This window comes from Balaenoptera borealis (genome assembly GCF_965194805.1).
Source record: "Balaenoptera borealis genome assembly, chromosome: 13".
NCBI classification, from domain to species: Eukaryota; Metazoa; Chordata; class Mammalia; order Artiodactyla; family Balaenopteridae; genus Balaenoptera; species Balaenoptera borealis.
Window position 1 is genome coordinate 75,640,897 of NC_138870.1, and position 288,358 is coordinate 75,929,254.

The 288,358-nt window shown below is 40.1% G+C and overlaps 4 protein-coding genes and 1 long non-coding RNA gene across 19 annotated transcripts; 1 reads left to right on the forward strand and 4 right to left on the reverse strand.

Annotated features, from left to right (window-relative positions):
• Window positions 1-33,196: 33,196 nt before the first annotated feature.
• On the reverse strand, window positions 33,197-37,650 carry DUSP6 (dual specificity phosphatase 6). Of its 2 annotated transcripts, XM_082351828.1 has the most exons (3): window positions 36,803-37,649; window positions 35,749-36,186; window positions 33,197-34,706 (listed from the first exon to the last, which is right to left on the reverse strand). In XM_082351828.1, the coding sequence occupies exons 1-3, from the start codon at window positions 37,200-37,202 to the stop codon at window positions 34,399-34,401; spliced, it is 1,146 nt and encodes a 381-aa protein (XP_082207954.1). In that variant the 5' UTR covers window positions 37,203-37,649; the 3' UTR covers window positions 33,197-34,398. The 2 variants fall into 2 exon arrangements, with proteins under 2 accessions (XP_082207954.1, XP_082207955.1); XM_082351829.1 differs by lacking the exon at window positions 35,749-36,186 and having other exon boundaries at window positions 36,803-37,650.
• A 187-nt stretch (window positions 37,651-37,837) lies between these two features.
• LOC309609847 (uncharacterized protein) lies at window positions 37,838-92,639 on the forward strand. Of its 11 annotated transcripts, none has more exons than XM_082351858.1 (5): window positions 38,586-39,113; window positions 43,253-43,338; window positions 68,956-69,023; window positions 72,197-72,362; window positions 74,475-84,539. In XM_082351858.1, exons 1-4 carry the CDS (start codon window positions 38,983-38,985, stop codon window positions 72,350-72,352), a joined length of 441 nt encoding a protein of 146 aa, XP_082207984.1. In that variant the 5' UTR covers window positions 38,586-38,982; the 3' UTR covers window positions 72,353-72,362; window positions 74,475-84,539. The 11 variants fall into 11 exon arrangements, 5 of the variants coding, with proteins under 5 accessions (XP_082207984.1, XP_082207985.1, XP_082207987.1 ...); XR_014233612.1 differs by lacking the exons at window positions 68,956-69,023; window positions 72,197-72,362; window positions 74,475-84,539 and adding exons at window positions 48,804-53,932; window positions 54,034-54,180; window positions 55,879-57,096 and having other exon boundaries at window positions 38,615-39,113; XR_014233610.1 differs by lacking the exons at window positions 68,956-69,023; window positions 72,197-72,362; window positions 74,475-84,539 and adding exons at window positions 54,034-54,180; window positions 55,549-55,643 and having other exon boundaries at window positions 37,838-39,113.
• On the reverse strand, window positions 55,544-92,711 carry LOC309609855. The gene is made up of 3 exons (XR_014233625.1): window positions 92,632-92,711; window positions 55,877-61,477; window positions 55,544-55,649 (listed from the first exon to the last, which is right to left on the reverse strand). It is a non-coding gene; the product is annotated as an uncharacterized lncRNA (long non-coding RNA).
• A 1,646-nt stretch (window positions 92,712-94,357) lies between these two features.
• POC1B (POC1 centriolar protein B) lies at window positions 94,358-242,105 on the reverse strand. Of its 4 annotated transcripts, XM_082351814.1 has the most exons (13): window positions 241,920-242,105; window positions 241,168-241,252; window positions 220,439-220,610; window positions 215,973-216,152; window positions 193,768-193,875; window positions 193,522-193,637; window positions 192,295-192,428; window positions 190,114-190,182; window positions 189,224-189,376; window positions 175,116-175,196; window positions 155,197-155,280; window positions 140,312-140,530; window positions 135,295-136,851 (listed from the first exon to the last, which is right to left on the reverse strand). In XM_082351814.1, the coding sequence occupies exons 1-13, from the start codon at window positions 241,932-241,934 to the stop codon at window positions 136,747-136,749; spliced, it is 1,521 nt and encodes a 506-aa protein (XP_082207940.1). In that variant the 5' UTR covers window positions 241,935-242,105; the 3' UTR covers window positions 135,295-136,746. The 4 variants fall into 4 exon arrangements, with proteins under 4 accessions (XP_082207939.1, XP_082207940.1, XP_082207937.1 ...); XM_082351811.1 differs by lacking the exon at window positions 155,197-155,280; XM_082351813.1 differs by lacking the exons at window positions 135,295-136,851; window positions 140,312-140,530; window positions 155,197-155,280 and adding an exon at window positions 94,358-96,079.
• On the reverse strand, window positions 235,747-241,073 carry GALNT4 (polypeptide N-acetylgalactosaminyltransferase 4). Its single transcript, XM_082351804.1, has one exon. It carries the CDS (start codon window positions 240,597-240,599, stop codon window positions 238,851-238,853), a length of 1,749 nt encoding a protein of 582 aa, XP_082207930.1. The 5' UTR covers window positions 240,600-241,073; the 3' UTR covers window positions 235,747-238,850.
• Window positions 242,106-288,358: the final 46,253 nt, after the last annotated feature.

Genomic DNA, 288,358 nt, shown 5'->3' on the forward strand with positions numbered 1-288,358 from the left:
CTAGCTATCTATTTTACATTTGGTAGTATATATAAGTCCATGCCACTCTCTCACTTCATCCCAGCTTACCCTTCCCCCTCCCCGTGTCCTCAAGTCCATTCTCTACTTCTGCGTCTTTATTTCTGTCCTGCCCCTAGGTTCTTCAGAATCTTTTTTTTTTTTTTTTAGATTCCATATATATATGTGTTAGCATACGGTATTTATTTTTCTCTTTCTGACTTACTTCACTCTGTTTGACAGTAAAAATATGGAACGCTTCACAAATTTGCGAGTCATCCTTGCGCAGGGGCCAGGCTAATCTTCTCTGTATCGTTCCAGTTTTAGTATATGTGCTGCCGAAGCGAGCACTTAACTTCCATTTTAATTAGCAAAATATTAAGAATATTGCTGAAGCAAGGGACTGCAGAAAAATAAGAACAGAACCAATAGGTCTTAGCTCAGTCTCCAAGACTCCCCAAAATCCTCAAAATGGTGTCACAGCTGCCTGTGATACAGTTCGTGCAAGGTAAACACTGGTATTTTTTGCAGAGCAAATTCAAGGTGTAGTAAAGTTATAAGCAGCTTCTGAGATGCAAAATAGGATAACGTGCCAAGACAACAGCCTTGCCAGACATATCATTGCATAGAGAGAAGATTTTCCAGATCACTTTAATACTTCCTTTAGGATACCAAGAATTTAGATTATAGAGTTCTACCATGGTGTGGAAAGGAGGCCTATCCTTTCACAGCTAAGCTGTCACCATGGCAGACAGAGGATGTGTATTAAAGGAAGTGGAAGAAAGTCTGTCCTTTTATGGGCATAAGATGGTGAAAAAGAGAGAGAAGAAAAAAGACAAGTAAACACATGCCTTCAAATTTTTTCCATCTTGGCTTCTGCCATGAAAGGAGGTAATATGTCACACATGCAGTACCAATGAGATCCACTACCCCTAATTTAGAATCTGAAATGGGACCACTTAGTAGAGTATCCAATCTAAGGCACAGCCACTCCAAGAATCCTTAGCAGCGTGGTTAGGTAAAGAAGCCTTGATATTTCGCGTTCCCAAGCCACCTGCATTTCCCCATTGCTTGGATTCAAAGTGAAATCCAACAGGCCAACCGTGGAGCCCACCACAGAAAAGCATAAGGACTCCACAGCCGAAGAGGACCCCAAGAACAGAAGGCCAGATGGAGGAACTGCTAGAGACTTGGTGGTTGACACAAAGCAGCCAAAGTCCACACTGGTAGCATTTCCTGAGCCAAGAGAACAGCCCACAGCTTCATATGCTGCAGATCTCAGCTCTGAAAGCTGGGAGAGAATTCAGTAATCAATGGCCATGACCTTGGAGCTCAGAAGACATCACACCTTAAAGAATCTCAAATCTTCTCCTTTGCCCCAGGGCTACACAAGTTTGAGCAATACTCACCTTTCCACTCACACCAACTCAATGTTAGAAACGGGGCAGGAGGAAATAGAAGCTCTCCAAGACTCAATATTTTTCTTCATATGAGAGACTGAGTATAACCTAAAGGGGTTATTTAAATTGTCAGATTGAACTAATTTTAAAACATACTGGAAATTTAATTAAGTTTTCCCACAAACCAGCATGTGGGAGCTCAGGAAGGGGACAGGCAATAGACAAAATAAAGGAGCCATGTTTATCTGCACATCTGAATTGTCGTGTGAGTTAAGTCCTGAACCCTGCCACACAAGTCACACATTTCATCCGACCTCTCTCTCTGATTACCTGTGGGACCCATGTCCTAGGGTTGGAGAAAGAGCTGGTGCAAGAGACTTGGGTCCAAAATATGCAGAACTGACATAATTCTTTCTCAGGGTAGTCAATCATTGTATTCAGAATTAAATTAAGAAGTTCCTTCTGAATGGATAAGGCAGGAACTACTTTCTGAGACCTAGTTGTTTAATGGGTGTTGAAATTTTTTTCCAGGGATCAGAAAGTCAGAACGTGGCCAATGCAAGACACATCATCAAAGAGACAGTGTCTTCTAGAATATAATAGATTCAGACATTTTATGAGGAAAATATAATAGATTTCAGACATGTTTATGAGGAAAAAAAGATGGGAATCATCAAAACTCCCGTAACAAGTACCTCTTTTTATAAACTTGCACCTCAAATTAATTTAGTTTCTTAGTTTCAAAAAATCACAAATGAGTTCAAGTTGGAGACAAAAAATAGGCTCTTAAATATCAAACCTTGTTTTCCTTCTTGAGAAACTCAAATATAGTAATGAATAGGGATCAGTGATGTAGATGTAATTTTAGGAAATCTCCTGACTTTATAAAAGTCCAAATATTAAGATAAAATAAGATGAAAGTACCTATTTTTAAGCAAATATGAAAATAATATAAAACAAAGATTTCCTAAACTAAGAGATTCTTCCTCTGAAGAGGAGGAAGAAAAAATGTTAAAAAACAGATTCATTGAAAACATTTTAAAATATTTATTTCCATTTATACTGTTTCTAAATTTGTTTAAAATATATTTGTGCTAAAATAACTGAAAATTAGCTTGCTGACAAAAAATTCAGCTTAGAAAGAAAAGGAAACAGAGGCTTAACCATTGTTCCTTTACAATTTCTGCCTAGTTTAAAAAATAAAAATTAAAAAAAAGTCTGTCTTCATTGTTCTTCTGACATCTTTTCATAACCAGCTTTAATGTGATATTCTATTACATCTTCTTAAATGAAATAATATATCTATCTTTTATTCCACAAATCAATCAGGTATAACATGTAGTTTATACTTTAAATTTTTCCTTTGTAAAGATACCCAGAGATTTCCTAAGAACCCCATGGAGAGTGAGAAAGCATGATTTGTTGTTAAGAAAGCCACTTGAAAGAGCTTCCAGGTGAAGTTTTTAAAACACCCTCTCACCCAGCAAAACTTTCCATATTGTTAAATCTTATAACCTCTGGTAACCTGTAATATTTGGAGGTGAGGAGGTGACTGATCCCTCACACTTTCCCAAAAGAGCCCCCTGCTCCCACTTGCCTGTAATCACGTTTTAATATTGAACTTAATCTTCTTGCTCACAAATTACAAGCCTATAACAATTACCTCAAGAGTGGCACCAGGAAACAAGAGTGCATTATTACTGCGCAATCATCCCTTAATATTTCCAGTTTACTCCTTTCATTCCAGGCCTTTGCAAAAGGCCTCATTTATTCTTAAATTCCAGGAACACGGGAGCTAAGAAAAGCTTTGTTGTGTGGCAGAGAGCTCCAGATCTTGCATTCATGAGGAAGGGGAAATCAAATGGGGCCATCCGTTAACAGCTCAGTCCAGAATCCTTATGGAAACTCCTCCTCTTCAAATGACCGATGGGCCTGGGCCTCTCAGTCTGCAGGCTGTTTGCATTCAGTCAACACTTCAATTTTATAGGCCTGTGGAGCCAAAGATTACAAGACTTCTGAACTCCAGGCTGCCTCTGTCTGGCTACACCCTCTGTTTCTGGAGCCCAAATCTTTTTTAACAGCTCTACAAAAACAAGCAATTAGGGTAAGTTCTGTTAATCTTCTCCTTTGGACCTAGAGGTAATTACAAATTTTGAATCAACCAGTGAGGAAGCAGAATGACCACTACCAAAGCTTGGAGCTATTTAGGAAAGATCAAACTGTACATCAAAGACTGACTCCTGTCCCTTAAAAATGTCCTACTGTTGTTTCATAGGAAGTTCCATACAGTGCTAGGCTAGATTTTTAAGGAAAAGAAGAAATGTATAAATTAACATGAATGAATACTAGAAAAATGTTGGCTATATTCCCTGCACCATACAATATATCTTTGTATCTTATTTACTTTATACATGACAGTTTGTACCTCTAAATCCTCTTCCCCTATCTTCCCCCTCCCCCCTCCCTTCTCCCCACAAGTAACCACTACTTTGTTGTCTATATCTGTGTCTGTTTTTCTTTTGTTCCTTTTTTGTTATAGTCACTAATTTGTTTTATATTTTAGCTTCCACATATGAGTGATATCATACAGTATTTGTCTTTCTCTGTCTGACTTATTTCACTAAACATAATACCCTCCAAGTTTATCCATGTTGTTGTAAATGGCAAAATTTCATTCTTTTTTACGGCTGAGTAGTAAATTAACTATACCTCAATTAAAAAAAACAAAAACAAACAAACAAAAAACACTAAACCAACTAAATAAGTGATTATAAAGACTTCTTTAAAAAATGAAAAGAAAAAGTCAGGGAGATATTTTAAAAGGCTCAAAATATGTGAGAGCATCCATTGCTCTATCTTTCTGTTACCAGATGGGTAACTGCACATCTGGTTTCTCCATACCCAATAGCATGCACCTCTTCTTTTCTCCTAATTCACACTGTTAATGTACTTCAGTCTATTAACAGATTTGAAATTTAGTCTAGGCAATTTATGTTAAATTAAGAACAGGATGGTCTTTTTAGTTACTCAAAATAAAATGCTAAACACTGGGTACAGGAAAATTCATAGCATCTCTTCCAAAATCAGATTTTTAAACTGCTTTTTATCTCTAATCTAAATTATTATATATAATAATATACGGAAAGCCAGGGGTCCTTAGGGAGAGGCAAGGAATTCATTTCATTCTTGTCAACAAGTATTTTGCTATAAAATGTGTCAATGGTCAACTCTGAGTTGTCAATGGTCAACTCTCCACTAACCTGGCATCTTTTCAAACAAGTCTGTAGTTTTTCTATAAAGATTTTGCATGGATATGCCAACTATACACTTCTTGAAACATAAACATCATAAATGTTAGTAGGGCTGCGACTGCCACCAAGAGAACAGGGAGTTCCTAATTTACTAATGGGTTGAGTTTCAAAACCTCATTTTTTTAAGTACTTGGAGTGTAGAGTGAACTTTCCCATAAAAACATTGTTGTGATTATTCCATCCAAATGGGTCTGCCTAACAGCGCTTCACTCACGCTCCTCCATGCCCTGCCCCTCTGAATTGCCTCTGCAGCTCCCTCCTCCTGGAATGCCCTTTACCCCTCCCCTCCTTCACATCCAAAGGCAACTCATGCCCTTCACAACCAGCTCAAAGGCTACCCGACCAAGATTTTCAACAGAAGAAACCAATTACTGGATCCGCAGAACTGAAGTGCTCTTCATGGCCCCTCTGTAGTGGACATTGTGGTCATTTCCCCCCCACGTCCATTCTACCCCCTCCAATCTGTGGTAACAGCCATAGGGTTTCAGTGAGACTGAGCCCACCCCTATTTCCTGGAGTGGGGTCTGTGCCAATGAGGATAATCTCATCTCTCTTGACTGAATCTTTGATCCAGGTAATCTAATCCTAAACCAATAGGTATTTGACATTTTCCTGGCCACATGGACAGGTTCAAGAGATGTACAATCAGCACAAGTTTTAGGACTTTTCACCAATGACTGTGGGAGGAGACATTCTCTTCCTGGATTTGAAAGTTACGGATAATATGGCTCATGTTGCTGTGGGCATACCTGTTGTTCCCATCAAGGAAGCCAGAGTGAAGTTGACACCCAGAGGAGGGCAGGAGAAATAGAGCCAGGATCCCGATAGAACAAGCTCCCCAAGCCTGACCTACCTCTGAACTTTCCAGTTACATAACTGGAACTTTCCAGTTTCCAATCATTCCCTCAAGCCACTTTGAGCTGGGTTTTGTTACCTCCAATGAAAGCCTATTACTGATACAGCCCTTATCTCTTTCTACTTCATATAATATTTTTGCATACCAGTTTTATATTCCCTATTGTACCTATTAATTTTCTGAGACCAATACCACATCGAACCTATCTTTGTATCTGCCCAAGGTGTATATACACAGATACGTAACTACGGGTTGAATTGAGCCAACTAACTCAATTTTTCTCAAGTGAAAGCCAGTTATGTGAGATGTTAAAACATTTTATAGAGGGAAATAATTCTATCTTTAAATAGGATTGACAAGCACTGGATTTTAAAAAGAGGGAATAATTTCTTTACTACAGTACTTCTTAAAGTCCTCAGTATACTATACTAACATACATTGACAAAAAGTAGGATTTAATATATTTGTCAGACTTATTTAACTCCTTATTTCTTTCATGCTGAACATCTTGAGGAACTAATGAAACAAAGAACATACTGGGGAAAATGCTATTGTATGTCAAAATGTATCTAAACTATGTTAAGAACTCCAACTTGATGAACTTTGCTGAACAGGAAGGAAGAGGAAAAGGAAATTTTCTCCTTAATTCCTGAGGTCACTGTGCTCACTACATTCTGATCTTCCAGAGTGCTCACTTCCTTTGTCCCTACCTACAATAAAAATCCTTTTTCCCTTCAAATAGTTGAGCTGTCCAGAGGAAAGCAATCTGACTAAATTGTGAAAACTCAGTCAATCCTTCATATCTCCAATTCCTACAGATACTGTACTTTATTATATTTCGATTAACACCATCCCTTCAAAACTATCTCTAAAAAGCATAGAATATATGTCAGTATTACACGTGGAAGTGTAGGGCAAACGTTTTTTAACAGGTGTACACATTTAAATGAGATCATTCTATGGAAGACCTTTGACCTTCACTATAGGAAATAAGGGACACTTAGGTTGTCAGGATCATCTTCATCATTGTTAGTTTTAATAATGGTAGTTTTTAGTAACCTCTGGGGGTTACCAGAGGTGGGAGTTGGGGGTAGGTGAAATGGGTGAAGGTGGTCAAAAAGTACAAAGTTTTAGTTATAAGTTAAACAAGTCCTGGGGATGTAAGGTACAGCGTGGTGACTATAGTTAACAATACTTAGAGTATATTTGAAAGTTTCTAAGAGAGTAAAGCTTAATAGTTCTCATCATAAGAAAAAAAAAAAAACATGTAACTATGTGTGGTGGTGAATGTTAACTACACGTGTTCCCACATTTTGTATATATATCAAATCAATATGCTGTACACCTAAAACTAATGAAATATATGTCAATTATACCTCAATAAAAATAGTAATAGTAATTTTTATGCTGTTCTCATTCTGTAGGCATTGGCATTGTTTTCATAATTAGTGATATTTCCTTAAGGGTATTCTGTTCCAAACAGTCTTCTAAGGTTGTTCTATTTATATCTCGGTTAGTTTTCGTTGCCAAACAAACCACTCCAAAACTAAATGGCTTAAGCTTTTCGTGACCCAGGAGCCTTCTGACCCACCAGTTCCAGTACTGTCCCTGCAGTCCTTCCAATTCTTATGGACCTTGTCCCACAAGCCCAGCCCTCCAGTGTCCCGGGAGCTGCCTCAGTCCCAAGCCATGTGTGGTGTGCAGGGGCAATGCCCCTGCTTAGTGCTGGCCTTGACCCTGAAAGCCATGCGGCCACCAGAGACTGCTCTGTCTCAATCGGCATGAGAGCAACAGTGAGGAACTTGGAAAACGTGGGGAAACAAGCACTTCCTTGTTTGATCTCCACCCATAGTCAGCGGCATAATAGCAGAGGGTATTTCTTAGTGGATTTTTATGCATCAACATCTGTTGAAAGTAAAATGGAATGTTTTTCTCAAGACATTGATGTAATTAGATCTAATGCTGTAGAACATCCGCTAACCCAGGGAGTCAAAGAGTAGGAAGGGATTTTCCTTGTTCCTCTTAAAGAAAAATTATATCCCGAGAGGAAGAAGTAAAAAGATTCACCAGATTGCATCTTTACTTTTTAATTCTTTCACTCATGAGCACCATTAATCTAGTTTACAGACTTGACCTTTATTCATTTAGAAATATGTTGCAGGTGCAATTTGAAGGTATTCTTGGAAGGATTTTTTAGCCATTGCTCCCCTTTGCTGTGAGAGGGAGGTGATATCGCTTGCTTAGAGCAGCTCTGTAAACCCACGGTGACTGCGTACCATTCTCGACGTCCCTTGCATTGATTAAATTACTTTGCCAACAAGGACTTTTTGTCTTACAACAAGTTCCACCAGCTCTAAGTCAGGCAACGATATCAGTAACACCATTTTGTAGAACAAAATTTATTAAAACTGCCTTAGATTGCTAGGTACTTATTCAAGCTCTTTAAGCATGCAAAAATAGATTTTTAAAAAATCACTGTAGTCTATAAGATTTTGATCTGGGCAGTAAATGTGATATTTTAAACCAACCAACCAAAAAGTGAATAGTAACTGGATTATAGGACCAATGATTTATTTCTCCCATTTCTTCTGGTCTGGTTCAGCTTAACAGGGACTGAAAGGTCTAAGACGGCCTCACTCACATGTCTGAGGTCTCAGTCAGGACAGCAGAGATGGATGGCCGGTTTCTCCACGTGGTTTCTCCTTCTGCAGGAAGTTCGTTTAGGCTTCCTCAGAAGGTGGTCTTCAGATTCCCAGCAGCAAGAGAGCAAGCCCCCAAATGCAAGTCCTTTTCAAATATCTGCTGCGTCACGTTTGCCAATATCCCCTCCGGCAAAATAAATCACATTGTTAAATTCAGATTCAAGGGGTAGAGAAATAAACTTCCCTAATTGATGAGAGGAGTGGCAAAGTCACGTCGTCAAGGGGCCTTTGTGTAGTGATGAAAGGAACTGTCATGGACATCTTCTCAAACCATCTATTTCGTCCCCACTCTGGTCACAGTGAAAGCTGAGATGAGCAGTCCCCTACTGAGCCTTGCACAGACTGCTACCCAAACAATTGTGAGCAAATAAATGCATTTTGGGAACACTGGTTCTACTGCAAAAGCTAACTGAAACAACTCCTGAATCCACACGGTAGGTTAAAGTTCCAAAATTTTTTCTTTCCTTTTTAAAACTCATTTTATTTATTTATCTTTTAATGCAGAAGTATTTAAAAGTAAATTAGAGACATCATGTGACTCTTCCCCACAATTTTATTAGGCGAGATGGAGAACAAAAAGTTGTTCACACATGAAAGTCAAGTATAAATTAGGTGCTTGAAAATTGGGGCACGCGTTTCCTGCCTTCTACACCCTACTCACCAAGGAAGAGAAGGAAAGAGGGTTTGATGGAACAACCACTAAAACAAAACGCACATTTGATGTAGAAACATTGCAGGAGAAACCACCATGTAACTTCATCCTTAATATGACATACTAAGACCCAACCATAAGCAACACATATCCTTATGAAATCTCTCAGAATTCATAGCACAGATTGCAAGGCAAAGAAAAAGCAGGAAAATAAGAGAGGCTGGCAACTCTGCTCCAAGTTTGAATTTTAAAAGGAAACATGTCCACTTTCCTCACCCACCATTACTCAAACTGTATTTTCAAATGAGTCCTTCATCAGAATGTAGCAGAATAATTGCCGGTGTAGAATTTAGGACACCTGAATTTTGGTTTTGGCACTAACGGGCTGATTGATCCCAAATAAGTCAATTGACCTCTCTGGATCCATGCTTTCACAACTATTCACTGTCTAAATGTTGCTCTTCTAGAAATTAAATGAAATAATTGACCCAACCTCATACCTCATATTGGAATGCTGGGCAGTGTAGCATCATAGTCAAAAGCATGAACTTTGTTATCAAAAAGAACCAGTTTCAGGTCTAGCTCAGTAACTGACTAGCTCTAGAATCTTGGGCAGGTAACTTAAATTCTCTGTTTCGGCGTCTGTAAAATGAGAACCAATAATTGTATTAGAATCTGTTAATTATGAGATAATGCATATCGTATGTTCAGCATATGTCTGGCACATTAAGAAGTGCTCAGGAAATGTGTCTTCATGCTGTTGACAGGAACCTAAACCATGTCTGCTAATCTTGTCCGTACTCTCATAAAAATACTGGCCACATCACATGTTCCACGAAGGAATCTTACAGTTGCCCCCCATCGCGACCGCCTCAGCTCTGCCCCCATGTCCTAGGGCCAAAGCAGAAGTTGAACATTTGAAATCGACAGAACATTCTGGATCTACTGCTCTCCTTGCCCAAGCTGTTTTACTTCCCTTTTTTTAAACTCTTAATTTCAAGTCTGAGAAAGAGCAAGCGATTTGGGATCTGAGTTTAAAGGAGAGGAAAAAAGCAGACTGTACAGACTAACTCTGGCTTCTTCCCCGATTCGTGGAGGAACTCATAGCCCCGGTTCCCGGGGGAAAGAATGTCTTGCCGTCATCTGCTTGAAACTGGATACTCAGTTTAACCAGTAATTCTGGTCTCTCCATTTTTTCCCTTCATGTTCAAGGTATCAAAGGAACAAATGATGCCTAAAACATCAAAACGTTTTTAATTCTTCACCTTAAAACAACTCTATCCATTCACAAAATGAGAAGTAATTCAGAGTATATTTAGGCAGGTAGAATCTGCTATTCAGTCTTTAAGGGTCTCCATCTTACCTACTAAGGAAATAACAAAACAACAATAACAATGTTGGCGGGGGAGGGAGAAGGCGGAATTTCATCACCCTTCACCTTCATCTAAGCCACTAAACCCCCAGAAAGTATTCCTAGGGCGGCAGGGCCAGTGCTGGAGAACAAACCAATGCCCACCAAACGAATAAATAATTAAAAGTTATAAAAGAAGAGAATAAATGGGTAAATAAAATATATTCTGTCCTCCTGCTTTGACAATTCTACCTTCTTAATAACAAGGAAGGCCAGGTTTAAATTCAGGATTCTTGGAGCCCTCAGAGTTCCACACTGAAACAGAGACACAGGGAGAGATCCCTCCCCTGAGCCCTGCCCACTCCCACCCCCCCAGGGCCCGGTTGTATCCGGCACCGCAAGCAGCCTCAAGGCAGGTTGGGGATAACCCAGCCCCCAGATCCAAGCAGTTCAAACCCTGCCTGACAGCTGGCCCTTGGCAACCCCACGCGCCTATAAACGCACAATAGTCTGCAGTCAGGAGGATAAGCCCAGCCACACGGGCACTGAAATCGGGCCTGGGGAGTTCACAGAGCCTAGGCACTCAGACGTGGTCTTGAAACAGAGCGTGGACTTCAGACAGGTCTGTCCCCTTGTCCAGTATATCCAAGACAGGACCCCTTAGAGCTGGGGGCTCAGGACACGGGCACCTCTTGCCTGGGTCTAAGGGTAACACCGACTAGACCACAGCCTTCTCAGGATCTTTTCAGACCTTCACCCCAGGGAAATTCTGCCTCACACCTTCTCCCGCAGGCAGATGGCCTCTCTAGAGGTTTTCTGAGCTTCAACTTCTTTTAGGTGACACCTCGGCTCCCACAACCTTCTCCATAAATCACAAACAAATGTCAGGCAACCAGCTTCTTCCTAATGTCTCATTCCTGACATTATTCTCTAAGTCTGAAACCAAAGCCCAAGTTTCTCATTTTCTCCAAATTCAGAAAACTTGTCTTTTCTTGACATTTTATCCTGCCCCAGGGTAATTCTATTCATTCATCCTTCCCCCAAGGGAGAAGGGAGAAAAAATATGTACATGTGTGTAAAAGATAGACCTACAATGAAAAGATATAAATATATATAGCTCATGTACACACAATGACTATCTTAAACTCATTGCATCTCCCTCACTTCCTATAAAAAATCAGGAGACTAAGGCCTAGTTCCTTTTTTAAATTAATAATTACTCTTATCCAACTTTGCCTCTTTATTCCTGGGCCCTGATTATTTCCTAATTTTATTTGTATTCCCCTTTCTTTGAGGTTATCCTTACCAATAGCGCTAAGAGTGGAGTCTATTCAACCAAAAGTACCAAAGTTACCATGCTGGCACCCCTTTCTCTGAGCCCAGTGTCCCTCACTCTTCCACACAAAAGACTGTCAGAGAGCCTCCCTGGCAGCTGCCTTTGCCACCAGTCATTTTCTCTTCCTCATCCCCACCTGCTTTCTCTCTTTCACTCATGTTAAGTTGCCTCTCCTTTGTTCATTTTTCTCAAATGTCTTTGTGCTTTCTTGCATAACTCTCTCCATTCCAAAGAAGCATCATCTTCACAACCAGGATTGGTTAAGAGCCCTCCTCACGGGCAGTGCCAATTGTCACCAAGGCATGGGGAAGGTACTCGGGCAACCCTGTAATAGCTCCTACACCAAGACCAGGCTAGTTCTAGAAAGATTGGGGTGAAAACCAGGGCCAGATTCATGAGCATGCAGCCGAGCTTCCTGGGCCATGTTCTTGGTTTAATGTTCTGATGTCACCATCCTAAAATTCTTAATAATGTTGTCTTTAAACTTTTTAAATGAGGTCCAATAGGACAATGGGGTGAAGAAGTACACACACTAGGCCTGTCCATCATTCCCTGCCACCCCATTCACACACGGAGCGTTTGCGATGCCCCATGAGCACAGAATTCATGGGCCCCTGCCATGTTTGGGAGTTCAGAGAGACTGAAAGCAAGTACAAGGTAAGCGTGTTACATCTATGGCTGTATAAGCGAGGGTGCTACCACACCTAGGGGCCACGCTTCCACTCTGTCCAGAATTTACTCCAAATGCAGAAAGAAGGCCAAGGCGTTCTAAAAAACCCAAACAACCAAGGAACCCTGTCATATCTTTGGTTACTCCTAGTACTTCCCTGTGTTCGCCAACCATTTACCCTGAAAACGATGACATAGCAAAAGGGGGGAAAAAAGGCAACCAGTAGTTCCTTTGCCTTTTTAGTCCTTCTTTACCTATCAGTAAGCAAAAGGTAGAGTGTTGGTAGATGTTGCATATCAAGAAATAAAAACCATTGAGTTAGATTTGTGCAGCATTTCCTCTGTTCTGGCAGAAACAAAACACGTATGCACGTATCGACTACAAAACATGAAATGTATAATTTCAGTGATTCCACATACAAGTAAAATGCTCTTACGTTTGCATTTAAAACTGGCATTTATATTGGCATTGCACAATATAAAGATTAACAGTAAAATTAATGCTAATAATTTTAAATGCTAATGTCTCTTTACTTAGAATTACATTAAATGGCAAATTTAAACCCCTATGACAATTTGAGAGAGAGGCTGCAGAAGAAAGAAAAAAGCTGTATATTTAAGAACCTTTAACTGTATCTTTTTTCCTATTATTTGAACAGAGGTCCTCATGTTTTCTTTTTGGGCCAGGCCATGCAAGTTATGTAGTCATCCCTGATGAATAACAAAAAGAAAGTGACTGGGGCAGAAGCTGGGCTGGAAGAGGTCAGAGTTGGGCCATAGCCCAGCAGGATGCAGACATTTGTCAAAATGCCCTTTTTGACACCAGAATTCCATCCTCAAACACCTCCAGTGGTGTCCCATCTCATTTAGAGTTAAAACCAAAATCTTACTATGGCTCTATCCCATTGCTACTTCCCCTGCCCATCTCCCTGGCCTCATTTCCAACCACTCACCTCCCCTCTCAGCTCCCGTCAGCTACTCTATTTGCATTCTCCCACCCCAGGGCCTTTGCACATGCCATCACCCTCCCTAGAATGCTTCCTCCCCACCCAGATATCTGGAGCTCCCACTTCCTCAAATCTTCATGTATCTCATCAAATGTCACTGTACCAGAGAAACCGTGCCTTACCATCTCATATAAATGCACAATACTTCATTGACACTTCTTACCACCAGGCCTATCATATATGTATTTATTTCTTTATTTAAATGCTTGGTCTCCTCCACTGAAATGTAAGCACCACGAGGGTAGAGAATTTGTTTGTTTGTTTTTCACTGCTATGTACTCAAACTAAGACAGTGTAAATATTTGTTGAATGAATGAAGCTAATACACTTCCTAAAGTATGAAGTCATTTAGATTGAGATAAGAAAAGCTTCTTTAATGTGAGGCATAAAGCTGGATGGGTTTTCATATTACAAAATAATCTCTAACTTGGATCCACAAATGGTGCCTGATGTCCAAAGTCAGGAAGCATTCTGTTTAGGGAAAACGGCCCAACGAAGGCGCCAAGGAGCCTGGGGCTGGAAGAGGGGAAATGGACTCTGCCGTTAATGAGCTGTGCAATCATACGCTGTAACCAGAACTTACAAAGCCTCAAGTCTCATAGCTAGGAAACAAACATGATTTAAGAATTCCTGCCCTCTTTATCTCACAGGTTTTTGCATGTAATCAATGAGATAATAAACATCTTTTTGCAAAGTTGCAGTGTTAAAGAAATGCTAGGGAATCACACTTGCCCTGCTAATTAAGGAAACAGTGGGCTGAGAAGAGGGGTATGGGGGAGGGGATAACGGGCTGTTGAGCCATTTAGCTAAGCCCGGTATTTAGAGAGACTGGAATGAAAGAGGCAATGCAGAACAGCAGATGCCGGGCCGTGTTGATCTTTCACAGGACGACCTCCATACATCTCCCATCTGACAGGAATGTCACTGAGCCCAATTAGAATTAGCCTTTCACATAACACTCAAATTCCTGGACTTCCGAGAACAGCCATATAAGGGAGGAACAGACAGTACAGATAAGACGAGAGGAACGGAGAGGCAAAAGGTTACAGAAAAAAATGGAGATTTTACATTCCCGCACACAAAGGACAAGATGTTTCAACCAATCCTATCATTCTGGAAAAGATCTGACTAGGGAATATTTACCCAAGTTGTAAGCCTGTTCTCTTTCCCAGCATTTCTATATGGGGTGGGTTTTTTTTTTTTTTAATTAATTTGTTTTTACTTCCAGACCTTATTTTTATTTGCTTTGTTTTTATTTTTTCTTATCGCTATTTGTTTAACTTTTTATTGCCCTTTGCTGCACTCACGATGCAAGCTGATCTATTCCCAGCACGAAAGCTACTTTGTGCTCCCAGCTGAGTCTCCATCCACACAGAGCAGAACTCTTCATGTCAGGACGCTCGCCTCCGCTAGAATGTATTTTTAAAATTCATTTTCATGCTAACAATGCCCCTGCAAAGATGGTAAGGTGTAGAAAATCAAATTGTGCATGATTCTTAATTAGGAAACTGAAGTATTTTTTAAGGCGCCCTTAGATGCTGCAAATGAACCTTTTTGGTAATTTGGGGGCTCCAGATAACTTCAGCAGAACATTTTTTTAATACAAATAAAAATGCTCCAACTTGTACCAAAGAAGGGAGGTAGAAGTGACTGTCAAAAGTGGGCAGCCTGACAGCATTCCCTGACGGGGGAAGCCCTGCAGTCTATTTTTAAACCAACCTGTGTAATTTCGTAGAGAAGTCACCACATCTCCTGATAAAGCTTTTGGGGGCGGCTGGAGGATAAGTCTGCAGTGCTGGAAATGGCAGGGCCGCCCACATTGAGAAGGAAGAGCCTCTAGATTCTGCCTTTTCGCAGGACCAAAAAAAAAAAAAAAAACCCTAGAAGTGTGCATTTCCTCAGTAAAATGGAAGCAGCCTCTAAGAGAGAAAACACAGAAGCCCCAGATCTTCGAAAACTGGTATGAATATCACCTTATTAGTGTTAGTAATAGGCAAGGGATGTGAGTGAGGTAGAGTTTGACATGGGGAAAAATTGGTAGCAGATCATAAATAAACATGGTTGTTTAATGTAACTTCAATGAGAAAGATTAAATAAACAGTAAATACGATAGAGTTTGAACAGTAGTGCTTCCAATACTCCAGTAACTGGTCCTCAGAGAAATGGTGAGGATAGAGATTTGTCTTCACAAGGAGGACACAAAATGATTTAGCAGAGAGATTATAGAGTTCACCTCCCAACTTTCTTTTTTTTTTTTAATTAATTATTATTATTATTATTATTTTGGCTGCCTTGGGTCTTCGTTGCTGCGCGCAGGCTTTCTCTAGCTGCGGCGAGCTGGGGCTACTTTTCGTGGTGGTGCGCAGGCTTCTCATTGCAGTGGCTTCTCTTGTTGTGGAGCACGGGCTCTAGGCACACGGGCCCAGTAGTTGTGGTGCACGGGCTTAGTTGCTCCAGGCATGTGGGATCTTCCCGGACCAGGGCTCAAACCTGTGTCCCCTGCATTGGCAGGCGGATTCTTAACCACTGCACCACCAGGAAAGCCCACCTCCCAACTTTCTAGTTGACTGTAGTCTTAATTATTTAACCTCTCTGAGACTTAGTTTTCCTCATCTCTAAAATGGGACTGATCACATTGTACCAAGTAGGGTTGTTGTTAAGATTAAATAACAACACAGAGTAAGTGGCACTGAACAAGACCACAGTGAATGGCATACCCTAAGCCTCTGTCAGACCTTAAATTTGTTGAAAGAGCACTTAGTATGAAGAACCAGAAGGAGTTTCCTGCGGGGCACCATACTTATTCTTCTTGGAAATTCTAAATGGCCAGCTGCCTCCTCCACCTTCTGGTAAGACCAATGCCTGGTCCTGATTTAAGATCTAAGACCAGTTAGTACCCCCATCATCCCAACATCCACTCCCCCTCTACACACACACAAACACACACACACACACACACACACACACACACACCTCAGGCCACAGCCAAGAGCACACTGTGCCAGTACCCAGCCCTGATCAACTGACCCTGACACGGCCCTGAAGGGCAGTTGTTTGTCTGAATGGAACCTCTTATTAAAAATTAATTCCTGTCAAACCCAATTACATATGAACATAGCCTCATTGTGATGGCTACTGAAATTTCTGGAAACAAACATAGGCCTTACTGTCACCAAAAGCAAAGGGCATTTTAGGACAATTCTGAGTCTTGATCTATGAACATAGAGATACAGCCAGCGGATTCCCCAAGGCTCACAAAGGCATTTGTCCCCCAGGGACAGCCATTTGTCCCACCCTCCTCCCCCCTGCTCCTCCCTGCCCAACACCCACGCCCCCATTCCTTGAGGCATGTGTGTCAGATGAGAAGGCTGCTCCTTAATGCAGATACCCTATCACCACCACCACCACCACCTAATCCAGATTCTACACTTCTGATAGTGTGGGCTTGCCCTTTGAGAGCTTATGGTCCCTCCTCTGTAAATTCGGAATAATCGTGATAACACCACCTCCCAACTCACAGGGTTGTTGTGCGGGATTGAATGAGACAATAGCTGTAAAGCACCTGGAATATAGAGGGCTGGCCCTCAATAAATTACCCATCCCATCTCCACCCTACCCTGTGCATTCCTGTACTGGGATACTGTCTCCTGCAATGTTTCTTCTACATTTAGGGCACAAAACTGGGGGCTCTCGTTTTCTTAAGAGAAATGGGTTGAAGAGAACAGGTTAAAATACCCTAGACCAGATTTACACATCCCACATATCTCTAACAAAATTTGATTTTTCTCCTTTGCATTGTTTCTTCTACTTCCATCTCATGAGATCAAGGAGAAGCCAGAGTTGGAGGTAGAAAATTCATCACATCCTCCTCTTCTCCCCGCTTTTCATATCTTCAATATTTTTGCCATCAACAAGTTTAATCTGGCATTGCGTGATCCTCTAATTGTGGTGGAGAGAGCCCCAGCTTCTAAAATGGGTGCTACCCTACTGACTGAGACAGAATAAAAAGAGTAACAATGCCCAATGAGATAAGGGTGCATGTCTGAAAGAGGGCAAGCAGGCAATATGAATCAGATATAAAATGTGTGAGGTCATTGACCCAGTCATTCCACTTCCAGGAATTTATCCAAAGGAAATAATTAAGCCAGCATAAACCAATGATTTTCATTATAGTATTGCTGATCCTAGTGAGAAATTATAAACAAGCTAATGCTCCTCAATAACATGTCAATCATATAAATTATTCTACATTCATACCATTGAATACAATATAATAAAAAACATCTTTTTTTAAAGATGAAATAAAGCTATACTTAGGGAAAATGAAAGAAGTTCTTTATAAACTGTTGAAGTTGGAAAAGCTGGTTGTGGAAAAATATGTGACTATAATCCTGTTTATGTAAAAATACAAAAATCCCTTATGCATACTTTTAACACCCAAAGTATGTTTTGTCAAGCTTTTGACTGGTTTATAATTTTTCACTATGGTTATACTAAAAAACAAAGGCTAATATAGGAAGAGAAGTGAAAGGATTACTAGCCGAGATCCAAAGTGTAAGAAAAACACAGTTTGGCTTTTAACGCCACGTGAGAAGAAACAAAACAAAACAACCAAACCAGCCAAACAAAACAAGGAAAACTGTAAATCAGTCAATCACCATCAATCCCTAAGAGCCTGCCGGCTGGGGAGGGGAGGAGGGTTATTGCCCGTAAAGGCTGGAGAAACAAGAAAGGAAGTGGGAAGGATTGCCAAATGAGTAAGGTTCTGAGCAGCCATTAAAACAAAAGGAAAACTACATCCCACTGATGTGTAGATTTGAGGCATAGAGAGGACTTAAGCAAAGTAGGTGGATCTCCTAGGTCATCAGAAGGTCACAAAAAGACAGAGGAAGAAGCTCAGACAGCCTCAAGTCCCACCTTACAAGAGAAACTAGAGTTAGGCCACTTTTTTGACTTCACTTAAAGAGTGAGTACATATATATACACTACCAAATGTAAAATAGATAGCTAGTGGGAAGCAGCCGCGTAGCACAGGGAGATCAGCTTGGTGCTCTGTGACCACCTAGAGGGGTGGGATAGGGAGGGTGGGAGGGAGACGCAAGAGGGAGGAGATATGGGGATACATGTATATGTATAGCTGATTCACTTTGTTATAAAGCAGACACTAACACACCATTGTAAAGCAATTATACAATAAAGATGTTAAAAATAAAAAAGGAATACATGTAAGAAAACTAGGGAAGAATTTTTTTCTTCTCTTTTTCCCAGTTACATATTTCATAATAAATTTAAAATAAGGAGCAGTAAAAAAAAAAAAGAAAGAAAAAAATTTGTGTGAGTAAATCAACTTGCAGGGAAGAAATGGGGAGAAGTGTGGTTTTAGGAAAGAGATTTTTTTTTTTATGTTTTGAAACCTATTCCTTAATCTGAACTGATGATCAGCATTTTTTAGGATTTTATTATTTTATTTTAGGTACACCTGTGATTTATTTTGGTAAGAAGAACAAAGTTCTTGACAGGTGCTTAAATAAATGGATTTTCTCCTTTTCTTTCCTAAGGTCACTCTTGTCTTTAGAAGCCAGTTCTTATGTTTTGCTTGGTTGGTTTGGTTGTTTGGGGTTTTTTTCATCTCACGTGGGATTAAAAAAGCCAAAATTTTTTTCTTTCACTATCTTAGAACTTTGGGTCTCAACTAGTAATCCTTTGACTTCTCTTCCTGTATTAGCCTGTTTCTTAGTATAATTATAAGCCTCACTGTATCAGACATTCAGACTTTAAATTGGCCCTATCCTGAGGCTGAACAAATCATCTTGAAAAGTCAGACTCAGTATAAGAATCATGCTACTAAATTAACATCACTAAGGCCCACCATCAGAAAAGGAAATATTAAGAAAGAAGAGATTCTTTTAAAAAATAAATTTATTTATTTATTTTTGGCTGTGTTGGGTCTTCGTTGCTGTGCGCGGGCTTTCTCTGGTTGCAGTGAGCGGGGGCTTCTTTAGGCATGTGGGCTTCAGTAGTTGCAGCATGTGGGCTCAGTAGTTGTGGCTCGCGGGCTCTAGAGAGCAGGCTCAGGAGTTGTGGCGCACGGGCTTAATTGCTCTGTGGCCTGTGGGATCTTCCCAGACCAGGGCTCGAACCCATGTCCCCTGCATTGGGAGGCAGATTCTCAACCACTGCGCCACCAGGGAAGTCCCAGAAAGAAGAGATTTTTTTTAAAAAAAGAGAGAAAGAGGAAAAAAAAAAAAAAGATTTGGAAACTGTTTGACTCAGCTGGCTCAAGCATCCAGCCTTCCTGTTTGTCCTCAGAGTGGGGAAGAAAAAGCCTTTGGTTAGAATAACCAGCAGCAGCAAAACCTTGCGATTCTGAAATACAACCACGCAAAATGCAAAGTGTATTTAGCAAAAAGGAAGTAAACGGCTCAGAAAAATTTGTGGTAGTGCAAGGAATTCTACAGCTTTAATAAATTACAAAGTATTTAACAAATTTTATCATAAGCTTTCAAAAGTCTCTCATACAAGGGTCTTCCGTGGCGGTCCAGTGTTTAAGACTCTGTGCTTCCCCTGCAAGGGGCGTGGGTTCGTTCCCTGGTCGGGGAACTAGGACCCTGCATGCATCGAGGTGCAGCCAAAAAAAAAATTTTTTTTAACTGAAAACAAAAGCTTCACACATGTCTCAGTGGTCTCTAACGTAAACACGTCTCCTACATGGTAGCATCTATTTCTATAGATTTGAGTTACTACTCTGAAATGATGTAATCGTCCATCTGGGGCAGCTTCCAAATACCTTTCCCAAATGATACAGGAACAGAATTCAACCTCTCCCTCTCCTTTCTTCCATTCCTCAAAGACCACGCCATGCGGGGCTGCACGTTAGCGCCCATAAACCAGGAAATACTTAGTAAACAGAATTTGTACTCCATTTATTCTGAGTTTACTTTAAGAAGCTACTTATCTCTTTTAGAAGGACTTCGCTTGCCAATCACCTTTTGGAAAAGGCCTTAGAGAGGCACTCCCTGAGGACGTGCAGAATCCGAGGTCAACAGCTTGTGTGATAGAAATAAACAACTGAACTATCTCCATCTTAAGATCTTCCCTTTTCCTTCCAAAGACAATCATTCTTTTGAGAGCAACTGAAAAGCTCAGCCTCTGTGTTCCGGTGCTGAATCAAATCTAGGAGACAGAGTTTTGGATGAAGTAGAGAAGAATAGCTTTATTGCTTTGCCAGGCAAAGGGGGACACAGTGGGCTCCTGCCCTCAAAAACTATGTGTCCCAACTCAGGAGGATTTGATGAGGAGTTTTATAGCAACAGTTCAAGGGTGGGGTTGCTGATAAGATTAGGGCGTGTGCAGGGCCTGCACTCCTCTAATCTGGTCTCAAGTAATCTTCTTGATGAGCGGTCTCTGGTTCCTTTAATGTAGCCTCAGGTGGTCTTTCTCTGGTATGAAGAATGCTGACATCTTAAAGAGCTTAAAGAATTTGTTATGTGTATCCCTTGAAGTGGAACCAGGACCCTGCCCCAAGCCTGCACTATTATTTCCTGGCTTCCCCTCCCTTGTTTTTGCATCCCCTCCCTTCCCGTTTTAGCAACTGTTCGAATTTGCCCTTTGGAACTCAGGGAAGGTCATGGAGGCTGGAGTCAAGAAAGGGGAGACAGAAAGGCTTCTGTGCCCAGGAACCCCACAGGGTCTTGCTTGGTTCCACAACTGACCGTGTGCTCAGGTGTACACACATGGAGGAGTGTACACGAACACACATACTTGTATACACACATCGAAGTGTCTCCTCTGCTACATTCTTAGAAACATGACCATAACTTCTTCTTCAATGATGGGTTATGCTAAAACATCTAAAATACAATAATAATTTTGAGGTAGAAAGGCCCTGCAAGGTCATATTATTCAACACCTCATTTTGCAAAAATGATGAAGTTGAGACCCAGGTAAGTTAAATTCATTCCAAAGAATTTATATTCCCTAAGAATTTTGACACAAGAAGTTTCTCCATCTCTGACCTCTCACGGTGGAAAGATCAAAGGCTCTTAGGTCACGTCAGCTTCAAATCCCAGCTCCACCCTTTACTGCCTTGGTGATCTAGGTAAATCAATCTCTCTAAGCCTCCACTTGTCCATCTGCAAAATGGAGATGATAAGAGTTGAAGGGGTCCAGAATATACCACTGTGAAGAGTTTGTTCCCTAGACTCCCTTTATCTGCCTAAAAGCAGAGCCTTCCAAAAGAATTCAACTGTCATAAGCACCCTTCCCGGGAGTTTCACAACCAGGGAAGATTGACTTCTATCACTGGGGAGAAGTCAGCAGTAGGATAAGAAGTCACTCTAACAGACATGGTCACAAAACTACCGTATCTCCCATTTATTCTCCTAAGGGACCATTTATCTTTCCTAAAAGTCATTTGTTTTCCCATAAGTGCCCTTCTCCCCCTCCCCTTCCACTATTAAGATGGTATATAAGCCCTAAATTCTAACCACTTCCTTAGTCATATTTTTCTGTGAACTCCTGCAAACATACGTGAATAAAAGTTTGTCTTTTCTCTTGCCAAGCTGTCTTTTGTCAGTTTAATCCACAAGCCTCCAATTATAGAACCTTAGAGGTTAGAGGAAAAGTTTTTCCTCCCCAACAGAACTAACATGTATTTGTTACTTAAAATGAGCAAGACACCATCCTAACACTGTGTATTAATTAATTTGTTTCCCACTATGTCCCTATAGTATTTTCATTTTCCAGGTTAGAAAACTGAGGCATAGAGAGGTTAACCAAATTGCTTAAAGTCAGACAGCTAGTAAGTGATAGAGTTAAGATTTGAACCAAGGCTTCCAGCTCTAGAGCCCTTGTACTTAACCACCATGAGAGAGTAATCTCTGCCTCATGAAGAGAGTACCAAAGATTAGAGGAGATAGTCTGCATATAGGACACAACCTGGCACAAAGGAAGGGCTCAAAAAATATAGATTCTGTTTTTACTATCAGAAAATGATCCATCAATATGCTTCAGATGAAACTAGAGCTTTTCCTGTCTCTCATCAAGGGATTAGGGTAGAACAAGGAATCTAATCTGTAAGTAATATAACTAATTTGTGTTTGAATTAGCTATAGTTTATAGCTTGACTGATGTATGGAGGGTGTTGGAGTTCCTGAAAACAGACAAGGAAAAGAGGGCCAGAGGACAGAAATTTGTCAGGATTGCTCAGCACCATCCAATGGACTTCAACATTCCAGTGACTAAAAACGTGTGGGTTGGGTTGGGTTGGGTTTGGTTTGGTTTCGTTTCATTTTGTTTCATTTCATTTCATTTCGTTTGTCTTACCACAGAGCAGGAATATTTGTCTTGACCCTAATATGACCTGGATGAAGTATGCCACAAACTCCCTGGACTCTGATTCACTTGCTGGTCAGCAATCTTGCAATGAGGGATTCAGCTCTCCCAGTGCCCTCATCCTCATGCTGGAAGGGAGAGACCAGTGAGATGGGCAATATCCACATCACTGTGGAGGAGGACAAAGCAGATGTTAAAAACCCAGGCTTTGGAGTCGAGCAGATCTGGGAACAAAGACCAACAAATGACTTAATTTAAACTCTCTGAATACCTGTTTTCTCATCTGGAAGATGGGAATTTCATATCCCTATAAAACCTACCTCAAAGGATAGCTGGACCAGCCTCATGGTAATAGCTCAATGTGTACTCTCCAGTAAATTTATAAATTGGCTTTGTGATTCAGCAGCCTATTGCAGGACGTCTTCCATGAGCCTTCCCTTCCCCACACAGAAAAACACATTCTCCTATTCCTCTCAGTTGCCAGAGTACTGCTTCTGGATCTCTTTTATGGAAATAGGTGACATTAGTTTCTATGTGTCAGCCAAAGTGCTGAACACTTCACGTACATTTTCTCATTTAATCCTGATAACAACACCACGAGGTAAATACTCTTATTATCTCCATTTTTCACAGATGAAAAGAGGAAAAATTTAATGAGGTGCAGGAACTGGTCTAAGGTTATACATGTAGCTAGTAATGAAGCTAAGCTTTGAGCCTGCGGGAGTTTAAATCCAGAATCCATGTTCTTAACTTGATGCTATTTGTCACTCTGTACCCCACAATGATTTATGTTCATTATTAGTTTCATTTCAAGGCTAAAATGTCAAGATTTGTATCTAATTTATCTTTTTATAGCCTCCAGAACGTTCCTTGAACACAACAGTTTGTCTTTTATTAAATGAACAAATGAATGAATGAATAATTATATACCCTAATTCTACTCCCCAGAGCTTTACAATCATAATTTATTTGTACTAAGTGTTTTACATCAATTTCTCATTCAATCTTCACAACTCCATCAGCTAAGTGTTACTATTATTCCCATTGTTCAGATGAGGAAACCCCAAGGCTCAGAGAGACTAAGTAACTTGCTCAAGATCATATGGATAATAAGTGACAGATCAGGAAGACTGAACCCATTGATGGAGTTTGTAATCTTCATTCCACAGCTGAGAACCATATCCAAACTGAGATATTCTATGGTCCACTCAGCCAGCATCTTTTTTTTTAAACTTTTAAACTCTTGACTGATTTTGTCAAGGACTTAGGAGAGCCTTAAAAATATAAAACTTTGAATAAAAATCAGTGGCAATTCCAAAATGTCCTTATGAGAAGGATTTGGGAGTAGAAATTTCATTGGAACTGAGGTTGGGTGGGGAGCAAGAATTTTTTGAAATGATCATAAAGCTATATTTTCATAGGAGTCTCACTATTTTTAATCAGATTCTATTATTATTTGTGGATTGCCGATGGATATTATAGGGGCACATTAAAGGGATAATCACTCTTCTGTTTGAGGATATATTAAAAACTGTGTGTTTCATGAATCTGTATGTGGACCATTTATCATTTTCCAAAAGCAATGTAGACATCAGTAAAGTGAAATCTCAAATTTATAAATGATGCCAAGATTTTCTGGCAATTGAAATACCAACCTGACAAGAATAAACCCTGGGAAGATCTCACAGAGCTGTGTGAGTGGGCAGAGAACATTGACGCTCAGTAGAGGCAGTTGAACGTAATGCCCACAGGAAAAGAGAACCCACCTTGTTCTCCGGAGACCAAGGCCTCCAAGTGCAGACGTGATCCAGGAAAAGGATGATGGCATCATTGTAGTCCATTCTCTGCGGAAGGCGGTCCAAAGTATTGTGGCAGTCACAAAAGCAAGCATCATCAGGAAGGATGTTAAAAACAAAATAGAAAGCACAATCTCGTGAGTGCTCACACACACGCACACACATATACACACGGAGACACCAGAATTCATCCGCTCCAGAAATACTGGGTTGAATTCCAGTCATTAAACCTCAAAAATGTCAAAATGAAACTGGAATGTATCCAAAGAAGGTCACTTAAAATTAGTAATATTAGGGTTTGTAAAGAAATCAGAGAGACTTTAAAACACGTCAGCCTGAAAAGACAAAATATGAGAGTTGGTGGGTCAGAATCTACAAAATTTTTTTTCATTTTTTTTTAGATCAGAGGGTTCTGATAGAGTTATAGACTGAACACAGTCCCAGCACAGCAGACCTAGAAGTCCTGGTGAAATTAAAGTATTTCTAGGACAATTTATATTTTCAAATGCTATTCTATAGGACAGGTAATAAGCTAGAAAAAAAGCATAACTCTAAGAGAGTCTAAAGTAGGGAGCTCATAAAAGCTTATGGTGCAGTTAGAGCTAAATTATATGCCCCATCTTTTGATGTCCATGTTATGAAAGACATCTAGCAAGCTCCCATTCACACTGTTCTTTGAAGACCCTGAGAGTGGAGATTCTAGATTAAATTAACTACTGGCTTAATACATATGGCATATCTGGTAATTCCCAAAGTGGCCAATCAAAAGAATCACCTGTGGACCTTTTATTATAAAACAGATTCCCAGGCCTCACATCCAGTGATTCTAACTTGGTAGGTCTCGGCTTAGCAACCCTAAGAGAAAATCCTTTCCATGGGGAAATCCAGAGTGTGATAGGATTGGTTGAACTTGAATCATGTCTTATCCCTGAACCAATCACTGAGATGGGAAAATGATGTACTCTTCTTGCCCTGCCCTGGGTCATGTACCTGCCCCTAGAGTGGGGGTAGGGTTTTCGCCAGGAATGAAGTGGGTAACTAATATTCAGTCTCCCCTTTTTCCCAAGTAACAGAACCTCAATTATATGTTAGGGGAAGCACATGCCCAGCTAAAAGTCTGTATTCCCCAGTCTCTCTAGCTATGGTCATGTGGCTAATTCTGGGTATTGAGTACATAGAGTACAAGTCTGGTACATGTTTTCCTGGAAGCTTCTCTGAGGGAACAGACTCTGCAAGAGGGGCACTCTTTTCCCTTTTTTCCATCCTCCTTCCTACTGACTGGAATGTGAATGTGATGACCAGCATGGAGCCGCCTTCTTGTGACTGTGGGGATCAAAGCTAGAAGAAGCCTGAGTCTCAAATGGGCCTGTGAAGTGGCCCTACCAGGTCAGGATTTTACACCTCCTGACTTTTACAGACGAGAATAAATCCTCATGAGTTTTGATAATTTTTAGTTTTTGTTCTCTGTTATAGGCCTCTGAACCTAATTCTCCCTGATACATTACAGTAAGATTCTGTAACCAGATGTGTGATATTGTGATTTACAATAAGAAATATATATATTGGTCTCTGTCCCCAATTCCTGACAGAGGGCTCTTGAGACCCTTGTGATTTCCTGGGTGATAAGACTACCTTTTGTTCTAATAAGAGGACTCTGGGTGGGCTTTTGGATGAGGGCTGGTCACAGGAAAGAACAAGCCATGAATAAATGCTTGGAATTTTCAGCCCTGCCTCCCATTATCTTGAGAAGGGAAAAGGACTGAAAATGGAGTTAATGATTGATCACGCCTACACGATGAAGCCTCCATAAAAATTCCAAGAGTATGGAGTTTCGAGAGCTTCCCGTTTGGTGAACACATACTTACTGGAAGAGTGACACACCCCCAACTCCACAGAGGCAGAAGCTTCTGCATTGGAGACCCTAGACCTTGCCCTATGTATCTCTTCACCGGGCACACATCCGTATCCTTTGTCATATCCTTTAAGAAATAGGTAAACATAACTACGTGTTGAACTGAACGTGAGAAGAAGGTCATGGGACGCTCCGATTTGTGGCCATGTTGGACTGAAGTTGTAGGTAATCTGGGACCTTGTACTTGCTGTTAGCATCCCAAGTGGGGTATGAACAGTCTTGAGGGATTCAGCCCTGAAGCTGTGGAATCTGCCACTATCTTTAAATAGAGAGTGTTAGAATTGAGTTTAACTATAGGACACCCAGCTGGTGTCACAGAGAATTGCTTGGTGTGGGGAAAATCCTCTACACATTTGGTGATCAGAGTGTGAGAAGGGAAGTGTGTGAGTAGTAAAGGAGACACAAAAAACAGACACACAAGAGGAAAGAACAGGAGTTTTTCCAATTCAAGATGTAACTGGGAAGGGAGGCTAGGCAAATCAAAAGCCACTGTTTTTTCTACTCTGCAAATTCTCTTTAAATTTCACCCCCCATATCCCTGGGTATCCTGATTTTTGCTATCTGTTTTACATCTTGAAAAATACTTTTGCCATGCCTTACAAAGAATTTGTCTTTTACTACTTCCAAATCTAGGCATAAATTTATCACCTACAACTGTAGCATCCTTTTTACATGTCTGTGAAAAAAACACCACTCTTCAAAACTTGGTGCAAGATTTAGGACACCCCAAAACACTTCTAGACCAGCCCCACTTAAGTCCAGATAATCAAAAGTAGATATTCTTTCATCTCAGTCTCTCTGACTCTGTTTCCATGTTTGTTAAATAGATTCAGTGGTTTTCAAACATTTTTAGCCACAAGTGCCTTGATTCCCTAAGACTCCACGTAAGGTTATGCAGGTCGGCACTGCCAGTTTTGTCATTGTCTTTCTGATAGACACCTTTTAGAGTTATATAATATACAACCTGCCCCCAAATGTACCCTTCCCTGAGAAGGACCAGAGGGATAAAGTTTGAAAAGCACTGCACTGATATTTTCAATGTGTATAATCAATAAAGGATTAGTATTTATGATATCAAAGTATTCCTTATATCAATACAAAAACTAGAGGTAACTCAATGAAAATCTCAGCAAGAGGCTTGAACAGGAGCTTTGCAAAATAAAATATCCTTTGCCAATCAACACCGCACAAAGGCTCAACCTCATGAGGATTCAGAATACTGAAAATTAAAATCATAATAAATAACAATTTCACACCTTCCAGATAAGCAAAAACTAAAAAAGTCTGACAATATCAAGAGTTGACCAAAATGCGAAACTATAAAAACTCAAATACCATTGGTGGTGTTTAAATTGGTACAACCACTTTGAAAACAATTTGTCATTATGTAAGTTGGGGATCTACACAACCTATACCTATTCCATTCCCTTGTGTATCCCCAGGGAAACATGTGCACAGGGGTATCAGGGTACATGCACAAGAGTCTTCTTAGCAATACTGTTCATAATAGTTAAATCTGGAAAAAACCCAACCGTCTATGTAAGGTGGTCTACTACAATGGAATACCATGAAATACAATAGAATACTATTTTGCATGAAAATAATGAACTATCACCATACTCAATAACTTGGTTGAATCCATCACAAATATAACATTTTCTCTGCCCAAATGAAAACATTAATATTCTTTCGTAAAACTATTTCATATTTTATTTCATGGGTCAATCTTTGTGATTGTTTCAATGGTATTACTATGTTGGGAACATTAGAGACAGATGAAAGATGAGTTAAATTAAAAGAATAATTGCAGCATTGTTGACAGCTATAACGTTTTCAAGATAGGACCATGAGGCTGATTTGGGGGCTCGTTATTACTTCCCAGAGTCCCACATTCAAGCAGTTTCCATGTAAGATGTGGAAGGTTCTGTTTTCCAAAAATGGTTGCAGCCATATTGTCCATCGCATGTGCTCTCAGAATCTTGCCCCTCCTTCATCTCCTCACCTTGAACCGTGGTAGACCTTTGTGTGACTTCTGAGCCTACGTCCTGAAAGTCAACACAGTTACCTGACTCTCTCACTTGGGGTTTCACCCATGGAACATCATACAGTGAGGAAATTTAGGCCACATGAAGAAGAATCAAAGTCCCTGACACAAGCCGTTGGCTGAGCCCCCAGCTGACAGCCAGCACCAACTTGCCAGCCACGTGAGGGAGCCATCTGGAAATGGAGCTTCGAGCCTGCAGTCGAGCTACCCCAGCTAAGACAGCATTGAGCAGAGACCAGCCTTCCCTGCTGAGATCTGCCCAAATGCAGACTTAGGAACAAAATAAATGATTGTTGTTGTTTGAGCCGCTAAGTTTGGGGGTAGTTTGTTATATAGCAATAATAACCAGAACTTAAGATAAAGGGACATTCCTGCTACGATTGTCCTTGGAGTTATGTGCTCCCAAAGAACCTCTTTGGTACCTTCCCCTCTTTCTTCCTTCTCCTGCTAGCATTTGCAATAGGAATTAAACTAGACTTGATGAAAAATGCTTAATGTAATAAATACTTAGTTTGTCTCCAAACGCAGGAAAAGAAGAATTCTAGCTTAGAAGAAGCAACTTTTTTGTTTTCTTCTTTTTTTTAGCTTGGTGCTTTTGAGAATGTCATTATCAAATAATATATATTTCTTCTTGTTTCATTTGTGTGTCTGAGAGTTCATTTTTGGAGGTATGGTGGTCCAAAACTTCTCATCATTAAAAGGCTGCACACAGTCTCTAAAGGTATTTTTCTATGACAAAATAGGGAAGTAGGTGGGCCAAATTGCAGACATGTGGACTAATAATCCTTTCCCCTATAAAAAATAAAATATAGGGTCTAAAATGTTATTTTGACCGTTGCAGCAGGTAAGGACATACAAGGACTTGCCCAATAGTTCTTTGGGGCTTTCGCTTTGACTTGAGGCACCAGCAGAAAGATTAAGAGGTAACACTTTGAAACATGACTTTGCCTTCATCAGCCTTTGAGGGCCTGTTAAGTCTTTGGCTGCCTTTTATTTTAACCTTGTTTCACTGAATCTGTGTAACACAGATCAAGGCCTGGATAAATATTTGTGAATTGTTTGAACTTTGTTCTGTGCCCTTAAATACTCTTAGGAAATCAATTTTGGACTTTAAAGAAGTTTAAAGATTCCGTCACCAAAACCAGACTAATTCAGGACCCACTGTGGTAGAAACACAAGAGGAGTACGCGTATTTGAAAGAAGTCTGCAGAATCTTTTGGAAAATGACTGTTACAGTGAGAGGAACTGCATATAAATTTACACCCAAAGTAATCCTTCTGAAGCAGTTTAAAGTCTGAAGACTGATTTTTCAAGATGACTTTTCAAGAATATTTACTTATGGCCAGCTTTCACATGATTTGCCCTTGTTGTGTTCTGTTCCTTCACTATTTTCTAATATGCCCCTCTTATTCTGCAGCCTTCCATGGTTCTCTCTCCCTCCCTCTCCCTCCCTCTTTCTCTCCCTCCTTCTCCCTCTCTCCCTCTCTCTCTCTCTCCTCTCTCTCCCCCTCGCCAGGCCAGCTTTCCTCCAAGAGGATCACAGTGAGGAAGTGACTATCTCTGGGGCCAGTTCACTTGTGTAATCCCGAAAGGGGAGTATGGGCAAGGTTCAGGGCCAGCTGGCCAGCTGCTAGCTGCTCTAGAGATCCTTAGGAACATCAGTTTTGTAATTTACGTGCTCATGGGTCCAAGATAGAGTAACTTCTCCGTGGAGAGAGAGGATGGAAGCTTCTAGGCAGACCTGACATCTCTCTGATGACCTATCAGCTGGGGTCCTCTGACTCTCTCTTGATTTGGCTGTCGAATTCGGGTTTGATTTGGCAGGTCACTTAACCTCTGCTTCCTCCACTTCCTCGGCTGTAAAACAGGGTCACCACTACCTAGCCAGCATCACAGGACTTTATAAAGACGAGCAAATACTGATGACAAGCAGTTTACAAGAAGAGCTAAAGCCTCAAAGCTCAGTTCTACCAATTCCCACGAGGTGACTTCAGGCTCTATTGGCCTCTCTCTGCCTCGGTTTCCTCGCTGAAAAATAAGGATGGTAATAGGACCCATCTCGGAGCTGCTCTGAGGATTAAATGAGATAATATTGTAAATGAAGTACAGTATCTAATACCCTCAGTAAATGTTATTTGTTTCCCCTCATCTGCACCTTGTTTTACCATCTAGTTTGTGTACCAGAACACTGGAATGATAAAAGAATCCTAGAATGAGAAGTTAAAAACTCTCTCATTTTATAGACAAGAAAAAAAAGAGACTTGGTGAGGTTGGGGGACTTGCCCAGGGTTTCTGATTCATTAGTGAGAGTCAGAGTTCAGGTCTTCTAATTGTTGGTTCAAGCACGTCTCCATTTTCACTCCTTTAAAGGCTGTGCTGTTATTTCTATCCCCAGATAAGCCTTTCTCAGTCTGATTTTAAACCTAAGACCAGTTCCGATCATTAAGCAGTACACCTTCTAAGTCTCCTGCAGCCCCACGAAACCTGCAGATAACGTCCGGGAAAGGCCCCCCCAGCCCACTGCAGAAGGCCAGGAAAGGTACCGCTTGCTCAGAGACCTGAGCAAGCCACTAATGGAGACAGCAGGTGAGGAGGGAGGCCAGGGAGCGGCAGCTGTTGGCAAAGGTTGCCCTAGTAACCATGCAGGGCTCCATTCAGGAAGTGAGCCCAACTCCAAGATGCAAAATGATCGCCTTCAAGGGCTCCCGTGAGCACAAAGGAACCAAAGGAACTGAGGGATGGCCAGGAGGAAGGGAGGTGTGGGGTGAGATGGGGGCCCAGGCTGTCAGTTACAACCTTCCACCTTCCAGAGAAGAAAAATAAAGGAAGAGAAGAGCTGTTTGAATCTTCTGGCCTGTGTGAACCGTGAAAACACCCATTTAACAGGAGCCCCTTTGTGGCGATGGAGGGAAGCAGGCGCCCCTCTGTTCACCAGCCTTATGAAACAGTATGCCAGGAGAGGGGGGAGAAATCCCAAACCTTGCAACTTTATGGGGGCCCTAAACTCTTCTTGCTGCCTCTCTTTTATTCACACTGATGACAAAGACCATTTGCTACCAATTTATTGGAAACTTTTTTTTTTTTCACAGCTTGAGCTGCTTAAATGCAGGGAGCTCCCTCTCCCCCAAATCGCTGTCAGACACTTGCTGAATGGGCCAGGCTCAATTATGCTCCTGCCACAGGTTCAGCTCACACTGTGACCCTGCATGGCTTCCTGCTATTCATATGTGTTACTTCCCCTTTGTGGTAATGGCTTGTGGCACTTGGCCAGAAAACATTATTAATTTCAGAAGTGGACTGACAAACAACAAACCCACAGTGAAACGAGAGGAAGTGCTGGGGAGGCCAGCTGTCGGCTTGAGCAGAGCTGTAGGAACTCAGTGTATGCAGGTTCTAGAAGGAAAGGAGACGATAATCCACAAAGAGGAAATGCACTAAAATTATCCACCACCCATATTAAAGAAAAAAGAAAGAAAGAGAAAAGAAATCAGAGAAAAGTCGGGGCGGGGGGGAGGTGTGTGGAGAAGCACGCAGCTACTCGAGCTGCAGCTGGACAGGAAATTGCTAACGCTGCTTGCAAATCCCTACTTTGAAGAGGCAGTTTAGGGAATGCCAGGAGCGGAAACCGTTCAGAACTGGATTAACACGAGCCAAGTTGAACTGCAACCCACTTCTCCTTTCCGAGCTCTGGCTGACTTGGGGCACCCAAATGGGAGAGACTGACTTGGTATTTTTTTGCACTGTTTCTGCCTATTATACATGCTTAGGTGCTAAGAGTCACACTGGACAGCTTGATAGGATTGCCATAAAATCCTGGCTACTTGCCTCCTACCAAATAATTCAACTGGCACCTCACAGGTACCGTGTGGGTGAAAAGCCCATCTTTATCCCCACTGCAGACCAAGGGACCAAGCTCATTCAAAAAGGGCTGGAAATGTTATGTTCTAATTCTTTTGATTTCATACACCTGCCCTTTATTTTGATTTTGTGTATTTTGACACTCGGGACAAGGAGAGGTACGTCCCAAGGAAAATGACAGGATATTAAGCCTTTACCTTAAAGTAACTGTTCAAAATAACCTCAACATAAAGTTCAATAGGAGTTTCTGGCCCACATTCTAAATCAGTTAAGTACAAAGCACATTAGGAGTGGCAATGCTTCATTTCAAGTGCCAACGTGAAATCGTGGCCACATCTAGACTCAGGGAGAAAGCTTAGCTATGCCCTGCCCTGTACACGAGAAAGGAAAGGGGAGACACCATCCCAGATTCGTTATTCCAGCGCTAGGAGAATTTGCAGGTAGAATTGCCAGACAGTTACAGACCGGAAAAAGAATCATCTCTACTTTGTCCCTGGCATGTCTAAGTATTATCGAGCAGAAGACCCTGACAGGGAAGGAAAGAGAGGTGAACACTGCAACTGTCACCTTGTTATTCTGGTGCCCCCTCTTTATGACTATTCATGAATATCCAAATCTTATACTTCAGCAAGCTGTGCTCTATGACTTCATTCTTCTTCAAGAGCATTACAATTTTCCTAAGTAAGCCAGAACTTATCATTAAGTATGGTCCATTGGAATGATGTAATCACTCTCTTCCCTTCGTATTAAGTATTATCCATAGGAATGATATAGTCAATCCCTTATGTCACTTTTATTTGAAGCAAAAGATGCACCTGAAAACTTCTTGGAAATAGCTTAAAAGATGAGAACTTTGCCCCATTATTCCTACATGTACTTTACAAGCCAATATCAATCCCCAACTGAAAAGGTCCTAAAATGTGTCACTTCACATGTAAGTACAATTAAGGAGAGATTTTTTAAAAATACACATTCAATAGCCAAAATAGTTATTTATTAATAATTTAAGGTTTTACATTCTTATAATAAATTTCAGCTCAGAACTTTACACCATGAACATAATGGAGCCACTTGTCTCCCTCCTTCACAATCATATGCATGTCGCCTATTGAATGGGTACCCATGCTCACACACACGCTTCCAGTTTCGCACAAATTGTTTTTAAAAAGGAAAGAGACCAACCCAAAGTATTGCATTTGAGGTGACACTCCCTGAAAAATTTTGTACAGAGGTAATATACTGTTTAGCACAGCTGAAGTTTAAAAAAAAAAGTGAGCCCATGATTTTGGTGTCTTTCCAAGATATCCCCTTTGAGACAATACAAGCCAAAATATTTACAAAAGTAAGGCAGAGTCAAACTACATTAAGAGAAAAAACAAGGTCACAAGGAAGATATATGAAAGAGACTAAGACTGCACCATAACAAGGTCTCTGTGATCATAAGTGTCCATGAAAACGTCATTCAGAATTGGTAAAGTCGAGCATGCTGCAAATATATCCTTTGGATTAGAAAAGAGCAAAAGTTTCAATTATTTTGTTTTAAGAAGTGGCATACTGCTCTTTCTCCCTTTGGATGATTTCTTTTAAACCCATCAAAGGAAAAACAAACACATTTCAAACAAACACTGTCAAATGATTTAAGATCAAATATTTACAATAATCAAATGGAGTATCAGATTTGATTGATTATTTATTTATTTATTTTATTTTCTTTTTTTTTTTTGCAAACTGATACTACAAATACAGAGCTGAAACCTCTCTTTGGCTCCTCTATATGCAAAATTGAGTCAGTCTTCACTGAAGACAATATAGAGTCAGTTCCAGATGCAAAAGGAAACAGTCATACAAGGCCCTAGAGAACACATGCTCCTACCCTACCATTTGGTCCTACCCTATATACCTGGAAGTTCTCGAATCCCAGTCCCTGCAGGGGTAGGCTGTACACATGGGTGTGGAGCAAACCTACTGCCTGTATCTATACAGCAGGTCCTGTTCTTCCAACGAGAATGGAGCAAATCTCTCCCTTTGGAATAACCAATTCCACACGTGGTAACCTTGTCTAATACAGACAGCTGGTGTCATGTTGACACCTGGGCCACATACAAAGAAAGCAGCCCAGCTGACGCTGCTAACAGAAACTGATGAAGAACGGACACATCCCAGTGTGGGGACTTTCACGTGGATTGCAGGGAGTCCACCTGGTACACATTCTGGTTGGAGGGCGTGGTGAAATAGAGCTGCTGTGCTGGGACCCGGTTGTCACAGGGGCTGCTGAGTCCCAGCGTCCTCTCGAAGTCCAGCAGCTGGCCCATGAAGTTGAAGTTGGGGGAGATGTTGGATTTCTTCATCTTCACAATGTCATAAGCATCGTTCATTGACAGATTGAGCTTCTGCATGAGATAAGCCACAGTCACAGTGACTGAGCGGCTGATGCCAGCCAAGCAATGCACCAAGACACCACAGTTTTTGCCCCGGGCTTCATCTGTAAACACACAAAAAGAAAGGCAAAATGTCAGTAGACTGAAAACCACCCTTTGTGAACGACCAGTCTAAAAACTGAATAATAATGATAATAATAAAAAAGATAAAAAATAATTGTGTGCAGCAGTTGAGCCCTGCAGGCAGCAGAAAATGTATCACTGCGAAAAAACATGTACACTGGGCACAATTACATATTTCAGATATTTTCTGAAAAGGGAGCTTTTGTATTAAGTTCCTGCCAACAAAAAACTCCTTAATGTGTGCATTCTTTGCCCCAGCATGTGAATACCAGAAACCCTGCAATATGGTCGTGAATGCCTTTTATACAGACAAGCAGACTGCAAGGGTCTATTAAATTATTCTCCAACTGTTGTGCAGCTAACAATGGAGATATTCAGGCATTTTAAAAGAGAGAGGGAAGTCACAGGGGACAGCCTATTAGGAGGAACAGGATGTCGACATGGCCTGAAAATGAGTTCCTTTGTAATAGGAAATGCATTACAATGCCTGGAGATTCGCTTCTCCAGGCTTTCAGCCCACAGTCCTTCCTGCTGGGCTCAGGTTACCCTCACTGTCTCACTGTGAACCGGTATCACAGTAACATTCAGCTGGATTACAGCATCTAGCATTCACAGGGCTTTCCAACGCCTAACTTGGTGTTCTCAAACAACTCCCAGGTCTTTTAAAATTACAAAGTCGTGTTAGAATTCCTGTCTACCTTGAGTACTTTTATCTGGCCCTCCTCTAGTCCAAAGATTGTGGGAAAATTCTGTTGTCTACTTACGAATGGCCCCCCTTTCAAATGACTGAATTCAGAGTCAAGCAGCAGACAGCATTTCAAATACACCTGTGGTCTGCAGCCTTGTCAAAAGGCACTTTTTCTTAGCAAGAAGATAAACCAGAATTAAGAACGCCCTTAGAACATCAGAGATCGCCAGTCCCACAAATTAGCAAGCAGCAAGAAAGATGAACAGCTTGAACTCTAGGAAGGGTTAGGAATTTTGCATTTAAAAGGCTGAGCGAGGACTGTTAATTAGTCTCACCTATGAAAGAAATGGCCTCAGGGAAAAACTGGGACAGGTTTTGGCTCCAGTGATCCGAGATGGGGATCTGCTTGTATTTGAACTCTCCCGCGTTCTCAAAGAGATTCGGCAAATTGGGGGTGACGTTCAAGATGTACTTGATGCCGAACTCCTCCAACACGTCCAGGTTGGTGGAGTCCTTGGCACAACCCAAATAGAGGAAGGGCAAGATCTCCACGGGGAAAGAAGGCTGGCTGTTGGACAGCGGGCTGCCATCCGAGTCCGTTGCACTACTGGGGTCTCGGTCAAGGTCAGACTCAATGTCCGAGGAGGAGTCGGAGCTGATCCGCAGGCCCCCGAGCCCCAGCACTGGCAACGGTGGCGAGCTGCTGCTACACGAGCCGTCTAGATTGGTCTCGCAGTGCAGAGCGAACTCGGCTTGGAACTTACTGAAACCACCTGCCAGGACAAGAAAAGCAATCATGTAACCCGAGATGCCGTAGTAGTTTTCACAGCTTTGAGAGCCGCAGCCTCACGCAGAAACACACCACAGAACCCTTCCAGCCACCCTGCACACAGAGCCAAATACAAGAGAAAGACACTTAAGTGTGCACCCTTGGGAACAGAACGAACGGGCCCGCCTCCCCTGGGAACCTTTATTCTTTTGAATCCGGAAATGCACAAAATGGCAACTTTTCCGAATATCTTGAAGGGGTAGAAGGTGTCAATCTGCCCCCCAACGACCTCTGCCGTCCTGCAAAATCTGAACTCAAAATCGAACGACAGAAAGCAGGGTATGGTGGGGAATATCCCGGGTAGGAAGGAGAACTAGTTAGAAAGAACCGGCCCGTGCCTGCGGCCGGAAGCCGGTCGATTCCGCGCGGGCCCGGCTCGCGGGTGCGGGACTCTAGAGAGGTTCGCAGCCGGGAGCCGGCAGACGGCCCCTGGCGCAGCAGCGCGGCTCAGAAGCGCCAGCCGAGCGCTGCAGGGGCGCTTCCAGTCCGCGCGTCCCGCCTGCAGCTCGTAGCCCCGTGTCCCCCGCCCTGGCCCCGCGCGGAGCTCCCCCGGCTCGTACCTTCCAGGTAGAACGCCCGGCAGCCCTCGTCCTTGAGCTTCTTGAGCAGCAGCCCGAGCACCGACTCGCCGCCCGTATTCTCGTTCCAGTCGCTGCTACTCTCGTCGTAGAGCACCACGGTATCGGTGCCGCAGCGCCGGGTGAAGCGGTCCCGGTCCTCGCCGCGCGTGAAGAGCGCGCGTACCGGCAGGTTGCCTTTCTGCAGGCGCCGCAGCATGATCCCCGGGATGGCCACGTTGATGGCTGATTCGATGTGCGACGACTCGTACAGCTCCTGAGGCCGGCAGTCCATCAGCAGCAGCCGCTCGTTGCCCAGCTCCAGCTGTTCGTTGAGCCACGCCACGGTCTTGCTGATCGCCATTTCCGACGCGAAGGGCACGGGTCTGAGCGTATCTATCATGGGGGTCGAGCTGCCGGAGAGGGCGGGGGTACCTACCAGACGCCCCTCGGGGCAGGCATAGGCTGAGCGCGCCGCGCGAAGCCGCCGCTCTCAGAGCGGGGTTGAATTCCACCTGGCCCTTCCCAAACCCGGTTAGCGGTTGGGGCAGGCGAGACAGAAGTGAAGCCGGCGGTTCCCTCTGCACCCAGCTGCAACCGCTCGCTCTTAGTGTCAATGAATCTCCCTGAATGAAGCTGCCCGGAGAGTTTTGTTCCTCCCCGGTGAATGAAATCCAATTAATTCGGACTCCGTGCTACTTAGAGGGAAGAAGAAAAAAACCCCAGCGGCTCCTAATCCCTCCCTCCAAGACTGCACCTCAAATCCACCCGAGCGTCTTTCTCCTAGGACTATTCAAGCCTCGATTTGCTCACTCTCCCTTAGACTCAGGGCTCGCACACCCCCTGAGCGAGGCAGCTCCTCAATGGATACAAACAGCGAGCGTCTCAATGGATACATTCTCCAGGCCAGCCAATGAGCGCGCTGCGGAAGGGGCTGTTGCCGTGGGGACGGGCCGGCTGGAACAGGTTGTGTTGATGAATTGTTAATGAGTTTGTCATTCACAAAAACGGAAAGGAATTTCCGCTCCGGATAAGCCCCAGTGCAAACAAGCTGCAACAGCGGGCTCGGCGGGAGGAAGGAGAAAGAAGAGGAGGCGGTGGTGGAGGAGGAGCAGGGCACACAAACCAGGGCACTTCAGTTGTCTCATGTTTCCTTCTGTTGAGAGTTCACACTTCGCTTCGGAACTTTTGCGCACAAATGGTGCAATTAGCAGGCACAAAAGCCCTTGTTCGCGACGCCTGGGCGCGCAAGCTAGCTTTAGGGAAACTTGTGCTGACTTTTTCCCTTTTATTCCCTTTAAACTCATTTGGACTGGAGTTCACGTTAACCCCCCCCACCCCCCCTTAGGCAGTGTGTGGCATTTGTTTGCCAGCTTAAAAAGCCCAGCTCTGTTTACTCTGATGTTCTTTTAGCCGAGGCTGTGTTGGGGCTGGTGAACTGCCCGGGCTTTAGTGACCGATGAGGTGTTAAATGCTAATCCAACATCTTTTGAACAAACCAGGATTTTGTTGAAACATTTTTAAGCAAGCAAACAAACAAATGCTTGGTTGTCCAGAGAATAGAAAGCAAGCTTTTTCTTTAAAAAGAGCATTTTAATTAATTAATTAATTTTTTTAAACAGTGGAGACTGCAGGAACAAACTCGTTGGGCAGTCCGATGCTTTTATTCCTCTCCGGGGGCGTGGGGCGTTATGAACCATTGTTATGGGGATCCAAATCCCCCGCCCCCGCCCACTGCGCCCTGGGGGGGGGGTGGGGGGTGGGGGGTGGGGGGCGGGTAGCGCTCGTTAATCATTTCTGAGCAGCTAGCTCAGCTTCCGACACAGGAGCCCGCCGGGAAGGGCTGCCTGGGCGAGCTGCACCAAGGGCACGCGGAGCCAGGCCGTCTGTCCCCCCCATCCGCAAAGCCTGGGGAAGTCCTCCCGCAAGGCCTGCAGGCTGCGGGGGCTCTGGAGGGCTCGGCGATTGGTTACTGTAGACCGAGGCATGTCAAAAGGGAGCCTCTCTCCCGCCCCCCGACTTCCCGCACAGGGTCGCCCCCTTCCCTGCCCGGGCACCCCCTCCCCTGCGAGTCGCCGGGCACTCGCGGAGCACCGCCCGCTCCTCGCTAACACCCGCCGCCTCCGCCTCCTCGTTCAGCGGGCGCGGGGCGTCCGGCGACACCGAGGATCGGTGCAGGGCCGATGCGGGACTTCGGGCTCCGGAGAGGCCTGGGGTGGGTGTGGGGCGAGGAGAAGTGCCTGCTGGGAGCCCCTGCTCCCGAGGAGAGCTGGGAGTCCTGGGGAAAGTGTCTGCCGCGCTGCAGAGCCAGCAGGTAATTGTGGAGGTACGCGCCAGGCCAGCGAGCTGCGCTCGGCCGGGGTACCACGGGGCGGAGCTGGGCGGGCGGCGGGGTCCGGATAGAGGCGTGGCGGGCGGGGGCCGCGGCGGCGGCGGCGGGTAGACGCATTCCAGGCGCGCAGAACTCTGTTGTTATATAAAAGTACCGTGGCTGCAGCTCCCGAGCGGAAAGCCACCTGTGTGCGGCCGGCGCGGCGCGCAGGGGAGGTGGAGGATGGGGGCCTGCGGCCGGAAGGCGCGGGCCCTAATCCGGCTGCCCCTCCCTAACCTACGGCGGAAAAGAGGGCGCGCATTGTCCCGCCGCCGCCGCCGCCGCCGCCGCCGCCGCCGCCGCCGCCGCCGCCGCCGCCGCCGCCGCCGCCGCCGTGGAGGCGGAAGCGGAGGCAGCGGCTCGGCGGGGAGCGGCTTTTCCGAGCGCCCTCGCGGCGCTCTCCGACCACCGCTGATATCGCCGAGGGCACCTGAGGTCGCGGGGTCTCCCCAAGCCAGACGCCCCACACCCACGGGCCGGCCTGCTGACGCCCCCGCTCCAATTTGCATTTTTAGTCACCCGCCTCTTCTCTGGTTTGGGGAATGTAGGCTAAAAAAAGGCGGCTGCGAGGCCCAGGTTGCCAATTTTGGAGCTTTGCTACAGTCAGGCCGCCCCTGGAAGAGCGTGTTCGGTGAAGGTGGGAGCTGCAGCGCTCCTATCCCCGCGCCTTTTTTGGGCATCCCTTGGAACAGAGCTCCCATATTTCACTGGATATCATCCAGTTCCAGCTGGAGGAGGCCTGCGCTGGAGTTGACGCCTCCGATCCGCCTCCACCTGTTACAGATGTCCCTACCCTGAGACCTTTCTGTTACTGGGACCTGGAGGCGAGGAGGGGAGAAGCAGGATTCCTTGCAGCGGAACTGAGAAGTGCATAATCTTTCAGCCCAAGACCTCCAACAGAAAATGCAAGACGGGAAATTGTTTTCCACTTAGCTATTTTAGAAGTGCTGTTACCTGAGCCTGGGCATCAGTTTGGAAAGATGGTTGCAACACTTCTCAAACCTGAAACATTTAGCTTTACCCATGCTTCTGAACCCTCCTCAGTCCTTCTCAGGACACTGTATAAAATGGCATTCAGACCGCTCGGTCCTAAAACGTGCGGTATAAAGAAAGGGCCTCTGGAGTGGGGCGGCCCGGGTTTGAAGTGTGCCCTCACCCCTTCCTAAATGTGCGACCTTGATTACATCATCTAACTCTTTTAAGCCGTAGTCTTCCACGCTGGCATACGGAAAATGACAGAATCGCTGTGATGACTGAATGGGTAAAGTGAGATGCCCTAAGACGTTGTTGGTGTGTCATTAACTGTTGATATTATTTTTACCTTTCTGAATTCTGAACCTGCAGAATGGCCCCCGTCCTTTCAATCCCAAAGGCGCCCTTTGAGGCCTAACAGCCCGCCTGAAATTCCCTAGTCTAAGGAGAAATCCTCTGAAGAACTGCCCTAAGCAGTTTAATCCATGCCAATTCAGCTGTCAAGCAAAGCAGGTGCTGTTACAGACCACGATCAAAATCCTTTAACACAGTTAAATACCGAAAATACCCAGCTACCTTTCTAACTTCTCCCTACTGGTCCCCTCTTAAACACTCTGTACACTAAGCTGATATAATAGAAGTAATATGTAGTGGGTATTTACCACCTGGTGGGCATGGTCTTGATTTCTGTGTTTACGTGCATATTTCCGTCAGTCTTCAGAAAACCCATGCAAATTATCCTTATTTACAGAGATTAAGGAATTTGCCTGAGGTCACACAGGAGCAAATGGTGGGGTCAGGATTTGAAGCCTGACTCTTCACAGAGCCTCAAGGACTACCACATACCCATATTACAGGGTGTCGTGGAGACCGCGCCCACCACGCTTTGCTGTTGCTGCTGAAATTTGAAGGATTCAAGGTCTGCGCTTTGAATTTTGACCACCAGGCATTTCCGGGCTTCACATATTATGTTGCTCATTCCCCACAGATGTCAAGGATCAAAAGTTAGGCTCATTTCCTTCCTGCTCCTTTTACATCTGGCGGTTTTCTTTGACTGTATGCACCTTTTCATTAGTCAACCATTCAATAAATGCCCATACAGTTTTCTTTGTTAGAGTTTGTCTTAGATGCTAATCCTCGCAACTACCATTACTGATGTGCCTCAGTGTAGCACATGGGCCTGAGTTCAAATCTTAGCTCTGTCTCTAACTAGTATTTTGATAGGGGAAAGTCACTTAACCTCTCTGGGCCTCCATTCATTCACTCATTCACTCACTCATTTACTCTAGGTACCAGGAAAGCAGCAGTGAATAAAACAGACAAGAACCCTGCCCTCCTGGAGCTTACATTTTAGTAACAACAGGCAATGAACAAAATAAATAATTATACAGTATATTAGAAAGGAAACGTGCTATGGAGAAAAGTAAAGCAAGGAAAGGAATTCAGCAGTATGTAAAATGGAGAATAGTTACACCTGCCTCAAAGGACTGCGAGGATAGAGACAGCCAAGATGACACACAAAGGGGACAAAGTAGGTATTCAGTGGTTTTTTAACTCATTGCTTCATTTCTGCATAAAACTGACTCGCTATTGCTGGTGATCCTGCTTTGAATCTCATCATCCTGGCCCTGTTGCCGGCGCTCCCAGGAAAAACTTTCTCAGGAGAGCTCTAGTGACTATAAGAGCCACAGGCTTCCTTACTTCCAGAGGCCTCAGTTGCCTGCCTAGGGTATCAGTCACATGTAGAGAACTGTGTTTAAAGGTTGGAGAGTACAGCAGGTCACCTCTGATCCATTTCCATAAGTGCACAGAAACAATTTCATAGATCCTACTGTCTCTCTGTGTGATAGTGTGTGCATGCAATGAGCACTCGTGCTTGAATTCTTCCTGGTGTTTCCCCCTGGAAAGTTCCTTAAAAGAAAATCTTTCAGTTATAAATGTTTGCTTGGTTATTGGAGAAGTATTCCAACTTTGCAGGAATTTTCCTGCGTTTGAGAACGCTTGCGATTGATGAGACCTAAAAGGGTTAGTATGAGCTTTAATCTTGGAGTAATCTCTATGAATATAATGACATTTATTAACACATCATGTGAAAATAGTTAAACAGATTTTCACCTAATAGGGAGAGCGTGTTTTGGAAGATCTGACTTAAAAATGGAGTTTTTTTTTTTAATTTGTTTTTTTATTTTTGACTGTGTTGGGTCTTCCTTGCTGCACGCGGGCTTTCTCTAGTTGCAGCGAGTGGGGGCTACTCTTCGTTGCGGTGCATGGGCTTCTCACTGTGGTGGTTTCTCTTGTTGTGGAGCACGGTCTCTAGGTGCACAGGCTTCAGTGGTTGCGGTGCATGGGCTCAGTAGTTGTGGCTCGCCGGCTCTAGAGTGCAGGCTCAGTAGTTGTGGCGCATGTGCTTAGTTGCTCCATGGCATGTGGCATGTACCAGGGATCGAACCCGTGTCCCCTGCAATGATAGGCGGATTCTTAACCACTGCGCCACTAGGGAAGTCCCTAAAATAGACTCTGTGGCATATCCAGGATTCGGGATTTTTAGAGGTCCTGGGGAGGCCCTCAAAGTGACAGTCAGTGGAGTGAAGTCAGACAGAGAAAGACAAATATCATATGATATCACTTATATGTGGAATCTAAAAAAAAGCGTACAAATGAACTTACTTACAAAACAGAAGTAGAGTAACAGATGTAGAAAACAAACTTACGGTTACCAGGGGGTAAGTGCGGGAAGGATAAATTGGGATTGACACACACACACTTCTATATATAAAACAGCTAACTAATAAAGACCTACTGTATAGCACAGGGAACTCTACTCAATACTCTGTAATGACCTATTTGGGAAATGAATCTTAAAAAAGAGTGGATATATGTATACGTATAACTGATTCACTTTGCTGTACACCTGAACCTAACACAACATTGTAAATCAACTATACTACAAAAAAAAATTTTTTTTTTTAAAAAATGACAGTCGGTGGCTTTCAGGACAGCTAAACCTCAGAACAGAATTTAACTGCATTTGAGAAATATGTTTGAAATAGTCCGACTTTAAATAAAGGGCATATGGGGTTCACAAAACTCATACTCTGCTTTCCTGACAGGTGCCTTGAAAAGACAGCAACTTATGTCAGACCGGTAGGAACCGTGGAACCCAAGAGGCCCAAAGGACTGACAATAGGAAACCCAGGTAATGTACAATGATGGGCTGTGCATGGAAAAAACTAAAGGGAGCTTCAAATGTGAGCCCCAAATTAAAATACCAGGACTGCAGATCCTGGTTTGCCATCAAACTGCTTCCAGTGTTGCAGCTTCATGCAGCTTGCCCCAGGGTCAGCTGCGGGGAGCTTATTGAAGGCGGGTAACAATGTCCCCAAACAATGCAGCTGTGGAGGGAAAGGCAGGTAAGCTTAGACGGGGACTAACAGGCAGCTAGACAGCAGCAGTTCCAGAGTCACATCCACAGTCACATGGAGGGAGTGGTCGGAGCTTTCCTGTAAAAGAGATGGCACTTGCACACCTTGCCGGAATTCTACAACCTGAAGAAAAATATGAACGACTGTGAAATTCAGACCTTGACCCCAATCGAAGCTTTTTAAAAATTAGGTCTTCATCAGCTTTCTTGGGTTTCTGTTTCCCCTCACCTGATGGAATACCTATTAGTGTACGTTCAGGATCCCATAGAGACTCTATCAAGAATATTCTTTGGAAGTTAGTCTCTAGTAAGGAAATTCACTTACAGCTAGCAGCGTTGATTTCTTCTTTCAGATGCTTTTGTCCTTTTCCTTCCCATGGGAAAACATTCCTTCATTCTTCCCTCTTCTCTTTTATTTTCACAAAGTAGGAAAGTAAAAGCACATGTAAATGTATGCGTAAGAAATCATCAGGAGGTTGGCATCTCTGCATTTGCAGTATAGCCAAGTTCACTTACTGTTAGATTTTCTGGTTTGTTTTTTGTTTTTTGTTTTGGAAAAGGAACGACAGCACCTTGCTTCCCATTGTACTATTTCCAAAGCCCCAGTGAGGATCCTTGGTGGGAAATTAGGCTTACATGTCCTTCAGGGGAGGTGAGGGACTCTACATATTCACCTTTCAGGAACCTTCCCTGGTCGTGTCATGGGGCCTCATGTGCACAGCGTCCTGGGCATTGGCCATGCTGCATCTACAAGCAGTATACTTGCCCTGTGCCTCCTTGTGCGGGCCATGTTTCCTCGGGTGACATTGCTCCCCATCTTGTGTTCCTGTATTTACGCAGGTGTGAGCAGCACAAGTAGCTGTTGTGTAAGAGAACTCATTATTTTTCTAAGTAGGTACTATTTCCTGCCAGCCTATTTTTGCCTCAGTAGTCAGTAGAAATGACTGTGTGTCCACAATGCAAAGAATGCTTTCGCTCAGTTTATCAAACTTAAGAACTCACAGATTCCCCAGGAATATATTTGTGGAACCCCAGGAGCTTCCAAACCCCAGTCTAAGCAGTACTGCTTTAGGGCACTTGGTGGGTTAATTACAAAAGCTATATTTGGATCTACCATGAAAATAACAACACAAAGCTACAATTTATTCAACACCAAGCTTTGCACGTGTTCAGTCTAATTACGGTGATAATTCTGCATAGCAGGTATACTATTACCACAATTTTATAGTGGGGAGGGCTGGACTCAGGTAATTACACTGGAATCTAAATATCTCAGTCCCGTCAAAACCTCTTTAGTACCCCCTGCTCCCTACCTGATAAGATTGACTTCATGCAACCTATTATAAAATAGCAGCATCTACATTATTTGTTCAGTTTTATCTTGCTGGTCAAGACTGGGAGTTCTAGAGTCAGACCAACCTGGATTCTAAACCTTTCTAGAGTGTGACTCTGAAGGAAATCACATAATCACCATATACCTCAGTTTCCTTATCTGTAAAGTGAGGATAGTATATCACAGGACTATTGTGATAAATGAGTTACATTTGTAAAGGGGTAGGAACAATCCTGAAACAATACTAATTCATTGGCAGTTACCTGCTTTTATTATTAACACACACCCCCGCACACACACACACACACACACACACACACACACACACACACAGATCTTAATCAATGTTTACTGACCTTGCTGAAAAGGGATTATATAATGAAAAACACTACAGTGCCAGTTTTGTTCTTAGGAATAGAAAAAAAATCAGTGCAAGATTCTGAAAGAAAAATGCTAAAGAACAGAGTCAATTGCTTTACCACCCCTCTTAGTTGCTGATGTAAGCAGCCCATATCTCAGTGTGCTGAGAGATCTGGATAAATTGGGGACCTTGGGGACATTGGTTGTCTTGGAGGGACTTCCCAGCAGTCTAGGACTGACTTGCTGAAGCAGCAGGCACTTTCCCCCTCCATCTCTGCTGCCTCACAGCCCTTTCTTGCACTATGCAATAGCTTGCACGGTGTGCAGGAGGTGAATTGGAAGTCTACTGGCCCAAGCGATGTAACCATCCTCAGTGATCTGCGTTTGTTGTCGCTGATGGGAGCACCCATTGATATACTCAAGCTTTTAAGGCCTCCTGCAGCTAAGAAATCTCCTCTGGGAAGTTCCTTCCTTCCTCTGATGTCTTGCCTAGCAAGAGCTTTTCAGGTGGAGGGAGAAGGAGCTGAGTCAGAGCTGGGTATGAGAGCCAGTCTCCCATGATTGGCAAGAATCTTCCATTCTTGGGTGAAGAGTGCTCTGCTAAAGGCCACATGGTAGAAGCATACCTAGCCTTAAGTAAACGGGACACCTGCTCAGCACAGTTTCTATAGTAATTTTTTGCACATGCATGATTCCAAGGTTATTTTTATTAAATGTCTGACAAATGTCAGGTTTTTCTGGAGCCATCAGAAGTTTTAGATTCTTTACCAAAAGTCTAAACCCTTGCCAGGTCATGCCCCGCCCCCCTCCCCCAATCCCTCCCTCTCGCCTAACCACTTTCCCAGGGAAAAAGCCTTTATAATGGGGATTTCTCTGCCCTTTTGTTATGGTGTCTGTATGGTAATTTACTTTAAGTAATTCAGTATAGCTACTGTAGTACTCTAATGCTTTAAAGATGGAGAATTAGCTGTGACATTCTCTAATATGAACCAATACCTTAGACTCAGTGACCTGTGAGGTTTTTTTTTTTTAATTTGCATAAAAGATGTTAAAAAGTTATATCTGTTGCTGAAATTGGTGGCGCTTGCAATGTGTCTTGTTAGGGGAGGTGTGACAGGACCCGTGGATCTTGTATGACCAAGATATAAGAGGACAGCCAGACCACCTGCATAGGTAACCATACAGCCTCCAGCACTGGAGCCTGTGACCCTCCACTTCACCTAGGACCCTGCGCCCTGCCCTGTGAGACTACACCCCCTGCTGGGTTTTATTTTGGAATGCTGCTGCCTTTCCTTCAGCATGGGCCTCTCATGCAAGGTGCTGTTCCTCAAAATACTGAGGTGGAGAGAAGGACTCAGTTTGGATGACTGTACGTACTTGCTGAAACATTTGTGTGTGTGTGTGTGTCTAGTTAAATTTGGTATGAGATTTACTTTTATAGTGAGAGTGAGGTGGGGTGCAGTGAAGAGTGTGACCTAAATCTGGGGTCTCTAACCACTATGAAGCCTCTGATTTTTATCCAAAGAATCTGACATTTATCCAACATCCACCTTAGCTCAGAAGCAAAGCATTTGAAAAATATAGATGCTCAAATCCCAGCTCCAGTAAGTCTGATTTAAATGATATCTGGGTCTGAGGCATCGATATGTTTCAAAAGTTCCCCAGGGAATTCCAATACACAACCGGGGCTGAGAACCTCTGCCTTAGAAGGATTCACAACACTCATTCCACTTGCCTAGGGAGAGGTTTCCAGCCAGACCAGTGGGTCTCAAAATAAATGTTTAGAAACAGCTGGAGGTACTTGCCTGTGGTCCACACTCCAGACTCCCACTCAGGGACCCTGATTGAGGTCTAGAGAGGGACCCAGGCAATTGCCTTTTAGTCCAGCAGCCAATAGTGGCTCTTACAGATGGACCACACTTTGAGAAGCTCCTAATAGCCTGGACAGCCAGGTTCCTCACCCACCAGCTCTGGTCCACAAGTATAGAAATTTTCTTAAAGGTTACCTGGAAAGATGAATCAAATAGTACACTTTATCCGCAAATATCAGAACTTCGTAACAGAAAAATGCAACCTCAGACATAACTAATCTGCTTGTCCTTGTCAACTCAACTCTTGAACTGGCACGAGCTCTGATTTCTTTCCAGGAGGGCTGAAACGGTACCCAGATCTGCCTGTGGTTTTGCCTAAAAGAGGGTTTCTCTTGACAACAGCGTCAAGTCTTGCGTTGAACACTGTTGTGTGTCTAGATCTGAAGTGATTGCTGGAGCATATGGAAATCAGTAAGAGTCAGACCCTGCTGTCACAAAAAATAAGTCTGATTGGGAAGGTTAGACACATGCCCATGTTCCTAGAATGTAAGAAACTAAATATAGTAATTGCAATAGAAAAAATGTACAGCGGGAACAAGAGGACGAAATGGGTCCATTGACCCTGGGTGTTGGTAAGTGTCCCAGAGAAGACAATATTCGAGGCAGATCCCCGTGGATAAGCAGATTCCCCCCTCTCCATGGTCCCAGAAGGATAGAAGAAGAAAAGCACTCTGGGTAAAAGAGCCAGATGGCATGAGTGAAGGTTTGGAGGCATGGACGGACGTGCGTGAGAACTAGAGAGCAGTTGAGCAGTTATAAATGGCACAGAGTGGCAAAGAAAGAGGAAAGGTAGTTTAAAGCCAGATGGACCTGGGCTTTGGATGTCCTGCTAAGGAGTTTGGAATTTTTCTTTAGACAGTGAGAAGTCATCACAGATATTTATACAGGGGTGTGGCATGATTTCAGAATATGGTTCTGGTAACAAAGCGGGTGAGTAGACTGGAGGGGAGAGAGAAACTGGGGGCAGGAAAACCAGTTAGGAAGCAATTGCAGTTGTTCAAGAAAATGATGCTCTCCACCATAATAGTCCTATTCCTAAAATAATGTACTAATCATCTTGCTTCATTTTATTCCTCTTATTTCTGGGGCTAGAAAAATCACTTAGCCTTTCTGTGACTCAGAATCCCTCCCTATTAATAGAAGATGACAAAATTCTTATCTTACCTCACACAGGGAGATGCTGAGAGATGCTTGTAAGCCAGGAAAGAGGGGGAAATGTTATTCTAAATGCCATTGGTGTCATTTCTCTCCAGGAGACAAACTGCCTTTTGCCTCTAACTTTTTATTCTGAAAATTTCAGACCTGCAGATAAGTTGAAAGTTGAGTAAAAGCGTCAGGAATAGTTAAGTTTCTGCAGAAGCTCCAAGTGCTCACTACCCAGGAAGTGGCATTTCTAATACAATCACCCGCGGCCTTTAGGATGAAAATGCCATTGTAACATGTGTGGTTAAAAACACTGTTCCGTAAAGTGAAATTTTGTAAAAAAAAAAAAAAGCTTGTCTCCCCATTGTTTTTCTTTTCATTAGAAACAAAAGTGTAAGGGATGTTCCTCCTGTTACTCCTGTTGCTGAAATGGGGGTGGGGGGTGTCCCCTGTCTGTAGAGGAGCTAAACACGGTCATTTAAGTGAAGAGTTGGGCATAATGCTTTCAAGTGTTCTTGTTTTTGGGGTCCTAGACTCTGGCCTGCTAGCAAGGGACACCTGGCTGTGCCTTTTCCACCTGCTGCCAGGGCCTCTCTGACAACTAGATCGCCATTTCACCACCCAGAACCATAGCAGAATTCTCTCCTCTTTTTGGAAGGGTATCACCGGTATCTGTCACAGAATGCAGTACAGACTGAAAATGCTTTCCATTTTGTCAAAATGACTGTCTTCTACCTTTTAAAAAATCCATGCTCAATATATCTGCTGAGTTGGGGCAAGATCTTCTGAGGAATAAAAAGATAAATCACATGGGGACACTCGCCTCAAGAAGCTAACAGGTGGGACCGTGACCTAAGAGAGAATGTTGCCGAAGTAGCATTCAGTGTGCAGGTAGAACAGTATCAAAGTTCAAGATCCAAAAGGATGGTGGTGTTAGGTGATGGATGGAGTCCTGCCAACCCAGGTGGGACGATTTAGACTTACAATGAGGAACTCCACGGTTCTTTGTTTTATATATGAAAACTAAATGATTATAGAGTGATATAATAAGGGTACATGTCAGGAACACATAAGGAGAAGATAATATACAGTACTTTCTAAGGAGTTACATAAGGAACAAGTGATTAGTTCTCTCAAATGGAAATATTTGCTCTGGTACAGTAAATTATTCTGATTCATTTGTTCTCTCTTAACATGCATTTCTTGGAAAACTTACTGACGAAATTCATCACAAAGTAATTGGGAGATTACAAATTACAGAAGAATAACCCTTTTTAATCCTTACACAAATTAGTTCTTATTTTAAGGGCAGTTTAAATATCACAACATCCCAGTCTGCATTTGCATTTACTTGCCCATTACACGTTAGATTCTTTTACTTCAAAGAGCTCAAGGAAAACAGCTAAAAACATGGCTGTGCTGACAACAGAGAATCCGTTACAAAGGGAATTAATAAAGATTTATCCATTTACTAATAAAGTAATGTGACCATTTGATAATTCTAATTTCTGATTCGATCTTTAAAGGTGACTTATTCACTTCTTTTCAAAAAAATGTGCAAGACACAGACTGGGAGAAAATGTTTGCAAAAGACCCATCAGATAAAAATTGTTACCCAACATATGAAAAAAAAAAAACTCTTAAAACTCAACAGTAAGAAAACGAACAATCTGATTTTTAAAAGGGCCAAAGACCTTAATGGACACTTCACCAAAGATATACAGATGGCAAGTAATCAGGGAAATGTAAATTAAAACAATAATGAGATAACACTGCACACCTATCAGAATGGCCAAAATCTGAAACACAGACAACACCAGAGGCTGGCAAGGTTGTGGAGCAACAGGAGCTCTTATTCTTTGCTTGTGGGAATGCAAAACGGTACAGCCACTTTGGAAGACAGTTTGGCAACTTCTTACAAAACTAAACATACTCTTCATAGGATCCAGCAATCATACTCCTTGTTATTTACCCAAAGAAGTTGAAAGCATGTCCACAAAAAAAAACCTGCACGCAGATGTTTATAGCAGCTTTATTCATAACTGCCAAAACTTGGAAGCAACAAGATGTCCTTCAGAAGGTGAATGGGATAAATAAACTGTGGTACATCCAGACAGTGGAGTATTATTCAGCACTAAAAAGAAATGAGTTATCAAACCATGAAAAGACATGGAAGGAGCTGAAAAGCATATTGCTAAGTGAAAGAAGCAAATCTGAAAAAGCTACACACTGTATGATTCCAACTATATGACACTCTTGGAAAGACAAAACTATAGAGACAGGAAGAAGATCAGTGACTGCTGAGGGTTGGAGGGAGAGAGGGATGAATTGGTGGAGTACAGAGGATATTTAGGGCAGTGAAACTATCTGTACAATATTATAATGGTGGATACATGTCAGTATATATTTGTTAAAATTCATAGTATGTCCCACACCAAGAGTGAGCCCTTATGTGAATTGTGGACTTTGGGTGATAATGATGTCTCAGCATAGGTTCCTCACTTACGACAAATGTTCCACTCTGGTGGGGGATGTTGGTAATGGGAGAGGTTGTGCATGGGGGGGGGACAGGATGTATATGGGAAATCTCTGTACTTCCTGCTCAATTTTGCCCTAAACCAAAAATTGCTCTAAAAAATAATCTTTTTTTTAAAATTAATGAAAAAATAATGTGTATGCTGCTTCCAGTTGACTTGAAACTACAGAATACAGTTTTCTCATGAATTAGATGAAAGCCCCTTTTCAAATGTCTACATATATTGTACAATTTTTTCTTCTCTTAAAAAATAAACCATTATTGAGTTATATTTGGATAGATGATACTTGTGCATGGAAAAGGAAAGAAGTGGTAGAGAGTAAAAGTAAGTCTCTCCTAGGTACCTAGTTCCTTTCCCTAGAGGCAACTTTTGTTAACTGGTCTGGTACATCCTCCCAAAGAGAGAGTCTATGCATATACAAACATATACATTTACTATTACTGATGTTATTACCGATGTTACACAACTGTAGCAGACTAAACATACAGGAGTGCAATTTGGTTTTTCACTGAGCACATTTTGGAGATGGGCTTTGTAAATTGATACAGCTGCTATGGAGAAGAGTATGGAGGTTCCTTTAAAAACTAAAAATAGAACTACCACATGACCCAGCAATCCCACTACTGGGCATATACCCTGAGAAAACCATAATTCAAAAAGGCACATACACCCCAATGTTCATTACAGCTCTATTTACAATAGCCAGGTCATGGAAGCAACCTAAATGTCCACCGAAAGAGGAATGGTTAAAGAAGATGTGGTACAGATATACAATGGAATATTACTCAGCCATAAAAAGGAATGAAATTGGGTCCTTTTGCAGAAACATGGATGGACCTAGTGTCTGTCATACAGAGTAAAGTAAGTCAGAAAGAGAAAAACAAATATCTTATATTAACACATATATGTGGAACCTAGAAAAATGGTACAGATGAACCTATTTGCAGGGCAGGAATAGAGATGCAGACGTAGTGAATGGATGTGTGGACCCGGAGCTGGGGGGAAGGGGGAATGGGATGAATTGGGAGATTGGGATTGACATATATACACTACCATGTGTAAAACAGATAGCTAGTGGGAACCTGCAGTATAGCGCAGGGAGCTCAGCTGGGTGCTCTGTGGTGAAGTAGATGGGTGGGGTGCGGGGGAGGGGAGGGAGGTCCATGAGGGAGGGGATATATGTATACATATAGCTGATTCACTTCATTGTACAGCAGAAAGTAACACAACATTGTAAAGCAACTATACCCCAATTAAAAAAAAAAAGAAAACATAGGCGCTTCTACATTCTCTTTAATGGCTACGTAGTATTCTGTTGCATGAGCGTAGATAGCATGGTTTATTTATGCAATCTTCCTATCGATGGGCATGATGGTTCTTCATAATCTTTTCTGCTACTGCAAGCAATGACTGCAGTGAATATGCTTTTATACATTTATCCACTTTGTATATGAGTATGTTTGTGGGATAAATTCTTAAATGTGGAATTGCTTGGTCAGAGTATGCAAGTTTATAATTTTGCTTCATATCACCCAAACGCCCCTTTCAGAGATTGTACTAGTTTGCATTACTGCCACTCATGTATTTTTTTCATACCTTAGCTGACACAGCGTGCTCTCAAACCTTTTGCCAATCTGATAGATGAATCTTGATATCTCATGGTGACTTTAACTTCCATTTCTCTTATTAAGAGTCAGGTCAAGCATCTTTGCATATGTTTAAAGCCTGTTTGAATTTCCTTTCCTATGAACTATCTACTCATATTCTGTCCCATTTTTTTGATTGGTAAGTAAATAAAATCCTATTTTATTTGTATACCTTATTTTTCAACCATAATATTAAGTTGATGGTAGCCACTGAATTTAAATACCATAACTCAATCATTAGTTTCAAATAGAAAAAAAAAAAATGTGGAGGCACTTAATCCCTGAGCACACTTTGATATAAAACTCACTGGTGCTTGACTTTTCCTTTTCAACTCATTCTAAATGTCATCTTATAATGAAAACTGTTTCCAGTCCTCAGGCTTGCTCAGGGTCCAACAGCTCTGGTTTTTGTTTGTTTGGTTTTAATCCCAGAAGAGTGTCTTAAACTCAGCCTCAGACATTATTATCTATGCTAACCTTCTGAGGAATTTTAATTCATTAAAATAACAGCCTTAATATTCTCTTCCAGCATTCACAGTCTCTGCCTTTCGATAGTACCAAATATCTAAGCGCCTTTATCCTCACCACCCCCCTGCCTCTCAATAAGAAGATCCTATCTAGTCCATTAAATAGAGAAGTGAAAAAGTCCTTTTCTCTTTCTCAGTCTGGGTATGGTTTAAAGTGTCTTGTTTACAATCTCCAAATATCACATTGCTCTTGGTGGCTGATATTCTCTAGCTATTGATTAAAAGATACATATTTTACCCTAAACTGAATATCATGAATCAAAAGGATTTTGAGTATTACTTTGAACCGGCTTTATCACACATACATATCAGAAATTTGCTGAGAGTGAAATGGAAGGTGAAGACACAAAGAAGACAGAGGATAGCATCAAAGGTAATACGATGGAGATCAGGAAGTAGGTTTGTAAATACCAGGCTGTACGTGGGAGAAGCTGCTATCGGTTGTTCTGGTTCACCACCAACCAGGCTGGGCAGAAGCAACCAATCTGAGAAAAGAATTGCTAGTATCCAATCATACTGTGGTGAGAGGAAGCCCACTTACAGGAAAGTTAGATGAGATTTAGAGACCATATTCTCAACCCAGAAACACTTCACTGGAGCAGCACTAGTTAACCTTAACGCAAACTTTAGATCTCCGTTCATTCTTCTTATTAAGAAGAAAATAGACTGTTGGCAGGATGCTGGACTGAAGATATAACGTGTGATTTTTTTTTTTTTTTATCATTGTCTTAACCAAATTTCCTAGAGAATAAAACCTGCAGCAAAGATTACTTGCTAAGGCTATGTTGGATTCGGCAATCCCAGGGCTGCAAAAGTGAGAGAGAAAGAGAGATGAGGCAGGGGAGAAAGGAATGCAGACACCAGGCGGGCGTGTTAAGGAACTGGCCATAAAGTCACGAGGAAGTACGGGCCAGTTGCTCATCCTGCAAGTCACCTTGAAGCAATCCATCAGGTAGGGGTGGGGGTGGAGGAAGGAAGAAGGGTTTATCTTCTTGGCCTCTAGTCCCTTGATTCAAAGTTTAAGTCCCCTGCAACATCTGGGTTGTTTTTCAGCCACTTCAGGGAGCCATTAGGGAAGCCAGATTGCACATCTTAGCAAGCTTCCTGGAAGACATGGGAGGGCAGCAGTCACCCATAAGGTCCATGAGTCTTGTCTGGTCAGACCTGGGTCAGGAACCACTGAGGCTCCTGTTACGGCAGGTGAGATGTGGTCCCACCTGTACCACCCCCCACCCCAGGAGGCTCTCCATTCAGGACGAGGCAGAGGCTGGGGGTCGGGTGAATCTGGGGCATCCCGAGAGGCACAAAAATGAGCCCAGTATGGTCATGTTTATAAATTATGAAGAATCATTTGAAAGCTCTTAGGATCCAAGAATTAGTGCTTTTGTGAAGGTTAGTATGAATGACTTTCAGATAAACGAGTCATCACATCATGATGAGGGTGGAAATTCTATTATTAACAAGATTTATGATGGCTGAAATATTTTTTATGATTATTCAGATTGATTTCTGGACTGAGTTTACTCCTTCTTCATCAGATGACTTTTATTATTCAAGTGGATTCTGAAGGAGTGTTCATTAATAACAAATGCTCTTAACCACAATTCTTTAGTTCCAAGTGGTATATTTGTGTTAAGAAACATATCTCAACTTCTAGACACATATTTTACCAAAACTCCTATTGCACTAAAAATCACAAGCTCTTACCTCTCTGCACATTCATTCGTGTGCTCACAACAGGGTCCTGTGCTGTGGGTCTAGGGGAGGGAGGGCAGATGGTGGTGATGGAAGTGGGGGAAAAAAAATCAGTGGAAGAGAGTCTGTTGATGGAATGAGTTTCATAATCTAAAAATAAAATAACCACAATTACTTATCCTAGTATGCCATCCAGATAACATTTGGAAATTTACATAGAAGTAACAGGAGGGCCTACATGAAGCCTTCTGAAAAAAAAGTCAGCTTTTCAAAAATGTATGTTCTCTTGGATTTTCGGGACTCTAGAAACTTATGTTTAGTTATCCAAGTGAAAAGACCATAGTTGGTGTCATCTCCTTACAAACAGCAAGAAGCTCACTTTGGGGAAGCAACACATGGGCACTTGTCCCCAACATCGTAGTGTCTTTATGTCCTTTCCACGCACCCCACCATCAAAAGCTCCACCAAGAACAATTTGTGTTTTCCTGCTTCATGCAGATTTCTATGTGAATGTAGTCTCTCTCCTCCAGCTTCCCTCTAGGCATTTGCCAATCCCTTATGAGGTTAGGGAGCTTGCACTGTGGCACAGAAAGAATATTCATGTACTGACTTCATATCCTGCAGGAGAAAGAAGACAGCAGGAGAAATTCTGTTGCCACTAATTGAAAGGAGTTTATCACCTTATCTTTAGAAGGTTTAATGTCAAAACTTCAAAGAGAGGATAAACAGTCCAATCTGAGTCTAGCCTGAGTTTCCCACTTTCCCTGGAGTTTCTGTGTCTCAGAGGAATCTGAGCGGATGTGAAATTACCTGTTAGTACCTGAAAGCGGGCACAGCCCTTACCCTAAAATGAATGTACACTTACTTCCAAAGGACTCGTTTCCAGAGTGTGGTGGAAGGAACAACAGAGACAGCTACATGCCCACACGCTCGCCCATCTGCCGTTCCAACCGCACATCTCTCCCCTCTGTTTCCTGCAAGTGATTCATCTATTCTTTTTTTCCTTCTTTAAAAATAACTGTGTAGGTATTTAAGGAGGGGAAAGTCATTAAGAAAAGTGGAACCTGGAGTTCTTAGGATGAGGTAGAGCAGATTAAACAGTCTGGAATTTCACAAAGCAAACAGTGTGGGTGTGGGCTCTGGGCTCCTCTCTCCTGCTGGTGCCTCCTTTCATAACAGGCTCTCACCATCCATCATGAACAGGTCAACAAAAATGGCTGCATGTAAACTATGAGCACGTGAGTTGCTAAAGACCAGAAGAGGAGAGAACAGCGGAAGTCAGGAGAAGGATTCTGGATTTCCCAACTGAAGATGCTGTTCATCTTACCCACCGTCATACACGGCTTCTGTCTCTAACTTTACACCGATGAATGGCATCTGTGTGACTTTTTCTAATAAGCAGACCAAAAAGCTGCCACCACAGTCACACGTTAAAGGAGACCCTGACCAATCACCAGAGAAGGTGACTACGACCATGTCCCCGACGTCAAAGGGTTTTAGTGACAACATACCGCATATTGATGAACACGTCCAAAAGGAGGGGCTTTGTAGATAGTTATTAAATTGCATCACTTGGAGGCAGATGGGCCTTGGTGCAAATCCTGGCTCTGCGACCAGCTTCTGGGACATTAGGCAAGTTGCTAAATCTCTGGGACTCTCAGGTGCCTCACCTGTGTTTTGGGGGATAGGGACACCTCCCTCAAGGGGTTGGCGTGAGGACCGAGGAGGATGATATAGGTAAAGTACTTCCTGGGGTCCTCAGAAGAAGGTAGATACACAGATATCAGATGATTAGGGAAATGTCTTATCATTTCACATCATCTTCTGTCACACCTACACCTTGAAGGTAGCAAGGTCAAGAACTCAAAGGGACCAAATCTAGCCTATTCCAGTACAACCTCACCCATCAGGAGAGGAGGGGCAGGCATCATGGGGGACCCAGCAATAGAATTGCATGGGACATCCTCTTCTTGTTAACGCAAGACACGGGGAGGGGAGAAAGAGGGAGGTAGAGAGACAAGGAGAGCCTGATGACATCTTCTCCTCCCAACCCCCACGGTCACTACATCCCCTGTGGCAAGTGAAAGGCCTGAGAAGTGAGTGATCCCTTTGCTGAGTAAAATAAACATTTCCCAGATCAGACTGACTTCTTAAAGACTCTAGCATGATGCTTCCATTTTTCTCATCCATAAAATGGGTGTCATAATAGCACTTACATCTTGAGTTGTTGTGAAGATGAAATAAGATAATCTATGTGATGGACTGAGCGCAGGAGCCCAGGACAGTCAGCAGTACATAAATGTTAGCGACTGTTACCATTTTGTGTCCCTTGTCAATATATGGAGTTGTTAACAATTACTTTATTCATTAACTTGTTTATTGATTGATCAATTTTCATTTAATAAACACTTGCTCACTCCAGTTAGTGAACTGAATCGTTCAGTGACTCATTCATTTATTTATCATCAAATATGTATTCAGATCTTAGGTTATGCTGATGCTATGCTAGGCTCAGGAGATGCCAAAGCTCATTTGGCAAGAAGTTCGAAGGCTAGTTGGGGAGAGAGACGTGTAAAGAGAAACAGGATGAGACGAGGTGCAGTAAGTGTCAGGAGTCAGGAAGGGCTTCACAGAGGAGATGCTTTCTGAACTGGATCCTGAAGGATGAGCAGCCCGAGGAGTCTGGGCTTGGGAATTTCAGGTAACAAAAACAGCTTGCAGAAAGGGATGAAGTTGTGGAAAAAACAAACAAACAAACAAAAAACAAACAAACAGGGCTGGGAGCCACGAGGACTTTGGTGTGGGTGGTGCTTGGCCATCTGCCTGGCGTCTTTCCCTGAATCCAGGCTCAACCCTGGGCTGAGGCCACGGAGGCCCACCTGCAGCTCAGCCCTACCCCAGGGGTTGAGCCCAAACCTGCTCTTAGAGGAAATGTAAGTAGCTCACCTAATCAGTATCTAATCAGCTGGGCTCCGGCTTCTGTTCTGAGCTCCTGCTGCATTTCCAGCTGTGGCTGCTTGGTCCACGCATGGCTGTTGCCTGCCAGATTCCTCCTCTTTGCCCTCTCAGGTAGAACACAGACTGATGACCTCTTGCTGAAAATCTCTGATGACAACCATGTGGCTGAACGGCCCCATCACTGCCTAAACAGGAATTCCCACCTATAACCTGTTTCAACCACCTGGGAGAACCGCCCCTAGAATCCTCACGTAAACAAACCTGGATTGGCTCACCACTGATTGAATTCCTAAACGCCATTCTGACGATTGCTAATGAAAAATGCACTACCTTGATATCGAAGGTAGCGCCAAACATATGCTTTGGGGGATACAGGTTATGCAATATGCTTTCGTAAATTCCCCACAAGCATTTGGACTTAGAGAAGGTGTCCAATAAAAGCTCTCAGAATATATGAGCCTTGATGTTGTAGGCCCAGGCCTGTCTGTCCTGATTGGCCTTTGATGGAGTGTGTCATTTTCCTTAACATTGCTCAGATTAGGACACTAGTTATATGCTAGCAGCAGCAACTTTTAAAAAAACAAACTTGGGAATAAAGTCACGAGAAGAAACAAGGACCATTTGGAAACTTGAGAACCCATACGTTCTCTATGTGATTTTTTTTTCTTTCAGGAAGGATTTCAAAGTTTCAACCTGTTTTAATGCTACCCCATCTGGCTGCTTTATTAATGAGAAAAGCAGCATCTTCTAATGCTCTCATGTGAGGCAGTACTTTCCAGAAACTTACAGAAAGAATTTTTGGATTTGATGTACCATATTTTGTCTTTTTTTCCCCCTTGGGGGGAAAGAAAACCCACAAACAACTGGAACGCATTTTAGAGAGGGTATGTGCATAGAAATATTCAGTGAGTCATGCCTTGTGTTGTAGGTCTATTCCGGTGCGTGGGGTTTCCAGAACAATTACATAAGTGTTAGCATAGCCAGGAACTTTTGACATTTGTGGCAGCTTAATGGAGTTCTTTTCTTCATTGAAAATATCCTAATTGTTGTTTCCTTAAATTTGAAATGCATAAAACGAGTGAAGCAGTATAAATTTGATTTTGAGGCATTTCTATCAAGTGTGCTTTGTTGGCAAAGAAACTGAAGAAAATTTATTTGAAATGAAACACAGGTGATCAAACTGTAACAAATATAATAATCTAATCAATTTTCTAAGCGAAAATTGTGTGGGAGCATCAATTGTGAGATATTTTTGTTTCTTTTTCTTCTATCATCCGTCAAGATTTCCTTCACAGTCTGAGAGTCTGTAGCACATTGTTTACTTGGACAGCCTTAAAGAGGGGAGTTATTCAATAGCATGGTTTTGAAAATGCTGAGGTTCCAAAAGCCACTAGAACACACAAATATCTTGCTTTTATTTTTCAGAAGAGTACCCAGTAAATAATGTGATATTCCAAGTGCCACTAACATGCTCACCAAAAAAATTTTTTTAAAGATACTCACATTCCAAGATGCTCATCTTCCAAAAAGAGAAACTAGAGAAAGACCCAACTAGAGCCCTTGTCAATTCATCTTTTCCATCTCAAAAGTGAGCCCCCAAAATCCAGGGTTGAAGGGCTTTCCAGGGAGGGTGGAGCCCTTGGTTCCTGTAGATGTTTGTTCAGTGTCTTGCACAACTTTCCTAACTGGCTTATTTTCCTGCAGATAAGAGGTTGTAGTTATGGGTGTTCCTGTATCTATTGGTTCAAAAGATTCGTGCAAAGGACAGGCGGGCAGAGCGGGCGCTGACTCACAGAGGTTGCTGCTTGCTTGTGCCCTGTGGGCTCCTTTTGAGGGGAGAGGGCACAGTCCACGTCTGCACACCCAGCACTGCTGGATTCTTTCCACATGACCACAGCTGCTTGAACACCTTTCCTCTGTAGCAGAGCCGATAGCACAGGACACCTTGGGAATCCCTACAGAGAAGGAGGGGTGAGGTTGTGTGAACTGCATGGGCTGTGGTCACATAGGTGAGGATGTAAATGGGATCACAAATGGAGTAAATATCCCTGTGACACCCAGTCGTCATCAGAGTGTGCTTGGTGTCACTGGAGTATGACGTGCTGTCCAGGACTATTTCCAAGACTCTACCATACGTGTACCCCGGGGGGCTTAGGAGACAAGGCGAAAGGAGGAATTTGGTGTCCCTGCCAAGTTTCCTAAATAATGGAGATGACTTTTGGGGAGAAGGTGATGTGTTCATCCCAGGGCTAGGAGGGTGGAGGGGGAAGAAGGCAGCCTTCGCATGTAAGAAAATGCTGCCAGAACCAAGGCCATGTCAGAACATACCCTCAGACCAACAGGAAAGAGATGAGTGGAGCTGCCCTACGTGATTGCACTGGAAAACTCTTCATCTGACTCTTCATGTTCCTGGCTTTCTGCATCCGGTAGTCACCAAGTCCAACTAGCTCTATCTCTTGATTCTGGAATCCATCTTTCCTTCTTTCGCTCTCCAGTCACTGAGTTCAGTCTCTCACCATCTCTCACCTGGATTGCTACAATAGTCTCCTAACTGATGCCCCTGCTTTCAGTCTTGCCCCAGACAACCCATATCTCACCAAGGAGATCTTGTCTTTTTGTTGTTTAACAATGGGACTTTATTGGGAAGATTTCTGTCAGCTCTCTAGGGGGACCAGAAGATGCCTAAATTGATAGAAATTGGCAGGGAGTGGAGGGGATAGGTCTAGGAACCATTCAACAGTGTTGTCAGTGCCCTGTCCCAGAATGAATGATCTTCTGTCATTTCTGGGGATTTTTTTTCTATCTTTCTATCCTCTTTTCAAGACTTTGATTCTAAGAAGTTAACAGTGTTCCAGCTTGGGTTAGGTAGCTGTTTGTTGGTGAGTAGAGGGTTGAGGGCACCTAGATTTAATAGTCTCATCAGGTTTTCCAGTGGGGGAGATGTAATCCTTCAAAAGAAATTCAAATTGGAGTGAATAACGAGCGGTCAAAAGTCAGCTTGCGCCCATGATATGTTGATCATAGAAGGGGCATCTAAGGACAGTGAAAATATATATTATTCCACTGTACTCTGAAAATATATATTATTCCACTCTGACAGCTTGTTAACTTATCTCTCTTCCTCAATACACAGTGAAGTCCTTGAAGGAAGAACCATGTTGTATTCATCTTTGTATTCCTGCCCTCTCATAGACACTCATAGGTACATACAGTACATATTCATTGTATGAAAATAATCAATGTCCATGTAAATGAAAGCATTGTTTTGTCTAGTCTGTAAGATTCCACAATGACTTTATGGTCCCCCAGCCTTCAGTGATCCTTCTCCCTGACCTAAACTGCCCAGCACTGAACTCAGTAGTACTCAGTCCACTCACTCACCCTCCGGGTGCTCCCAGAGGGAAAGAAAGAGAACCGAGACTATATATCAGATACAAGATTCTTTCTGCTTCCATTCATCCATCTCTTCTAGCATCATTTTGGTCTTAGGAACTCATAACATGCATTTGTTCCTGGAATGTGTAGTAGTTCTTGATGAGCTGATAGCTAACTACCTTATTTGACGTAACACAGTGGACGAAATGTGCTTTGAAATCAGACAGATGTAGGTTCCAATATGAACTTACCAATGACCCTGGATACTTTTTGACCCTGGACCCTTTGTGACCCTGGATACTTTTTTTAACCTCTCTGGATCTTGGGTTACACATATGTTCACTGAAGATACTACAAGTGTAGATGATGCTTGTCATAATGCCTGTCACATGACAGGTGTCTGGTACACATCAGCTCCATTCTGGGTTGGTGACTTGCAGCGACAGAGGCATGGGGGAAGCTTGTAGTGCTAGAGGTGGTCATTTGAACCGAAAGGAAAAAGAGAGAAAAGCAGAATGAACATACTGATTTGCTCTAACATGAATCAAAGTCAATGATTAACTTTTTGCTGAACTATATAAAACATACCAAAGTTTAAAAAGATGTAACAAATAGGTTTAAGAGAGACCCAAGTCCTTATATTTTCTGAAACCACAACAGAATTAGATATTCCCCAAACGAAAACCTGCACAGGCATAACATTGGAAGAGATTTCTTCTCCAGTGTGTCTTGTTTTGCTCCACTGCAGGATGCACTGGGATGAAATCCTGGGTGCATTATAGGTTTTCTTGTTGTATCACCTAAGAGGTCACTTGCATGGAAACCCTAGAGCAGAATACCTCAAGGATTGGAGAGTCAAATGAGCAAGCTGCCTTGGGGTTACCAGGGGTGAGGATGGCTGGATCTGCCCAATAGCTTCCCCACTTCTTTGGCACCCTCAATTTATTGTTATTGTCTGTCTCATCAATAAAAGAATATTTTCAATTAATTACACATGTAATAATTGATTGACGTAATAAAAATTTTTTAGAGAAGTCAGTTCTAGCAAAAGGAATTTAAAAACACCTTTGTTTTCTCTTCACACCTGTATCTTTGTATCTTTGTTTTCTCTTCACACCTAAAAAAAAAAATCACAGATAGCAGATTCGATGGTACTGCCGTAGACATATATTGAGTTTCTCTCAAATTAAATAAAAAATGGGTTGACCTGAGGAGAACTGAAACCAACAGCTCAGAAGGAGGGCATGATACCCACTCCTCCTCTCTCCAGTCTCATTCCTTTTACCCATTTTTTCTCCTTCTCCAAAATTCTAAGCTGCTCACACATCCCAGACTGTTCCTGAGGGAAGGAGTATATGCTGTCCTGGTGTGGGGGGATGCCTGGCGTGCTAACACGTGGTTTGGAGGAGACGGAAGATATGAGCTAGAACTGGAGGATGGTGAGTTAAAAATAGTATAACCCACACCACGCCCCTCCCTTTAGAACTGCACATTCTTCCCCTGCCATAGGGCAGCCACGTGCCACAATAGCCTGAGGAGAGAGCCTTGATTTTTCTTCGGAGAACCACTTATCCCCCGTAGCAGAAATGGTTTTCCATCATGGTGCCTTCCCCTCTCCTGGCCAAAGGGAGGTCACATACATGACTGAAACTAGGTCTACCAGATGTTCTTGACCTGGAATTTCGGTGCAGAGAGAAGTGACACAAAAACTGAGACTGGTTCTAAGTCACTTACTCTGGTAGCAATGGCCAGAGGGAATTATGTTATTCTTTTAACCTGAATTCCTAGAGTTTCTCTTGTGATTTTATAAAGTGGATTCTCAGCTTCTCCTTCTGCTCTGTGAGCTCCTCTGTATCCTTCCAATAAATTCGTTTGTTTGCTTAAGATACCCAGACTCTGCCTCTGTTATTTCCATCACAGAATCCAGACTAAAATAGCTTCCCAGATGCCACAGACTTCAATATGCAATGCAAAAGGTCAAAATTTGGGAGGTGGGGAGAGTTGCTTGGGGTCAAACATTTACTAAGGCACCAAACTCAAGTTTTCTCAAGCCATTCGAATCCCAAACATTGGCTTTACATCATCCCTCGCAAGCCTGGGAAGGAAAAGGAGCCCTTGAACTAATTTTCCTGGAGTTAATTTGGTTGAAATCACCAGATTCTCTAGTTCTGTCAGTGCAATTCTAATAAGCCCCACAGATTCTAGGAAAAGGTCAGTGATGCTGGCTGGTCTAGGTGGGTAAGTTTAAATCAGTTTTGTACGAAGCAGAGCCAAAGTTGCACAGTAATTATATAACAGATTATGATGGAAAAGCAGCCACTTCAGTGAGGTCAATAGGCATTTGAAAAATCACTGCGTGGGAACCTTTTCAAACCACAACCCTCCATTAGGAGCCTACATTTCCCAGAAGATCCTCATTCCTTCATTTAGGCAGCAATTTTAAAGTCAGCAGGAACCACTGTTTCTGCACGACAGCAACTGAAAAAGAGACAGGCTGTATTTTACTTTCCTATAAGCAGTATCTCCTGGTCATAGCATTTGGTATCCCTAAGATGTCACATTCTTTTGAAGTTATTTTCAGCTTTGGTTTGAAAAGTATCCTAAATCAGCAATGACCAGCCTTCTCCCCATGGAGTTTAGGGAGCAAAAGGGAGCCAGGGAAAGGGGTGCAGAGAAGATGAATTTCCTGAAACCTTGACCAGAGCCCTCTTCAACCTGCTGAAACTTCTCCTCCTCCTCCTCCCCTTCCTCTCCTCCTCTTCCTTTTCCTTCCCCTCCTCTCCTTCCTCTCTTCTCCTCCCTCCTCTCCTTCCTCCTCTCCTTCCTCTTCTCCTTCTTCTTCTTCTCTTTCCTCTTCTCCTTCTTCTCTTTCTTCTCCTCCTTCTCCCTCTCCCCCTCCTTCTCCCTCTCCCCCTCCCTCCTCCTCCTCCCCTTGTTCATGTTTGCTACATATGCCACTCCAGCAACCTAATGAGAAAGAATCTCTGAGTATTCTTTCATTCAACAAGCATCTGTCAAGGATCTATTCCATATATATACAGAATATATTCTCTATATATCCTACCCCAGGCACTGGTAAACTAGGCAGACAAGGTGTTTGCCTTCAAGGAGCTTCTGTTCCAATGGAGGGAGACAGAAGCAAACATGATGATTTCAGATCTGCTTGGCTCATAGGTAGCCCTTGGGTCTAACCAATAGGAGAAGGGGATTCGAACGTCCTCACCTCCTAGCTAGAAATGGTTGTTTGCGTAAAGTAGCAATTAGTTCACCAAGCACTTCAGACAAGGAAAATCGAAACAGGAAATCATTGACCAGCTAGCTTAAGTGGACCAACCAGGCCTTCCCTTTCCTGGTAAGCACCACAGTCCTCATTCCTCCCCTTCCACCTATCTCATCACCTATAACTTTGTCATCTACCACAAAGTGCCCTGCTGCTGTGGGTTTGATTGGGATTAGCCATAATATTTTGATTAGGACACAGAACATTCCCCTGACGCACACACACTCCTAGAAAGTACATACCTCTATAATCTGCTACTATCATTTGTCAAAAATTATTATTTTTAAACCTTATTCTTCCTGGCTCAGAAATCATTCAGGAAAAGAACCACATTTCCAGTGGGGCATTTGCCTTCCTTGTAGACATGGTCACTGGAAACCATCCAGAGAGGACCCCACACACCTAATTATTGTTTTGCATCAAAAACACTAGAAGCAGGAATACTGATGTAATATTAATAACAGCACCTCTGAATTTATAAAGTAAGAGTCTCGATCTTCCATGACCTATTTACCTGATCCATCCCCATAAAAGTTGATCAATTTATAGGGGTTTGGGATTAACATATACACAGTACTACATATAAAATAGATAACCATCAACAAGGACCTACTGTATAGCAACTATATTCAATATTTTGTAATAACCTATAAGGGAAAAGATTTTGAAAAAAGAATATATTTATATATTTATATATATATATATCTGAATCACTTTACTGTATACCTGAAACTAGCACAATTCGTAAATCAACTCTACTTCAATTTAAAAGAAGAAAGAAAAAAAGTGGATCAATTTAGTGAAAAGGATGAAAACCACATACAAATAAACCATTTATTGTAATAATACGGGCTCTATGAATGAAAGTTAACATTTCTCCAACACCTGTAATAGGTCAGGCCCTATGCTAAGTGTTTCATGTAATTATCTCACTTAATCTTTACCCCAACCTTTTCAGGTAGGTGCTATTACTACAGCCATTTTACAGATGAGGAAATTGAGGCTCCAAAAGGTTAACTGTCTTGCCCAACAATATGTAACTACTTAGGGATGAAGCCAGCACTTAAAACCACGACTGTTTGACTGCGGAACCCTCTTTCCTAATCACTGTTTTAAAAAGGGGCACAGATTATTAGGGCTAGACCTTAGTCTAGGCACGAGGGAGCAGAGGCCCCGGATGACGAAGGATCTGCTTAAAGTCACACACCAACAGAATGAGACTTGCTTCTACATTGCGTCTCCCAACTGGAGAAAAGCTAGAATGAGTCTTTTGGTATTTGCCTATAAATTTACAGAGGAATATCTTTTGAGAGTTGGAGCTGAGACTATCTATGCCACATAAAGTGGAATCTTGACAAACTTATACTCACAAACCCAATTATGAGACTATCTATTCAGTTGTAAGAAACACTTCTAAACCTTTGGAAACTAGCCATATTCCAAGTAGGAGTCTCCACTTCCACCTGGATCTGTTCTGATAAGAGCAAATCTGGAGAATGATAATCTGTTTCATAATAATATACTTATCTCAAGCTTTCAGGTGAGTCATTATTGAAAAACTCATAAGCAGAAAGTTAACTGTTGTAATAAGCTGATGGTGATGGTACATGTTTTTATTACTTTTGTTGTTTTGGTTGTTTTTCTTTTCTTCTTTTCAAGAGCTCAATAAACCACACTGAATGTTAACAATCCATTAGCTCTAAAGGGAACATTTTTCCCTCCCAGAAAATTCATTTTACCTCCCGAATCTGAACCTGTAAACACAAAAGCTTTTTTGTCCTATGAAAAGGCTTAGCATTAGTTGTTTCCACAAGATTAGCCCCACTGATCTGAAGCACCTGTGCCTCTAGAAAATGTAGGACATTATCAATTTTTACCATTTGTCCAGGAAGCTATGCTTGGACTAATGTTATTTATCCAGCTGGCTATACTGACCAGGACAGCAAAGATCAAAGCAGTTGGGGATTGGTGTGATATCGAAGATCTGCCCTGGTAATCAAGCCTGGAGCATATGGACTTGATTACAAAACTCCTTCTTATATATCCTTTTATGACCCTGATAAGTGGAAGGCTGTGCTGTCTGTAATGGCCATAACCCACTTCCAGGATTCCTAGGACCAATTTTTAGGTTGTTCTGTAGTTCTGCTTAGTTTTCTGCATGGTGAGCACACAGAAAGCATGAGATCAAAACCCCAAAATGCAATTTGCAGCAATGAGACACTGGAGATTGTTAAGAGAACAAATTAAAAGGGGTGTGGGAGGAGGCCTGTGGAACTGTGTGTGCCCCACACACCCCCAGGATGGGCCTGCTTCCACCCTCACCAGGGAAGAAGGCTGGATGCAATTGCATCCACATTCCTGTCCCCTCCTCCTGCCCTCACCCTAATGGCAGGAAGGCAGTGGAAAGCAAGGAAAAGACATTCATCAGGGGAAACAGCCTTGGGTGTCCAGTGAAAGCACTAGGGCTGGGGACAGGAGGACCCAAACAGGAAGAGGAAAAATACAAGACAGTCTGGCAAGAAAGGAAAAATTGAAAGAGCCAAAAAAAATAACAGTAATAAAAATGGTGGGATTATATGAAATCATGGGTGTGAAACTTCTGAAAATTGTAAAGCACTATAGAATTTCAAGAACCTTTCATTCAATTTAAAAAAAATGTGGAAAAAAGTTTTAAATAAAAAAACTGTTTTAATGAAATAAACAAAAAACAACAAAACAAAACCAAAAAAAGCTACAGGCTGTCTTGATTGACCTGAGAAGCAAGACACTGAAGGAAGCAATTGAAACTAGAAAGATGCAAAAGTGGCAGACAGAGCTGGGAGCTCCCGCCACCTTCCCCAGGCAGGGCCAGGTCGCAGAGTGGGGGAAGCCGTTCCAGCCAGGCACCTCCCAGCCTGACAAACGACTGCTCTCTGAATGACCCCAGCCTTGCCCAGCTGCTTGGAAAGGAGCTCGCAGGAAGGTAGGAGGGAAGGGATTGCAGAGAACCTGCTAGCATGCCTCTTCCCTTTCTGAGTTTGAAAGCTGCTCAGAGAACTTTAAAGGCTGACAGCTAAATTTAATCAGAGTTAAATCATTGAAATGAAGATCATGTTCTTATGCAACACATGTGAAAGGTGGTTCTGCCAGCACTTTCCCTACAAGGTAATGGTACAGACTCCTAGGAGCAGCCCGGCAGTTTGGAAATGTTATGAATTCAGGGGAGGCAGGAAATGTGAAAATCTGGTTCACTGCTAATATTGTCTTCCAGGGACTTGGGGCCTGTGGGTTCAACAGGCAGCGTTCCACAGCTGGTGTTCTGTGATGACAGTGCTTGCTCGCTGGCAGTTCTGTGAACTTCTTCATACGTGGCATCTTAAGTACATTCTATATTTAAGACAGCCATTTTTTCCCCTCAGGAACTCCAAATGTTTTCTGCAAAAGGAACTTGCATAAATGTTACAACCCGGGACTTGGACTGAATGAAACATTAGTTTGTTTCCAGAGACTTTGACAATCTGCTTTTGTGCCAGTTCTGTCCTTTGAGAAAATGGACAGGTCTGGCTCTGGTTCAGACTAACTTGCCACATGATGTATTTTCTTTAAAAATAAATGTTAAATCAACAGTGATTTAACATTTGATAAACATAATCTTGATATGGTGTGATGAGAAGGGCACTTTACCACTGAGGTTGTCCTCCCCAAAACCCATCACCCCTGTCTAACCATAAGAAAAACATCAGATAAAGCCAAATTGAAACACATTCTATACATAACTTGATCCATACTCCTCAAACTGTCGAGGTCATCACAAACAAGGAAAGTCTGAGAAAGTGTCACAGTTTAGAGGAGCCAGAAGAGACGTGACAACTGGATGGGAACAGAAAAGGACATTAGGTAAAAACTAGGGAAATCTGAATAAAGTACCATCTTTAGTCAACAATATCATATTATTTTTCGTTCCTTAATTGTGACAAATATTCCGTGTTGATGTAAGCTGTTAACAATAGGGGAAACTGGGTGTGAGATATATGGGAACTCTCTGTACTATCTTCACAACTTTTTTATAAATCTAAAACGATTCTAAAATTAAATGTTTACTAAAAACATACATGTTAAAGTTAGTTTGGCTTGTGGTTCTGCAAAACCAAACATTTAAGTCCACACAAGTTTCCTCTTCTGGTTGGTTTAAATTCCTGTCCCCAGTGTCTCATTATTACTGATAATTTACCAAGAGGAAAACTGAAACATAAAGACAGGAGTGAACCCAACGTAAGGGACAATGTAGTAAAGGGAAAATTGTTCTAGAACTCATCTACTTGCTTCATCACTCAGGTACCTGACCTATGGGCCTTGCCCAACTGTATCCTGCCAGGAGGCTGTGTAATAAAGGAGTTTTAGGTGTTACCTTTTTAAGGGTCTATGTATATTTTGATGGGATATTTTGGAGACGAAAATCAAGTCCTCAGGAATGATTTTTTAATGGTGGAATTTCCATGAAAAGATACAGCTGGTTAGGGATAGAGATTGGCTCCATGGGTCCTCAAGCCCTTTCTATTCGTGGGCCCAGGCCCTGCTCAAATGACACAGGGTCAGCGAGTCAGTATTAGGGCTGTGGCCATAGATCCTGATGCCTAAGGCCTTGACTTCCCGGAGTCCATCCGGGATAACGTGACTTCTCATTTCAGGTATGTGTGACACAGTGTGGGAGGGAGTCCTGGAGTCCATGACAGCAGGGGGAATCAGCCTTGCAGAGGTGACCTGTACCTTGCTTTTTGGTCTTTAATAACCTGAACGTTGTTACAGGCTATCTAACCAAACCCGGCAGCTGCTATGACGACAACATGGCAGACTTTGGACTCATAAAACCCTGAGTTCAAGTCCTCACTTCTAGGTTTGCCACTTCCTGGCTGTGTGGTCCAGGTCAAGCTACTTAATCTCGCTGATTTTTAGGTTTTCCATCAGGAACAAGGCTGAAGGATTGGCTTGGGGATTAACTACATTGGCTGTGTGAATGCCCCTTGCCCAAAGTCTGGAATAGAGTAGGCACTGAACAAATATTCTTTCCCCTCCCCTTTTCCTTCCTTTCTCACGGAGCCGGGACCGTGGGGACAGACACAGTCTGGGTAGCTCAGCCCTTTCACAAATGGTTCTCCCTGTTCTCACGAGATTAACATTTCTAATAGGATCAGGAATTCTGCTGATTCATTGATCATTAATCCTGAGGTGTGCAATTAATCTCTTCTGATTTGTACAGAACCAAGCAAATTGAGAGCATACATTTATTTATTATTATTTTGTTGTTATTCAGTGGAAAGGTCTAATTTTATCCCACCAGAAATCGTCTGAGCAGCTCTCTTGCTGGACAATGAAGGTTAATTGAACCCAGGAGCTATACAAAGTGGCCACTAAAAAGGATTGTTTAAAGCAAGATAGGAACCGTCTGCTAACAGGACACCTTGCTGCGAAAGATGCCAGTATATCTTTGATAGAATTGTGGGAACAAATAAATAACAAAGCACCTGAGAAGGCTTAGGGTGGTAGGGAAAAGGATGCAAAAAAATCTAACTAATTAATTAATTAAAATAAAAGGCAAGTGGCCAGGCAGGGTGAACAAGAAGAGAACCCTTAATACAGAGACAATCTGAAGTTTAGAAAGGCTGGAGAAGTTTCCGATCTGAAAGCCTAATAGGAGACTAAGAAGGAAAGCTTTCCCAACACGCAGGCCATTTATATTTCTGATAGCAGCGCTTTCACAGTTAATATGTTTCACAGTTAATGTGTTTCTGTTATGCTAAGTGTATCAAGTGTGTCTGTTATACTAGGCCTTGCTTATGTTTAACTACTCCCATACAGTTGGGATATAGTTTGTTTCCAGATTTTGTTATTAGAAAAAATACTGTATCAAAGTAGCGTGGCTGTAATATTTCTTTAAGATTCTAAAAAAGGTATGATTTTGTTACTTCAAGTTATTTCTACTTATAAAGCAGACATTTATTGAGCGCCCAATCTGTGCAGTGTGCTGGGATACCAAAATGAGTAAGGTACAGGCCCTGTACTCGGGAGGTTCCAGTGGAAGCAGAATTTAGTGGAGACAGATGCTTATATAATGTATTTTAGTTCACCCTGAGAAGTACCATAATAAAAGTAAGTGCCAAGTTCTAAGATCTAATGTATGAAAGTCATTTGCACTGTACCTAGCCTAGTAAGTGCTCGGTACCAAATGACAATGATGATGATGATTACAGCCCTACCATTTCTGATAGAAATGCTGCTTCCCATGATTCACATTTATAGAAAAATACATAAAATCAGTGATAACCCACATACACCTAAGCTATGCCAGCAAATAGCAAAGATTATCAAGTTCTTTCTATTTGCTAAAACAAAGTTCCTCATGGAACAAAAACTTCTTTCATGGAGATGTTCTAATGGCACGATGTCATCCTAGTTCAAATGCTGTCAGATGGAATGACTTTGGTCTCTCTCAACATGACATGGATCAGATAGAGCTATCTTCAGATAAGAGATAGGTTAATTTAGTTGTACTTATCTTTCTCTAAAAAATGTGTAATATATAAATATATATATATATATATATCGTGTAATACTTTTATGGATTAAGGCAGATAAGGGAGCTCTAAAGTCTTCCATAGGTAGGATTTGTTTGCATGTGATTCCAGATTCCCGTCACTGCCTTCAGCATCCAGGGCTACAGGCCTGAACAATGGTTAATGTTTAAAAAGGTACAGCATGTTCCGGTTAACAGCCCTGCTCCTCTCCTCTTCCTGATGGTGCTGCTGTGATTGCAGGACTCAAGTAAGGCTTTTCATTAAATTGAAAACACATGAGAAATGATGCGCAAATCATGTTAAATGTGAGATTAAAGAACTTGCTTGAAGATAAAGAACGTGCAGCCTTAAAAAAAGAAAAAACTTGAATGAGCTTGGATATTTATGGGGATAGATTTACAGTAGTATGTAGAAATAATCCACAGCTACCACTGAAATATGCACAAGGATTTCAGATAGGAAATGAAGGAAATGCTGCATTAAACTGAAAGCCCAGCGGGATTTAAATAAGCCAAAGAGAGATTCTGTGGTGAGCATTTGATCAGGGCACTGCTGGCATTGGCTCACCCTCTCGACTACAGTAGTGGAAAGAATGATATGGTCTGCCCATCAAATCCAGAGTACAAAGTGCTTTCCACAGTCCTCCAGCTATTCTCTTTCCTCTTTTATTAATCCCGTTCTCATGAATCCCCTGTACAATGTTTTCTGAGAGTCACACAGTGTAGCTACTGACATTTCCCATAAATGATATGCCCAGTCTTCTTCCTACCAATCCAATTAGTTCCACTTCCTTCAAACGTTACTCATCGCTCCTCTGAGAAGCTCTCCCTGGCTTCACGTAGTCCTTCATCATCATTGCAAACCCTAGGCAGTTATTTACGGGTTGATTTGCTCTCTATTGCTGTGTATTCACTTGCACTGGGTTCACTCACTGATGAGTGAATCCTAGTCGCTGCCCTCAAGGAGGTCACAGGCCACTTGGAAAAACAGTCTAATAAAATGTGATCAGAGTGACGGCTGAGATAGGCATGTGGAAGCACACACGCACTCATCTTCTGGGGTGTCAGAGGCTTCCTGGAGAAGCTGAGGCCAGAGTTGAATCTTCTGGGACGAGTACAAGTCGAGCAGGTAAAGGAAGGTGGGGAAGGGACAGATGGGGTGTGCGGTAGTTGGTGGAAGCCAGGAACAGATAGGACAGGCCTTGCGTGCCACGCCATGCTTGGATATATTAGTAATCTTCCATTTGCTGTTGAGAAGTTCTCTGAATTTAGGTTCTTTTCCTACAATTAAATTATAAGGTCTTCTAGGGACCATATTTTCAAATTATTTTGCCTTCTTCCCCTTGGGTCTGTTATAGCAAAGAGTACGTTCCACCATCCTGAGAAACACTGCCGACTCCCTGGCCACCTCCTGGGCACGCTCCACCAGCGCTAGCAAGACTCTGTGTGGCTATGGACAGACCATCATGCTCTCACCTGCAAGCCGAGACCCAGGAAAACATGCATGTCTTTGACTCAAAGCAAGTATGTGCTGCCTAAATGGAGGAAACATCCAAACCACTTACCAAACTCCCCAGTCCCCATCGAATACCATCGTTTACCTATTTCATATTCTTAGCCTTTGTGATGATGCTTTACATTTTATATTTAAAAAGCTCTGCACCAATATTTCTATTAAGATTTCATTGGATAATTAAAAAATATCACTGAGCAAGTGTGGAATAGAAGTTCTAATGGTCCTACAAAAACAGAAAGTAGTCATTTTTTAAATTAAATTATTAAAAGGCCCCTTTTTATTGGTAGGATTGCTACCTCAAAAATTGCAAATGCTGGGTGAGTCACTTTCATCCCTTGATACATCTGATCTTATTTAAAGGTAGAAATACTTTGTGGGCACAAAGGCCAGTATGTTATGAATCTTTGAGAGCTTAGTTGAGTCCCTCTGCTTCCCAACAAGAAGGCTGAATCTTTCAGACTGAGGTTGAGGCCTGGGATGTGTGCATTTCTGGCCTCACATTTGGCTCCTAGGTAAACAGACCACCACATTCCAAGGCTGGCAAATTGCCATCTGTCATGGATGGTTAAATCTCAACCCCTTCTCTCATTGCCTGGGGTCAGGGGTAGAGAAGGAAGGAGAAGTAGAACAACAGGGTAAATTGGAGAGAAAGAAAGAAAGAAAGAGAGAGAGGGAGGGAGGGAGGGAGGGAGGAAGGAAGGAAGGAAGAAAGAAAGAAAAGAAGAAAAAGAAAAAAGGAAGGAAGGAAGGGAGGAAGGAAGGAAGAAAGAAGGAAAGAAGGAAAGAAAGAGAAAGAGAGAGGAAGGGAGAGAGGGAGGGAGGGAGGAAGAAGGGAAGGAAGGAAAGAGGGAAGGAAGAAAGGAAGGGAAAGAAAGAAAGAAAAGAAAGAAAGAAAAGAAAAAAGCAACAAACAAGTTTTACAGGCTTTGTTGTCTCAAAGCTGTTGTTTCAAGGTCTGGGCTTTACAATGACAGAGGGGAGGCAACTCTCCCCCCCCACCCCGCCCCCCCCCCAGCCCTCCTTCATGGAAGCGGCCAGCATCTAGCTTGCCCCTGGAAAGAAGAAAGAAAAATCCTGGAGTATGGAGCCAGGTGGGGAATTTTGGCCACTGAACCCAGAGCTTTTGGAACTACCAAATAACATATGGGAACCTCTGTGTCTGATGGCTCAGTAACAAGGCCTAAATCATATTTAGTGTGAAAATGAAACTAAGGGCCTGTTTTAAATTCCCCAACGAGAGTTTCCAAACCTTGGTGATATCCTAATAAGCAAACACTCCATGGATGAGATGGTTAAATAAAAGCCACTTCTAAACCCAAGGCCTGCATCACTGAGGGGAAGAGGTAAGCAATATTCCTCATCTGGTTAAACCTCACAGATCCAGGTCAAGTAATGCATTTCAAACAATTAGAAGAACTTGTACGTGAACACTTTCGGAAAGCAAATTATGCTTCCTGATTGGCTTTTGCTCTAAGCCTAGTGTCCTTATTAGTGTATTAGAGATAGTAAGACTGAACTCAAAAAGAGAGTTATGCTGATAAGAACCTACTGTATAGCACAGGGAACTCTACTCAATACTCTGTAATGACCTATATGGGAAAAGAATCTAAAAAAGAGTGGATATATGTATATGTATAATGGATTCACTTTGCTGTACAGCAGAAACTAACACAACATTGTAAATCAATTATACACCAAGAAAAATTAATTTTAAAAAAAGGAAAAAAAAGACAGTTATAAAATTGCACAAGATAAAATTTCTAAGTCCTCACACACTAGACACCTAAAGGTGATTTGCTTCCTCCTTTTCTCCTACTCTTCTGACTCCTATGTTCTTACCTTCTTGGTAGTTGATCATCTAACTAACTCGGGGTGCGTCTGTGTTCATGTTTTCTCTCCTGGAAGAGTCTGAAAACTCGCTGAGGACAAGAACCTTGTCTGAGGTGCTTCCCACAGAAGACTGTACGTAGTAGATGGACAGTTAGTGCTCCGTGGATACGTATTTCTATACCTGCAATGAATTGCTTCATTCTTATCTTTCTTTTCTTCTCTCTCAATCACATACAAAGGATGATGGGAAAGCATAAAATGCTTTTAAATACTTCTATGGCTTTCTCCAGATTTAAAGACAACAGACAGACAGGAATGGAACTGAAGGAGGAAAGTACTTCTTAAAGTATGTTGGTCTAATTAAAGGACAATGCCTATATTTCCCAACAAGGACGGCATTACTGGAGAAATTACCCTCTACATGGTTTAAAACTACAGTCCCAGCAACATGTAAGTTTAAAGCAATTATCTGGCCAAGAGGACATTTTACAGATAACTCCATAGCTTTACTGAATACAGTGCTGTACTCTATCGCAAAATTACCACCACGCTTGCAGCTGCCTTATTCAGACTGTCAACTAAGAGGGAGGGAATGTTTGGGGAGACCTGGGCTTCTACAGATGGATGATTTCTATAGACAGATACAGAAAGACAGTTGAGATGACCAGGTCTTTCATTTTACAGATGAGTAAGCTGAAGCCAGAGAAGTTATCATTTGCCCACAATCACAGGGCTCGTTAGAGGTTGAGCCAGATGGAAAAACCCATAGCCAGTAGTTATAGTTCAATTCATTTATTCAAAAAATGTTTATTAAATGCCTTCTATGAGCTTAATGTATTGGAGATACTGACTAGTATGACATGGTCCTTATATACTCAGGGAGGGTATAGTCTAAGAAGGGATGAGAGACAAGAGAAATAGCTAGTTATAGGACAACGTGGAGTAATGGATGTCAAGGGTACCAGGAGAGGCAGGTGAGGGGAGTGAGGCACTCACTTTGGGCTCAAAATTTAAAGGGACACCAGAAACTCAGTAATCAAGATAAAGAGTATTATCAAGACTAAGTTCAGTATGACTCATTTTTCCTTTTGTTTCAGGCTTCAATGTGGCTCAGCATGGCACCATTGCTGATCATGTCTCTAACTTTATCTAACATGTTAATATTTTGTTCATTGTGGATTCTTTGCATTAATTTTGATTGTTTAAAATATTATATTAAAATGCTCTTTGTCTTGATTACTGAGTTTTTTCGGTGCTCCCCTCTAAAATTTTGCACCTTAAGCAAGGGCCTCACTCTGATGTCCAGGGGAATCTAATGGGGGCTGCATAGGGGTGGGAGGAAAGAGGATCCTTTGTGCGTGAGTTCCAGCAGAGGTGCCAGGTTTTCAGATTCTGCTTCCAAGAGGCCTAGAGGTTCAAAAGAGCCCCATCAGGGGAGAAGTAGAACCTTTTCAGCCAGAGCAGCTCTGCCTTGATCTATTTTGTTTGCTAACATTTTGGTTAAGTGTTTGTTGGATTGCTGGTTTGGTAGAAAGGGATTCTTAGGTCTAAAAAGTGTTTGAAAAGTTCCTACAGCAATGAGAAAAGAATAGATTCACACACATAAGACCCATCACATGCAACGTGGGGCTTGAGTTAGGGGTTGAGGGACAGAGTAAATAGATGAAGCAGACAAGGCATCAGGGTCCAAAGAGGCCAGAGGCTGATTGACCCACCAGAGATGTAATGGGTTTCAAAGCTCAGCTGTTTGCTTTCCTCCCAAGCTCCCCCCCCTGGAGAGACCTGTTAGCAAACTCATTTGGCAGACATGTCTGGTTATTTTACTGGACCAAATGGCTTGCATCCCTTTCCTTGTCCACCAGAGAAAGGGTCAAAAAGGATAATTAAAAATTTTTGACTATCACAATAGAAAGTGTGCTTTTCTTAGACAAATGCTCAATAGATCGTGAGGGGGAAGGGCAGAGCCAGAGAAAGAAAGCCTCTCAGAAACGATTCCTTAAAACTGAATTGAGTATAATCTAGTGAGACCTTTTAGGGGGCTGCCACATTGCAGAACTCCCAGGGGGTGACTTTTCATTGTAGTCGGTGTCAATGGCACCCCCTGGAGTCACACAGTGCAGCGGTTGACTGTACAGGGCAGCAATCATTTATGAGAGTCGTCAAAATATCACAAGTCTACATTTGGCCCTCCTAATTCAAACTATCAGGCTTTCTGAGTTTTAACAAGCTAGATTCTGAAATTCTGGAAATTTTCTCCATCGAGAGTGTGCACTTTTCATTCTCTTGAATCCCTGCAATTATTAGGGAAGAAGGAGGTGTGTGTGCACAGTGAGAAGTGATGAAGGTGACAGGAATCTGGGAAGCCGCTGAAAGTAAAGTCGGCTAAGAAAGATTTCAAGATCAGAGGCACACTTATTAATGTTGGTTGGCTTATATACAAAACAAATCCTATAAGAGCAAGTTTCAGGGGAGAAGATGTAAAAATGGACCATCATAAACTCCCAGCAATGTATAACTTGGTATTTCTGAAAAGCTATGTAGGGGTATGTGTTCAAAGTCTAAATTATGCGCATGTCAAAAATTTTAAAGCAGGTTTTAAAACTATGTACACAGTGACCCCACCAAAAATACATATGAATCCATGAAAAAGACTGTGAGTTTAATTGCGTGTAGACAATGGTTCTCTGGAGAGCGTGGTTATGGGTGATTTTTTTTCCAGCTTTACTAAGATATAATTGACTGACATATAACATTGTGTAAGTTTAAGGTGTACAGTGTGTTGATTTGATAATTATATATTACAGAATGATTACCATCATAACGTTAGCTGACACCTCCATCTCATTACATAATTACCATTTCTTTTTTGGGGTGAGAACATTTAAGATCTACTGTCTTCGCAACTTTCAAGTATATACTACAGTGTTATCAGCTATAATCACCATGCTGTACATGAGATCCTAAGAACTTATAACTGGAAATTTGCACTTTAACCAACCTCTCCCCATATCTACCACCCCCAGCCCCTGGTAACTACCATTCTACTCTTTTTTTCTATCACCTTTTTTAGTTTATACTTTTAAGTGAGATCATACAGTATTTGTTTTTCTTTGTCTGGCTTATTTCGCTTAGATTAATGTCCTCAAGTTTCATCCACATTATCATAAATGGCAGGACTGCTTTCTTTCTCATGGCTGAATAAAATTTCCTTTTTAAATATAGGGGTGATTTTTTTTTTTTTTTTTTTTTAGTGGAGTAATATTCCATTGTGTACATGGGCCACTTCTTCTTTGTGCATTCCTCTGTAGAAGGACATTTTCGTTGCTTCCAAGTGTTGGCTATGGTAAATATTACTAGAGTACAGGTTTGCCAGCCTGTGACTTTTTTTTTTTTTTAATTGATTGATTGATTGATTGATTGCTATGTTGGGTCTTCGTTTCTGTGCTAGGGCTTTGTCTATTTGCGGCAAGTGGGGGCCACTCTTCTTCACGGTGCATGGGCCTATCACTATCGTGGCCTCTCGTTGCGGAGCACAGGCTCCAGACGCGCAGGCTCAGTACTTGTGGCTCATGGGCCTAGTTGCTCCACGGCATGTGGGATCCTCCCAGACCAGGGCTCGAACCTGTGTCCCCTGCATTAGCAGGCAGATTCACAACCACTGCGCCACCAGGGAAGCCCCCACTTTTCTAATTTTTTTGGAAGATTTATTCACTCAACAGACATGTGTTGAGCACCTGTCACTTGTTGGGGGGTTTCCAGGTGCAGGAGATACAACAGCAAATCTCATGGTGCTTAGATTCTAATGGGGGGGATCTAGGCAACAAAGGAAATAAATAAAGTATGTAGTGATATGGAGAAAAATAAAGTGGAGAAGCGTATCAGGAGTAATGGGGTGGGAGGACTGTGATTTTTAAATAAGTGTCAAGAAAGGCTCAGAGAAAGGTGATATTTAGGCAAAAACTGAGAGGAGGTGAGGCAGTAAACCTTTCAGGTGTCTACACAGAAAAGTTTTCCATGCAGAATAACATTTGCAAAGGCCCTGAAGCGGAGGACGGAGCAAGCAAGAGGAGGGAAGGTAAGAGAATCTGAGTTCAGAAAGGCAATGAGACCAATTATATGAGACTCTAAGGTCTTTACAAGAGCTTTGCTTATACCCTGAGTGAGATGGAAAGCCATTGTCTGATTCTGAGCAGAACTGTTATATGACCTGGCACGTTCTTCAATGGTATCCCTCTGGCTGTGTTGAGAATAGTTTCTGGGGGAGCAAGGTGGAAGCAAGAAGATCAGTCATGAGGCTATTTCAACAGTCCAGGCAAGATGTTCCGGTGGTTCAGACCAGAATGGTGGTGACAAATGGTATGGTACTAGATATATTCTGAAAGTGTGACCAACAGGATTTGCTGAAGGTTTGGATGGATAGCGTGAGGGACCAAGAGAGATCAAGGAAGACTCCAAGGTTTATGGCCCTAGTTAGAGCTTCTATTGACTGAGATAGGGACATCTGTAGAAGGAGCAGTTGGGAAGGGGGAAGGCCAGGGTTTCAGTCTTGGAGGTATTGTATTTGCAATGTCAAGGAGCGGTTGGATCTGGAATTGGGGGTGGAGCGCAGGTGAGAGAAGGAGCCTAGGCTGGAGAGTTACATCTGGGCGTTTGTTAACTCCCAGAGACTGAATGAGATCACCAAAAGATTGCCTGTAAACAGCAAAGAAGTGTCCAAGCTCTGGAACATTCTAGAGTTAAGTTCATGGAGATGAGGAGGAGCCAGCAAGGGATGCTGAGAAGGATCAAGTGAAGGAGAAGGACAACCAGGAGCTCATGGTGTTCTGCAGGCTCATGAAAAAATACTCTTTCAAGGAGGAGGGATTCATGGTCAGTGTCAGCTGCTGTGGATTGGTTAGGTAAGATGAGACGAAAAGCTGTCCATTGGCTACAGCAACTTGGAGGTCATGGGTGACCTTGACAAGAATAGTTTTGGTGGAGTGTGCACATGAAGGCCTTATTGAAGTGGGTTAAAGAAAGAATGGGAGGAATTGGAACCAGTGAATGAAGACAACTCTTTCAGGAGTTTGCTGCAAAGGGGAGAAGAGAAATAGAGCTATAGTTAGAAGTGGAAACGGGGCCAAGAGAAGGGTTCTGTTTATTTTAAAGATGGGAAAAATAAGAGTTGTTTTATGCTGATGAGAATGATCCACAGGAAAGAGAGGAAAAGTTGATGGTGCTGGAAAGAGAAAAGAGACTTGCTGGAACAGTGTCCATGGAAAGGCAGGGGGGCTGGCATCCAGTGCCCAAAGGGAAGAGGAGGGAAGGCAGAGCTCACGGCAACAGATGTTGGAAGATGGTAGAAGTGGTGCTGGGGATAGTGGAAATGATCTGGTGACATCTATTTTCTCACTGAAATAGGAAGCAAGTGTTAAGAAGATGAACACATATTACTTAAGGACAAGGAAATAAGGAAAGAAAGAAAACTTAAATATGCATGAACTTTCACTTGGCAACATCACTTCCAAGAATTTTTCTTAAGGAAGTAATTAAAGAACTTTGCCAGGATGTTCTCTGGCAGGATTATTTGTAAGAGCAAGAAGTTAGAAACAATCTAAGAGCCTTGCAGTAGCAGATTTGTTATAGTTAACCAATTTATTAAGCAGTGCTGACTTTCAAACATAAGCATTGATATTGAAAGCTATTGACTATACATTTAGAAGAAAAACAAAGTTCCCATGTTTGTAAAAATTATATGTTTATTTGTAGATATCTATCTATATGTATCTACATGTGTGAAATTGGTAATCCATGCCCAATTGGATCATGGATTGCCGATACTTTTTGTCGACTATATTTTCTTATTTTTCCATAATAAGCAGAATGAGAAACTTGTAATGAGAAAGCAACAACACAAGAACTTGCTCAATGTATCTGTGCTGTGTGACACTTTTCGATTTTTTGGTGACTCTCAAGAGGTCTTGGGCCTCTTTGCCTTGGGTCCCTCCACATCATTCAGGACCCTCTTGCTTGATCTAACTCAAATGTCGCCTGTATAATCCTGCTGTATGTCAGCAAGTCTCCTTCAGACCACATCTGTAAGATGCTGGTTGATATCCACAGCAACAGAGAGGGAGGTGTCCAAAGCTATGAGTTGCACCTGCCTGCTTGCTAATATGTGTACATATGTCTGGCCTTTTTGCCTGAGACTTGCTTGAATTGTGACACACTACCTGGTTTGGATCAAGTAATGCCCACTAGCCTGTTACAAGAAACTGCTGAAATTTCTCAGGAAGAACCTCATGATCATCCATTGGCCAGATTGGTTTAAGCCATTTGTTACAACTAAAAATAATCATATTGCTTGATATGTATAAGGGACATTGTCTCAGTAGTATATGAGGCGGGTATAAAAGCATATTTAGAGAATAATACTTTCATTGATCTGTTGTATGTAATCTAAGTTTTAAAAAGTGTGCTGCCTATACCTTGAAGACAACCCTTAGCCATCCCTCTTTTAACCAGATTGCTGCTCCAAGCCCCTGCTATCTAGGGATTCTGGTGCAGCCCCGACCCCCAGGGGACTCTGGATGTCCTTTAGAAGTCCATCTGCCTTGTTTCCGCAATGTGCCACTTACATTTGGAACAGCTGCTCCACAATTGAAATTTCCAGCCCCAAATTGGCATTTCTCTGAACCATTTGCAACTTATGCACTATTAATGTTTGGATTACACTGGATAACTTTGGAGGTTAAAATTGATTCATGCAAATAGATGACTGAGTAAGCAATAGAAACATGACCTAGAATAATCTCATGGTTTGCTATTGCATAAACATGTTTTATAATCTGTTTAACAGCAAACTTGATACTTCCTGAATGTGCCAACCATAACACACCCTTTTCTGTTAGACAAGAGAAAAAGAAAAACCAGGTTTTTCTTCTCATTCATAATCAAGGAAATTATTAAACTAAGAAAATCTGGTTGTCCTTAGTAAATATACTTTCTTGTGCTTTTCTTTTCATTCTGTATTCTTTTCTTATCTTCTTGTGCAGGGCTGGAGCAAAGGCAACCCTCATAGTTGCAATGGTAGCATTTGACCTCAGGTTTATTATTTTAAATACACCTGCCTGAAAATGACCAGAGATCAAAATAAGCATCGCCAATAATGGGATGGATTGACACTATATGTCCCTTGATATGACACACTAAGAGAAACACAGCCTCACTTCCATGATATTCCTGGCAAAATGCAAATAGTACTAATCTTAAGGAAACATAATACAAACGCAAATTGAGGGAGATTCTACAAAACAACTGGTGTGAAATCTTCAAAAATATAGAGGTCATGAAAGATAAGGACAGATTGAAGAATTATTTCAGATTGAAGAAGATGAAAGAGACATCCAAAGTGAAGGTGACACATTATCCTGGAGTGGAACCAGAAATAGAAGAAAAAAAAGTCAAGGGGGTGGGATGCAGTATGTATTAGAATAATAAGTGAAATTTGAATGGTGTGAATGGATTACATGGTAGTACTGTATAAATGTCAACTTCCTGCCCTTGATGGCTGAATTGTGGTTACTATGTGGGAGAATGTCCTTGTCTTTTAGTAAGTTCACATTGACACTTCCAGTGAAACTGGGGCATCACGTCTGCAACTTTCAATTATTTCAGGAAAATAGCTAGCTAGCTAGCTAGCTAGACAGATAGATAAAGATAGATACATAGATAGAAAATAATAAAGCGAAAGTATCAAAATGTTAGGAATTAGGGACTTTGGGTAAAAGGTATATGGCATTCTTTTCATTATTCTTTCAACTTTTCTGTGTCTAAAATTATTTCAAAATAAAAAGTAAAAAAAAAAAAGAGAAAGAGAGAGAAACATTAAAGAGTATCTTAAAGCAAGAGACATTAGGTTACTTACCATTTCTCTTAAAGTGAGAAGGTTCAATATTGCCATAAAACAAATATCTGTACCCATATCTGTTCTTATATAAGATATAGACATCTATCTATCTATTTATATCTATCTTTCATATGTACATATATATAATTTGTCTGGGACCCTGCAGGCTTGCTGAATTAGAATATGGGTAGGAGGTGGGGGGTTGGTCCTAGAAAGCCCAGAGGTGACGATGGTACACAGCCAGCATGGCACGTCACCCTCTAAGCAAGTCCTCTTGGTTCCGGAAGCTCTTGCGTGGGTCTGGGAAGGAAGCAGCAGTCCTGCTTCTTGTCCTGGCTTCTCTCTCTTACATTCCAAGTCCAGTACCTACTGTCTTCTCTCTTTTGCTACTTCCTAGAGTGTAAATACCTGACAATGACTCAGCAAAGCTTCCCAAACTGTGTTTCTCGAAACGCTAATGTGTTCTCAGAAAACAAATGAAAACAGAAACATATAATCCATTTGGTTCTGAGTTGAATATGCTTAATATAATAGTTCCTTCCTGGACATTTATAAAAATGCATTTGTTTATAAATGGCGTACAAGTGGCTGCATTTTGTGTAATTCAATATTTTGCAAACGTTTTTGGCCACGGAACACTTTCCCCCCCACTTAACACCTATCACATAGCAGCCAGTGACACTTGTGTTTCTCCAGGTGCTTAGTCTCTAAGGCTGTGTGAACCGTTTAGGATGCTGATGGGAAAGGCGTGAAGGTAGTCAGCCTCAGGTACGGCTCCCTCAGGGCCTGGCTCAGGCCATTTGCTGTTATCCTCATGAATCTGCCTCCTTGTGTGTGTCAGCTTATGTGCAGAGTGACTTCCCTCAAGAGATTTCAAGATGCTGTAAGCAGCAACTGGGTCTAATACTTCTGCCTTCACAGCCAGGCAAAGAACATATTGTGCCCATCCTGCTCAGATGACCCTTGAGCCAATCACCAGATCCAGGGAAATGGGATTGGCCTGTTCGCATGGACCAGCCAGGGCTCATCCATCCATACATGCTGGCTACGCAATGGTGAGGGGGGTGGGATGGATGTTGGGACCCGGGGTACCAGAACGTCCTCCACAATGTGGAATTTAAGTAAGCAGAGAACTGGGGTCTTGCAATTGGCTCGGGTAAGCCTCTCCCCACCCAAGTGTCCCCAGACAAACACCAGCTCCCTGGGTAGTTCTATACCCGGTTAGCCTGTCCTGGGGTGAGGAAGGGGCCCCCTGAGAGTAGAGGGCAGGGGCAAGGCTGACCCAGTGGCTGCTCACTGAGGAAAGGATAAGCATGCCAGTGGATTGAGTTGCCTTTTCCAGGCTTTTCTTTTCTTCTTCTGTTTGCATGCTTTCCCATGATTGGATTTTTCTTTTTCTTTAGCCCCACCTGGCAAGCCCTGGTCTCTAGGAGCCCGGCTACATTCAGGACACTTTTGAAAAGAATACTGAACACAGTTTGCTTGCCAGTTCCCCCACTGGAGGCTGAATTCCAAAGGTTATTTTCTTTAAACCTTAATCTCAACCTTTTGCCTCGTAATTTTGAAGTAAAATCCATCTCGAGACCGGTCCTCACAAAGTGCTAAGAACTGAACAACGTGTCATTATTACACTTGCAGTAATTCCCAAACAGCATCAGTGACTTCAAATATTTGTACCTTTGCGTGGGTCAGCCAAGGAGACTCCCATGCTAGGTTGACGTTGAAGCTTTAGTTTGATCTAACGCAAACAATGAACAGAAATCAACACAGGTCGGATTTTCCCTCCTTTCCTGTGAAACAGTTAATGTTAATGCCACAAGTGCAGTGATTTCAGAGGACTACAGCTGGCTTTGAAGATGGGCCATCACTCATTCATCACCCAGGTAGATGAGAGATGGATTCTAGGCCTCAGCTACTTACTGTAGGAAGCCTCAGAAAGTGCCCGGGCCTGTCCCAGAGCAGGTGTCCGATTAGATGTTCTCTCTCCTTCCTTCCATTCTTTCTCTGCTTCTTTTCCTTCCCCCAAACACTGCCCCAGAGGAAAAGACCCAAGAAATTACCGAACATTAATGTAACAAGTTACTCCTACAGCTACTCTCCAGTTGCCATTCCTGAAATTATCTGTCCCTTGTTTTTAGGTTACTGCCTAATTCATTTGATAAATTACTATGTGATGAGGTGTGTTATCACACACACACACTTTTTTATTGAAGTAGAGTTAATTTACAATGCTGTGTTAGTTCCTGGTTTAGAGCAAAGTGATTCAGTTATGCATTTATATGCATATACCTTTTCATATTCTTTTCCATTATGGTTTATTACAAGATATTGAATATAGTTCCCCTGTAGTTTATTTTATATATAGTAGTCTGTATCTGATAATCCCAAACTCTTAATTTATCCCTCTCCCCCGCTTTCCCCTTTGGTAACCATAAGTCTGTTCTCTATGTCTGTGAGTCTGTTTCTGTTTTTTAAATAAGTTGATTTGTATCTTATTTTAGATTCCACATATAAGTGACATCATATGATATTTGTCTTTCTCTGTCTGACTTACTTCACTTAGTATGATAATCTCTGGGTCCATCCATGTTGCTACAAATGGCATTATTTCTTTCTTTTTTATGGCTGAGTAATATTCCATTCAGACACATTTTTAATGTGAGAACTTCAATGCCTCAATTCAAAACAGTGACAAGAGCTGAGAAACTTAAGCCTCCTCCTCACCATCAAGCACTTGCTACTCTTTTAAATCAACCCTAGTGATGAATTGGGTTTAAATTTTTTTAGGGTCCCTTTGGGATACAAATAAACCCTTAAAGCCTACTGCTTGTCAAATATCTGCCTCAGAGAAGATTCAGAGCCTAACTATTGTAAGAGTTTCTTGAGGCTCAAAACTCCTCAAGGCCATCTTAGACGTGTGAATCTCCTCCAGTCCCAGAATGACTTCTACATTGACCAGTTTAGCAGATGTAACCACAGGATCATAGAGTCTCAGGGTTGGAGCTGGTCTTGAATATTCCATCGTCTATTCTAAGCTACAATTTCCTTGCCAAGTGGTAAGCTAACCTCCCATAAGCTAGCCTCTGCCTGGCAGGGTCATCGAGATTCTCGCCTTCTTTATTTTCACGTATATCCTTCTAAAAATTCTTGCATTACCTGAAACAAATCAAATGGATGTCTAATCCTTGAACCCATAAGAATTTAACTAGGCGTTCTCGCGTTTTCCAAGTCTCCTCCAGGCTAACCATCTGCAAACGTTTAAACCCTCCTTCTGAAATGGCTTCCAGTTGCTGCAGCTTCTCTGCCCTCCCCTCCCTCCCCCATCCTCTCACTAAAGTTCTTGGTCCCACCTCCTCACCCTCAATAACCAGCACCACAAACGAAGCACATCAAATGGCAGCCCATCCTAAGCATGTGCTCTGTATCTCTGGCATAAGCAGAAGGCTTTTATGAAATCAAATCAATATACATTTTTTCCATTTTTTTGAATGATCATAGTAAAGATTTCCCTACCTAATCAGTCCCATGGCTCTCAAGGATTGTTAGAACCAAACTTGTGAAAAATGAACTAAAATGGATGATCATCTGTATGCTCTTGAGGGGAACATGATGAGGAGTCTTCTGTTGATCTCCAGACCACTCCTCTCCATTGGGTAAGATAATCAAAAGTATTGGCTCTTAGTTCAGTTTACTTAGCTAGTATTTGGAAAATATGTATCTGAAAGAAAATGTAAATGTTCTTATGTATATTCATTTTTTGGCTGCAAGTAATAGAAAACCTAATAATTTCATAAACCTTAGGATACCATTGAATGCAGGTACCTAAAACTGGGTGCATGAAAAGGTCTATGCTTTTGCTTTTGTTTTCCACTCAAGGTTAGAATCTGTAATTCTGCCTCCAGAATTCTGCTTGGCATTTTCACATAACTGTGTTCAAGACTGAAAGTTCTGAAAATGTGGAGCCACCAGCAGACTTCGCCTCCTGTCTCATTAGTCAGGGTGGAGGCACCAGGCCAATCTGAGCTACAGGGAAGCAAGGAAGTGCGTTTCTGGCAAAGGGAGGTGGGATGGTCATGACAAGGCAAAGCGTCTGCTTCAGTGTGTTTAGAATGTGTAAAAATAGAGTTTTATTTTATTATAAAAGTTAATGCATAATTATTAAGAAAGTGAGAAAAAAAATTCCCCAATGCCACTACCCAAAGTCTTTTCTCAATGTACTATTTTAACACCATTCTAATCATATTGTACAGTGTGAGTTTTTTTTTTTTTTTCACTTAACATTATTTTAAAGCTCTATGGTTTTTGAAATATAGTTATTTTGAAATAAAATAGAAACCAAAGGAGGCAGCATAGAACAGTGGAAAGAGGGCTGGCTCTGGTGTGAAGAGACCATGCGTGTGGCCCGGGTCCTGGCACTAATCCATCAGTGTATTTCCATTTCCTCAAAATAGAGAAATGTTCTACCATTAAGGACATCTACCATGTCCTTAGTTCTACCATTTCTGAGTCTTCAAGATCATGAGAACTGTATCTCTGAGACACATAAGCCATGCTGTTCAGATACTGATTCAACACAGCAGGTCAGGACCGCAAGGACAAACAGACAAGTGAACTGGAGGTTACCACCATGTGAAAGTGATGCATGATATGTAATAATATAAAATATAATACGTAATATGCACTATATGACATTACCAGTTCTTCCTATTTTTCAGTGGAAGCCAGAAATCTGGATTTTCATGTGAAATTGTTTCCTTTTTAAACATGGGCACCTAGTTTGAAAAACAAAATACTCTAGAGGCCAAACAAAACATGTCTGTTGATTGCCTGTCGGCAACTCTGGCTAAACCAGCAGCCAACTTGATCAACGCTAGTTGATACTAACTAGTTAGTGTTGATACTAACACTAACTAGTTTAACACTAGTTAAAAAGATGTACAGATGGGGGGTAAGAAGAGCTGCTAATAAGACGTTTTGGCTACACAGCAACTGGATTATTACAATCCGTCTAAAACTTCAAATGCTTATATTAATGGTGAATAAATATAATCTAGGATTTCATCATCTCTAGTTTTTTACATTGACAATATAACTACTTCCCATTGCTCATTCTGAAACACCCTTGGGTATGAACTGAGCTTTGATGTGCTCTCTTGTGTGCTATATTGGAAACAACTAAGTCAGGACCCTGCTAGGATGTCTCCTTTCATATGTGTTTTTCATGATCATGATTTTTATGGTTCAAAATCAAGTCCTGTGTCTTTTGCCTCAATCATTCAGTTTAAGGACAAAATGAAAAAGGAAATGATGAAAGTCTTAGACAGGTGTTCCCTTGAGTTAAGAACTGCCACCTCAAGCAGTTTGCTCTCTTCTCACCTTGAATGTTGCATCTTTAATCTCTCCTTTTCAGAGAGAGAATGATCAACGTCACCAGTCACTGCAGGCCTTTGCACCCAGCAATTCTATCACTCTCTGAGAGCAGTGCAGAAAGAGGATCTAATAACTTTGAACTTTTTATGTGATTTTTTACCTTTGACACAGTTGTTAATTAGAGTTCTAAAAAAGTAACAGCTCCCTACAAGAACATCAGGTTTTTAAATGATTCATCTTCTCACAGACCTTGATATTCAATCCAGGTGCAGGAATAAACAGTATAGCCCTTGGGTTCTATCCTCCGGGCTTGGAAATGCTTCAGTGAAATTCTATAGCGAAAGGCCCCTGTGCTTCCCCTGACTTTCTCTTTGTTCTACTAACTTTTTATCTCTGAAAAGCAAAGGGATTTCCTTTGGGGATTAAGCAGAGGAAACAACCTAAGGCAGCGATAGTGTTTCATTAGAATTATGAGATGCAAAATTATCCTGAAGTCAACTCAACAAGAAGTTCTTTGCCCCAGTCTTGGAAGGGTCCCCCTGTATATCCAGCAGAGAGCATCACAAGCCCTTGCCCCACTGAGGCTTCTCATCCTCTGTTCTCCTGGCGCCACGAATATCTTGGACAAACAGTGGTGGGTTTTGAGTGAGATGGAGACATTTTTTTTTCCTTTTTCTTTTTAAAACTTTTTACATGTATTATTTTGCTAACATGAAATCATTCTGAAATAAAGATTTAAAAACGGATAGGTGCCATTCTCATCCTGCCACGTCCTGGTTTTGAGTCACTGAAAGCAACAGAGGTCGAAGAACAAGACAGATGATTAATTTTCTTAATGATAGATCTTAGAAGCTTCTGTTCAAAGAATGAGATGCAAGTGAAGAGTTTCCTGTTCACAGAAGACCAATGTGCTACTCTACAAACTGCTCCTAGCCACACTTCTTATTCCAAACCTGGAGTCTGCAGAAGGATTAGCGAACGAGGGTAAAAGAAAAGGATTTGTGTCAAAGCAGCTACACTAATGTCAGCCTGACGTATCCATCTTCTGTCAACACAAAGCTGGATAAAAAGTACATACTTAGCTGCTATTCGAGAGTCATTAAAAATTCTTGAAATAAACAACAACATAAATCACTTTTCTATTAGATTTCTCAAATATTCACATTCTGATTTATGGCTGACATTTACTTTAAAAATGTTCAATGGTAACCTGAATGGCCAAATTTTAAGTTAACTGTGTTTTTATTAATCACTTTTGAAGTAAAACAAGCTTTTTTTTATCCTTTTGGTTAATGATTAACTTTAAAATTTTTGAAGCGCCAGCTATTTTTCACATTTCCTTATATAACTTTGTTGTATTTTCCTTTCACTTATTATGATTGCTCTTTACATTTTTAGGGACATCCTTGGTTCATACTTTTATTGTTTTGGCTGTATCCCATCTAATTTGACATATTGCATTTCTATTTGTATTTAAAAATACTCTTCATTACATTTTGGGGTTTCTTCTCTGGTCCAAATATTATTTAGTGGAGTTTAAGTTTCCCTTTTCATATTTTCTGTGTGATTATTTTATTTTGTTATGTCTAATTTTAAGATTTACTCTCGATATATGGAATGTAGAGTTGTGACTTTATTATGTAGTGCAGAACATGGTCAACTTTTGTCTAAAATACACGTGAGCAAAAAAGCAAACTTGCTTATATTTTCACATAGTTTTTTGCACAGATGTTAAATCTGCCTTATTAATTTTGTATCACTTTGTGTCATGTGGATGAACTAAATTCTACTTCTGAACTGTTGATATTTCTAATTACATTTTGTATTTTATTTCTGTCAATTATTTCTATTCATGTACTTTATAAATTTAGAAGTTTAAGATGATTGAGTTACTTCTCCTACTGCTTTTGTTGTGAAATCTACCTTATTATGAGAAGAATCTCAAATCAGAGTCTTTATTTTTACTAGAAACATGCTTGAGATTTGACCCAAAAGAAAATGCAACTGACGGACTTTGCAAACAAAAAAGTAGTTATACACACCCTCTCCACCCCCATTAACCTCTGCCTCTTGGCAAGCCATTGACCTATTTTCCTAGTAAGCCCAGGCTACCATTGTGTTATCAGGCTGAGTCACAGTTAGGGCTTATGGAGAACAACCTGGAAATTACACCGTGTTCCTAGATTCAATGTACATTCATAAATCCTCTGGTTCATGAAGTCTAAGATCTTGTGACTTGCTAAGGCAGAATGTTGTATCAGCCATCAGGGAAAATGAAGCATATAGTGTATTGATATAATTCCACTTAAATATCTACTATAGACCCATCTGTTTTTATCATTAAAATTGCTCATGAGTTGAGCATAATTATTGGTCAGTAACCTCCAAATATTTGGATTTTTTTTTCCTCAACAGCCAAATATTTCTACCCACGAACAGACGGTTTATCTTCCAATCCTCTTGTATGGTCAAGCCAGTCAAGATGGCTGTTTCCTTGCTCTTTGTACATCCCCTCTTCCGTCAGTCCCTGCCTCACCTACATCCCACGCACGTGAATGTGCTTTCCCCTGCCCCAGCTAGTGCTTGTCCTAATCCTTAGGCCAGCACAGCTCCACTTGCTAGTTTATTAAAGGGAAACATCTACCCTCATGATGGTCATTAACCAGAGGGTCTGTGAGGGATGTGGCTCAGCTGCTGGTTTCCCCGGTAACTGATAAGCCAATCCGATGATAGTTCCCCCTATAAATGGTAGCCTCTTCCCCTCGGTAGCGAAGATTGTTGTCATGTCCTGCTTGTGGCCACACAGGGTGGGAATGTTGCTCCGGGACCTTTTGCTTTCGCGAGTAAGATCCCCTGTCCAATAACCCATGGATGTCTCTGTGCTCTTTCTTTAGTCTCCAGGCTGGGCAAGTACAGGGTTTGCAGGCCTGTGGGGTTCAGCCCAACAATTGACAAGCCACAGGAGGCCGGGGAAACTCCCGTGAGCACCATGATGTCAGGAAATAAGGACGGGGAATGGAAAGTTGTGACGGTACTCCCGGGGTGGCCGTCCACTGGTATCTGAGGCCTGAAAGTTGAGGGGGTAACCTCGGGCTGTCTGTCCACTAGCATGTGAGGCCCTGTGGCAGCTGACTACCCTGCGAGCTGTCTTTCTTTTCCATTATATTGACATACACCGCTAACCTCAGTCTCTTTCCAGTTTACAGTAGCACAGCTGAGCTCCCGGTTCATTGACTGCGTGAGGATGGCTGGTGAATACGGACAAAACGCAAGGACCTGGATTATCTACAAAATACAGGCATACCCACACCCACCATGCCTAAACAATTACAGATGCGGGCTTTAGGGATATTAACTCAGGGACAGGCTTGTGAATTGGATGTTGCCAGTTACCCAGAAGGGTTTGGTTGGGGCCTGAGGCAACAGCAAAATAATGAGTACCCTTGGGCTTCTGGTCCCAGCTATGGAAGGGGGGAGAGCAACGATATAGCGTGATGGAACAGATAGAACAGCAGCTGTGTGCCATCTACAATGCCTTACACCAGGTGGAAGACGTCCCAAAAGCCCTACCAGAGTCCCCAAGCAACACAGAACAACCACTTTACCGGCCGTGAAGTTCAGGGATGGGCCAACAAAAATAACACACTGGCTTTTCCTCCTGCCCTACAAACCCTACTGCTGCTGGGCTAACTGAAAGGATGAGTGGGTGACTTAAACAACAATTGAAATGGAAACCTGCTTTCTCCACATGTGGACCCAGGAGGCTACCTCAAGCCCTACAAACTATAACTGAACATCCCAGGAGCGGTCGTCCCAGTGCCTATGCTGTGTTAACCCAGAGGCCACTAGTCAACACAACCCAATTTCAACTGTTGACCACTGAACGATTGTCACCAACTACCACACAGGACAATAACTCGCTTTTGCCCTCGTCACAGGGTCTACCCCCAGGGGAACACCTTATAAAATGGGACTGGCAGGTAAATCCCCAATGCTTTGGGCTTGCTGCCCTGTGAGGGATAGGATTAGAAAGGGGCCTACAGATTTCACCTGTCTTCTACCCAGCCCCACCTAAGACCACTAAGGTAATTAATCCAGGCCCCCTGCTGGCGGAAGGCACCATCATATTAACCTTGGATTCTGTTGTTACACTGCCTCTCCAGTACTGGGCACCGGCTATGGGGACTGAGGGTAGACAGGCGGGATGGTACTGCAGGCCAGGAGGAAAACCACAGGCAGGGGTGGTATTATCTCAGAAGGCTGTTACTGCTTGTATTTTGCCTAGTGGTCATGATCTTCCCTGTACTGTGCCTGTTAAACATTTTACATTTGTTCCCTAGCCTGAGCAGAGGGAATCAGCTTGTGGACCAGGCGACAACAGTGGTTTCATTGAGAAATGAGTTTGATTGCTGGGTCTACGGCGAGGTGTCATTGTCATCCTCTGGACTTCCGTGAAAGGAAGCGTCTGGCTCCAAAGTCTGCCCACCTCTTAGACTCTTGATAGTCTAGCTGCTGCTGTCTGTATTGCATTTGTGGTATTTGGTTGAAGGGCACCTGTACATACCTGATCCCAGGGATATCAAGGATGAGGGGCAGACCAAGATTATAAGGAGTGTGTGGTCAGGCGCCTCAAGATGGCTGTTCTCTTGCTCTCTGTACATCCCCTGCTCGACCAATCCCTGCCTCACCTCCAACGCCTCACGTGAAGGTGCACAGCCCCCGTTCATCACTTGCAGGCCCCTCTGATCATGTGTGCACCCCCTCTTGATCAAGTGTGCACCCCCTTTTAATCACATGAATGCCCCCTGGTTGGGGGTCCTTTGCAGGAAAAAGGCTGATTTCTCAGCCTTCTGTTAAATATTTTGGGGTTTTGAACTCAAACACCGAGAGCTGCTCCCTCATGGGAAGGAAGCTCTCGCCAGGGCTGTGGTTCCCACCAAGACCACTGCCCAGGTGCTTGAGAATGGCCGGCTGGGTTCTGCCACATCTGGATCCCCCACTTTGGACTCATAGCAAAACCTTTTGAATGAAGCTTCTAAAGGGGAGATCGTGAGTCTCTAGACTGAAATCTTGGAGGCTAAACATCCAGAAGACCAGCTCCATCCCTGCTGGACAGGACCTTCTAAGAAATGTGACTGGAAATGGAAACCATGCTGCAGAAGAAAAACTCTGACCAAGATCATACAAACCTGGGCTGGTTCCGGACCCTGACTCGGACTTCTCGCAGAGGGCAGGTGAACACTGCTGGATATTAAGTTGCTTTTCAGAAGCTGTGAGAAAGGAATCAAGGTGAGTGGGTTTGCTGCAATGGTGGCTTTGGTCAAGTCACACTCTTCAGAAAGCCATTTCCATCACTTGCTGGGGTAGAAGAAGTATCTGTTCTTCAGTCAGTCCTGTGTTTCTAACCTCCTGGGCCCGGGAAAGAAAACTCAGTGACTAGGATTTCTTCTACTTGGGCAAAAGTAGGGAATCTCTCTAGCATTGGATCTGTCCTCCAAAACCTCTTTCTGGACCAGATCATGCTGACCCCTTGGTTGTGCTGGTCAAATTTTCAACCATCCCCCACTTTGCTGACTTCAGGTGGCACCTATCAATTAGGCTGATCACCTGTCCCCTGTCTTACCCTCGCCTAAGCCGAACCTTTGCTCTCTGCCTGTCATGGGATCCTCGGATTTAATAACAAACCAACAAACCCTGGCATCTACAACTGTCAAGGTTTGACTTGGTCCAGATATTGGAGGAACCATACTATTCCCAGCCTATGTCCCTTCCATATTTCATATTGAAGTGTTTCAGCCAAAAGGATAATGATGGAGGCACTAGAACATGTAAACAGGTGAGACACAATCTCCGCTGGACACTGTCCTAGATAAAGCCCCTAAAAATCCTAAGTTTTGATCATGGCTGGCATTCTGTGAGCCCCCTGAGGGTACATCTTATAGATTCAGTTACCGATCTTGGGCCTGCGGCTGCTCTGACACCTGGCACATAGGTGGGATTTGTTTCTTGGCATCCAAAGGTGAACTTGGAACCAGAAACCAGAAAATACTCTCAAAGGAGTGCTAACCAGTTTCATTCCTCAAGCCCTTGTCGGGTCTGTACCCCTTATCGGCAGGAAGTACGCAGAGCTGACCTCGCCCCTTTCCCTCCAGATGGAGGAATGATCCAAAGATGGGGGGACTGAAGCCTGAACCCGAGGGTTAAACCCATTCCACCTGCCCTCAGCTAATCAAAGTCGTGAAGACTTCATGTTCTCCAATGAGTACGGAGCCTAATCAGTGAGCTGTTTGCCTGAGTTACTTTCCAGGAACTTGGAGTCTCAGCTGTGTCTAGTTGGGGCTGAGCATGAGACTGGATAGGACCACAGACCCCTCCACTGGGCCTGCGCGCGTGTCCGCGGGACCCTTGTGAACGTGCGCGGGCCTAGAGCCTAGTTACGCCTGCGCAGAAGGACCCTACCCGCACGTTTTCCCAATCGCCTGTGCGCGCCCTGCGCGCGCTACCCACGCCTCAGCCCGCCCCGCAGCTTCACCCTGATCCGTCAGTCTCCCGCCCGGGCTTTCTCGGAGGCGGGCGTCAGGCCTGTCCTCCCGGCTCCTCGCCTGACTGCCTCGTGAAGAAACCCTCTCCTCGCTTCCACCGTCTGCATCTGGGCTTGCTGTGCGTCCGGCAAAACGAACTTGGTTTGGTGACCAATTCGGAAGCCAGCGGGAGGGAGTCCAGAGGGACCTTTGCCGGAGGGTCGTGGCCCCCGGGGGCACTGAGAGCCTGCGTGTGAACTCCAGTGGCGTCGGGTCCCTTGGTTCCAGCACCAGCCCCGGATTCCTCCAGGCGCCGCCGACCACCTGAGCTTGGTTTGGTTTTGCAGCGGAGAAGCGGTTTGGGTAGGAAGCCGCCTTTGGGTGAGTAACCTGGTTATGGAAACGCACCTGGCTCTAAACTGTTCCTCTGTCCTGAGCAGGTCGTGGTTGGAGGCCCCGCTGGCGGCGTTTTGGAAACAATAGGAAAGGTCTCAGCTGCTGAGGTCCTCCGTGCCTGGAGGAGAGGCTGGTCTCTGCTTTTTGGTCTTGTTTGTTCTGGTCTCACGTGTCCAGGACCCTCTATATCTGATTGGCTTGTTAAGGATTGGATATTGGAGACTGAGCTTCTTGGTGACCACAGCAAGGACCCTTAGATTTCTTTACTGCGACCATCTAGAAGCAGAGCCCCTTCAGAATGGGAGATGTTAATTCAACAACTTGCCATTCCCTCTAGGCTGCATTCTCCAAAATTGGGTACTTTGAGTTATGAATCCAGGTTGGAGACACTGTTTGAATTCTTGTTATAAAATGACAGGTTTTGGAATGAGCTAGATGCATTCATGAATGGTAACGTGTTCTATTGGGTTCAAATTTTCCACTCCAGAATTCAGTTAGGTGACACCACCCACGTGTGTCACAGAGACGCATGCAATGGGAGAATAATTTATCTGAGTATGAGATGGAGACATCCTGGATTCTTATAGGCACGTTTAGAACAAATGCACATCATTTCTAAGAAGTCTTTTCTTCGACCATGGCTGCCTTCCCCTATAGATCCCCTTCTAGGGTCCTGACCCAGAATGCAGAGAGGCCGGGTCCCCCTGTGTGTTCCCTTCACCATAAACCATGAACATGCACATTCGTTTTGTCTTGGTGTCCCTGACAACACAACCCTTTACTCTCCAGGGGTTGGCCTGGTAAACGTACCAAAGGCATCCAGCACGTGGGTGGTCTTGCTTTTAGCATTCTGGCTGACTGTGTATTTTACCAGGAAATCATGTGTTGAGTGAATAATGATGAGGTCAAGTTTGCCTGCCTCTGTGAGAGTGAAAAGATAGAACATGTATCACTTGAGTGGGTTTATTCCACTTTGGCTTTTCCCCTGTTTAACATGTTTTCAGCATCTGTGCATTTCAGTCTCATCTCTCTCTCCCTTTTTCCTCCCTCCTCATCTCACTCCCAAAAGTCTTAGAATCAGTTATGAAAGCTACACAGTAGGGACAGTTTCTGTTCAGGCGCTTCTTTAAGCATCAAGAGCCTTATGTTTATATGTTTCCATTATAGTATATGATGGTATTTTCAGTATTTTCTGCATTTAAAAAAATTTGTAACAGAATTGCAAACAACTGAGGGACCACTTAGGATACTGCTTAAGTAAATGTGAGTACACGGCGTGCAGCTCTTCACAAAGCATTCTTCTGGACACTGTAGGTTATCATTGCTTTTCGTTCTTTTTTAAAATTTTTATTTCTTTTTTGAAGTGTAGTATATGCAATACTCTAAATCCTTTGTTGTAATTTCAGTAGTCTTCACAGCCTCTTCAACAGGACTGGATTCCATCTCAAGAAATCACATTTTTTAAAATTTATTTTTAAATTGACGTGTAGTTGATTTACAGTGTTGTGTTCATTTCTACTGTACAGCAAAGTGCTTCAGTTATACATATATATTCTTTTTCATGTTCTTTTCCATTATACTTTATTAGAAAATATTGCATTTTGTTCTCATCACAATCCAGACAATACAATTAACGTACATAAGATTCCACAGTATTGACAGATCCTTCTCCTGAGAGTCATCGTAGTCTTTGTGTCCTTCTCTTGCTCTCCTCTCTGACCTTTTCGGAGGACACAGATAAAGAACAGAACATCACAATTACGTTTTCACCTGCTTGTGAAACCCATCCCTTGCCTTCTTACTACCCCAAACTTCAAGATGTTCATTCCGCTTGCTTCCTTCTAGGTTTCTTTTCCTTTGCTTTGGTGGCGGGGGCGGGGGGAACCTTAGACTGTTTTCTTCAACATACCCTTTTACCTTTCTATCTGTGCAGTTGCCCACTGTAGGGAAGAGGAGATGAATGTCTGTCAGATGATGATCCAAAATTCCTCGCTCACTCTCACCGACCTGAGCTGACTGATAATCACCAGGAGATACTTTTCATCATCCTCACCTAGGCACTCAGTCTGTCCTGCTTAGTGCATTTTCCAGATATCTTGTCTTACGATCCTAACTACACACAAGTGGAGTTTGCCCCAAGGCATCTCCATCTACAGTAAATTTATCATCTCAGCTGATAATGATTCAGATAATGTCTGCGGGTCCATGAACACAGACTACTCTGCATTTATGTATAACTTCTTAAATCAGAGATTTCTAGTTTTCCAGATGTAGATCTTATAAATATTTTATTAGATTTATGCCTAAATATTTAAATTGATTTGGTGATAATGTAATTTTTTTCTATTTCAAATTCAAATTGTTCATTGCTGGCATCTAGGTAAGCTATTTACTTTTGGCATATTGATTTTACATCCTGCAACCTGGCTATTGTCATTTATTATAGAAATATTTTATCAACTTTTTAGGATTTTCTACATAAACAGTTATGTCACCTGCACATAAAGACAGTTTTATTTTTCTTTTCAAATTCTAAACATTTCATCTCCTTTATTTTATTGTCCTAGGTAGGTTTCTAGCACGTTGTTGAATAGGACGTCCTTGTCTTGTTCCTGATCTTAGGCTGAAATCATGCACTTTCTCAGTATTAAATATGCTGTTAGATTTAGCCTTTTTATAGATATTTACTATCAAGCTGAAAATTCTCCCTCTATTAATAGTTCACTGTGATATTTTTCATGAATTTTTACTTTTTTCCAGGTGCTGTTTTCTGCATCAGTGATAGGATTATATAGTTTTCTTCTGCAGCCTGCTGATGTGATGGGTTACTTTGATTGAATTTTGGATGTTTACCACTCTTACATACCTGTAATACATCCCCTTTGGTCATGATGTATAAATCTATCTATCTATACAGATGTATACATACACACATATATAATTTTTGTAAGTATTATGCTGAGGGTATTTGCATATACAGTTATAAGAAATATTGATCTGTAGGGTTTTTTCTTATAATTTCTTTATCTAATTTTTGTATTAGAGTAAACCCAGACATATAGAATGAGTTAGGAAGTGATTCCTCTGCTTCTCTTTTATGGAAAAGCTTACAGATCTTTGGCATTTTTATTCATTAAATGTTTAGTAGAATTTGCCAGTGAACCTATTGAGGCATGCTGCTTTCTTTTATTCTGAAAATTTATTAATTATTAATTTGATTTCTTTAATAGTGATAGGCCCATTCAGATTTTATATTTCATCTTGTAAAAGTTTTGGTAGTTTGTGTCTTTCATGAAATTGGTCCAGTTCATCTAAGTTACCAAATCTGTGAGCATAGAAGTGTTTGTAGTATTTCTTAACACAGATTGTATTATTATTAATATTGTTCTTATCATTACTCTTGGTTTTGCCTTTCAGCATGCTTTGTAATTTTGTTTTTGTTGTTGAAAGCCCCATGTTTTGTATCAGGTAATAGGAAGTAAAACCAACAAGACTTTTGTGTGAGGGTTTATGACAATCTGGCTGGTAGTTGTGCTATAATTAATATTTGTGGGTTTCAAATTCCACTCAGGTCTCTTGACTTTGATCGTCCTTAATTACTCCTCCTCAAAGAGAAACTGCATCTTGAAATTCTTTCTGTGGGATCCACTGTTTTTATATCCGACTCTACTGGTGTGATGCTGAGGTATGGGGAAGGGAATGCATTTTATAATATTATGACCAAATCAGTATTCATGTGGCTTTGTGTCTTTGGACTGAGACTTTCACAAGTGTTTCTCCAGTCAAATATGAAGCGTGGAATATGTAGATGGCCTTCCTTCAGCTGGGTTAAGACTCTGGCAAAATACTTTTTTCCTGGAGTGTAAGCTTTTATCATGGAAAACGCAGTGGCCATATTTCATGATAGTTTCTCTTCCTCACTCTTGAGAGAGCCACAGTGGGAAGTTTCTTGGTTTTCACTGTGAAAACCCGGTAGGGTTCCTGGAGACACAACCTATGGAGATGTGTGGACACCTGACTTTAGTTACCAGGATGTTTTCCTTCTCAAAGTCCACACTCCACCTCCAAGAATTTGACAAAATTACCATTGAATCTGAGCTACCCTGTGATGGCTCCAGAAGCTTTTGCTTCAGGTTGGCAAGTCTCATCTGTGACTCTGTAGACATCTGTCCCTCCAGAATTTGATGAATCTGTTTGCCCTTAGACCTCAGTTCTCGAATGCGTCCAAGAAAAGCTGATCTTTTTCATTTTGTTCATTTCCTTCTTCTAGGGACCTGAGTGATGACTTATAAACTTTACATGTGTAGCTGATATGAAAAGTCCTAGAAGTTTATTTGATATGTCTTCCAAAATAAATGTACTTCCCTCAGATTTAACAATGTTAAAATATAGTTTCCCTCTAACATACTTAGGAATTACACCTCTAAAAGAGTGTGCATTTATCACGGTATCCATCCAGAAGATACAGATTTAAATTTAATAAAATTTTAACAACAAGGACCTATTTTGATCTTCACTATACCAGTAGCATTTATTGAATGGCACCACCTAACACCATACTCATATGATATTCCTGATTTTTCTGCCCTCAAAAATTGACTGTTCTTTCAAATCATTATCTTGAACTATCCTTTCAGTAACTTTCTCAGATTACGTAATACTTGGGAGGGAGTTCTGTACATAATGTAGCCAGTTTGCTCTAGAATTTACACATGCGTTTAAAGGTGGTCCAAATTAATAGTTAAAATAGATGGGGCTACTTGAGGTGAAATATAAGAACAAATGTCTGAGGAGAAAAGACAGTACATTTGGCAAGTGTTATAATAGTATGAGGCAGGTACTCCCTTAATCAATGACATAAATAATGTGTTGAACTATTTGACAGGCCGTAGTGCCATTTATAGATGTAGAGATGATGAAGACAGTCTTGAGAGACAAGGAAAAGATATTCAAAACAAAACAATGTTACAAGCCGACACTCTAAGTGCAAGGTTGCTAGGCAATGGGGTACACACGTGTGCTAAGTCAACTGCTTTAACTTCCACAAATTGCTAGAGCAGGAAATTTAAATCATTTAATAGTATTTCTGGAAAGTTGAAAATTCCCACTTGTGGAGTTTTAAAGAGACTGGCAAGGAGTTAAGCCTTTTATTATTTGTATAGTTCAGAGAAAACTGGTTTTACACAAGAGGGCAGCATGAACAGATGAGCTCTAACAATGCTGTCTCATCTCCAAGTGCAGGATGGAAGGTGGAAATAGGAAGTGCTATCATCAAAATCCAGGGGAAATCTCTGGGAGCAATGCAGACCAGAGACGTTCTCAAAGGTCTTGAAGTCAGAGGTTGTAGACGTGAAGAAGAAAGCACACCGCCCCATCATCAGAACAAACGTGAAGAGTAATTCCGGCAATTTGGACACTAAAAAACCTCAGGCCATACCGGATCTCCTAGTGAATGGCATTAAGACTCATAAGGGCGCTATGCACTGAATCAATTCTTGCACAAAAAGAATGTGGAAAGAGCAGAGAAACCCACCAATACCTTGGGAGTTCAAAGAAAAGTTCCCTCTACTCTGTCTACAGGTCCAGTTTTGCAGAGGGTAGTTCCAAAAGCCAGATAATATCTTTTCCTGGCATATTTGTATACCTTTGTGTTTATTAAATAGTTTCTTGCCCAGTAATTTACCTCCAGGAAATCATTTTATTTACCCTTGCCCAAGAATTGAGCCTAAAGAAAATTCACCCTCAGGAAGAGACAGTGATGGTTGTTTGATGAAAAATTTCCCAGTCAGATGAATATAATTCCCCAAAGTACCCACACAATGGCCTCTGCTTTGATGATGCATCATAGTTGGGAAACTTTTTTTGAAGAGGGAGTAATTTAATTAATTAATTTTATATTGAGATATAGTTGACTTAGAATGTTGTTTCTGGTGTACAGCAAAATGATTGTTATACATATATATCTCTATATACATATTCTTTTTCAGATTCTTTTCCCTTATAGGTTATTACAAGATACTGAGTATAGTTCCCTGTGCTATACAGTAGGACCTTGTTGTATGTCTATTTTGTATGTAGTAGTGTGTATCTGTTAATCCCAAACTCCAAATTTATCCCTCTCCCACCCCTTTTCCCTCTGGTAACTGTAATTTTGTTTTTTATGTCTGTGAGTCTCTCTCTGTTTTAAAAATAAATTCATTTGTATTGTTTTTTAGATTCCACATATAAGTAATATGTCTTTGTCTGACTTACTTCACTTAGTATGATAATCTCTAGGTCCATCCATGTTGCTGCAAATGGCATTATTTCATTCTTTTTCATGGCTGAGTAGTATTCCATTACACACACACACACACACACACACACACACACACACACACCCACATCTTCTTTGTCCATTCAGATGTCAATGAACATTTAGGTTGCTTCCATGTCTTGGCTTGAATTCTGACCTTTCTGAAAGTTTTAGCTGAATAGGTTTAGCCTTATTTTCACTCTATAACTGGAGTCTCCCTTTTACTCCATAAAAAACCAACAATGATTATTTAATCTGTTTGCCTTCTTTTTATCTACTTCTCTTTGCTTTCTAGCTTAGGTGACTTTAACGTACTGTGCTATATTTTACCCCTGTGATCTTGTGTTGTTAAATACATGAAATAAAAAATGAAGTCCAGAGCATCTCATCCCCCCTCACCTCCATCATTTGTGCAAAACCAGTGTGGAGATACACTCTCACTGTTCCCAAATACAGACTCCATCTACCGTTCTCTTTTTGGGTCCTGTTGAGCAGGTTTCTTCCTGGTACCATGCCTTACAGGCACCCTCACCTAGAATAAACATGTTACCTTGAGACTTATTTAATAAGGCTTGATTATATCCTAGAGCTCTTACTGGGCTTCTTTTTTCAAACTTGAATGGATTCATGAAAACCCCTACTGTAAATCTCTCAGTTGTCAATTTTTCCCCCAAGTTGTTTTTTTTCTCCTTCTGATATATTACATTCAGGTTCTTCTTTGATGTAGTAATCACCTGACTATGTCTCTTTTATATCAGGAAGCTTTATTGAGAAATAAATTACATGTCATAGAATGCAGATTTTCACTGTAAAAATCAATCAGTATTACCATGTGTGTACAATGTAGCACACAACCCTTCAGATATATAATACACCATCACCCAGAAAGTTCCCTCATTCCCCTCCTCAGAAGAAATCATTGATCAGATTCCTATAGTTTTGCCTACTCTACATCTTCATAAAACTGGAATGCACAGTATCTACTCCTTTGTCTCATTCTTCATAATTTTAGAATTTTTTATATTGCTGTTTATCAGTAGTTCTTTTCCTTTTTATTATTGAGTCTCACTGTGTGGTTTTTTGTTGTTGTTGTTTTTTACTCACCTGTACATAGTTGCCTGGCATATTTCTAGTTTGCAGCTATTATGAATAAATCTGCTATCAATATTCTTGTGTAACGCTTCTTGAAGACATGCATTTTTCTCTTTCCGGGTTACATACATATCCAGGGGAATTGCTGGTTTATTGAAGTTGTATATATTTAACTTTTAAGACACAGGCTGACAGTTTTCCAGAGTGTTTGGACCATTTTAAACACATGCTCACCAACATTTGGTGTGGCAGTTTCCTTCCAATTCTAGCTATTTTACTGTGCACTAATGACATCTAATTTTGGTTTTATATTGTATTTCCCTAATCCTAATGATGTTGAGGGCATTTTAACGTGCTTATCATTCACTTGTTTAGCTCTTTCTGAGAAGAACACTTAATTTTGCAGCAGCATAATTTAATCATTTTCCTTTTATGGTTAGTGCTTACATTTTAAATCAGTTTGAATTGATTTGTATGCATCATTGGAGGTGGGGGGTTGAAGTTCATTTTTACCCATACGGGAATCGAAGTATTTCACCAACACTCACTGTAAATATTTTCCTTTCCCACTGAATTTCTTCATCACTTTTGTTTACAAAAAGTCTACATATATGCAAGTCAACTTCTAGACTGTTTTCTCCCTTTAATCTGTCTTCTTTGGCTACTATCACATTTTCCCTTATTTTTCCTTTTTTCCCCCAGTTTTTTTTTATTGTGGTAAAATACATATAACATAGAAGGTACTGTATATTCATAATGTTGTACAACCATCACCAAGCACCCATCTCCTGAACGCTTTTCCTGCTGTAAAACTGCCCATCTCCTCTTCCTCCAATCCCTGACAACCAACATTTTACTTTCTGAGTTTATGATTTTGACACTTTAAATACCTCATATTAGTGGAATCACACTTTGATATCAGTAGATATAGGACAAATCTTGATATAGTGCAAATCCTCTACTTTTTCTTCTTTTATTACAGGCATTATAATACAGAAGTTATATCATTATATATAATATACATAACTAATAGTAGTAGATAAATAATATGTATTCATGATATAATTAATACTAATTTAATATTTATAATTGGTATCAATATGATTAATTATGTATGATATATATAAACTATATAATTTCTGGAACATAATGCCTGGAATAGACAAAAGAGAAGAAAAAAATATATTTGTATTTTTTTTTTAAACATCTTTATTGAAGTATAATTGCCTTACAATGGTGTGTTAGCTTCTGCTTTATAACAAAGTGAATCAGTTATACATATACAATATGTTCCCATATCTCTTCCCTCTTGCATCTCCCTCCCTCCCACCCTCCCCATCCCACCCCTCTAGGTGGTCACAAAGCACCGAGCTGATCTCCCTGTGCTATGCGGCTGCTTCCCACTAGCTATCTATCTTACATTTGGTAGTGTATATATGTCCATGACACTCTCTCACCCTGTCACATCTCACCCCTCCCCCTCCCCATATCCTCAAGTCCATTCTCTAGTAGGTCTGTGTCTTTATTCCCGTCTTGCCACTAGGTTCTTCACGGCCATTTTTTTTTTTTTTCCTTAGATTCCGTATATATGTGTTAGCATACTGTATTTGTTTTTCTCTTTCTGACTTACTTCACTCTGTATGACAGACTCTAACTCCATCCACCTCATTACAAATACCTCCATTTCATTTCTTTTTATGGCTGAGTAATATTCCATTGTATATATGTGCCACATCTTCTTTATCCATTCATCTGTCGATGGACGTTTAGGTTGCTTCCATGTCCTGGCTATTGTAAATAGAGCTGCAGTGAACATTGTGGTACATGACTCTTTTTGACCTATGGTTTTCTCAGGGTATATGCCCAGTAGTGGGATTGCTGGGTCGTATGGTAGTTCTATTTGTAGTTTTTTAAGGAACCTCCATACTGTTCTCCATAGTGGCTGTATCAATTTACATTCCCACCAACAGTGCAAGAGTGTTCCCTTTCCTCCACACCCTCTCCAGCATTTATTGTTTCTAGATTTTTTTTTTTTTTTTTTTTTTTTTTTTTTTTTTTTGTTTCTAGATTTTTTGATGATGGCCATTCTGACCAGTGTGAGATGATATCTCATTGTAGTTTTGATTTGCATTTCTCTAATGATTAATGATGTTGAGCATTCTTTCATGTGTCTGTTGGCAATCTGTATATCTTCTCTGGAGAAATGTCTATTTAGGTCTTCTGCCCATTTTTGGATTGGGTTGTTCGTTTTTTTGTTATTGAGCTGCATGAGCTGCTTGTAAATCTTGGAGATTAATCCTTTGTCAGTTGCTTCATTTGCAAATATTTTCTCCCATTCTGATGGTTGTCTTTTGGTCTTGTTTATGGTTTCCTTTGCTGTGCAAAAGCTTTTAAGTTTCATTAGGTCCCATTTGTTTATTTGTGTTCTTATTTCCATTTCTCTGGGAGCTGGGTCAAAAAGAATCTTGCTGTGATGTATGTCATAGAGTGTTCTGCCTATGTTTTCCTCTAAGAGTTTGATAGTGTCTGGCCTTACACTTAGGTCTTTAATCCATTTTGAGTTTATTTTTGTGTATGGTGTCAGGGAGTGTTCTAATTTCATACTTTTACATGTATCTGTCCAATTTTCGCAGCACCACTTATTGAAGAGGCTGTCTTTTCTCCACTGTATATGCTTGCCTCCTTTATCAAAGATAAGGTGACCATATGTGTGTGGGTTTATCTCTGGGCTTTCTATCCTGTTCCATTGATCTATGTTTCTGTTTTTGTGCCAGTACCAAACTGTCTTGATTACTGTAGCTTTGTAGTATAGTCTGAAGTCAGGGAGCCTGATTCCCTCAGCTCCATTTTTCGTTCTCAAGATTGCTTTGGCTATTCGGGGTCTTTTGTGTTTCCATACAAATTGTGAAATTTTTTGTTCTAGTTCTGTGAAAAATGCCAGTGGTAGTTTGATAGGGATTGCATTGAATCTGTAGATTGCTTTGGGTAGTAGAGTCATTTTCACAATGTTGATTCTTCCAGTCCAGGAACATGGTATATCTCTCCATCTGTTTGTATCATCTTTAATTTCTTTCATCAGTGTCCTATAATTTTCTGCATACAGGTCTTTTGTCTCCTTAGGTAGGTTTATTCCTAGATATTTTATTCTTTTTGTTGCAATGGTAAACGGGAGTGTTTTCTTAATTTCACTTTCAGATTTTTCATCATTAGTGTATAGAAATGCAAGAGATTTCTGTGCATTAATTTTGTATCCTGCTACTTTACCAAATTCATTGATTAGCTCTAGGAGTTTTCTGGTAGCATCTTTAGGATTCTCTATGTATAGTATCATGTCATCTGCAAACAGTGACAGCTTTACTTCTTCTTTTCCGATTTGGATTCCTTTTATTTCTTTGTCTTCTCTGATTGTTGTGGCTAACACTTCCAAAACTATGTTGAATAATAGTGGTGAGAGTGGGCAACCTTGTCTTGTTCCTGATCTTAGTGGAAATGGTTTCAGTTTTTCACCATTGAGGACAATGTTGGCTGTGGGTTTGTCATATATGGCCTTTATTATGTTGAGGAAAGTTCCCTCTATGCCTACTTTCTGCAGGGCTTTTATCATAAATGGGTGTTGAATTTTGTCGAAAGCTTTCTCTGCATCTATTGAGATGATCATGTGGTTTTTCTTCTTCAATTTGTTAATATGATGTATCATGTTGATTGATTTGCGTATATTGGAGAATCCTTGCATTCCTGGAATAAACCCCACTTGATCATGGTGTATGATCCTTTTAATGTGCTGTTGGATTCTGTTTGCTAGTATTTTGTTGAGGATTTTTGCATCTATGTTCATCAGTGATATTGGCCTGTAGTTTTCTTTCTTTGTGACATCTTTGTCTGGTTTTGGTATCAGGGTGATGGTGGCCTCGTAAAATGAGTTTGGGAGTGTTCCTCCCTCTGGTATATTTTGGAAGAGTTTGAGAAGGATAGGTGTTAGCTCTTCTCTAAATGTTTGATAGAATTCACCTGTGAAGCCATCTGGTCCTAGGCTTTTGTTTGTTGGAAGGTTTTTAATCACAGTTTCAATTTCAGTGCTTGTGATTGGTCTGTTCATATTTTCTATTTCTTCCTGGTTCAGTCTCAGCAGGTTGTGCATTTCTAAGAATCTGTCCATTTCTTCCAGGTTGTCCATTTTATTGGCATAGAGTTGCTTGTAGTAATCTCTCATGATCGTTTGTATTTCTGCAGTGTCATTTGTTACTTCTCCTTTTTCATTTCTAATTCTATTGATTTGAGTCTTCTCCCTTTTTCTCTTGATGAGTCTGGCTAATGGTTTATCAATTTTGTTTATCTTCTCAAAGAACCAGCTTTTAGTTTCATTGATTTTTGCTATTGTTTCCTTCATTTCTTTTTCATTTATTTCTGACCTGATCTTTATGATTTCTTTCCTTCTGCTAGCTTTGGGGTTTTTTTGTTCTTCTTTCTCTGATTGCTTTAGGTGCAAGGTTAGGTTGTTTATTCAAGATGTTTCCTGTTTCTTGAGGTAGGCTTGTATTGCTATAAACTTCCCTCTTAGCACTGCTTTTGCTGCGTCCCATAGGTTTTGGGTCGTCGTATCTCCATTGTCATTTGTTTCTAGGTATTTTTTGATTTCCCCTTTGATTTCTTCAGTGATCACTTCGTTATTAAGTAGTGTATTGTGTAGCCTCCATGTGTTTGTATTTTTTACAGATCTTTTCCTGTAATTGATATCTAGTCTCATAGCGTTGTGGTCGGAAAAGATACTTGATACGATTTCAATTTTCTTAAATTTACCAAGGCTTGATTTGTGACCCAAGATATGATCTATCCTGGAGAATGTTCCATGAGCACTTGAGAAAAATGTGTATTCTGTTGTTTTTGGGTGGAATGTCCTATAAATATCAATTAAGTCCATCTTGTTTAATGTATCATTTAAAGCTTGTGTTTCCTTATTTATTTTCATTTTGGATGATCTGTCCATTGGTGAAAGTGGGGTGTTAAAGTCCCCTACTATGATTGTGTTGCTGTCGATTTCCCCTTTTATGGCTGTTAGTATTTGCCTTATGTATTGAGGTGCTCCTATGTTGGGTGCATAAATATTTACAATTGTTATACCTTCCTCTTGGATCGATCCCTTGATCATTATATAGTGTCCTTCTTTGTCTCTTGTAATAGTCTTTGTTTTAAAGTCTATTTTGTCTGGTATGAGACTTGCTACTCCAGCTTTCATTTGATTTCCATTTGCATGGAATATCTTTTTCCATCCCCTCACTTTCAGTCTGTAATTTAGCTCTGACCATAGTCCCCACATTGGATATCTAAGTTCACAGCATTTGAAATATTTAATAGATTATAAATGCATTTTGACGGCCTTGTTCTTAATTCTTAATATTAGGTTAAATAAAAATCTGACGCAAATACACTTTTATGTAAGCAGCACAGAATGAAGTGACAGAAAGTGTCTGTATCTCCCAATATTTCCCTGTTTCTCATTGCAGTCACCACTCCCACCCACCCAGCAGCAGGCAAACAAACCCTGATCTAATTTTATCACTCTCAGTCAGATTTATGTTTCTCTCATTTCATATGAATGGATCATATATCGTGTTCTCTTTTGTTTCTGGCTTACTTCGTGCAGCATAATGTTTTAGAGATTTTTGAATGTAATCCTGTGTGATTCAGGAGTTGTCCTATTATGTTTTGACACATAAATGACTATTTTTAGAGGAGTTCTAGGTTTACAGAAGAGTTGAGCAGAAAGTAGAGTCCCTGTACACCCCTCTCCTCTTGACAGTTTATCAGCATCTTGCATTAGTGGTGTCTGTTTGATACAATTGATGAACCCACATTGATAACACCCTTGAAAATCCTCCGTTTACATTAGGATTCACTCTTTGTGTTGTACAGTGTTTGGGATGTTGAAAAATGCTTAACATCATTTAGCCAACATTAAAGCACCAAACAGAATAGCTTTACTGTCTCTAAAAATTCCCTGTGCTCCACTTATTCCTTCCTCCCTCCACCTAAGCCCCTGGAAACCCCTGGGGTTTTGTTTTTTTTTTATTTTTTTTATTTTTTACTCTCTGGGCTTTTTCCAGAACGTCAGGGTTAGAATCATACGGTGTGTAGCCTTTTCAGATGGGCATCTTTCACTTAGTGATATGCATTTACGTTTCCTCCATATCTTTTTATGACTTGATAGCTCATTTCTTTTTAACACTGAATAATATTCCATTGTCTGGGTGGACCACAGTTTATTAATCAATTCATCTACTGAAGGACATCTTGTTGGCTTCCAAGTTTTGGCAGTTATGAATAAAGACGTGCTATAATCATTCATGTGTGGGTTATTGTGTGGACATACATTTTCAGTTTATTTAGGTAAATACCAAGGATAATTGATTGTTGGACTGCATGGTAATTGTATGTTTATTTTTGTAAGAAACTGTCAAACTGTCTTGCAAAGTGGCTGCACCATTCTGCGTTCCTATCGATGAGTTCCTGTTGCTTCACATCCTTACCAGCATTGGTGTTGTCAGTGTCTGTATTTTAGCCATTCTAATAGGTGTGCAGTGGTCTCTCCTTGTTTTAATTTGCAGTTTCCTAATGACCTATGATGTTGAAGATCCTTTTGTATGCTTATTGAGCCTAAGTATATCTTCTTTGGATATTTTCAGTTGGGTTTTTGTTTTTATATTGCTGGGCTTCAATTGTTTTATGTATATTTTAGATTGGATTCCTTTATTAGATAAGCACTTTGAAAATATTTTCTCTAGTTTGTGTCTTATTTTTCCATTGCCTTAACTGTGCCTCTTGCAGAGCAGAAGTTAATTTTTAATGAAGTTCAGTGTATCTTTTTTCTTTCATAAATTGGGATTTTGGTGTAATATCTAAAAATTTACCAGAAACCGAAGATCATCTAGATTTTCTCCTGAATCTTGATAATTCTTCATTTTTTCATTAACTTTAGGAATAATTTCTATTTTTGGCATACACATATTACATATTTTACTAACCGTATCCTAAATATTTCATGCTCCCCACTGCTTTTAAGCATTTCATTTTGTTTTAAAATTCAATTCCAAATGTTTTATAACATATGTAAAAATTAGTTTTGTTTCTTTAACTTGTTCCCTGGAAACTTACTAAACTTACTTGTCTTGTTCCTGTTGTTTATTTTGTAGGTAATTTGGTATATTCTTTATAAATTATCATGTTGTGTGTGACCAAGGAAAGTTTTATGTCTTTCTTTTGAACCTGCGTTTCTTTTTTTTTTTTCCCCTTTTTTCTCCATTTTGATACTGCTAGCAGGTCCAGTAAAATGTTAACTAGAAGTTAAAGTTACAGATACCTTTTATTTTGTTCTTGATCAATGGACTTAATCTTTCACCATTAAGTTTAAATGTTATATGTATGTTTTTATTTTATGCCTTCATAAAGTTCATAACACTTTTCAAATTCCTAGTTTCCTGATAATTTTTATAGTTAATATATTAAATTCTGTCAAGTGTTTTTTCTTTATCTATTGAGATGATTATAGAAAATGGTATGAGATTGCTAGGGCTGCCATAACAAAGTACCACAGACTGGGCAACTTAAACAACAGACATGTATTTTCTCACATTCCTGGAGGCTGTAGGTCCAAGATCCAGGTGTTGGCAGGGCTGGTTTCTTCCAAGCCTCTCTCCTTGACTTGACCTTCTCTCTGTGTCCTCACATAGCCTTTCCTCTGTCCTCATGAATCCCTGGTGTCTCTTTGTGTATCCAAATTTTCTCTTCTTATAAGGACACCACTCAGATTGGAGTAGGACCCCTCCAATGACCTCATTGTACCTAATTACCTCTTTAAAGGCCCCATCTCCAAGTATGGTCACATTCTGATGTACATTCTGGGCCTTAGGGCTTCAACATAGGAAATTGTGGGGGGGACATATTTCAACCTATAACACTAATTTCCTCCTGGATATAGATCTGTATAATATATACTTACATTTTATGTTTACCTATGTAGAAACCTTTACGAATAGTCTGTGTGTCTTTAATTCTTTTTTTTTTTTTTTTTTTTAATTTTTTTAATGCTATTCTTGTCTGCTTACATTCTTTTTATTTATGTATGTATGTATGTATGTATGGCTTTGTTGGGTCTTCGTTTCTGTGCGAGGGCTTTCTCCAGTTGTGGCAAGCGGGGGCCACTCTTCATTGCGGTGCGGGGGTCACTCTTCATCGCGGTGCGCGGGCCTCTCACTATCGCGGCCTCTCCTGTTGCGGAGCACAGGCTCCAGACGCGCAGGCTCAGTAGCTGTGGCTCACGGGCCCAGTTGCTCCGCGGCATGTGGGATCCTCCCAGACCAGGGCCCGAACCCGCGTCCCCTGCATTGGCAGGCAGATTCTCAACCACTGCGCCACCAGGGAAGCCCCGTCTTTAATTCTTAATGAGCATTCAAGTTACCATCTGCTATTACTTCTTCTCAGCTGCAAACTTCTTTTAGTCTGTCTTCTGAAGCAAGTATGCTAGTAATCAATTCTCTAAGTCTTTACCTGTGAAGACATTTATTTGGCCTCCTTGTTGGAAGAATAGTTTTGTTGGATATAGGGTTTTTGTTGGGTCTTTTTCCTCTCTTCCAGCACTTTGAATATGTCATCCCACTGTTTTCTAAACCCCATCACATCTGATCAAAAGTAAGCTGTTAATCATTTTGAGGTTCCTGTACTTGGTGGATCATTTTTCTCTTGCCAGTTTTAAAGATTGTCCCTTTATCTTTGGCTTTTGACAATCTTCCTATGATGTATGTAGATGTGAATGTCTTTATATTTGTTCTACTTGGACTTTCTTGAGCTTTTTGGAAGTATAAGTTAGTTTTTTGTTGTTTGTTTTCCCATCGAATTTGGGACGTGTTCAGCCAATACAATTTCAAATTAAATTTGTGCTTTTTTTCTCTCTCTTTGCCTTCTACAACTCCCATTATATGTCTTAGTAATAGTGGAATTCTATAGGTCTCTGAGACTCTGTTAATTTTCCTTATTCTTTATTCTTACTGTTCCTCAGCAAGAATAATAACTACTGACCTAGCTTCAGATTCACTGATTTATTCTTCCTTCAGGTCAAATCTATAACCTAGGCATGCTAGTAAATTTTTCTTTTATTTTATAACTTTTAATTCCAGAGCTTCAATTTCTTTCTTTTTTTAAAGGAGGTTTTCTCTCTTTATCAAAAGCCTTTTTTTGTGGTGTTTTATTGTCATTATACTCTAATTTTAAAAAATTTTTTCTTATTTGAACATATGTATAATAGCTGATTTAAAGTATTTTTTCACTAAGGCCAATATCTGCCCCTTTCCATTATTTTCTTTATATTTATAGGCTATCCTTTCCTCTTTGTTTTTCTGTCTAATAAATTATTTTGTTGAAAAATTGGATGTTGTAGATCATTATAGTGTAAGAAATTTGAATTTTGATTTTTCCCTGCAGCTGTTGTTTCTATTTTTTGTTTTATTATTATTATTTTTTTGAATGAGGGGCTCAGAAAACTTTATTTTTCATTTAGTGACTTACTGTAATAAATTTATAGAGTCTCTATTCCCTGCAGGTGCAGCCACTAAAGCCTCTACTCAGTTTTTGGTTTTTATTTTTTAATTCTTGTTTTCATTTTTAAGGCTGGTTTCCTAGGGGTCAGCCCTGAGTCAGCATAGCTTAGTAGTCAACCACAAATTGTTCAGTTTTCTTTAAACAACTCCAGTCAACAAGGCACAAACATCTTGCCCTAGGAGACCTGCGTGTGGGTTGCAACATGCATTCAAAGTGCATGCAGTTTACAATCAGCCCTGAGCAAGTGGGTAACCAATGCCCTCTTCTGTCTTTCCTGGCCCTACTGCAGCCCTGCATATGCACAGCCTTCCAAATCCCCAAGAATACACCAAAGGTTTCCAGAGTTGTCTAGGACTATTTCATCTTTCCCATTCCCCTTAAATTTTTGCCTAATCTCTTGCCTGGTCCAGCAGTATGATCATTTTGGGTTGCCATGATGCTCTTTTTTCCCCCCATCATTTGCCATCAATCAATTACTATAGATTTTGACAACATCCCTGATATGGGACTTTTATGCACAGCTGCAAATAAGTCAGCCCACTCCATCAGCAGTAAGGCTGCTGGTCTTCAGGGATGGGGCAGGGCAGTAAGCATCCCCAAGTCAGACAGCACAGACGCTGTGCTTTTTTTTTTTTTTTTTTACCAACATTCAGTACTTTTTCTTGAGTAAATATTTTTCATATTTGTTGTACTCCTTTAATTAATTTCCAGAACTTAAAATAGTTGTCTTTGATAATTTCATAGTTTCATGAGTTTCATAGTTTTTTTGTTGGAGGAGAGAATTTTCTGAGTTCTTCATTCCATCCTTCCAGAAGTCCTATACGAACCTTTGGGTTTTTGTCAACTGAAGCTGCTCACTTAGCCCATCCCATTGGTGGATTTTGGTTAAGAAAATGATGATCTCCTACATGCTAAGCATTTTGTTCATTTCTAGTGAATAATTGGGAATTCTATCTACCTAAAAATAGACCCTGACTTTATGTGGGTATCCTGGTGCTATGGTCCTCTAATCATAATGGGTTCTGTGTAGCATTAGGGCTTCATGAATTACAGGTGCAAGTATTTGTCTTGCATCTTAATCAGATTCTCTTCCTATGGCTTAGCATCTTATCAGATTTCTGAGACACAAGGATAAAAAGTAAAAGAATGATATGCAGACAATATGAAAATTCTAAAATAAATTATGAAGAATGAGAAAAAGGAATAGATACTGTGGACTCCAGTTTTATGAAGATGGAGATTAGGCAGAACTATAGAAATCTGATCAATGATTTCCTGGGGAGGGGAATGAGGGACCTTTCTGGGTGATGGTGTATTCTATATCTTGATGGGTTGTGGGCTACACTGTACACACATGGTAATACTGATTGATTTTTACAGTGAAAATCTGCAGTCTATGGCATGTAAATTATTTCTCAATAAAGCACTCTGAAATAATTAATATATTCAGGTGATTACTACATCAAAGAAGAACCTGAATGTAATACATCAGAAGTAGAAAAAAAAATTGGGGGAAAAATTGATGACTGAGAGACTTAGAATAGGTGTTTTGATGAATCCATTCACGTTTGAAAGGAGAAGACCAGGTAGATCTCTAGAATATAATAAAGCCTTACTAAATGAGTTTCAAGGTAACACATTTATTTTAGGTGAGGGTGTCTGTCAGGCATAGGACCAGGAAGAAACATAATCACAGGACCCGAAAAGAACAATGGTAGATAGAGTCTGCAGGTTGGAACAATGAGAGTATATCTCCACCATGGCCGTGCACAAATGATGGAGGTGAGGGGTATGAGATGCTCTGGATTTTGTTTATTTTTTATTTCATGTGTTTGACAACAGGAGATCACAGGGATAAAATATAGCACAGTACGTTAAAGTCATCTAAGCTGGAAAGCAAAGAGAAATAGGTAAAAAGAAGGCAATCAGATTAACTAATCATTGTTGGTCCTTCATGGAGTAAAGAAAGTAAGACTCCAGTTTTAGCTAGTGAAAATACAGCTAAACCCATTCAGCTAAAACTTTCAGAAAGGTCAGAATTCAAACCAAGACAGGGAAGCAACCTAAATGTCCACTGACAGATGAATAGATAAAGCAGATGTGGTATATATATACAATGGAATATTACTCAGCCATAAAAAGAATGAAATATTGCCATTTGCAGCAGCATGAATAGACCTAGAGATTATCATCCTAAGTGAAGTCAGAAAGAGAAAGACAAATATATCACTTGTATGTGGAATCTAAAGAATAATACAAATGAACTTATTTATAAAAGAGAAAGAGACACACAGACATAGCAAACAAATTTATAGTTATCAGAAGGGAAAGGGGGTGGGGGAGGGATAAATTAGGAGTGTGGGATTAACAGATACAAACTACTATATATAAAATAGACAAACAACAAGGACCTACTGTATAGCACAGGGAACTCTACCCATTATCTTGTAATAACCTATAAGGGAAAAGAATCTGAAAAAGAACATATATGTATGTGTGTGTGTATGTGTGTGTGTATATATATATATATATATATAAAACTGAATCACTTTGACCAGAAACAACATTGTAAATCAACTGTACTTCAATACAAAATAAGCAAATGGATGAATGAATGAATGAATAAATAAATAAAATTACTCCAAAAAAAAAAAAAGATTGCAAACTATGATGTATCCTCAAGGCAGAGACCATTGTGTGGGTACTTTGGGGAATTATATTCATCTGACTGGGAAATTTTTCATCATTGTCTCTTCCTGAGGGTAAATTTTCTTTAGGATTGATTATTGGCCAAGGGTAAATAAAACGATTTCCTGGAGGTAAATTACTGGACAAGAAATAAACACAGAGGTATTCAAATATGCCAGGATAAGATATTATCTGGTTGTTGGATCTACTTTTTGCAAAACTGGACCTGTAGACAGAGTAAACTTCTTTGAACTTCCAAAACAGACAGGTGGATTCCTCTGCTCTTTCCACATTCTTTTTGTGCAAGAATTGATTGAATGCATAGCGCCCTTATGAGTCTTAATGCCATTCACTAGGAGATCCGGTATGGCCTGAGGTTTTTTAGTGTCCAAATTGCCAGAATTACTTTTCAGGTTTGTTCTGATGATGGGGCTGTGTGCTTTCTTCTTCACGTCTACAACCTCTGACTTCAAGACCTTTGAGAACGTCTCTGGTCTGCATTGCTCCCATAGACTTCCCCTGGGAAGATGAGACAGCATTGTTAGAGCTCATCTGTTCATGCTGCCCTCTTGTGTAAAACCAGTTTTCTCTGAACTGTACAAATAATAAAAGGCTTCACTCTTTGCCAGTCTTTTTAAAACTCCACAAGTGGGAATTTTCAACTTTCCAGAAATACTATTAAATGATTTAAATTTCCTGCTCTAGCAATTTGTGGAAGTTAAAGCAGCTGACTTAGCACACGTGTGTACCCCATTGCCTAGCAACCTTGCACTTAGAATGTTGGCTTGTAACATTGTTTTGTTTTGAACATCTTTTCCTTTGTCTCAAGACCATCTTCATCATCTCTACATCTATAAATGCTACTACGACCTGTCAAATAGTTCAACACATCGTTTATGTCATTAATTAAGGAGTACCTGCCCCATACTATTATAACACATGCCAAATGTACTGTCTTTTCTTCTCATCAGAGATTTGTTATATTTCACCTCATGTAGTCTCATCTATTTAAACTATTAATTTGGACCACCTTTTTTTTTTTTTTTTTAATTTATTTTTATGGCTGTGTTGGGTCTTCGTTTCTGTGCGAGGGCTTTCTCTAGTTGTGGCAAGCGGGGTCCACTCTTCATCACGGTGTGCGGGCCTCTCACTATCGCGGCCTCTCTTGTTGCGCAGCACAGGCTGCAGACGGGCAGGCTCAGTAATTGTGGCTCACGGGCCCAGTCGCTCCGCGGCATGTGGGATCTTCCCAGACCAGGGCTCGAACCCGTGTCCCCTGCATTGGCAGGCAGATTCTCAACCACTGCGCCACCAGGGAAGCCCTGGACCACCTTTTAACTCATGTAAGTTCTAGAACAGATTGGCTACATTATGTACAGACCTCCCTCCCATGTATTATGTAATATGAGGAAGTTACTAAAAGGATAGTTCAAGATAATGATTTGAAAGGACAGTCATAATATTTGAGGGCAGAAAAATCAGGAACATCGTATGAGTATGGTGTTAGGTGGTGCCATTCAGCAAATGCTACTGGCATAGTGAAGATCAACATAGGTCCTTTTTATTAAAATTTTAGTAAATTTAAATCTAGGTCTTCTGGATGGATACCATGATAAATGCACACTGTTTTAGAGGTGTAATTCCCAAGGAAACTATATTTTAACATTGTTAAATCTGAGGGAAGTACATTTATTTTTGGAAGATACATATCAAATTTCTAGGACTTTTCATATTAGTTACACATATAAAGTTTATAAGTCATCACTCAGGTCCCTAGAAGAAGGAAATGAACAAAATGAAAAAGATCAGCTTTTCTTGGACACATTAGAGAACTGAGGTCTAAGGGCAAACAGATTCATCAAATTCTGGAGGGACAGATGTGTACAGAGTCACAGATGAGACTTGCCAACCTGAAGCACAAGCTTCTGGAGCCATCACAGGGTAGCTCAGAGTAAATGGTAATTTTGTTAAATTCTTGGAAGTGGAGTGTAGACTTTAAGAAGGAAAACATCCTGGTAAAGTCAGGTGTCCACACATCTCATAGGTTGTGTCTCCAGGAACCTGGAATATTGAACCTGGAGTATTTTATTGAAGTAGAGTTGATTTACAAAGTTGTGTTAATTTCTGTTGTACAGCAGTGTGATTCAGATATGTATTCATTTTTATATTCTTTTCCATTATGGTTTATCACAGGATATTGAATATAGTTCCCCATGCTATATAGTAGAACCTTGTTGTTTATCCGCCCTATATACAATAGTTTGCATCTGCTAACCCCAACCTTCCACTCCATCCCTCCCCGCTGCCCTCCCACTTGGCAACCACAAGTCTATTCTCAATGTCTGTGAGTCTGTTTCTGTTTCATAGATAGGTTCATTTGTGTCATATTTTAGATTCCACATATAAGTGCTATCATATGGTATTTGTCTTTCTCTGTCTGACTTAATTCAGTTAGTATGATAATCTCCAGATCCATCTGTGTTGCTGCAAATGGCATTATTTCACTCTTTTTTTATGGCTGACTAGTATTCCATTGTATACATGTACTACATCTTCTTTATCCATTCATCTCTCAGTGTACATTTATGTTGTTTCCATGTCTTGGCTATTGTGGATAGTGCTGCTGTGAACAATAGGATCCATGTAACTTTCTGAATTATAGGTTTGTCTGGATATATGCCCAGAAGTGGGATTGCTGGGTCATATGGCAACTCTATTTTTAGTTTTATGAGGAAACTCTGTACTGTTTTCCATAGTTGCTGCACAAACTTACATTACCACCAACAGTGTTGGAGGGTTCCCTTTTTTCCACACCTTCTCCAGCATTTGTTATTTGTAGGCTTTTTAATGATGGCCTTTCTAACCAGTGTGCAGTGGTACCTCATTGTAGTTTTGAAATGCATTTCTCTAATATTTAGGAATGTTGAGCATCTTTTCATGTGCCTAGTGGCCATCTGTATATCTTCTTTGGAGAAATGTCTATTTAGGTCATTTCTCGATTGGGTTGTTCATTTGTTCTTGTTGTTGTTATTGTTGAGTTGTATGAGCCATTTGTATATTTTGGAAATTAAGCCCTTGTAGGTCGCATTGTTTGCAAATATTTTCTCCCATTCTGTAGATTGTCTTTTCATTTTGTTTTTGGTTTTCTTTTCTGTATGAAAGCTTATAAGTTTGATTAGGTCCCATTTGTTTATTTTTATTTTCATTTCTATTGCCTTGGGAGACTGATCTAAGAAAACATTGGTACAGTTTATATCAGAGAATGTTTTGCCTGTGATCTCTTCTTGGAGTTTTATGGTGTCATGTCTTATATTTAAGTCTTTAAGCCATTTTGAGTTTATTTTTGTGTAAGGAGTGTTCTAACTTCATTGATTTACATGCAGCTGTCTGACTTTCCCAGCACCACTTGCTGAAGAGACTGTCTTTTTCCCATTGTATATTCTTGCCTCCTTTGTCAAAGATTAATTGACTGTAGGTGTATGGGTTTATTTGTGGACTCTCTATTCTGTTCCATTGGTCCATGTGTCTGTTTTTGTGCCAATACCACACTATTTTGATTAGTGTAGCTTTGTAGTATTGCCTGAAGTCTGGGAGGGTTATGCTTTCTGCTTTGTTCTTTTTCTTCAGGATTTCTTTGGCAATTCTGGGTCTTTTATGGTTCCATATAAATTTAGGATTACTTGTTCTAGTTCTGTGAAAAATGTCATGGATAATTGAGAGGGATCACATTAAACTGTAGATTGCTTTAGGTAGTATGGCCATTTTAACAATATTAATTCTTCCAATCCAAGAGCATGGGATATTTTTCCATTTCTTTGAATCACCTTCAATTTCCTTTAATAATGTTTTATAGTTCTCAGCATATAAGTCTTTCACCTCCTTGGTCAGGTTTATTTTTAAGCATTTTATTTTTGTGGGTGTGACTTTAAAGATATTGGTTTCTTTACATTCCCTTTCTAATATTTCATTATTAGTATAAAGAAATGCAACTAATTTCCGTATGTTAATCTTGTATCCTGCTACCTTGCTGAATTTGTTGATCAGTTCTAGTAGTTTTTGTGTAGAGTCTCTAGGATTTTCTATATATAGTATCATGTCATCAGCATATAATGACAATTTTACCTCTTCCCCTCCAATTTGGATAACTTTTATTTCTTTTTCTTGTCTGATTGCTGTGGCCAGGACTTCCAATACTCTTTTGAATAGATGTGGTGAGGGTGGGCATCCTTGTCTTGTTCCAGATTTTAGCAGGAAGGCTTTCAGCTTCTCACCACTGAGTATTATATTGGCTGTCAGTTTGTCATAAATAGCTTTTATTATGAGATATGTTCCCTCTATGCCAACTTCGGTAAGAGTTTTTATCATGAATGGATGTTGAATTTTATCAAATGCTTTTTGTGCATCTATTGAGATGATCATGTGGTTTTTGTCTTTTATTTGTGTGGTGTGTCACATTGATTGATTTGCATATGTTGAACCATCCTTGTGAACTTGGGATGAATCCCACTTAGTTGTGATGTATGATTTTTTTATGTGTTGTTGGGTTCTGTTTGCTAATATTTTGTTGAGAATTTTTGCATCTATATTCATCAAAGATATTGGCCTGTACTTTTCTTTTTTGGTGGTGTCTTTGGTTTTGGTATCAGGGTGATGGTGGTTTCATAGAATGTCTTTGGGAGTGTTCCTTTCTCTTCAATTTTTTGGAAAAGTCTGAGAAGGATTGGTATAAGTTCTTCGTATGTTTGGTGGAATAAGTCCATCTGGTCCTGGACTTTTGTTTGTAGGGAGTTTTTAAATTACAGATTCTATTTCACTTCTAGTGATTGGTCTGTTCAAATTATCTATTTCTTCTTGATTCAAGTTTGATGTCCTGTATATTTCTAGAAACTTTTCCATTTCTTCTAGGTTGTCGAATTTGTTGGCATATAATTATTCATAGTATTCTCTTATGCTTTTTTGTATTTCTGCTGTATCAGTTTTTATGTTTCCTTTTTTATTTCTTATTTTATTTATTTGGGTTCTCTCTTTTTTTCTTCTTGGTGAGCCTGGCCAGAGGTTTGTCAATCTTGTTTATTCTTTCAAAGAACCAGCTCTTGGTTTTATTGATTTTTTAATCTCTTATTTATTTTCTCGCTGATCTTTATTATTTCCTTCCTTCTGCTGACTTTAGGTTTTGTTTGTTCTTCTTTTTCAGATTCTTTTAAGTGGTAGGTTAGGTTGTTTATTTGATATTTTTCTTGTTTTTTGAGGAAGGCTTATATTGCTATGAACTTCCCTCTGACTTTAGGTTTTGTTTGTTCTTTTTCGAATTCTTTTAAGTGGTAGGTTAGGTTGTTTATTTGAGATTTTCTTGTTTTTTGAGGCAGGCCTTTATTGCTATGAACTTCCCTCTAAGAACTGCTTTTGCTGCATCCCATAGATTTTGTATGGTTGTGTTTTCACTGTCATATGTCTCAAGGCATATTTTAATTTCCTCTTTGATTTCATTGTAGACCCATTGGTTTTTTATTAGCATGTTAGTTAGTAGCATGGGTTAGTCTCCATATAACCATTTTTTTCTTATTTCTTTTTTCTGTGGTTAATATCTAGTTTCATGATGTTGTGGTCAGAAAAGATGCTTGAGATAATTTCTGTACTCTTAAATTTGTTGAGGCTTGTTTTGTGCCCTAATATGTGGTCAGTCCTAGGGAATGTTCCATTTGCACTTGAAAAGAATGTGTATTCTGTTTTTTCAGATGTAATATCCTGAAAATATCAATTAAGTCTAACTGTTCTATTGTATCATTTAGGATCTCTGTTGCCTTATTGATTTTCTGTCTAGAAGATCTGTCCATTGTTGTGAGTAGGGTGTTAAAGTCTCCTACTTTATTGTATTCCTGTCAGTTTCTCCCTTTATATCTGTTAGTATTTGTTTTATGTATTTGGGTGCTCCTATATTAGGTGCATATATGTTGACAAGTGTAAAATCCTCTTCTTGTATTGATCTTTTTGTCATAATATAACGTCCTTCTTTATCTTTCTTTATGGCCTTTGTTTTAAAGTCTATTTTGTCTCATATGAGAATTGTGACCCCCCGCTCTCTTGTCATTTACGTTTGCATGAAATATCTTTTTCCATCCCCTCACTTTCAATCTATGTGTGTCCTTTGCCCTAAAGTGGGTCTCTTGTAGGCAGCATATTGTAGGCTCTTGCTTTTTCATCCAGTCCGCCACTCTGTGTCTTTTGATTGGAGCATTTCATCTATTGACATTTAATATAATTATTGATAGATATGTATTTATTGCCATTTTAAACCATGTTTTCCTGTTGATTTTACATTTCTTCTTTGTCCCTTTCTTTATCTTTTTGTTTTTCCTTTTGTGGTTTGATGATTTTCTTTTGTATTAAACTTACGTTCTCTTATTTTTGGTTTTTATGAATCTATGTTTTTGATTTGTGTTTACCCTGTTTTTCAAGTATGTAACCCCTTTCTTTTATCTACTTGCCTTAGACGGGTAATCATATAGACTCAAACAAATTCTAGAAAAACAATCTACATTTTCTTACTCTGCTCCCCCACATTTTATGATTTGATGTCCTCTTTTACATCTTCATGTTCATCCTTTTGGTGGTCATTGTGGTTATCATCACTTTCACAGAAATTTAAAATTTTTTAAAAAAATCTGTGTAATGGCTTATTTAAGTAATTTACTTTCCAATTGTGATTTTCTCTTTCTTATAGATTCTTACTTCTCTTTTATTTAGGAAAGACCTTTCAATATTTCCTTTAGGGTAGGTTTAGTATTGCTGTATTTTAGCTTTTGCTTGTCTGAGAAATTCTTTATCTCTCCTTCTATTCTAAATGATAATCTTGCTGGGTAGAGTATCCTAGGTTGCAGATTTTTTTCTTTCAGGACTTGAATATATATTGCCACTCCCTTCTGGCCTGCAATGTTTCTGTAGAGAAATCAGCTGATGGCCTTATAGGGGTTCCCTTGTAATTAACTCTTTGTTTTTCTCTTGCTACCTTTATAATCCTCTCTTTAACTTTCGCCATTTTTATTATAATATGTATTGGTGTAGGTCTCTTGGGTTTATCTTGTTTGGGACCCTCTGTGCTTCCTGTACTGGTATATATTTCCTTCTTTAGGTTTGGGAAGTTTTCAGCTATAATGTCTTCAAATACATTTTCGACCCACTTTTCTATTTCTTCCCCTTTTGGAATTCCTAATATGCACAGATTGACATGCTTTACATTATCCCATAGGTCCCTTATATTGCTTTCATTTTTTTTTCATTTGGCTCTCTGTCTTCTGCCCTGATTTGGTGATTTCCATTATTCTATCTTCCAGGTCACTTATTCGTTTTTCTGCATTATTCATTCTGCTATTCATTGCCTTTAGCTCAGCTTCCATCTCTGCAAATGAGTTTTCTAATTTTTCTTGGTCCCTTTTTATAGTTTCTAGTTCCTTTTTACAGTACTCTGCATTTCTGTCAATAGCCTTTATAATTCCTTCAGTGTTTTCATTATCTCCTTTTTGAACTTGGTGTCTATTAGACTGAAGAGGTCTGTTTCATTGTTTTTTCCTTTAGCAGAATTCTGCTTCTTCATTATAGTTACATTTCTCTTATTCTGTGAGTTTAGGAGAAACAGTTATCTCCTGCGGTCTTGGAGGGCTATTTATATGTGGGGGCGTCCCTGTGTAGCTTGTGTGGGTTTAATATATTTGGTGTGAGGGTTTTTTTTAGTATGCATGCCTGTTGCCTCTTTCCCCAGAGTGTGCTGTTTGTTATTCCCTTGATAGTGGGTGTGCAGATGCATCAGCTGATGACCGGTCCTGGGATTCTCAGCGGCTGTGGCAGCTCAGATGCACCCCCAGAGCATGCAGTTGGAGCGGAGGCAGCTCACAACCACTCCTGGAGTCTGGGAGGGAGGCAGCAGTGGCTTGCAACCACCCCTGAGGCCCTTGCAGGCAGTGTCCTGCCCTCTGTGAGCACACACACAGGGAAAAAGGCTGCAGTGGTGGGCCCTGACCCTCCCCTCATGCAAATCCCTAACAATGGCATCTGGCCTCTAAGGTGGCCCAGGCTTCCTCTGTGTAAACCCTCAGTTGCTGTCACGCCAGATTCTAGCACACCCCACCCCCGAGTCTGTTTCTGCACAGCCAACCCCAATCTTCTCCCTGGGTCTGATCTCCAAAGCCTGAATTCCAGCACCCAGCCCCAGCCCACACTGGTGATCATGTTTCTCAGGCTGGGGAATGCAGGGCGGTGGCCCTGACTGTCTGTGCAGTCCTTCCTTCACTCTGGCTGCCAAAAACCAGCTGCTGCATTCTCCTCTGAGGCTCTGAAGCTCCCCTTCTGTCTTGGCTGATGTCCTTGCCAGTGAGGGGCTTTCCAGGGTGCAGGAACCTTTCCTCTTTCACAGCTCCCTCCCAGTGGTGCAGTTCCCATCCCGATTCCTTTCTTACTTTTTTTTTTCCTTTTTCTTTTGTCTTACCCAGTTACGTGGAGATTTTCTTGCCCTTTCAGCAGTCTGAGGTCTTCTGCCAGTGTTCCGTAGATATTCTGTGAGAAACATTCCACATGTAGATGTATTTCTGATGTATTTGTGGGAGAAGGGGAGCTTCACTTCCTACAACTCCTTTATCTTGATCACATTCCCTAGCTCATCGTAGTTTTTATTTGCATTTCTCTAATAATTAGCAATGTTTAGCATCTTTTCGTGTGCTTTTTTGTCATCTGTATGTCTTCTTCGGAGAAATATCTATTTAGAACTTCTGCCCATTTTTCAATTGGGTTGTTTGTTTTTTTGATATTGAGATTCATGGGCTGTTTGTGTATTTTGGAGATTAATCCCTTGTTGGTCGCAGCCTTTGCAAATATTTTCTCCCATTCTGTGGGTTGTCTTTTCATTTCATTTATGGTTTCCTTTGCTGTGCTAAAGCTTTCAAGTTTAATTAGGTCCTATTTGTTTGTTTTTATTTTCATTACTCTAGGAGGTGGATCTAAAAAGATATTGCTGCGATTTGTGTCAAAGAGTGTTCTGCCAATGTTTTCCTCTAAGAGTTTTATAGTATCTGGTCTTACATTTAGGTCTCTCATCCATTTTGAGTTTATTTTTGTGTATGGTGTTAGAGAATGTTCTAATTTCATTCTTTTACATGTAGCTGTTCAGTTTTCCCAGCACCAATTGTGGAAGAGACTGTCTCTTCTCCATTGTATATTCTTGCCTCCTTTGTCATAGATTAATTGACCATAGGTGCATGGGTTTATTTCTGGGCTTTCTATTCTATTCCGTTGATCTATATTTCTGTTTTTGTGCCAGTACCATACTGTTTTGATGACTGTAGCTTTGTAGTATACTCTGAAGTTCAGGGACCCTGATTCCTACAGCTCTGTTTTTCTTTCTTGAGATTGCTTTGGCTATTCGGGATCTTTTGTGTTTCCATACAAATTAAAAATTTTTTTGTTCTAGTTCTATGAGAAATGCCATTGGTAGTTTCATAGGGATTGCATTGAATCTGTAGATTGCCTTAGGTAGTATAATCATTTTGACAATATTGCTTCTTCCAACCTAAGAACATGGTATATCTTTACATCTGTTTGTGTCATCTTCGATTTCTTTCATCAGCGTCTATTTATAGTTTTCAGAGTACAGGTCTTTTCCTTCCTTAGGTGGGTTTACTCCTTGGAATTTTATTCTTTTCAATGTGGTGGTAAATGGGATTGTTTCCTTAATTTCTCTTTCTGATCGTTTGTTGTTAGTGTATAGGAATGCAAGAGATTTCTGTGTATTAATTTTGTATCCTGCAACTTTACCAAATTCATTGATGAACTCTAGAAAATTTCAGGTAGTATCTTTAGGATTTTCTATGTGTAGTATCATGTCATCTGCAAACAGTAACAATTTTACTTGTTCTTTTCCAATTTGGATTCCTTTTATTTCTTTTTCTTCTCTGATTGCCATGGCTAGGTCTTCCGAGACTATGTTGAATAAAAGTGGCAAGAGTGGACATCCTTGTCTTGTTTCTAATCTTAGAGTAAATGCTTTCATCTTTTCATCATTGAGTATGATGTTAGCTGTGGGTTTGTCATATATGGGCTTTATTATGTTGAGGTAGGTTCCCTCTATGCCCACTTTCTGGAGAGTTTTTATCATAAACCGTTGTTGAATTTTGTCAAAAGCTTTTTCTGCATCTATTGAGAGGATCATATGGTTATTATTCTTAAACTTGTTAATGTGGTGTATGATACTGACTGATTTGTGGATAATGAAAAATACTTCCATCCATAGGATAAATCCCACTTGATCATGGTGTATGATCCTTTTAATGTATTGTTGAATTTGGTTTGCTAGTATTTTATTGAGGACTTTTGTGTTTATGTTCATCAGTGATAATTGCCCTGTAACATTCTTTTTTTGTGATATCTTTGTCTGGTTGTGGTATCAGGGTAATGGTGGCCTCATAGAATGAGTTTGGGAGTGTTCCTACCTCTGCAATTTTTTGGAATAATTTCAGAAGGATAGGTGTTAACTCTTGTCTAAACGTTTGATGGAATTCATCTGTGAAGCCATCTGGTCCTGGACTTTTGTTTGTTGGAAGTTTTTTAATCATAGTTTCAACTTCAGTACTTGTGATCGGTCTGTTCATATTTTCTATTTATTCTTGGTTCAGTCTTGGAATATTGTAACTTTATAAGAATTTGTCCATTTCCCTTAGGTTGTCCATGTTATTGGTATATAATTGTTTATAGTAGTTTCTTATGATCCTTTGTATTTCTGTGGTGTTAGTTCTAGCTTCTTTTTCATTTCTAGTTTTATTGATTTGAGCCCTCTACTTTTCTTTCTTTATGAGCCTGCCTAAAGGTTTGTCAATTTTATCTTTTCAAAGAACCAGCTTTTAGTTTCATTGATCTTTTCCATTGTTTTCTTCATCTCTCTTGCATTTATTTCTGCTCTGATCTTTATGATTTCTTTTCTTGTACTAACTTTGGGTTTTGTTTGTTGTTCTTTCTGTAGTTGCTTTAGGTGTAAGGTTAGGTTGTTAATTTCAGATTTTTCTTGTTCTCTGAGGTAAGATTGTATCTTGTAAACTTCCATCTTAGAACGGCTTTTGTTGCATCCAATAGGTTTTGGATCATCAAGTTTTCGTTTTCATTTGTTTCTAAGTAATTTTTTATTTCCTCTTTGATTTTTTCATTGATCTATTGGTTGTTAGGTAACATATTGTTTAGGCTCCAAGTGTTTGCGTTACTTACAGTTTTTTTCCTTGTAGTTGATTTCTAATCTTATAGTGTTGTGGTTGAAAAAGATACTTGATAAGATTTCAGTTTTCTTACATTTACTGATGTTTGCTTTGTGGCCCAGCATGTGATCTATCCTGGAGAATGTTCCATATGCACTTGAGAAGAATGTCTATTCTGCTGCTTTTGCATGGAATATACTATAGATATCAACTAAGTTCATCTGGTCTAATGTGTCATTTAAGGCCTGTGTTTCCTTATTGATTTTCTGTCTGCATGATCTGTCCATTGATGTAAGTGGGGTGTAAAAGACCCACCCCCTTATTATTGTGTTACTGTCAGTGTCTCCTTTTATGGCTGTTAGTGTTTGCCATATATATCGAGATGCTCCTATGTTGGGTGCATATATATTTCAATTGTTATACCTTCTCAGATTGATCCCTTGATCAGCACGTAGTGTCCTTTGTCTCATGTAACAGTCTTTATTTCAAAGTCTATTTCTTCTGATATGAGTATTGCTACTCCAGCTTTCTTTTGATTTCCATTTGCATGGAATACCTTTTTCCATTTCCTCACTCTCAGTCTGTATGTGTCCCTAGATCTGAAGTGGGTCTCTTGTAGACAGCATATATATGGGTCTTGTTTTTGTATCTATTCAGCCAGTCTATGTCTTTTGGTTTGAGAATTAAATTCGTTTATGTTTAAGGTAATTATCTATATGTATATTCCTATTGCCATTTTGTTAATTGTTTTGGATTTGTTTTTCTAGGTCTTTTTTCTTCCCTTTCTCTTTTGTTTTCTTCTCTTGTGATTTGATGACTAACTTTAGTGTTGTGTTGGGATTGCTTTTTCTTTTGTGTGTGTATCTATTGTAGATTCTCAGTTTGCAGTTACCATGAGGTTTTGATATAGCCATATATGTATATCACACACAAGATTGTTTCAAGTTGCTCGTCTCTTAATTTCAAATGCATTACCAATATATCCTGCATTTGTGCTCTCCTCATGATTGCTGGTTTTGATATCATATTTATATGTGGATGACTTCTTACCTTTACATTTGCCTTTATCAGTGAGCTTTGCCATTCGTAATTTTCTCATTTCTAGTTGCGGCCTTTTCTTTTCTGCCTAGAGAAGTTCCTTTAGCATCTGTCATAAAGCTGGTTTGGTGGTGCTGAATTCTCTTAGCTTTTGCTTGTCTGTAAAGCTTTTGATTTCTCCCTCGAATCTGAACGAGAGCCTTGCTGGGTAGAGTATTCTTGGTTGTAGGTTTTTCCCTTTCATCACTTTAAATATATCATGCCACTCCCTTCTGTCCTGCTGAGTTTCTGCTGAAAAATCAGCTGATAACCTTATGGGGATTCCCTTGTATGTTACATGTTGCTTTTCCCTTGTTGCTTTTAGTATTTTCTCCTTGCATTTAATTTTTGTCAATTGGATTAATGTGTGTCTTGTTGTGTTCCTCCTTGGGTTTATCCTGTACGGGACTCTCTGTGCTTCCTGGACTTGGGTGACTGTTTCCTTTCCCATGTTAGGTCAGTTTTTGGCTATTATCTCTTCAAATATTTTCTCAGGCCCTTTCTCTCTCTCTTCTCCTTCTGGGACCCCTATAATGTGAATGTTGGTGTGTTTAATGTTGTTCCAGAGGTCTCTGAGAGTGTCCTTATTTCTATTCATTCTTTTTTTTTTAATATGTTCCATGACAGTGATCTCCACCAATCTGTCTTCCAGCTCACTTATTTGTTCTTCTGTCTCATTTTTTCTGCTACTTGATTCCTTCTAGAGTGTTTTTCATTTCAGTTATTGTATTGTTCACCTCTGTTCATTTGATTTTTAAATCTTCTAGCTCTTTTTTAAACATTTCTTGTATCTTCTTGGTCTGTGCCTCCATTCTTTTTCTGAGATCTTAGATTGTCTTTACTATCATTACTCTTAATTCTTTTTCAGGCAGATTGTCTATCTCCACTTCACTTAGTCGTTCTTCTGGGGTTTTATCTTGTTCCTTTGTCTGGAACATATTTCCCTGCCGTTTCGTTTTGTCTAACTTCCTGTGTTTGCAGTCTCCGTTTCTGAGGCTGCAGGTTTGTAGTTCCTCTAGCTTCTGGTGTCCGTACCCTGATGGGTGAGGTTGGTCCAGGGGTTTGTGCAGGCTTCCTGGTGGGAGGGACTGGTGCCTGCCCACTGATGGGTGGAGCTGGGTCTTTTCCCTCTGGTGGGCAAGGCCATGTCAAGGGGTGTGTTTAGAGATGGCTGTGGGCTCAGGATGACTTTAGGCAGCCTGTCTGCTGATGGGCGGTGTTGTGTTCCCACCCTGTTGGTTGTTTGACTTGAGGCATCCCAGCACTGGAGCCTGCAGGTTGTTGGGTGGGGCCAGGTCTCAGTGCCAAAATGGCGACCTCCAGGAGAGCTCACAGTCATGAATATTCCCCGGGGCCTCCACCACCGTCATCCTTGTCCTCACAGTGAGCCACAGTCAAGCCCCGCCTCCCCAGGAGACCCTCCAAGACCCACAGGTAGGTCTGGCCCAGGCTCCTGTGGAGTCACTGCTTTGCCCTGGATCCCAGTGCACATGAAACCTAGTGTGGGCCCTCCAGGAGTGGAGTCTCTGTTTCCCCCAATCCTGTGGCGCTCCTGCACTCAAGCCCCACTGACCTTCAAAGCCAAATGCTCTGGGGACTCCTCCTCCTGATACCGTACCCTCAGACTGGGGAGCCTGACATGGGGCTCAGGATTCTCACTCCTGTGGGAAAACCTCTGTGATATAATTATTTTCCAGTTTGTGGGTTACCCACTCGCTGGTTATTGGATTTGATTATATTGTGAAAGTGCCCCTCCTACCATCTTGTTGTGATTTCTTGTCTTTGAATATAGAATATCTTTTTTGGTTGGTTCCATTCTTTTTTATTGTTGGTTGTTCAGAAGTTAGTTGTGATATTGGTGTTTTCATGAGAGGAGGTGAGCTCAAGTCCTTCTACTCCACCATTATGTCTCGAACATGTTTTGTTTTGCTGTTAAAATAAGGAAACCAACTCCTGTTGAGCCCCGAGCTCACTGTTTTTTTGCTGCCTCTGGAGTGGCAGGTAAATCCCTCTTGAATTCTGGATCCTTGTGCCATGGCTTTTTCTCCCCCCTGAGCTTTCAGAATTATTCGAAGCTTTTCCTGGGAGTAAACTTTCTGAATCTTGTATAGGCAGCATCCTTCCCAGTCTCTTCTGAGAATGCCTCTTGCGTTGTATTGATTTGAGTAGATATCAAGAGATCTCGTTAATGGCTGGATGATGAATCCTTTACATTAGAGAAACTTCTAAATTGGTAAATTTTTAGAGAGTTCTCATTACTAACAGCTGCTTCATTGGTAACTATAAAAAAACAAATTAGAAGGTAGAAAAAATATTTAGTGGTTAACCTGAGAACTCCCTTAATTTAAAACAAACAAACAAACAGAAAAACGGTTTGGGAAACCTTATTTGTGGTCTCCACTTCCCCTCAATGAGTCTCACAGATGCTAATAAAAACAGTAGGATCATTAATAGGTTGATTAACAGAGAAAAAGAAAAAACTGAAGGAAAGTCTAGAGACTTCCTCCCAATGAGGTGGAAATTTTAAAAGTACTTGTCCCAAATGGATAAAGAAGTCTTTAGGTGGTTATTAAGAATTGGGATAAATTAAATGGACATCAGTGGTATTAAAACAAAGATTTGGTACAACAGTACCTAAGGCTGGATGACCCAAAGAGACCCCCTTTTTGATTCCCAACATTAAAGCACTCCAAACGAGTTTGCTCTATTTCTCCCAGCTTATACATATACTTAAAAATGTTGGAAGAAAATTACTCTGAGATACTTGACAAATAATTACTTGCGGCAACAGTTAGGCCTAGTTAAAATCAAGTTAAAAGATTGATCAAAGGGCCTGAGTCCCTTGGCTCAACCCCTCACTGGGGACCCCAGAGCCTTTTATACGAAAATTGATAAATGGTCAGGAATAAAAAGAAAGGAAAGCTTCTAGGACTCCTTGTAACAGCAAGGCTTTTTTATTGTGTCCTAATTGAAACTAAAAGCTAAACGTGTAAGAGTTGATAGAATTGAGATGAAAGTTTATAAAAATTGGTATATTTAAATATGCGTTATTGAAGATGGTTACATCTCTTTTGCCTAATTGTATTGTGGGATAAACAGTATGTCTCACTGGGGAATGCTTCCCCTGCTTGGTATTATAAGACAGGGCATATGAATCTGTCTCTCAGGAAACATTAATTAAATATACTAAGGAAACCAATGGGGTTACCTGAGACTGTACACTACAAAGTAAAAACTGCAAGGTAATATTCAGGGGCTAATAAAAGAAAAAAAAAACAACAGAAACTTTACTCTGGGTCTAGCCTGTGCACTCAGAAAGAGAGACTTAGTTGAATGCTTTGTGCAAACTTTTGAAGGCTTGATAAACGAAACTAAAATTCTAAAACATAGAACTCTTAAATTTCAGTTTAGTTGGAAATCTTCTCACTTGTATGAAAAAAGCAAATGAAAGAAGCTATAGTTGGGCAAATCAATCTTTTAATATCATTTAGGAGGCAGACCAGTTCTTTGGAGAATTAAAAGCAGCTATCTTTGTCTTGCAAATCTCTACAAATCAGAAATTTAGATATAACCCACAATGACCTGAGACTGAGCCTAATCAGTTCAATCAGAAAGAACCTGAAACCAAGGAGAGAAAAAGGGAAAAAGTGGCCTTTTAAAACTCGAACAACTGGAAAGGCTCCCTCACCTAGAATCTAAATTATAGCCTCCTTAAGTGTTTATCAAGGACAAATAAAAATCTTACGTCTTTTCCACAAAGAGTAAAGCCCTAGTCATCTGAGCAAATAAATTTAGCTTATTTCAACTATTATTTATAAACTAAGTTTATATTATGTTTATATTGTTTATAAACTTACTTTATATTGTAAGTTTATATCTATGTAAGTTTATATTGTAACACCTGATTCATAACTAAGTGTTAAAGTGAAGCTATGAGATTTCTAATTATGTCTTTTTATGTCTGTGTATATTATACATATAACATATCTCTACCTCCAGAAAATATGACCAAAATTAAATTTATAAAAGAGCTTTGTTTGACTTGAAAGTAAGCACTTACACATAAAATATTTCTAAATATAATAGAAACTGGTCAGAATGAATTTGAGGTTCACATGATCTAAGAAATATCCAATATTAAGTTAATATCTGGTATTAAAGCTAGCTTAGGCTTGTTGGTTTATCAATATAGACATGTCTTACTTTTATTGTACCTAGGTTAACTGAAGGTCAGTAAGGTCATGTTATTTCTGTTGGAGAATTTGTCAGCAAGAAGAAAAAATTAACTTGGTATATTTTCATAACTTGTAAAACAAAAGTAAATGAGGAGTTTTCAGGTGAACTCTTTAGGAATTATATTTTGGGTATGTCTGTCTAAAATAGTTTATCCAGGTTTCTGGTAACCTGAGTTTTGCTAAGTTAAATGATGGGAAATCATTGAATTTCAAAGTCATTTCAAATAAGATAAAATACTGGAACATTAAATGCTAAGCAGGTCTAAAATTACCTACCTTTGTATCCTTACGAGAAGGAAAGAGGAAGGAAATTATGCTATGAGAAGATGTCTGTTTCTGGAGGTTATGGATTATTCCAGTCAGGAAATGCTGGTATGACAGAGAGTTCACAATTACTTGCTGCTTGTCAGTTTTTGCTAGAGATTAGGGTTTTTAAGGGTTAAAATTGTAGTATGTAGTTAAAGCTACTAAAAATGAGGGAAACATTTCAGTATGCAAGGAAAATAGGATGTGTGTCTTCAGCAAAAGAAGGTATGAGGAATGGAAATACATTTTGTTAAGTGAAAAGAGTGATTTTTGTTCTAGAGCTGGTTCTTGATGGAAAAATACAGGACAAACTCATATGGATTCAGAAAGTCGTGAAAGGTTTATGGAAAGGGAGCCCTGAAAAGTAGTTTTGTGCATGGTTAGGCTGAGATTAAATTTAATTAGGTAAATGGATTTTGTTAAAAGTGGGCTGGTGCAGGACTGGATTTGGTTCCTTTCTTAAGAGAACAAATTTTTCTTGGAATACTGCTTTTGATTGTGTTCCTTTACCTTTAAGTGATCTGTATTTGCTTTTGAAATATTTTGTCACTTACGTTAAATAAGTATTGTTTCACAGTGACCTATGATCCTATTTGACCAAGTGTCTTGAAACCTTTTTGATATTTTTGACAGACTTCTCAAATATCAAATTCTAATTGAAGTTCTTTTGACCTCCAGCTAACTCTGGAATGCCTCAGAGGAACCCTGAGGCACCTTAGAGAAATGTTAAACTAATTAAGCTTATTCGGTATGTTAAATTACTTGAAGCATTGTTAAATGATTGGAGACAAACTTTAGGTTATATTGTATGGGTAAATGTCATTAATATAGATATTCCAAAATTTATATGAAATTCCTAAAAATCTGATATGTCCTGGTATGTTATCAGTCATAATTCTATTTATCTCAAAATGTTGTATGTCACAAAAATATCCCAAATTTCTTGTCAGTTGCATTGTAATCAGATCTTTAACAATGCCATTTTAAGTCTTTATCATTTAAAAACAATCATTGTTTTACTCTGATTTTATAAAATGAGAATCTTCAAGAAGATTCATAAAAAGGATTTTTTAACAAATTAAGTTTCTGATAACTTTTATATCATACAACTGAACTGGGTAGGAAATTTTAAAACTCTAATGAAAAAACCTGATGACTTCATCCAGATCAACAGGAATTAGTTACATGGGACTGAATGAACTGATACATAAGACAATTTTATGACTCTTTTCTGAAATATACTGCCTTTTAATCTTTTCCAGAAAATCTTTCCTCTTATGCTGTGACCTGCAACAAGTTGATAAAGTATACTTTTGTAAATGATTATGAAACATTTAGCTTTTTCTCTCTACCTGATTCTTCCAGAATTTGGCTTCTCCAGGTGGCTCTCCTGTGGACTTGATGGCTTATTGCAACCAGATTATAACTAGTTATACTAATCATTGTTTTAATTTGCTCTGTCTTGTTGTTTTCAAATTATTTATACCTTGTGTCTCTCTCTGCTGTACTATGATCTTATTAATGCTACTAGCTATATTACTTATTCTGTCTGTTTTATAGGATTGTTATCTCTTGCACTACCCAATGTGTAACCAGGCCTCCGACAAAATTAATGATGGCTAAAAGTCTTGAGGTAGTTGATCATATATAACTCTACATAGAATAATTGTAATAGTGCAACTCTAGATATGGGAAGAAGCAACAAAGGGAAACATTACCTGGATCATAATAGTCTAGTAAGACAGCTGATCCAGAGAATTTTAGATCAATAGCCCTAATCCAAAAAATGAGCGGATTGAGTAGCCTATCACACAATCTTCGCCTGATCTAGGAATGAGCCTTCCTAGCACTGTGGGACAAAATTGGTCATTAAATGCCTCCCAAACGTTGGTTGAATTTATGACCGAGAGGAAAGTTGTGGACATAGAATGTTACCAGCATTTCAGTAAACAAAGGATGCTGCAGCCACCCCCAGCTGTGCACCCTGAGGGGAATTCAGGATGGAGAAAAACAGGATACTGGCCCTAGATAGTTAAGGTGCATATCAGAGGAATAATTTCAATAGGCCCAGACTCTTGCATCTTCTCATACATGGAAAAGTGCTAAAATTCATTAACTTGAGATGTCTGGTTTTTCTCTAACAGTAATCTTTTGATGTTCTGACTACCTGTTTTTGTTCGTTTGTTTTGTTTCGTGTGTTTGTATTGTTTTGTTTGCAAAACTCCTTTATATCCTGGCTCCTGTTTTAACCTCTTTGGAAATAATCCCTCAGAGCTATCTGAGAAGCTGTATCTTGGGCTTAAGTCCTCAGTAAGCCCACTGAGTAAAACATAATTCTCAACTTTTAGGTTGAGCATGTTTTTTGGACACCTATCTGTTGAGCTCCTCCTCTGCACGAGGTACTGTGGTAGATGGGAGTATAAAGATGACAGTGCTTGGTTTTTGAGAAGGTCAGGTCGCAGTGGAAGAGGCAGTACTGTGACTGTGTTGCAGCCTGTGTTGTACCAGAGCTACATGCCAGAGGGGGTGAGCGGAGGGTTTCTCTTCCATACAGGCTGCTTAGGAAGAGCACCTCTGAAAAGGCGGCATGCGAGCAGGGCTGGAATGCTACGAGGGATACCTGGGGACAGAGCTCCAGGCAGAGGAAACGGCAAGTACAAATGCCCTCAAGTACAGATGCCCTTAGGTGGGAACCATTTTGCTTCTACAAAGGGAAGCAGAGAGGCCACTGTTGCCAGAGGGCAGTGAGTAAGGGTGACCCCCAAGGGGGAGGGGAGGTCTAAGGTGAAGGGGGGTTAGGAGCACATCACTACTGTCAAGTCTTGGGCTTTTACTCTAAGATGGGAAGTCCTGGAGGGTTTGGAGCTGAAGAGCCACATGTTTGAACTCCGGCTTCTCTTTTTTTGTTTTTTTAACACCTTTATTAGAGTATAATTGCTTTACAATGGTGTGTTAGTTTCTGCTTTATAACAAAGCGAATCAGCTATATGTATACATATGTCCCCATATCTCCTCCCTCTTGCGTCTCCCTCCCACCCTCCCTATCCCACCCCTCTAGGTGGTCACAAAGCGCCGAGCTGATCTCCCTGTGCTATGCGGCTGCTTCCCACTAGCTATCTGTTTTACATTTGGTAGTGTATATATGTCCATGCCACTCTCTTACTTCGTCCCAGCTTACCCTTCCCCCTCCCCGTGTCCTCAAGTCCATTCTCTACATCTGTGTCTTTATTCCTGTCCTGCCCCTGGGTTCTTCAGAACCATTTTTTTTTTTTTTTAGATTCCATATATATGTGTTAGCATATGGTATTTGTTTTTCTCTTTCTGACTTCACTCTGTATGACAGACTCTAACTCCATCCACCTCACTACAAATAACTCCATTTCGTTTCTTTTCATGGCTGAGTAATATTCCATTGTATATATGTGCCACATCTTCTTCATCCATTCATCTGTCGATGGACACTTAGGTTGCTTCCATGTCCTGGCTATTGTAAAATAGAGCTGCAGTGAACATTGTGGTACGTGACTCTTTTTGAATTACGGTTTTCTTAGTGTATATGCCCAGTAGTGGGATTGCTGGGTCGTATGGTATGAACTCAGGCTTTTCAAGAACCACTGTGGCCTGCTGTGCAAGGGTGACAGTGGGAGATAGTTAAGAGGCACTGCAGTCATCCAGGTAAGAGATGATGGTGGCCTGGGTTTTGGTGGCTGATGGAGGTGTGAGAAATTATCAGGTGTTTCATATGTTCTCTCATGAGATTTGCTGAAGGAATGGGAGTGGAGTGTGAGACCAAGGATTCAAGGATAACTAACTGTGAGGTCTTCAGCCTGAGCGCCTTGAAGGAGAGTTGCCATTTATGGAGATGGGAAGACGAGGGGAGGAGCTGGCTGTGGGTGGGGGTGAGGCGCAGCAGAGTTTGGCTTTGGACATCTTCAGAGACTGCCTGCCATGTCGTCCAAGTGGAGATGTTGATCATGCAGTGAACATGCAGCTAGGACAGATGAGAGGCTGGCATCTGAAGAAAAGAAGCCTCAAAAGCATAAAAGAGGTGTGGGGGGATTATAAAATAACCCTCCTGAAAAAGTGTCAAGGCTTTTAAACTTACGTCATCACTGTTTTTATATCACTTATAAAGTTCTATGACTGTAAAAGTGTGTGGCAATACCATGTTGCAGGAAGTGGCTATAGCTGGTCAGTGGTTTCTGAAGTGTGGGCCTGAGGCCAACAGCATTAAATCTCCTGTGAGCTTGTTAGAGATGCAGATTATTGGGCGTCACCAGACCAGACCTAGTGAATCATAAACCCAGGGCAAAGGGCCGGAACTGTTTTGACAACTTCTCCGGGAGATTGTTATGAAGGTTAAAGTTGAGTGAGCTAGATAAGAAGTTTGGTATTTCTAGATTTTAATCATTTAAAAAGAAACAACTTTTTTTAAAGGTAAAATGTCTTTATTGTTTGAAGCATTAAAAAAGTAGACAAAAATTGGTATGACATTTCATTTCTTAGTCTTCTCAATGAGGTTATAAAAATACAGTGCCACTTAGTCTTATAAACTCTTGAAACTGTCTAGACGTTCACACTTAGTATTATCTGAAGTCACTTAAAACACACGAGATGATAAAACAAAATCACCTCATAAATACAATCAAAATTGCTTTGAGAAATTTCTAAATATAGACTCCTAGATAAATAGGACTTTTTTCTTTTCCAAAACATAGACAGTATTTCCCCCATGTTATGCCTACAGGCATCATAAATGTGGACTGCCTTCTCCTACCTTCTGTTCTAGATATAGATTAACAGAAATGCAAACTAAATTCAGTTTTTTTCAATTTAATCTCTTATTTTAAGATAAAATTCTTAATTTAAAACCAAGATCTTTTAGAATGCCTGGCTCATTTTCATTTTGTTTCAAATCACAATTCATTAAAAAAAAAAAATAGGAAGACGATGCAAATGTTCTTTTAAAGTACTTATATTCAGCTACAAAATCACCTTAAACGTTTCTGAAGAATGTGAACATACATGTGTGTATATTTTTAAATATTGCTGTTGCATCGTTCTGGGTTTTGAGGATTCTGCACTAACTTAATCTTCGTAAACTGAGATCACAGGTTTGGGTACAACCCAAATCATTCAGTGCATTCATCTACGGAAGCAGATTCGTGCACTTTACATATTTCTAACTCTTCATTTTCCTTCAGGTTGGTCAAAGAATAAACAATGTATACCATAAATTAAATCGAAACCCACTGCCATATGTCCTGTATGTGCTGTTGCTAATTAAAATAAGTGTATTCTTGCTGTGGAAATTCTGCAGTTTGGGAGTTGTATGAGATCATCTTTTCAAGGCATAGGTAAAGAATAAATCTTTTTTTTTAACGGAAAGAAATACAAATCAGATCATTAATTCATTCTCTGCATACAAAATGCTATTTTAGAGGTAAGTGAATTATTTCACCCCAAGGGTACTGTTTACACTAAAAAAGTACACCAATTGTTTAAGGAATTGCCTGAACATGGTCAATTTGAAATAACAATGAAATATTGAGATTTGATTACTTTACTGGCAGGAGTTGGACTATTAATGAAAACTGACATTTAAAATAATATGGGGGAAAATACAGAGCCACTTGAATGCTTATCACTTTATTACTGCAATCATAAATGGTAATGATTTGAATTAGTCTTCGACATTGATTTGTGTGTTTACATTAGTCCTTAATTATGCCTTCTCTGCCTTTTGTTTTGTTGCTCACCCTTTTAAGAAATGCCATGATAATTAGCACATGGTTGTGTTGCATAAAGCATCTTGTACTACCTTCCTGAGTACGTGTACATGTGTTCATTTCTCGTGCCTCTGCTCATATTTTTCTATTTAACTTTTCTGTTGGATAGCATTGAAAAGCCTTTGCTGATTTTCAAGGCAGTCTTTCAGCTTATCCTCTGTCAAAGTCAGTCGCTGCTCCAAGATTGAAACAGTCTGCAAAAAAGGAGGGCAAAATAATCAATGCCCGGTGACCTGGTGGTGAGGATGATGATGATAATCTCAGCATTGATCTTTTTCAGAACTGGAATGCCACCCTTTTGCCAGGAGGTTGGCTCAGAAATGAGCCCCAGAACTTGCCCCGCTTCTGTGCCCTAACACAAGGCAAAGCACTGTCAAGCAGTTTGAGGAAAAGAAAAAAAAGGAACCATTTGAGGAAAACGGAGTAAATGATCAAGCCTCTGTAGGTAATTCTGAAGTCTGATCTTCTAAAGCATCGATGCCAGAGAAGAGGCCACATGAGGCATGTTACGTAGTGTCACAGGTGACATGGAATGTGGGAGGTGGGGATGGAATGCCACATAACCCCACCGCTACTTAAATGGCATCACTGGTCATTCTGTCACAATCAATCCATGACGGACCATACCTATATTACCCTAGACAGCTGGATACCTAGCTTACTTTGAAAATATAATGACTGCTACCCCTTTCTGCACCCAGAAGATGACAGCAACTCATAGGGTTGTTAGGAAGACTGACTAAATGAAATACGGCATGTAAAATGCTTAAGCTAGTGCCTGGCACACAGGACTTCATGAATCTTAGCTATTCTAACTCCTTCAGCTCATAAGTGAGTATATAACTACACACACACGCGTGACTACTTTTAAATCTAATTGTGATAGACGACTTCATCTTCAGTCTTTTATCTTTTAAAAAAACTATACGATAAAATAGATTCAGGAAGTTGCACAAAAAACATGTGGCACTTAATGAACTCTCATGAGAAAAGCACCGTTATGACCAACACCCAGGTCAAGAACTAGAACTCTGCCAGCCACCCAGAGTGCCTTGCGTGCGCCTTCCCCCATAACAGCCCCTACCCTGACCATTATAATAATCACTTTTCTGCATGTCTTTATGGTTTTATCTTTCAAGTGTACATCCCTAGACACTATATCTTACCCATTTTCAAGATTTGATGTCATTTAAAGTCTTTTAATCTACAGATCCCCACTCTCTCCATTTATTTTCTTTGTAATTTGTCTTTTGACAGGTTCAGGCCATTTGACCTGCAGAGCCTCTACCAGTCTGGATTTCAGGGACTGCGTACTCTGGGTACAGTTTAATCTGTTCTTCTACCCTCTGTATTTTATGTAAATTGGAAGCTGGATTCAAAGGCTTGGTAAGACTCAGGTTAGATCCCTCGGTAAGACTATTCTTTCTTTTGAGGGCACAATAATAACATTTGCTTCTTTTTCTGTGTTGTTAGTAGCTACTTAATGCCTAGATCTATCGATTCTTAGAGATTCCCAGTGATATTCTAATTCCATCACTTAAAAAAATTTATTAGTTGGGATAATTTATACAAGACACTTCTCTCATATATTATTTGGTTACCTGGTAGTACAGTTCATATAGGAAAAGCAACATAAATGCTTGGTTACTTTAGTTGACAAGTTTCAAAATAATGAATTGATTCCCTACCAGCCTCTGAAGGTAATCAGTCAGTTTAAAACAAAAACATTATCTAATAGTTTTTGCTCTCATATTCCATACTATAGATCATGATTCATTGAAATTAATGGCAATGCTGATAATACTTTCTACTATTTCTTGAGTGCCTACTATGTGCCAAGCATTTTGCCTGATACTTTACATACATTATCACAATGTAAGATGCAAAAGCTTTTGATATGTGTATTATCAACACCTTTAACACTGGTTAACTCCACTTACCTACCAACCATCTTAAAAGTTATAATGAGAAAGTGATACTACAATCTGTACTGAATTATAAGCACTGCCACTGGGTTAGGAGATGTTCAGTCATCTGTAATTAAAGTGAATCTGAATGTGTTTATTTTACTTGTTATTTGCCCACAGATTCACACTGTTCCCATTTTGCAAGTGTGCTGTGCCTGCTTTTAACTTTTCATATTTGAAGGAAAGTCCTTCAAAATTAAAAGTAAAAAATTACAGACTTTCAGTAAAGTTTAAAGTGATCCATTTAACCTTGAATCAGGAAAAAAGAAGGCAAAATGAGTCACGAAGCTGACAGAGTAGAAGATGGAAAGACCCTAAAGAGTACCTGCCACCCAATGTGACAGTGCAGGTGAGGAAGCCAGGACCCTGGGAAACAGGCCAACCAAAACTAAAGCTGGCATGAAGCTGAGAGAACAACTGCCTTTTAAAGGAAAGGAAAGTCTGATAAACACGAAGTCACCTCTAGCACAATACTGCAAAGCAAAAATTGATGATTTTCCTATGATTTTCATTGTACAGATCTTATGACTCCAAGGTCTCACAAGGCTCATTCCCACAATGTCATGACCCACATCCACATCCCTTAACTCCAAGGCCCTGAGATGTTATCTAAAGGGTAAAAATTTTAATTACTGGCTCTTAACCCAAAATGGAACCTTAAAAGTCCGATGCCAGGGCCTTGAATTCTCTGGAGACGAGAACTGGACATCTGGATGATTCTTAACTGCCCTGACGATTATAATGTACAGCCAGGGTTGAGAATAAGAATTAGATGATTTCTATGCATGAGCAATTTCAACTTGAAATATTTATTCTGCAAAAGTAATTGACGTCTTCTCTAGTTCACATTATAGCCTCTTTCTGTATAATTTAGGACGGTGTCTGCTCTAACAAATATTAATATCCTCATTCTGTTTATCAAAGAGGAACAATAAGAATTCTTCAAAGGAAACACTGAGCAGAGCTGGAAGGGCAACCTCTGATGTATCCATCTTAATACACCACTTCCATTAAATGACATCTGTATTTCCTGACCAAGAGTTGGAAGACCTTTGATATATTAAGATCCATGGTATCCCTTCTTGCAGAAGTATATTGACATCAAAGGACTGGGTAATATTCTAAAAGGGGAATGTGGAAACCTCACCTCCAGAAGAACAGAGCATCAACAAAAGGAGCTTTGGAATGAGGGAAGTTATACAGTGGACAGAGAGAACTTCCTCAGAGTGAAAAACTAAAGCACTGCCAATATTTCATTCTAACTAACTGAAATGATTAATCCCAATACATCTTTCTTATTGCCCTGAATATTTCTTTGATAATGTCCAAATCTGAATACATGGCATCAAAAATTCTTAGGGCAAAACAAACATTACTGTCCAAAATCAAATAATACATTTGTAGCATGAAGTACATGGTCTCCCCCATTCGCTTGTGGTCCTCAGATGCCAGATAGAGTACAGTGTGTGTGTGCACACATGCATACGTGTATATGTGTGCATGGGCTCTGACTTCGCCTCTATAAGGTTTAGAGCAGCTCAGCACAGCAGGCGCTGCTATATTAACTACCACCTTTGAGCTTGCCTTGCTAAGAAAGAACATTTTCTCCCTGCTCTGCTAGTTCTGCAACCTTCTGTAACTAGGATTTTGTACGTCTTACCCCCAAGTGAAAAGCGCGCCAACCCACCTGTGTCAAAACATTGAGCTGTTCCATAATATGCTCTAACGCATCGGTCACAGCGAGCGGTATGTTTCGTTGACTCTCAGAAGGGAGGTAGCTCATTTCTTCTGTTTTCTTTTTCAAGGTTGTAGGTGAACATTCTGATGATATTAAAGAAGGGTTCAAGAAATATCCGCAGATCTCTTCACCCTTGTCTGGTAGAGTTCGAACAGTGGTTTCTGTTGTCTTTGACACCATAGAAAAGATAGGAAGAGTTATATTTTCCAAACTTTAAACTGATATAAAAGTTTTCAACATTCCTCTTTTAAAAGCCCAGCTTTCATTTAATTGTTCATCTTCAACTACAGCAGATTATGGAAATTACAATTATAAGGAAAAAAAGGCTACAAAAGGATGGACGAAATTCATAATTTTCCTTGATTTTTTTTTTCAATAAAATATACTTTGTATGTATCTGTCTGAAAGATCAGGTGTTCTACCATTAAAAAGGTGGTTACATGCTAATTCTTGATTTTTAAAAAGTCACATCCATTAAGATGACTATTATTTGATTTCTTTGGGGAGGAGACAAGATGGCAGAGTAGAAGGACTTGAGCTTACCTCCCCTCATGAAAACACCAAAATCACACAGCTAACTAACTGCTGAACAACAATCGAAAAAAAAAAGAGAACCTACCAAAAAGATACTCTACATCCAAAGACAAAGAAGAAGCCACACAAGACAGTAGGAGGGGCGCATTCACAGTATAATCAAATCCCATAACCACCAGGTGGGTGACCCAGAAACTGGAAAATAATTATATCACAGAGGTTTTCCCACAGGAGGGAGAGTTCTGAGCCCCATGTCAGCCCCCCCCCCCCAGCCAGGGGGGACTGGCATCAGGAGGAAGAGGAGCCCCCAGAGCATTTGGCTTTGATGGCCAGTGGGGCTTGAGTGCAGGAGCTCCACAGGACTGGGGGAAACGGAGACTCCACTCCTGGAGGGCCCACACAAGGTTTCATGTGCACTGAGATTCAGGGCAAAGCAGTGACTCCACAGGAGCCTGGGCCAGACCTACCTGTGGGTCTTGGAGGGTCTCCTGGGGAGGTGGGGGTTGACTGTGGCTCACTGTGGGGACAAGGACGATGGTGGTGGAGGCCCCGGGGAATATTCATCAGCGTGAGCTCTCCTGGAGGTCGCCATTTTGGTACTGAGACCTGGCCCCACCCAACAACCTGCAGGCTCCAGTGCTGGGATGCTGCAGGCCAAACAACCAACAGGGTGGGAACACAACACCGCCCATCAGCAGACAGGCTGCCTAAAGTCATCCTGAGCCCACAGCCATCTCTAAACACACCCCTTGACATGGCCTTGCCCACCAGAGGGAAAAGACCCAGCTCCACCCATCAGTGGGCAGGCACCAGTCCCTCCCACCAGGAAGCCTGCACAAACCCCTGGACCAACCTCACCCACCAGGGTGCAGACACCAGAAGCTAGAGGAACTACAAACCTGCAGCCTCAGAAACGGAGACTGCAAACACAGGAAGTTAGACAAAACGAAACGGCAGGGAAATATGTTCCAGACAAAGGAACAAGGTAAAACCCCAGAAGAACGACTAAGTGAAGTGGAGATAGACAATCTGCCTGAAAAAGAATTAAGAGTAATGATAGTAAAGACGATCCAAGATCTCAGAAAAAGAAAGGAGGCACAGACCGAGAAGATACAAGAAATGTTTGTTTGAAAAAGAACTAGAAGATTTAAAAATCAAATGAACAGAGGTGAACAATACAATAACTGAAATGAAAAATACTCTAGAAGGAATCAATTAGCAGAATAAATGAGGCAGAAGAACAAGTGAGCTGGAAGACAGATTGGTGGAGATCACTGTCATGGAACATATTAAAGAAAAAATGAATAGAAATAAGGACACTCTCAGAGACCTCTGGAACAACATTAAACACACCAACATTCACATTATAGGGGTCCCAGAAGGAGAAGAGAGAGAGAAAGGGCCTGAGAAAATATTTGAAGAGATAATAGCCAAAAACTTACCTAACATGGGAAAGGAAACAGTCACCCAAGTCCAGGAAGCACAGAGAGTCCCGTACAGGATAAACCCAAGGAGGAACACAACAAGACACACGTTAATCCAATTGACAAAAATTAAATGCAAGGAGAAAATACTAAAAGCAACAAGGGAAAAGCAACATGTAACATACAAGGGAATCCCCATAAGGTTATCAGCTGATTTTTCAGCAGAAACTCTGCAGGCCAGAAGGGAGTGGCATGATATATTTAAAGTGATGAAAGGGAAAAACCTACAACCAGGAATACTCTACCCAGCAAGGCTCTCGTTCAGATTCGAGGGAGAAATCAAAAGCTTTACAGACAAGCAAAAGCTAAGAGAATTCAGCACCACCAAACCAGCTTTATGACAGATGCTAAAGGAACTTCTCTAGGCAGAAAAGAAAAGGCCGCAACTAGAAATGAGAAAATTACAAATGGCAAAGCTCACTGATAAAGGCAAACGTAAAGGTAAGAAGTCATCCACATATAAATATGATATCAAAACCAGCAATCATGAGGAGAGTACAAATGCAGGATATATTGGTAATGCATTTGAAATTAAGAGACCAGCAACTTGAAACAATCTCGTGTGTGTGTGTGTGTGTGTGTGTGTATGGCTATATCAAAACCTCACGGTAACTGCAAACTGAAAATCTACAATAGATAAACACACACACAAAAGAAAAAGCAATCCCAACACAACACTAAAGTTAGTCATCAAATCACAAGAGAAGAGAACAAAAGAGGAAGGGAAGAAAAAAGACCTAGAAAAACAAATCCAAAACAATTAACAAAATGGCAATAAGAACATACATATAGATAATTACCTTAAACAAACGAATTTAATGCTCAAACCAAAAGACATAGACTGGCTGAATAGATACAAAAACAAGACCCATATATATTGCTGTCTACAAGAGACCCATTTCAGATCTAGGGACACATACAGACTGAAAGTGAGGGAATGGAAAAAGGTATTCCATGCAAATGGAAATCAAAAGAAAGCTGGAATAGCAATACTCATATCAGAAGAAATAGACTTTAAAATAAAGACTGTTACAAGAGACAAGGGCACTACATGATGATCAAGGGATCAATCTGAGAAGAAGGTATAACAATTGAAATATATATGCACCCAACATAGGAGCATCTCAATATATAAGGCAAACACTAACAGCCATAAAAAGAGAAACTGACAGTAACACAGTAATGAGGGGGGGGGTCTTTAACACCCCACTTACATCAATGGACAGATCATCCAGACAGAAAATCAGTAAGGAAACACAGGCCTTAAATGACACATTAGACCAGATAGACTTGATATTTATAGTGCATTCCATTCAAAAGCAGTAGAATAGACAGACATTCTTCTCAAGTGCACATGGAACATTCTCCAGGATAGAGTACATGCTGGGCCACAAAGCAAACCTTGGTATATTTAAGAAAATGGAAGTCATATCAAGGATCTTTTTTGACCACAACGCTATGAGATTAGAAATCAACTACAAGGAAAAAAACTGTAAAAAACACAAACGCATGGAGGCTAAACAATATGCTCCTAAACAACCAATGGATCACTGAGGAAATCAATAAATGAAAACGAAAGCACGATGTTCCGAAACCTATGGGATGCAGCAAAAGCAGTTCTAAGAGAGAAATTTACAGTGATACAATCTTACCTCAGGAAACAAGAAAAATCTCAAATAAACCTAACCTTACACCTAAAACAACTAGAGAAAGAACAACAGACAAAACCCAAAGTTAGTACAAGGAAAGAAATCATAAAGTTCAGAGGAGACATAAAAAATAGAGACAAAACAATAGAAAAGATCAATGAAACTAAAATCTGGTTCTTTGAAAAGATAAATAAAATTGATAAACCTTTAGCCAGACTCAAAGAAAAAAAAGAGGGCTCAAATCAATAAAATTCGAAATGAAAAAGAAGTTAAAACAGACACCACAGAAATACAACGGATCATAAGAGACTACTACAAGCAACTCTATGCCAATAAAATGGGCAACCTAGAAGAAATGGAAAAATTCTTATGTATAATATTCTAAGACTGAACCAGAAAGAAATAGAAAATATAAACAGACCAATCACAAGTACTGAAATTGAAACTGTGATTAAAAATCTTCCAACAAACAAAAGTCCAGAACCAGATGGCTTCACAGGTGAATTCTATCAAACATTTAGAGAAGAGTTAACACCTGTCTTTCTGAAACTATTCTAAAAAATTGAACAGTATAGAGGTTCCTTAAAAAACTAAAAACAGAACTGCCATATGATCCAGCAATCCCACTCCTGGGCATATATCTGGAGAAAACCATAATTCGAAAAGATACATGCACCCCATTGTTCATTGCAGCACTATTTACAATAGCCAGGACACGGAAGCAACCTAAATGTTCACTGATAGATGAATGGATAAAGAAGATGTGGTACATATATACAATGAGATATTACTCAGATGTAAAAGAATGAAATAATGCTATTTGCAGCAACATGGATGTACCTAAAGATTATCATACTAAGTGAAGTAAGTCAGACAGAGAAAGATAAATATATGATATCACTTATACGTGGAATCTAAAAGGATGATACAAATGAGCTTATTTACAAAAGAGAAACAGACTCACAGACCTTGAAGACAAACTTATGGTTACCAAAGGGGAAAGGTCGGGGGGAGGGATAAATTAGGAGTTTTGGATTAACATCTACACACTACTATATATAAAATAGGTAATCAACAAGGACCAACTTATAGCATAGGGAATTCTACTCAATATTCTGTAAAAACGTATATGGGAAAAGAATCTGAAAAAGAATGGATATATATATATGTACAGCTGAATCACTTTGCTGTACACCTGAAACTAAACATTGTAAATCAATTATACCCCAATATAAAATAAAAAATATTACTTTTAAAAATGAAAATAATAAGCATTGGTGGAGAAATTGGAACCCTCCTGCATTGCTGTGGGAGTATAAAATGGTCAGCTGATGTGGAAAACAGTTTGGCTATTCCTCAAAGGTTTCAACACAGAATTAGCATACAATCTAGCAATTCCACTCCTGAGTATATATCCACAAGAACTGAAAGCAAGGACTTGAACAGATACTTGTACACCATTATTCATAGTGGCATTATTCACAATAGTCAAAAGATAAAAACAACCCAGCACCAATCAACAGGTAAATGTATAAACAAAATGTGGTACACACATACAATTGAATATTATTTAACCATAAAAATAAATAGAATTCTACTACATGCTACAACATGGATGAACCTTGAAAACATCCTAAGTGAAAACAAGACACAAAATACCATATGATTCCACTAATATGAGGTACCTGGAATAGGCAAATTCAGAGAGAGTATAGTTTACCATGAGCTGGAGGGGAGAAGAAACATGCAGTTTATGTACCCATTGCTTAATGAGGACAGAGTTTCTGTTTGAAATGATGACAAAGATCTCAAAATAGTGGTGATGAGTACACAACATTGTGAATACTTAATGCCAGGGAAGTGTACACTTAAAAATGGTTAAAATGGTCAATTTTATGATATGTATATTTTACCACAATAAAACAAATAAGCCCTCCAAACATATAGCAATAAAAATCTAAAAATAAAATTAAGAAAACAACTCAGTCTACATGAGCATCAAAAAGAATAAAATGTTTAGGAATAAATTTAACAAAAACAGTGCAAGGCTTATATACCAAACACTACAAATAAACCATCAATGAAAGAAAGTAAAGACCTAAATAAATGAAAAGACGTTCCATACCCCATGTTCATGGAACAGAAGACTTAATATTGTTAAGATGGCAATATTCCCCAAATTGATACATACAGGTTCAATACAATCCCCATCAAAATCCCAGCTGCCTGTTTAAAAGAAATTGACATGCTGGTCTTAAAAGACATATAGAAATGCAAGGAACCCAGAATAGCCAAAATAATATTGAAGGACACAGTTCAAGACTCACATTTCCCAGTTTCAAAATTCACTACAAAACTACAGTAATCAAGACAGCATGGGACTGGCATAAGGACAGACATATAGATCAATGGAATAGATAGACCTTTCCATATATGGTCAATTGATTTTTGACAAGGTTCCCAAGATAATTTAATGGAAAATAATAGTCTTTTTCAAGAAACTGTGCTGGGAAAACTGTGTATTTAAATGCAAAAGAATGGATTTGGGCCCCTACCTCACACCATATACAGGATTAACTCAAAATGGATCATAAAGTTAACTATAGGAGCTAAAACAATACAAATCTTAGAAGACAACATAGGAGTAAATTTTCCTCGCCTTGGATTAGACTGAAGCTTCTTAGATACAATACCAAACTACAAATGACAAAATAAATAACAAATTGGACTTTATCAAAACATAAAACTTTTGTGCTTCAAAAGACAACAAGAGGGACTTCCCAGTGGTCCAGTGGCTAAGACTCCATGCTCCCAATGCAGGGGGCCCGGGTTCGATCCCTGGTCAGGCGGCTATATACCATGTGCCGTAACTAAGAGTTTGCATGCCACAACGAAGATCCTACACGCAGCAAAGAAGATCTCGCATGTCTCAACTAAGACCCGGCGCAGCCAAATAGATAAGTAAACATTTTTTAAAAGTAGGTAACAAGAAAGTGGGAACAAATCACGCAGAATTGGGGAAAATATTTGCAAATCATGTATTTGATAAGAGACTTGTATGAGAACATACAAAGAACTCTTAACAACTCAACAATAAAAAGACAACCCAATTAAAAATGGTCAAAGGATTTGAACAGACATTTCTCTAAAGAAGATACACAAACGGCCAATAAGCACATAAAAAGACGCTCAATATCATTAGTTATCAGGGAAATGCAAATCAAAACCACAATGAGATACCAATTCATACCCATTAGGATGACTAAAATAAAAAAGAATATAACAAGTGTTGGTTAAGATGTAGAGAAACTCGAATCCTCATACATTGCTGGTGGGATTGTAAAATGATGCAGTCACTTTGGAAAACAGTTTGGAAAAATTCCTCAAAACATTAAACATTGAATTACTATGACCCAGTGATTCCACTCCTTGGTATATACCCAGGAGAAATGACCTCCTTTACATATATCCACATAAAACTTGTACATGAATACACAGCAGCATTATTTAGAATAGCCAATAAAATGGAAACAACCTATATGCATCAGAATGTTGTGATAATTAATGGAAAAACAAAATGTGGTATTATTCTTACAATGGATATTAGTTACCCACAAAAAAAGAATGAAGTACTGATACATGCTACAACACGATGAACCTTGGAAACAGTAGGCTGAGTTAAAGAAGCCATATACAAAGGCCACATATTATGTGATTCCATATGTATGAAATCGTCAGAATAGACAAATACAGGAAGACAGACTGAGATTAGTGGTTGCCAGGGGCTGGGAGGAGGGAAGAATGGGCAGAGGTTGATAATGGGTATGTAGGTGATGAAAATACTCTAAAATTATTTTTGGAGTGATTAAATATTCTAAAATTAGACAGCAGTGATGGTTGCACAACTTTGTGAATATTCTAAAAATCATTAAATTGTACACTTTAAAATGGCGAGTTTTCTAGTATGTGAATTATCTCATTAAAGCTATTTTAAAAACAAAGAATCCAAATAGATGCATCACAGAAATCACAGAATTTTTAAAAATTTTAATCAATTTTTCATTCCTGGTTATCACTGGCATATGAGAGTTCCAGACAGAAGGTACCTCAAACATGGCAAGTGTACTTCTAATGATGACGATGGTGGTGACAACCAGCATGGACAGAGCTTACTGTGTACTTGGCATTGTTTCAGGTGCTTTACGCATGTTAACTGGTTTAATCTTCACAATAACCCTATCAGGTATGTTCTGTTCTACTACTATTCTCATTTTTCAAACTAGGAAACAGAGATACAGAGAGACTAAATAACTTGCCCAAGCTCACACAGGTAGGAAAGGTGTATGAAACATAACCAATCATAAATCTAAGAGATGCCAAAGCACTCTGGGTATTGTGACCTTGGGATCAAAGCCACTGTTCTCCATGATCTTCCCAACCATTTTTAGGAAGATGAAAACTTTCAAATTTCCCTCTGTCATAATCTTACTAATTCATCATTTGTTGAAAATAATAAAAACAAACTCAAAATCCACCACCCCCAGTTCAAGCTTATTTTAAAATATGCATAAAACACATCTTAGTACTCCTACCCAGCTGAGTGGATCTGCTCAGGTTCTTTTCGTTTGTTCACTTAACAAACACTTCTGGAGCCTCGCTCTGTGTGAGGCGCAGTTCTCAATGGTGAGAACCCAGCAGTGGGTGGCAGGACCCAAGACTCTGCTCTCCTGAAGCTTATGTTCTGGTACCTTCAGTCATTTGGTACTTTATCTTTTCTACTTTGGTTGCATACCAGCCTATGTTTATCTCCAAAACCATCCTGGTCTCTGAGCAGTTATGCTCTGTACCCCCAGTTTTCCACCTTTGTGATATACCTGACAATATTAGGGTCTTAACCTAAAATACCTGAATGAAAATGACTTTTTTGGGCAGAAAGCACTCATTAAAATCCACACCCCCCAAAGAATCCTATTACTAAAGCTTTGAATTACTTAACTCTGTGATGAAGAAAATCTGAAACTGTCCTTGAAATGTTCAGAAGCAAAACTCCGAGCAATCATAGATCATAGAACAAGTTCACATAAAGGATTTTTAATGCCACTCATTAGCTGGGCCCAGGAGCACCTATGACCTACTTATTCATGTCCTGAGCTTAAGGGAACTTAGAAAACAACCTACAGCACTTATCTACCTGGGTCCCCAGCTATTGGCTGGTGGCAAACACTGAATGAAATGAAAGCAGTGTAAACATGAGTGTGGAATATGTGAAGAGTTCACCGAGAAGTCCTGTCTCACAGTCACAGTCTGCGTTCCTGATCCTAGGCAGCCGCCTCATTGACTGGGGACATCGTATGGACGGCCGTGCACAGCCATCCTCACCCTAAAATAAATAATTCCCGCTCAAAAGACAGACTTTTTTTTTTTTTTTTTTTGTAGTATTGCTTCTGCTGTGCCTTCTCTGCCCTCCTAGCATGACTGAATCTTTTTTGATCTCCAAATTTCAGCTTAATTGTCACATCTTCAGAAAAGTAGTCCCTGACCACCCTAATGAAGGTGGTCTGTCTACTGGCTACCATGGCATCCTGATGTCTTCTTCCATAACTGATGAGAGTTGTCTTTTCCTTCTCTATTGTCTGTCTCCCTCACTAGACTGTGCTATGCCTACTCTTCTGACCACTGTACCCACTGGATTTAGCAGAAACGTAAATATTTTTTGAATATGTTAACCACTCACATGCAGAGTTTATCACCCTTCTCACAGATGGAAACCAAACTCTCTATGACCAGGACAGTCTTTTTTACACGGATCACAACATACCTAAGTATGTACACACATGGTCGCAAATATAACTAATCTTATTGTAGTAGCAGCTCCAGCCCTTCATGGGAAAAGGCCTCTAATCTAATTAACACATTGGTCATCGAACCCTGGGGGATTGCAGTCAGGGTGGTTAGTGAAGAAAGGGCAATAGGAAATGGGCAAAGAAAGATTTAAGGCCATAGACAGTCTAGGCAGGAAAAGATCCCCATAACCTTAACAATAGTTTTCTTGTTTGGGACCAAAAAAAAAAAAAAATACTATCATATGACACATAAAGATGAATAGAACAGGGAAAAGGGTATGGGCAGAGAGAGAAAAAAAGTACGAGATCTCCATCCCGCATTAGCCAACTGACAGATCTGTTCTCTGGTCTCTCAAAGCTATTTGGACCTAGATATTAGCAGATTCTTTCCCACCGACCAAGCCTGCCTTTGCTTCCTGTTTGTACAGGAAAAGAGCAAGATGCACAGCTTGGGGAAGTTTCAACGCTGTCATTCATAAAATTAAAAAAAAAAAAAATGAAAAGGGAAAAAAATATGTTTAAGATTCTGGGTTATTAAAAGTCTAGCAAATGAGGCTGCAGTACCTGCTTGCTCCCAATATATTGAGGTCCTCTCCTGCTTCAGAGTTGCTAATATTCATTTTTTGCGTGAATGCTTACTGAACACTGACATTATACTAAGCATTTACCAATGTTAAATGTGAGTACAATGTGACACCGGCAATCAAGGAGGAGTCTCTATTATGGGGAGAGAATTAAGACAGAGCAAGGCCGGGATCCCCTGCGGTGCCTGGCACATACCAGCAGTGAATAAACGAGAAACACAAGCAAATGGCTGTAAGAAGAGAACAAATGCTTTGGAAGTCCATAAAAGGAAGAAATCACACATGTTCCCTTACCTCTTACTTTTCTGCAGACACTTGAAGTACAGCAGGGTAACAATAACATTCATTGATTGATTCAGCAAACGAAGGCCTCCTATACGTAGGCATTAAAGCTACAGCAAAGAACAAATCGGATTCGGTACCTTCCTTCACGGGGCTTACAGTTCTCCAGGGAGCCAATTCCTTCAAACGGATGGCAGGGCCATTACCACGCTTAAGTTCTCCTTGGATAAACTCATGGTTGCCATCTCAAAGATGGGAAAGACAGCCTCACCAAGTGCACAGAATGAAGGTGTGTGGCTAAGAAATCCTTATCTCTACAGGTTAAAAGGCTCCACTTTCCCTCTGAACATATACAATAGAGTGAAAAATACAGAGTTGACTGATGCAAACTACTTTGATAGTCCCGAGAGCTATATATAAAACCTGTCACATTCTGGGGACAAACGACTCTTAACAGGTTGTTTAAATGCCATGATTAATTTTAATGCATAAAGTTTCATTTGTCACATTAGAGAATGAATTCTTTTAAAGCATCAACAGAAAGTGAAAATTGTGGCATTTGCAAGTAAATTTTTATTGGGAAATTAACCATTCAACAATGTAATCAAGGTCTACACATTTAAACTACTACTATTTATATCATTAACAATGAAACATTCAAGATACTGTGGTGCCCAATTACATATGGAAGTTCATGCATTATATTTATTCTCTTTCTTCCTCTCCTCTTCTCTCCCCCTTCTACTACCCTTCCTACTTACCCCCCACTCACTGTCTGGGCTGGCAAGTCAGAACTAATCACTGGCACCACTTCACTCTCAAGGAGGCAAAAAACCTGTACTCTGAAAACTATAAGATGCTGATGAAAGAAATCAAAGATGACACAAACAGATGGAAAGATATACCGTGTTCTTGGACTGGAAGAATCAATATTGTGAAAATGTACTACCCGAGGTAATCTATAGAGTCAGTGCCATCCCTATCAAATTACCAATGGCATTATTCACAGAACTAGAACAAATAATTTTTAAATTTGTGTGGAACACAAAAGACCCAGAATAGACAAAACAATCTTGAGAAAGAAAAACAGAGCTGGAGGAATCATGCTCCCTGACTTCAGTCTAAACACAAAGCTACAGTCATCAAAACACTGTGGTACTGGCACAAAAACAGAAATATAAATCAATGGAACAGGATAGAAAGCCCAGAAACAAACCCACGCACTTATGGTCAATTAACCTACAACAAAGGAGGCAAGAATATACAATGAAGAAAAGACAGTCTCTTCAATAAGTGGTGCTGAGAAAACTGGACAGCTACATGTAAAGGAGTGAAATTAGAACATTCTCTAACACCATACACTCTCATAAGTCTTTGTTCATGCCTAGTAGAGCATTCATCACTTCTCATTATATTTGTGCTTTCATGTCTATATTCCCTACCAGGTCATGGGGGTTACTCTCTTGAGGGTAGGAGCCATAACTTGGTCATCTTTCTTCCTCGGGTGCCTAGCACAGTGCAGGAGACACATACAGGGCTCAACATTTGTTGAACTGAATTCAACTGACCATCCTGCATCTGCTGAGCCATCCTCAAAATGTAAATATTAATAATTTGACAGTATTTGGAGAGAAGTATTGATATAAACCCAAAGTCAAGCCAGTACGATTCTCTACTAAAAATTACTATCTTAAATGCCTCCTCAAAGGCACAATGAGGGAGCAATGGAAGCCTTTATCACTTAACTGCAAATCACTTCTTGATTTTTATCCCCCAAAAGTATATTTGATGGTTTCTGGTGAAATAGCATAAGGATCTTCTGACAAGTGTGAACATGCAAAAGGAGGTACTTCACTTGCAAAGATAAGCAGTGACCTGAACTGCAGATATATATTTAATAAATTGGTTAAAATAAGTCAGTTTGGGCTTATACTTAACATTTCTAGTTTTGATTTAATTCTGTAAGTAGAGAACAAAACAGACCCAAGTCAGAAAAGTCTATCCAAAAGTGGTCTTGATCCCTCTAGCTAAAGTGAGTTTCCCATCACTGAAGGTTCTAAAATAGACTAGGGATGATCACTTGTCAGGGATATTGTGAGAAGTATACAAACATCAGATCAGGAAATTCAGACTGAATGCCCTTTAAAAGTCTGTTCCATTCCTGACATTCTGAGATTTTTTAAATCACTACACACACACACACACACACACACACACACACACACACACACACACTTATAAAATGCCTGCCTGAAATAGACTAGGATAACAAAAAATACCTTTTGCCTGGAAAAAATAAAAGCAAATATTGCTTTTCAAAGAAAGAATGGATCATTTATCTTCAACAATAACATTTAGAATAGGGATTAGAAACTCCAATAATCTTTATATGGGATATAAAACAATGAAGACATACCATTTATTCAAACAAAATTGTTTTTATTTAGCACCTACGTGCCAGGAAAATTCTAGGTGCCAGAGATATAGGAGTATATTAGTTTCCTACCACTGCTGTAACAAATTACCACAAGTTTAGTGGCTTAAACCAACACAAATTTACTTACTATCTTGAAGTTCTGAAGGTCCAAATAGATCTTATGGGGCTAAAATCAAGGTGTCAGCAGAGCTGTGTTCCTTCTGGAGGCTCTAGGGGAGAATCTGTCCTTGCCTTTTCCAGCTCCTTGAGGCTGCCTACATTCGTGGCTCTAGGCTGCATCACTCCAATCTCCACTTCTCTGACTCCTATGCCTCCCTCCTTCCCCTGTAAGGACCATTGTGAGTGTATTGGACCATAATCTAGGATAATCTCCCCATCTCAAGATCCTTAACTTAATCACATTTGCAAAGCCCCTCTGCCATGTAAAGAAACATATTCACAGATTCTGGGGATGAGGACTTGGACATCTTTATGGACCATTACTCTGCCTAATACAAGAAATGGTTAAACAAAAGAGACCCTGTTGACATGGGGTTATATTCCAGTGAATAAATATAAAGATATGTGATGTAATGTCAGGTAGTAACAATGGTTATGAAGAAAAATAAAGCTGGGCAAGGTGTTACATTATGATTTAGCTCCACTGATGATGCATTTTTAAATTGGGGTAGAGAATAAATTGGGGGCATGTTAAGTTTGAGATGCCTATGAGCCTTCCAAGGGGAAAAATCATGAATACAATTGGAAATATATGATTCTAGATTTCTGCGGAGAGGTTGGGACTAAAGATATAAATTTGGGAGTTATCAGAATATATATACATATATTTACCCGTTTTTATAAAGGAGACAAATGAACAGCCAGGTGAAGAGGTACATAAGGCAAGGTCTGGAAGGGTACCAATTGCAGAAGCTCCTGTTCCCTTGGAGTTGGGGTATTCGGCATATAACTACTTACAGCCATGGCTCTACGATCAAACAAGAGGGAGGGGCCAAACAAGAGAACAGTGGCAAAGACTTTAGAAGGCAGGAAGAGAAGGAGCAGGAAAGGTGACTAGAGACCCATGAGGTAGGAGGAGTACTGGACCAGAAGGTAGATAAGGAAAATGTTTCAAGGGGAAGGGAGTGATCACTAAGACCAAGTCCTATAGAAAGGCTGATTTGGATGAATCACTGGGACCTTCACATGAGTGGAATGGTGGGGACAAAAGCTTAACTGAAGTGGATTCAGAAGAGTAGAAAGTGAAGAAATGAAGACTGAATATATGCCTTTCTTTTGAGGAGTTTTGCTATAAAGGGGAGCAGAGCAATGAGACAGGACTTGGAAAGGGATGAGGGGTCAAATGAAGTTTTCCTTTTAAAAGATGGGAAATACATTACAAACGTGGGCTGATGGAAAAGATCAAACAGAAAGAGAGCACTGATGTCACAGGATGGTGAGGAGATAACTACTTGGTAAATGGATTGCTAGGCAGTACTGAGTGCCCCTGGAGCTTTGTATAAATAAATTTAAAGGGAGATCACTCAGCATGGCTGTCTAGTCGAATTCAGTTGCTTGGGTGTAGGTATAGAGTCGGCAGAAAAAAACAGATTTAACCAGGCTGAAGTTTTTTGGGGTGAGTACAATGGAGAGAGAAAGGGGCAAGGGTATGGCTATGATGATGGACTATAGAATCTAAGCCCATAAAGGTGAGACACATAGACACAGAAGGTGGGCAATGAAAAGGCAGAGGCTCAGTGGATTGGAGGTCCTTCTGGGGTTGATGAATTATCAAAACTGAAGGACTAGAGGAAGTGGTGGCCAGTGCGTGGGAGGCTTTACACTGAGTTTACCATTAACACAAAGGATTTAGACAGTCACTGAGTTCCTCTGAGAATCCTGACCAAGAGAGGATGGCTGTCTTTCAGAAGTGACTCAGAGTGTTGCTCTGTCTTTGGTTCTTTCCTTGCGATCAAAAGCCAGTGTTAACCAAGAGGCGGATGGATTAATCAGAAAAACAGAACAAAGAGCTATGGAGTCACCCATGTGGGGCTGTCACAGGACCACAACACAGGCAGGATTCGTTCCCAATTTCTAAAACTCTTAAGAAGAAAAGGCTGTTGATCCTGAAGAAGAAAACCGCATCTCTTCTATGTTATATCTGCGCAGTGTATTGTATATCCCTGTAGGAACATACCCACCTGATTCAGTCTGATTGATTTAAAAATACTTCTAGGATAAAATCAGAGAATGTCATGTGAAATTTGTGTCTCCCAGACTAAAGTCGCTGAGCTGAGAAAGCCTTCTGTTTATCCCTTGGGAAAAATCATACATCTTTTTCTCAAAGAGAGAAAAAGAGGCTTTGGGGATAAGGTTTTACTGAGGGCTTTGATTTTTCTTCTTCAAACCAAATTGGAAATTTCATGTTTGTCAGAAGACTTGAAAAACACCCCCGCCCCAATGCAACTATCAACTAGAATATCTGAGTGATTAATTCAGTGCCCTTGAAAATGACAGCCGAGGCCATAAATCTGTCTATCTTTGTCTTTGATCTTTACTGTCATCTCCAGAGAAGCTTATTAATTTTGAAGCCATGAAGAGGTAGGATACAGCTAGGACAAATAAAATCTGTACAAAAATTTCCTTTCATGTTTCACTATTTACATGATTAGGCAAACATAACCTATGAATCCCTTAAAGGAATATTTGTCTTCTAATGCCCTATGCTGAATCTAGAACTGTGCACTGCGCCAGATAAATTTTAATTAATGATAAAGTACTTACCAGAATTATCTGGGGGAGGTGGAGGGAGACAGCAGGTAGTCAGTGAACTAGAATTAGTACTCTCTCTTCTGAGTTAATATAAAACTAAAAATTCTAATCCCAGTATTCTAGACAAATAGAATACCAATAAAACTTTCTGTAAATTACAAAGAGAAAACAAGTAGTCATTACACCTTTTGTGAATCCTGCTGTTATACCCCAAAGGCCTACAGAATAAGGGATTCATTCTTATTATCTCTTTCATATAGAATCAACAAAAATATTTTATGCAAGTTGCTGAAATGACAAGGGCAGAAATCAACCATTATTTATAGCGATACCTTACTGTGTTCAAAAAAGGTGTGTGCATGTGTGAATCTAAATTCTGAGGCAGGTAATAACTTATATTGTACAATGATGTACTTTTTTAAAAGATATTTTACATTCAAGTAAGGATTACATCTTGGAAAAAACTGAAGTTTGACTTGGAAAACCACATTTGGTTTAGTTTCACCCACATCATGTCTCAAAAAAGCCATCTGTTCACCTTTCAGAAAGCTGCCCCTTCTTTGCATGCAGAACAGCAATCAAGTGAAATTAATACAGGCATGAATAAGCAATGCAACCTCACTGCAACACTAACATTTCTGAATGAATCTGTAATCCCTCTTTTTATCTCATAATAACTGATTTTTTTAAGTTCCAATTTTGCTTTCAAAAATTCGTTGAAAATAAAACTACTAAGTGAAGTAAGTCAGAAAGAGAAAAATATCACATATCATTTATATGTGGAATCTAAAATATTACACAAATGAACCTATCTATGAAACAGAAACAGACTCACAGACATAGAGAACAGACTTTTGGTTACCAAGAGGGTGGGGGAGGAATGGACTGGGAATTTGGGATTAGCAGATATAAACTATTATATGTAGAATGGATAAACCACAAGGTCCTATAGTATAGCACAGGGAACTATATTCAATACCCTGTGATAAACCATAATGGAAAAGAATATGAAAAAGAATGTATATATATGTATAACTGAATCACTTTGCTGTATGGCAGAAATTAACACATTGTAAATCAACTACAATAAAATAAAAATTTTTTTAATTCAGTGAAGAGATATAAGAATAATAAAGCAACCCTCTCCCCTACCTTAAGAAACAAAGTATACCCTTTTATGATCTATCTCCCTACCTTTCCCTCTTAAAGGATACCACCATCTTGAATATTGTGTCTATCATCCCAATCTATGTCCCTTTACTTTTATCACATAGGTAGACATCCCTAAACAGCAGTATTGCTTTTGTGTGTATTCGAGCTTCACATAAAATAGTATTAGATCTCTTTAGTATTTTCTGTTAACCAACATTGTTGGATTTGTCTATGGTGTTGCAGGTAAGTCTACTTCACTTATTTTCCCTGCCAAATAGTATTCCATTGATTGGGTATTCCACAATTTATGTGTCCTTTGTACTGTTAATTAGCATTGAATCCCACAGTAAGCATTCTTATAAATGTCTCCTGTACACAGGTAGGTGAGTTCCCCTAACGTGTCATAGTTGAGTTATAGTTTTACCAGATACTGTCCCAAATGGTAGAATCAACTTACTCTTCCATGAGCAGAAGAAAATCCCCCCTTTTTCTACAAGGTCAAAAATATTTGATTGTCAGGCATTTTAAATTTTAACAAAATTATGGGCAGGAAATGGTATCCCGTGGTTTTAATTTCATTGTTTGTTTCCTTGATTACTGGTAACTTGAGCATATTTTATGTGTATATTGATCATTCTTCTGCAAATTACCTATTTAAGTCCTCTGTCCACTTTTTAGTTGGTCTACTTCTTTTTTCTAATTTATATTTAAGAGTTCCTTTTATAGAGAGAAATGCAAATCAAAACAACAATGAGGTACCACCTCACGCCAATTAGAATGGCCATCATTTAAAAGTCTACAAATAACAAATGCTGGAGAGGATGTGGAGGAAAGGAAACCCTGTTACACTGTTGCTGGGAAAGTAAGTTGGTGTAACCACTGTAGAAAACAGTATGAAGTTTCCTCAGAAAACTAAAAATAGAACTACATATGATCCAGCAATCCCACTCCTGGGCATATATCCAGACAAAACTATAATTCAAAAAGACACATACATCCCTATGTTCTCAAAACAGCACTATTCACAACAGCCAAGACACGGAAGCAACCTATATGTCCTTCGACAGATGAATGGATAAATAAGATGTGGTACATATATACAATGGAATACTACTAATCCATAAAAAAGAATGCCGTGTGTGGCAACATGGATGCAACCAGAGATTATCATACTAAGTAAAGTAAGTCAGAAAGAGAAATACCATATGATATCACATATATGTGGAATCTAAAATATGACACAAATGAACCTATCTATGAAACAGAAACAGAATCAGGGATATAGAGAATAGACTGGTGGTTGCCAAGGGGGGAGGGGGGTGGGGGAGGGATGGAGTGGGAGTTTGGGATTAGCAGATGCAAACTTATATAGAAAATGGATAAGCAACAAGGTCCTACTGTAGAGCACAGAGAACTATATTCAATGTCCTGTGATAAACCATAATGGAAAAGAATATGAAAAAGAATGTATGTGTGTGTGTGTATATATATATATATATATATACATATATATATACATACATATATATATATATATATAACTGAATCACTTTGCTATATGGCAGAAATTAACACAACATTGTAATTCAACTATACTTCAATAAAAATTTTAAAAAGTTCCTTATATATTATGGATACCAATACTTTGTTTATATGTGTAATACATCCCCTACTCTGTGGATTGTGTTCACTTTTATTTTATGGGATTTTTTACAGAAGTTTTTTGTTTTAAATGTAGTCAAATTTATTAAACTTTTTCTTTTATGATTTGTACATTTTATATTTTGCTTAAGCAATCCTTGCCTACCCAGAATACATAAATATATTCTTCTGTTTTCTTTTAGAAGTTTTGAAGTATGGGGTTTCACACTTAAGCCTTTAACCCATCTGGTATTGATTTCATTTGTGGTTAAAAGTAAGAACATAATATTTTTTTTTTTCATATAGCTAGCTGTCCCAGCAACATTTATTGAACAGTTGACTTAGTGACAAACCCATCTTCATGGGTCTACAAAATCAGGCCTTTCATAGACCAACCATCTGCACTTGTGTGGGTCTGCTTATGTGCTCTCCATTGTGGACTCTTTGTCTCTCTGTGTAACAATATCACACTTAGACCTTAACGAGTCCCCAACCTTCAAATTTCTTCAAAATTGTCCTGTCTGTTTTGGGCCCTTTGCTCTTCCATGTATGCCATAAAATCAACTTTTTAGGTTTCATGAAAAATCTTAATAGGATGTTTATTGGAATTGCCTTGAATTTGTAGATTTATTCAGGGAGAACTAATGTCTTTATGACACTGAGCTTCCCTAACTACAAACATAATATTCCAAAACACATGGAACATTTAATAAATTTCAACTTATCCTCTCGTGGAGGCCACTCTAATATTTTCTGTATCTTTTCAATTTTAGTATACGTGCTGCAAAAGCAAATACACCACCACCATTTTAGTATCATTATAATGTACATGGAGAGCCAACCAAACCAACAAGCCAAATGTTGTCCTCAAATAACTATCCTCATTATTTTTATGAAACACAAAATTATCACAGAGTCAGGATTATTTAGAATAAATTTCTGAAAAATTATTTCCTGGGCTTGCTGACTCTCTAAGATAAATAATGCCATTCTTTGACCTTTTTTACAGGCCTATTTTCTGTTCCTCAAAACTCTTCAAGTGCCAAGTTCAGGAGAAGTGAGCTGTGTGTTAAAAGTCATGAGATAATTTTTTTTTTTAATTGCACATACACAGTAACTCATGCTTTGCTCACTTGAATAAGACTAGCTTCTTTACTGTGTTTTAATACTATGAAGAGGCAATTTTAAGGCAGGAATTTATCCAATCATTTAACAAAGCTACATTCAGAAAACTGGCAAGCTTTTCCGAACATCTTTTAGAGGGCAAATATTATATTTATTTATGTTCTATTCACCATCTAGCATAATGTGAACATTCTAGTACGATTAATGATAACTGTGATTATAACAGTAATGTATATTCACAGCTGGGTATTGAGAACCACTCTTCTATTTATTGTTCATTATATCATTCAAAAGACAGAGAGTGAAAGCTTTCTATGTGATCTCAGTATACACAGTGCACTTTATGTAAGTTGACTTTAATTTGCATTTGCAAAATAATGAAGCCTTTCCTCATCTTCCCCAAATAGATGCAATTTGCCTGTTCTAAATCTCTAGAAAAATTCAGTTTTGTTTCTTAAAGGTAATTATCAATTTTCCCTGCATTTCTGCTGTTTGTGATACTGTATAATTATCCATGCTATCATATAATATGGCGCTATATTAATGGGGCATCAAGTCACACAGACTTGGGTTTAATCTTGTCTCTTCTGTGTACTGACTGTATGACCTTGGACAAATTACTTGGCTTCTCTAAGTTAGTTTCCTCACCTGTAAAATGAAGAAAATAACCCTGGGCTACATTATAAGGCTGCTGTGAGAATATAGGTAAAGAGTTTAATCTATAGTTTGTGATCAATTATCTATCATTATCAATATTATCATATTGTGTCCTCCCCCCAACTCCACTAAAATCTAAATTGCACCTTTCTAGAAGGCAGAAGCCATAGCTCACCTTCTTTCAGATAGTTGACAATACGGTGAGTGTGTAAGGCACACATAAAGTAATTAATAAAATTTGTTGAATTAAAGATATTTTTCTATCCATTATATTCAAACTAAAAAAAATTCTTCTATGTCTGGTTTCTCAAATTAGTTAATAGGCTACTTAAGGGCAGGTGGAAGTTCAAAAAATAAATGAACAAGCCATACTAAATAAAGTAGTAAATGGATAAGCATATGCTGAATATACATTTAAAATGAAAATCACTGTTCAGCAAGTCCAAAACAAAATATTAAGACATTTTCAGATATAGTTAAAAAGGAAAAAAAGTTTCCATTTTCAGGCAGCTGCCTGAGAAATGTACATAATACTTTTTTAAAACACTTAGTAGACAAAGGTCCAACATCTTTTTAAAAATTCTGGTCCCATCATTTAATGGGTGAAAAATGATTTCCTAATAATAATACAGGAAGCCAATCTAACATCAAGCATTTAAATCTATGAATCTCATCTGAAATATTTAACCCCTTGATAAAGATTATATAACTGGACATAGTTGAAAAATTATGGCATAAAATCTTCAGGACAAAGAGCTTATGAGTAGAAAATCAGTAACAAATACTTCATTATAAATAAAAGGCCATGATAACAATATTACTGTTTGATAGACATACTATATTTTTCTTTCCTACATTTTTGTGTATAGAAAGGTATGGGTGTTTTGCTCCTTTCTAATTTTGCTGGTGGAAGAAACTCAGAAACCAAAGGATAACAACAATCACTGGTAACTAACAAGGACCTACTGTATAGCACAGAGAACTATACTCAATATATTTTTAATAACCTGTAAGGGAAAAGAATCTGAAAAAGTAAATAGTATATATATATATATATATATATATATATATATATATATATATAACTGAAACTAACACAACATTATAAATCAACTATACTTCAATTAAAAAATTAATTTTAAAATGACTGTCTTTATAAAGAAAGATTTTCCTTTTTTTTTTTAAACTAATTATCATGGGGAAAATGGTCCAGGAGAATTAATATTCAAATGCTACCATAAAGTTCAAAAATATTTTTCACAGATGTCATGAGTCAAAGAGAATATGAACTACATTCTATAACTTTATTACAAGTGTGGTTAAGAATCATGAAAATTTATCTACACTAAACACATACCCAGAGGAGTAAGCAGGAAGTTCTTAAAAAAGGAAGCCGTTGACACCATTAATGCACGTCTGCTACTTACAGCCATTAAATGCAACCAGTTTTATCTGCTTTATATTTCAGTCGCCGTATTTACCAAATAACCAGCATTATTCAAGCAAACAGTCTTCTAATTACCACTCCTGATGAATGAGATGAGGTTCCTGGTGATCATCTATCTGTCATGATCATTACCGTATTTAGTATGAAGCTGCAGTTCGGGGATCATCCTGTGGGCCCTCACGGCTTGATCAATCAGTTAAAGGTTCCCAGATCTGTATTTCTGCCTGGATGCTCCATGCCCAAGACCTGTCTCTGTCCTGTCTTGGTAAACAGTGCCATTATCTACTCAGGGGCTTCAAATGTGGGAGCTGTTCTAGAGTCTTCCCTCTCCTATGTCTAATCAGTAAACAGAACCTTTAACTCTTTCTCTTCAAGATCTCACGGCTCAGGCTCCTCTTCTTCATTTCCCCCTATGTTACTGCTCAAGATCAAGCACCCCCCCCCCACTCCATATCTAGATTACGACTGCACTTGCCTCCTAATTTTCATGCCTCCCAGCCTCACCTCCCTCTAACCCCTCCTTTATCACGTCTCTAGAGTAACTGTCCTAAAACTCAAATTTGCTCTTGTCATGGTTCCCTGAATTCACCATCCCCTCTTAAGCCTTGTCACCTATACAAATGCTGAACTCTGTCCTTGTTCTCCATAATGGTAGGCAAATTCTTAAAGAAACAGCTCAAGTTTCAACCATTTCCAGGAAGTTATCTCTGATTACGTTTTCTGTCCCCCACCCAAATTTTCTAGCACTCACACACATGCGCATGTGTGTACACACACACACACACACACACACACACACAGTCCTTATTTAACCACTCCACTGATGTACTCCCATAGCAACTTAGGCATTTATCACTATTATTGGACTCTTTCATCTGTGCATTCTCATTGCTTGGTATATAATAGATGCACAGCAAATGTATTCAGTAAAAGAAAGAATAATCTATTCTAGCTGTCTCTTTGCTCACCCTGCCCCTTCCACTCACTGTTCAACTCACTTCATACTGGCTCGCACCTGTATTAGTCCATTGAAAAAGCTCTCCAAAAGGTAACCAAAAATTTCTGCTAAATTGATTATTATAAAAATCCTTCTCTTGGCTTTCAGCAATGTTGACATTCCCATCTTCTTTAAACACTCCTCTCTTGGCTGTCCTGACACCACATTCTCCTGCCCATGCCTGGGCTCCAGCCCTCTTTTCAGTCCCTAGAGCATACCAAGGTCCCTGCAAGCCAGTCTTTGCATACACAGTTCCCTCAGCCTAGGACACTCCAGTACTCCTAATCTTCTCACACCAACTCTTACTGAAGCTTTAGATCAGCACTTCTCAAACTTTAAGGAACACGTAAATCACCTGGGGATCTTATTAAAATGCAGCGTCTGATGCAGTAGCTCTGGGGTGGGACCCAAGACTCTGCATTTCTAAGAAGCTCCCAGGTGATGCTCAAACAAACCATGGACCACATTTTGAATAGCAAGGTTTTATATCTCAGCTTAAAACAACTTTTTCAGGGAAACTTTCTCTGATTTTGCCTCACCTATACTCCTGACTTAGTCAAATGCCCACAATTCATACTGTCACTGTACTATGTAACTTTCCATGATAGCTTTTGCTTATCATTATAACCCACATTCATCCTCCTCCCTCTCAACCCCCTACTCCTATCTAGTGCCTGGCATGTTCATTTTTGAGAAATGAATGAACAATGTCTACTGAGTCAGCCCCTAACTTAGGCTGAGTCACTTCCCTTCATGATGCTGCACACCAAAGCTTCACTGCCCTGAGCTCAGCTCCTGCAGAAATACAGCTCATCTGTGGTTAGTACTCTGAAAGATTTTCTATTCCTGCCAAGATTCACTCATTTGGGGTCTGCAGAGCTATGGCAGGAGAGTAATTAATTCCATATGTACTCGTTTTGCTACTCTTAACAAGCTGGTTGGCCACAGTCTCCACATACAGTCTACTAGTACTCCAGATTTTCTTGTGCCAGGTATATAAGCAGCAGAGGACAAAAAGCAAATCCTAGTTAATGTGGTCAGATCCAAATCTCCCACCCTGCTGTGAGGACTGGCACCAGGAAGGGTAGAGGCAGGAGGAAAAGACAAAAACTTCCAGTACATTCTGATTTTTTTCCATTCAAAATTCATTGTTTAGCTTCTCATAAAATTCATTTTTCTCTTACATTTAGGAAAATAATTTTGACTAAAAATACTGTAGGAAAAATTATATAAGTTAATGGCTGGATACAACAGCTAGAACATTTGCATGAAATAAGTTGTGATGGGGAATATACTGGAAGAGCTTAATTGCATAAAACACGACAAGCAGAAGCAATGCCACTGCTGCCAAGAGAACTGCCTGGAAAAAGTGCCAAAGTAAAACTAAAAATAAACAAATAAAACATAATTTGAGATAAACCCCAGGAATGTCATTTCGCTTGACTAATAAATACATGAAAATAATCATAGCACATAGTAACAGAAATAACAAGATCCTAATGCTTGATTAAAATATTAATCATATAATACCTTAGGGAAAACTATTGCTCTCTAAATAAAAAGTTTCAAATACATTTCAGGGAAGAGATAATTTATTTTTAAATAGAAAAATTTTTTTCTCAATTCTGTTTCATAAACCTATCAGTAAACTCAATTTAAAAAATGGTGATATTTTAAAAAACATATTATTTGTTTAAAATTTTTCATGTCATTTAATTGTATATCAGAAAGACGTTGTTTTCCCTGAGTTGGGAGGAAGAGGGTGAGACTCTGATAGATTAGTGCCCAAAATGTAAAACAGCCATAGTTTTATGGCATTTATAATTCATAGAACACATATAAACGATTTCTTGAAAAAGAACAAAGTTTTTAAATAGTGTTAACAGCTTGAATTTTTTTTCAGTAATTTTACTGTGTACTGAATTTTACAGAAAGTACACATTTTCTAAAAGTACAAATCTGGGAGAGTGCATTTCTTAGTCAAATTCTTCAAAATTTCAACTGATTTTCCAAAGCACACAACTGTCTTCACTTTATCTTAAAATAATGCATTTCCAGTTCTGTTTAAAACAAGTAATTATTTATCAACATGTAATTAAAATTTCATTAGATGATTAATTATTATCCCTAAAATGCGTTGTTTCTGAATTTAGAATAACATTTACTCTGGTACTTTGCCTGATGCTAGATGTTATTTAAAATGAATTTAGTTTACACAATATCAACCTTAGAGAATGGACAAAATGGGACACAGATTCATTCAACTGAACATGTAGCTTCAAACAGAAGAATTTTCCAAGTGAATTACAAAATGTCTTTTAAAGTTTCACCTATGGGAACAAGGTGTACTATTACTGTAACACTGTAATTATGGATTTGGGCATGCTTTCAAGCCTAGCCCGTAAGATTTCCAGCCCAATAAACAGAATATTTACCAAGAAAACATAGCTCTGCTTAAAAATAAAAGTCAATGGAAAATAGGATTCACTTCATAAAATTCACACTGTAACCAAATCTGATGGAAACTGACTATCACCTATTCCACAAAGGAAATAATATCTGCACATACCAGAACGAATAACAATAACACCACCAAAGAAACCTTATGCACACAAAATTCTTGCCACAAAGAATACTCTTTCTTAAAAAAAAAAAAAAAAAAAAAAGAACAAACAAAAAAATGAAAATAAGTGACAGGGTGAGGTTGGGGACCTGGGAAGAGCAGTAAAAGAAAAGTAACTACAAAGCCCTACCAAGGAGGTAAAGCCCTACCAAGGAGGTAAAGCCCATGCTCACTTTTTGTCAACTGTCATAGTGATGTTCTATATAGCAATTCTTCTACTGACCCAGAATCAAATTCAGAATCATACACATGTACTTAGTTGTTGTTAAACATGGCATGGCTATATAATATTCCATCACTTGATATACTATAGTTTTATTTAACTAATACTCTCTTAAAGGATTTGACTTGTGTCAATTTGTTGTTATAAGTAATGCTGAAATAAACATCCTTGAATACAAGTCTTTTTCTGTACTTCTATTTCTTTAGGATGGTTTAGGATCTTTAAGATGATCATTCAGGATCCAGCAGGAAAACAGAAACCACAACAGTTATTTTAGCAGAGAGAATTTAATATAGGGAGCTGGTTAAAAAGGTTTGGAAGTCTGCAAAGGCTAAAAGGGATCACAGAGGTGAGAAGAAATAGTAAATGCATGAAGCAACTAACTCTCTAGGGCTGAAGGAACAAAGGAAAGAAGTTGGTTTGTTAGAAACTTAGACACTTAGAGGCCCCTCACTGAGTTGAGATGGTTTGTTCATAGGAGGGAAGAGGAATGTTCATTAAAAAGACATTCTGAAAGGAAGAGGAAATGCCTGGCATTCCTTCCCCATCTCCCCTTCAACTAAAAACAAACAACATGTAACTCTTATGTGCTTCAGTAAACTAATCCAAACAAATACATGAAAAGTAAAGGAATTTTGCCACCATAAATGCTGAAACCCACCAAAATTCTGTAGTGATCTGGAAAGCAATTTAAAAAGAACATATGATATAAAAACTGGGCTTTACAGTGGCCATCACTATCTCAAGTAAAGGAAAAAGAAAACACGTAGGAATTAGGGGAAGAAAATTATACCGGAACATTCTTCAGTTGTAAAAGTCATTCCAAGTCAGTCTCAATTTTTAAATGACAGGGGTGGGTGGATTGGCTGGTTTGAAGCAGCAGAGTGTTCTGTATGCTCGAGGATGTATGATCGTGCACACAGTATGTTATCTTCTACTGATGCCTGTTTCCGAAAGTAAAAGCAAGGAGACTGAAAGACACAGATGGAACTAGGCAAGAACCAGCACTGGGCATCAGCAGCCAGTTCACTCAGATTATGAGGATTTTAATCTCTCTGAAGTCCTAATAGAGTTTACATAACCTGACTTCATAAAGCACAAAGAACTGACTGAAAAATTCATCTCAGCAGACTTGCTGACCACTTCCACCAAACAGTTAGCTGTCAGGTGGCTAAATAAAGGAGCAAAGCCAACTAGCTTCACTGTATAAGCAGCACCCAATTACTCAAAACCAGATGGGTGTAATGTACAGAACAGCTGAAAGCGAAGCTCGCTATCTTCCAGGCAACCCTGACAGACCTGCCAATGGCATTTAGCTCCATAGTAAACCATCCTCCAGGTCAGCAGGAAGCTCATTATGGGCTGACAGTCCAGGAGACAAGCACTTTGCAGAATGCTCCCCTAGTAATTTCCTGTGTGAAAAGCTCACTGCTGTTCCTGCATTCCTCAGGGTGCATTTCTTCTCATCTCTGAGGATGTTGCTCTTCCACAGGAAGAGGAAGGAACCAGTTGTTACTGGATGTGTGGGCTGAGGCTGTCGGGCATTTTCGGCACGCCTCAGTCTCAACTGTGGGAACTGGGGATGCGGCTTAGATTCCCAGGCCTGCGACAGTCTGGATGACTGCAGCAGTTTAGAAATACAGTAGCTCAGGAAGTTGGAAGGCAGAAATAATACCTGGAACGTCAACACCTCCAGTTCCCAGAAAGGTGCTAATTTTCTAAAGGAAATTAAAAAACGTATTTACTCTGTTGGGCTCCCAAATAGCACGTTTTATAAAATCCTTTTGTAGAGTTCTCTCTCTCTTTATATTTCATAAAGAAAAGTTTAAGTCCTAAATCACTTTTGTCAACAGGTTATAAAGACCAGTTTCACTACATAAATTTTTAACTAGGACTATGCTTAAAAATTTACTTAGTATAAAATTTTTGATAAAAGGAAACACTCATTAATGTAAGCTTTCTTTCTCGGTGACCTTGAAACTTAAAGGGAATGAAGCTCAAATTAGTAAGTCATTAAGGATAGTTAAATCAAACATTTGGGACTTATGATTATTATGATTTTTATCAAAAAGTATATTTTATTTGGAGGAAAAAAGAAACCCTCTGACCCACACTATTACTCTCTTTTTACAGTGGTACTATCTTAGTAAATCAGCTTTAAAAAAAAAGCCACGTTCCTTTAACAGACTAAAAGTTTTAGTTGCTTGTTTTTTTTTTCTATGATCCCCCAAACACATTTTTTTTAAAGGTCAGCTATCACATTCACAACTGTTGGTAGGTCTTATAACATATAGGTCATGATGTACTTCTAAAGCAAGGATGCAACTAATTTGGAAATCGTCTCTTCCTCTCTAATGTTTTCTCTATCTCTAAAATAACTTGTATCTGAAAAAACCATAAATGTGTTTTCTATTCTAAAGGGTGAGAGATTTGTGGAAGTGTATTTTTGCTTATTTACTTCTGTTAGTTTTATCATGTATGTCTTACTTTTAAAATGCTTTGACAATTTAATTACTTTATTTCTTTCAATTTCAAAGGGTGATGTTTTAAAATTATTTCTCAGCCCTGATAAGAATTCATCTTTTACTCCTACTAAGCATCTTAACTTTTTGAGACACTGGATTATTAACTTTCTGAGACACTGGATTAAAAAAAAAAAAATTACCGTATCTCACTTGACATATTCACTATCATTTGAAATTTAGACTAAATGTCTTTTAATAAAATGAGGATAAATTGTGGAAAGCACCTCTGTGTACAGTCCATAGGCGGATTTTACAAATGCCTATGTTCATTTTCTTTCAAACACTTAGAGTGGGAGCAGGAGAAAAATACCCAGGGCCACTGAACTGATGCCTAAAGATACCATAAACTTGTCTGTTTCCTAAAGCTTAGCAAGCAACAACAAAGTTACAAACATATCTAGTTTCAGAAATCATATGCCCCGAATTTACAAATCAAATGCTACCTTATAAACTGTTGCAAAGTTTAAACACTTAAAAAAGAATTTCACCTACCTCCAAATTTAGAAGCTGTTTATATGTAAATGCAGGAATGTTAGCATACAGAAAAGCAGTGTAAGCAGGAGGTTTGCGCAACATGATGTTTATTGATTTTCCTGTAAAGGTAAATGAGGTATCTGGGGACAATACATCACATATTGCCATTTTACACTTTCAAGTTACAAATTTTAGTTTTGAACATTTAGGTTTGCATACACTGTGTTCTTTCAAGTAAGTCTTTCCAAATCTTTGCTTACATAAGCAGTTAGGAACTGGAATAGCTCTGAACTGGTTACGCAATGTTGTCTAGTAACCAGGACGAACTGTTGCCACAACAACCATGGAGATATCCTCTCTGTAGCTGTAAGTTTACTCTTTGTATGTCCTTTTATTTTATCAATATATCAATATTTTTCGGAGAGTATATATCATATGACAATCTCCATGAAAGTGGATAACTTTTTTCTTCCTAAAAATAGGCTGATGCGACAGCCTTTCCAAAAGGGAAACCAATAAACCTTGCTGAAAAATGCAAACCTAAAGGACACCTAGGAAGGACTATGTTTTACCACTGTGCTTCTCAGAGTCACAGAAACAGCACAGCATCTCTTGCTTTGATTCAGCTGATCACTTCCCTAATCCCAGAAAAGAAGATAGGAAAATCACAAATCTTTTTTTCTCTCAGCAACCCCTCTGGCAAAATGATGCTGAGCCAGGAGATAAGCTTGGCCAGCCTGAGATTACTCAGGGCTGCGCCTTACTACCCCGGGGGGAAAGGAGACAGGGAATCCCACAGTGGACATCCAGTCCATCAGGAAATCCTCTTGGCTCCACCTTCAAAATACATCCAGAATCAGATCACTTAACACCACCTCCTCTGCTACCACCCTGGATCAAGCCACTTCTGCCTCCTGTCTCATGATTTCATTAGCTTCCGAACTGGTCTCTTTGCTCTCCTCCACCATCACCCCCAGCTGATTCTCAACACAGTAGCCAGAGTGAACCTGTTAAAACACTCATCAGATTATGCCCCTTTCTCTGCAGGAAACCCTCCAGTGGCTCCTCCTCACTCCCAATCTGGCCTTCCAGCACTGCTCCCATGGCCTGGAGTACCTCCCCAGATATTCATCTAACTTGTTCACGTCATTCCTTCAGTTCCTTCCACAAATGTCACCTTTCACATGACTCTTGTCCTGGCCATACTATCTAAATGCACCCTTCTTCCTACCTAACTTCGGTGCTATTTACACCTTTGCATTGTTTCTGTCTACTATACTATATGGTCTACTTTTTTTAAATCTGTGAATTGCTTGTCTCCTCCTCTAGAATATACAATGTAGGCTTCTCTGGGGCAGGTATTTTTTGTTACTCAAGAAGAATTGATTGAGAGCTAAAAATGTGTGTGAGTATGTATGCGCCCAGCATCCTACCACATCTGCTATCCATTGAGTTAGGCAACGCAGAGACTCCAGATTAGACGGCTGCACTTTCATTACCATGGTACGTATTGTATTTTCAATTACTTCTAAGGCATCTACTTATACCTTGCTTTCCCCACCTGGAATGTCTCTATCAAAATCCTACCCATCTTCGGTCAGGTCAAGAACTGGGCAAATGTTTTCTTCTAGAGAAGTCTTCTAGTTTCCTCTAGCCCATTCACGACCTTTTCTGAATCCTTCTGTTAACAACCTTTCATTTGACAATCATATACCCTTGGCATCTAGTATATTGAAACTGCCACTTACTTCTTACACTGTTATTTCTCTCTGGCTCGGCTGTTAAGTTTCTTGAGGTGAGGCGGCCAGCTTGACATCCTGCCTTCAGTATATCATAGGATGCCTCCATGCAGTGTGGTATAAATATTTGACTGATGGAGCAAGAAAAGGCTGTAGACCTTGATTTTCTTCTGTGATATAACTGCAGATTCTCAGTTTATTGTGAATAATTAATTTAACCTGAAAACTGTCCCTAATTCTAAAGAAAGGCATCAATATTACATTCATACTCTACACAGCTGCCAGAGTGAAGGAAGGCAAGGACACTCTTTGAGTTCTCTGAGTCCAGTGTTTTGAGTCAATCAGAGTAATACTAGCAAGATCATCAATTTCATTGTGTTCATTTGTTGGACAAATAGTAATAAAATACATCAAAACCTAGGAATATAGTTTACCTAAAAATAACAATTTTAATAATCCTAGAGTTTTTAAATAAATTCTGTTTAGTTAGTATTAAAAAACAAAACAAAACAAAAAACACCACTTTATATTAGGACACAGAAGAGAAATTACTGTCCTATTTGCCTTTGCGGGGAGAGGAGCTGAGGACGTAGCCGCACCCCATGTGCTGATGCTAAATGCCTTGTACAATTCTGATGACAAAACCTTGGTCTATTTCTAATAGAATAAATGAAAACAGTAAAAGACTCAATGGGACTCTTGAACTAAATAATCTTTAGAAGATCAGCAAATAACAAGAGACAACATAATTGGAACAAGATTCAGAAATTTGAGATCAACATTTTTAAACTATGTCTATGTGACAGCCAGTATACCCCTTTACAGAAACTTTTTTTTTTTACAACAAAGCTTTAAAAATGCAGATTGGGAACAGCTTATTTTGATCCTGAAATATTGTATCAAATTTCCTGCCTGGCATTAGAGACACAAGTGCAAGCCACAAAGATACCAACTGTTACACTGTATGCCATAATTCCTTCTCTGTTGTAAGAAGGCATCAGAGCATAGATATCAATACACTTAGATCTAGAAATCATCCTGAATGTAATATTAAATCAAGTCAAAACAGGAACAGAAGCCAACTATTTCTTACACCATAAAAAACCTGCTTTTATCCTGCTAAGAAATTTCACAAATTAAGGTTTAAAGAGTAATCTTTTTACATCTCATCTTGATGAAAATGAATTTCTAAAGAAACTTTCTTCCAGTCTGCAAAAACCAAACAAACAAATCCCCAAAATAAACAGTAACCACAATAACAAAAACCAAAACCACCTGTAAATACTGCTTTTTTTTTTTTTTGCTTCCAATACTTCTCTGTTTTTTCATTATAATTACATGCAAAGTTCACACCACAATAGTGCTTCATGCCAGAATAGAAACAAATCTCCTTTACATTTATGTTTGATTTGTTGTGCAGAAGCAAAAGAAAAGCAGCCAATACAGAGGAGATGACAGATTAAGAATTACCACTAGATTAATGGAAAGGCAAACAATTACCGTGATTGCGCTTTAGTTTTCTAACCACTTATTTACCAATGAGCTAAAAGAAAGACACATACATTGAAAATTTAAAGGAAAGCTCTTTAAAGATACTCTTTATAAAAATCTAAATGCTTCATGAATATCTGTCTTCAGAAAATGTGTTAGTAAAATAAATAAAATCAGGAGTCCTTATGTCTTGCCAGGAGGCAAGCAGCTATCTTCCAGATTGTAAAAAAATCTATCTAAGTGGGACATCATTAGCCTAATTCCAAACCAATTTATAGCAAACAAGTTTTTGTTTTCTTGTTTGTTTTATTTTTATGTAGCATCAAGCACACAACTCAAAGTAACAGTGGAGTCTTCCTTCTAATGCTTATGTGTGGGGCTGAACCATGGGAAATCACTGATACGGATTAGATCGTTTTTGCCTACAAAATGGCAATATCATATAATTCAGTCTAATAGTATCCCTTATGTGGGTAATAACTGTACTCTTCAGTCTTATTATTCTGCTTTGTAACACAACTGCAAATGTGTCACATGTTTATTATAAAAATTGTCTTCCCTGTAGAGAACAGACTTGTGGTTGCCAAGGGGGAGGGGGGGAATGGACTGAGAGTTTGGGGTTAGCAGATGCAAACTATTACATATAGAATGGATACACAACAAGGTCCTACTATATAGCACAGGGAACTATATTCAATATCCTGAGATAAACCATAGTGGAAAAGAATATGAAAAAGAATTATATATATGTATAACTGAATTACTTTGCTGTACAGCAGACATTAACACAACATTGTAAATCAACTATACTTCAATTAAAAAAAAAAAAAAAGAATTGTCTTTTTGTCCCACGTACCCTGTATTCCCGAGTTAGGGTCCTATAAAGTAGACACTTGACTTTGGCACTTCTACATTACCATCCAGGGACAGACACCCTGCTATTGCTTGCTAGGTGGTACTTATGCCCACCTCCATAGCACACTACTGAGAACACCTGGATTCCTCAGGTCATGAGGTTTTGCAAATTTCGAAGGGTACTGGCAGGGAGAGTGAGTCTCAAAGCTCTGATCAAAGATTTTTGATGATCTCTGATATCTTCTAGGCCAGAAACACCCAATTTTAGTCTACCAACTACCTCACAAGAAGGCAGCACATCTCAAAAACCACCTATCTTTTGCTCCTCTCACTAGTGGGGCAAAAACCCAACTCACCAGAATTTGTAAATTTCAACAGTGAGACTTTTGAGTAATTCATTGAACGTAAGTATTGAGCACCTACTATAAGCTAAGCACTGTGGCAAGAATTTGATGTCTAGTTAATTTTTAATGTCATAAGTAAGTTATTAATGCAGCAATGTTTGTAGTGTTATTTTATAAACATGAACATTGTAAGAGACCAGACCACAGATCCACTTAAGGTCCTAGCTGTCACCAACAATTCTTGGACCTCTCTTTGACAATCAGCCCCTGCGTTGACCCTCCAGATGATTTCCTGTCTCTGGAACTTCTCATGAGTGATCTAGGAGTCTTCTCTGCATGGATTAACACTGAAAAGACCCTGTAACAAGCAGACTACTTTCTGACACAGCATAGACTCAAGATAGACTAGTTCTCTGCAGAATTCCTCTACAATAAATACAATTCTTGAGATCTACTGGAGAGTTTGTAATGTCAAGTGTTTTTCTTGTTTGTTTTCTTTTTTGGCCACGTATTAATAATTTACCCAAAATATTTAACTATACTGACATCATCACAGTAGTGTCACCAAAGATCATGCCATTCCTCCCATTTGTTCTTTTTTTTTTTTTAATTAATAAATTAATTAATTTGGCTGTGTTGGGTCTTCGTTGCTGCATGAGGGCTTTCTCTAGTTGTGGTGAGCAGGGGCTGCTCTTCATTGCGGTGCATGGGCTTCTCGTTGTGGTGGCTTCTCTTGTTGCGGAGCATGGGCCCTAGGCACGTGGGCTTCAGTAGTTGTGACATGCAGGCTCAGTAGTTGTGGCTCACGGGCTCTAGAGTGCAGGCTCAGTAGTTGTGGCGCATGGGCTTAGTTGCTCCACAGCACGTGGGATCTTCCCGGACTAGGGCTCAAACCCGTGTCCCCTGCTTTGGCAGGCGGATTCTTTTTTTTTTTTTTTTTTTTTTTAGATTTTTTAAAGAAAATTTTATTTATGGCTGTGTTGGGTCTTCGTTTCTGTGCGAGGGCTTGTTTCTGTGCAAGGGCTTTTTCTAGTTGTGGCAAGCGGGGGCCACTCTTCATAGCGGTGCGCGGGCCTCTCACTATCGTGGCATCTCTTGTTGTGGAGCACAGGCTCCAGACACGCAGGCTCAGTAATTGTGGCTCACGGGCCCAGTTGCTCCGTGGCATGTGGGATCTTCCCAGACCAGGGCTCGAACCCGTGTCCCCTGCATTGGCAGGCAGATTCTCAACCACTGCGCCACCAGGGAAGCCCGGCAGGCAGATTCTTAACCACTGCACCACCAGGGAAGTCCCCCCATTCGTTCTTATTACTAGTTTTGCCCTGACTAGCAGAATTGATGGCAGAAGTAATCTGCTTTGCAAAGATTAAGCAGACTCAAATTGAAATGCTAAAACTCTCAATTTTTGAAGTCTTTGGATACATTTAGTAAATAAATTATATGTATGCAATTTTTTAAAACAAAATTGCAAGTGTTAGAAATACTTCTTAATTTCTGGATTATCCATCAAGAGAGACGAACAAAGGGAAATGATTGCTTTTCTTACACCTTCTAAGGAGACTAGACGTAAGTTTAGCCTCTGAAAGGCAATTACCAAAGAAGGAAATCTGTTCTGTGACAGCAAGTGAAATGTCACATGGGTGGCACCTTAGGAGATGAGACGGTATGGATTCTACTGAGCTCAAGGTCCTCAAATTGAAGCTTTTCTGGAAATTGGTACTGCTCCCCCTTGTGGCTATTTAGACACATTGTAAATATGACTTCCGTACAAGGTTCTTTCTATGCTAAGATGTTAGGCTATTTAGCCCATTTTTTATCTTCTCTCCCATACACTTTTTAAGGAAAATGGATTGTGCCAAACAATTAAATACCATTTAAATGCCAAAGAAAACTTACTGTGGTAGAATCAAAAGAAAGGATGTCCACAACAGGGGGAGTAGAGGTCTGCAAATCGATTACATCAAGCTTTGGATTAATCTGTATATATACATTAAAAAAAGCTAATATTAGATTTTTATACCATAGGAAAGTGGATGCCATTTCTAATAATCTAGAGGGTATTTCCTAATATATTCTAAAATTAAAATATTCATATATTAGCATGGATACAAACATTTTAAATAAAATATTAGCCTATTAAATCTAACAATATATAAGAAAAGATCATTGTGAGCAAGTTGAATTTATCCCAGGAATAAAAAGTTGCTTTTACATTAGAAAATCAATGGGATTCACCTATAAAGGGATTTTAAAAATAAAATAAAATGACCCACCTCAAAAGATGCAGAAAAAAATCCTAGCCAGTTCAGTAAGACAAGAAAAGGAAATAAAAGCATTAAGATGTAAGAATTAGAACAGAAGAAATAAAAATTGTCATTCATATATAATTATCTATAAAGAAATCCCAAAAGAATCTACTGCTGAATCATTAAAACTAAGAGAGTTTACTAGATCCAAAATTGATATACAAAATCAATTACCTGTCTGTACTTCAGCACACAGAAAATGTAAATTTTTAAAAATCATAATTTACAATACCATAGAAATTTTTAAATACATCAGGAAAAAAGCCCAAAAATGCATATGACCTTTACAGAAAAAAAATAATAAAACTCACTAAATAGATCCCTGCCTAATACTACACACAAAGATGGACAGCAGATAAATTATAAACCTAAATGGTATGTTAAAACTATAAAGTTAGTAGAAGTAAATGTGTAAGAATATCTTTCTGGGGGGCTTCCCTGGTGGTGGAGTGGTTGGGAATCTGCCTGCCGATGCAGGGTACACAGGTTCAAGCCCTGGTCTGGGAAGATCCCACATGCCACGGAGCAACTAGGTCCATGAGCCACAACTACTGAGCCTGCGCATCTGGAGCCTGTGCCCCGCAACAAGAGATGCCACGATAGTGAGAGGCCCACGCACCGTGATGAGGAGTGGCCCCCGCTTGCCGCAACTAGAGAAAGTCCTTGCACAGAAACGAAGACCCAACACAGCCAAAAATAAATAAATTAAAAAAAAAAAAAAAAGAATATCTTTCTGACCCAGGGTAGAGAAGAACATCTTAAAAGCTGCAAAAGTAAAACCATCAGGCAAAAAATAAATATATTAAAAAAAAATTGATCCATCTGTTTACCCCAAAATTAAGGATTTCTGTTTAACAATGGTTACCACAAAGTTAACAATCAGATAATGGAATAGGAGGAGATATTATATCTGAAACTGAAAAAGGACAAATATCTAAAATATATAAGAAAAACCTACAAATCAATGTGAAAAGAAGAGCAATCCTAAGGAAAAAATTATAGAAAACCTAACAGTTATCTAGAATATGAAGAGATTTTCAGAAACATTAGTAGTAATTAGAAAAGGGACGATTAAAGCAAAATACCGCTTAACACCTACAAGATTGCAAAAGCTAGAAAGTTCAATGATGCTGACATTGTTTACAGCAACACTGTAATGGCAAAAACAAAAACAAACCACAGTCTTGCAGAAACTAACACAACATTGTAAATCAACTATATGTCAATAAACAGTAAATTAATTAGAAAAACAAACCACAATCAGAAATCTCCACCTGTTTATCAACAGTAGAATAAATGTATAATGGGAATTACTACTGTAGTAAATTCACTGGAATCCTATACAGCTGTGAAAATGAATGAAATACAACTATGTGCAACAACATATGAATGTATGAATTCAGAATTCATGCACATGAATCTCAGGATTTTAATGCTGATTTATATATTTATATATATATATAATATATAAATATATATTATATATATATATTTAATGCTGATTTATAGTAAAATATATGCAGTATGATTCCATTTATATAAAGTTTAAAACTATCCAAAATGAAAAAATATCTAAGTATTGATTCAATCATAAATAGTAAAATTTAAAAGAACAGCAAGGGGATAATTAGAGTGGTGACTACTTCTGAGGGAGATTATTTCAGAATTCAAAAAAACAAAAAAGGAAAGAAACCACATGATCACCATTTATTTACTAAACATTATGAATACAAAGAAGTAAACAAAGGGCAACAGAGATAGCAGAACTTGGTATCAAATAAATGCTACCAGCAAAAAGCATACTGGCGAACCTCAAAAGAGAAACTGTTGACTGAGCACTTAGTGAGAAAGGCTTCCCGTGGAGGAAACAGAGCTTATGATGGCTCCTTTAGAAAAGGTTTATAAAACAAAAGCAAAAAGAGAGAGACAGAGATGAGGTTACAAGCCTCCCTGAGCATAGAGGCAAACACAACTGCTGACACGATACTGCTGCACAGGGCAGTGGCGAGAGAGGGTGGCAAGGGTCAAATTGTGAGGGGTGAAGGAATTTGGGAAGGCAAAGAAAAACTGGAGGCTAAAATGTGCTTTAGAAAGATCAATCTGACAGGAACCTGTAGAGTGTCAAGAATAAAGTAGGGGTAACAGTGAGGACAACACTGCAACAGTCAGGGACTGTGGTAAGAGGAGTGGAATGATTTTAACGGCACTTATCAAGTTTGATGGGTACAGCTGTAGTTTTGGAAATATTAATAAGCATTTACATCTATCCAGCCACTTGTCTCAGAAGTAGAGGTGTATACTCCCAATAATCCCCACACTGCAGTAAAGAAGGAATTAGAACCATGCAGGACTATCTGCTTGGCCTGCCAACACCTATGTTTCTTTCTGGCCATTCCACAGAGCAGAACGCACAACCTTCTTCCTATCAGCTCTGAGTCCAGAGTTGAGGCAAAGATAAGAAACCTGAGGCTGACTCGCTTTCCTTTTAATCTTGGGCGAGCTGTCCAGAAAGAGTGCTTGCAGACACATTATTCTCATTTATCTACTGCCACCTAGTGTAGATATGAAATTGTTTACCAATGAAAAATACAATCTGGTTTTGCCATCTGAAACTGGAATTGCTCAAAAAAACACTAAATCACATGGAAACGGTCAGCATTTCTCATAGAGAAATCCTTGAGCTTCTATGGGCTGGGAAACTTTTGATGTAACAATATTTTACTGTATTGTACCACAGTTGCTGCCATATACATTAAATGGAGCAGGAAATTCTTACTAAGTAAAAGTTTACAGTCTTCTCTGCAAAGAAAATATGCTGAGGCAGTGACACTTACAGTTCAGGTCTTTGCAAGCTAACCTCCATGAATATTAACAGTACTGTCTATCTCTCCATTTTTATTAAAGGAAAGAATGCTTCAGTAACTACAGTTGCCTTGAAATGGGGTTGGCTGCCTTATGAGAGGCTGAGTTCTCCATCACTGAACAAGGGATTCATGCATGAGGGAGGGTTAGTATACATGACCTTACCAATACCATCCCACTCTGAGGTTCTGGTGTATCCATCATACTGAGGAGTCCATGAGCACAAACCCTGCTTCTAACAAATTCTGAAGGGCAAGAAGGGCAAGAAATATGCCCATCTTGTTCACTGTTGCACACTTTAAAGCTAGTACGATGTCCAATATCTGTTAACAGGATGAAATTAAATTTTTATTCTATTGAAGCACTGTTAAAGGTACAGAATGGAACCAGAGTGACTGGGTTGAAATTCTCATGTTGTTACTTACTAGCTTTAAGATTTAATTCACAGACTAGGAACCAAGATGGCGGAGTAGAAGGACATGCTCTCACTCCCTCTTGCGAGAACGCCAGAATCACAACTAGCTGCTGGACAATCATCGATAGGAAGACACTGGAACTCACCAAAAAAGATACCCCACATCCAAAGACAAAGGAGAAGCCACAATGAGATGGTGAGAGGGGCGCAATCACAGTAAAATCAAATCCCATAACTGCTGGGTGGGTGACTTACAGACTGGCGAACACTTATACCACAGAAGTCCACCCACTGGAGTGAAGGTTCTGAGCCCCACGTCAGGCTTCCCAACCTGGGGGTCTGGCAACGGGAGGAGGAATTCCTAGAGAATCAGACTTTGAAGGCTAGTGGGATTTGATTGCAGGACTTCGACAGGACTGGGGGAAACAGAGACTCCACTCTTGGAGGGCACACACAAAGTAGTGTGTGCATCAGGACCCAGGGGAAGGAGCAGTGACCCCAGGGGAGACTGAACCAGACCTACCTGCTAGTGTTGGAGGGTCTCCTGCAGAGGCGGGGGATGGCTGTGGCTCACCGTGGGGACAAGGACACTGGCAGCAGTAGTTCTGGGAAGTACTGCTTGGCGTGAGCCCTCCCAGGGTCTGTCATTAGCCCCACCAAAGAGCCCAGGTAGGATCCAGTGTTGGGTTGCCTCAGGCCAAACAACCAACAGGGAGGGAACCCAGCCCCACCCATAAGCAGTCAAGCAGAGTAAAGTTTTACTGAGCTCTGCCCACCATAGCAACAGTCAACTCTACCAACCACCAGTCCCTCCCATCAGGAAACTTACACAAGCCACTTAGATAGCCTCATCCACGAGAGGGCAGAGAGCAGAAGCAAGAAGAACTATAATCCTGCAGCCTGTGGAACAAAAACCACATTCACAGAAAGATAGACAAGATGAAAAGGCAGAGGGCTATGTACCAGATGAAGGAACAAGATAAAATCCCAGAAAAACAACTAAATGAAGTGGAGATAGGCAACCTTCCAGAAAAAGAATTCAGAATAATGATAGTGAAGATGATCCAGGACCTCGGAAAAAGAATGGAGGCAAAGATCGAGAAGATGCAAGAAATGTTTAACAAAGACCTAGAAGAATTAAAGGACAAACAAACAGAGATGAACAATACAATAACTGAAATGAAAACTACACTAGAAGGAATCAATAGCAGAATAACTGAGGCAGAAGAACGGATAAGTGACCTGGAAGACAGAATGGTGGAATTCACTGAGCGGAACAAAATAAAGAAAAAATAATGAAAAGAAATGAAGACAGCATAAGAGACCTCTGGGACAACATTAAACACAACAACATTCGCATTATAGGGGACCCAGAAGGAGAAGAGAGAGAGAAAGGACCCGAGAAAATATTTGAAGAGATTATAGTCGAAAACATCCCTAGCATGGAAAAGGAAATAGCCACCCAAGTCCAGGAAGTGCAGCGAGTCCCATACAGGATAAACCCAAGGAGAAACACGCCGAGACACACAGTAATCAAACTGGCAAAAATTAAAGACAAAGAAAAATTATTGAAAGCAGCAAAGGAAAAACGACAAATAACATACAAGGGAACTCCCGTAAGGTTAACAGCTGATTTCTCCACAGAAACTCTACAAGCCACAGGGGAGTGGCATGATATACTTAAAGTGATGAAAGGGAAGAACCTACAACCAAGATTACTCTACCCGGCAAGGACCTCATTCAGATTCTATGGAGAAATCAAAAGCTATACAGAGAAGCAAAAGCTAAGAGAATTCAGCACCACCAAACCGGCTCTACAACAAATGCTAAAGGAAATTCTCTAAGTGGGAAACACAAGAGAACAAAAGGACCTACAAAAAGAAACCCAAAACAATTAAGAAAATGGTCATAGGAACATACATATCGATAATTACCTTAAACGTGAATGGATTAAATGCTCCAACCAAAAGACAAAGGCTTGCTGAATGGATACAAAAACAAGACCCATATATATGCTGCCTCTAAGAGACCCACTTCAGACCTAGGGACACATTCAGACTGAAAGTGAGGGGATGGAAAAAGATATTCCATGCAAATGGAAATCAAAAGAAAGCTGGAGTAGCAATACTCATATCAGATAAAATAGACTTTAAAACAAAGAATGTTACAAGAGACAAGGAAGGACACTACATAATGATCAAGGGATCAATCCAAGAAGATATAACAATTATAAATATATATGCACCCAACATAGGAGCACCTCAATACATAAGGCAACTGCTAACAGCTATAAAAGACAAAATCGACAGTAACACAATAATTGTGGGGGACTTTAACACCTCACTTACACCAATGGACAGATCATCCAAAACGAAAATAAATAAGGAAACAGAAGCTTTAAATGACACAATAGACCAGATAGATTTAATTGATATTTATAGGACATTCCATCCAAAAACAGCAGATTACATTTTCTTCTCAAGTGTGCACAGAACATTCTCCAGGATAGATCACATCTCGGGTCACAAATAAAGCCTCAGTAAATTTAAGAAAACTGAAATCATATCAAGCATCTTTTCTGACCACAACGCTATGAGATCAGAAATCAATTACAGGGGAAAAAAACGTAAAAATCACAAACACATGGAGGCTAAACAATACGTTACTAAATAACCAAGAGATCACTGAAGAAATCAAAGAGGAAATCAAAAAATACCTAGAGACAAATGACAATGAAAACACGATGATCCAAAACCTATGGGATGCAGCAAAAGCAGTTCTAAGAGGGAAGTAGCTTTATAGCTATACAAGCCTACCTCAAGAAACAAGAAAAATCTCAAATAAATGATCTAACGTTACACCTAAAGGAACTAGAGAAAGAAGAACAAACAAAACCCAAAGTTAGCAGAAGGAAAGAAATCATAAAGATCAGAGCAGAAATAAATGAAATAGAAACAAAGAAAACAATAGCAAAGATCAATAAAACTAAAAGCTGGTTCTTTGAGGAGATAAACAAAATTGATAAATCATTAGCCAGACTCATCAAGAAAAAGGAGAGGACTCAAATCAATACAATTAGAACTGAAAAAGGAGAAGTTACAACAGACACCACAGAAACACAAAGCATCCTAAGAGACTAAGAGACTACTACAAGCAAATCTATGCCAATAAAAGGGACAACCTGGAAGAAATGGAAAAATTCTTAGAAAGGTATAACCTTCCAAGACTGAACCAGGAAGAAATAGAAAATATGAACAGACCAATGACAAGTAATGAAATTGAAACTGTGATTAAAAATCTTCCAACAAACAAAAGTCCAGGACCAGACGGCTTCACAGGTGAATTCTATCCAACATTTAGAGAAGAGCCAACACCCATCCTTCTCAAACTCTTCCAAAATATTGCAGAGGAAGAAACACTCCCAAACTCATTCTATGAGGCCACCATCACCCTGATACCAAAACCAGACAAAGATACTACAAAAAAAGAAAATTACAGACCAATATCACTGATGAATACAGATGCAAAAATCCTCAACAAAATACTAGCAAACAGAATCCAACAGCACATTAAAAGGATCATACACCATGATCAAGTGGGACTTATCCCAGGGATGCAAGGATTCTTCAATATATGCAAATCAATCAATGTGATACACCATATTAACAAATTGAAGAATAAAAACCATATGATCATCTCAATAGATGCAGAAAAAGCTTTTGACAAAATTCAACACCCATTTATGATAAGAACTCCTCAGAAAGTGGGCATAGAGGGAACCTACCTCAACATAGTAAAGGCCATATACGACAAACCCACAGCAAACATCATTCTCAATGGTGAAAAACTGAAAGCATTTCCTCTAAGATCAGGAACATGACAAAGATGTCCACTCTCACCACTATTATTCAACATAGTTTTGGAAGTCCTAACCACGGCAATCAGAGAAGAAAAAGAAATAAAAGGAATACAAATTGGAAAAGAAGAAGTAAAACTGTCACTGTTTGCAGATGACATGATACTATACATAGAGAGTCCTAAAGATGCCACCAGAAAACTGCTAGAGCTAATCAATGAATTTGGTAAAGTTGCAGGATATAAAATTAATGCACAGAAATCTCTTGCATTCCTATACACTAATGATGAAAAATATGAAAGAGAAATTAAGGAAACACTCCCATTTACCACTGCAACAAAAAGAATAAAATACCTAGGAATAAACCTACCTAGGGAGACAAAAGACCTGTATGCACAAAACTCTAAGACACTGATGAAAGAAATTAAAGATGATACCAACAGATGGAGAGATATACCATGTTCTTGGATTGGAAGAATCAATATTGTGAAAATGACTATACTACCCAAAGCAATCTACAGATTCAATACAATCCCTATCAAATTACCAATGGCATTTTTTAGGGAACTAGAACAAAAAATCTTAAAATTTGTATGGAGACACAAAAGACCCCGAATAGCCAAAGCAGTCTTGAGGGAAAAAAACGGAGCTGGAGGAATCAGACTCCCTGACTTCAGACTATACTACAAAGCTACAGTAATCAAGACAATATGGTACCGGCACAAAAACAGAAACACAGATCAATGGAACAAGATAGAAAGCCCAGAGATAAACCCATGCACCTATGGCCAACGAATCTACGACAAAGGAGGCAAGGATATACAATGGAGAAAAGAGAGTCTCTTCAATAAATGGTGCTGGGAAAACTGGACAGCTACCTGTAAAAGAATGAAATTGGAACACTCCCTAACACCATACACAAAAATAAACTCAAAATGGATTAGAGACCTAAATGTAAGACCGGACACTATAAAACTCTTAGAGGAAAATATAGGAAGAACACTCTTTGACATAAATCACAGCAAGATCTTTTGTGATCCACCTCCTAGAGTAATGGAAATAAAAACAGAAATAAACAAATGGGACCTAATGAAACTTCAAAGCTTTTGCACAGCAAAGGAAACCATAAACAAGACGAAAAGACAACCCTCAGAATGGGAGAAAATATTTGCAAATGAATCAACGGACAAAGGATTAATCTCCAAAATATATAAACAGCTCATGCAGCTCAATATTAAAGAAACAAACAACCCAATCCAAAAATGGGCAGAAGACCTAAATAGTCATTTCTCCAAAGAAGACATACAGATGGCCAAGAAGCACATGAAAAGCTGCTCAACATCACTAATTATTAGAGAAATGCAAATCAAAACTACAATGAGGTATCACCTCACACCAGTTAGAATGGGCATCATCAGAAAATCTACAAACAACAAATGCTGGAGAGGGTGTGGACAAAAGGGAACCCTCTTGCACTGTTGGTGGGAATGTAAATTGATACAGCCACTATGGAGAACAGTATGGAGGTTCGCTAAAAAACTAAAAATAGAACTACCATATGACCCAGCAATCCCACTACTGAGCAGATACCCTGAGAAAACCATAATTCAAAGAGTCATGTACCACAATGTTCATTGAAGCTCTATTTACAATAGCCAGGACATGGAAGCAACCTAAGTGTCCATCGACAGACGAATGGATAAAGAAGACGTGGCACACATATACAATGGAATATTATTCAGCCATAAAGAGAAACGAAATTGAGTTATTTGTAGTGAGATGGATGGACCTAGAGTCTCTCATACAGAGTGAAGTAAGTCAGAAAGAGGAAAACAAATATTGTATATTAACGCATGTATGTGGAACCTAGAAAAATGGTACAGGTGAACCGGTTTGCAGGGCAGAAGTTGAGACACAGATGTAGAGAACAAACGTATGGAAACCAAGGGGGGAAAGCCGCGGGGGGGTGGGGATGGTGGTGTGATGAATTGGGAGATTGGGATTGACATGTATACACTGATGTGTATAAAATTGATGACTAATAAGAACCTGCTGTATAAAAAAAATAAATAAAATAAAATTTAAAAATTAAAAAAAAAAGATTTAATTCACATGTGCCTCAGTTTCTCATGGGATAAATATGGTGCTTACTTTATAGAGTTTTAAGGAAGATTTAATGACAATTTGTGTAAGGCTATTAGAAAAATGTTGCATGTGTTAGATATTATTATTATTACTGCTTTTATTATTATGTAATCTCTGAAGAACAGTTTTTGAGGCCCAAAACAGTGTAGACATATAGCACAGCTAGAACTAAAATACAAAACTGATAAAGGAGTGGTCATTTTTTTAATCATAAATTATAATGTGTCAACCTTAATAGAAGGTTGAGATAAAACCCAATCTCAGACTCCAAGACTTAAATTGATCACTTGTAGTTTTCAACTATGAACCGTGGCCGGACTACCATAAAATATCATTATATAAATATTTGGTTAAGTTAAAGGAAGTTTTCCTTCCTGATCAATGTCATACAGAATTTCCTATGCAATGTGTAGATTAAGGTAATCTCAAGTGGCCATTACAAAATTAGAAGCCATCAAAACAATTATTTTATTAACAAATTCTTTTTAACAAACTAACCATTACCCCTTCCTACAATATTCGGCAACTCTCCTAGAATAGCTATTTTGATGCCTTTCTGTCACCAAGATCTACCACCATCTCTTAGAATGGCTCTATGTCTTCCCATCAAAATATGCAAAAGGGTAGGGAACTGCTTGGAGAAAAGTGGCAGGCACACACATTAAGTTAGTTCCTCCTTCAAGAAGGAAAGTTTGGTTTTGTCTGGGCGGCTGGACTATGCAGTCCAGCTCGTGACAGTCTGAAGAAGACAAAGTCAGCACGAATTAGTGATGTGCCATTGCGCAATGCAGGCAGGGTTAAGATACCTTGTTTTAAAAGTGGGCTTCTTTCCCACCAAAAAAAAGAAAGAAGTTGTTCTTATGTTTTAATTAAGACAGAGTGCCCAGGCCAGGAGCGTTACAAAGGCTCCGCAGTTACATGAGCAGAAAGGACAGAGGAGGGGTCTGACACAGCAAGGGAAAGGATTTCATGCTTCCTGCTTTCTTTCATGTGGCCTTCTTCTCTCATTTATTCTAAAAGCAATCTGGCTATCACCCTCTCTATCTGTGCAGGAATTAGTAATTTATATCTGTAGTCAGCTGGTACCCAAGGTCTAAGACTCCATAGGATTCCCCACCTTCAAACAAGTGATGACTTTAAGGCTGGCAAATGGATGGCTTTTGCAAAAGGCCAAATAATTTCACCCAGAAGACTGAGATTATATGTGATTCAAATGAGCCTCACAGAAAACACAATAAAATACAAATCATAGGAATGCTATGTTACTTCAAATTCAGAAATGAAACACTCGTGGTTACTGTAAAAAGAGAAAGCTGGGTAAATTAGATCATTTAGATGCCATTTATTTCACATCTTCTAATAATACATTTTTATTCCTTTAATCAGGAATTCTGACCTCAAAAAAAAAAAACGTTTACTAGTTTCCAAATATTTCCAAAGTAACATATGTAAGCTGACCTTGCCTAAAGCTTTGAAAAAAAAATCCAATCCATCAAATTTAGTATTTCAAAGTAAAATTTGCTAATCTTAAATGAGCACAGTACAACTTCTGATTCATACTATTCTATTCTAAATGATATTTAAAAATTTATAGTCTTTTGGCTCTATGAGGGATTCACAGACATTAAAGTCTTTAAAAAATAATTTGATATTTAATAATTATTTATTCATAATATTAAGGACGTTCTCTGTCCAGAAAACTTCACACCCTTGCTTTATTACAAGAGATTTTAAGGGGAGAAAAAAAATGAACAGTTGGTTGTTCATATGCAGAATCCTATATCATAAAATCTCTGGCATTTCATATCACACAATCTGAATTTTGACATATATTAAGTCATACTGTATACTTAAGCAGATAATAAATGTAAAGTGCCCAGGTAGTAACTGATATTTAATAAATGTTCAATACTCTCTATTATGTACTGGCATCTAGTAAGAACCAAGCCTTTTGGTAAATATGAAAAATAAAAATAGTAAGTAGAGTTGTAGAGAATATCTATGTGCACAATCTGTATACTCTCTCAGGACATTTCTCTCATCACTGTCCTGTATACAAGCCATATTTAGAGTGGTAAATCATAATTACTTGTTTGCGCTTAGGGAGACAGAGCACTGGTTCCCCCAATCATCTTCTGTAACTAAGAAAAGGGAAAGAAATGGATAACGACTCTTTATGAATTGGTCTCTGATCCCCTAGGATTAGAAACTGACATTCACTTTCTCAGAAGTGCCATTTTCTAAAATTTTTGTGGTAGATAAATGATAGATACTACAGTTGCTACTATAAGTTTATTTCAGTCCCCATTCAGTGAGTATGTACAGATAATTTAAACTGTACACAGAGGCTGACTTTCTTAAGGCAACAAACGTAATTCAGTCACAGTGTTCAAGATTCTGTATAGTGTAACTGAGGTGTAACTCCAAGATGAAAAGCCAGTTTTTAATAGATTTTTTAAGGGTATATGTGAAAAACATGGGTTGAGAGTGGCTCTGCATGGCCTGGGTCATCTTGACCTAGCCACAGAAAGCAACCCAGCTGGTTTTACTGCTTTCTGGCTGCACTGTCAGAGAAGAGCTACTCAGAGAACTTGTTGACAATTTAAAGAAAGTCTAGCACTCTTAAGTGAGCTGGGGCTGAGAGTAAATCACAGAGAAAATGGCTTGAGTCCCCAGTGCTGAGGCAGTGTGATGTCACGGAAGTATAACTGAATTAGGAGTAAGGAGACCTGGGCTCAGCCTGCAGCTCTGTCACCTACCACACTGGAAAGGTAGGTGGCCAAGCGGATGAGAGGGCAGCAGCAATGTGGCTGATCAGGCCCAGCTAAGCTACAGAAATACTAGAATAAAAAACACCAAGAGTCAATAAAACCAGCTTAGGTAAAACAAGAAAAGAAAACTCAAGTTAAAATATATTTCACATATATTTGATGTGAATGCATGGGATCACAGGGGATCAACAAATGCATCCATAATTGTAGAAACTGAAACAAAAATGTGGTGAACCACAAATTACATTACATTCTTTCTTTCAAAGAAACAAAAGAGGGGGAAATGATAATACAGTAAGTGGCATGAAGAAGTAGTAAAGCACAACGGTAAACACTTTATTTAGAAGGTCTGGAAAGATGGTCGGAAGTTGGAGAGGACAAAAATTATAGCAAAGAACTGAAAATAAACACTACCATTGAAAAACAAGGAAAGAAATCCCCAAAATGTGGCTAGATTAAACAAAATCTAAAAAACAGTGTAAAAGAGTTAAAAGTTTTAAAAACTTAAATTTATCCGTGCGTGCACATGCACACACACATACACAAAACCTGAGACTAAAAGAAATACCTGAGGTAAGAGAAAAGGCTAAGACCAAGGAAACCAAAATTAAAGAACTGACATGGGGGAAGGGACCCAGAGACCACAGAAGGGGGTCTGGAACCACAGCATGAGTAACAAGCAGGAGGTGGCTGTGAACTGCCACTCAGGAGTAATAGCTTAAGAATTTTAAAACATCTACGTGAAAAGCAAAGAAAGACTCTGCCAGTGATTGGAAAAAAAATTCAGATGAACAGATGATAGTGATTCCTGATATCTGCTCTTTCTGAGAGAAAAAAGAACTTAGGAAGAATAATGCAATGGGAATTCCCTGGCAGTCCAGTGGTTAGCATTCGGAGCTTTCACTGCTGTGGACCCGGGTTCAATCCCTGGTTGGGGAACGAAGATCCCATAAGCCAGCAAAAAAAAAAAAAAATCACGCAAAATGGAAAGAAATAGACTAATACCAGCAAAGTACCCAGCAAAGACAGAACTTTTTTCTTTGAAGAGAGTAGAACATTTAAATCTATAGGACCTAAGTGAACTTGCCAACAAAAATTTACAGCTAAATAGATAATTATATACTTGAAAATATATGTTGGCAAACAGTAAAATGGTCTCAACTATTAGGTTTAATGCTTAAGTCTCTTCTTTTTACTGTTCATAAGACCTTTTATTTTATTTTTTTGCTGTAAAAGGGCTTCAAGATACCTATTTCAATAACTGCTCTAAAAATTCTTGCCCTTCAGCCCTGTTCTCATCACAGCCATCACATGAGCTCCCTAAACATGTCTAGAATATGAAGCCAGCTCAGACTTTACTGTCATCAGAGGTCTTAGATTTGATTCCTCATTTCCATTATTATTAACACAATTTTTAAGTTTTATTTCTAAATCTTCAAGAAGCAAATATGAGCGACTTTAGTACTATTACACACTACCTTATTTATAGTTTTATTTTATTAGTGAAAATAATTGTTTCTTGAAGTGCTGCTGTTTTAAAGCAGAACTAGGTTTCATCTAATTAAGTATAATTTCAAGCATCTAGTTGACCAATAGCCCCAAAGTGTATGCTTAACAAATGGTAGGACAAATATGCACAAAGTACTCACTTCAACAGTTTCAATTTTTCCCTCCTGGGGATGTGGTGTCCTTGGGTAGATATCGAGAAGATGTGGTGGTGAATCAAAGTGTAATCTTTTGAGGTTTCTTTTAATAACATCTTTACAATTCAGTTCATCAAAGTTACTCCTCCATAATAAGACCTATAAAAATTAATCAGGTTTGCAGTTATTGATTTGCATGTACAAGCAGTAGAAGTAAATTTTTAAAAAGATGACTATATAGAATTGTCTCTCAAAATAGTCAGGAAGGCTAGATATATATTCTGACAACATTACATCTCAACACTTTTTTTTTTAAAGGGTGATAGGGAGAGATTTAGCATTTCAAATTGCCTTTATGTCCAGTTTAAAATTCATATTAAGAAAATAACTTATTACCTTAAAATCCTCTTTTATTTTTCCCAAAACCCAAAATCATGTTTTTGGCTTTACTGTCCACCTTATTCAATAAATCTGGCTCTGAATGACTTTTGGTCATTTCAAATAAATGCAGATTTGCTATACAAACAATTTAATTTTACCATCCTCAAGGAGCTTAATCAACATTTGAAAAACAAGGCATACAGACAATAGATTAGGCAATAATTCAAGTGAAAGGGCCACACCAATATTAGGTATTCAGTAAGTGTCAATTTTATGTATTATAATTAAGTGTAAAGATGAGCAAAAGAAAATAACTGCTTTTTGAGTTCCAAAAACTATCAGAACTGGCACTATTTCAGCTATGAGATAGCAGACTTCCTGGCACTAAATTAAAATATAAACTCATTGATAATCATCTTAACATATACAAACTAGCTGGTTGTAAAAATCTTAGCTGAGGTCTCAGATTCCATTCCCCTAACCAAATCAAAGAGGGAGCTGAGAGATTTACAAACCTGTGCATCTGCACCTCCTGATGTAAACAGTTCTCCACCTTTTGAAAATGTAACAGTGAAGACAGGCCCCTAAGAAATAAAGGGAGATAAAAGAAAAAATTACTTGGTAATGTGTTCTCATGGCCAAGAGGGCAGTGAGTATTACTTTTTCATCCTAACTTATGCAGACTATTTATGCAATGTCTTGAGAACATATCCAGCTGTTAGCAACTTATGCAGGCAAAGAGAATCAAAGAATCAACCCAATTACATGAAAACATCTATAAATGATACTAAATGAAAAAAGAGATACTAATAAAAATGAGAAAATACACTTTTCTCCCCTTTAAAGAAAAGCTTGTGCATAGGTAAGTTAGTAAGAATTTCTGTTAAGATTTTCTGGCTTTGGATTCTTTATTCAACAAATCACTAGCAGAAACTGAATGATAATTCTGTAGGTGATGGGAATGAGGCTGTACGAACAAAGCTCATTTCCTGACCACAACAGGCTTCGCCGAGTTCTCCCTTCATGTGGGCAACATTGAGCCACTCAAAGTTTTAAGAACAGGACATGGATAGAAGAGCTGTGATTGATGAAAATTGATATCACGATTGTGAGAATGATGAGTTGGAGTCAGAACAAATGGTTGCAGGCCAGTTAGGAAGTTACTGCAACTATCTGGGTGAGAGGTAACAGGAACATGAAGTTGAGCAATGGCTGTGGAGCTGGACAAGACTATACCCGGCACAGTCACAACATGACCTCTAGGTCAATTTTCAGTCAAGATAAGAGTAAACATTCCTCATTTCAAAAATATTAGTATACTGTTTGTTTTTAATATGTCCTTAATCTATGCAAGAAAATCTTGGGGGGAAAACATCTTATATTTTTCAAGTAGACCATCCCACAGACTCAGGTTATTATAGCCTCATAAACACCTTCACCTCCAGACTGTGAAAAATTCCATCTTCATGTGTAGTGCTTTTCTCTTAAATTATTTTATTTATCTTTTTTCTATTACTCTGTCCTTCTTCCATGGATATTTTAATCCTTGGCCACTTTTATTTGTTGTTCATCCAGGCTAAATCCATGGGTACACATATATCTGAGCTGGTTAGTGTCTATTTCTGCTTCACTCTAACACAGCTGCAGAACAAATGATAAAGCAAGCAGGAAGTCCGGCAGGATACATGAAGGCAGAAAAAAAAACTTCTCGCTTAGACCACAAAACCCATTCTATTTCTGGATATAAATAACTTATACTTGGTTAAAAGGAAGTACCTAGTACATCTTATTAAAAAAAAAAAGAGGATGCATTCTAAAAAATTTAGAGAAGTTTGAATATTTACCCAGAAAGGAAGGATAGTTTCTACATTTAAAGTTTTTCTTTAGTACATTATATACTAGTGAATATATGTGTGTGTGTGTGTGTGTGTGTGTGTGTGTGTGTGTGTGTGTGTGTGTGTGATTGAACAGGCTCAAAAAACAGCACCCCACTTCCCCACTGGGTTCCTAAAACAATTGAAAAATAAGACAAAAGAAATATTATCTTTCTTACTGATGAAGGCTTATAAAGAGAAAATGTGGCTTTATCTGTGGGCAACTGAGCTTTCTAGAACTGAATCCCAGAATGAGTCAGATTTGAGTACCCAGTCACAGGCAAGGCTGGACAAGGGCAGGCCTCCCCACAACAAATATCAGAGGAAAACCATACGGACAGGCACAGGCTCCCAAGAGTAGAGGGCATTGGGCTCGACTTGTCAAATTTCTCCTTCTAAACTCGCCAATCAGATTAGTGAAAGGAGAGAGTGAGGGGGTGTGGAGGCTAAGAGGGTCAAAGCTAGTGGGACAGCCTCCGCATGAGGGGAAAGATCAGAAGTAAGAAAAACATGTATCCATCACCATTTAACCAGTCAAACCTATACTACTTACTGAGGAAGACAGCAGTAGAGGGTTAAGTTAATGTCCACTGAAAGATACACATTGATTTGACATGAATTACAATAAATAATATTTATTTAAAGCTAAAAAATAATATTTATTTAAAAATAAAAAACATAGCCTTGGAAGCAAAAAAAAAAAAAAAGTTGTGATAGCAGCAATGGGTGCTACACTTGGAAAAATAATAAAGCCATATAATAAAATGGATCAAAACTTTTAAAGATATATTATTTAAGAAGCAAAAATCTTAGTGTTCATACCGTATGTCCTTGAAGTGTATATATGAGCCTTCCTTCTAAGAGGTCCAGAATCTTAAGCGTACCATCTGAAGAAGCAGTGATGAGATAGTTACCCGAAGGATGGAATGATACACAATTAACTCCACCGCTGTGAACTGATTTGTAGAAAATTAAAGCAAAAAGTTCAGAGAATAATTCTTAATTCTAGAGATGCCCCTTTACCCTATTAGCAATTCTAGGCTGAAAGCAAGAATCAATTAGGGGCAATGTCTCCACAGCAACCAAAATTCCACATAGCTCATGAGACAGAATAGCTTTATAAATGAGAGTGTGTCATGGAAGGATGATCTTAATAAACACATAACTATAAAATCTTCAGATATATTACCAATATAAGCAACCATTGATTACCACCAGCTCACATAAGGTATACATCTTAGCCTTAAACTAAATTTAATAACCAGTTAACAAGGACAAGGGGTGAAGAGTATGGAGATATATTTGGAGAAGGGCAGTCTTGCCAGCTTAAGAATTCATTTCTGGACAACCTCCTTCCAATAGGAGGCAGTATAACACAGCGATCAAAAGTTTGTTCATCACTGTATTTTATAAAAATGTACTTTATAAACAGAAAGTCCCATGTCAGTTCTATCAATATTTTAGCAAGTAACTTAGCCCCTTTAAGCCTCAGTTTCCTTATCTTTAAAGTGGAGGTAATAGTAATACCTCTTAGGGCTGTTGTGAGGATTTAGCAGTGTCTGCTACATTATAGTTATTAAGAAAGGGAAACGTGGATTTAATATACATCTAATATACACTAAGAAATCAATTCATTTCTCTTTTAACTTCAATATATGGGCACAGTGGGATGTTGTTTTCTACCAGTTATAACACCTATCTGTGCTCAGGTATCTCCTTCTGAGTCAATTTCTATCCTGGATTCTTATACAAAGCAGATAACCAAAGTTTGAAAATCTTACAGTAACCTTTTTTCTTTTCTTTTCTTTTTTTTTTTTTACAGCCCTGGCATCATTTTTAAGGTCGCTCTACCCCCTTCTGCAGGCTGGCCTCTATTCCAGCTCCTTGGACCATGCTGCTGATAGGGGCTAACTCTTCTCTAGTCAGTTCAAAGTCAGCTCATCTTTCTCATTAAGAGGGCCAAGCCACACTGAGAAGGATAGTCTGTCAGCGTAAGAACTTCCTAGAGGAGGCCATTTTACAACTGAATTTTGTTATGGAAATTGTTACCTTGATAATGCTGGAGTAACTTGTTCACTCTTATATCCCAGATTTTCACGGTATGATCAGAACCTGCTGAAGCTATGCATGTACCACTAGGGTTAAAATCCACAAAATTTGCAAACCTAGGAGGAAAGAATAAGATGGTCTAATATTTCGATTTCTCTTTCCTCTCATTTCTTTATTTGAATTGTAATAATTAAATGTCTCCTTAGCAAACTAACCCATATAAACGCAAAAAGAGAATGGACTTACCCTACAAAATCTGAGAAGTTATTAACACATTGCTTATTTGTGGTATCCCAGATTTTAATAGTTTTATCCTCACTACATGATACAATTAGTCTTCCATCAGGTGAAAACCTGGAAAGCATAAGAAAGATAATTTTTGTGGAAGGCTCCTGACAATCACCCCCACCCCCACCATGACATACACATGACATACATGTACATATTAAATACCATAGGCCAGTGTTAGCACACCACGCAGCAAACTCCTATTCTGCTACCAACATCTTTTCCAACTAAAAATAAGCACAACGAATGACACTGATAGACCATTAAAAAGACGAAAATATACTATATAGACTAACCAAGAGTCTTTTAACCTTTTATTCTTTTATATTTAAATAATTTAGTTTCATGGTAGTTTCTGTCTGAGGTCTGCACTGCTTCCAAGACAAGTACCTTGTTTTTTAAAAGTATTCTCTATTTCTTTCTACTGTCATTTTCCGGTGTTATCCATATGACCCAAGAGAGCATTTATTACTCATCCTACCAACCCTGCAGTGAGACTTTTTGTAAGAAAAGAACTGGTGTGTTGAGAATTAAAATTGAATGCTATCATCAACAAAAGAACCAACTCCCCAAGCCTGTAACTTCCTGGATTTGGGGAGGCCAGAGAGCTCCAACAGACTGAAAATAGGACAACTCATTTATACAAAACTGAAGTTCCTTCATGGACACACCTACTATCCGTACGCCCCATTAAAAAACAAATGAGAAAATTCTCAGACATCTTGTCTACTGCCTTTATACTCTCTTTCCCTTTAAAACCCATTCCAAGGTTCTTTTTCTCTCTTAAGTGCCTTTTTAGAATGGAGATAGAAAAGCAGAAGGCTGAAAAGAAAATGAAAAATTTTAGACTATTAAGAAACTATGGAGCAGAAGCAAGAAGAACTACAATCCTGCAGCCTGTGGAACAAAAACCACATTCACAGAAAGATAGACAAGATGAAAAGGCAGAGGGCTATGTACCAGATGAAGGAACAAGATAAAACCCCAGAAAAACAACTAAATGAAGTGGAGATAGGCAATCTTCCAGAAAAGAATTCAGGATAATGATAGTGAAGATGATCCAGGACCTCGGAAAAAGAAAGGAGGCAAAGATCGAGAAGATGCAAGAAATGTTTAACAAAGACCTAGAAGAATTAAAGAACAAACAAACAGAGATGAACAATACAATAACTGAAATGAAAACTACACCACAAGGAATCAATAGCAGATTAACTGAGGCAGAAGAACGGATGCATGACCTGGAAGACAGAATGGTGGAATTCACTGCTGCAGAACAGAATAAAGAAAAAAGAATGAAAACAGCATAAGAGACCTCTGGGACAACATTAAACGCAACAACATTCCCATTATAGGGGTCCCAGAAGGAGAAGACAGAGAGAAAGGACCCGAGAAAATATTTGAAGAGATTATAGTCGAAAACTTCCTTAACATGGGTAAGGAAATAGCCACCCAAGTCCAGGAAGCACAGTGAGTCCCATACAGGATAAACCCAAGGAGAAACACGCCGAGACACATAGTAATCAAACTGGCAAAAATTAAAGACAAAGAAAAATTATTGAAAGCAGCAAGGGACAAACAACAAATAACATACAAGGGAACCCCCGTAAGGTTAACAGCTGATTTCTCAGCAGAAACTCTACAAGCCACAGGGGAGTGGCATGATATACTTAAAGTGATGAAAGGGAAGAACCTACAACCAAGATTACTCTGCCTGGCAAGGATCTCATTAAGATTCGATGGAGAAATCAAAAGCTTTACAGAGAAGCAAAAGCTAAGAGAATTCAGCACCACCCAACCAGCCCTACAACAAATGGTAAAGGAACTTCTCTAAGTGGGAAACACAAGAGAACAAAAGGACCTACAAAAACAAACCCAAAACAATTAAGAAAATGGTCATAGGAACATACATATCAATAATTACCTTAAACGTGAACAGATTAAATGGTCCAACCAAAAGACACAGGCTTGCTGAATGGATACCAAAACAAGACCCATATATATGCTGCCTCTAAGAGACCCACTTCAGACCTAGGGACACATTCAGACTGAAAGTGAGGGGATGGAAAAAGATATTCCATGCAGATGGAAATCAAAAGAAAGCTGGAGTAGCAATACTCATATCAGATAAAATAGACTTTAAAACAAAGAATGTTACAAGAGACAAGGAAGGACACTACATAATGATCAAGGGATCAATCCAAGAAGAAGATATAACAATTATAAATATATATGCACCCAACATAGGAGCACCTCAATACATAAGGCAACTGCTAACAGCTATAAAAGAGGAAATCGACGGTAACACAATAATTGTGGGGGACTTTAACACCTCACTTACACCAATGGACAGATCATCCAAAATGAAAATAAATAAGGAAACAGAAGCTTTAAATGACACAATAGACCAGATAGATTTAATTGATATTTATAGGACATTCCATCCAAAAACAGCAGATTACACTTTCTTCTCAAGTGTGCACGGAACATTCTCCAGGATAGATCACATCTCGGGTCACAAATCAAGCCTCAGTAAACTTAAGAAAATTGAAATCATATCAAGCATCTTTTCTGACCACAACGCTATGAGATTAGAAATCAATTACAGGGGAAAAAATGTAAAAAACACAAACACATGGAGGCTAAACAATATGTTACTAAATAACCAAGAGATCACTGAAGAAATCAAAGAGGAAATCAAAAAATACCTAGAGACAAATGACAATGAAAACACGAAGATCCAAAACCTATGGGATGCAGCAAAAGCAGTTCTAAGAGGGAAGTTTATAGCTATACAAGCCTACATCAAGAAACAAGAAAAATCTCAAATAAACGATCTAACGTTACACCTAAAGGAACTAGAGAAAGAAGAACAAACAAAACCCAAAGTTAGCAGAAGGAAAGAAATCATAAAGATCAGAGCAGAAATAAATGAAAAAGAAATGAAGAAAACAATTGCAAAGATCAATAAAACTAAAAGCTGGTTCTTTGAGAAGATAAACAAAATTGATAAACCATTGGCCAGACTCATCAAGAAAAAGAGGGAGAGGACTCAAATCAATAATATTAGAAATGAAAAAGGGGAAGTTACAATAGACACTGCAGAAATACAAAGCACCCTAATAGACTACTACAAGAAACTCTATGCCAATAAAATGGACAACCTGGAAGAAATGTACAAATTCTTAGAAAGGTATAACCTTCCAAGACTGAACCAGGAAGAAATAGAAAATATGAACAGACCAATGACAAGTAATGAAATTGAAACTGTGATTAAAAATCTTCCAACAAACAAAAGTCCAGGACCAGACGGCTTCACAGGTGAATTCTATCAAACATTTAGAGAAGAGCCAACACCCATCCTTCTCAAACTCTTCCAAAAAATTGCGGAGGAACACTCCCAAACTCATTCTATGAGGCCACCATCACCCTGATACCAAAACCAGACAAAGATACTACAAAAAAAGAAAATTACAGACCAATATCACTGATGAATACAGATGCAAAAATCCTCAACAAAATACTAGCAAACAGAATCCAACAACACATTAAAAGGATCATACACCATGATCAAGTGGGACTTATCCCAGGGATGCAAGGATTCTTCAATATACGTAAATCAATCAATGTGATACACCATATTAACAAATTGAAGAATAAAAACCATATGATCATCTCAATAGATGCAGAAAAAGCTTTTGACAAAATTCAACACCCATTTATGATAAAAAGTCTCCAGAAAGTGGGTATAGAGGGAACCTACCTCAACATAGTAAAGGCCATATACGACAAACCCACAGCAAACATCATTCTCAATGGTGAAAAACTGAAAGCATTTCCTCTAAGATCAGGAACATGACAAGGATGTCCATTCTCACCACTATTATTCAACATAGTTTTGGAAGTCCTAGCCACGGCAATCAGAGAAGAAAAAGAAATAAAAGGAATACAAATTGGAGGAGAAGAAGTAAAACTGTCACTGTTTGCAGATGACATGATACTATACATAGAGAGTCCTAAAGATGCCACCAGAAAACTACTAGAGCTAATCAATGAATTTGGTAAAGTTGCAGGATACAAAATTAATTCACAGAAATCTCTTGCATTCCTATACACTAATGACGAAAAATCTGAAAGAGAAATTAAGAAAACACTCCCATTTACCATTGCAACAGAAAGAATAAAATACCTAGGAATAAACCTACCTAGGGAGACAAAAGACCTGTATGCATAAAACTCTAAGACACTGATGAAAGAAATTAAAGATGATACCAACAGATGGAGAGATATACCATGTTCTTGGATTGGAAGAATCAATATTGTGAAAATGACTATGCTACCCAAAGCAATCTACAGATTCAATGCCATCCCTATCAAATTACCAATGGCATTTTTTAGGGAACTAGAACAAAAAATCTTAAAATTTGTATGGAGACACACAAGACCCCGAATAGCCAAAGCAGTCCTGAGGGAAAAAAACAGAGCTGGAGGAATCAGACTCCCTGACTTCAGACTATACTACAAAGCTACAGTAATCAAGACAATATGGTACTGGCACAAAAACAGGAACATAGATCAATGGAACAGGATAGAAAGCCCAGAGATAAACCCACGCACCTATGGTCAATTAATCTATGACAAAGGAGGGAAAGATATACAATGGAGAAAAGAGAGTCTCTTCAATAAGTGGTGCTGGGAAAACTGGACAGCAACATGTAAAAGAATGAAATTAGTACACTCCCTAACACCATACACAAAAATGAACTCAAAATGGATTCGAGACCAAAATGTAAGACCAGACACTATAAAACTCTTAGAGGAAAACATAAGAAGAATACTCTTTGACATAAATCACAGCAAGATCTTTTGTGATCCACCTCCTAGAGTAATGGAAATAAAAATAAAAATAAACAAATGGGACCTAATGAAACTTCAAAGCTTTTGCACAGCAAAGGAAACCATAAACAAGACGAATAGACAACCCTCAGAATGGGAGAAAATATTTGCAAATGAATCAATGGACAAAGGATTAATCTCCAAAATATATAAACAGCTCATGCAGCTGAATATTAAAAAAACAAAGAACCCAATCCAAAAATGGGCAGAAGACCTAAATAGTCATTTCTCCAAAGACATACAGATGGCCAAGAAGCACATGAAAAGCTGCTCAACATCACTAATTATTAGAGAAATGCAAATCAAAATTACAATGAGGTATCACCTCACACCAGTTAGAATGGGCATCATCAGAAAATACACAAACAATAAATGCTGGAGAGGGTGTGGACAAAAGGGAACCCTCTTGCCCTGTTGGTGGGAATGTAAATTGATACAGCCACTATGGAGAACAGTATGGAGGTTCCTTAAAAAACTAAAAATAGAATTACCATATGATCCAGCAATCCCTCTACTGGGCATATACTCAGAGAAAACCATAATTCAAAAAGACACATGCACCCCAATATTCATTGCAGCACTATTTACAGTAGCCAGGTCATGGAAGCAACCTAAATGCCCATCGACAGACGAATGGATAAAGAAGATGTGATACACATATACAATGGAATATTATTCAGCCATAAAAAGGAATGAAATTGGGTCATTTGTAGAGACGTGGATGGATCTAGAAACTGTCATACGGAGTGAAGTAAGTCAGAAAGAGAAAAACAAATATCGTATATTAACGCATGTATGTGGAACCTAGAAAAATGGTACAGATGAACCGCTTTGCAGGGCAGAAATTGAGACACAGATGTAGAGAACAAATGTATGGACACCAAGGGGGGAAAGTGGCAGTCGGGGTGGGGTGGTGTGCTGAATTGGGTGATTGGGATTGACATGTATACACTGATGTGTATAAAATTGATGACTAATAAGAATCTGCTGTATAAAAAAAATAAATTAATAAAATTCAAAAATTAAAAAAAAAAGAAACTATGAACAGTAATTTTGCTATTAATATTTTAGCAATAACAAAAACCAAAAAAGACAGATTTAGGTCATAGACCAATTATGTTTCGATTTTATTTGTAGTTTCCCTCTCTGCCCAGATTACTATAAAAGTCATTAACTAAGGGTGTGGATTATAAGTGAAGGTTTTTCTTTTTGTTTTCTCACTGTCCCCTCCCCTGCCCCTCCCATTCTTAAGGTTGGCCTAAAAATAATTCTTCCTAACAGAAACTTTCAACCTGGAATTTATGAATTCACCATATTTTAAAAGCAACATAGATGCAAAATTAAGTTCTATGTGAGATAGTTTTTAAAAATTCAAGAAAATAACCTTGCAAGGAAATATCTTCCACACTGGGCAGTTCAGCTTGATTTTATAATAATATTTTATTAATCTTTTCCTTTAGGAAAATATGTGAGGAAGATTCAAATATGAAAGACAGTTTTACAGAAATGCTCCAAATAGATGTAACTTATTTTGTATAGACACAGGGGAAGAAAAACCTATACAGTATCCCCATGAAAATAAACTTTGCATAGTACTTGTAAAGAACTAATGTAAGAAATCAAATTGTGTTTATTAATAAGCTATCTTTTAAAAAAATTATTTAATGTGAGCATTCTAAATGATAAGAATATTTCTAGGAGATGAGTTGATTCTGACATTTTAAGAAAGCAATGATGAAAAAAATGTAATAGAATGGAAGGATTAGGTTAAAAACAAAGTACAAATATACTCATTCTATGACATTATTGGTCAAATACCACCACCACCACCACCATCATCATTATCCTGTCAACATTTACTGAGCATCTGTGTCCTAGAATGGTTCTTAACACTTTACCTGTAGCAACTCATTTAATCCTCAGAATAACCCTACAAAACAATTGCTATTGCCGGCCTCAATTTACAGATGAATAAACCAAGGCACATAAAGGATCAGTAACTGCCAGTCACACAGCCAGGAAGATGTGAACTAGGCAGTCTGGTTCCAGAGCCAAATCTCTCAGCCACTCTGTTTAAGTCTCTGACAGAAAGGAAAGTTTCTTTTACTGGCCAAAGTACAGCACAGGAAGTTCTGTGTGGCTTGTGTAACCACAGAAAGTTCTAAAGTGGAGAAAAACCACAGGCAATGCTCTTAGGAGGCTATATGGCTGGGCTCTGCCTGATAGGCTAACCACTAGACAATCCTTTAACAAAAATCTGTGTGTCTGCTGCCATACCTGATCAGTGTCCTTGAGGAGTTTATGGGGAAGATAGTCATTCATTGGCTCATTCGAATATTTACTGAGCACCTGCCAGAACCAGGCACTGGGCACTGGCCTGGGTACTAGGAATACCACAGTGAAGGAGACTGCTAAGACCCCTACTCTCATGAGGCTTTCATACTAGGAAGGAGGGAGGGCACACAAATAATATAACTTTAGATAACGGTAAGAACAGAGTTGGTAACAAAAAGGTGCCAATTAGTTACCAGAAGCTCCACAGAAGAAACAGGATTTTAAAGAAACTTGTGAATCAGGAAAAGAAGGTATCTTGACCAGCCAGAAATTCATCCTGAGCAGGAGGGGCCATAGCCTGGGAGAAATTTCCCCAGCACTAGAGAAATGAAGGGAATGTGAACCTCAGATAAGTAAGGAGTGGAGGAGTCGACTGGGATGAAAGAAGGCGGTGCCTGAGGGGGGCGTTTCTACCTCCCCCCTCTGCACGACCAAAGCGGGGCTCGGGGTTAGGGCCTCTCACTTGCTCTGGACACTGTGTATAATCCCCGCATAAACTCTCTGTCAGCTCTTTTCGCCTTTGGAGGGGTTGAAAGTGAGTATGGCGGTTTGTATCTTCTCCTCCCTTTTATTTTTAATTAGATACATCAGAAATAGGTTCGCGCCAACAAAACAGGCTTCTCTTTGCCCTGACTTTGATCAGGAAAGGATAGTCCTTTTTTGGTCAGGGCTCAAACAACATCTAATGGGGTTATTAATTTGAAGAATTAAGAGAATACAAAATTTCTATCAAGACATTAAAAAAATTTCTAACACAACACTCTAATTCAGTACCACCTAACCACCTTTTAAAACTTCCAGCAAGTGTGTCAAGAAGACGGATGTCACATTAGTCAACAGTGACTAATGGGTCAGCAGACGTGAGCTGTCTGTAAGGCATCTGAGAAGTTAACTGCTTCCTATTCAAGCCTGTAAAATGCACTGGTACTCTTTGGAGAAAATGAGGGAATTCTTGAACTTTTTTCTAGAAAAACTGGTTCACATGTCCTTGAGAGTAGCCCAAGTTATGTAACAGGAGTTCTTTAACTTTGAATCTATGGAGTTCCTGAAACTATATATAAAATTATATGTCCATAAGCACAGTCACTGAGTTATTCGTTCATTAGCGAGCCAAACAGGTCCATGAACCCTGAGAAGTTTTAAAGTGCTTTCATAAGAAATCAAAACTTTCATTTGGCTATTTCTTATCATTAGAGTAAACCGTCTATAAAAACACAATATATACATGCATGTATCGAATCACCACATTGTACACCTTACGCTTATACAAGGCTATATGTCAATTATATCTTAATAAAGCTGGTGGGGGAGGAACAAGGGCACACAGCCCCTGCCAGACACTCAGCTGCATGGAGGAAGGGCTAAGCCTTCTGAGATGAGAGCTTGTGACTCAACCGTCAGCCCTCCAAACAGGAGGAGGACACAGAAGACTAATTTGGGGGTTAGATACGCCACATTTAGGAACTGGATATCATCCCTGAGGACCAACCTGGACTCCAGCGGCTGAAGGATATCTATTTAGCATCCAATGTCAGCCACACTCACCAGCTCCAACTCTGGGGGCGGGGGTAGGGTGAAAAAAAGAAAAGAAATTAAAAATACGGGAGGATAGAAAGGGAATAGTGGGAGAGAAGGAAAGAATGAAGGAAATACAGAAAGAAAAATATTCTCCAAAAAAAAAACAAAAACAACCAACCCTACATTTCTGGCCCTCAGGGCTCTGAGACCAGAGTAGGCACTGTTTCATGTCCCTTAAGAAACAAATCATTAGTAAGTGGTACTCTGAAGCCAGCAGCTATTCAACAGGAGGGGAAAGCAGTAAAAAGCAGTGAAAATAAGACTGCCCAGTCAGTACAGAGTCCTGAATTCTAAAGCCAATTTTGCAACTGCCCAGCTATGTAACCTTGTGAAACTCATAACCACTCTGGCCACCATTTTCTATTTGGATAATGAGAAATTCTGGATTGCATTCAGGCCTAAAACTTCCATAGACTCATTAAAAAAAAAAAAAAAAAAAAATTGGCAGTCTCAGAGTTTGCTTTGATGGGATTTTGGGTTTACATAGTGAAGCTGGAGTTCAAGGCAATAAGCAGAACGGTTATGCTTTTTAAGGGTTGGTCAGCATTAGAGGAGAAACCGTCTGTTGATCGCAGTAACAGGATTCATTCCTGTAACTGCTGAGAGACAAAAAGCAGACGAAAGAGACATAAGAAGATTTAAGTATGCCATGAAACATGCTAATTATTGCTGGGTCATTTACCATTTACACGCCCAGACTCCTCTCCCGGGATTTCCACCCATAAGTACAACTGCCTACTAAGCGTTTCCTCTTGGATATCCTGCAGGCACCTCTGACTCTGAACTTGTCCCAATCTGAACTCATTATCTTCTTCCCCGAACTGCTCCTCCAGCGTTCCTTTTCTCAGTAAGTGGTTTCTCAAGACAGAAACCTAGGAGTCAAGCTTGATTCCTTTCTCCTCCACTTGCTGCCACATTCCAATCCATTATCAGGCCCTGCTGACATTCCATTCTCCACAATCAATAAAATTGATCTTTAAATCTTAAATAAATTTTTTCTGATTAAAACCTTTCGGTGGTTTCACATTTCCCTTGGGAAAAAGTGACACACCACTGCTTCCCGGGTCCTCCAGGATCTGCCCTCCTGTCTCTTCATCTCCATCACCTTACTCTTCCTGGCACCACACCCCTCTTCTCTCGGGTCTTTCTCTTGCCTCAGGTGTTCCCTCACATGCTGTTCCCTTTGCTTCAAACACCGCTCCCTACTCTTTATCTAGTTTTAAATACCTAAGGGGATTTTACTCATCCTTCAAGTCTCTGCTCAGGGTCACTTCCTCAGGAAAAGCTTTCCTGAACTCCTCCCCCCAGTAGGTCTGCTCTCCAGTATGCATCTTAGAGTAGCTCACAGTCACACTTACAACCAATTATTCTTTTTGCTTCCCTAAGAGAATGTAAACTCCAAGAAGAGAGAAACAACATCTGTCTTATTCACTCACTGCTGTATTCCCCAGGCACAGTATATGGTACTGAGTAGGTCCTCAGTAAATATGTAGGGCATTAAAAAACTTTTCAAGGGGATTTTCATCAGCCAATGAAAGCTGATGTTTAAAATCTTTGCAATTATTTGCACAACATAAACGTACTTAATGCCATTGAACTGTATATCTGAAAGTGGTTAAATGGTAAATTTTATATTATATGTAGTTTACTGCAATAAAGAAAAATCCTTGCAATTCAGATGATCAAAGATCACTTGTAACACTACCAAACACTGAAAACTAAGGTCAGATATTCCCCCTAAAATTAATGCTAGAAAAACAAAGTTAGAAAAGTCGTTCATTAGCCGCTACTTTTTTTTGCCTGAGGACACCTAAAGAAACATAAGTTATCCCACAACACACATTATTTTTTAAAATACAGGATTATAACAATTTGAACTTTTAGCAAAATTCATCTGCCACTAAAAATAAATATTTCTCAACCCGCATATGTAGATATTTCAAACGATACATGTTTTCTTCATTACTCGTTAAAGACAAATTGCTTGTTTAAAAAAACTGGGAAATATAGTAAGTGAGAAAAGCCCACAGTGCCATCACCCAAACAAAATCATGTAATATTTTTTTTTTTTTTAAGATTTATTTATTTTATTGATTGATTGCTATGTTGGGTCTTCATTTCTGTGCGAGGGCTTTCTCTAGTTGCGGCAAGCGGGGGCCACTCTTCATCGCAGTGCGCAGGCCTCTCACTATCGCGGCCTCTCTTGTTGCGGAGCACAGGCTCCAGACGCGCAGGCTCAGCAGTTGTGGCTCACGGGCCCAGCCGCTCCGCGGCATGTGGGATCTTCCCAGACCAGGGCCCGAACTCGTGTCCCCTGCATTGGCAGGCAGACTCTCAACCACTGCGCCACCAGGGAAGCCCAAAATCATGTAATATTTTATGTACGTAGGTACTTTATCTTTTGTTCATGTACAGACCTTTTCTATTATAATCATGAGTTCTGAATTTTGCCCTTCTTACCCCACACATAAACATGTTTTTATGCCACTACTTACATATATTCTCCTTTTAATGGGTAAATAATAATCTAAATTTTTTTAACCAGTTTTCTTTATTTGCAAAACTTGGTTATTTCCAGTTTCTCATCATTATAAATTACACTGAAAGCAATATCTTTAAATACAAAGCTTTTTCCTTTAAATACAAGAGTATTTATTTAGGATAGATTTACAGTTGTGGACTCACTGCAACAAAGACTCCTGATATATTTTGCAAATTGATTTCTAAAAAGACTAGAGTAATTTATATTTTTAAAGCATGACTATATCTCCCAATAGATGACATATCTTAAAAATATGAAATATTTCTGTGAATCAAGATGTATGATCATAAACAATAGTTAGTCCAGAAAACATAGCTACTCATCTCTTCTTACACTAATGGGCACCATCTCTGTGCCACATGGAGTAGGTCTGGACTCCAGGGACAAACTCATAATAAGTACTAGGCCCAGAGAGACACAGAATTTTAATTACTTAAGTCCATGGCACATTTAAAATTCAAATTCTTAAGGGAGAAATAATTGCTCTGTTGACCCTCTACATTCATTTAAATATGCTGTCCATGCATTGGAAGGAAAAGCAGTATCACTTAGACTATTTTTAATGTTTAGTTGTTTAATTCATCTACAATTTTTGTAAATGTGTGGTGTGCAATATAGATCTGACTTTAAATTTTTCCAAATAGAAACATAATTATCTTAACTACATCTAAACAACTATTTTAATATATTAAATAACTATTTAATATTATCTTTTTTTAACATCTTTACTGAAGTATAATTGCTTTTACATTGTTGTGTTAGTTTCTGCCGTATAACAAAGTGAATCAGCTATACATATACCTATATCCCCATATCCCCTCCCTCCTGCATCTCCCTCCCACCCTCCCTATCCCACCTTTCTAGGTGGACACAAAGCACCGAGATGATCTCCCTGGGCTATGCGGCTGCTTCCCATTAGCTACCTGTTTTACGTTTCGTAGTGTATATATGTCCGTGCCATTCTCTCACTTCATCCCAGCTTACCCTTCCCCCTCCCCATGTCCTCAAGTCCATTCTCTACGTCTGCATCTTTATTCCTGTCCTGCCCCTAGGTTCTTGAGAACCATTTTTCTTTAGATTCCATATATATGTGTTAGCATACAGTATTTGTTTTTCTCTTTCTGACTCACTTCACTCTGTATGACAGACTCTTGGTCCATCCACCTCACTACAAATAATTCAATTTCGTTTCTTTTTATGGCTGAGTGATATTCCATTGTATATATGTGTCACACCTTCTTTATCCATTCATCTGTCGATGGACACTTAGGTTGCTTCCATGTCCTGGCTATTGTAAATAGAGCTTAATAACTCTTTAATATTAACATTTTAAATAACTATTCATCCATTTCCCCACTGATTAGAAATGCCATATTTATCAGAAAACATATATGGATCTGCATCTGAGCTTTCTATAACCTATTTTGCTAACGTGGTACTATGATCACCACACTTTAATTTCTATAGCTCTATACTGTGTTCTGAGAGCTGGTTAAACAAGTTTCTTCCAATTTTTTCTGGTCATTATTTTCTTGGCTATTCTCACACATTTAACTCATCCGTACAAATTTTGAAACTGGCTTGGCAGTTTCCACTAAATTCCTTCGGCAAAAACTTCACATTCTGGATAGGAGCAGTAATGATTATCAGACTTACTTCCCTACCATAAACAATCATACAACTCAGCAAAATACATGAAACAATTGTTTGTAGGCACTGGACAAGAGACAGCACAGGGCTGTGAAACTTGAGAGATAGAAAACAAATGAGATAAACACAACATCCATCCCAGATTTCTACCCAGGAGCATTTTCAGGCATGGCATAAGGACGCAGAGTCCAAGGAAACAGCTGCAATCTCACTGGGCAGAGGAAATAGCAATTAGAATTCAGAACTGCTAAAGGGCTGGAATTCTGAGGGCAGGGTAGGTGAGAGGACCTGTGAAGAGCAGAAATCCCCCAAAATCTGCCTAGGCATCTCACTGAGTCTCTGGTCAAATACAAACCTGATAATGCACAGGACAAGAAGACTCGGCAGAGAACAACGGAGACTGTGAGCCAAACAAAGATTCCTGAGGTTACACAGTACTGAGAGATGTTCAAGTTCTGAACCGATTTGGCTGAACACTCCAGGCATTCAGCTGAGGCCCTAGAAAGTCCACTAGTACTATAGCCCAAGAGTAAAGGCCACTCTGGATCCACCCTAAAAAGTCTAAATCCAACACAATCTAGCCAGGCCAGCAGAAAGTTAATTGTTTACCAAAACAAAACTCAACACTTTTTAGAAGATGATAGAGTAACTCATACTCTCAAACACTGAGCAATGATTGTGCATACAACAAAAAACTTAAAAAATACAAAGAAGCAAAAAATTTTGATCAAGATATGACATACATGTTAGAATGAACAGACAAGGACTTTAAAACTGTTATTATAAATATGTTCAAGGATTTAAAAGAAAAGATGGGCATAATGAGCAAACAAATGGAAAATCTCATCAGAGAAATGGATAAGCTTACAATAGATTGGACAGTGCAGGGAAAAAAATACCATGGAACTTGAAAACAGGCCAATAGAAACTATGCAAACTGAAGCACAAAGAGAACAGAAGTTTGAGAAAATGAACAAAGCCTCAATAAATGATGGGACAATATCAAGTGGTCAAACGTGAATTTGGAGTTCCAGAAAAAGATGAGAAAAAAATTAGGGCAGAGAAATAATATATGAAGAAAAGACAAAAATTTTCTAAATATGATGAAAAAAGATCAATCCACAGATCCACACAGTTCAATGAACCACAAGAAAAATATATAAAACCATACCCAGGTTCATCATGGTCAAATCACTAAAAACAAAAGATTAAGCAAAAAAAAAATCTTAGAGCAGCAGAGAAAAAAAAGACACATTACATACAGGGGAATAATGATAAAAATGACTGTTGCTTTCACTTTAAAAAAAAAATGCAAACCAGAAGACAATGGAATGATATCTTTAAAGTGCTGAAAGAAAAGTTATCCACTGAAATAAAATTCTACATCTCAGCAAAAATATCCTTTAAAAAGGATAAACAAAAAGCTGAGAGAATTCATCACTAGGAGTCCTGGGATACAAGAAACAGTAAATGAAGTTTTTTAGGGTGAAGGGAAATGATATTAGATGGAAACTTGGATCTACACAAAGGAAAAGAGTGCAGGAAAAGGTAAATATAAAAGCCTTTTTTGTTTCTTTAGAAGAAAATGGTTGCTTAATGTATTATGGGTATATATGATATGTAGAAGTAAAACTGTCAAGAGGTGGGTGAATGGAGATGTATTTTTTTAAGTTCTAACATTAGAACTTTTATAAGTTCTAACATTATATATAGAATGGCATAAAATTAATTCTAGACTATGATATGCTAAGGTTACCACTAAACAAAAATATAAGACCAAAAGTAAAGCTAAAAAGACAATAGAGGAACTTCCCTGGTGGCACGGTGGATAAGACTCCATGCTCCCAATGCAGGGGGCCCAGGTTCGGTCCCTGGTGAGGGAACTAGAGCCCACATGCATGCCACAACTAAGGAGCCCATGAACCGCAACTACGGAGCCCGCCTGCCACAACTAAGACCCCAGGCAGCCAAATAAATAAAGATTTTAAATAGATAAATAAATAAATAAATAAAAAGACAATAGAGGAGATAAAACGGGATACTAAGAAATACTTGATTGATCCAAAAGAAAGGAGTAAAAAGAAATAAACAAATGAGACAAATAGAAAACAAAGAGCAAGATGGTAGTGTTAAAATAAATTTAATCATAGGACTAGTTACATAAATTTAAGTGGACTAAGCACTCCAATTAAAAGGCAGAGATTTTCAGACACAAGCACTTAAAAATAAAGTTACCCTCTATAGTTAAGTACATAAAATGCATTCAAAGGTTAATAGTAGTTACCCATAGTAGCAACCCCAAACACTATGTGCAAATGTGTGAAATGACTTTGGAACACAACCTAAAGGTGACTCCAGTAGAATCCCAAGGAGAAAAGGCCGGAATGTGAGGGTAGTTAATAGCTGACATTATTTACATTCATTAACTTGTTCAGTTTTCAGGATGACTCTCTGAGGAAGGTACCCCTTTGTAACCATTTTATAAGGGAGCAGACTAAGGCCCAGAGGAGTTATGTCATGTTTGCAGGATCCCATGCTAGTGAAACCAATCAGCTCTACTGCACCGCCTAAACGATACTACGTCAACAGAGAGGAGGTGCCCAGGAGCCACCCGAGGCAAGAGCAAGAGCAATCATCCATCAGGGTGTCTCCAGCCTGGCCCAGGGAAGAGAGTACCTGACCAGCAGAACCGATCGTGCAGCTTCCTTGGCAGGTACGTACATGTGGAGGAGATAAGCCCATCTCACTACCCTAACCTGAAAAAACTATCCATCAAGATTTTTTTCAACAAACTTTCTTGCCTTAGTTCCAGGGCCCACTGAGCCCTTATTCTGACTTTGTTGACAGAGGAAGAAGGCCCTGACTGAGGCATGCAAATGCCCTAGCCCCTCTGAAAGTTAGCGTTGTCACTGTAAATAAATTGTAAATTTGGCTTCTGTTTCAGACTCTCCTCCATTTATTAAGCCTGACTTAGTTCCCCCTGAGCCTTCTCACCTCGGGCCAAAACAGAACTTCTGATCCTTCAGACATTTAGAAGAAAGTCCTAGACTAGAACGACCCCATCAAGGCAAAGCTCTCACAGGAAGCTGCACAAACACTGAGAGGCCGGGCCTGAGTGGTCAGTTAGGCCCTCCCAACTCTCTTGGTCTCCATCTGCATTAAGAGGAGCCAAGAAAAAGAATGATAATAAATGTGTGAGAAAGAACTCATGTTGTCGAGCACATATATGGAAAGCTGGCCAAAAGATGAAATCTTTATTCATTAAATTTAGCCAAATTTGTTATCAAAGAACATTCCTCCAGAGAGGCCTCTGCAGAATTCCACAGGAATCACTCACTCCAAATAGTAAGAAAACAACTGATTGAAAAATAAATAAATAAATAAATAAATAAGTAAGTAAGTAAGTAAGTAAGTAAATCCCTCAGATCCACAAGGTACCAGCAAAATAAAGGCATTCCATTAAGACTAGGTGTGCAGAGTATAAAAATTATCAATTTGATCAAAAATAAAACAAAACGAAAAAGTAGTGAAGCCACATAAATATTCCTCATGCATAACATGCATGTATAGTACTCCTGAACTTGGTATAAAAAAATCCACAAAAATGACTCTTCCCTGAAGAAGCCCATGAAAACTCCCACCAAAGCCACCTGCACATTAGCGGTCAACCTTTCATTGATTCATTCAATCCACATTTTTACACAACTCCTCTGAGCCTTCCTCACCCTATAACTAACACTCTGCAGTGTCTCTCACACTGTACCTGGCTCTAAATTGAACACTCTCCCCTGATACCCACCTTATTAGTAGCCCCACTTCAGTCCATGTCACCTTAATAGAGCTGCCTTCCCTGGCCACCATATGTAGAAGAGCACCTCCCATCCCCGTCACTCTCTGTCCTGTTACCCTACAGCACTTTTCTGCAGAGCACATATCACTAGTATATTTGGTTACTGTCTGTCTCCTTTTGATAGAAGGAGTTCCGTGACAGTAGGAATTTTGTCTGTTTTACTTTCTGCGGTATTTACAGAATTTAGAATGGTCCCTGGCATGAGAATACACAATGAATAAAATACTTGTAATTCAAAGTCTCATAGGGAAGTGAGGCCTAAACTGGCAAACAGACCTCATTAACAGGGTAATGTGGTGGCATAAAGGAATCATAACAGGCTCCGCCTGGGAGGGTCGGAAACACTTCTTAGAGGAAGAGATGCAAAGCAGGCTGGTGAAGGGAGGGTGGAATTGGGGGCATATCCAGGTATGGCAGGCAACATGTGAAGGGGCACAGAACATAACAGAGCATCGCAGACTTGGGGAACCTTGTGTAGCTGCAATAAGGTGAATGGTGAAAAGGAAAGAAAGGCGAGCTTGTAACAGGAAGGCAGAGCAGATATGTCAGGACAAGTGTGCCCGGACAGCAGTGACCGAGTGGCTTTAACCTGAGGAAGAGCACAGTCAGATTTGCATTTCACAGAAGTCTCTTTGGAGGCAGTAGGGGAAGGAGGGAATAAGTGCCAATCTGGAGTCATGGAAAACATTTAGGAGTTTATTGCAAAAGTCTCCACAAGGGATAATGATGCTGAAAACTAAGGCCGTGTTGGGGATGGAGATAAAACAGGAATCACGAGTGCACATGACTGGATGCAAGGATCAATCCCACTTTTCCAAAACTCTCCTTCACTATCACTTCCTATGGAAAGTGCCTTTTAAAAAAAAGAGTGAAAAGAAATATTTTAAGGCTCAGGTCTCTGTCTCCCTCTCCGGCCCCTCCCCACCCACACTAATAATTCCAGGCATGGCTGTACCCAGAAACCACACCATGTAATCAGACAACAATTTCTGTCTTCCTCTCACAGCTCCACTCTCCTCTGAAAGAACCAGCATCATTCTTAGGTCAGTATTTTGGGCACGGCGTCCCTCAGCAGTTCAGGTTTAAATAAGCCTCAAGATAGCAATCCCACAACAAAGGCCTACAGTTCTAACAAGGCTCACTCTCTCCTGTAGGAAGGCGGATGCTCTGTCCCGGATGGCAAACCTGAGCTGAGCCTCCTGCTGGACCAGAGACAGGGCCACCACAGCACATAGAGGGACCGTCGGGGAGGGCTGGTTCCTCAGGGAAAATGTGGGCACTACTACCAGAAAACGGGGAATGATGCTAGGCAAAGTGCAAAGTTCCACCATGGCTTCCTTCTCTTGATTTAAGGAAAAACAACATTTTCAAAGGCTCCCCCCACTCCCCGAGTTTCACCCTAGCCGATGGCGCTCAGCTGGAGGAATGGCAGCCCTGCCGCGTCACTCAATCCCAGACGCTGTCAACTTGTATTTCTCATCCTCGCAACAGTCCACTTGAAGGAGCCTCAACACCCTCACTTTCCACAGAGGCAGAGAGCCGTGAACTGAAACATGCCCGAGGGTAACAAGGTGCCACATGTGGGCACAGGAATCTTGGACTATCTCATGCCAACCCTCTAAACGCAAAGTCATGGCAGTAGGATAGACCAATTAATAAAGAAGAGCTCAGATCATGCTTCTTCCAGATTCCAAGCTCTCTGGTGTCTCCGTATCACCTGTAGGATGAAGTCCAAAGTCTTTTCACATCATCCAGGACCCTGAGCCTTTCCGTCTCCTCCTCCACCTCACCCCACCTCATTTCCTGAGCATGGCCACAGCTGACTAGTTGACAGAGCAGCACACTCTCTCAGCCACGGCGCTCGCTCCCGCTGATTCCCTCTGGGAGGTCTGCCACCCGCTTCCCGGCCGATGATTCGCCACTCCCTCATCTTCTCCTCCCCCCTGCCCCCCCAACCCAGTTAGGGGCCCACAATGTCTCTTTTGACTTTTCCTCACACAAGCCTAGTTCAGTGCTCCACTCGCACACTCCCTCCTCATGTATATCATTTTCCCAAAGGACACACCCTTTTATAATTATTTATATCTTTTTTCTTTCCCTTGAATTATAAAAGCTCCTTGAGGCTAAGATGGTGTCTTTCATCTCTCCATACTTTACACCCAGCACAGATGTGTGGCTCGTATCGGGGGCTATGCTTATTAAAGGAATGTTTTGATGACGAAAATTTCACATTACTGGCGATCTTTCAACCTTTCATAAGTTCTATCTTACATTAGCGTTACCTTTTTTTCTTTTTAACATTTATATTATACATAGATAATTCAATACAAGAGCAAGGAATAAAGTATTTCCTAGAATCTACTCCAGGAAAAATTTTCTCTTATCTGAACAACTTGATAGGATTCCTTCCTGTTATTAGAAAATGAAAATATGTCAGCCTCCATCATTCCATTAATACCTGGGCTTCAGGAAACTCAGCCTACACCTCATGCCAAAACTGCACTAACCCAGGTTACGTGGTTCTAGATAGAACTGTCTCTCCGTTCCCTCCAGTGACTGATGTATACATAGGTATGTCAGTTATTATAAACCACTTTAAATTCTTTTTGAAAGGAAACAGAGATACATAGGTCACAGTGGATAAAAAATAGCTTTTATTATTAGTCAGAATACAGAGGACACATTCTGTCTTGATTAGTTAAATCAATATTCAGTGCTTTTGCTTATGTTGAGCTCCCTGATGAAAGTAACAGAAATCAGTCTCTTTACCGAACATATCCAGAGTTGGCACATAGTGGGAGCTAAATGACCCTTCCTAGTACCCGGCCCTGCCACCTATACCTCTGCTCTCCAGGCCCCAACCACTAGATAATAGATCTCTGCCTCCTCTTATTTACAACATCATTTCATAAATAAATACAAATGATTTGACCAGCCTCTTGGGACCATAACACGTGCCACCTCCTTAGGTGGGGAAAAATTATCAATTCAGGTTACATAATACATGTAAAAATTAAATAAGAATGAGATGTCCAATGATGGTGATGGGGATGATGGCTAAGATTTATCTACTGATTAGTATGTGGGCTTTTAAATTTACTCATTTAAATACCATGATAACCTAGGCGGCAGGTTACTATTATCATCCTAATTTTACAGATAAGAAAACTGAGGCATGAGAAATCAGATAATTTCCCCAAAGGTCATACCGCTAGTAAGTGGTGGGGCTGGGATTTGAATCCATATATTTGTAACCACACAGATATATGGCATATATAGAAAATAATACTAAGATGGCCAGAGCCAAAAGTAGCTAAGCCCTTTAGAAGGAAAAAAAAAAACAAAAACTATTGACTAAAAGTATGATCTTCTATCATTTTTTAGTCTGCTTAGACTCATTACCATAAATTATAATCAACGCCTCCTGGGCAATAATGCCCCCCAGAGAGCATAACAAGGGTTAAGAGTTTGGACTGTAAGGCAAGACAGAGAGAGCTGGGCTCATATGTTCATTCCACCACATCCTAGTTGGGGACACCTGGCATGTATGTCATATGGTGGGCACAAATCCAGGTGACCACAGGGTTCACAGTTTCCCCCACTGATTACCTCTGTACCAGCCCCCTTCTTGTGAGAACTCTCCTCTCTCTGCATCACCAGAGAACATGGTTGGTATGACCCCTCCTCCCCAGCCAGGGTAGCTTGTCTCAGTTGGGTGCCTGGATAAATTTGAACAATCACAGTGTCTCACTGCCTGGTGAAGGGATGGGTACGGGGTCCTAGCTGGGCCAGAGTCACCCCTGGGTACTTTTCTAACTGGAGCTGGGAGAAGCTTTTCCTCTCAAAGCTTAGAGTTTCCTCTCAAAGCTTAGGGTTTCTCAGAGAGTAAAGCTGGCACGTAGAGAGGCCTAGAGAGAGCTAACAGCATTGGAGTCTCTCGTTCTGGTCTCTCCTTCCAACTCCAAGGTTATCAAACAGCCAACAAAACCACCTTGAGAAGTGAAAAAGAATGGGTTTCTGTCACTTTCAGCTAGATGAGCTCTAACTCTAAGTCTGAAACTTAGTTTCCTCATCTGTAAAATGGGGAATTTAGAACAACAGCCCTTTCCTCCCTCCCTGGCCAGTTCCGATGGGGAAAGGAGATACGGATTTTAAGTACTGTAGCATTGTGTCTTAGGAATAGAGGGCTCCGCGGCTGTTAGCAGACCTTAATAACACAACAGCACTTGTCCCAACAGACTGTTGCCAAAGATATTGGAGTCATTCTTGGTTTCTCTCTTTCTCGTCACATCCAACATGACAGCAAGTACTTTTGGTTGTAACTTCAAACTACAGCTGACCCTTGAGCAACACGGGGGTTGGGGCACCAACGCTCCAGAGTCAAAAATCCATGTGTAACTTAGTTTGCCCTTGGAATCCAAGGTTCCTCCGTATTCACGGTTCCACAACTGTGGATTCAACCAACCTCGGTTTGTGAAGTACACTAGTATTTATCGACACTATTGAAAAAAATGCATGTATAAGTGGACCCCTGCAGCTCAAACCTGTGTTGTTCAAGGGTCAACTGGATAGATTATCTAAAATCCAACCACTTCTCGAAATCTCCACGGCCACTACCCTGGACCAAACCAGCATGAGAACCACTGCAACAGCCTGCACCTCCGGGCCCTGCCCTGACTTCTGACAGTCTACTCTCCACACAGTGGTCAGAGGGGTCCCAGTAAGCTGTAAGTCAGAGAGACGAACACGCTCCAATGGCGCATCTACTCAGCGTGCCCGTCAGGGCTGTTCCCCGGCTTCCCCACACTCTTGGCCACCCCTGCCTTCTTGTCCTCACACAGCCACCCAGCTCCCGCCTGAGGGCCTTCACTCCTGCTTCCTCCACGCGGACTTTCCTTTCCCAAACATCTTCAACCCTCACTCCCTGCCCTCCCTCTGCTCAAAGGCCACCCTCTCTGGGAGCAGTCGCTGAACACCCTGTTTAAACTGGCAGCCCCCCTTCCCATCTAGCTCTGTTTTTCTCCGTAGCACTTACCACCATCTGACCTACCATATCTAGTTTCCTGTTTGTTTATTGTCTGTCTCCCCTCCCCAGAATATAAGCTTCATGAGAGCAGCGGTTTTTGACCATTTTGTTTACTGTTGTTCCTGGCACATAGCAAGCACACAATAAATATTTGCTGAATGAATGAACAAATGAATGAATGAATGAATGAATTTGCCCTCAATCTCCTTTTCTGGGAGTTGGGGGGGTAAAACATGGACTACAGCGGGAAAAAAAAATGTGGAAACCTTACTGTGAAACTTTGCACTTACTTGGCACAGCGAACCCAGTGTGTGTGTCGGTACAAAGAATATAAGAAGCGCTGGCGATACATGTTCCATACTTTGATAGATTTGTCTTCAGAAGCTGTAGCAAGAAACTGGCCATCGGCTGAAAAGTCCACACTTCTAACTGGAGCTGTGTGAGCTTTAAATTCAGAGGATTTCCCTCTCCTGGAGACAAACAGTTTAATATTTATAACATTTGATTTAATTATCAGTATACAGACTTTGAAACATATAAAACAGTTTGTTGTAAAAACTGACAGAAGTGTGAAAAGGCTGTGTTGTACTGTACTCTTCATCGACACTGTTCCAAGCTGGTTCTGTTAGTTAAAGTCACAGCTGACACTAAACAAGTGAGAACCTAGCGGTCCCCACCCTGAAATGCATTTGCTGACTTTGCTTTAATTGGAAGCTACAGAATAATATTTTGAACAAATCTCTACCATGCATTTTAAGTTCTTGTTGTTCCTCTAGAGAGAGCAACATACAGTTTAAATAAACTGCAACCTAGAAAACCGAAGATTCATTAAGTGAAGAGCTCTAAGGTAGGGTTTTCAAACTGGGCTCACGTGGAAATTGTGCGGAATGGCAGTCCGGCTTGGGAAGGAGGAGATGTCCCCCGTGTCACTTGCCGCTATACAGAATGTCCCTGGGTGATCTGACTTTCCTGCTTTCACCCACCAGCAATGCGAATGAGATCCTGAGGTGTACCTAAGGCCTTGCTCGCCCCTGAGCCCAATCTTACATTCACAAGCAAAACAAAAGATAAATGGTAATAACATATTGACCCTTCAGTTCTCAACACCTTGAAATTTCAGATACTTTTTTTTTTTCTTGGCTAGGGTGGAAAAAAGAGAATAGGGAAAAAAGATGGAGAAAATAATGTGTGGCATTTAAGGAGAAGCAGCAGGAAAAATGCTGACATAATTAGGGGGAGGCTAGTAGACAGCGCTGGAGTTAAATGGTGACATTTGGGAAATGCTACTTTGTGTCAGCGTTTCCAAGTTCCCAAGATACTTTCACTTTATACTACACTTAGACTTAGCAATTTTTCCATTCAGAAAGTCATATTTATACAGGTGATGCCTTATGGGAAAAATCACCACAAGTGTTTGAAGAAGATCAGGCAGCAGAATTTGCAGAAGCCTGGAAGTTACACTCAGGTCCTCCCCCTCCTCCCCAACATCCAACAGGTCAGCAAACCTATTTAGTGATAGTGAGATTGCTACCACCTCCTAAATATCTTTTGAATCCCTCCTCTTCTTTCCATCCCAGCTATGCTTGCATTAAGGTAGATATACATATCCTCAATATCCTTCACCTAGATTACTGCAAAAGCCTCTTAACTGGTCTCCCTGTTCTAATCTTCTATCTCCCTCCAGTCACCTACATACTGTGCTTACAGCCTTGCTAAATGTATAATTCTAAGCGTGTAAATCCCAGTGTAAATGTGTCACGGGCTGCTCTCCAAGAAAAAGTACAATGCCCAAGCTCTTTGGCGAGACATCCTGCCACTGCACTGACCTTTGTACTCTTACGACAGTCTCACTGCTTCAAACACACCTCTGGCTTTGTACTTACAGCTTTCTTAGCCTGACTACTTTCCCCTACCAGCAAAGCCCCCTTGACCAACCCAGACAGGCTTAATTGTTCCCTTTCTATTATATCTATTTTGCTTATTACATTATACAGTAATTTTTGTTTTAAAATAGTCCTGTTTCTCTCCTATTAGGCAGTAATTTTTTGAGGACAGGAAAGATGACTTATTCATCTCTGAAAGACCAGCATCTAGCACAATGTCAGGCACGGAAAAAGAACTCAGTACATTTTGTTGAATTCTGCTGGGAAGAGTCAATACTTAATGGTTCTTAGATCCATCCTGGCTTTCCCTTCCCGTGGCCTGTAGAAGGCAGAGGTGACTTTGTCATAAATCTCCATCACCTGATGTATGACAAACCAAGAATAATTAAAATCAATATTTAAAAAAAAACAGGAGGGAGCATTCAGGGACTAGTTCAGTGAGGTTTCAAGGGAAAGTTCTCTGAGTAGGAGTCAGGAGTACAGTATGGCCTGATTTTAAGTATAAGCCCTAGAGAAAACAAAGAAAAGACTTGGCATCTGCTATGACCAGGAAGCCAAGAGACAGTTGGTATCATCGAAGTCTGCCCTGATCTTTATTCTGCACTCCGTACTGCAGGAGGCTTTCCTGCTTGCATTCTTTCTAAAAGCCGCTCCTCTCGGCTATAGGCTGGCCCAACTGCCAGATGCAGATCCGGTCTCAACAGGAAGCATATAGGAAACCGAGATAAGAGTGCCTAGTGTTTGTTGTGCTGGTGCTTAACTGGTTTCTAGTTCCTCACGTGGCCTTAACACAGACTTTCCACCTCCCACACATTTACCTGCCCTTTCTGCCCAAATTCTCTTGACTGCCGACTGTGATGAACGCCAGGCCAGACCTGCCTCCGAACTCGCTCCTACTATTCTTTCTTAGCCTTCCGGTCACCAGCTCTGGTGTCTGCTCATCTGGCTGCCCACAATTCCCCTCACCCCTGTGCACACACGCCACTCCTCCCCATGGGAGGTGGAATCCATCAATTTCTCCTCCCTTTGAATCTCGGCTGGTGCTGTGACTTACTTTGACCAATAGAATGTGGCAGAAGGGATACATACTGTGTACGTTTCAGGACCAGCCTTTAAAAAGTCTAGCAGCTTCGGCTTTTACCATCCTAGAACCCAGCTGCCATGCTGTAAGGAAGTCCATATAGAGCTGGAGAAAGGGCATATGGAGGACCAAGGTGCCCCAGCCAATAGCCGGCACCAAGGCCACAGGTGTATGAGGGAGGCATTGGACCTGCCAGCCCAGCTGCCAGCTTAATGAAGCTGCGTGAGTAGGAGCCAACATCCATGGGGCAGAGGAGTCATCCGGACAACCCGTAAAATTGTGAGAAATGATAGTTATTGATTTAAGCTACTAAGTTTTGAGGACTGTTATGCAGCAATAGGTAACTGGTTAATCAGTTTCCTTCTCATTGCCATGACCCACTATTGCCCTGGCCCCACTATGATCTGATTTAGGAAGAGGAACTAGACGTGTCTACACAAGCCTAATTGTTGTACTTAGATTAGCCAGTACAAGTTAATGATTCAGTGTGCTTTTAGCTCATCTACCCTTGTGCAGTTTACTGAGATTTCCCTGAATTAGCGATGGGAGACTGAGGCTGCGCTGAAAATAACAAACCACTAGTCCTAAATTCCTAAAGTGAAGGATTTTAAAAAATGCTTTCACTTTTGGACCCCAAATCAGCCTCTTGTCCTTACAATTCCCTCTACATTGCCATCTGCAGTGTCACAATATGTCACTTCTCCTCAGTAGTGTTTGCTACCTCGAGATAATGTGCAGATTTCTCAGTATGGAGATCCTTTGGGTAGTGGCAGGAAAAAAGTGCCCACTGGCAGGGAAATGCCCCTGGAACTTTCATTCATTTGCGAGTGCCTGAGCCTGTTCAGGCACGTACCACAAATCAAATCCTGCCACAACAGAGTGAAGGAAAACACTCGTTTCTTATTATCCGAAGTATTTATGGAGGACATGATATGATGTGTGGGATTTGTTCTAAAAATACGTATTCCAGAAAAGAAAAAAAAGGTGTGTGGCAACAGGGGAAGAGAAAAAACAAGATTGACAGAACACTGATAACTGTTGGATATGGGGGATGGTTATGTGGGGAGGGAGTTGTCACATTACCCATTCTGTTTTCATGTATGCTTGAAATTCTTTATAATTGAGTTTAAAAACTTTTAAAATAATCAAGGCTCAATAATTGCTTAAAACAGATGGGCTATCAGCTAGGATTTAAAAAACCTCTTATAGAGAGGTTTGCTATGACAGGATAGGACTGTGCACAAATGCAATGGGGTTTATACATTTGTCAGGAATTCTCTTCAACAAGAAAATTCTGGAGCCCAAATGAATGATATGCATCAAAGAATAGCTAGCGCCGGGGTTTTTAATAGAGGTTCAAAGTCCCCTCAAGGATCCACGATGGGTGGCTGTAGGTTAATAAACTGTAAAATCTTGGTTAGACAGGCTGAGGTAAATCTCTCTGGGGAGACGATCTAAAGCTTACATCAGATTTATAAAGGGATTGATAACCATCACCCTTCCTAACCACCCCCCCCCACCCCAAGAAAACCTTAAGACATATTAAGCATATTTCCATGGTTAGAAATAGTTTTCAAACAGAAGACACAATTATGAGTTAAAGATGAGGAAAAAATGGTATGAAATAGTTTGACTTTACGACAAGGGCAGTACACCTTGTCTGTGACTCAGACTAAAGATGTGCAGGTAACTGGGGGTGTAGGCATTCCAAGAAGGGCACAAGGAACAGCCTGCTTCCAGTTTTCTTTCACATTTCTAAATCCAGAGCATAACAAGTGTTTGTTTCTCTTACTTATCAGGAATCCAGAGTCTAACGGTCCTGTCTCGTGAAGCAGATGCCAGTAAGTTTCCAAGTGGAGAAAACTGCACGCTGGTTACAACGTCCTTGTGACCCACATATCTGAAAGCTCTAGCTTGCGGCTTGAAACTCCATAGCATGAGAAACGTATCCCAAGAACCAGTAGCTATTAAGAAATAGAAGAACAAAACCACTGTGTGTTAAAACACAAATGTAGGCATGTCTCGTTACAATGGGCAGCATATCTAACAACAAGACGTCCAGGTAACAGAGGGGCCTGGAGGTTGTAAGACAGACCAAGTAATGGCAAAAACATTTGTAAAAGAAACCCAAAGCCACATCACTAATATGCAAGCTTGGCTGTGTCCTATGTAGCCACAGAGCAGGATTATTGGCCCCTGTATTTGGTTAGAACTCAATGACTATTTACTAGAAGAAGGCAGCACAATACAACAGAGACACAGGACTAGGAGGCAGTTCTGTCTCTCTCAGGTTGACTGAGAAAGTAACTTAATCTTTGTGTCATAGGACTGAATGCTTTTCCTGAGAGGGCTGGATAAGAATGATTTTTTTAAACTGTTTATGCAGAGATAACTTCACAGTTACAGAACAGTCATAATAATAGTATAAAGAACATTAATATACCCTTAAACAGATCCACCTGTTGTTACTATTTTGCCCCATTTGGTTTATAATTTGCTCCTGTGCTCACTCTTTTTCTGTACACAAGCATGTATGTGCATGCGCACATATAAACACACAATTTTTTTTTCCTAAGCGATTTTGGGGTAAGTAAATTCATCATCATGGCACCTTTATTCCTAAATACTTAAGTGTTTTTTTCTAAGAATAAAGATATTCTTTTACATACCAATAGCACTGTAATCAACTTCAGAAAATTTACCAGTGACAGTACTTTAATCTACCGTTTTCCAGTTTTGTTAATTGACCAGTAATGTCTTTTTATAGCTAGATAAGGTAATCTTAAAACACACTTTTTGCTCTGTTATGACATTCTACAGTTAATAAAAGAATCATGTGTTTCAGACATTAACTTAAGGCTTTAAGGAAAACAAACGAAATCAATAGTGGAAATAAATGCCTTAAACAAGGAATGAAGAAATAAACAAATGAAAGATAGATCTAACTCTTGCCCTAAAACCAAATTTTATATATTCATGTAGCCCCAAAATAGCCCCAGTGAAAGGAACCAGGTCAATGAGAATCACTAAGTCTAGATTGTAGAATGTTTAGAAAAAATACAACTTTATAAACTTGAAATACAATTAGTATTACTGTTAGAAGAGACATATAAAGTCACTGAAAACCTTCTAAGTTCCTTAGCCATAGATAAAATTCATCTGGACTTGGCCTATGCAATGTTTCCATGTAAAATAGTTAAAGTGAGTTTATAAGCTGTATACTACCCCCTTTTTTTAAAAGTACAAAAAGTTGATATTCCATTACAGCTCATCAAATTATTAAATAAATCAGGGTTTGAAATATCTGGGGCTAATGTGGACAAAATAGGGAAAACAATGAATTATCATGTGCATTATATTGGGGACTCTATTTGAGTTCTAAGGTATTATGCTACAAACAAGAGCTACAAAAGGGAGTAAGACACAATCTCTCGCCCTCAAGGAATCACAATAGAGCAGGAGATGGTTCATTAGATTATAATATCGTACATGTTCAGAGGACTTTTATATATTATTTACTCTTCTTTTTCTTCCAGGTTTGAGATATACATCATGAAATGATTACACTATAGGTTTAGTGAACATTCATCATTTCATATTTCTCATTAAAGAAAAAGAAAAAAAATTTTTTTTCCCTGTGATGAGAACTCTTCTAAGATTTACTCTCTTAACTTTCACATATAACATACAGCAGTGTTAATTATATTAATCATGTTGTACATTACATCCCTAGTACTTATAAGTGGAAGCTTATACCTTTTGACCATATTCTTAATGTTATATGGGGTAGTTAGTGGTCCTTTCCAAGGAAGAGACATTCGAGCAGAGACATGGGTGAAATGAGGAGTGATCCAGGCTAAGACGTGAAGAAAGAGCACTCTGGGCAGGAGGACTCCACGTGCGAGGGCCTGAGACAGCAATGCACTTGCCAACCTGAGGAGCAGCAAGGAGACCAGCATGTCCACAGGGGAGGGGAGAAAAAGAGAACAAGGGATGGGAGCCCAGAGAGAAGCTGATGCCAGCAAGGAGCCACGGTGAGAGGTGTGTATTTAGTTCTCAGCCGCTGAAGGATTATAAGCGGGAGGATCTTGTGATCTGACTTAAGAAAACTGCCACTCTGACAGTGAGAAAAGGATCATCTTTGCAAAAATGATGTTGGGTCAACTGGGTATTCACAAGGAAAAAAAACGTACCTTGACTTCTACACTTTATACTGTACACAAAAGTAATTCCGCATGGATTGCAGATCTAAATGTGATCGGTAAAACAATAAGCTTTTAGAAGAGAACTTAGGGGAATATCTTCATGGCCACTGCGGTAGGCAATGATTGCTTAGATAATACCTGAAAATGACTAAATTACTAAAATTACTAAAAGAAAAGAATGATAATTTGTACTACACTAAAATTAAGAAATTTTGTTCATTGAAAGATACCGCCAAGCAAGTGAAAACACAAGCCACAGAGAGGAAAAAGATATTTACAATACATTTATCCAACATATAATAAAGAATATATAAAGAGTACTACAAATCAATAAGGAAAGTCAGGAAAATACGATAGGCAAATACATAGGCAAAGGGCTTAAACAGGCACTTCATAAAGGAGGCTATGCAAATGGTCGATGAACATATTTAAAGGTGCTCAAATCCATTAGTCACTAGGAAAGTGCAAATTAAAACCACAATAAGATATCACCACACTCTCATTAGAATGGCTACAATAAGAGAGATAAATAGTACCAAATCTTGGTGAGTATGTGTAACAAGTGGAGCTCTCAAATAATGCTGGTCGTTTTAAGCACCCTTGGAAAATTGTTTTGAAATCTGTTGAAGCTGAATGTACACTTACCATCTGACTCAGAATTTGACTCCTAGGTATATACCTACAGAAATTCTTATGCATGTTTAGCAGAAGACATGTACAATAATGTTTGCGGAAGTACTATTCAAAGAAGACCAAAACTAGAAACCCAACTGCCCATCAAAGTCAAACAGATACATAAATTGTGGTATATTCATACTGTGTACCTAACGTGTAAATTAAATTTCATTTATATGAAGTTCAAGAAGAAGCAAAACTAATCTATGGAGTTAGGAGTCAGCATAGAGATCATGTGTGTGGCAGGGAGGGAGGATAGTGGCTAGAAGGGAGCACATGAGGGCTTCTTACTCTGGATGTTGGCAAAATGGGCATGTCACAGTTGTGGAAATTCAGCAAGCTGTCCAATTTTGGTACACATCTTACACTTTAATAAAATGTTTAGACGAAACGAACAAAAAATCTCACTCTGGCTGTTGTGTGGAGTACACACAGCGGGAAGAAGGAAATCAATCAGGAGGCTATTGCAATAATCCGGCCAGAAGGTGGTGGTCTGGACTAGGCTGAAGGCTGTGGAAATGGTAGAAGCAGTCAAAACCTAGATACATCATAAAGACGGAGTCCACAAGGCTTGCAAACGCATTAGATGTGAGGGGGAAAGAAAGAAAAGAAACAAAGGTGCCCAGCTTTTGGCGTGCGCACCCAGGTGAATCTTAGAGAGATTTAATGAGATTAAGGCGTTTAAAGTATTAAGTGAAATAACACTCAGAAGACATGCCTGGCACACAGAAAATGCTCAAATGTAGCTATTATTACTGTCGTTTTAATTTTTGTTACTGTCAGCAGCAACAGTGTAGATAATACATTAAAGACTGGAAACTGGATAGGATCACTCAGGCAGTGAGTCTAGATGAAGAAGAGGGTGCAGATACTTAACCTGGAGAGAAGGAAGAGACAGGAAGGAGCCATAAATGGAGTGGGAGGGGCCAAGGAGACTGTGGTGTCCAGGAATTCAGGATGTGTTCCAAGAGGCTGACGGGCTGTGTCAAGTGCTTTGAAGAGACCTGGTTAAGATCAGGCCTGAACACGACCAGCTACATAATTTGGGGGGTCCAGTGTAAATGTGGGGACCCTTGTAGGAAATCATTAAGAATTTCAAGACCATGACAGCAGGGCATTAAACCAAGTATGGGACCTGCGCAACGATACAGGTCATTTGCCCAAGAAGCCAGCCCTAGGCCCGAGGATCAAACGTTGGCTTGGCAACAAGAATTGTTTCAGTGAAGTGGTGGGATCAAAGCTGGAATGGTGTGGGTTGAGGAGAAAATGGGAGGGAGGCAGTGGTGAGAGTTAATATACACAATTGATCCATGAACTCATTGAAGGTTTACAGGGTCACTAACGTTCAATATGACAAGGACCAGAAAAAATGTTATTATAGGATCATGGCGAAGCAACAATTGATTGGGGGGTGGCATGGGCGGGGGAGGGGGAGAAGGGCAGAGGGCAGAGCCAGAGGAATAAGAACGTGACACTTAACTGAGAAGGTGCCACAGGACTTGAGCCTTTACATATTTTGTCAGAAAAGGAAAAGGATATCTTAAGCAGAGTGGATGCTCAAAAATCATAAATTTAGAGTTGATGGCTACATACCCACATTAAAGCAACACTTGGCTATTATCAGCCTGAGGCCCGCTAAAGAGAAGTGATGAGAGGGCAGGATGAACGCATGGTTTAAAGGACAGCCAATCCTTACAGCAAGGTGGCATTTCCAAGCCCTAATAATTATGAAACACTAGAAGCAGGGATGTCCCAATTACAACTGTGTGGCTCAGGGTACACTCTACATTTTCTTCCAAATTTCAAGAAAACAGAAAAAAAGACTAACAATCTACAAAAAGCCCATGAATGCATTCTTATTGGAAACTATAAAAACCAACCCTGAATTTCCCTCCTTACTTCCTTAACCCTGCCCCACCAAACCCTAATACCACGATAATAAAAGGTGTTTGATTATTGGTGTCAATGCTATACAGTGTCAACCTGGAATTTGCTTTCATACATTTCTAGTGAACCACACCCTCTATAAACATTACCACATCATTTAAAATGTCAAAGTTGTACCTAATCGTCATCTGACTCATCTATTTTAAGATAAACTATCAAAGGGAGGAAGTTAAAAATTTAACTAGTAAATCTACCCATTAAAAAAAAAAAGTATTTATATTTTATAACAATAATCTATTGTTTCAAGCAATCCTCATTAGGACAAAAGAAAGAACAAAGTCCACAATCACCTAGGCCAGTGTCAGGTCTCTGGAGGTGGCAACAAAGAGCATACTAATGGCTTGCTCTCCATAATGTCCAAAAGGCCAACAGCTATTGTGTCACCTTAAGCAGCAACAACTTTCTTTCCTCAACCCGAGCTCTCTCATTGATTCAACCAAAATCCACTACAGTTAACTGGAGGTTTGCTTTGCGAGGAATACCTTTTTCTGGAAAGAGATGGTACTGCCTCCCAATTATTGCATTTGTTGTTAAATTATCTTATCTTTTCTAACTGTAATAAATGTATATGATGCAGAATTCTAGTATTACAAGAGTATTTACCAAATTTCCTTCCAGCCCTTGGCCACCTGGTTTCCCTTCCTAGAGGCATAGTTACCATATTTGTTTAAGCACATAGGAGAGAGGATACTCATTTTCTCGAGTATCCTCCCATGTGCTTAAGCAAATATGTGTGTCAAATCACTTTTTTTCTGGATTATTTTACATTTTTCTTCCATTTTTATTGAGATATAATTGACATACCACACTGTATGAGTTTAAGGTGTACAGCATAATGATTTGACTTACACACATCAAGTGATGACAACAATAAGTTTAGTGAACGTCCACCATCTCATATAGATCCAGTAAAGAAATAGGGAAAAAAATTTTTTTCCTCATGATGAGAACTCTTAGAGTTTACTCTCTTAACAGCTTTTATATACAACGTACAGCAGTGTCAGTTATATTTATACACCCCTAGTGCTTATTTCCCTTACATCTGGAGGCTTGAACCTTCTGACCACCTCCATCCAAATTCCCCTTCCCTCACTACTGCCTCTGGTAATCACAAATCTGGTCTCTTTTCTAATGAGTTTGTTTTTTCCTGTTGTTTCCTTGTCATTAGATTCACGATATACACTTTTGACAAGAACACCACAAAAATTATGTTGTGCCCTTATCAGTGCATGATATCAGGGTATGCTTGATATCTGTCCCAGTATTGGTGAGATTAACTTTGATCACTTGGTTTAGGTAGTTTTTGCCTCGTAAAGTTAGTATTTTTCCCCTTTGTAATTAGTTAGTATTTTGTCGGGAGATACTGTAAACTATACAAATATCCTCTTTCTTAATAAACTGTCACCCACTAATTTTAATTTTTTTTAATTAATTTATTTATTTTGGCTGCGTAGGGTCTTTGTTGCTGTGAGAGGGCTTTCTCTAGTCGCGGAGACTGGGGGCTACTCTTCGTTGCAGTACGCGGGCTTCTCATTGCGGTGGCTTCTCTTGTTGCGGAGCATGGGCTCTAGGCACGTGGGCTTCAGTAGTTGCGGCACACTGGCTTAGTTGCTCCGCGGCATGTGGGATCCTCCTGGACCAGGGCTTGAACCCGTGTCTCCTGCATTGGCGGGCGGATTCTTAACCACTGTGCCACCAGGGAAGTCCATCACCCACTAATTTTAGCATCCTTCAATGATTTTCCGACCCATTATTCTTTCTATGATTTACTAATTGATGTTTAATTAATTAATTGTTTGTTAATTTGTTATTTTAAGGAAGAATCTTCTCTTTTTCTCCACTTATCTACTTATTCAAATACTTGTTTATATCAGTGTGAACTCAAGATTATTTTACTCAGTGGGTTATAATCCAAAGCTATCATTATTTATTTTGACTCATATTGTTCCAGATTTGGCTAGTAAGAGCCCCTTAAAGCTGGCCTCTGTGTCCTTCTGATATGTGTCCATCATTCTGAGTACTTCCTTACTTCTAGAATTACAAGATGTTCCAAGAGGCACTTTCCCTGCTCCAGCCCTGGAATAGGTCTTTTCTCCCCAAGAAGCTCTGATTCCTCTTAATAGAGAGTGGTGTTTAGAAACCAAGATCTGGAAACTATGTTTGCTCATTGCTACTGTTGTGACAGCTAACATAACTAAGAAATAAGATATAAACAGAAATCTCAGCAGGCAGAACTAAGAAATTAGATATAAATAGAAAGCTGTATCTATCAATATGTAGAAATGAAGATAAAGATATTAAAAACCATGAGTTCATACTGATAACTCTAATTGAATCTAACCGCCCCGAATACATTCCAGCCCTCCCTCTTCTTACATTTATAACTCTCTTCCCCCACAGTAAAAAACGTGGCTCACATTACACTCAATATATTTTTGTTCAAGTCTAGAGCAGGCAAACGGTTTCAGAATTACTAACCCACACCCCTGCAAAAAGCGGTGCTACTAACTAGAGTTTAGGGTGCAGTTTTACTCCTTTTGATCTTGCCAGGCTTGGTTTTATTCTTTGTTAGAGCGAATCTACTTCAGTTTTAAATTTAGTTTTCGGGCATGCCCTTTATTTCAGATGTGGTCCTGATGCCTAAGGCCTGGCCTCCCTGGCGTCTCGCCTGAGGTGCTGGGCAAGATCTCCCCTTTGTCTGAGCTAGAGCTGGAGCTCTCAAGCCCAGCATGGTCACTGGGATCACCATTCCTCTTCCAGCCTGGCAGGAAGGGATCTCCGCTAGACCTCACACTCTCTCAACTTGCACCTCAGCCAAAACTGCAGCAGGCCCCACAGACATCTGAGGCCACATACCCCACTCAGCAGCAGCTTCTCAGGAACCCTGCCACACGCATTCAGCCCGGACACAGCCAGAAGAACTAAGACCTCTGCTGCCTCAGCTCAGCCAGGCTGTCTGCTCCGCTTTGCTCTACCTCTGCTGTGCAGCAGGAAGAGTGCCCCCGGGGAGAAAGCCAAGGCCATGGCGGTAGGGAGGAGCTCACCTTCCTTGCAAGAAGGTGTTTCCTTCTTGCAAGGATCACCGGTTTACATTCCCTGTTGCTCAATGCCCGAAAACAGTTGCCTCATATATTCTGTCTCATTTTACAGTTGTTTTCAGCTGGAGGGCAAGTTTGGTTACCAGTTACTATCGTGTCTGGAGGCAGAAGTTGGCCTTAGTCTTTTTAATAGCTGCATAGTATTCTATGGTGTAGCTATACCTTAATTTATTTAACCAGTCTACCCTGTTTAGGTTGTTTACAAATGATGCTGCAATGTACACGTGTCGTTTCTGACATATGCAAAATAACACTGTGATAAATGCCCAAAAGAATTATTGATGGGTCAAAGAGTACATATTTTAGAATTTACTAAAAAGGTCCATGTTCATAATATAGTATCTTTCACAACTTTATAAATTTGGATTATATTCCTCTTAGGCCTTTTCATTCCATAATCAAGAGAGTCCTAATAACTCAATCACCTCCATATAGAAATTCTTGAATTTTTCAATTATTTCAGAAGTCCCTCAATATATTTCCTACCCTCATTATGTTCTGCTTTAAAACCCACTACCAGAATGAAACTCAGCTCTCTAGTTTGAGGGCACCATGATTTTGTACTTTCTGTTGCATTTCCAGGTTCATGCTGGTCTTTGGGTCACAACAGAAATACTGACCACCTTCTTCAGGAAAATATAAACAAGGAAATCTTCTAAGGAAATCTAAGAGAAGGAGTTCACTATAAATATTTTTAAGAAAAGAAAAATAAAATGTAATCCCCAGGCATACACATCCATAAACCCAGACAGAAGCAAGACGGTTGCACAATAAAAAGACAATATTCTGGGGCTTCCCTGGTGACGCAGTGGTTGAGAATCTGCCTGCCAATGCAGGGGACACGGGTTCGAGCCCTGGTCTGGGAAGATCCCACATGCCGCGGAGCAACTAGGCCCGTGAGCCACAACTACTGCGCCTGCGCATCTGGAGCCTGCGCTCCGCAACAAGAGAGGCCGCGATAGTGAGAGGACCGCGCACCGCGATGAAGAGTGGCCCCCGCTTGCCGCAACTGGAGAAAGCCCTCGCACAGAAACAAAGACCCAACACAGCCATAAATAAATAATAAATAAATAAATAAAATTAAAAAGTGTTAAAAAAAATCAAAAAAAAGACAATATTCTAATCGTAACTAGATAAACTTTAATACCCTATCTAATACTTTCAGAATAGTTTGTACAATCCAAGCGCTATGTAATAGTATAATTAAGTGATGGCACTGACTTAAAATTCCTGTCTGAATGAGGGAATAATTTTCCTGCTAGCTGACACTAAGTAGTTAGCTTGCTGGTGTAGGCAATGTCTCAAAGGAGCTGTGACTGCTTTAAGAATAATCTTTAGTAATGACAATGTAGAGAAATTTAACTTATTCAAATTCTGTATCTCAATGAGGGGTGACAATCTTAACGACACAAACCCTTCTCGAGTTGTCACTGTGGGCCAAGTACTTTTAAGAACTTGGTAAACATCCTTTTACATAATCCTCACAACGAGGTAGGTGACTATCATTATCCCTTTTTTACAGATGAGGAAATGAGGCTTGGTGAGGTGAAGTAACTTGCCCAGAGTCACGCAGATGGAAAGGAGTAGAGCTCCATGTTTAACCGGGTCTATCAGACTCCACAGACTGGGCATTTAACCAAGAACCCAGCGATTGGAGAAGCTCTGGGGATTTACTGATTATCCCCATTGGAATTACTTGGGGACCTTGTTAAAAACGTGTATTTCTAGTAAGTTACATTCTCTGGAGTGAGACCCAGGAATCTGAACTTTTGATCACTTTCTCAGTCAATTCTGATATACGTGGAAATCTGAGAAATACTGCACTCTGCTACTGCCTCTCAGTGCGTACCCGAGCTCACTTTAGCGCTTGGGAGCAATTTTAAAACTATAACAGTAGGAGGAACTTCAGTAAAGCTGCTACACAGGTTGCCATCAAGAACCAGAATAGAAAAGGAATTTCTGGCAAACTTTAATTATAGTTTCACTGTGAGGAAAATAACTTAAAAAACTTAAAAATCCACATTTTCATTCTGCCTCTATTCAGAAAGAAAAAGGAGATATAAACTTGTCCTATACTGTCATTTATTCTACAAACATCCCACAGATTAAATAGGGAATGAATCAATGACAGGGTAGCCTTGAACACAAAAAGAGGAAAAGGTGACAACATCAGTGTTAAAATATAGCATTTTAAATGGAAACTTCTAAAGTGCAGCTCAGATTGTGCACGTCACATGAGAATGCTCTTAAACTCTTCTACCATTTGTATAAACTTAAGTGCGGTCCTCTGGGAAACTGCCCTAATGGAAAAGAGTGTGGCTCTAGAGGCCGACTGGAAGTCAGGCTCAGCCAGGCTCTGCTGCTTACCAGCTATACCGCCTCAGCAAAGTTACTCAGCTTCCAGTTTCTGTCTGCATAAAGAGGGATGATATTTCACAGGTGGTCATTTTTTCCCATCCTCTCCTCTCTGATCACCTTCCAACTCATCCTGTGAAACCCAAGAGCCCACCACCTCCCAAGAGGCTATTGAGTATAAATCCACCATGCTTCATGCTCTGTTTCCTCCCGTCATGACCAGGAATTTAAGCCTTCAGCCCCTCTGGTCATCAATTACCCTGCACTCTCTCCCATAATGCTCCAGATAGCCCCTTAGCTGACCCTGGTACCCATGCCTGCTCTCCTTCCCCAAAGCTACCATAGGCCAGAGGAACACCCACTACATGATCCCTCTTGTATACACATCCTCCTCTCTGAAAGTCCCTCCTCCTACTAACCTACTTACACTTTGACTCCGCTTGGGGACATCAAGTTCCCTGCAACCCTTTCAAGCGACAATCATTTTCTCTTTCACACTTCACCTACCTCAGGTCACAGTCTTTCTCTCCATTCTAACTCCTGGTATTATCAGTTCATTCAACAGATATCTCACCCCTACCACATGTAAGGCATGGTGGGCAGGGCGGGGAGAGTCCTAAGTAACGACATAGGCAAAATCTCTGAATAGGGAGCTTAATTTTTTTTTTTTTTAATTTAAGTTTGTGTGAAGCTTTTATTTCATTTAAGTAACTTCTTTGGGTTTCAGTAGACGCATTGTTTTAACGAACATTTCAATAAACGCAAAATCAAACATGCTGGCAGGTCACAAACTTGTCTGAAAATTGCAGGAGAGCTCTTGACTCGGGCAGCATTTTCAAGTGCTAAAATCTATATTGCATCTCAGACACAGGATCTTAATGGAAGAAAATATCATCTTTCTCCAAAGCCATATGAACAGTACACCTATCACCATTCTCTCAGCAAAGTCTGCTTTAGCCATGACAACACCCAAAGCAAAGACCAATGATTATCTTGCCAGCACTTTTCCATGTGCCTCTTTGTGCCGGAGCTACTTTATTTGTAAAACAGGGAGCCCTGGTATAGGCTTAAATTTAAGCAGAGAAGAGGGAAACAAGTCAATTAGCAGACAAACATATCACTTTAAATTGTGCTAAGAGACATGAAAGATAAAGCAGGATGTCACATGAGAATTTTTCATGGGCATAGAATACTTTATTCAGATGGAGTAATCAGTGGCATTTTAAGTGGAGGCGTGAAGGACAAGAAGGAGCCAGCCAACCAGAGTGAGGTGGTGAAGAATATTCCAGACCAAAGGGACAACCAGGCCTCTCCAAAGACCTTTTCTTCCATGCTTCCTCAGCAGCCCATTCCATGGTCAAACCCTGGATCTTGTCCCCAGCAGAACCAACACTTCCCTGATTGCTGAATGAAACCCACTACCCTTTGACAACATGCTTTTCTTATAGCTTCTTTTCTGGATGAGCTTCTAACTCATCCAGAACTCCAATCCATTGACCTTTGTTCTCCACTGAGGCTCTCTTTCACTATCTTCATTTCACTATCTGATTTATAATCCTCACTTCTCTCCTTATCCAGATTATAAACACCTTCTTACACATATATTCAATCCTTTGACTTTTCCTCCTTCCTTTAAATTCCCCTGGCAAAATCCCAGTCACTCTGCCTTTTCTGAGACTATATCTGTGCCAGTGAGAATTGCTAGACACACTCCCAGGAAGACTGGAAATACTATAAATTCATGATCGCTAATTGCACACGGATCTTCCACACTGCCCGGTGGTGCTCAATTCTATAATAGTTCCCTTCCCCACTCTTTCTAATGACTATTTAATATCTTCTTCTCTCTCTTCTACATTTTTACTCCACTCTATCTACACCTTGGCTTTCATAATACCTTACTATAATGGGTTTCCCTCCTATTTTTCCGACTATTCCTTCTTTGATTCTTTTGTCATTTCCTCTTCTGATCCAAAGGTTGGAGAGCCTTAGGACTCAGAAATGGACCATTTGCCCTCATTGTTCTATGTTTTTCCCAGGTGACCTCATCTATTCCCATGACTTTAAATACCACTTGTATGCTAGTAACTCCCAAATTTCTCTCTTTCCCAGGCTATCACCTAGTTTGAAGACCACCATCCTAGTCTGAACCACCATCATCTCCTGCTGATATTACTATAATAGCTCCTAATTGATTTCTCTACTCACAGTGGTTCAAATCTCCACGTAGTAACCAGAGTGATCTTTTTGAGGTATAAATCAGATTGTATCATTCCCTCATTTAAAATCCTTCAACAAATTTCCATGACTCTCAGAACAAAAGCCTAAAACATTCCCTCTTAGTTTCCTGTGGCTGTCATAACAAATTACCGAAAACTTGGAGGCTTAAAGCAACAGAAATTTATTCTCTCACAGTTCTGGAGGCCAGAAGTCCAAAATCAAGGTGTTGGCAGGATCACACTTCCTCTAAAGGCTCTAGAGATTTCATTCCTTGCCTTTTCCAGCTTCTGGTGCCTCCAGGAGCTCCTTGGCCAGTGGCTCTATCATTCCAATCTCTGCCTCTGACTTCATGTGGCCTTCTCCTCTTATCTCCTCTGTATGTCTCATTTTAGGGCCCACCCAGATAGTTCAGGAGGATCTCTGCTCAAGATCCTTGATTACATCTGCAAAGACCTTTTTTTTTCAAATAAAGTCACATTTACAAGTTCCAGAGATTAGGACAGGGACATATCTTTTGGAGGGTCGCCCGTTTAACCCACTATAGCCTCCAAAGACAACGCAAGCTGCCTCCGCCTCCCCCTGCAATTTCACCTCCCAAAGCTCTCTTTCTTCCTTTGTTTACAGGCTCTACCCATTCTGGCCTTCTTTTATTTCCTTGATCAAGGACAAGCTCTTTCCCACCCTTGATTTTTGCTTATTCTATTCTGTCTCTAGTCTTTGCCTAGCTAGCTCCTCCTTCAGGTCTTGAGTTAAATCTAACTTCCACAGAGAAGTGTTCTTTGACCCCATAAACTTAAGTATGTCGCCCCAGTTTTCATCCCTCAAAGAACCCTGTTCCTTTTCTTCACAGCATTTGATTGTTTTCCAGTTTCATGTTGTATCTGCACATGATTTGTATGTTTACTTGTTAATATCTGTCTCTATCACTGGACTGTGAATTCTTCGTACCATCATAAGAAGCACACCTGTTTTGTACATCTCTGTATGTCCTGTGTACCCAAGCATAGGACAGCACCTGACACAGAGCAGAATTAACTTAAAAAAAAAAAAAAGTACTAAGTAAATAGAGTACCTCCTGTTCCTTTTATGAAGAGGATTAGATAAGTGTAAATAAATGGGTTAGAATCATGATCAGACAGCTGAGGACACTGCTGGCCTGCAGTAGACATCCCTCCCCAGCCAGCCTGGGAAATGGTCAAGTTGGGCACAAAAGGAAAAGTAGTATCCGACTACTAGCAAGTTAGAAGGAGTTCTCTAGTCTTCAGTTCTGCCACAGACAATTATATACTCTAGGAACTCGTTTCACCTTTTATAATAATCTCTACCTCCTGTTGAAAAGGACTGAGGTTTTTTTGAAATTTTAAGAAAAAACTCCAATACAAACTGGTTTCCACCTGCACCCTCATATGAAGCTGGGAGATTCACATATTTATCTAACTTCCTTAATTCTGCTGAATTACAGCATGACTCAAGTATCAATAAATACTGCTGGCCTGTTTTAAAGTCTAGTATGCACAGAGGGACAGAGAAAAGAGCAATCTTTTCTGAGACACATTCTCAGAATGTGAAATTCTCCAGCCTCTTTTTCTGCCCTAAAGTTTTTCTTTTTAATTGAGATACAATTCACATACCACAAATTCACCCTTTTAAAGTGTACAATTCAGTGTTTTGCCCAAAGTTGCACAACCATTGTCACTATCTAATTCCAGAACATTCTCACCGCCACCACCACACCCTACAAAAAAACCCATCCTCATTAGCAATCATTCTCTATTCCTGCCTCCCCCAGGCCCTGGCAGCCACTAATACTGTCTCTACGGATTTTCCAGTTTTTTCTAACGTTCATGAAACTGAAACACAGAGAGATGAAATGATTTGCATAGGGTTGCAGTCACTTAGAAACTTACTAGCAAGATTATATTACTCATTATTAGGAAGATCATAACATGTATATTTATAGTAACGTTTTAAACTGTACATAAAAAAAACAAAAGATCAGTGAAAATATGTTTAGCTTGACTACACATATCCTAAATGTGGCTATAAGACATCTGATCTATAAAGCGGAGTCCTTAGGCTGGTGATGCGCAGGCAGTGTTTCAGGCCAGGGGGAGGCAGGGGTGGAGGGTGTTTGGCAGGAATCACTAAAAGAGGAACAAAGATGCTGCTGGTGGACAAGAATTGCACTTAGGGACAGGGTGATGCAGAGAGAAGGCTGAGGGAAATGGGAAGCTATGCAGTTTACAGGACAGACATATTTCTTTTCGGCCCAGGGTTCTGAAATTTGTGCTAAGGTGCCCACGTATCCACTTGCTTCCTTTTATCGTGTCCCCAGTTTGCCCCAGAGATCTCGGATCCTTTCCAGTTTGTTTATGAGTAGTTAATTCATGAGTAGTGTTAACACCACTTCAGAATACTTGCTGGTTAATGACACTTCACAAAATAATACATGAAAGTCAACTTTTTAAAATATTCTACTGTCTGCATTGTCAAATAAGTAAAATAATTACAAGCTTAACTTACTTCTATTACCATCAATAAATGTGTACACAGGAAGAGTGACCCCAGAGACTAAAATCATCAGAATCCATTTGCAAAAATAAGTAGGCACATATTTTATTTTATATGTCTTAATCAATACTGCAAATACCATTAACAAAAGGAAAAAAGGATGGAAACCGCTCACCACACACACAAAAATTCATCGTTCAAAAGAGATTAATCTGAACCTCAACATTCTTTGTGCTCATTTTAAAACATTATTAAAACATCAATAGAAAAGGACAAACAAGTCAAAACTAAGTATTTTATTAATTAAAATCGAGACCCTAAACCAACTAAAATTACACAACTGAAAATTAACCTCCTATCATCACCTAGAAAAGTTAGATTTGCCAACATATAATGAATACTCAGGAGCCTACTACTGGGTGCATAGACAAATTTTCTTTTACAAACAAGTTATTTTGAGTTATAGAGATCCTGTAGATGACTAGATTATCATTTTTTTAAATGGCTGCTAAAAATGACTATTTAGTCAACCTATTCATAGAACTGAACACTAAATAACATAGTGACCATTTAAAGTTGAAACTTCTTGTCTACCAAATTTTTTATAAAACTGTTTTTAAGCATGTGAATTAACTTAAAAGATCAACTCTTATTTATCTATCGCAAAAGAGAGCTTTGGTACCAATAAGTTAGAAGTAGGCAATCAAAATATACTTTGTAGTTTTACAGTGTATTTTAGGAATTAAATTGGAAATGCCTATATATGAAAATCGGTTCTCATTCTTCTGTTACCTACATTACTGTGAGGAATGAACAGCCCACTGATTCCAAATTACTGATATAAATAAAACACTAGCCTAAAATTTTTTCCAAAAAGGTTAATAGGTCATACCCTGCAATTTAGGCAAAAGGTAAATAAAGAATTAAGCACTTTACTTTTCAATGCTCCCTTTTTCTTTCGATGGGAGCAGCAAGATTCTAGAATAAAAATAATTCCAGTAAGTACATTTAGAATATGTCAGTCTTAGTCTCCCATTTGATAGGGGGCTAAGAAGAACAACAAAAATAAATAAAAAGAGAAAGGGTGATTTTAAAGACGAAAAGGCAGACTGAGCAAGGGGTGAGGGTGGGTTTAGGAGCATATCTGCTGCCAATTAACCAAATCAGAGCAGATTACAAACCCTCCTAAATTGTACCCAGGGCCATGCACACTGCACATGGAATCTGGACAACTCTTTGCTACATAACATACAGAAAGTTATTAACACATTTTTATTTTAAGAAACAAAAGAGAAACAAAATGTTCAAAATACATAGCAATTTTACTTTTTGAAATGGTTATCCTACAAACTTTTCTTAAATTTAGATTTTGCAAAGTTCCTACTCTCCAAGTCAAGCAGACACCGAAAACAACTTCCGAATACTGTGGACTGATGCTTTATGGAGCATGCATTTTTCACAAATCTAGACCACAATGAATTAATTAAGATTTAATTCTGAATTCAGCCTGTGATTGAATCCTGGATACAACATTGGAATAAAACCAGTAAAAATAATTTTTTAAAGTATGTTTACTTCCTGCATAATTTAGTTTGGAAAATATTCATATTCTTAACCCAAAAGATTACTTTTAGAGTTTGAAAGATTAAAGATAAAAAACAAAAATTGGTTCAGCAATTGTCAAAATAAAATGAATACAAACAGTGACCACAACTTTCCATTCAATCCAAAATAAACCATTTCAGTTGAGCTCAGCTCACTTAATTTTTAAAACCATTTCTTTTTTCCAGCTTCATAACTGGACCGAACGTTGCTCAACAACATTACCTGCGTTAGCAGGGAGGAAATAAAAGTGTTGTAAAGATTGCACAGTGACTGAATGTACAAGCATAACATTTCAGAGCTGGAGGGATCTTCAAGACCTGCTCCAGCACCCACATTTTACAGATGAGAAACTGAGGCCCGAACTAAGTCAATCAAATGACTTGACCAAAGTCACAATCATCAGCTGAGCCATTCATTCATTCATTCATTCAGTCATTCACCCACAACTACTGACAGCTGCCTAAGCACCAGGCTCAGGGTTAGGTGCAGAAAACAACCTGGAAGGCAGCATCCACCATTGCCAAGGCTGTCTTTTCCCCTTGTTTTCTTAAAATTGATCCTTAAAAGTCCTAATCAACAAGAACTCTGTAGAACAGTTCCGAAGCCTTTGTAGAAGTGGGCCCACTTTCAGTTTCACACATTTCAGTAAATGCAGCTGTCCTCTATTGTGTTAATTTTAAGTGATTAAGCATTTACTTCAAGTGATTAAGCATTAACAAAGAGAAGCACAGTATTTTGAATGAGTCCCTCTCCAATACATTCATAACTTAAGGAAGTGCAATCAGAAAATGCCCTACACACACAAACAAGTTCAAAGAGAGGACAGCTTACAAAATCAGAGTGATGTGAGGTATCAGTATAGATCAGTTAAGTCCAATAGCTCAAGTTTGCAGTGTGGAATGTAAATATCTCTCATTTCATTCAGATATGGGTATATTTTTCTGAGATGTCTGTATGTTAAAAAGACCTCTAAACTCACATTCAAATTCACATCTAATGACACATATGTCTAAACCAGGTCTTTCTCCTTAAGATTAACTTTCCTTGATTTCTATTTGAGTAAAGGAAAATTAGAATTAAAAAAATAAACAAAACCTAAAATTTAATGTGCTGGCTAAAGGAAATTCAAATTCTATGTACAATAAAAATAGCAATAGCTCAAACTGCACATTTCTGAGTTGTTTTTTTTTGTTTGTTTTTGTTTTTTTTTGATGGGATGTGCAGTGAACTTACCCATCAACATAAATCACCCCTCGTTTTGCATGGACTTTTATGTTCTTTAACATTAAGTCTGGCACTTAAATGTTTTGTGTATCTCAAGACAAGTTCTTTCAGAAGAGACCATATTGACAAAGCTCTTAAATAAAACAACCCATAAGTAAGGCACTTTGAAATATTAAACAGCAGCTCTCTGTGTACCCAGTTTCAGTGTTTTTACCAAAATGATCCACAGCTTTTACAGAGCTCTCGCAGATGACCGACCATTGGGTGAATGCTAATAAACTCAATCTTCACTGAGGCTCTCTGAAGGCTCTTTGACGTTCCTCAAGCTATTGTCAGCTCAGGACGAAAGTGCTGTTATGCTCTTCTATTTCTCAAACTTCCAGATTTGATTTTTATCTAGAGCATCACAAGTTCGCATTTGAACATCAGGTCGGCCCTCAGGTGTCCGGTAAGCACTAAGACACAGTCCTGAGTGGGGATGAAAAATGGTTCCATCTTCTTTAAAATACCAAATAATGTTTGCTGGAACAGGAAACCCATCTTTGGGACAATTTTGCATTCCCACGTGACTTTTTTGCTCAGCAACCTCTGCACATAACTCTGTCACTGAATTAAACCTTATTTCTTTGTTTGAAGTATATTCAAAGAATTGATTGCCTCCTTGACCGTGGCATCCAAACAGTGAAAGGTTAGCACCTGTGGGGTTGCTGTCAGGAGAATTATAATCTAAACATTCAGAAGAGATCCCAATACTGCGAATAGCTCCGTGCCAGCCTGGCCTATCCTCTGGAACATGTAAATTAGAAAACACATTTTTCAAATACCAGTCAAAGCTCTTGCACCTCAGCCGTTCTCGTAGTAATTTTCTTTCAGAAATATCGCCATAAGCTTCTTTCCTTGCTGGAGGGTTTCGATTGTAGAAATGCTCTTTGTACCCGTCCATCCACACTTCCGCTGCCCGAGCAGTATTCTGCAGGAAATTGGGACGAGCGTATGGCGCCCGCTTGGGGAATACGTGGCCCACGTGAGAACAGGGGTGGATCTCCAGTTTACCTCCACACTGCCACACCCTAAAAGACAGCTCCAGATTTTCACCTCCCCACACTTCCATCCCAGTGTCATAAGTTCCAAGGTACTGAAAATATTTTTTGCTGACAGCAAACAGTCCTCCAGCCATGGTGGGTGATCTGATTGGGTCAATTCTCGATTTCCTCCTCTCCCTTTCGTGTTTGGGGACAGAATGCCACTGGAACGTTAGACGCCAGTCAAACCCACCAATCATCGGCTCCCCAGTCTGCATATAGAATTCAAAAGTATTCCAGTCAATGGTGTCTATAACCGGACAAACAATTGCTGTTTCATCTTTAGCAATCCTTTCCAAAAGTGGCTCCAGCCAACCAGTATTACACTCACAGTGACAATCCAGGAAAGTGAGGACATCCCCAGTGGCAAAAGTGGCCCCAATCAGACGGGCCCTAACCAGCCCCTCCCGCTTATTTGTTCTAATCAAGCGGACTCTATCGAGATTGCTGATGTAAGTTTCAAGTTGTGTCTTCAAATAAACTCTGTCGCTCAAGTCATCGACTAAGATGATCTCCTTCAACAGGACTGCAGGAGAAGTTTCTAAAACACTGTGGATGGTGCGGAGCAAAGTCGACCAGGCTTCGTTATAGAAAGCAACGATAACAGAAGTGGTGGGAAGTCTCCTATAGTTAAATTTCTTGGATTTACACTCATACATTCTTTTATCCTCTATGTGGCGGTGCAGGGAAATCCTGTCACTGAGGTAAATATTAATTGCATATCTCTCAATGAGTTCTTCTTGCTGCTTCAGTTCACCCTCCTTGAGCTGGAGTTTGCTGGCTTTCCCCCACTCCCCAAGTGCATGGGAATCTGCAGGGGGCTTCTCATAAAGCGGTCGAGACAAAACCACTGCTTTCTTCCCGGAGTCTGAGAGCTGTCTTGGCCCCCGCTCCCTGGTAAGGCCGGCTCCTGGGGAGGCATGGAAAGTGGAGACGGAGAGTTCCACCACGAGATAGGCCACTGTTAAAAGCGCCAGCAGCAGGCAGCTTTTGCCTGCCCACGTCCACCTCACGGCCATCCGGATCCTCATGGCTGGGGCGCGGACGCGGCCACCAGAGTCACCACGCAGGGGAAGGGCTGCGGGACCCGACGCTGGAATTCCGGGCTCAGGTAGAAGCGACCTTCCCAGCAGGTCCCTCCTTTCATGCAGGCGCTCGGCTCCTTTCCAGCCGCGGGGGCTCCCCGGGGGTCACCTAAGACCACCCCGTGCTCGGCCTCCGGAACAGCCCCAACGCCTCTCTCCCCACTTCCTCCTGCTGGTCTCACAACTTTTCACAAACTCTCCAGCCAACACCCCACCCTCCCCAGGCCGAGGACAAACTCCGCCCCTTCCCACTTACTCCTCCTGGTGGTTAGTTCGCGAAAGTGGTCGGCCAGGCCCAGGCCTACAGGCGACTCTGCGGGGCCGGGCTGGGGGCCGGGATAACCAAGGTATCCCCGGCTCGGGCCCACTCTGGCTCCGAATGCATCTCGGCCGCTTTCAACACCACCTCCACCCACAGGTCCTCAGTGGTTCTCGCGGGGGCCCGGCGTGGACAAGAGGCAAGGGTTCCGACCGGTTGAGCGTCTCATCACAAAAAGAAAAAAAGAAAACTTACCAAGTTGTTTGCCGTCGGGACTAAAGTCCACGGAGGTGATCGCCGCTTTGTGGCCCTTAAAATAACGCTGCAGAACGGGGTCCTCCTGGGAAGGAAAGTTGTCAAGTTTTGAAAGCAGATTCTGACCTTCAATTTGGGGGGTCGGGGATCAACGCTGTCCCCTCCCCCGGGGGCCGGCCCGGGAACGGCCGCATCGAAGGTGGGTGTGTGGAGCAGGAGCGCCCCGCGCGAGCACACGCGGCCACCGCTACAGGGGGACGCCGAGCGCCAACTTCCCCAGCAGAGCCGGCCGAATTCTCCACTCGCGCTTCCCAGAACCAAGCGCACGCGAGGGACCACCTGGGCAGCTCCATTGAAATGCACGTTCCGGGGCCCCGCCCGCTGGCACGCAGTCACAGGTGCGAGGCGGGGCCCCGGCTTCGGTACTTCTCAAAAACCTCCCAGGTGATTCTGACGCAGGCGCTCCACGGAAACCCTCAAAGAATTCTGGGGTCCATGGAGCTGCCGGGGCTGTCGGAGCTCCGGGACTCCGGGAGGAGTGCCCGGGAGCTCGGCCAGGGCTCTGCGCTCCCGGTGTCCCAGAAGCAGAGGACGAGTCACCGGCACCCCGGGGCAAGAGGCGAGGAGCTAGCGGCTCGGGACCCAGCTGAGGACGTCTGCCTCCATCTCCCGCCAGGTGCGGGCGCGGCCCCGACCTGGCCCCCCAGCCGGCGGGACCGGCTCCGGGGAGGCGTACCCCAGCCCGTCCTTACCGGGGCGGAGGCCATGGGGGGAGCGGGTGACTCCTGGCTCCTGCCCGTGTGGGGAATTGGGGGAAGGGAGGGGGCGAGGTAGGAAGGGGGACCGTGCGGCGCCCGGAACCCTCTGCCCGGAGCGGCAGCGCCTCCCGGTCACTACAACAACGGCCCAGTCAAACCCCGCGCTCCAGGCATGGCCAGCCGAGCCCCGAGGCTCCGCCCGCGCCGTAAAGAGCCTGGCCTCCGCCCCCTGGCAAGCGGGAAGCCCCGGGGTCAGGTGCCGGCACACATCAAAGCCAACGTTTACTAACACCTGCGCTCCCCCCGACTTGACACAAGTAGGAGGGTAGTAACCGGGATACAAAAGAGACCGATGGGTGGGAGAGGGTAATGAGCCTGTGATCGATGCAATCAGAGTTCTATTACACGTTAAAGAGACAGCCCGCGCGAATTTCAAGCTGGTCCCAAACAGCTTATGACGCACAAGAGAGTTTGATGCGAAATGGGGCCGCTTGCTATTTATTAATATACCCAAAGAAACTAAACATCTGGAGGACAGGCTTGAATTTATTTAATCACTAGTTTTCACACAATGCCTGGCTTGTTATAAATGTAGATGCTGGATAAACGTGATGAATGAATTAATGTTGTGCATCCACTTAATGTTTTTCTGCTGTGCGTTTTCTATTCCAATCTCATTTGCATATGCGTTAGAGCAGCAAATTGATACAGCAGCATATTTAAACTTTTTAGGAAGACTTAGAAAGAAACATATTGTTTTGTTTTGTTTAAATTATTGGGCAACATAGTAACAATAGGCTTTGCTACAGTAGGCTTTGTTACACACAGTATCATTGAGCTTCAGCAACACTATGAAGTTAATAGAGTTACAAAATGTTACCAACCTTTACAAATTATAAACTTGATTCTTAGATATTTTAATTTAATTATCAAAGATCACACAAACACAGCTCTTCCAGTTCCAAGTCCATACCCTTTTTTACCCTGCTTCAAAGCTTGAAGGACTCAGCTGAAAATTACATACAGAATAAAGATTCTTGGCAGCATAAGATGGCATAATAGACCACAGCTGGTAATATACACATTCTATGCAAATGAAAGATAAACTATACACCAAAATTACAGATTAACTAGTTGTCTAGTGATAGAATTTAGTTTTAATGAATACTATACATAGCAATCAAGCAAAAAGGAAATAGCTTTAGACTTCAATATTAGTTCAAGTATATGTTTGTTGAATATCTCCTGTATATTTGGCTCTGAGGAGTACAAAGGTGAATGAGGTATTTTCCTTGCCTTTAAGAACTCAACAATCTAGGTTTCTGAGTCTCATATTTTAACATGCATAATGATGATTTAGGGCAGGGGTCCCCAACTTCCGGGCCGCGGACCGCTGCAGGGCCGCGGCCTGTTAGGAACCCGGCCATACAGCGGGAGGTGAGCAGCGGGCGAGCCAGCGAAGTTTCATCTGCCGCTCCCCATCGCTCCCTCACTCGCAGTACCGCCTGGACCTTCCCCCCACCTCCCCCGCCACACATACACACACCCGCCCCCCGTGGAAATACTGTCTTCCACAAAACCGGTCCCTGGTGCCAAAAAGGTTGGGGACAGCTGATTTAGGAGACCTCATTCCCCAAAATGCTGAATCAGCATATAGGGGGTGGGATCGAGGACCCTATAGATGTAATAAGCCCCTTAGGTGATTGCCATGGGAGTCTCAGCTGTGTACATTGAGAAACATTGCTCTAGTTTAGGAGGTGATGTGTCCAGATTGTTGATACCAGCAATTTATCAGCAAACTGTGGCAGGACTCTAAGCTTTGCTACTTATTCCCAGTCTAGGTTTGACTTTTTTAAAAAAAAGAGCAATATATTTAAAAATAATGCTGGATGCTGGTGGGAATGTAAAAGGATATAGCACTGTGGAAACAGTTTGGCAGTTCCTCAAAAAGTTAACTCCTAGGGCTTCCCTGGTGGCGCAGTGGTTGAGAATCTGCCTGCCAATTCAGGGGACACGGGTTCGAGCCCTGGTCCGGGAAGATCCCACATGCCGCGGAGCAACTAAGCCCGTGAGCTACAACTACGGAGCCTGCGCTCTAGAGCCTGAGAGCCACAACTACTGAGCCCACCCGCTGCAACTACTGAAGCCTGTGCGCCTAGAGCCTGTGCTCCGCAACAAGAGAAGCCACCGCAACGAGAAGCCCACACACCACAACGAAGAGTAGCCCCCACTCGCCGCAACTAGAGAAAGCCCATGAGCAGCAACGAAGACCCAACACAGCCATAAATTAATTAATTAATTAAAAAAAAAAAAAGAAAAGCCAGTGTTTACAAAAAAAAAAAAAGGGTACACAGCTAGGAAGTGGCAGAGCTTTAGATTTTAGTGGGTACTTGCAGACTCTGCCTCTTAATCACTAAGTCATGATGCCTTTTTTGTGGTTGCAAGGGTATGATAAATGTAAAATTCTGTATCCTACCTAATGCTTTACCAGTTTACAAGTTTTACAAAAGAAAAAAATGTAACACCTCCTTTATTTCCATTCCACTGTCCTCATTTATTACTCCCAGCTGCCCCTCCCATGATTCTTTTCCATATTTGATTTTATTTCTTTTTGCTCTTCCTAACCTTTGCAAACAGCAAAAGCTCAGAGGTGGATATTTGGAAATGTGGCCCAAGTTGGGGATTTTTTTTCTAACCCTAAGCCTGCTTCAGTTCACGTAATTCTACTTGCTACAGTAATTATTTGGGACCACCTCAAACTGCAAATTTATTAATCTGGATGGGAGTCACAATATTTAAAAATCTAAGGTATCATTGGAGGCCAGGTACAAAGGTCGGGTAAAACTGACTCTTTAATTAGCCCTCCTTTTCCAGATCCCCTTCAAATCAGAAGTTGAATTTATCCACTTGAACACTACAAAGGGTTGTTTTTGTTTTAGCACGAGTCATTCCGAGGTTGCTTCCCTTCAAAGTTGAGAATTCAGGCATAGCACAAAAGTGCCATCTACTGTTCATTTCCCTATGTGGCACTTGGACTGAAAATACAGTTGACCCTTGAACAACATGGGTTTGAACTGTGCAGGTCCACTTATACGTGGATTTTTTTTTAAATAAAGATATTGGAAATTTTTTTAAAAATTTGCAACAATTTGAAAAGTACTTTCTAGGCTACTTTTTTGTAGCCTAGAAATATCAAAAAATTAAGAGAAATTTAGGTATGTCATGAATGCATAAAACTATGTAGATTAGTCTATCCTTCATAGGCATAAGGTGAGTGATATTGAATATTAAATTAATCATGTATTAGTCTTCTTACTGTTTTATAACTTTGCTTTCAAAGAATTACATTACCATACGGTATGCCTCTCTCTCCCTTGTAATTAGAGAAACTGCATATCATCCTATCATCACAGGTGTTTTTTTTAATGTAACAATGGTTCCAATACTGCACTATGAATATGACTGCAATACTGTATGCCATAAAATTTTTATATTGATTCATTCATTTAGTGTATAGGCTAGGTTACCATGAAGCATTTGCATTGATTGCACTAGACTACACAATAAAGCAATGATATTGCTGCTGCTTCATTATCAATTCATGAATCGTTATACCTGTAAATAAACATGGATTTCCTCTTCACATTATCTTTTCATTTTTGATGTCTAGTGTTAGTAATATGTATAACATATACAGTGGTTTGTATTATATAAGATAATATTGATGTAGATACAGGCAGACGATTCATCTTGTAAACAGATGACCTAAACTTATGGTATTGATAAATATAGTACAGTACTGTAAATGTATTTTCTCTCCCTTATTATTTTCTTAATAACATTTTCTTTTCTCTAGTTTACTTTATTGTAAGAATTTAGCATATAACACATATACAAAATAGGTGTTCATCAACTGTATATGTTATCAATAAGGCTTCCAATCAATGGTAGGCTGTTAGTAAACTTTTTTGAGGAGTCAAAAGCTATACATGGGTTTTCAACTGCCCCTGGGGGGTCAGCATTTTTCAGGGGTCAATTATTTTGTAGCCTGTTGCCCGGCAGTGTAACTCTCTTCTGGATGCAGTTACTTCAAAGTATAGGAGAATACATAGAAAGGAAAGTACCAGATCCTTCTGAATCATTAAAGCATTAACCTTTAAAAAAAAAAAAAAGACTGTGAATGATTTGTCAATCAACATTAAGTCACGAAATCCTATCCACTATATCCTCACAACAGATTTTATCTTCCTATCCTTCTGTTCTTTGGCTCCAGCCCCTCTGCCTCTGCCTTCTGAAGTATTTCCATAATCCCTAAATTACTTTCTGACTTCAAGACTTACCTGTGTCTGTCTATCCTGCATGTTGCCAACAAATACATAAGAATCACCTGGGTAGCTCAAGTACCAATTCTTGGGCCCCACCCCAGATATTTTGATTTAGAAATGCTGATGTGAAGGCAAGAAATCTATATGTTCTTAAACAAGCTTTCCAGGTGATTATAATGTACATCAATATTTGGGAGCCATGGGGCAAATCATGCCACGGGACTTTTTAAAATGCATTTTGTGGCTGCATGGTCTGAACCTCAAACCAACTCTTATTTTATATCCAACATCCCAGCTTCCCTAGGCCAATAGTTAAGCCATTGCAGAAAACTCCTGCAGGAAATGGGCATTAGGATCACCTGAAGGACTTGTTAAAATGCAAATAGCTGGGTCCCACGTGAGAGTTTCTGGTTCAGTAGGTCAGGGGTCCAAGAATTTGCATTTATATTTCCTAGATGTGACACTTATGCTATCAATGAACCATTCTGTGGCAATCAGCAGACTAAATAAAAAGTGTTGTTGGAGAGGTTCCTGGTGGTGCAGTGGTTAAGAATCCGCCTGCCAATGCAGGGGACATGGGTTTGATCCCTGGTCCAGGAAGATCCCATATGCCGCAGAGCAGCTAAGCCCATGCACCACAACTACTAAGCCTGTGCTCTAGAGCCCATGAGCCACAACTACTGAGCCCACGTGCCACAACTACTGAAGCCCACGCGCCTAGAGCCCGTGCTCCGCAGCAAGAGAAGCCACCGCAATGAGAAGCCCGCGCACCACAACGAAGAGTAGCCCCTGCTCGCTGCAACTAGAGAAAGCCCATGTGCAGCAACAAAGACCCAACGGAGCCAAAAATAAAATAAATAAATAAATTAATTAATTTTTTAAAAAAGTGGTGGTGGTGGTGGTGGTGGGACGCAGGGAGGAGACAGGAAGTAGAATGGTGGTTGCCGGGGGCGGAGGGGAGGAGGAGATGGGGAGTTACTATTTAATGGGTACAGAGTTTCAGTTTGAGGACATAATGAAGCTCTAGATGGATGATGGTAAGAGTTGCACAACAGTGCGAATGTACTTAATGTCACTGAGCTATATACTTACAAATGGCTAAATAGTAAATTTATGTTGTGTATATTTTACCACATTTGAAAAAAAAAAAAAGTAAGAGAGACGTATTGAAGGGGAAGAAAGTACATAAATAAAGGCATCCCGTTCGTGGGATGAACTTCAGTAGAATGGAGGGCACTACAGGAATGGGGGATTCTGGCATTGTTGGAGTACTGGCAGTAGGGATGTAAAGAAATTGATAGGTGTGTTCAAGTGTGACATAAATAAAATGAAGGGGAGGGGGCAGAAAAACTGTGAATGCTGTCCTTGGTCCTGAACCAATAGTACCTGTTGGCAAATGGTTATCTGACCTACTTTGAGGCACTGGTAACTCCTCTTTTCGGGCTTACAGTTCAATATTTAATTTTTTAAAAAAAGAACGAAGATTTTACTGCCTCAGAACAAATAAAATCCCGAATTATCATCAATTTACCTAGCTTATTACGTGTATTTTGACCATTGTATCAGGTTACCACTTGTAAGAATTTTCTCCTTTTTCCCATTAGAAAGAAAAGGCAGTACATGCCCCCTTTCCCTCTCCATCCTAATCATAAGCTTATGCATTGGAAGGTCAGTTGAGGTGAAGCATCACTAGGAATTGTCAAGTGACTGTGTAAGAGGGATGAAGGGGAAGATGGAATTGAAGATGGCTGGCAGGTTTTTGCTTAAACGACACCCCTCAAAGAGGCTTCAGAGACTACCCTATTTAGTGTGGCCCTTCTTTCCAGTCATTCCCTATCCAATTACCATGTTTTATTTTCTGCATAGCCCTTGCTGATCCCTCTGCCTTTACTTCTCTAAAATCTTTGCATGACCCCCTTCTTTTACTTCACTTAGGTCTCACAAGCTTTTTTAAAATTCATGCCCCCTCTCATTCCTTATCACATTTAACTTCTATTTTTCTTCAAACATGTATGCCTCACAACTAAAAAATAGGCAAATGATTTGAAAAGACATTTCACCAAAGAAGATATATAAATGGCCAGAAAGCACATTAAAATATTCCCAACATCATTAGTAATTAGAGAAATGAAAATCAAAACCACAATGAGATACTACTTCACAGCCACTAGGATAGCTATAATCAAAAAGATGAATAATCCTAGGTTGAAGGATGTTTCAACATATGCAAATCAATAAATTTAATATACTACATTAAAAGAATGAAAGACAAAAATCATATGATCATCTTAATAGATACAGAAAAAGTACTTGACAAAATTCTACATACTTTTATGATAGACACTCTTAATAAATTGAGTATAGAAGAAATATACTTCAACATTATAAAGGCCATATATGACAAACTCACAGGTATTCATACTCAGTGGTGAAAGGTTGAAAGCTTTTCCTCCAAGATCAAGAACAAGACAAAGGTGCCCACTCTCACCACTCCAATTCAACATAGTACTGGAAACCCTAGACAGAGCAGTTAGGCAAGAAAAAGAAACAAAAGGCATCCAAGTTGGAAAGGAAGCAGTTAAATTGTCTGTTTGATGATGACATGATCTTGTATATAGAACATCCTAAAGACTCTACCAAAAAAAGCTGTTAGACCTAATAAACAAATTCAGTAAAGTTACAGGATACAAAACCAATGCACAAAAATCAGCTGCATTTCTACACACTAATAATGAACTATCTGAAAAATAAAGAGAACATCCTGTTTACTACAGCATCGAAAACAAAATACTGAGGAATAAATTTCACCAAGGAAGTGGATGATCTATACATGAAACACTATAAGACACCTGATGAAAGAAATTGAAGAAAAATAAGTGGAAAAATGTCCTGTGTTCATTAATCAGAAGAATTAATATTATTAATATTAATTTGTCCATACTACCCAAAGCCATTTATAGATTCAATGCAATCCCTATCAAAATTCCAATGGCATTTTTCACAGAAATAGAAAAAACAATCCTAAAATTTGCATGGAACCACAAAAGACCTCAACTAGTCAAAGCAATCCTGAGAAGAACAAAGCTTGAGGCATAACCATTCTTTATTTCACACTATAATACAAAGTTATAGTAATCAAAACAGTATGGTAATGGTATAAAAACAGACACACAGTCCAATGAAACAGAATCGAAAGCCCATAAAAACTCTCACATGTATGGTCAACTAATATTTGACAAGGGAGCCCAAGAATACTCAATGGGAAAAGGACAGTCCCTTCAATAAACTGTTTTGAGAAAACTAGATGACCACATGCAGAAGGATAAAACTGGACCCCTATCTTACATCACTCACAAAAATTAGCTTGAAATGGATTAAAGACTTAAACATAAGACCTGAAGCCATACAATTGCTAGAAGAAAACATAAAGGGAAAACTCCTAGACACTGGTTGTAGCAATGATTTTTTGATATGACATCAAAAGCATAAGCAAAAAGACTAAAATTAATAAGTGAGACTACATCAAACTAAAAGGCTTCTGCACAGCAAAAGAAACAATCAACAAACTAAAAAGGCAACCTATGGAATGGGAGAAAATATTTGCAAATCATATCTTTGATAAGGGGTTAATACCCAAAGTATATAAAGAACTCATACAACTCAATAGCAAAAAACAATCTGAATAAAAAATAGAGGAACTAATAGATATTTTTCCAAAAAAGACATACAAATGGCCAACAGGTACATGAAAAGGTGTTCAAAATCACTAATCATCAGGGAAATGCAAATCAAAACCATAATGAGAGAATCACCTGTTAGAATGGCTATCATCAAGAGAATGAGAGATACCAGGTGTTGGTAAGGATATAGAGAAAAGGGAACCTTTGTGCACTGTTGGTGGGAATGTAAATTGGTGCAACCACTATGAAAACAGTATGGAAGTCCCTCAAAAAGTTAAAAATAGAACTACCATTTGATCCAGCAATCCCACTTCTGGGTATATATCCAAAGCAAATGAAAACAGGATCTCAAAGAGAAATTTGCACTCATATTTATTGCAGCATTACTCACAATAGCCAAGAAATGGGGGAATATATATATATATATATATATATATATATATATATATATATATATATATATATATATATATATGCCATTAAAAAACAGAAGGGAATCCTGCCATTTGTGACAGCATGGATGGACTTTGAGGGCATTATGCTAAGTAAAATAATTCACACAAAGACAAATACTGTATGATCTCATATGTGGAATCTAAAAACATCAAACTCATAGAAATAAAGTAGAATGGTGGCTGCCGGGGCTGAGGAGTAGGGTAAAAAGGGAGATGTTGGTCAAAGGGTACAAACTTTCAATTATAAGATGAATAAGTTTGGGGGATCAAATGTACAGCATGGTGACTATAGTTAACAACACTGTACTGTAAATTTAAAAGTTGATATGAGAGTAAAGCTTTGATGTTCTCACCCTAATAACAACAACAACAACAAAATGGTAATTATTTGAGGTAAAGGATGTATGAACTAACCTTATCATGGTAAACATTTTGCAATATAGCTGTTTATCAAATCATCACATTGTACATCTTAAACTTACACAAAGTTATATGTCAATTATATCTCAATAAAGCAGGGGAGAAAAATGGAAAATAAAAAGTGTTGGTGAGGATGTGGAGAAATTGAAACACTCCTAAGTGGGTGGTGGCAATGTAAAATGATGTGGCCACTTTATACCTAGTAGTAGAATCGTTGGGTGATATGGTAACTGGATGTTTAACTTTGTGAAGAATTTCCAAACTGTTCCTCAAAAAAGTTAAACATAGAGTTACCATATTACCAACCAATTCCACTCCTAGGTATGTACCAATGATAACTGAACATATATATCCACACAAAAACTTGGACACAAATGTTCATAGCATTATTACTCATAATAGCCAAAAGTAGAAACAACCTAAATGTCCATCAACTGATTAATGGGCAAACAAAATGTGGTACATCCATACAATGGAATATTATCTGGCAATAAAAAGGAATGATTTATGCTACAACATGGATAAAACATGAAAACATTACGCTAAGTGAAAGAAGCCAGTAAACAATATTTGATCTCATTCAAAAGAGATGCTCAGAACAGACAAACCCATAGAGACAGAAAGTGGATTCATGGTTGCCAGGGACTGCAGGGAGGAAAGAATGAGGAGTGACTACTAATAAGAAAGGGGCTCCTTTCTGGGGGAGATGAAACTATTCTGTAATTAGATAATGGTGATAGTTTCACAACTTAAGTATAAAAACCTTGCTTTTTATACTTAAAAATATTAAATAAAATTTTTTCTTTAAATGAATAAACACAGGTAACCACTTATCTTTTTTTTAAAAAACATCTTTATTGGAGTATAATTGCTTAACATTGTTGTGTTAGTTGCTGATGTATAACAAAGTGAATCAGCTATATGTATACATATATCCCCATATGCCCTCCCTCTTGTGTCTCCCTCCCACCCTTCTTATCCCACCCCTCTAGGTGGACACAGAGCATGAGCTGATCTCCCTGTGCTATGTGGCTGCTTCCCACTAGCTATCTATTTTACATTCGGTAGTGTATATATGTCCATGCCACTCTCTCACTTTGTCCCAGCTTACACTTCCCCCTCCCCATGTCCTCAGCTCCATTCTCTACCTCTGCATCTTTATTCCAGTCCTGCCCCTAGGTTCTTCAGAACCTTTTTTTTTTTTTTAGATTCCATATATATGTGTCAGCATACGGTTTTTGTTTTTCTCTCTGTTTTTCTTTTTTTAACGTCTTTATTGGAGTATAATTGCTTTACAATGGTGCGTTAGTTTCTGCTTTATGACAAAGTGAATCAGCTATACATATACATATATCCCCATATCTCCTCCCTCTTGCATCTCCCTCCGACCCTCCCTATCCCACCCCTCTAGGTGGTCACAAAGCACCAAGCTGATCTCCCTGTGCTATGTGGTTGCTTCCCACTAGCTATCTGTTTTACATTTGGTAGTGTATGTATGTCCATGCCACTCTCTCACTTCATCCCAGCTTACCCTTCCCCCTCCCCGTGTCCTCAAGTCCATTCTCTACGTCTGCGTCTTTATTCCTGTCCTGCCCCTAGGTTCATCAGAACCATTTTTTTCCATATATATGTGTTAGCATACGGAATTTGTTTTTCTCCTTCTGGCTTACTTCACTCTGTATGACAGACTCTAGGTCCATCCACCTCACTACAAATAACTCAATTTTGTTTCTTTTTATGGCTGAGTAATATTCCATTGTATATATGTGCCAGATCTTCATTATCCATTCATCTGTTGATGGACACTTAGGTTGCTCCCATGTCCTGGCTATTGTAAATAGAGCTGCAATGAACATTGTGGTACATGATTCTTTTTGAATTATGGTTTTCTCAGAGTATATGCCCAGTAGTCGGATGGCTGGGTCATATGGTAGTTCCATTTTTAGTTTTTAAGGAACCTCCATACTGTTCTCCATAGTGGCTGTATCAATTTACATTCCCACCAACAGTGCAAAAGGGTTCCCTTTTCTCCACACCCTCTCCAGCATTTATTGTTTGTAGATTTTTTGTTGATGGCCATTCTGACCGGTGTGAGGTGATACCTCATTGTAGCTTTGATTTGCATTTCTCTAATGAGTAGTGATGTTGAGCATTCTTTCATGTGTTTGCTGGTGATCTGTATATCATCTTTGGAGAAATGTCTATTTAGGTCTTCTTCCCATTTTTGGATTGGGTTTTTTGTTTTATTGATATTGAGCTGCATGAGCTGCTTGTATATTTTGGAGATTAATCCTTTGTCAGTTGCTTTATTTGCAAATATTTTCTCCCATTCTGAGCGTTGTCTTTTGGTCTTGTTTATGGTTTCCTTTGCTGTGCAACAGCTTTTAAGTTTCATTAGGTCCTATTTGTTTATTTTTGTATTTATTTCCATTTCTCTAGGAGGTGGGTCAAAAAGGGTCTTGCTGTGATTTATGTCATAGAGTGTTCTGCCTATGTTTTCCTCTAAGAGGTTTATAGTGTCTGGCCTTACGTTTAGGTCTCTAATCCATTTTGAGTTTATTTTTGTGTATGGTGTTAGAGAGTGGTCTAATTTCATTCTTTTACATGTAGCTGTCCAGTTTTCCCAGCACCACTTATTGAAGAGGCTGTCTTTTCTCCATTGTGTATTCTTGCCTCCTTTATCAAAAATAAGGTGACCATATGTGCATGGGTTTATCTCTGGGCTTTCTATCCTGTTCCATTGATCTATATTTCTGTTTTTGTGCCAGTACAATACTGTCTTGATTACTGTAGCTTTGTAGTATAGTCTGAAGTCAGGGAGCCTGATTCCTCCAGCTCCGTTTTTCTTTCTCAAGGTTGCTTTGGCTATTCAGGGTCTTTTGTGTTTCCATACAAATTGTGAAATTTTTTGTTCTAGTTCTGTGAAAAATGCCATTGGTAGTTTGATAAGGATTGCATTGAATCTGTAGATTGCTTTGGGTAGTAGAGTCATTTTCACAATGTTGATTCTTCCAATCCAAGAACAAGGTATATTGCTCCAACTGTTTGTATCATCTTTAATTTCTTTCATCAGTGTCTTATAGTTTTCTGCATACAGGTCTTTTGTCTCCTTAGGTAGGTTTATTCCTAGGTATTTTATTCTTTTTGTTGCAATGGTAAATGGGAGTGTTCCTTAATTTCTCTTTCAGATTTTTATTATTAGTGTATAAGAATGCAAGAGAGTTCTGTGCATTAATTTTGTATCCTGCTACTTTACCAAATTCATTGATTAGCTCTAGTAGTTTTCTGGTAGCATCTTTAGGATTCTCTATGTATAATATCATGTCATCTGCAAACAGTGACAGCTTTACTATTTCTTTTCTGATTTGGATTCCTTTTATTTCTTTTTCTTCTCTGATTGCTGTGGCTAAAACTTCCAAAATTATGTTGAAAAATAGTGGTGAGAGTGGACGACCTTGTCTTGTTCCTGATCTTAGTGGAAATGGTTTCAGTTTTTCACCATTGAGAATGATGTTGGCTGTGGGTTTGTCATATATGGCCTTTATTATGTTGAGGTAAGTTCCCTCTATGCCTACTTTCTGGAGAGTTTTTATCACAAATGGGTGTTGAATTTTGTCGAAAGCTTTTTCTGCATCTATTGAGATGATCATATGCTTTTTCTCCTTCAGTTTGTTAATATGGTTTATCACATTGATTGATTTGCGTATATTGAAGAATTCTTGCATTCCTGGGATAAACCCCTCTTGATCATGGTGTATGATCCTTTTAATGTGCTGTTGGATTCCGTTTGCTAGTATTTTGTTGAGGATTTTTACATCTGTGTTCATCAGTAATATTGGCCTATAGTTTTTTTTCTTTGTGATATCTTTGTCTGGTTTTGGTATCAGGGTGATGGTGGCCTTGTAGAATGAGTTTGGGAGCATTCCTCCCTCTGCTATATTTTGGAAGAGTTTGAGAAGGATAGGTGTTAGCTCTTCTCTAAATGTTTGATAGAATTCGCCTGTGAAGACATCTGGTCCTGGACTTTTGTTTATTGGAAGATTTGTAATCACAGTCTCAATTTCAGTGCTTTTGATTGATCTGTTTATATTTTCTGTTTCTTCCTGGTTCAGTCTTGGAAGGTTGTGCTTTTCTAAGAATTTGTCCATTTCTTCCAGGTTGTCCATTTTATTGGCATATAGTTGCTTGTAGTATTCTTTCATGATCCTTTGTATTTCTGCAGTGTCAGTTGTTACTTCTCCTTTTTCATTTCTAATTCTATTGAGTTGAGTCTTCTCCCTTTTTTCCTTCATGAGTCTAGCTAATGGTTTATCAATTTTGTTTATCTTCTCCAAGAACCAGCTTTTAGTTTTATTGATCTTTGCTATCGTTTCCTTCATTTCTTTTTCATTTATTTCTGATCTGTCTTTATGATTTCTTTCCTTCTGCTAACTTTGGAGTTTTTTTGTTCTTCTTTCTCTAATTGCTTTAGGTGTAAGTTTAGGTTGTTTACTTGAGATGTTTCTTGTTTCTTGAGGTAGGATTGTATTGTTATAAACTTCCCTCTTAGAACTGCTTTTGCTGCATCCCATAGGTTTTGAGTCGTCGTGTTTTCATTGTCATTTTTTTCTAGGTATTTTTTGATTTCCTCTTTTATTTCTTCAGTGATTTCTTTGTTACTAAGTAGTGTAATGTTTAGTCTCCATGTGTTTGTATCTTTTACAGATTTTGTCCTGTTATTGATATCTAGTCTCATAGCGTTGTGGTCAGAAAAGATACTTGATATGGTTTCAATTTCTTAAATTTACCGAGGCTTGATTTGTGACCCAAGATATGATCTATCCTGGAGAATGTTCCACGAGTACTTGAGAATAAAGAGTATTCTGTTGTTTTTGGATGGAATGTCCTATAAATATCAATTAAGTCCATCTTGTTTAATGTATCATTCAAAGCTTGTGTTTCTTTCTTTATTTTCATTTTGGATGACCTGTCCATTGGTGAAAGTGGGGTGTTAAAGTCCCCTAGTATGATTGTGTTACTGTCGATTTCCCATTTTATGGCTGTTAACATTTGCCTTATGTATTGAGGTGTTCCTATGTTGGGTGCATAAATATTTACAATTCTTATATCTTCTTCTTGGATTGATCCCTTGATCATTATGTAGTGTCCTTCTTTGTTTCTTGTAACAGTCTTTATTTTAAAGTCTGTTTTGTCTGATATGAGACTTGCTACTCCAGCTTTCTTTTGATTTCCATTTGCATGGAATATCTTTTTCCATCCCCTCACTTTCACTCTGTACGTGTCCCTAGGTCTGAAGTGGGTCTCTTGTAGACAGCATATATCGGGGTCTTATTTTTGTATCCATTCAGCCAGTCTATGTCTTTTGGTTGGAGCATTTAATCCATTTACATTTAAGGTAATTATCAATATGTATGTTCCTATTACCATTTTCTTAATTGTTTTGGGTTTGTTTTTGTAGGTCTTTTCCTTCTTTTGTGTTTCCTGCCTAGAGAAGTTCCTTTAGCATTTGTTGTAAAGCTGGTTTGGTGGTGCTGAATTCTCTTAGCTTTTGCTTGTCTGTAAACGTTTTAATTTCTCCATCTGATCTGAATGAGATCCTTGCTGGGCAGAGTAGTCTTGGTTGTAGGTTTTTCCCTTTCATCACTTTAAATATGTTCTGCCACTCCGTTCTGGCTTGCAGAGTTTCTGCTGAAAGATCAGCTGTTAACCTCATGGGGATTCCCTTGTATGCCATTTGTTGCTTTTCCCTTGCTGTATTTAACATTTTTTCTTTGTATTTAATTTTTGATAATTTGATTAATATGTGTCTTGGCGTTTTTCTCCTTGGATTTATCCTGTATGGGACTCTGTGAGTTTCCTGGACTTAATTATTTCCTTTCTCATATTAGGGAAATTTTCAACTATAATCTCTTCAAATATTTTCTCATTCCCTTTCTTTTTCTCTTCTTCTTCTGGGACCCCTATTATTCAAATGTTGGTGTGTTTAATATTGTCCCAGAGGTCTCTGAGACTGTCCTCAATTCTCTTCATTCTTTTTTCTTTATTCTGCTCTGTAGCAGTTATTTCCACTATTTTATCTTCCAGGTAGAACTTATCCATTCTTCTGCCTCAGTTATTCTGCTATTGATTCCTTCTTTAGAATTTTTAATTTCATTTATTGTGTTGTTCATCATTGTTTGTTTGCTCTTTAGTTCTTCTGGGTCCTTATTAAACGTTTCTTGTATTTTCTCCATTCTATTTCCAAGATTTTGGATCATCCATACTATCATTACTCTGAATTCTTTTTCGGATAGACTGCCTATTTCCTCTTCATTTGTTTGGTCTGGAGGGTTTTTACCTTGCTCCTTCATGTGTTGCATATTTCTCTGTCTTCTCATTTTGTTTAGCTTACTGTGTTTAGGGTCTCCTTTTCACAGGCTCGTAGTTCCCGTTGTTTTTGGTGTCTTCCCCCAGTGGCTAAGGTTGGTTTAGTGGGTTGTGTAGGCTTCCTGGTGGAGGGGACTGGTGCCTGTGTTCTGATGGATGAGGATGGATCTTTTCTTTCTGGTGGGCAGGACCGTGTCTGGCGGTGTGTTTTGGGGTGTCTGTGAACTTAGTATGGTTTTAGGCAGCCTCTCTGCTAATGGGTGGGGTTGTGTTCCTGTCTTGCTAAGTTGTTTGGCATGGGGTGTCCAGCCCTGGAGCTTGCTGGTCATTGAGTGGAGCTGGGTCTTAATGTTGAGATGGAGATTTCCGGGAGAGCCCTCGCTGATTGATATTACTTGGGGCCAGGATGTCTCTGGTGGTCCAATGTCCTAAACTCGGCTCTCCCATTTCAGAGGCTCAGGTCTGACCCCTGGCTGGAGCACCAAGGCCCAGTCAGCCACACGGCTTTCCAGGTTGTTGACACAAGATCGAAGTACTGACATCCTAAATCAATTCTTGTTCCTGTCTTGAGAACTGCTGTCAGCTTTCTGCTTCAGCACTAGCCTTTGTCTCCATGGTTTCAGCTGCTTGCCTTGCAAGCGACCCAGTTAACCCAGCTAGCTCATATGGGATAACCACTTAGCTTTTACCAGAATGTAAACTTTATATCAGTCATCCTCACGGAACAGCATGAAAACATTACAAACAAGATAAAATTTATTAGTAAAGGACTCAACTATGTTTATGCTAGTGAAAAGTTAAATACCAGTGTGTTTTCAAGTCAAATGAGTAAGTAACTGGGGGAAAAAAAGCTCAGAGAGTAGCCTGGAAATTTCCATTTATTTCCATAAAATAAATGAGAGTCATCCATTTTAGAATTTAACACCACAGAGCTAACATGGGTATTATTACCGCCTGCTGCGTGACAGATAGTAAGTGTTTAATAGCAGTTGGAGACTTATCCTTCTGTTTTCTGACCTCCCCTAAGTTTTGAGTAAATACTCTTTTATCACAGAAGGGAGATGGGAGGCAGGTCAGAGGACAGCATTGTTGTGTCTTAGCTTCCCCAGGTCCAGGAACTCAGTCTGAGTCTCATGGAGAGAGGGGGGCAGAGGGAGAAGCAGGAGAAGCTGCTTTGTGGTTGAGTCTGGTGAGACACTTAACACAGGCTGCACTGCTTGGGCACCCTGGAAGCTGAGTGGAAAACGAGGCACCAGAGGAGAAGGCCCCCTCCCAGGCCTGCATGGCCCACAGCACGGCCTCAGCACGACGAAGACTGCAAGGACCTTACCCTGCTCCGTTTCTGTGAACTATTCAGTTCAATTGGATCATTTAAATCAGTGGTTTGTAACTAGGGACAATCTCCCCCCCACCTTCCTTGGGGGGACATTTGGCAATGTCTAGAGAGAGACACTTATGGTTGTCACAACTGGGGGTGTGGGTGCTACTGGCATCTGCTGGGTAGACAGCAAGGATGTTGCTAAACGTCCTGCAATGCATAGGACAGCCCCTTGCAATAACTATCCAGTCCCAAATGTCAATAGTGCCAAAGTTGAGAACTCGGGTTAAATGAAAGCACTTAGCACAGTGCCTGGCACTTGTTAAAAGCTCAATAAATGTTGATTCACTGTTATGGGCTGGTCTTCTCCTGGTGTTCAGAATGTTTCAAATAATTGGCAATCCCGTAAACTCACCATATATATACTACAGTTTCTTCACTGTAAGACATACTTTAAAAAAAAATCACTGTTTTAGTTTTTTGACTTGGCATGAGATGTGATCATTTATATATTTTCTCCCTAAGTAGCTGTTATCAAATCTTGGTGGATGTCAGTTAATCGCCTCTTGAACTTCTGAAAAAGCAGTCTACTGTGTACTCTTCTAGGTTTCTATTTCCTGTGTTAGATCAGGAGTTCCTGAAATAGAGCCTGGAGACATGAAAAAGTAACCTATTCATATGTGAGTTGATTTATTATCACCAATACAGAGTCACTAATTGACTTTTCTCCTGCTGCTGCTGAGAAATACTGCTGTCAAATTCTGCACATGCTAATCTTTTTCTGATGAATACTCAGAACAACAAAAAGCTGCAAAACATTAGCTTTGGTAGGGGCCCTGGGAAGTCTTTCGATTCCTTTCTATTAGAGATGAGAAACTAGAGATCTCTGAAGGCTCGTTGACTTTCCCAACTCCATTCAGCTAGACCATCACGGAGCCAACCCTACAAGTCAGCGCTCCAGAATTCCATTTCAGGGCTAGCCCTTGAACACAAATATATCTTCTTTATTCAAGATGAGCTCAGCAAGAGGTTATGACTTTTTATCCATCTTGTGTGACTTAGTGACCTTCTCTATGGAATATAATTTTTGTCCTCAGACTATATTGATATATTCATGTTATAAACATTATTAAGCACACAGTACTATGAACCATGTAATATTTTAGATAAAAATATAAATATAAGTAAAAACGAGTACAAGGGTAGAAAACCCACCTACCTTCTGGGCCCAAGCAGATAACAAAAATCAGTGAAACAGGTTAGACTGTAGGGTTACCAGATACAATACAGGGTACCCTAACTGAATTGCACGAATTACATGGGACATACACTGAAAACAATAAAATATAATAAAATCGCTGTTTATCTGAACTTTAAGTGGGACATCGTACATTTTTATTTTCTAGCCCAACAGGAATTGCAGAGAACTGGAAAGTGCCTGCCCCTCTCACCTAAAGGGGACAGCTGCCACTCAGTCTCAAATTGTTGCCATGAGGAAGGCAGCCCTGGTGTCATCGAATCATTGAAATTATCATGACAAGCTGGAAATCCAGATGTTTAGTTAAACTCTTCCACATTTTTTTTTTAATTAATTTATTTTATTTATTTATTTATTTTTGCCTGTGTTGGGTCTTCGTTTCTGTGCAAGGGCTTTCTCTAGTTGCAGCGAGCAGGGGCCACTCTTCATCGCGGTGCGCGGGCCTCTCACTGTCGCGGCCTCTCTTGTTGCGGAGCACAAGCTCCAGACGCGCAGGCTCAGTAAAAACTCTTCCACATTTTAAAAGTTGTAAACTGATTTGGAAATATTCACAGACTATTTGGAAAATAAAATCATGTGTATGGATTGTGATGGTGTTTAAGGGAGCCCCCAAAGAAGACCTCTCTTTCCCACCCAAATGGAGAAGCAGTTGAGCCCTACAGGTTTCAGACAGATGGAGGTCGAAATGCCAGTCTTGATACCACTGATGCTGTAACAGTAAAGGATTTGGCTTAGGTACTAAGTATATAACCAAACAGGCTTGCTAGCAGGCTTCTAAATCGAACTAACCCTGTTCTCACCTAATCCAGCCCTTCACTCCAGCAAAGCAGAGTTTACCCTACAACTAAGAGAGCAAACTAGAATACTCCCTCTTTGCAGATGGACAGATGTGAAGAGAGAGGAGCCGGGGCAGAGGAGGAGATGAGTGTGCCCTGCCCTTTCTTCCCGACTCTCCTGCAACTCTGTGATACCCCCGCCTCCACCCCGCCACAAGGAAAGCAAAAGGGGAGAGAGATGGATGTTTTAATTACTAAAATAACACTATTTTGAATTAGAGGTGACTGGAAGACATTTTATTGTCATTGAAAGAACAGATAAGGCATGGGGCTTCCCACTCCTCCTTGCATCCCACCCAGATTTCATACAGAGACAGAGGAAGAAGTAGTCCTTTGGGTGAGTTTGAATGGGCAGAAGAAGAGAAGAATTAAGTTGTCATCACCTCTAAACAGGAAAGGGGATTGGGGTTGGGTAAAGGCCAGGGATGAGAGTGGGTTGTAAAGGGTTTGGACATGGAGTGTATAAGGGCACTGCAGATAGATGAAGTAATCTGACAATCCTGGAGCGCTAAGCAGCATATTATAGCATGGAAACTGTAAGTAGTTGGTTTGTTGGAGCGCAGGGTACCAGGGAAGTGAGGGAGAGGTGAGAGTTTCAACCTGAGGAATTTGGACACAGTATGAGTAGAATCTGTCAGGAGCCAGATGCCACTCTCAAATAGCGGAATTGAGGCGAGCTTAATAAAGGGACTGTTTACAATGGTGTGGCAGGATTAGGCGAAACAACTGAGATATGCTGTGCTATGGGGGTAATAACAGCACAAAGCCATTTCCATCCCTAGGTCTGAAGGGGGAACATGGAGAGCCAACACCGAGGGACCAGATATCTCAGAGTCTGCATGACAGGAGCTGTGGGCTTTGCTATAAGGGTACTGTCTTCTCTTGGCAACCTGGCTGGGAGGGGCCAGGGGAAATAATACCCCAGACCTCAATGCTGGTGACTTCCATTGGTTAAAATAAACTGGAAGTTAGTGGGCAAGGGAAGCAATGGAGGCAGTCTTTACAGGTCAGCATCCAGGGGCCCAGAGCAGAGCGGAAAGTGGTGGAGAGTAGACCCAAAGGGACAAACAGAAAACATTCAGTACAGAAGAAGTGACAAACAGCTGGAGGAATCAGCAAAATCTCAGAAAGCATCCCGTGGGTCTCAGGACATCACTGAAGATTTCAAAGTTGGAGCACCACTGGCCTCTAGAGGGCGCTCAAGGATTTCTCTCCTTACACTCAATCGTGCCAGAGAAGAAACGTCAATAGAGGCTAAGGACAAAATAGATTCCACAAAAAGAGCCCTTCGGTAGGGGATGGAACTCAGAATTGGAAAGGGATTGTTCCCAGAAATGGAAATTTCCCCTTTGCACTTAGATTTACTACATTTGGATTGATTTGTAATAATACCAATTAAATAAATCAAAGCTAACTCTAAGTATTCTTCACTGTGTGCCAAGTTTTAGCACAACATTTAGTACAACTCTTCGAGGTAAACACCATTTAAAATCCCATTTTACAGATTAGGAGACTGAGAGCACCTGGATTTAGACCCACATTACACTGGACTATTCTACTCTGTTTTTCTCCTGGGTTGCTGGTTTAGTCCACTAGGTCAAAGCTTGCCCTTCCTTAGAAGCTTAATAAAACCAGGGCAGTGTGAAAAGGAGGGTCCAGTGAAAGGAGGCTTGAAAAGAGAGGAAACTTTCTATGTAAGGATTTATTTTCATTTAACAATTTTAAGCACATATTTAATGATTGAACACTGACTACCTGCTAGGCTTTGGGCTGGGTGCCAGGGATACCCAGGTGAACAAGATGAGAGGCACCACAGTGTAACACCTAAGAGATTTCAGAGCCTGAAGAACAGATGTAATCCTGAGTCTACCACATGCTACCCATGTGACCAGGGTCAGTCACGTAAATCACTTACCACTCTGTTTCCTCATTCTCTAAAATATAATAGATAAATACACTTAGGGCAACGCCAGGCATGTTGTTAATACTACAAAGGTATGAACTGCTATCCTTACAACATACTGTCAGGCTCTGAAGCTTTTACAATAGATGGAGAGACACAGAGAGAGACAAGGTCAGGTTCTGGGCCAGGTGCAAAAGAGCCAAAAAGGCCATGTTGTCTGCCGCTTTGGCAAGGCCCGGGGTTATAAGGGCAAAAGGGGTTCTGGAGGCTCTACTTGGTCCAGTTCAGCTATTGGGTTTGGGGTCAAAGCTCTAGTTCCGAGGTGGCAGACAGGTTCCTGTCTGGCATTCTGACTCTGACCAGTTGATACTGGCTGCCTGGACCACTAGTAAGAGGGATTCTCAGACTGCACGTAGAATTAATGAGAAAGAATGCCATGAGCCATAAAGGCTTTCTGTCATGGACAGAGTATTGAGAGGAGATGACTCTTGGTTCTAGAACAGTTCTTTGCCTGGAATGTCCCTTTAGCAGGGGGATCTGGGGAGGCCTCAGAGGTCCTGACTAAAGTCACAGATTAAGGTAACCAGTCACCCCAGTTTGTCTAAGACTGTCCCACTTTCAGCTCTGAAGGAATCATCCTGCATCCGAGGAAGCCCCTCGATCTTAGACACAACCCAATTAACGTCACAGGCTTTTTCTACCTGACAACACTTTAAAAAAAAACAACTATAAACTCTGACCAGTAGGGATTTCTTTTTCAGCCTGTGAAAAGGCATGTCTTCTGGCCTGCTGTAATATGCTGGCCTGTATAGCCCCAAATTTCCCTTCACCTCACAACAGCCAACGGTATAGCTCTCTCATTTCTCAGCTATTTTCCCTGCTCTATCCATTGAAGTCTTAGCAGGAAACAGATGGCACCCTCAAAGGGGTTTAACTGAAAAGCATTTCACGCAGGGATTATTTACAGAGACGTGGGCAGGGTTAACGGAACCAGCAAGATCTGGGGAGACACGCTGGGATTAGCCCTCAGCCCCAGAGAGGGGTGCTGCTCCTGGCCTGCGGAGAGCTGAGCTGGGCAGAGAGGCCCTGGAGCCTCAGCGGGAGGAGCGAGGGGGCAGGAGGAGGAATCCCTGACCTGGCCCTCCGCCTGCCCTCCAGCCTCTTGCCAGGGCCTCCCGATCAGAGGGCAAGGGAAGCACACCAGGCGGCAGCAGGTGTAGTGGCGGTCAGCCTCCCAAGCCCCAGAGTCTGGCCAGAAAAGAGCTAAGAATAACCAGGCCAGGCCATCCTGTTGTCACTCAGCTTCCATTCTAGTCCTTTCCTGGGCCGAAGAAACTCAGGCCCCCAACAACGAGAACACTCAAAATCTCATCGCCAAGGGGTGACAGAGTTCAGTCCTGCTCCTTCCTGGAAACTAAAGCCAGCAGGGTGCAAGGCAACCAGGAAAGCGAGACAAAGAAACAATGACCCCAAAATGTAGTGGTTCCAGCCCTGCGTCTGAGGGGAACGAATGTGACAATCCTGACTTCCTTCTTCCACCGTTCAGTCCGTGACGCCCCTACTCTCGACAGCACCTTGGCAGTGAAGGTGTCCTTACCTGAAGGGATGACCAAAACTTCAGGCCCACAGGATCCAGGTACTTAATGGCTCTGTCTTTATCGAGTTGCTGCAGTCTCCCACTGACCATGACTATTGAACAGGGAGTGCGATAAATCCCATGGGCTCCAGACATAGCGTTGTCCCCATTTTGTAGCAACAATCCAATTTCTCCCTGATAAGCAGAATCAATCACACTGGCCCATTACAGGCACCCAATTCTCTGCCCTTAATTAGTGGCAGGCACAGCCTGAGATGGCCAGGGGGCAGTTTCATTGTTGGCCAGGGGGCAGTTTCATTGTTGTCCAGTGGAAATATTCCTCCCTGTTTGGCACAAGGACCTCAAACTCACTAGATACAATGTTTCAGGGACAGGAAGATAATCTTCTTGAAGTGGGTTATTAAGGGTAACACTGAGAGAAGCCACTGCCACCTCCACCCCTGGGTTCCCAGGGCCATATACTCAATACCTTGTATTGACTACTGATCTGACCGCTTGACAAACAACACCCCAGCCTCACAAGATGTTGTGTCCCCCGGCTCCATGAACTGAGCCTTCAATAAGTCAGACAAAGACAAATATCATATGACATCACTTATAAGGGGAATCTAAAAAAATGATGTAAATGAACTTATTTACAAAATAAAAACAGACTCACAGACTTAGAAAACAAACTTTATGGCTACCAAAAGGGAAAGGTAGGGGGAGGGATAAATCAGAAGTTTGGGATTAACATATACACACTACTATATGTACAATAGATAATCAACAAGGACCTACTGTATAGCACAGAGAACTCTACTCAATATTCTTTAATAACCTACGTGGGAAAAGAATCTGAAAATGAATAGATATATGTATGTGGATAACTGAACTGTACACCTGAAACTAACACAACATTGTAAATCAACTATACTCTAGTATAAAATAAAAATTGAATTGAAAAGAACCCTGCGTCTTCAATATGACATTCCATCATTCCATCAAGCCAGGTGCTTCTAGGTGGTGTAAGAACAATGGATTTCTTGATGTCAGCTCCCAATACCACAGTTATTTCTCTGTAAATGAGTTCCTCGGTCAGAGGCAATGATGTGTGTGATACCAAGGGGGTGAATAGGCAGCCTATCAACCACATATGGTGGTGCTGGCAGAAGCATCACCGGTAGGAAAGGGGAGTCACTCTCCAGAATATGCAATTATTTCCATAAAGACACATTACTGCCCCTTCCAAAATGGAGTGGTCCAAAATAATTGACCTGAGTGGCAGGTGCTCCCAGGAAACGATGGCAAGTAAGGGCTCAGTGTTAGATTCTGGTTTAGAAAGTTGGACACTCAGCAGTGGCAGAGGCCAGCTCAGCTGTGGTGAGAGGACGTGCCTGTCTTCATTCCCATACATCGTGTCTATTTCTTCCCACAGCCACTTGGTACTTGGGCCATTTATGCAAGCACAGAGATGGCCGGGGAGGGGGCTCGCTGACAAACAAGGCATAGGCCGTCTTGACCTCCTCCTTACTTAGCCTTCCATGAAATGGATGTCCTCTGGGGGGCATTTACATGGGGCTCAAATGGCTTTGAACACTGTAGCCATTCTTAGGGATCCATGATGTAATTTCCCTACAGATGATCTTGGCCCCAATCTTCCAATATGTTTAAAAATTGCTAAGTCCCTGAGAAGTTGACCAACCTGGCTAGCCATTGCCCATGAATCAGTGTATTTCAGGAAAACTCAGGTTATCTCTTTTTTCACGTCAAGTGACCAACCTGATGTAGTGCCCAAAGTTCCATCTACTGGGAGATTTCCCTCTGACTTGCAGAGCCACCCTAGACAGATACCTCCTTGAATCAGGCCAGCATCCCTCTGTCTTCTGATTGTTTGGTCAGAGGGAATTCCCTGGGGCCAGAGGTAGGGTTTGAGGGAGAGGCAGGAAACAGTAGGAAGTCTGAGTCGTCTGGCTCTGCAGGGAAGAGAAGGGCTGAGAATAGAATTGGGGATGTGAAGGGATAGAGGATAACAGCTCACCCACATATGTGCAAGTTCTTTACCCTTAAATTTAAATGGAGCTTCAGTAAGCTTCTTCTTACTTTATATGAGAAAATTCTTACAGACAAAACAGCATCAATATTCAAGCCAAGAAGGCAATAAAGGAATAATAACTTAGCACTTGACATATATTTCTGACAAATAATGTATTTCATGGTCCATCCTAAATGTACCTGAGGTAAAAGTAGATGTATCCAACATCTAAGCTTAATTGATTTTTGCCAGAAAGTCTATTTTGAAATGTGAGCTTCTGATACACTCCTTATGTTTGTGCTTTTTAAAACAAGTTTCATTTTTATATTTTCTTTGTCAGCAGGGGAAAAATCAGATCAATTCTATAAGATCAGTTCTATACAAGCATTATTGAAACTGTTGGAGTTCCAATATGGAGTCTTTAAAATAAATGTGCTTAAACTAACCTATGATGTCAGAAGTCAGGAAAGGTAGCACAAGGGGGCATCTAGCGGCTGATAATGTTGTGTTTCCTCCTCGGGGCATTGGTTACATGGGAAACTTCATTTCGTGAAATTACAACAAGCAGTGCACTTATGATAGATGTACTATTGTATATGTCTATTACACTTCAATATGAAGGGAAAAATGGAATATGTTTTATATAATCATGACATTCTTGAAAACGTTTTCATGAACTAGAAACTAGATTAGACAATTTCACAAAATGCTGCACAATTAGTGCATTCTTCCAGCTAACCAGCCCATCAAAATCATTTATTGAAGGTGTAGAATGCAAGGCATTGCATTAAATATTGTCTATAGACTTGCGTGGAAGGCAACATGTCTACGTTAAAAACAATTAATCACAAGACAAATATTTACTGAGTATCTGCTAAGTAGCGGGCACTAGTCTAGACCCCTGAGCTTACATGAGTAAGCAAAACAGGCAGAATTCTTATCCTTGTGGAACTGATGCCTAGTGAGAGAAGACAGCCAATTAACAACAAACAATAAGTAAACTGCATGATTTGTCAGATGGTGATAAGGGATGTTCAAGAAAATCGAGCAGGGTAAGAGAGATTGGGAGTGTTGTAGGGGAAGTTTGCAATTTTAAATAAGATGTTCAGGTGGGCATCACTAAGGAGGTGATACTTAAGCAAAGATGTAAAAAAGATGTTACCCATGTGTAGAGCTGGAGAAGGAGAATCCAGGCAGAGGACACAATGAGTCAGAGAAGGACCTGATGAGTTCAAGCCAAAGAAACCAGTGTGATTAGGATAAAATGAGCTAAGGGGAAAGGAGTAGATGTGAGGTCAGGGAATTAATGAGAGGAAAGATAATTGTAAACTATTGTATGATTCTGGTTTTTACTTTCAATGAAATGGGACACCATTGCAAGAACTTGAGTAAGGGAGTGGCATGAGCTGACTTACATTTTGAAAGTATCTAGCTGCTATTTTGTGAATAGACTACAAAGGAGGAAGAGTAGTAGAAAGAGGAAACCTCCTACACTGTTGGTGGGAATGTAAATTGGTGCAGCCACTATGGAGAACAGTATGGAGGTTCCTTTAAAAACCAAAAATAGAGCTACCATATGATCCAGAAATCCCACTCCTGGGCATATATCCAGAAAAGACAAAAACTCTAATTCAAAAAGATACACGCACCCTAATGTTCATAGCAGCACTATTTACAATAGCCAAGACATGGAAGCAATGTAAATGTCCATCAACAGATAAACAGATAAAGAAGATGTGATAGATACACACACACACACACACACACACAATGGAATATTAGTCAGCCATAAAAAGAATGAAATAATGCCATTTGCAGCAACATCAATGGACCTAGAGATTGTCATACTAAGTGGAGTAAGTCAGATAGAGAAAGGCAAATAACATATAATATCACTTATATGTAGAATCTAAAAAAAATGATACAGATGAACTCATTTACAAAACAGAAATCGACTCACAGACATAGAAAGCAAACTTATGGCTACCAAAGGGGAAAAGGGTGGGGGGATAAATTAGGAATTTGGGATTAACAGATACACAATACTAATATAAAACAGATAAACAACAAGGACCTACTGTATAGCACAGGGAACTATATTCAATATCTTTTAATAACCTAATGGAAAAGAATCTGAAAAAGATTTTATGTATAATATCTTAAAATATATATTATATATAACTAAATCACTTTGCTGTACACCTGAAACATTGTAAATCAACTATACTTCAATTTTAAAATATTGACCAAAAAGAAAAGACTAGTAACAGGGAGACGAGTCAGGAGGCTGTTGCAATAATCCAGGTGAAAAAGGACGGTGACCTGGACCAGGCTGGTAGCAGCAGACGTGTAAATAATTGTCAGAGTTTGGATATATTTTGAAGATTGAACCAACAGGATTTGTTGAAGGATTGGATATGAGATTTGAGAAAAGAGAGGAGTCAAGCATGGTTTTGAGATTTCAGGACTGAACAAAGGTGAAGTTGTCATCACCTCAGATGAGGAAGGCTGTGGGTAGAGCAGGACTGAGGAGGAACGTGACAAGTTCCGTGTTGGGCACAGTAAGTTTGGGATGTCTCTCAGACATCCTAACAGAAAAGTCAAGTACGTACTAAAGTATATATGAGTTTAGAGTCCAAAATAAATGTGTGAATGTGAATGTAAATTTCAGGTTAATAGGCATAGAGATTATATTTATAAGATTAGATGAGTTAACCAGGAAGAGAACATAAAATAGAGGAGAGAACCAAAGACTAAGCCCTGGAGCATTCCGAGAGAAGCACCGAGCAATAGAGAAAGAACAGCCAGTTCTGTCCTAGGGTATTCCAAGCCTGCGACAGGACTGGTTGACTTACCACTTAACACTGTAATAATTACGTCCCAGGAAAAGAAGTCCAAGGACATTTTACCAGTTTCTATGCCAAGCCATGATCATGAGCAATCACACAGTACCTGGCATAGAGTAGCAAGAGCTTCCAAATTATTGCAAATTGTTGAATGAATTATTTCAAGGCTCTGGAGACAGGCCAAAATCTCTTGAGGCTTTAGCTCTTATTATTAGAGAGACCTGGTATTCTAAATACATTTAGACTCCCTCCCCTTCGTACCCTCTGGGCACCCTGGGGACCAGATGGGTCAATGTGGTTCCTACTTGGGACTGAGCTGAAAGCCTATAGGCTGCTTCACTCAAAACATCTGTTCTTTCCCCTGATCAACACTATCTGATCAATTCTTTTTGGTCCTGAAATATCTACCTGCTGTAACCAAGCATTCTTCTGTCCCAGAGCCTCTGTCTCACTGGTCCCTCCGTCTGGCCCATCTCCCCTTTGAACAGCTTACTGCCTCTCTTCACTGAAGCCTCTGCTTAATGTCATCTCTTCAGAGAAGCCTATTAGCATCATTTGATCTCAAACTGCGCTAGTCTTTTCCACTTTCTTTTTATACCACTCACTACTACCTGCCATTACATTTATTTGTTTGGTGATTGGTGATATGGTCTGAGTTGTATCCCCTGAAAATTTGTACGTTGAAGCTCTTCCCTTCGGCATGCTAAATGTAGATTGAGAAGTAATTGAGTTTAAATGAGGTCTTAAGAGTGGAGCCCTGATCCAATAGGATTAGTGTCCTTATAAGAAGGGACACCAGAGATTCAGCTCTCTCTCTGCCGTGTAAGGACACAGTGAGAAAGTGGCCATGTGCAAGCCAGAAAGTGCCCTCACTAGGAACCGAATTAGCCAACTCTGTGATCTTGGACTTCTAGCCTCCAGAACCACGAGAAATAAATTTCTGTTGTTTAAGCCACCCAATCTATGGTATTTTGTTATGGCAGCCCGAGCTGACTGAGACCATTGGTTACCTTCTTTCTGCCTCTTCCACTAAGAGTCTCTTTAAAGCAGGATTTTTTGGGGTTTTTTCCTATTCCAGTGTATGGAACTAGAACAAAGTTTCACCCATAGCAAGCTACTCATTAAATGTTGATGAATGAATCAATTCTCAGATCTGGTCAAGATGTCACTTAGTTAAATAGTTTCATGGATGACCCCCATGTGGAAGGTTCTGGCTGAGCAAGAGAAAAAGTAAAGAACACATGGTCCCCGGCCCACGAAAAGCCTGCAAGCTGGTCGTTCTGGGTTAGGTTGCTCTGTTAGGCTGATAGCAATTCACTTCCCCAAACTCCAAATTCTGTTTCCTGACAGGCTCCAGAGAGGAGGGACAGTGCTTTGGGTAATAACAACCCTCATTTTAGCAGAGGCTCCAGGGTGTTTTCCATGAGAGTCATCTCAGGCAAACAGAGCAGGTTTTCAAAGTAAATTTAGCGTCTCATTTGGGATGAATAGTCTGTGTTTTTGTCTTATAAATCATACCGAGCAATCCTTTTCTCAGCCTTGGCACTTGAAGAGTAGAGGATATGGCATTTCTGACCCAAACCAGTTACAGGATGGGAGTACATTATAGAGATACTTGTAGGAAAGGGTTTGGAGAAAACCCGTGTCTCTCTTGTCAGGAGACCCCCAATTCAGGATCTTATATCCTTGATTGAACTCTGACTTTGAAAATTTCCCAAAGTATACACACGCGCGCGCGCATGCGCACAAACACACACACACCCCGTAATTAATATATTCAGGCTGAAACCAGCTAACACAGTGGCGCATTGTGTAGAGGTTGATATTTATAGTGACCTGACTCCACGGACTCTGTGGACATGAGAGCCAAAACTAGCTAATTGTGTGGGAAAAAGTAATAATATTGTGGATCCACAAGGCTGCGAAAGATAAAAAAGAAGATAAGCAATAAGAAAAGCTTTCAGAGTCTCACAGCTCAGTCCTCTATTTGGAGGTAGAAGGGTTTTATTTCTGTCTCAAGCGTAGGCTTAGGCAAACCCAAGCCTTGCTCTTTGTGGTGGGCTTATAAGCAGGGTAAATGGAAAAAGGGAAATTCCTGGCAAGCCCTGGCTTGGAGATGGTACAAAAAATCCTCAGTAAGTATAGTGTATTTCCTTCTTTTCTGAATCCATACTAACTTGCCCAGTAAAACTTTCTTTAGTCCTTTACTGATTCCAAACCTTATTTTAATTCTTGCCTTTCGCTTCTTATTTCCTTTCCCACAGATGGTGGGTAAAATATAAGCCTGTAAAAGTAAAGCTTAAAAGACTTACGTTTCTTTTTTTAGCTTTCAAATGTTTCACACGACTACGTGATAGTCCCACCTCATCCACTCACACTTAACATTTTTCCTCTTCCTAGCATTAATAGGCTTAAATGTTTGGTTAGGCAGGAAATTTAGAATAGGGAACTTCATCCACCATTCTCTTGCCTCTTGAAGGAGTTTTTAAAAATACTGAAGAGATTCGATTCTAGGTACAATAGAGTGAGCACATCCATTCATTCCACCCTGTTCCTCCCACTGAATGCAGCTATGAAACCTGCACACAACACATGGAGCATCTGAGGGCCCTGAAGGTAAATAGTAGCAGGCAGATTGGAGAAGATGACCAAGATGGTGATTTTATCACTTTTTCCCCTCTGGTATTTCTTGAAATTCAAGTCTGTCCAACAATATGTAAAAACAATAATATACAATGCCAAGTGGAATTTACCCTACAAACGCAAGACTGGTTCCACGTTGAATATCAGTCAATCCAATTCACCATATCAACAGTTTAAAGAGTAAAAAACAAAAACAAACAAACAAAAAACAAAACAAACAAACAAAAAACACCAAAAGCATGAAACATAAAAGAAGAAATTGATAAATTGGACTTCATCAAATTTTTGCTCTACAAAAGACATTAAGAGCATGAAAAGACAAGCTACAAACTGGGAGAAAATATTTGCAAATAATATTTCTAAAAAAGAACTTTTATCCAGAATACATAAAGAACCCTCAAATATCAACAATAAGAAAAAAATTCAACTCTGACATAAATCGTATCAATGTTTACTTAGGTCAGTCTCCCAAGGCAATAGAAAGAAAAGCAAAAGTAAACAAGTGAGGCTTAATCAAACTTATAAGCTTTTGTACAGCAAAGGAAACCGTAAATGAAATGAAAAGACAACCTATGTATTAGGAGAAAATATTTGCAAACAATGTGACTGACAAGGGCTTAATTTCCAAGATATACAAACAGCACTATTTACAATAGTCAAGACATGGACGCAACCTAAATGTCCATTGACAGATGAATGGATAAAGAAGATGTAGCACACATATACAATGGAAAAGAAGATGTAGCACACATATACAATGGAATACTACTCAGCCATAAAATGAATGAAATAATGCCATTTGCAGCAACATGGATGGACCTAGAGATTATCATACTAAGTGAAGTAAGTCAAGGAGAAAGACAAATACCATATGATATCATCTATATGTGAAATCTAAAATATGACACAAATGAACTTATTTATGAAACAGAAAGAGACTCACAGACGTAGAAAACAAACTGATTGTTACTCAAAACATCTTTTCTTTCCCCTGATCAACACTATCAGGGGAAAGGGGAAAGGGGGTGGGGGAGGGATCAATTAGGAGTTTGGGATTAGCCAATACAAACTACTATATATAAAATAGATAAACAACAAGGTCCTACTGTATAGCACAGGGAACTATGTTCAATATCCTGTAATAAACCATAATGGAAAAGAATATGAAAAAGAATATACGTATATGTGTATAACTGAATCACTTTGCTGTATACCAAAAACTAACACAATGTTGTAAATCAACTATACTTCAATAAAAAAAATAAAAAAAAAACAATCCAATATTAAAATGGACAAAAGCCCTGAATAGATACTTTACCAAGGAGAATGTAAAGATGACAAATAAGCCCATGAAAAGATGTTCAATATCATTAGCCGTTAAGGAAATACAAACTATAGCTACAATGACACATCTGTTACCATGGCTAAAATAAAAGTTCCCAAAATGCCAAGTGGTAGCAAGGATGCAGAGCAACTATAATTCTCATACTTTGTTGGTGGGGACACAAAATTGTACAAGCCCTCTGGAAAAAGTCTGGAAGTGTGTTTGTTTAAAGTTTTATTAGCATATAGTTGATTTACAATGTTGTGTCAGTTCCTGCTGTACCGCAAAGTGTATCAGATATACATATACATATATCCACTCTTTTTTAGATTCTTTTCCCATATAAGTCATTACAGAGTCTAGAGAAGAGTTTCCTGTGCTATACAGTAGGTTCTTATTAGTTATCTATTTTATATATAGAAGTGGGAACTTGTCAATCCCAGTCTCCGAATTTATCCCCCTCACCTTTTCCTCCTGGTAACCATAAGTTTGTTTTCTACATCTGTGACTGTATTTCTGTTTTGTAAATAAGTTCATTTGTACCATTTTTTTAGATTCCACATATAAGCGATTATCATATGATATTTGTCTTTCTCTGTCTGACTTATTTCATTCACACTCACCATATCCAGCAATCCTATTCCTGGGTATTTATCATAGAGAAATACATACATTTACAAAAACAAACAAACAAGCTTTGTACATAATTGTTTATATAGTGGCTCTAGTCATAATCACCAAAAATTGGAAACAACCCAAATGTCCTTCAATTAGTGAATAGATAAACAAACAGTGGTAAATCTGAATAATGGAATACTACTCAGCAATATAATGAAACCAACTTCGAATGATTCTACAACTTGGATGAATCTCAAAGGCATTAAGCTGAGTGAAAGTAACCAGTCTCAGAAGGTTACCTACTCAATGATTCCATTTATATGAAAGTCTCTAAAGGACAAAGTCGTAGTGATGGAGAACAGATTAGGGGTTGGGGAGAGAGTATGATGGCAAAGGGATAACATGAGGGCATTTCAGGCAGGATAGAACTGTTCTGTATCTTGATCCAGGTGATGGTTACATGAATTTATATACTTGTTAAAATTTATAGGACAGTACATACAAAAAGGTCAATTTTACTGTATGTTAATTTAAAAAATGAGACTGGAAAAAACACAGAAGATTGCACAGATATATAAAACAGGCGGAAAATAGTCATTTTTCTCAGTTTTCCTTTTCCATTTATCTAGGATAGAAAACTATTTAGGTAAACTACTTTCAGATTTAATATTCTACATGTGTGTTCATTCCCAATTTCCATCAAAGCATCCATGCAACTTGAGTCACCGAGTGCAGATCTGGAACAGATAGCTGGGGGGAAAGGACAGGCTATCAGAAAGTTAATGACTTGGCCTGATGCCACATTTAAAGGAACAAGGAGGACATTCAAGCCTTAATGGGAGTATTCAGTCCATGAGACAAGGAGACAAGCTTTAGCTTTAATCAGCTTTTCCTGCAATATGTTCCATGAGTTTGCTGGGTCACCAAATGACCAGCTTCAAGTTCTTAAGCTCACAAGAAGGCGAAACCATTGCTTTTCTATGATCCTCAAAACAAAGCTCTATACACAACAGAACTGTGCCACCAGGCCCAAAATAAGACTACAAATTTGTTGATTTTTTTTTTTTTTTTTAGACTGAAGCTCCCTGAGAACTTACCTGCCTTATGCACAGTTGCTCCCAATACCCAGCATGTAACAGATATTCACTTAGTGTTTACTGGATTGAGCTGAATATTAGAAAGTGGCTTTAACTTACTAGGATTATTTTAGGATCTCTAGTTTGGACTAGGTTAGCAGTTGTAGTAGAAATAAGAGGAAAATGCCTGATAGGAAGGAGGGTGAAATATTTTTCATGGTTTGAACATCAATCAGAACAGGGAGGCATCATCTAGAACCCCACTGATGGAAGTCAGGAGATTTGACCTTGACTCCAGGCTGGGTTCTGTCTCTCCGGCACTCACAGAGCAGACAGCCACAAGGATAGCATAGCCAGGGGAGGTGGCGACCTCCCTGTGCCATGTGGAGCAGAAGGCAGTATCTTTTGAAAATATCAAGAGCGACCTGGACTTCCCTGGTGGCGCAGTGGTTAAGAATCCGCCTGCCAATGCAGGGGACACGGGTTCGATCCCTGGTCCGGGAAGATCCCACATGCCTGCTGTGGAACAACTAAGCCCGTGTGCCACAACTACTGAGCCTGCTTGCTGCAACTACTGAAGCCCGTGCACCTTGAGCCCCTGCTCTGCAACAGGAGAAGCCACCACAATGAGAAGCCCATGCACTGCAACAAAGAGTAGCCTCCGCTCGCCGCAACTAGAGAAAGCCCGCGCACAGCAATGAAGACCCAACGCAGCCAAAAAAAAAGAGTGAACTTGCTTCAACTTGGCTTGGTTAGTTTTCAGGTTACCTCAGGAAAAGTGGGGGCTACTTGCAGGAATCCACATGCATTACTTCTGTAAACAGCTCAGGAACTCAGGCAGCATCAGCCTGGACCCGCACTGTCTCAGCCTATCTGCTACGTTCAGCTATTTGCTCCATTTTCCTCTCTCTACCCACTGAGTCCTCTGCTTATGCATTGACTCCTGTTCCCACTACTAACAGGGAGAGTTCTTAGAATTGTCTAGTTCTAATGGGTTACAGAATTTTACTGGGCCACAGTAATGTCACAGCCTAGCCAATGGATGGGCTGCCCTTGGGTCATAAATGCCTATATAAATGAGGCCACAGAAAGTTGGGGTCAGGGTTGGGGCAGTTCCCTTCACAAGGGTTGTGAAAGGACAGAGCTGAAATTTAAGGACAGAGTTTCCTCTGGAGTTGGGGGCTGGGGCTGGTGGCATTTGGCTGACACTCTTCTGACTCACTGACATTACGCAACAGGTGGAGGGGTGAGTGAGGGTGGCGGCTCTTTGTAGACTGGAAGGACAAACTCACAAAGAGGGACTGTGGCACACAGCTCCTGCTGCTGGCGGGCCACTCTCAGGTCCCACACAGAGCTGGAACGCTGCTCTTGGGGCACCGGAGGTGCCCTGTGCTGCATGTGTCTTTTGGGGAGACCGTGCGTGTGTTGTCTAAGAACATGAGTGTAGAGTGTCTTGGGTTCCAATCCCAGCATGGTCACTTGCTTTGTGATTTTGAATAAATAAACTTGCCCTCTGAACTTCAGTTTTCTTAGTTATAAAGTGGGGCTAATTCTCCCTTAAATTGTTTAAAACAAAATCCAGGTCATGTTAATGTAAATGTAAATCCAGGTCATGTTCATGTAAATCCATAAATTTATCTCTACTACCTAAAATCCTACATGGCTCCCCCTTGCTCAGTATCACATCCCAAATCCTTACAACGGCTGACGATGCCCAGCATCGTACCCTCCTCATTCCCAGGCCTTCTCCCCTGTCTTGCTCTGCTGCAGGCACACCAGCCTCCTGGCTATTCCTTGTACACTCCAGACCTGTTCCTACCTTCGGTCCCTTGCACTAGCTGTACCTTCTGCCTAGAAAAATCTTCACCCAGGCGGCTTCAAGATTCTCTGTGATCAACTTCCAGTCTGTCCCACCCTCTGGCCTGTATTCTACATTCCCCTTGTCCTGCTCTACTTTTCCATAGTACAGATCCCTTTCTAACACAGTACATAATTAATTATTGATCATGCTTATTTTGACTCTCCCGCAGTAGAACATAAACCCCAGAGAACGGGAATTTTGTCTGTTTTCCTCACTAATTGGTCTTCAGCACCAAGAACAGAGTAGGCACAGAACAGGCACAAGAAATAGTTTTGAATGAATGAGCAAGTGGGTATCAGTTGTCTTCTAGCTTCATTTCCTTCCATTGCAACCTCAGCTTCTGATGATTACCTGAGTCACCCCCTCACCCTCCATTCATTCATTTATTCATTTGTTTGCTCAACAATTATTTATGTGTCTGTTCTGTACCAGACATTGGAGATAGAGCAGTGAACAAAACCAAGTCACTGCCTCCTTACTCGCCAGGAAGACAGGCAATAAATACATAAACAAATTAAAATGTACTCTAATGTTAGGTGCTGTAGGATACCAGAATATGTCACCCCAAAATATGCCTCTTTTCCATAAGGATTATTTTAAGCTGATTATTTTGAAAAATAGCAGACACAGGTGAAGCTCTGAAATCAGAGTAGAAGTTACTCTTTTGTAAGGAAAATTTGCATTTATAAGAGAAATCTCCATTTGTAAGGATGTCTCCCACTCTGTACCGGGGAGAAGACAACCCTAAATCACAGAAACCTCTTAGCCGTAGAGAAGGCACAGACCTAACTCTGCATAACAAAACTTACTCTTGTTTATTATACTTTTCCTGGTCACTTTCCCAGAACTTGCCTCCCCACACCTTTCTTCTTTTGTTGTAGCTGAAGATGGTGTTTAAGCCCAAATTCTAAATCACCTCTGAGTTACTGTTCCCTGAGTTTCTCCCATGTATATGAGATATACATGTTAATAAACTTCCTTTCGCTTTTTTCTTTTTAATCTGTCTTTTGTTACAGGGGCCCCAGCTGAGAACCTTGAAGGGTAGAAGTAGGATTTGTTCTCCCCTACAGTGCCGCTGCGTGCTAATGAAGACATCAAGCAGGGCGAGGTAGAGTGTTACTCTCAGGAGGGTGGCCAGGGAGGCGGCCCAGTAGAAGTGACACTGGAGGAAAAGTCAGAGTGAAGTGAGGGCAGGAGCCACGTGGCCACAGGGATAAGGTGTAGCCGGCAAGAGAACAGTAAAGGCAAAGGCCCAGCAGCAGTGGCTACAGGGTTGGCATGTTGCTGCCCTCACCCAGCCATCGCCACCCTATTCCTGATCGGTTGGATGTACTCACGGCACTGGGCAGACAGTGGTGCTGTAGACTTATTGCTTCAACGCTCAGGTGGGTTCTCAGCACTGCTCCTCTTGCTCTTAGTTCTCTCTCCTGAGACAGGAGGGAAGTGGGCAGGGGACAACCATTAAAAATGACATAGCCGTTGAGGATACGACATAAACTGGTTAGAACCCACTAGGCCCAAGATGGCGGAAGAGTCGACTTCCAGTGGACCTTGAGCCTCATTATACACTCATTGTAATATATTAGCATATGCTAACTGACACACCCACAGGAGCCATGGCAGTTCCAAGGCTGACCATAAAAGGCCAAAAAGTGGGCGGTGGCCCAATTCCTGGAAATCCCCGCCCCTTCCCCAAAATAGTTGGAATACTCCTCCCACTCCTCTTTAGCCTATGAAATTACCCAGACCAGAAAAACTAACCATCCCCACACCTGAGGGCTGCTCTCAGAGCCTTTTGAGATGGACCTGCATTCTGCCTATGGAATGTGTATCTCTGATTTCACTTTACTTTGGCTCAGTCTTGAATTCTTTCCTGCGAGAAGCCAAGGACCCTCACTTGGCGGCCTGTCCCAGAAACTCCCCCAAGACCTGGGACATGACCATCTTCTTGAGCCCCATTTTCCTGCAACCTCTTTACAAAGGATATAAATAAATCTACTTCTTACCTATCACTTTGCCTCTTGCTGAATTCCTTCTGGGCCGAGACATAAAGAACCTGAGCTTCATTAAGTCCGAGATGAGTTGTTTGGTTTCAGTTGTAAGATTGTGAAATCGAGTCCCATCTGAGAAGTATGGTTTCATGCCCACTCGCCACGGCAGCTCTTCCAAACATGCACACTTCTCTGAACCAAAAATAAAGTTAAGAACAACAGCAACTAACCTTTACTCACAGTTTCTATGGCTCAGGCATATGGCTCAGGGTTTTTTTCCCATAAATTTATCTCATTTAGTCTTCAAACATATAGGTTAGGTACTGTTATTTTATAGATGAGAAAACTGAAGCTTAAGGATGTTAAACTTGACCAAGGACTTCACTAGTAACTGGTGGAGCTAAGAGTAAATTCAGAGCCGGGGCTGGACTGACCTCATCCAAATTCCAACCCCATCCCTATTGGCAAATGACCTCACCTCATCTCTTACTTCACCTGCTCAGAAAACGAAGAGCATGGAGGTGGTCAAACAATTACTGATACAATTACCTGCCCAATTTCATCAAATCTAAGAGACTATTGATTATAAGAAGCACCATTATGTCATATAACACTAAATAATGCTGCAGTAAATTATGAAACAATGTTAAGACAATTCCTATACAAGAGATGTTTTAAGAAAAAAAATTTGTCTTTAAAAAATGGATGATTTTTAAGTATGGTACATCCACACCCATCAAAACCTCTTTCTTTCCTGTGTTGAAAGATGAGATATCCCTCCTCAAAACTAAAACCCTCTTCCTATGTTCTTTACTCTTTCTCCTCCTTGACCTTTTTCCATTGATTTTTTTTTTTTCCTTCCTCTCCAGTGTGTTCAACTTCACCTTCCTCAGACTAAAAACATCTTCAGGTTTCTTTCATGCTGAAAGTCATCAGCTTGATACACACAGTGACATCCTCTAGCTATTATTATTCCATATTTCTCTTTTCCTTCTTATTTCTTCTTCCTTCCTCTCTTCTATTTATATTGAGACTCACAAAGACTATCTCAGAGACATCAGATATTTGGGTCCTAATTATAAAGCCTAATATTTGTTTGCAACATCTTCATTGTGGGCATGTTATTACGGTTGTTCTTTCCCCAGAAAACCTTCCATTGGGGAACCAATCTTCCCTCACACCAACCCTTAGAAACATTGTTCAGGAGAACTGACTCCCCCAGTTCCTTCCTCCAGGAATGCTCACATGATCTAGGTCCAGACAGAATACTACATCCAGGTTGGCACCGGCCTTAGGTTGAAACAAGGATGGGTACAATCATCTAAGCCAGGCCAATCAGAATTCTGCATTGAATTTTTCTCTTGGAGCGCTCCTGAAAGATGTACTCTTTCTGTCAAGATTGCTCTTACGCTGCTGGTGGCCATTTGGTCCATGATGTGGAAACAGCCTGTCTAAGAGGTGCAGAAAGATATGGATCCCTTATGTCGTTCCTTGATTTCATAGATACAAAGATGCCTAACACCAGGATACTCCTAGACTTTTCAGGTACATGAGTTAATAAATTTCCTTTTTGTTCATGATGTGTGATTTGTGTTTTTGTTACTTGCAGTCAAAAGTGTTCTGCTGTGTTCTTTTATGTGATGGTCAGTCAAGTGCAGCCACAAGAAGAGATGCAGGAGAGGCACAAGGAAACAAATTTTATTATGCTCACAGGCCTAGAGGGGAGTGACGGCTTGCCATACAGGGTTACAGGGAAAGCACCAGAATTTGGGTTTTATCTTCAAGCAGAAGACAAGAAAAAGGGGAAAGCTGAAGCTAGAACCTTTTTGCAGTTTCTGTGGGAAAGACAAGGCAGTTCAGGGTAAACAGTCTAGGATTGGCTGGTTTGAATAATTTCTGTGGGCTCTAAACTATAAGGGTGTCTCTAGTCACCTGACACCTGGCCTAGGATGATTAAGGCAGAGAGATATTGTCTGCTGGGGTGTAGGGCCTGATAGAGGAGGTATAGCTTTGGATTTGTTAGCTTGCATATCAAAGCCATGCTCCCGGATGAGTCCTTGGCTATCCCTTAAGTTTGCTAGCCTCAGGAACTATCTCTCTCCAGCCAGAAAGGCTTTTTTAAAAAAGGTGTCAAAACATCAAATAAACGGAAAATAAAAATATATACAAAACCTAAAGTTATACAGTTTTCAAAGAGCTTTGACATACATTGTTTTACTTGATCCTACGGTTTCTGGGGGGCAGGATATATTTGTCCTGCTCATAAGTAAATTTCTGGGACTCAGCACGTGCCGGGCATATAACAGGTGCTCCAAAGTATTTGTTGAATTAAGTGAGAAGTATATGTGTTATTACTTACCCCATTTTATAAAACGGGATACTGAGATCAGAGAGTTAGTTAGGTCCTGGAGTTGGGTTAGAATGGTCTTGGTTAGACTAAAGTAAGAGGCTATGGTGAAAACCCAAACTGGGAGTGGGCAGTGTAGGATGGACTTGGATTACAATACAGGTGACAGATCAATCTTAGTCTTTTTTTCTGGAGTTCCACAGCAGCTCTTCACTATCTCCCATCAGTTTTTGCTCCTCTGCGATCACTACATCCACTCAACAGCCAGAGTGATCTCATTAAGGTATCAAATCAGATCCTACTACTCTTCTGCTTTAAGCCCTTCAATAGTTTACCTTTACTTTCAGGGATAAGAACTCCAATCTTCAACAAATCATACAAGGTCCTTAGGATCTTGCTGGCCCTGCCCATCCCTTAGCTTCATTTCCTCCTATCTTTCTCTGTATTCTTGCTGCTCCAAACACAACAGCCTTCTTTCCATTCTAGAAAAATACAGTTCTCTCCCAACTCAAGGCCTTTGCCTGGAACACTTTCTCGCCTTCACTCTTTATCTAGTTAATTCCTCCTCGACGTTAAGTTTTCAGTTCTAACATCATTTCCTCCGGAGGCTTCCAAGTTCTCTTCTCCACTCTCATTCCAGATCACGTCTTTTGCTGTCCATTCTTGTCCCTGGGTTTTGATTTCATAGCCCCTATCAGTTTAATGATTATTGAGTATAGACTCTCCAAAAGACCACCGGCATAACCTGTCAATCAAGTAAAACTTAGAAATGTCTCAGAGGGGGAAGTCGGGAGCTGGTATTTATAGGTTTTTGAGGTCTAGACTCAAGTGGTATTAAGGGGATCTGATTGAGATCAGGCAAAGTTCTTTACTGAATCATTTCAGATTGGTGAATTTAGAGTGAGCTGGGGGTCTTGCAGCAAATCTTGATAAGTAAACAGTTGTTTGATGAGCAAGGAGTTTGCCAGTTAAGTGTTCTGTTATCCTGAGAAACTGACTGTTTGAGCAGCTAAAGTTCAGATAAATTGATTTTTAGAAAGTCCTTAAAGCAAACAATAAAGACATTTACTGGGATATAGCCTCAGCTCCCTGGGCAAGAATTACTGGAACAAATCATGCAGTCATGTTGGTGTAGGTGACCTTAGTTCTGAGGCCCCAGTTACAGTATATGGAGGCAAGCGGTCTCAGTTATCATGACATGCCTGTGTTTATGTCACCCCTTCCCAATAGCACTTGTGGCAATTGTAACTTTACATCTAACATCCATCTCTACCATAGACTGTATGCTCGGTGAGGGGAGGTTCCATATCTGTTTTGCTCACGATTTTATCCCCCGTACTGGTCATAGCACCTGGAACGTACAAGGTGTTCACCTAATATTTGCTGAACGACTGAGACCTTTGACAAGAGCCTGCATGGGAGGATGGGGTAAGAAAGCAGAGCTCACTTTGTCTTCAGTCCTGGGTTTGAGTGGTTCTAGTAGTGCCAAGATGGGTGCTGGGAGAACACATTAGAAGGGAAAGATGAGAGTTCCACTTTGGGAAAGTGAGTTTCATTTCTGACAGGAAATACACATCTAGAATTCAGGAAAGATAAAAGCCAGGACAATATATGCAAATTTTATGAATTTTGTTTATTCAGAATGGCTGAAGTAACAAAGTAATGTGAAGCTGTCAGATGACTATCGTTGCTATAAATCTGACTTTATCAGAAAAACTCCTCCTTAAAAGTCCATTTAGATTGAAAGTCCTCCTCAGTCTGGCAAGGGCAAGACTAATTAAAATGTACTAGCTTGTAAAGATGATAATAAATACATACATAGCGCCTTCTCTGTGCCTTTTCTAAGTGCTTAACCTCCATTAACTCATTAAACCTCATAATAACTCTATGAGGTAAGTGCTAGAATCATCTCCACTTACAGATAAGAGACATAAAGAACTGAGGGGCTTCCCTGGTGGCGCAGTGGTTGAGAATCTGCCTGCCAATGCAGGGGACACGGGTTCGAGCCCTGGTCTGGGAAGATCCCACATGCCGCGGAGCAACTAGGCCCGTGAGCCACAACTACTGAGCCTGCGCGTCTGGAGCCTGTGCTCCACGACAAGAGAGGCCGCGATAGTGAGAGGCCTGCGCACCGCGATGAAGAGTGGCCCCCACTCGCCGCAACTAGAGAAAGTCCTCGCACAGAAACGAAGACCCAACACAACCAAAAATAAATAAATAAATAAGCCTACACCTTTAAAAAAAAAAGAAAAAAAAAAAAGAACTGAGAAAAACTGTGTGCAACTGTATGAAATAGGACTGGCTACATGAACATAACTTTCTATTCTGGAAAGTTCTTGCCCAAGAAGATAAAGCTTGCAAAATATTTGTCTCAAGGACATCCTGAAAATTCATTTACCTGAAGACTAGACAGCTCACCTGGGAAAAGCAGATTGCTTATCAAAGGGTTACTTACTCATCAAGAGTCACTTCAAAACCTACACCTTGCTGAGTTCACTGATCTTAAACCATTGTGTCACACACTTGGCCTAGCCACAAGCAGGTCCCCACGCTGAAAATCTCACCTAAACCTAATAAATACCCATCCTTGTTGTCTCCCTCTGAGACACACTAAGATGATGTCAAGACAGTGCTCTCCTTCATTGCAATAAGCTATGAACTTGGCTTTGCTTGAACAATAGGTTAATTTGGTGGTCTTTTCAGGAAGTCAGCAGTTAATAGAACCACAAGATTAATGCCTTGTGTCCAGTGCTTTGCTAATGTGTTCACTAATTTTGTGTGGAGAAGGAAGTAAGGCCAGAATTTATTATCCAAATGGATGTCCACCTCACTTGGGTAAAGAAAGTTAAGTTTTGAGAAAATTAAGGGCAAAATTCTTTGTATCTGTTACAGAGCTCAGCATAGCTTTAAACTGAATTAAATATAATCATAGACTAACAGACAGAAGCAAGATACTTAAATGAATATAGCCGAAAACATCATCAAAACCAGAGAAGGACGGTTAGAGTGGGGAAGGTCCCAGGTACAGTCAGGCACAGAGATTAAAAGCACCGGCTTTGGATTCGGAAATGAGTTTAAGTTCTGGCTTCACCATTTACCAGCAATTTGACTTTGGACAATTAACTTCCCTGAAACCTCGGTAGCTCACCTGTAAATTAGAAATAATGTTCGTACCTACATCATAGAGTTAATATGAGAACTGAATGGACAGCATATGCCAAGAGTTGGCCACGGTGTAATTGGTGGTATTTATTGTTATTATTACAATTCACTGCAGGATTTTAGGGCTTGGGAAGAGGAAAGATAAAATCAGTGGTATACTTGAAGGAAACTAGAGAACTCAAAGAGAAGAAACAAACAAACTGTCTTACAAGTCTGGGAATTCAGGATTGGATTTTTCTGTAGTAGTCTTGTATTTTTCCAGGAAGACTGGTTACCAAGGCCAGAGGGGTAGTTCCCCAGCTAAACTTTCCATTTGATGTGAAAGCGCCGTTTACCTCCCAAAAGGCAAAGTTTAGGACTGTAGCAGAAGCTTGATCTTAAAAGTTAAAGAATTTAGAACCCTGAGAGAGTGATGAAATCTGTCAAAGAGAAATACCTAAGCACTTTTGTGGGGCTATGCAGGAGGTGAGCACTGTTGTTTTCTAGATGTTACCACTGCTAATGCAAAGGAACAGGAGCTCACTGAGCCCAAAGTTGTTCTTTTCCAAACTTGCTTATTTACCAACCAAGCAAGTCTTGCCCAGAAGTACAGATAGGAGGTGCTGGGTGGCCCCAGTGCTTATTGCAGCCACACCAGCTTTTTGTCTGGCCTCCAAAGATGAATAATCTTGGAAAGGGAAGCCATTTTCTCATTATTTGGAGAACTGTAGAGCCAATGTTTATTTTGTATTTATCATGAGCCTCTAGAGGCTGCTGTTTTGCATGCATTACCTTATTTAATCTTTCTCACAAAACTTTCTGGGTATTATCACCGGCATCATTGAACTCCTAATTGATTTACTTGTGTTTTCTTATTCAGTGCTCATGGCTTTGTGAAAGAGCCCCTGGGGTCAGGAAAATTAAATGGTCTGTAAGCAGACAGGAGAGATGTGGTGTGGTGTTCCACTGAATGCAGGAACAGGAAAGAGCCTAGAGGATCAACAATAACGAGTTCAAAGTAGAAGTAACAGGATGGAAAGATGGCAGGTTGAAAAAGAAGATAGGCTGATGACCCCTATTTTAACAGCATGTCCTTGAATAGTAACTATACATGCTGGGAAGTGTCTCTAAATATAAAGACAGAAGTCTTGAGGGTGATCTTGAGATTATCAGACTGGAAAGGGTGAACTACTTTCTGATTCTAATGTCCCACTTGGAAAATTGGGTGGTTTTCCAGATGCCAAATGAATTCTTGGAATAAGGTTAAAAGGTGTGAAACAGAATATTGTATGTAATTTTTGGACTCACCTTCAATTGTATCTTGTATGAATTGATTTTAAGTTAATACCATGTCAAGATACAGTCCACATGGGTTTTAATAATTTTAACTCCATCTCTTATTGCTTTGTAAGAGATAGGAGAGTGATTCACTCCTGTGTTCTGTTTCTCAGAAACAGTCAAAACAAATCAAAGTTCTTCAAAAGTAACCCAAGGGCAATGGAGCCATGCCAGTGCTGTGAGGGAGACATAAGTCCTTTCGCAAATGTTCTACCTTGTTGAACTGTGTATTTCCAAATTTCAAGCTTAAAGAATCCATTAAGCAATCTTAAAAGAAGGAACGCCATCCCAGAAAAAATGAGATTTGCCAAACTCTTCAAACTTCCTTCAGTAACAACTTAGCGAACATTCCAGAGAATCTTCTGTGGGCGTTTCTATAGGGACGCAGAGATGAGTGAGCATGAAGCTGGACAAAGTTACAGCACAGAGCAGGAAATGGGACAGCGCCAAGTCTCACAGAGTTTAAAGAAATCGGGGACGGGGGAGATTGTTCAATGGAAGACCTTAGGAAGTAGGTGGGGTTTGAATTTTTTCTTGGGTGGGTAAGTGGGGTGAGGTGGGGCGGCAAGGAGTGGGAGTTTGGAGTAAGTAGAATGGTTAATAGCCTATTTTGATTGAAGTGGGAATTATGGAAATTAGGGTCTGGATGATAGGTCTGATGCTATAAACTTGCTGGTTTGTTTTTAAAGAGAGCTATTAAATACTAGGTAGAAGAGTGATTTCCTTAAGTAGTGTGAAAAGTGTCAGTGCCAGATATATCCCTCTGCCCCCGAGACACACCCTCTACCTTTTTCCTTCCATTCTCCTCCCCAGCAGGCAGGCCTATAGAGGCTATAGCACAAGGGTCTCCCTTACGTCCTGGTTCAGCCACGGAGTGACTTGCAAGTGATCCAAGGGAAGGAAGGAAGTGATGCGAGGGAATCTATTTTCCAGGCTCCCTCCTTCCAGGGTCATCTTGGGCTGCTGCAGCCCACAGAGGAATTGCACAGTTCTTCTGGGCCCTTGGGTTCTGATAACCACTCCTTATCCTTCTCTGGGTGGGTCCAGGGGTGGGAACAGCCCGGCTTGAGTAGTACCTTCCTCCGGTTCCCTATATCCTGCTCACCTTTGTAAGTAGTCCTTTCCTTACAATTTCCTCAAGTTATCCTAAGATGGGTATACTCTCTTTCCCCCCCCTGAGACCTGCATCAGACCTGAGGTAGAGACGCACGGAGCATCTGCTCATCCTGATCCCAGGAGGGCCACCAGGGGTCTGTGTGCACGCTACGGGGTCCCCCACTCCAGGCCAAAGTTCATTCGAAGAACGTTTGGACACATCACCCAAATTAGGCCAATCAGATATTCTTCTGGGGAGTCTGCATTAAGGAATTCTCCATATGGGCTGAAGGGGAGGAGAGCTCAGGGGTTGTGCTGTTATATTTTCACCCACCGAGTGGACTGCCAAGTAAAGGAAGTTGGTCCGTAGAGAAACCCACTCATTGAAGTTGCCTGAGTTCTGACCGGTTTTGAGGTTCTAGGTTCCAGTCTCTCCTGAGGGTCAGGTAGATTCTAGTCCTCAGGTCCCATGAGATAACTCTATTTTCTTATAATAAACATCACACTCACCACATCCTACCTTCCACACACACACAGACACACGCACACACACAAGCACACAATTCTTCGTCGGTTTAAGTATATTGGAGTTATTTTCTGTTACCTGCAGACAGAGACTTAATAGAAGACCCAATACATGCAACCCATTTACCACTTATGGAGCACTTAGTGTGGTGCCAGACTTTACATGACTTAGTTTGTTTAATCCTCTCAACTCCCTGAGAAGTAGTTTTCTTGTGACTCAGCTCTTTCTTGGGTTAAAAGTTTCCTCCAATATTCCACAATTTTTTTCTGGGTGTCCCTCAAGGGGTGCCTCATTAAAGGGGCTCTGGTCACCAGTTTCCAATGGGGGAGGGGCTTTCTCATACCACCAACAAGCAGCTCTTGAACAGCCGCTGAATGTCCTGCCACTCAGCTCAATTTGGACACTATCCACCCTGAGACGGCATCAGATTCCGCAGGTAAAGGGCTCAGTCCCACAAGACCATCCTGCACTTCGGATGTCAATCTCAAACCCAGGTTACCTGTTACCTGTACTTCTGACTGACTGGGTATAAATCATAGGCTCCCAGGACCCCTTCCCTCAGTTTGATTAATTTGGTAGAGTGGCTCACAGGACTCAGAAAACCCATTTACTCACCAGATAACCAATTTATTACAAAGGATACAACTCAGGAACAGCCAGATGGAAGAGATGCCTAAAGGCAAGGCATGAGAAAAGGGCACCAAGCTTCCGTGCCCTCTGCAAGGGCACCACTCTGCCCACATCTCCACGTGTTCACCAACGCAGACGCTCTCTGAACCCCATCATTTTGGGTGTTATGGAGGCTTCGTTACATAGGCATGATTGACTACATCATTAGCTGTTGGTGATTGAATGCAATCAGCAGCCCCTGCGCTCTCTGGAGGCTGGAGGGTAGAATTGAAAGTTCCAAAGCCCTAATCATGCTCGGTTCCCTTGGCAGCCAGCCTCCATGCTTGGTGCTTACCAAAGTCACACATTAACATAAACTCAGCTGTAGTGGAAAGGGTCTTGTTATGAATAAAAAGGCATCCGTTTCACCTTTACGATTCTGAAGTGATTTCAGGAACTGAGGACAAAGATCAAATATTATGACAAGAGATGCTCCCATTGCTTATTGCCCAGGAAGTCCCAAGCGTTTTGAAAGCTGTGAGCCAGGAACCTGGGACAAAGACCAAATATATATGAAAAATATATTTAGTCATCTGAATGACCAAATATGTATTTCTTATAAATCACAATATCTCCCTTATGGTTTCTTATAAACCGGTCTGTCAGCCTCAAGTCACCACACAGTCTGTTCTGTTCTTTTTCTTCACGCACAGATGTCACTGTGAAATGACAGTATCTACACCCAAGATCTCAGCTGCAGATGCTACCAAATGTTCTGGTACTTGGGGTGCTCAAACATCTCTAAGTTGAATGAAGAGATAGGGAGAATGTCTCACCTCCCTCTGT

Excerpts from the sequence above, each read along its gene's own strand:
- GALNT4 (XM_082351804.1), bottom strand. The coding sequence starts at position 240,599 with ATGAGGATCCGGATGGCCGTGAGGTGGACGTGGGCAGGCAAAAGCTGC.
- LOC309609847 (XM_082351858.1), top strand. The coding sequence starts at position 38,983 with ATGCGGGACTTCGGGCTCCGGAGAGGCCTGGGGTGGGTGTGGGGCGAG. Across the intron at positions 43,339-68,955 it reads ACTGACAATAGGAAACCCAG|GTATGTGTGACACAGTGTGG; the intron begins GTAATGTACAAT and ends TTCTCATTTCAG. Across the intron at positions 69,024-72,196 it reads GGGGAATCAGCCTTGCAGAG|CAAAGAGTACGTTCCACCAT; the intron begins GTGACCTGTACC and ends GGTCTGTTATAG.
- POC1B (XM_082351814.1), bottom strand. Across the intron at positions 193,876-215,972 it reads CACTGGGTTCGCTGTGCCAA|GTTTTCACCTGATGGAAGAC; the intron begins GTAAGTGCAAAG and ends TATGCTTTCCAG. Across the intron at positions 140,531-155,196 it reads CCTGTGACAGCCCCACATGG|ACAACAGAAACCACTGTTCG; the intron begins GTGACTCCATAG and ends ATGGTGTCAAAG.
- DUSP6 (XM_082351828.1), bottom strand. The coding sequence starts at position 37,202 with ATGATAGATACGCTCAGACCCGTGCCCTTCGCGTCGGAAATGGCGATC. Across the intron at positions 36,187-36,802 it reads CCGGGCGTTCTACCTGGAAG|GTGGTTTCAGTAAGTTCCAA; the intron begins GTACGAGCCGGG and ends TTGTCCTGGCAG. Across the intron at positions 34,707-35,748 it reads TGAGGCCATTTCTTTCATAG|ATGAAGCCCGGGGCAAAAAC; the intron begins GTGAGACTAATT and ends GTGTGTTTACAG.